Here is a 288,358-nt window from a genome sequence, read left to right as displayed (position 1 = left end):
GTTCAGTTGCTAATGCAATTAAAAGGCCCTATGTAAATATTACATTTATGACAGAAAAAAAAATGAACTTCATTCATTCACCAATGATTTAAAGACTTTTTGGAGCCTTGTTACATAGCAACATTCCTTTCAGACATCCCCATGGGCAAATTTCTACAGTTGTCAGAAATGTGTCATTCAGCAGGTGATGGTGGCAATAAAATTTGGAGTTCCGGTAAAATAATTTTGTCTAAATGAGCTAAACATCCACACACACAGAAATACCAAACTTAAGTCATTGAATTACTAGCAAATTAATATACCATTCCTTTATCTGGATGCTCAGGATTCCAATGGGCCTGGTCTTGGAGCAGCCTGCAAAGTGATGCAGTGGGAGCTGGATGTTAGACAGTAGAACTGGAGTTACAGCTCTGAGAGTCTGCTCTTAGACTTCTTCATGCTTCCAGTATTTCCTCATCAACTTTCTGTTTTCGCAGTTGCGTATACTGTGGAACTTGTGCCTTACTACATGTCTATTTAAAACGGTCTTTCTGCTTCAGCTGAGCATTGCTGTAAAACCAGTGATAAATAAGAATTACACATTTGGCTGTTTCCCCGGAGGAAGTTCACTCCTTGCAGCCGCCATCGTACTTGTATCCCACAGTGCTGTAGTTGTTGAATGGAATCCTGATGCCAACAATATTTAATTCACAGAATGCATAGGTAGGATCAAAATATAAAGCCTTTTATAGAAAGAGATACTTTAGAGTCAGCTTTTATATTCTTAAGTAGTTTTATAAAAGGTGACTGAACAAGATACATCATGCATCTGAGATTTCTGTGCTGTTATCCATCCAACTACCTGACAATGTTGCAAGAAGTCGGTGGGAAATTTGCAAGGCGATAAAGTGTTATCAAGATTTATCTAATCACCTGAGTGTTTTTTCTCTTTTAGGACAACTCAGAATTCTAGAGGCAAAGCTAAAAGATCTGCCTCCAAAATTGATTAAATCTTTACTTAATCTCTAATGGAAGAAGATTTATACTCAATAAAAATAAACACAGACATGCCAGATTTAAAAAACATTTAGTTAAGCAGCAAAAATATAATTTTTCTATTTTCAAATTTCAATATCATTTTCAATATGATTAGTGTGTTAAAGTGCATGATATATGTCATTTAAAAGTAGCCTTCATATACAACGGTACTTACTTTCAGTATAAAACCAGAACTGCCAAATTCAGAGATGATGAAGAGATTTTCAAAAATAAGGATTGTAATTCACGTCCCAGACACCTCTGAATCTGCTCTACGGTCAGAAATGTTTACACATAGGAAGGATAGCACTTGCTGTTGTGTATAAGCTAATTTTATGTAACACGGCTTCTTGCAGTGCAATTAGAGACTAATGGCCGTTAGAATGAAAATCATAGCCTCCCATATTTATTAATTATACCTCAAGGGAAACAGCTCCACTCTTCTCCATTTCTTTTTTTTTTTTTTCCACACTCAGGGTCAGAAAGAGGGCAGTTTTGACATCATTCAGTTATATTTTCCTATTCATTATTCATTATTTATTTATTTATTTAACATTGATGACCTCAGTCGATCTGCAGCAGATCCACTGAAAGCAGCAGCTGGCCGCTTACGTCTCCTCTCCCAGGGGTGTGACTTCCCCAGGTGACCTGAGCTCATCTCGCCTCTCCTCAGAGATGAGCAGGAGCATGGACAGGATGAACTCAACACTGCCTGTACCTCCTGCACAGACACGCTCCATAGATTGTTAGCCACAGGCATGGGATTATCACCCCTAAAACTCTCCGTGTACAAGCTGGATGCATGAAGCACTCTGGATGCATAGGCACTCTTTGCATTTAATGGTAAGAGGTGGGCAGCTCAAGTGGCCATCTGTCGCATTGCCAGATAACAGCGATGGTTCACCCTCTGGAAATGCTTGTCTTTTTTATTCACTAAAGGGATCATAGTGATTTCTGTAGACTTTTACCTAACTTCAAGGTGCAGTAGTTAGGTAAGAAGCTCAGCCCTATGCTGAGGGCTGAGCATCCTGTGGTGAGCTCCTCATGTGAGGTGAGTAAAACTCATGCAGCAAGTACTAGGTTACTAGCCACGGAGTTGAAGGGCCCCTTGGTCTGACATTGTAGAAAGTGATTAACCAAAGGGTTAATGCCTTTTTAGAGTTTTGTGACATAGAGCACATACAAACTTAAGCTTGGAAATTGTGATCTCCTCTACAGTTTTAAATTGCTAGCAGGTCTAAACAGATTTGTGTAGCAGTCACGGGCACTTACAATTAAAAATCACAGTCTATTTAAATCCTAATAAATATCTTCTGCTGAACTATGTCAAAACAAAGTACACGATACCTTCAGTGGATTCCTTAAACAAATAATATTAAACTTACTTTAATAATGCCCCCCAGGCATTATACTGAAACACCTGTTTTCTTGAGCAACACCTACTCCCATGGGAAATAAGTTCAAAGCCAATGTAGTAGCACACAGAATGTTTTTGCCAGATACAAATACTGCCTACGTTCAGTATTACAAATGGATTTTTTTTTCCATTTGCCGTCATCTTTCCCTAATAATCCAAGATCATTTATACAATATGACTATTTTCATTTCTATTAAAGAGATTATCATTGAAAATATTAAACTGCAGCTTTATTTTTAAAGGACTTTGTGTTCAAAGGAAAGAAAAAGTAAACCTTCACTCAGATACATTTTTAATATTAATTCAGAAAGGGAGAAAAGGATTTTGTACTTCGGCAAGTTTGCCTATGCTCTGCAACAAAGAATCTGAAATGAAACCTGTCCAAATGAATGAAAATATTCCAGTTTCCTTGAATAGGCTTTGGATTATGGCCAACCTCTGTTCTCACTGTTTTCAACAGTACAAAATCTAACTGCGTAGAAATCACCCCCTTCTTATCTCTCTGTATATCAATAAGTGGACAAAAATCAATAGTAAATATAAGGCAAGATTATAGCTAGGCCTTGCTAATGCTGAGTTATTATTCAAAGTTAAAATTTAATTTGCAATACACATCAATTTGGGGAAGAATGACAGAAATAGAGAATAAAGGGAAGGAAGTAAAAGCTACATTGCAGCTGTTATTTATGCTTTTATGTGATAACCCAGTTTTATTATAGGCAAAGGCAAAGCTGTCATTGATTTCAGATAGGACAGGATTTAATCTGTTGTACTTCTTGTACATGCTGCATTTAAGAAGCACGGCAATTAAGTGCTCTGAGCAAGCATAGCATACGTTCAGATGAGGATACGCTTGATTATATTTAGAGACTTTTCCACTGCTCAAATTTTTCCATTAATTTTAGTAGAAGTTTGATTGAGCTTTTTGCAAACACTAAAACCCACTGAGGGCTGGGTGTGATCATTTCCAGAATTAATGGCAGATGACCATTTTCGAAAATAATGTTCTTGCTAAAACAATTTCCTAGTAAACTAGCAGTCTTCTTGCAGTTCTCAGCTGTGCAAAACAACCTAATCATACCTTAAAGACAACCAGAAAAAAAAAAAAAAGTAAAAAAAAAGTTGTCTAAGTTTCAGCCTCTGCTAAAAATACAGTCACTAACATTTCCAATGATCTTTCCTAATTCTTCCTGGAAAGAGCTTTTATTCTGGTACCCGTCATCTTAATTTGCATCTCTCCGGAAATCATCTCCAATGAGATGATTACATCAGAGCAATTAAACAGAAATTTAGAGATAAATACAACCAAATAATCCAAAAGATGTGAAATCTCTCCTTAGTTGGCTTTGCCAAAGTCAAATCAAATGAATTTATCATAAAAGGACTGACTTCTTTCCAGTTAATTAACAGGATTCTCATTTTAAACAGGTCAAAAAAAAAAATCTTGGATTTAGTTTGACACTCTGTACGTGTCAGCTTGTGTCCTGAAATCATCCCCAGCTTTGAAAAACTAGCTGGAGCATATGGGCTCTAGACACTTGCACACCTAAACATGCAGTGTCTCATTTTTGGATTAGCTTCACTGCCTGGGGAAAAGTTTAGTAAAACTCAGTGTTTTTGGCCAGGGTTAGACAGAAAGGTACTGAAGCACTTGAATCAAGTGACAGCTGGAATCATAATAAGTAAATAAAGAACCAGGTTCCTTGAGGGCACATCGGAGATGTGATAGTTGGGGCCCATCTTCAGCTGCGCGCTGGACTGAGGCTGTCCTCACTCCTCCATGGGGCTCCTCTCACCTTCTGACGGATGGAAATCAAGGGCAAGACACAGGCATATTATCCTATCTGTTGGCTTGAGGGGAGAATCTGGGAGGTTGGAAAGATGTGATTTAGCTCCTTCCTGAGTCCTGGGGACAGGCATGGGAAAGCCAAATATCACTTCTCAAGGCACAGAGGTAACATGCTTCCTCCTGTAAAAAGGAGAAATGAGAAAAGTCTTGTAATTCTCAGGGGATCCAGGACTATTCCAGAGTCTACTGGTATGATATCAGAGCAAGCCACTCTACCTGATTCATGAAACAGCATAGATCTAATAAGTGGATTTATTTTCACAAGGTAAAGCTGAGTCTCAGTCATATTCTTACACGTGTTCAGACCGTATTATGATGAATTTGCTTTTCATGAGCCCAAGGAAAGGTTGAAGAGTTGATATCATCCAGATTCAAAGGAAAAGTGTTGGAAAAAGAGAATCTAATTGATAAAAAGGAGGGCTCAGCCAGCCCTACAGCAGTTTGACCTGAAGATAGCCCCTAGCAGCAGTTCCAGAGCCACCAGTGCAGCTGTCAGTGAAGTTTCCAATAGCCAGATGTTGTTACTGGAAAATACATTCCAGAGTTCATTCGAGCTACTTATAGTCCTGACCTTGTATGACCAAAGCAGCTGATTCTGTAGCTAAAAAAAGGTATTGGAGATTAAGCTGAATGTGAAGCTTCAGCTATAGAATTATATGGTATTTTACTGCCAAAAGTGCATTGACCTAACATGAGTCCTCCTCTCTGCTTTTTCATCACGAGTATTTTTGAAATTATTTTTACTTGTTCTGTGTATCTCATGAGTTGAACTTATCATTCAAGCAATGGGCAGAGTTGGTATATCTTGCTTTCTCCTAAACATTAGGCTAATTTGCAGTCTGGGCCCTTTAAAATTTGTCTTGTCCTGCTGTAGATTTATTGTCCTTCAGGGTAAACACTGTAATATCTTACCGGAAAAAAAAAAAGTTTCTGTAGAAAAATGCACTCCTTTTCTGCAGAACAAGAAGGATTTTCAAAGTCCTGGAATGTGCATTTTCTTTAGCCACCCACAGAACACGTGGCAAAATTAAATACATTTGACATGTACAGTACATCATGTCATGTTTGTTGATGTGATCCAATGGAGTGCTAAACATTACTCAATGCAAGACTTACAGAAATAAAAAGAAGATACTGATTGCTTAATATTTGTTTACAATTAGCAAAACAGGATGAATATTCACACCTTGATTTCAGGAGTGTTTTTGCTAAATCCTGTGTGAAAAGTAAAGTTCTATTAGGAAGATGTAATTTCCCTAACTATATGTAATGCTTGGTAAAATATGTGGTTGAGGCCTTAAAAATTCTGGTGAGTTGATAGGGAGATGTCCCTGTTCAGCAACGAGACAGCAGAGGGAGTGGAGGACTGGTTATTCAGAACCAGATCCTAAGAACAGGGACTTACTTATATTCTTTTACATGGCTCTGCATGAGACTGATACAGATTTAAAGGTACTGTGTTAACATCTTCTGTCAGAGTCATATTTGTGAGCAATCATTATGAATGATGGAAATTTTGCAACTTGCAGTATTAACGCAAATTTAATTTTCAACACTATACTATACCTAGAAAAAAAATCCTACTCAGCTTTAATTGGATGAGAAAAACCACTTACCATCCCCAGGTTTCAGCTATTAGCTAGGTGTTCTGTGATACTAAACTTCTGCAATAGTCCATATTAGGCATGCTCTATAATTTAGATAAAAGCAAATGTCAGGCTTTAACCTTCTCTTTCTCTTGCACGGTACCCATGGAGCAGTAAGTAGATGACAAAAGTCATTCCCAACACAGCCTCGTGTTCCAGGACTCATTTTCTGTGACAATAGTGCCACTTCAGCTGTTTCTTTTAGAACAACATGTACTTTTGACTGGCTCCACCTCTTGTCATTGCAAATGCTAAGGAACCTCTTCTTTAGATAGTACCTAATTCTTCTTACGGATCTATGAAAGGTGATCAGATCTTCATTGGTATTATTTCTTTGTATTACTGCTGGTGCTCTTGCACATGCCATAGTTTCTCCACTGCTTCTTCCCTCCTTTGTTTTTGTGCTCGAAATATTCCAGCATTTCTGGCAGATGCTTTGTAAGTTCCGTTGTTCACTGTAGTGTTTGAAATGCTTTTTCTGTACTCTGTGCTGTTTGAGAGGATGTTTCAAAAATTGTGCATAAGGACTTAATTTTTGTGCTTCCTAAATGCATGAGACATCTGTAATATATTGCTTCTGTAATACATGCAGGTTCTTGCGTACAGTCTTTGCTTATTTCTAGATTTCATATCAATGAAATGTGCAATTACTCTAAAATGAAAATTTGTTAATATTTGTATGCTTCATTGACATCAGCATCATTTTACATTAAAATACATGTTAAGAAGAAATAAAATAGAAAATAAGCTTTAAATAATAAAAATGGTTAAGAGAGAGAATTGTTTTACATAATGGAAATGTACTTTCTTTCATTACACAAGGACGTTCTGTCCGAGAATTTTTTTTGATGACTCCACCTAGTTATTATTAGCATTAAACTTTGAACCAATTCTGCAGTTAATTCCAAGAATATATTCTCTCTGAATATCTCTGATTTTTTTCTCTGTTAAATGATAAAGCATCTTCTTTCTTTGTCTAATTGAAGTGCATTCAAATCTATCTAAAACTTATGGGAAAGGAGAATTTTGTGGTGACAGGATCCAAACAGTATCAAAATCATAAAGACACAACATTATGTTTAAAGGAAGAGTACAGGCTCCTGTCTTTTTCTTTTTTTTTTTAATGGAGCATGCTTACCACATAGATTCCTGTGTGAAAATTAGAGGCTGAGTTTATAAATTTACCTGCCCTGCCCATGTCAGATCTTCTGCACATATTTCAGCTGATAAATTAGAGAGGGGATATTAAGCATTATAGAAACCCACAATTATGAAGAAACAAATATGTGAAGAACCATTAAAAGTGCATTTGAAAAGAAAAAAAAAAAGGAAAAAAAATGCTGATTAGCAAACGGGGAAAAAAAATAGATAGAGAGCTTCACAATTATGCAATTGTAAAGCAGTGAATGATTTGATTCTGTGAAGTCCCACTCACAGGGAAGAATATTTTGTGAATGTGATGTATTGGCTGTCTAGACTCAGTGTCTGTTACATGAACGGGTGAACAGGACTGAGTTTTTACGGTATGACTATACTGCTACAAAACAAGGAGGGCTGGGACTGAACTCCAGCCCTGATCTCCTGATGATTCACCCCTTAGGTTATGCTTCCTAGTTTATTCCTTGGCTTTGGGCTGGACCACCCCAGCCAACAAGGTCTTTGCCCTTGCAAGCACTAAGCAGCATGCAGAAGAGCCAGCAGTGGCACACAGATTCAGAGCCATGGGTTTTGTCTGGAGTCTTCTCTTATTTAGTAGTTCGGACACCACCACACAGAAGATGTTCCTATGTCATATTCCTGAGACTTGCTGAACCTCACTTTCAGCAGGACCCAAAGGCACACAGTAGTGAGGAACAGCACTTTGCAGGCTTACCTTCCCATTGGTTAGTGACAGCATGTATACAAAAAGCACTGTGGATATAAATGCTGTAACTGCTTTTAACAAAAAAAATCATACATGCTCATTTCCAGAAATAAGATTTATTCTTGCATCAACACTTTCTAGTCAGGTTTTCCTATAAACATTTTGCAGCATGGAGGGGTAGACCTGAACACCTCTCCAAATACTCTTCACTGTTAGAGAGATGGGAATTCGTGAACAGACTCTCATTACAATCCATTGCACCTTCTCTTTTCTTTAAGGGCCCAAGTAGAATCTTTGGACACACATCTCTTCTACAAGTGCTTTCTGAAACAAGCCTGAGGAGAAAGGAAGTTCATCCCTTTCAAGTTTACAAGGGATACTCAACCTACATTGCTTCTCTTCTCTCCTCTTTTGATAGAAATGGAAGGGACAATCAGCAGAGGATAGAGAAGAGCAGTTTGAAACTGTAGCTCACATGTTATGGCATTTCTCCCTGATATTGTAGGGGAGAATGGGAAGCGAGGAAGGTAGTAAAAACGAAATCAGTAGATGAGAAGACAGCAGATGAAGGATTGATTTTATTTGGACATTTGGGAAGTTCTTCCTAGGGTTGCTTCATTTTCCCTCCTGCCTTCTCTCATCTTTGAGCACAGCGCAAGGGTATCTAGAGGGAGAGGATTAGGTTAGATCCTACATTTTTGTTCAGATCACAGAGTAACTGCTCTTTCAGAAAACACTAGGCAACATGAGCATCATGCTGAATTCTTGAAAAAAAAGAAAGGAAAGCAATCAGCTTGGTAGGAAGAGTGTAGGTTCTGGAGATCCAGGTGGTTAGATTGGGGCTTATTAAGTAAAACACCATCTGTTAGTCTCATCTTGTCTTTCCCTCAACTTTATAGCGGAATATTTGCATCCCTCCAGCATATTTTCATGTCTTTGTGTTTAATCAAATATTAAAATATCTAGGGAAATAGTTAAGACCCCTGGGAAGAACAGAAGAACAAGTTCTTAGTGTGGTCTGGAAGAACTTGCAAAAGTGAACAGAAATTTCCTTCTTTTTCTCTCACAAAACATGATAACTTAATTTGTTTGTCTGTTCCTTTCAATTTACGATTATAACAACTCTTGAAATCATACTTAAAAGAGTTATGGTATTTGTTTCTCCTTTGAAAAGAGAAGCTATGGCTTCGTTTTTTTTTTTTTTTCCACCTGTCATACAGAAGCACTTCAGAGCGTTCCATCTGTATTAAGACATCAAATTCTCCCTGACCTTATATAGGTACCCAAAGCTTGGTTTTCCAAATGCTACAATAAACAAGATCTTTCAGCCTGAGTAAAATTCATATCCACAAGGAGACAACCTCAAAATGTGTGCAGGATTTAGATGTTATGTCAACGATCCATCAGGCTTCTGTAAAGAGATGAAATGAAGAATTCATTTTGACTATCAAGAGACATAAAAAACAAATTTGGGGTTTAAATGTTCGAAGGCATATGGAGATTTTTTTGTTTTTCAGGTTGCTAAAGTTGATACCGTAGAAGACCTTAGTGTTAAAAGCACATCCTGAAAATCAGGATCCTTGAAAATTGTATCTAATTGAGTGCCCAAAGATTGAGGAAAGTGTAAGTCACACTTGTCATGCTTTTCTGAAGTAACATTTTATTTAGCATTCTGAAGCATGTCATCAGTTTCTACTGAATATTTGCACCACTTGTTTTTTTTTTTTTTTCTCAAGACAGCTTGTGCAATGTAACAGATAAGCCAAAAAATGCAAAGATGTTTGCATATCTATTTAGTACACTCAGAATAAACTCCAGGGCATGTACAAGTCCAACTTAGGAGCACAGGTTTGCTGGTTGAAACATTTTCCCTCTGCTAAATGCCACTTTTCAGAATCATTAGTCTGCTTTCCAGCTAGACATCAGAGAAACCCTTCTTGGCCTGGTGATGTGGGAATGAGACAGAACCCAAATTAAGGACCTTCTGTGCCCTTTTTATTGGGGGGCAGGGGTAGAAATGCCCCAAACACATCACTGATCAAACACACCACTGTTAAAAACCTTATCTAAGATAAGATCCTATGGCTATTGCCTTTTGCTGTATCTGCATTCTTTGTAGGAAGAGATGAGTATTCAGGAGTTTACAGAGCAAGAAAGACTCTGTTAAGAGCTCATGGCACTTGCTTGGGCTCTAGGCATTCTGGCTTGAAGCCTCTTCTCTGCTTGGTGTGGACCAGAGCTTTACAACCCAACTCCCTCCTAAAACATTCTCACTCATGCTGTGGGCTTATTCTGCTAGTTGTGTTTATTGTTTGCTTCCTCCCACAAAGAAGAAAACACTAAAGCTCTCGTTTTGTTCTCTACCAGAACGAAACCACAGAACGTCAAAGCCTCTGCGAAGTGCAGGCATCATCTTCTGGCCACTGTTCAGGTGCAAGGCTGCCCTTGGCATTTGGCTTGTTCTTCGCAATGTATCCCTTGTTTTGCTACAACACCATCTTCTCCTCTTTCAGTTTACTACAGCTTACACTCCCTCCAAACTGTGCCTTCCTGGCAAGATGTCTAAAGAATGAGTAAGCTGGAGAAAAAATAAGTGTTCGGGGTGCTTTCTTCTTCATTTGTCTTTTTGATTTGATCCTCATTTGATACAGGAATTACCCTCTCCTTCCTTTTTTTAACCTCATTTATTATTTTTTATACTTTTTTTTCAGAAACAAAGAGAAAGACAGCAAAAGCATGCCATTTAAATTGTAAAATAGGACTATTATAGGTACTACTGTATTACAGAAGAAGAAAATAATTAAGAATAATTGAGAGGCAGTGGTGAAAGCTCTATATTAAAAATGGGGAGAAAAAAAAAACAGTTGTCATAATGAAGAGACATGGCGATTTTTAAAAGATCCCATCTGGATTAATTTCTGCATAATCTAAGAAGGGAATCCAAACAATTTAGAAATCACTGGAACTCCTTAAAGAAGGTCTTGTGAGGTTTTCATAATTCAATGTATCTTATTTGTGACAGCGAGAAAGAAATTCATAACAATACAATATTTCAGTGCTACTGCTTTTATTAAGCAATTCCAATGACGGCTGAAAGCCATGTGGAAGAAGAGAAACCTTTTCTGCACTTCAGAAACTGGCAGAATTCAGGTTGTTTATCCTAGATTTTCTTAACTAGACAGCTCCTAGATCTTTTGCTAAGTCTTTAATGCTTTGTTATGAAAGGCGCCTATCAGTTGAAAAACTCCAGGCCTATTGCTCCCTCTGTGCTGCAACCAGGATCCACCACCAGTTGGATCCAGTATTTCAGAACGATGAGTCTAATGATTACCACCAAATTTCACTTGACTTCTCACAGAACCTGTCCCTCACCATTTTATTGTGCCACTTTAAGTTACTTCTGCCACACATGCTAAAAGATACTTCTTCATTCATGCTCATATTCATTAAGAGCCTACATAGCTTCCAGAAACTCCCATCTCCAATAAAGATACGATGTGGCCCCACACTTGAGGTGAGGCACAAAGAAATTCGGGTTTATTTCTGAATGTGGGAGCAGGCAGGAGCTGCAGCTACACACAGGGACTCTCGTCTCCAGCCCCTCACCAGCCTTTCAGGGGGGCACGCATCATTCTGTGGGATCATCTCTCAATGCTGCCCAGTGCTGAGGGGACTGGCCCTCAATGGGACCCTCCATGCTGTGAGGAGCTGCCTCATCAGGAGTCTGCGCTCCTGCTCCTGAGATGCTCCTTGTCAGGAGACGCTGCTGCCATCCTGCAGCTGCACAGCAGGAGAGCATGGGGGACCTCGATCTTCAGTAGGCTTCTCCAGGGGGCATATCAATGAAGATGGATGATGCTGGCCATAATATCCTTCCCCTAAAAAGTCTGCAGCCCTACAGGCCATAGAGGAAACCTTTATGGACCAGATTCAGGCTGCAGACACAAAGACTATGTGAATAACTCCCCAGCGTGTCTAGGGCTACAAGCAGATTAGCTAGAGGTTGCATTCCTTGATTCTAAGCATGGCTGGGGCTCTATTCCTATTTCACTGAATAAAATCTCCATGCCAGGTCTTGGGTATAAACAGCTATGGATAATTGTGTTTTTATTTTATGTTTGTTTATTTGAAATGTTGGGTGTGTCAAAAGACAGCTTAAAAGTGCACATATCCACTCGTTTTTGGAAGTAAAAATCCTTGTTGCTCTAAAGAGCTCTTGGAGTAGCCACATATAGCAACTCTAGTAGAGCAGAACCATTTGCCAAAACCTGTGGTACAATGATAAACTGTTCATATCACTTGTAGTACTGCAACCTGGCTCCACATGACAACGTACAGGTTGGCGTGCCAGAAGTTTAATCTCTGATGGCAAAGGAGAGCTGCTGTTTCACCTTTCTCAGGCTGGAAAAGCACCTCTCACCTTTCTCCTCTCTCCCTCCGAGTACTCTTTGTACTCTTGAAAAAATGATGAGCAACCCCATGCACTAAAAATTCCTGCATAATGCTGAAATGCTAAACAAGAGAACTTTTTTTTTTTTTCTCAGCAAATATAAACACATTCCACTTGAAGGTACAGTTATAAAATAGCAAAGATACGATTAAAGAATTCCATGTGGATTCATTACGAGCTTTCATTTCTGGTAAACTAATAACACTTTCCAGCTCATTTAAAAAAAATAATCTCCCAACATTTCACAGGAAGAAAAAATTATTACTCTTTGAGTCTCTGATAGGATATTAGCAGAAAGGCAAAATACTATCTATGCCAGATATACAAGCCAATATCTCAAAAAAAGCTCATAAACTATATCAAGTTCAGGCAAAAACATAATAAGCAAGAAGCAGAAAATCACTTGAACTAGAGCAAACTGGTGGCAGACCCATAAATATAACTACTGTGCTTCCAGCCAAAGCAAAAGGCTAAGAAACACATTTTCAGAGATATACAATTAAGACTGAAAAAAAAGAGAGAGAAAATTAACAATAAGCCCAAAAGCCTTTTACAGAACTCTGATGAAAAAGAAAAAGAACACAAGGTACAATAATAATCCAGATGAGGTAATAATCTGCCCAGAAAGAGCTGAGAAGAAGCAAAGTGGACCAAAGTCATTCCTAGTTCAACTCAGTAGCTATTTTAAAAACTACAAAACAAATAAATATATCGAATGTGTGTGTGTGTATATGCTTAATAAACCTTCAAGAGCACTGCCAAGATTCCTTGAGCTGTTATTTCTGTGCATATAAATGTTCTTCTACAAAAGCATATGAGTTGCCACATGATACAGGACATTAAGTAGAGCAAACGAGTATTGTTTCCATTCATGGCATTTGACTTACTCTAATATTGGGTTTCAGAAAGTCATAGTATGGGAAAGAATTTGTTCTCTCCTGAAGATTTTCCATAACTACTTAGAGAAGGGAAACAATACCAGTCATACTGCATGAACATTACAAGGATGTTTCCATTTCAAGCACTGTATATTCAGGTTTTACGCATTGGCAGCCCAATGCATAAGCTAGTTTTGTACCTTTTTAAACTTCTTAGAAATCTAAAAAAAAAAAAAAAAAAAAAAAAAAGAGGCAAAAAAACCCACCACCAAGCTTTTCAAGTGCATACATCTAAAACTTCTAGGACATATTTTACAAGAGTCCAGTGAGTTGAGTTGGAAATACATCTGTGTTTTTTTTTTCTCTTGAGATCAAAATTTAAAACAGGGCTTATGGCATAGCTTTGTGTCTTGAAAGGAGAAGACTATGCTTTAAAGAGAAGAAAATCAAAAGATGGAACTACAGCAGAAGAAAGGAAGCAAATTGTTCCCATACATTTATTGCCAAATGAGAGATTCATATAGAGCTCCCTGGAGTGTTCTGACTACATGCAGAGTATCTTGACCTGCTACACTGCTTTTTGTTTTATAGTCCTCGGAGGCAAATTACCTAAAGTTCACCAAGGTGAACACATAATCATCCAGCTGCAGATTCACCCCACCTTGCTCTAGGTCTCTGCACAAAAGCCCACGTTAGGAGCAGAACTACCCTGTGCTCTCTGTACAGTCAATGGAGAATGAGGAATTTCCAGAACATAATTCAACCTAAGGTTTGAAACTTGTTCAGAAGAAGCATAGGTGTCACACCTAAAACATCCTTAAAAGAGCTCCTGGCATACTGATGATAAACTGTTTTCTTCCCTCCCTACTCTAAGTTTGTTTGATTTTTAAAGGGTTTGATTTTTGAAGTTTGTTTTGGACCTTGAATAGTACTCTGCTAAATAGTTTAAATTTTTCTTGAAAAACACATCTTTAGGCTGTTTTTTTTGTGTTATTTTCCTTGTTTCCCTCCTTTTGAGTCTTAACTGTATCCCATAGTAGGTGGGGCATAAAGGAAATATTTCCACTTAGAGAAATACTGAGTAGCAAGAAGTTAAACAGTGCATTCACTTTCAGAGGGAGCCATGGGGGATGAGGCACTTAGGGGTAACAATACTGAAAGGACTATCTCTGTAAGGAGGAAGTCTGGAGGTTTTTGTAATCCTAGCACACCACATTACCAGCTCTCTGAAGGTCCCTGCTGCCTGATTCCTTCACGGTTGGTTTTTGCTTTGTTTATTTTTTTCTGCAGAGATAGAAGGGAGGTAGGCTCTGATATGCTCCACTGCTACTACCACTAATGTTTGTGCTGTTTCGAAATCCCAGTTAATCCGCTACTGCCATCTGAGATGCAGCATATTTCATTCCATTCCCCCCAAGTGCCTCCTTCCTTCTCCAGAGCATGTGCTAAAGTAAAGCTCATTCGCTGCATTACACAACCCCAAATTACACACGGAATTAGGGCATTTCTGATCCTGCCGTTAATACTGGCATTACATAATTGAGGTTCCCTCCAGAGAAGCTCCTTCCTAAAGGAGGATAATAGGAGTTGCTCTTGACTTTTGTCATGCTGTGGACTACCTCCCACTGGCTTTGGATGCCCGCACAGCTACCGAACTCAAGCCTCAGGCTCACAGCTGTAAGAAAAGGAAAGGAAGATGATGCTACAAAGGGAACTCCTTGGCCAACGCAGAGTCTCAGGATGTTTAGGACCGTGGTACCCCGGGGAAACTGAATTTAGGTGCATGGCTGGTCTCTAGTTGAGCTGGCTCCCAGTGGGAAAGTTTCCACAGGGACCATCTAGCCCAATTGTTCCTGAAATAAAGGTCAGAGAACTCCAGAGTAGAAGGTGCATGCTGAAAGTAAGGACAGTCAGAACAAGACAAGACAGAGATCCCTTGAGTTTGACGCCAAGACCAGGGCTCTGACAACTGTTGGCTTTCCTGTCAACATCAAGCACATAGACGCAAAAGTTTGGGGTAAAGCTGATTAGCTATAGATGTGAGAGTCTGGTTGCTTTTCTGCTTATAAATAAATAATGAGTGTGCTTTCCGCACAGTATTTACAGGCACTTGTACACGTCTGTTTGAGAGGAAACAGAGAAAAGCAGGCTCTCACTGTATCTGCGATTCCTCCTTTAAGCATTAGAAAGAAAATTATACTTTACTGCTTGTGGTATCTTTAAACTGATTTCAGGGCTACGTCTTAATTTACTCTTACCTCAGGAGTTAAGAAACAAACACTGCTTAAAATACAGATTATAAAACACATACTTATGGCCATCTGGAAAAACATACTGATTGATTAAAGTTCAATCTATCTACTTTAAGACCAGCTCACACTAACTACAATGATTGCAATTCCAGCTATGAGCTTTTTCTTCTGAAAACATTCTTCACTGTTATCAGACTAATCACTCAACAGAACTTGCACTTATTTTACTTAATTCTTTGGACATATCTGATAGTCTGAAGCACAGCTCTGTGGAAAGAAAAAGAGAATTTTTTGCCTGATGACTCGATGACTCAGAACTGCTAAACAATTCCAAGATCCAGAGTCGGCCATGTAAACAAAGATGCACTTGCATATCCCATACACTTTGCAGCAGCTGACAACATGATCCAAAATATTGACCACAGTTCATTTGCAAACTGATACATTCTGTCTAAGCATATAAACATGCTTTTAATAATTTAATAATTAGATAATTAGCCCTGAGGATATTTTGCAGAAAGAGCTTGTCAACATGAAAAACAAAATGTGAATTTTTCAAATGCGCCACCTACTTATGTTAAAATACTGGTAGGTCAGCTCAGTGCAGGATGGTTGTGGAATTCATACACTTTCAAAAATAATTTTGAAATGAGGAAAATAACTACAGATATCTTTCATGGCTATGTAATCAGCCACCAGAAGTTTATTCTACCTGTATTGCCAAAGAAAACCAGCCGACGCTTTTTAACACATATACTATGTAATGAGTTACACACTCTTTGTCTAGAACACTTTCAAAGGTCTCGCCAACTTTGCCTGGAGCTAGAGTGGGTCAGTATTTCTTACTTCTCACCATTATCTTCTCAGCCATTTGTGAAATATTTTCTAACAACTCATGTATTTTTAAATTTTCAAATAGCTCAGGGACAGTTTGAAAAACAGAGCTTGAGTCAAAAGCTCATTCACTGTTATTCACTGTTTATTCCCCAATTATTTTACCAAGGCAGTTGATTCCAAACCACTACCAAATTAACCATAATAAAATCTTCAGTCAACTTATTTTATATATTGGTTTGCCTTCCACCAAAACCACTCTGAGCTCCTTCCAGCTATATTCTTCAGTTCCTGTGAGGAGGCAAATATTTCTCTACTGCCTTTTCAACATTTGCTTCACGTAATACTTACCCTTTATTCAGTTAACTATTATAAATAGTTAACTATTGGAATACCAAATCAAAGTCACTGCAAAGCACTATTCATGTAACGGAGACATTGATTAAAAAGCCACTTATTGCATGAACCTATGGCAACTAAAAATGTCACTCAAAAATTCTGATATTAAAACTCAAACAGTGCCATGTTCAAATGGAAATCAAGACCTCAGGTAGATGAATCTTCACCTCACCTTTAAATAAGATGAACCATGTCTTCCAGTCTAGTTTCTCTAAAAAGCTTTAGATGGAAGGGTTTATAAAGCATACAAAGAGAAAATGCACTTTGAAGTGCCATATAGAAAAAGTACCTAAATATCTGGTGATGGTGATGAGTTATTGGGGAAATTGCTTGGTTCTAAATAAGCACATAGGAAACAGGTGACAAAACATAAATGAAAAGAGATAGAAGAAGGTTTCAGTCCATCCTTCCCCTGTCTACTTTTTTGTTTATTTCTTCTCCTGTCATTTGCTTGTAAGATCTGTTTTAGATCATACTCTTGCATAAGGGCCAAAACGTACAATTTAGATATAAGACTACTATCAATATGTTGATATTGGTTTGAATCTATACCAAGGATTTGCTAGTGAAGTTTTTTGAGTCCTTGCTGAGTTTCAGCTTACTGAGATTTAATGACAAACAGCAGTCACTCAAAGCAGACACAAAAAAAGCCTAAGACTGTTCTCCAACATTTTAGGGTGAAGCAGTAGCGCAACCCTGCAAGTGTCCCATATGTTGGCTCGGTCACAAAGCAGTTCGGGGAGAAAATCGACTCCTTCCAAGGAAACCTCACTCAGCAGCTCTGCTGCTCCTGCACAGCAACACATTCCCAGCCCAAATGGTGACACAGAAGGTGAAACCTCTAATCAGGCCATTACACAGCTCTGCACCATGTGCCTTGTGCCCATGGTCAGTCCAGATGACCAGGCTTAATCCAGTCTGATGTGTGTGCAAATACGAGGCCTTGTCTGCAAACCTTTGATCTGCTCCTTAAAGCGACTTGTGTGCTTTTGGGGCAGGATTAAATACAATTAATTTGAGCCATGCAGAAGTTATGCAATTCATCTAAGCCTTGACTCCCCCTGCAGTCACTGGGTAAGTGTTTTCAATTCTTTCCATTCAAAGACTAGTATTTAAAATTGATGGGATGATGACCCTTGGAAGTGTTTTTCTCTCTCTCCAGGGGCTATTGAGGCAGGTAGATGACGTATTTTATGCTACCTGCCTAACTTTTAGTCACTTAAAGATCAATCACTATTTGAGATATGAGCTAGAGTTTCATACATAAAATACAATTAAAGAAATGACAATAACATCAATGCTCAGATGCAAATTTATTTTGTGGACATGTAGAACTCAGGCTCATACTTAAGGAAATACACTTTGGAAAACAAATCCACCTATTCTGCCACCCATATAGCTGTCTGTGTTTAAAACTCAAAGAATGTTGTTAATTTGTTCTGTGCCTTTGATTTCTGTATGGAAATAACCACCTTTATGTATGCTTATCTGCTAGTCAATTTCATGTTCTGACAGCGAACAACTTCTGAGTATATTTGGATAGAAATTTATAGTTACATGGGGAGAAAACACACAGGGACAATATCACTTCCCAAAATATGCAATAACACTTTCATGCAAAACACTTCAAAGAAATGTACATGAAAAAAAAAGGAAAATTACCCTGAAGAAGTCAGCTAAGGGCTTCCCAACTGTGAGACTGTGCAAATTAAGATTTTTTATCCAGTTGCTTTTAAATGACTCTAAGGACCCAGTTATCTTTCTTTCTGTCTGAATTCCAGATTTGGGGCAGGCTCAAAAACAAAGACCCTCCACAAACGGCTCCCTCCGGTGCGAAGATGCAAGTCTCAGCCTGTCCTGGGAGCAGTTGCTCTTAAGTTAGAGTTTATAATTTTAAATTATAAACTCTAATAAATTTACTGCGTGCAGCAGCAGCAGGAGCATTATTTTGAAGATTGTCTCGAATGTGACTTTGTTAAAAAGCGCATCTTCAGTTTCTTGTTAATTGGGCTAGTAAAGATAAGAGAAAAATTCTGGTAACTCAGTGCCTAAGTTATAGAATACATAGTGCTGACCATAGTCCAACCTTAGTCAGTCCAGCCAACGGACCAGCTTGGATCCATCAAGACTCATGAGCCAAAGCATTAGCTCAAGAGAACTACTGAAGAACCTCTCCAGTGTCCTTGTATCCACTTTTTCCAGCACCATGTGTTCCAGGGGAGGATCTTTAATTGCCTATGGAATAGCAGGAATGTGAAGGTAGCTCAGGTCAGGCAATAATAAACCCCGCTAGGTCTGAGCTGGTTATGCAGTGGGTGTCACTGCATCGTATTTCATACTCCTTTGAATCCCAAGGATACGAGGCAGGGGCAGCTGGGCTGGTTCTACCTCGAGTTAGTTCAGGCTCAACAGGTTTTGTTAGCATGGACTGTAGGATACAATGAAGTGCTTGTGATGCTTCTGAGCATGAGCTGTCTCTAAGAAGCTGCATATATCTGTTCGGGCAATGCTTCTGAGAGAGTAAGTTATGACAAACCCAAACTTGAGCCAGTTTATATGGCCCTGTGTCCTTGACCTATGTAATTCTCAATCTGGATACAACATGTGGAAAAAACTGAGAGTTGCCTGAAATTTATTACTCAATTGCTTGTATACTTAAGAGCCTCTCCGTCCTTATTACTGATTACACTTGCGGTGATTTTTTTCCCTTAAAACTCCAGGAAGGACGAAAGATATTACCATGACTGGCAGTACAGTGACAGCATTATCGGTTGTGAAACCGAGCCCCCCTGCATCCCATAGGGAGTGCGTATGCAGGCACTTTCCGTAAAAGTGGTGCTCCTTATGGTTAGAAGTAACACACGTGCTTCCGAGCTGAACTTCCAGTAGGAATGCTTGGATGCTTGTGCTTGTCACATAAGACACTCTTTGGACGAAGAACAAAGTCTTACTTGGAAAAGCAAAAGAATTCCTAGAGATTCAAGGATACATTTCCAACAGCTTCATCTGAGCAGCTGCATCTCCGGCTTGGAACTCAGCTCTGACTTAGCTGTTTTCATGGCTCCAAGACTCTTGGATGCCTGATTTTGCAGTGACCTGGCTTCAATATGTTAGTTAAAAAGCAGATATGGAGCTCAGCTAAGATACCTTATAGTTACCTCATTGTAAACCTCAAGTTTAGGGGATTTATTTGAAAAACCTAAATCCTCCTTAAAGCCTCAAACTGAAGTTTCCCCCTTCTTGTAAAGTTGCAAAGTGGTCTTGGAAGTGTTGAATCTCACCAAGAATGTAAAACTACTTAACTAAAAATTTAGAACAGCAAGAATGACTATCATCAGGGCAGCTGACTATAGCTTTTACCAGAAGAGAGCCTGCAGCCTTCTCCAGGAATATCAGCAGTATTCATGTGCTTCACCAAATTGTAGAAATAAGCAGTCATGCAGCAGGAACAGATGCTCCTGACCACATGTGGGTGGCTAAACCTAAATGCCTGGGGACCTTTCAGATTAATTAGGGAGGAATCTAATGAATTTAAGCACATTCAGGATTAAGCAGTCGTGGAAAGCAAGCTGAACTTTTATCTAGGATCAAACCAGGGTTTAGGCACTAACGAACTAGCCTAAGCAGAGTTTGACATGCTTTTATCTTACTCCTAGCTATTAACCATATTCTGACTATTAGACTGAAGATCAGGAGAAAACTGGGAATCACCAATGCTGAGTCTTTCCTCAGTCTTCTTGCAGACCAGAAACATAATTCAATGTAGTGGCAATTCAGCAAACCTGCAAAATGAATTTTTCAGGCAAAATTTGAATGAATGATGTTACCTGTCCTCTCCTGCTCTTTTGAGATTTTTTTATTATGGTTCTCTGACCCTACTGTTCATGTGGTCAGAGTGAAGATGAATGAGGATAGCACTGGTGAACTCTCAAGAGATCATAGCAAAAAAATCCCCGAAAAAAATCCAAGGTCACTTCTACATCTTATGCATTATAGGAAGCAAGGAAGCATTTTCTGTAGCACTGGTGCTATCTTCTTTAACACAGCCGTACCGTGGTTCAGCTGCTGATAAAGCTCCTCTGTGCTGACTCGGGATGAGCTGCCTGCCTCTGCAGTGAGACAAATGCTCAAGTAGAGAATGTTAAAGTGAGCACATTCATATGTTCATGAAGTCATTCATGTCCCTGGACATTTCTTGACACTCATTTTGGTTCTTCATCCAGTTATAGCAGAGATCTATAGACTTCCCAAGTTCTTGCTTCTGCTGGAGATGTAAGCAGAGCTGTAGTTGTTAAGGAAAATTAATCACTGGCCTTCAGAAGAATTAATTGGGCTCATTTATCTATCAGGTATTTCAAAATCATTGCAGGTCTGGGTATGTAAAGACATGTTATCATCGCAACAGTGTTTTGAAAAATAATGGAGACTGGATGTTAGCTTTAGTGAAGTATGGATATGACTATGTAACTTTTGGTAGTTTCATGCTGTAGCATCTTCTACATGTCTTTTCTATCCATGCTAAACGCCTATCTTGTGATTGCTAAGGAAGGGAAGTACCTGGTGAAACAAAACAAAGCAAAACAAAACAAAAACATCAAAAAACAGCTAATTATTGAGATTCTCATCGAGGAAAAAAAAATCAAAAAATAGGACCAAAGAACAAATAAGGGCTACAAAGTTATTTTAACTTCTGATGTTGACATTTTTATACTCTTTCTGACAAGAGGTCTTTCAAGGAACGGCATTGTTTTTCTGCTCGGGAAATGTCATTTCCTGGAATCTTCTCCTCTAGAAGTAGCAATTCTTAGAAAGGACATTTGAGAACATACCAGTGTGTATCCCAGAGACAAGAACTGGCCTATTAAAGATTATATATACTGCCAGTCAGCAGCTGAGCAAGGTAGCCAGATCCTTGCAGGTGAGTGGTGAGACCAACAGAGAACCTGAGACTCCTCTGCTAGTATTTTGGATTTGTAAAGGTCAGAAATCAACCTTACTCTGTGCATTACGGGGGACAGAGACATAGCCCTGGCATGGGGAGCTCCTTCACAGGTAAGAGGCTGGTCTAACGCAAGTAGGTGGAGCAGGAACCTCACGGAGGTCAGCTGTCTGAGGACCTCCTGGCATTTATCACGTGCACTGTGAAGTTCAGGCAGAAGGCTGCAAATCTCAAAGATCAGAACAAACACAAAATCCTACTAGTCTCAGTATTAAGCCAGAGAAGCAAAAACACCAAATGAAGATTGACTTGCTGGGACCATGCGCAGGGCAGTGGCAAAGCCCCCATTTCTTGCGATCTAGTACATCTGCCCAACTCTGGTTTCCATACGCTTTGCATATATTATCAGCAGGAAAAGAGGACTAGAAGTGCCCTCTGAGACGAAAAATAGAGGGAGCAAGAGGAAATGCACAGACATCAGCAATTGGTGCAGAAGTGAGGACAAGAAGATATTTTGCCATGCTTGTGGTGCAAGAGCAAAAGGCACTATCAAAGCAGGGTGTGTGGATGGAGTGGATGGAGGAAAAGTGCCACTCACAAACTGATGAGTAATAGGCAGGACCTGCAAAAGGAGGATTTATAAAAGCAGAAAGAAGAACTGAGAAATGAGATTTTTTTTTTTATTTTTGACAGTAGTCTTTAAGGTAAGGAGGACCGACATAAAATGAGCATTGCTGCAAAGAGGGGGCAGGGAGAGACAACTCCAGTGACAGGTCTGAAATCTTTCCAGTCACATTTTTGAGGAATTTGGATGTTATCACAGTATTTAGAAACTATGGCAAAGGAGCTGTTTTGGGAGAAGTGAGTACACACACTCTTTTGATTACGGGAGATTGGGAGGTTTTTGTCTCCAGGTAGGCATGGGCAGAATGGCCATACTCAGCCCCTGCTCAAGGCTGGCCAAAAACAGCCTCTGGATTCAGAAATTACAGGTAATATAGATTATATTAGACAACTTCCAGCACTATGCTAAGAAGCTCTTGCCTCTTAGAAACAAGTCATAGTGGCCAGGTCAGGGTGTAAGCTGAATGACCATTTTTTATGTTCCTGCAAGTGCACACACTCCAAGATGCCAATTTCCTGCTATCATCTCATTTACAGTTCTCTCTTCAGGCTAGTCAATATTTCTGGAGAAGAGCCAAAAATTTGATTACCATTATAAGCAAGAGAAAATAAATATAGTGGTTCTGCCTAACCCAAAAGGCAAAGAAATTCTGTGATTCATCCTAATGTCTTTGAAAATATTTTGAAAAGAAATATATTCAATGCTTTGGAAATAAATGTATTGTGTGTATTGTCATTTTGAAGCTGCCACAGAATGTTAATGGTGACAAAATATTTGTGTTATACAGCCAGTATGTGAATATAAATATTTTTTTAGTGATTTTTCTACAGTTTTACAGGGTTTGAGAACTAAGTGAAATTAAGTGTATATGTAGGTCTGGTCGTCTGAAACCATAATAAAAATTGTTTTTTGGAATGGAAAAAAATCCAAACACACTAATTTGAGAGATCGTTTAGGCATTAAAATATTGCTGAATGGTACATTTTTATACTGGTTACACTTAAAAACTAGAGCATGATAAATGCATCCCAAGCCATTTTAGAAACATTGAAGTGCACACCACAAGCCTGGATATAACTTCATTCATGTGATTAATCCCATTTAGCTAACAGGAACTGGCATGTAGATAAAATTGATTCCACATGTAACTATTACCAAGACCATCTCCTAAGCAGAAACTACGTATGCCTCAGAAATTGCTTTGGGACTGCAACCTTAACCTGCCGAATACACTAATCATCATGTCCAGAGCTAGTCCTTGCAGAACCTGTTTTGCCTGCTTACCTGCAAAACAGGTCAAATATCACATCCAGATGTGACCAAGGTCTGAAGCATCCCGGTCTGCATTTCCCTACAAAATCATCCCTGATTTATGCCTGTCAGTGAAACATAGCTACTGTTAACAGCTCGAAGCAACACTACCTACCCAAGTGGTGCAAGAACCAAAAAATTATACTCTGTCCAAGTAAACTTGCAGCTGATAATTTATTTTGGTAAAACAGAATTAGTGGGATTGGAATTTGGCCAGGAGCCCCAGGTAAACATTCCTTTTAAAAATAGGAATTAGATATTATTCTAATGCATTTTTTAAGCTAGTCTCAAATGTCTATACTCTCCCTCTATGCCGAAAATATTTCACACACAGTTAAGTGTGGCAGCATAGATGCCATGCACACCAGTAGTAGCAAAGGAGAGCTTGTGATGACTTCAAAGCTGATCAAGAAGGTGAAATATGTGTGTCATTAGTCACACTGATCATTATTGGAGTATGCCAGAGAAGAGATACAAAACTGGCACCCTTGTAATAAGGTGTAATAAGGTGTAATAAAGCAAAATGGCAAGACTTGGTTGTGTTTCTGCACTTGGAAGTGAAAACCAATGAAAAATCATCAGTGACTTTTATTTTAGATCATTATTGTTTCAAGTTTGTGCTCTGTGTAGCTCACAATTTTTATGGTGGCTAGTTCTCCCTAGGGTCATTTTTTAAAATCAAAGGGTTGAATTTACAGCCCAATATGGATAACAGTTGTAGAGGCTCATGTTACCTTTTGAAACAAAATATAAACACCCTTTTTGCAGGTGTTCTTGAAAGATTTGCAAGTCTCAAGCAATTTCTCATGTCACTAACCTCTCCGCATGATTATATGGAAACCACGAAAAATGCCTACTTCCTAGTCTTTTGGGGCTTGGCAATCCCATCTGTTACATTTCACAATTCATCATGAAGAATATGAGTTGTACGCCAAGTTGTGGAAAGCAGTTATCGAAATACATAGCAAGAGGCCTCAGACAGAAGCAAATGTTGCATGACTGAGGGTCAGGCAGGGGATGTGACAGCTTCAGTAAGAGTCTGTCAGAGTGGAAGAAGTCTTGCCCATCTGCCAAGCATGGGAGATAACTGACATCTTGGATGGCGCAGGACGGAACGGGGCTCACAGCCACAGAGAGCAGAAATGCACAAAAAAAGCGACAGCTGGCATTTGCTAATGGCTGGTAATGATAAATAAGAGGTGGTAAGTACCGTGGCTAAAACACAGCCATTTTGGAAGCCTGGTGCTGAAATGCAAATTAATTTTAATACATTTTTTTTTTAAAAAAAGAAAAACTCAGTATAGAACACAGTCCTTAGAGTCAGAGTACTTTTCCATTGCTCCAGAATACTTCTTCTACACCCTCACACATGTAAAGTCTAAGCTGACACATGCTACCTTTTCAGCTGCTGATATCCTCACACCCAGGATAACCAGTGAGCTTTATACAGATTTAAAATAAAAAAGAGGGGAAGTGAATTCTTAAGACTTTTGGCTTTCTAGGAGATCTGTTGATGTACATGGCTAAAGTGGTTGAATACATTACTCAGATAAATTCAAAATACAAAATAAGCCAGAGCAAGTCAATAAATCCTGCTCTTCCACTGCATAACAATATCACCCTCTGAGGATGAATTACTTCCTATCTTATCAGTAATTAAGAAAGACAGTAAATGGCATTTCTTAAATTGCAGGACTAGATCACTTGAAACAAAGAATAACAAAATGAAAAGTTGAGGAGCAATCTGAAACATCTGCTCTTTTTTTTTTCTTCTGCAACAGAAATAATAACAGTGCCCCATCCCACCCCAAACATTGTGTTAATGCCTCAATGGGTTAATGGAGTGATCCAAAAAATTATAGACCTATTATCTTGAGATCAGTACCAGGCAAAATAATCAGGCAGGTGTACCTGACTCGATAGATAAATAATTAAAGAAAAGCAATGTAATTTAAGTGAATTGACACAGTATATGAAAAATAAAGCTAACAAGCTACCTATATAAAAAGGTGGCCGGTGGCTCTCAGAAGGACCTCCTCTTCAGTCCCCTGACCGGCTGCTCTGGTGGCACAGGCGGCAGGAGCTCTGCTGGCTTCAGCAGGACCGTGCTCTTTCGCTCCAGCAAAGAATCGCTCTCCCTCTGAGTAATTCCCTGCCTGTGTTGTTCTGAAAGTCTGCCTGGACCCATCCCAAGCCTGGAGTTTGAAAACAAAATTTCCATTACTTCAGAAATTCAGTCAAGTGGAGCTGGCCTTTTCACTGCTGCCAGCTTCTTGCCCAGTGCCACTGAAATCGAAGTAAATATTGTTATGCGAGTCAGGGGAGAACTGTACTAACCCTCTTGATCTTTGTGCTGCACGGCGCACTCTGCAGCAATAGTTAAAATGTGCAAGGCTCAAACAATGCAACAGTCAGATGCCTGGGGGAGAGTATTTAAAGTAAAGTACGAGTTCAGAGATCACATCCTTTGGGGGCTTCCAAAATACTCGATCAAGCTCAATCTCATAGTAATGCAAACAGTCCCAGGTGCCTCAAAGTGGCTGAGATGAACTAATGTTCAGCTATAGATTGCGGGCAACATAACATGACAAATAAAGTGTTTTCCTTTATTATGATTGCTAATGTATAAAGATTACACAGGACATTACCTCACAAAAAAAATGGTGAGCCAAAACCACTCATAATGACAGTGTATGTTTACTAAAGTGACATTCAGAGGACTCCAACATCAGCAAAGTGAAGGCTACATAAATTAATTGACTTATTTTTTTCTTTCCCCTGACCTGTGGGTCTCTATTGAGGTTTGTACGGCTGAAACAGCATAGCATGACAGGCCTATATTGCAGTCAAGATGCAGCAGTGCACTGTCTCAGGGCTTCCAGTTCATCATCATTTCTTGACTACAAGATATTTTCAATTGGGAATAGCTGGCAGACAGTACAGCATATGTCGATGGCAGAATGATCGTACTAATTTGTTGGCAATTCTGTTCAAGCTGTTCTTATTAAAGACCTGGTTCCTCATGTCCTTTTCCAAATAAGCATATATTTAAAGAATATAAAGTGTGCTAAGGATGAATCCAATCATGTTATAAATGTTGTAAGTAAAGAATAGGGAAGTCCTTTTAGTGTCTGCCCTGAGTTGAACCTGGTGATCAGTTCACGCCTGAGCATGTGAACCACACATCTACTGCAGCTGAGAACATTGATGTACGTCCTTCCTCCAGCTGGGGCAAAACTGGAGTGGCCCGGGACAAGCAAAAAGTAAGAAAGTGTACCAATATATCTGGACAAAGAAGGTGGAAATCCTTTGCGGTAACCTACAAAAGATGTGACTGACATACGAGATACATTACAAATGTCTCTCACAATGCAGATGTTACCAGCATGTTGAGATAGATGCCAGGTTTCCTGTTTTTTTCACCATGGCTCAGAAAGGAGGGGAATAAAACACAAATTTCACAGATCTGCTGACTCCAGGGCCTTGAGAAGTCTCCTCAAACTTGCATCCAGTTTCTGGATTAAAGCACATCGTTTAGCAATATTGTTGATCTTATTTAAGAGATTCTAAATCCACTGCCACTCTTGTTAAGATAATCTGTTGCTTAACTATCCTTACTGCCAGGAAAACGCATGTAATTTCAAGGTCAGCCTTGCCTAACTTTAACTTCAAGCTATTAGCTCTTGTTTAGCCTTTGCCAGCAAGGCTGGAAAGTGTCTCACCCTTAGCTCTCACCATACACACAACTAGCTTATGTGATGAATGACCCTTCCTCTTGTCTTCACTGATTTAGAAAGTTGTGCATCTTAAGCCTTAACAAAGGTTTCTTTCCCAATCCTTGGATCAATCTGAAGGCCCCATTTATAGTTACACTGGTATTTCCACATCCTTCTGGAAATGTGGACATCAGAGCAGGCTTGGTTATCACAGTAATCTTGTCAATGCTGCGTCGATGGGCAGGGCATTTCCAAGTCTTCAGGGGGATTATCCTTTCTATATCCCAGGATCACTGTCACTGCAATTCTCTGAGCTCCAAATTTTCTATGCTAATGCCAGAATCTTTCTTTGGGCCACAGACAACCTCATCTGACTTTAGATCCTGATTAGACTGAAGGGCTGGACTTTCTATAAAAGAAGAAATAAACATTGGTATCTCCAGAAAGTGTCTTGACTCAACTGTTTTTCCAAAGGGAACTCTTAAAGATGTCTGTCTCTCCCCATTGACCGTTAAAAGTTAGAGCTGTTACAGGTCTAACAGAAGCCATGGTATATCCAGTGTAAATCCTTTCTTCCATTGGGAAAAATAAATTTTTTTTGTGCCATTGTTTCGAGAGATACTGTCCTGAGTATACTTCTACTACCTTCCAATGAAAACACTAAAAGCTCTTAATTTGTTTTTCTCTGTAGTCCAATATTTTTACCCAATACTGTCAGAATAGTCAGCTAATAGCCACCTGTATCATCCCTTTCATTATTTTCAAACACCAGACCAGTACTAACAATATTCTAAAACTTGAGAAATCCTTCAGTTTTCCAGCTTTGCTAAAAGTTAGCCATAGGCCTTCAAAGACCAGCTTGGCTAACTTCTTTATGACTCTTGGCTGCAAGTTACCCGACAGATGCTGCCTTCCTTCCACTGCAGTTACAGAGGTATTTTTTTCTGTTCCTGCCACAACATTGTATGGAATGGACATAGCTTGCAGCATCTTTCCAAATAGAGAAGAAAAACAGCTGTTGAGCACATCTAACCTCCCTAGTTCACTATTCACAACTTCGCCATCTGCATATAGCTGGTCTTACTTGACCTATTTTTTTTTCCCATGAGTATTTCTTTTCTTGAGTTTGAACCTATTATCTCAGATGGGAATATTTTACCATTAGAATGATCTCTCTTCTGTGGGTTTTCTGAGTCATGTTACACATTTCACTATAAAAGACATATAAGACATAAGTTTTATTGAAGCCAGTATTCAGCAAAAAATGAGAGAAAAAAAGTATTTTCTGTTACTCTGTTTCTTATGGTTACACATAAGGCTAATGAACAGTCAGGGCCTAAATAAGCATAGTTTCCACTTCCCTCTGTTTCACAGGATAAAACAAAAAAGGAGTTACTACATTTCCATTTCTTTTTTTAGTACACTGATTTATTTCTTTAAAGTCTTATCTAGCATGTATCTGTCAATAATCAAAAACTCTTAATATACCGACAGAGATGTACAATGCAAGTCTCACAGCTGCTAGGATTTGGATATTTGCATGGGGCATCATATATCTACTGCAATAATGACAACTTTGCCTACTGCTTTCTCGCAACTAATTGTCATCTCAGAAGGGTTATAGATTTGTTTGGCAATTTTAAGAACAGGGGATAACTCTTCTGTCTTTTAACTCATTATAACAGGACTTTAGTAACCAAAGCTATATCATCTGAATTTTTGAGAAAACTATAACAACACTTCTGCATTTGTCCGCACACGGTCGGATGAGGAAGAAAAAATGCAGGAAGTGGAAACCAAAAGTTCCCACTAGATTTTATTTTTAAAAAATTATTTAATTAATCAAATTATTTAATAAATTTAACAATGTATTAAATAAATAACAGTTTTTTCCTCTTGAAATTTATAGTGTTCAGGATGTTTCTAAAAGCAAGAATTGAAGTTAGTTTTAATCCAGAATGCAATATTTCTGGGGGGGAAACATTGAACTTCCTTAGTAACAGAAACTGCATTTTGATAAGATCTCAAGTTTTGAAATAAAAATTGACTTGCATTTTGTGTACTACTGTGTATTCAAATCCTGGTATAAATATTGGGAAATTACATAGTTTTGAGCAATTTTTCACCAAGTTTAAAACCGGAGGTGCTAGACATTTCATGGAAGAACAGCAAAATATCTTCAATATTTGGATGTGGGTTTCCAACTTTTTTTCAGAGTAGCAACAAATGTTTTAGCATAACAGCTAATGAAATGTTGGCTTTCTGGCCTTCAGCTTGAGAATTTCTCAGAGAGGCAAAGCTTGCCCAGACTTTTCTGTGTGTTTGCCCAAATAAATGTAGTTAAATAGAACTGTTTAGATTGCTGTTTTTCCTGTTGCACTTGTTCTCTAGCCAGTAGTCCTACATAATAAATAGCATTTTGCATAGTGTTGCAAAATGGGACATCTGCATACAGTACTGCTTATTTTAACAGAGCAGAAAGTAAGTCCTATTGTTTTTCTGATTTCATTTGCTTGTAGCTGTCAGAATAAATAGTTAAAATGGATCAGTTGCCTAAAAATGACCATTTCTAGGTGGATTACTATAGCTTAAATAAATAAATTTGTGAATTTACGATGGCACAAAGGGTCAATGCGTCCAAGCAGAGCTTTTGATTGCCTCAGTTGCAAGCACAGGGGTCCGGGATCTGCCCCACTGAACTTGCAGATGCTTATGTGGAGAGTGTGAAAATGAGTGCATCAAGACTGCAATGGGCATCATGGACGTGCCTGTGGCCACGTGCATTGAAACCTCTGCATCAGGCCCCGCTGCTGTGTCGGCCTCTGCACCCCAGGGTGCTGAAGAGCCCCAAAACTGCTCAGACAAGAGCTTCAGGGCTTGCTCAGGCATGCCGGGGCTCAGGGAGCTCTCGGGTCAAACAGGAAGCAATCAGACAAGTTTAGTGAGCCTAGCAAGGCTAGGTTGAGCAGGTGTGGGATTTTGTTTGTGTTTTGGATCAGAGGCACCTAAGGTTCGTCTCGGTCCTGTTGGACTCCTCTGTCCTTTTGGTAGGGGGAGGTTACAACTGGGTCAGAGTCACTAATGCGAGCAGGATATTAAGTGTGTCACCGGGTGGAGAACTTAATCTTTCCATTAAACAATCTCAATAGTTAGGAAAAGGAAGCATACGGTAGATTTTTCTGGTATATTGGATGCTGTCGCCAGATTGAAGGTGGAAATAGCTAATGGGGACTGAGGACAGGCCTACATGAAGATAACTTTCAGATGTTTCTCTTTTACCTGTTTTCACACTCCTGATGTTGGTATATAAAACATATTTTAGGAATGCAGGCCTGGACTTTCAAGCCCAGATCCCTATTGATTAGATAGACAATTCTACTAAAAATCTCATTAATCCTTGATCGTGTTTATGAATCACTTCCAGTTTGCTCGGTTTGGAGAGGCTCCCTTTACAGGTGGGAACAAGTCAAAAATTTATTTGTTCAGGTCTTATTTTCTGTTGTCCTGTCAAAAATGTATACACCATTAATCTGCTGTCTGTTTTCTGAAAGATGGGAGGTGTATATGTGTCGCTTCCAACAGGCATTCAGCATTCACCTGCCAAAACCTTAAGATCTTTTCTCCATTCCTGTACCTGCACAGTCACGCAATGTCCTACCTTGAAAATAAAAGAAAAATAATATAATTCAAATAAAACAAACAGAGAAGTTGATATTCATCTAAGCTGACTACAGAGGAAAGTAATTAAAAGGCTGATTATTGTTCCTGTAATGCAGTTTTGAGCATCAGCACAATCTATTCTCCACCTTGTTTAACCAGCTATGCTCAAATAAATAAAATTCTGATTTTTTAATTATTTTGTTCAATGTTTCGTGTAGCAGCACTCTCTATGGTTACCTTGTGTGGGGGTATAGTACCTATTTATTTTGTATAGATTCTATTATTTATGATCTCACTCAGGTAGTAGAGTGAATTCAAACCAGTGGAAAGTATACAACCTTTCTACTCTAGCTGTTTACAGAGAAAAACCATGGCATATTTGAGGAACTTTTGTGTTTGCTAAATAACACTGTAGAGTTACTTTAATCCAGTCTGTAGAGAGCTGGCCTAGAACTGATTTTACAGATGTTGGCGGTGAAACTCCAGCTGACTCTAATGAAAGCAATTTGAGCAAGGGTAAGGACTTCTGGAAATGCCACCTTTGATTGCTGGAGTGGCTGCTTTTATGGGAGGAAAGGTTTCCCCTCCTGGAGCAGTCTGCCTCTCCACAACAGCTAATAAGAAAGACTGTCACAAGGACCACAGGAATTTCCTTGTGACATTGCAGTGACATTGGAGGCTCAGGCACGCTGCTCCAGGAAATCCTTGCCTCAAGCACTGCTGCAGTTCCATGCGACCGACCCACTGCTGTGCTAAAGACTCCATGTGCTTAAAGTTAAATATGGATTATCTGGGAGAGTTCTTTAAAGTAATTTTAGATTTTAGTGTAGTAAAACAGTGAGAAGTCTTAACCAAGGCTTTTTTATACACTGAAGAGAGTATCACTGTATGATTGCTTTACCCTCATATTCTTGTGCTGCCACTCCTGGAAGGATAAAACCAGATGACCACAAGGGCTGTTTGGTCTGGCCATCATTATGTTCTTCACTGCATCATTTATAAGTCTCTGTTTGCTTTTCAGGCTCTTTGAAAGACAGCATGATTGCTCTTCCTTGTAAAGGATTTCAAAAACTGCAATTTCACTATTAGAGGAAAAAGAAGAAGGAAAAAAAAACAAGGAACCTCTAAAGCTGGTGCTCAATCGCGTCGTGCTGGCTTGCTTCCACAGAACCTCACTGGCTCTGCTGAGTGAAGCACATTGCTGCGTTGGTAATGCTTGTGACAATGCCATTTATGAGCTTCTTTGACTGCAATTTGTAAGCTAGGCATCTGAAGCACAGAAAGACTTCCCTCCCAGATTAGATGCTTGCACTTAGCTGCAATACTAAGAGAGATGCCTATGAGACATGGTTAATTTTTCCATACTATCAGTTATAAGCATTCTTGATGTCAATGTCTTCATCCTCAGTGACTTTCTCAATTGGGATGATAACTTTATGCTTACTCCAGGTAAAGTCTCCTGCAAGACTCTGAACAGCGTTTTAAATATGGGCAAGTAGATGGACCATGTGGAACTGGCAGCTGTGAAACTGGGCCTGCAGGACACTCCTTCCACTTTTGGTACGAAAGCTGGCAACCGGGTTGGATATCCTTGAATGTCTCTAATGGTACAAGATATCTGTGTTTAGGCAAATGAACTGGGACCAAAATGTCTCATCATTTTTCTTTCCCACAATCACTTGCTGACAAGTGGTATTTCAGCCCAGGGAGAGCTCTAAAGAGCTTTCTGCCCATCAAGGGTAACTAATGAGTTTTACTCTGGATTGCACAGGAAAAGAAAACAAAACCTCTCAGCTCTGTGGTCTTCTCATACTGTATAGGGCTTTCCATGCACTGATTCCCAACTCTTAGCAGACCCTTAGCCTTCAATAAAGTTAGATAAACTGGAAAGATCTTAAAAAAGCATAGAGAAACATGATTATGAAGGTCCAGGCCATTAAGATGCAACTAGGAGTTGCCCTAGTACACCAAGGCTAGGGCTAGTAAATACTAAAAATGCTCATGCTGGCTAGTATGGGACACTTCATGTCTACACTGTTAAATCCTATTGCTCTCCCAAATAGGATAGCAGCACCCAGATGCAGGTTGGGAATGTTCCCTGGGGCATGTTACCCCTTGGGACATGTCGAGTGTTGTTTTGAAGAAAGCTAGTTGGCAAGGGGCAAAACCAGGCCAGAGGCCCCTGCAAAACATTAACACTATAGGCCATTTCCCTGCAGTGTTCATGAACGCTCCCCACTGCTGTGTAATTTACTAATATATATGTTTACAGAGTAGCCCATCCTAGCACCAGAAGATGCTACAGTCCTCCCACTTTCCTCTTCAGTCTCCTGGAACTAACGTTCTTTCTCCTTCTCAGCTCACGGAGCTCCTCTCCCAGCTGCTGCTTGCCATGGTCAGGAGGCAGGATGTGATGAAAATGATGCTACCTCTCTCTAAGGAGAAACTGAAGTGTACTCCCAGGCTAGGGCTGGTGGTGTCATCTCATTGGTAGGAGTTTTCGAAGGCCTGGTCTATTATCACCTTTGGGAACAGTCATTTTGCTTCTCAGGAGACCTTTGGGCATGCTTCACGGAAGTTTGAAACTAGGGACAAGCAAGACAGGCTTTGGCTCCTACTGAGAAAGTAAAAAAAGCCACAAAACAATTTGGGAGGCGTGAGGTAGAATCTAACACACATAGGAGTAGCTGAGGTCAAACCAACTGCAGGGACAGTCAGGAGAGATAGATATCCAAAGGATCACAGCGTCTAGGTGTTACACACTTATGGAGAAGCCACTGGTCATTCTGATCATTCATCCTGACTATGGCTTTGAGACCTGTAACTGAACAGACAGTTGCACAAGCTAAACCAAAATTACCCTTATCTCCCACTAGCCTCCCTGACCGTGAAATCTCAAGGATCCTCAAGGACAAAAAGGACCCTGCTCTCAAAAGATTTCCTTACTCCTCTCCCGCTGCCCAAAGTTCAAGAAAAGTGTATGTGGGCTTGATGCCTTTTGCACTATCTATCTGCTTTGTTTGCAGGCTGCCCATGCGACCTGGCTTGCCCATGAATAATATAAGGACTTCTCATTCATCACAGTTCTAACCATGGCTTAGGGACACACGGTGTCAGGGATGCGTGAGCTGCCATTTTCAACCACCCAGATATAGTCATTTACTGCACATAATATCAGGACAGTAGTCTAGCGTGGGGATGAGAGGACCCAATGACAAACATTTGGGTGCCCGAAGAAGCCCAAACACCTGAAATAGGGCAAGTGAAACCCAGTTCGAATATAGCATCTTCTCATAAGAGGGACACAAGTGCTGTCAGCTTCTCTGATTGAGTGTAGATACGGTGCTGGCAGAAGGATAAATGGGTCAATGTTATTCTTTGGAAAATGGGTCATCACTGGCAGCATTTCACCAGGCTTTTGTTTATCACTGTCTTCTCAGTTTTCAGTGGCATTAATGTAGTTACACCTTCTCCTTTCTTGTGGTTGTCTTTCATCCTTCCTACTCTGCAGAAAGTCCATCTCTCCACATCAGTAATACCCACAACTAGAACCAAATTTGTGAAGAAGCAACATGAAAATGAGCACCTGCAGTATCTTTTTTGAGTAGTTTTCTTACAGTGAATTTCTCTTCCACACAAATTCCATTCTGTTATGACGTTATCATCTGAAACAGTATCAAAATGTTACTGAAATCCAGATATATAAAATGTAAATTCTTTTTGACTATCAGGTACTTCTGACATTGTAGGTTGGGTAAATGCTTAGAAAAAAAAATGCTTTTGAATAACTTGTTTTCCAGATTTCTTCCCAAAATGTTTCTAACATCTATTTTACTACATTCTAAAATGCATGTGCATTTTCACAGATAATCCCTGTAATCTTACATTAGAATTATTGTGTTTGATTTTTTTTTCCTTTTTAAAATAATCTAAATACTTATTTCCTTTTGCCTGTCCTTAAGTCTCCAGAGTCCCTACATTAAGTCAAGTTTAAACTGTTTGACTCTGTATTTCAGTGCCCTGATGTATCAGCAGTGAGTTCTTCCGAAGTTATTTAACTACTTCTCAGTAAGTAACTCAAAAATTACTTAGCAGTGTCTCATAGGTTATTTACTTAAGGATTTTTTTTTGCTGCCCATTGCTATAGCATTTGTTCAGAAGTTGCCTGACAGAAGCACCAAGACATATAAACCCGCATTGTACTTTTTTCTGAACATGTACGTAAGAGGGTGGGTAATGGCGACAAAACAAGGGATTCACAGAAAAGATTTCAAGTCATGCTCCAGAACTGCTTCAAGTCTCTGTCCTGCTGAAATCTGCCTCCACTCTGTGCAACTTAAATGCACATGTGGTTATGTGAGCTGAGATCTGACCTAGATCTGATGCTAAGCGCCTGATTCCCTTTTGTACTGCTGGCTGCAGAAGCCTTGTATCATCACCACTGCAACAGCCAACTACTATGTCTTTTTCTTTGAACAGGTTCATAGTCTTGGGTGTTTCTGTTGGTGTGATAACACAGGCTTTTGAGGAGCTGTTGCGAGTGGGTATGGTGTTTGCCTTCTGTCTAGCTTTCAGTTGAATGTTGGTTAAGAGATTCCCAGCGGAAGAAACTTCTGATATATTGTTTCTGCTGTATAAATGGGAGAAAAAGATGTTATTCTGGAGAAGAAAATGACAGGTTCTTCAGCCTGTCTTCTTCAACCTTCAACACTGACTTCAGATGAAAGAGCACTTGCATGGTCTACTGCATACTGCTGCGTGGTGAAGCAACAGTACCTAACAGGGGAAAGTCTGGCATGGAAGGTACATTAATAGGTAAGAATGTACCTTAGGTTCTTCGGTGTGAGAAAAGACCTTGCTAGGGTATAGAAAAATGCAGAAAGATTTACAACTAATACTTTGAAACCTTAAGTATGTAGGCCTGAATGTTCTCATAAAAGTCTCCGCATTAATTTTATCACAAACACATCTACTCTTTCATAACTTTACATTAAGTCACGTACAAAGACTCATCAAATAGAAGTGAAGAGTCTTCTGGCAAAAAAATATCCTTAAAATGTTTACCTACTCATAACTAATAGCTTTTGATTGTTCCTTAGTAAGCTTGGAAGCCATTATAGAAAGCGCAATTAAGAGTCTTGACATTTACTGTTCATTCCAGTACAAATTTACTAATGGATACAATTCCATTCCTTTTTGCACCACACAATGCCACAAATTCAGTTCAGAGTAATGCAGACTTCCAAGGGTGAGCTGGGAATAATTACATAGAAGGTCAAAAGCCTCTTGCCCTGCAAAAGTACCATTTCTGACAGGCTTGCTAGTTTGTTTAAATAGAACATTGGAAAAGATCTCAAGGATCTTTCATAAAGCACAGAATCTCCATCATAAAGAAAGACATACCTCATTTTCAATTTTTTTTTTTTTACTTCCTAAGGGAAAAGCTGATGTGGAAGGTCACTAAGAGGGATGGGCCTTTAATATAGAGGTGCAACTACAGTTCTGGTTATTGTGAGCTGCAGCTCTATATTCAAAGTGGGACTTCATTATCACACTTGAAACTAACAGTAGGCTGAACATCAAGTCATCTGCAAAGAGGCTGCATAGCTGTCTTTCTTTAAACTAGTCTCCATGCATGAATGACATGATACTTTTGTAATGGAAGGTTGGTAGTGATGATTTAGAAATGCAGACATTTCTTCAGTCATTTTTCAGTGAAAAGGAGTGGGAGATGTTGATTAGGACATGCTAACCATGTAAAGCAGACTTGTATAGAGGTGTGGGAACATGTATATGTACATTTCTCCACAGTTTATTGTTTCATAAAAAAGTTTTCCTTCCTCTTCCCTCCCTCCACATAACAATTCTTGCTGAACAAAGTATTAGTTCAGTGTAGATACGGATGTCAACATCTTGACTGATAAGAAAATGCTTCTAAGAAAAGACCACAGTTAATTTGTCTTTATTTGAAGAGTGAAGACCTGCAGCCTCCATTCCAGGTTCATATGGAGGTTCTTCTGGTTCTCTAGGACAGCCTGAGATGTACAGACTTGCTGCAGGATCAGGAATACAGATATAAAGGATATAAGAGCAGGCAATAGGCAGACAGATCTTGCTGTGGTGAAAGCAGTCTATAGGATCAAGTATATTCCTCAATACGAACAGTGGCATTACTCTTTTATTTTTTATTTATTCTGAATATTTGGAGCACTCACAGACCTTAACCCAAAAAGCAGTGCAATTCCCTGATTTTAGAAAGAAATGTTTTGAGAACTCCTGAAGTACTTAAGCTTTGAAAGAAAAACAAGTAGAAACTTTTGCCAGTATGCTGCAAACCTGCCAAGAACTCCACATTTGTTATTAGTTATAATTATCAGAGAGGCAAGTTGGCAAAAAGCCTGAACAAAGAGGTGGGTCTTCAGTCCTTTGCTGAACATGGGTAAGCTCAGGTTTAAGAGTGTTTCTAACAGGAGGAAGAGCCGCTAAGGTAGCAATTATCTGTCCTCCAGAAGAGCACACCCAGACTTCCCCGTTTCCCCATTGCCGAAGCTCTCTGGAAGAGCATTGGTGGCATGGGAAAGACAGTGCTGACTAACTGGTCTTTGTGGCTCATGTGATGATTGCCACACTAAATTTCATCTGGCAATGAAGCATCATATTCTCTCTCTGTCCCATTTTACTCCAAAGATTTGCAGTCCCCTTGACTCAGTCCCACATACCGTGTGCAGCCCATCTAGTCCATATCGGATGAGGATGACGGCAATTAGATCTACATGCAGAAAAAGCAGACCATCTGCTCAGTGATGATGAGATCATCATTGTTTTGCTGCAATAATCTCCCACTTGCAGCATGTGTCACAAGCAAGAACCGTTTGGCCTGTAAATCAACAGGTTTGATCTTGTCTCTGGATCGTTCCTGAATAGGTTGCTGAAAGGCTCTCTAAAGCACCTCCACCTTTTAAACGGACTCCACCCTCTTTACTCACACTGGGTTATGAGGAAGTTGCTGCCTTTTTATTTGTTGCTTAAACTGACCTGTTAAAGATCAGAGGTGTATTTTATGCACTACATAAACTGTGGGGCTTCTTTCAAGTCTCACAGCAAAAGAGTGCTTCAGGTATGAATGTGCTACCTGTGAGACATGGCAGAGGAAGCAGATTACGTTTGTTCCAGGATACAAAACGTGCACTTAAATAGGGGGTCTCAGCTGCGTTCGGCAGTGCTGACACATGATCTGTTACAAATTTTAGTTCCAAAGAGAGAAATCATCCACTTGTATTTCCAAGCACATCTGAATCAAATCCACAAGTTAGACCCGTGACAGTTTTGGATCCAGTGAAGTCTTACGGACGGGTTGATTGGTGTAAGCCACATTTTTGGGAAGGACTATTCGTGAGCATACACATTTCCACATGCATTTCCACACAGCAGGTCAAGTGAGTTATCTTTCAGCCACTCATGTCAGACCTTGACACTGTGTCACTTGTGCTTCCAGAGCACTGGCCTGTGATGGAGATGTTTCTTTGGTATGGTGTTTGCTTTGGCTGCTGCAGTGAATGTGTTTTGGAACTGTAGGTGCATGCCTGGAGAGCAAAACCTTGCTTAATTCCAATTCCACAAGTCATTTTTATTTAAATAAAGATGCCACAGCTTTTGCCTTTTTTCCCAGCTAGTCATGTAAGTGCGTGCTCTGAATTCTTTGGATGGGGGATGCGGCATTGGCAGACACAGCCGTGAATCCATGAGAGGCTTGTAGACCTTCCCACCTCCTGTCCACGTGAGCTCCTCACATGCAGCCTGTGAAAGTCTGTCTGTCCAGGTAAAACTGGCCTGACCTCCTCAAGGTACCCAGACAGCTTACTAACACGCTGAACATGCCTGAACACAGACAGTACTAAAGTGCTTCAAATCAAGCCTTCCATTGCATCTACTCTGCGGCCTCCTAGATGGTCAAGAATGGATTTGGCTTTGGGATGACCTCAGGTAACCCTCAAGATATGGTGCTGATATACTACTATATGTCCGTACAGCTGCATGTTCTTGCCAACCCAAATCTCCCTTGGCCTCTGCAGTGGAAATTAGAAGTAGGTGCGCCAACATGTATTGGTAGAGAAATGCACCCGTAATCCATGAATGTTTGCTTTATAAAAACTGAAGTATTGTAAAAGCCATTCCTTTATGCAATGCAGTCTACAGATTATGGACTCAAGAGACAAGGCATGGATTAAGTGCATTACCACACAATGGACACATGTCGGTTTGATTTTTATCACTGTCAAACAAGCATTGAGAAAGAGTCATAAGAAAAATATTTATAGTAATAAATCCCTCTAGTGACATCTTAACATGATAACATTCAGACTGAACATTCAAAAAACTAAACGTATATAAAGTGAGTCAGGTATTCCAGGTAACCCACGACATATTGTAGAATAGTTACACCAACATTTCTGGCTAGCTAATAAAAGCTGCTGGAGCAAAGGCACTTCATGTGGTTTGGAGAAGAAACTAGAAACCTCTGAGTTAGCTGCATGGTAATCACAGTGCAGTAAGTACAGACAACTTTTCTTACCATTAATGACATGATCTATCCCAGTAAACATCTTTCAAAATGTAATGAGCACAAATCATAGCTGCTTTCATATGTCCTGCAACAAGGTAGGTACTGTTCTCCAGCCTCACATAACCATGGAAATATCATCACTGCAGTAGTTTGCCTCCCTCTGGATTTTTCCCCTTTACATGCTTATGTTGACAGTTTGCTTTGCTTTACTTTAGTCACTAATGTGGTTAAAATTTGTAACCCTCTTGATGACTGCCACGGTTGCAGAGCACATCCCTTTCAACAGGTTCCTGTTTCCTGGCGGTAACACAATGTCTCTGATTCACAGGCTGTGGGATAGCGGCGATGCAGTGACTGCAGGTCACCGTCCCGTGGCACCGGGATCAAGCTGCGAGCTGGTGCAAGCCGGGAAATTACCATGGAGTGGAAAATACCATCCTTGACTTTGGCTTTTGAGGTTGAGTTTCTTTGTCACTCTTTTTTCTCTTTCATTGCATTTCAGGAACTAGGAGAGGAATGCAAGTGTTTCTGTATCTCACTCTATAATTTAACATAAGACTAATATTTTCTCTGGCAGCTTTTCTAGCTTGTATAGATGATTTCTTATTCCTTTCTCTCTTCTTACCCCTTTCCTCTGAAATTAACTGCAATATTTTGAAAAGCAGTGCTATTTGACTGCAGAGACCTTTCTAGCATTAAATAAATTAGACATGGGTGAATATGGCAAATATCTTTGACAAATGTGACTTCTTTTTTTTTTTTTTAGATAAAAACAGCATCTCAAGATTGTTTTACCAAAAATGTGATAATTTGAGTTGACTGAAAAGAAGGAGAGATTTTTTGAGAATTTTTTTTAAAAGAGAGTTTTGAAGAGAGAGTAGAGAAAGAGGGAAAAGTCTCCTTTTGGTGCTGTATTTTGACAAAATAACATATACTTTCTAAATTAAAAAAAAAATGTAGTTTTAGGATCCTAAGATAGCTTTGGCATCCGTTTAAAATTTTTGATTATATCCTCATTCTCCTCCATGAGTCCAGTCAATCATTCCCTGTCAAGTATCCTTATTCTTCCTATCATTCGCAATAGCCAGGAGGCCTACGAGGCAGTTCAGCAAGAAGGAAATGTAGGCGCAGCAGGAATGACGTTGTCCACTGGCTCAGCTGGTAGAAACACTCCCGTTGCAATTTCCATACGGCACTGTGACACTTCTCCCATAAAGAAAATGAGATTTTCCAGACAAAATTTTGCTGTTTGGAGAAAAAGTTGTGCTTTTGCAATAATAAAAATAGTGATAGTAGTAGTAATCATGATTTATGGGCAATAAATCCCATTTTCTGATAAGCTCTACCATTCACATCTTTGTGAATCTTTACTTATACAGAGAAGATGAGCCTGACATGAACAGTGAATAATTCAGAAATTTACACAGGAGGCCTGGTTTTAGTAACTCTTTACACCACTGAACCAGGAATATCTTGTGTGATATATAGAGAGTTTATCTTCCTTCCTTGATAAAATTAGGCTTCTGGAATAGCCACTTAATGCCTTTGTGAAGGCATATGCATCTACTGTGAATTAAAAATACTGAATGACTGCAACTTACTGCTCATACGCTTTCTTTTTTTTTTTTTTTTTTTTTTTTTTGCTTCCATCCAGTGCCATGATCTTTTTGGTTGTTAAATCATATTCAAATAATGCTGCTGTGTTTCTTCTGACTGAGTGAAGTGTAAATATCGGTCAAAGCTTCTACCAGCTTAAAATATCAGAAACTGAAAATGGTGCTGCCAAAAAGATGGATGTTTATATATTGCTCAGTACTTCCCTGTTTTTCTCTTTTGTGTTTATCAGTGCATTATTTTTTTCCTTGTTGCACCAGTGTATTTTTATTATTTAAGCAAATTTTCATGGTTGAGGTAAGTAATGTGATTATCCCTTGCTAGCTGGCACACTGCCACCCCTTTCATGTTCACAAGAGAGTCAGCTCTGAATTATAAGGATGCAATGTCCCACGTGGATTTAGTGGTCACATCATAAATCCTCACTCTCATGAAGACACTAATACGTGCTGCGGCCAGTAATTTGCTGACACCATTGAGAGCACAAAGAAAGATGTCTTTCTTGGAAGAGGAGTGTGGAAGCCAAAGCTACTATGAAAAAAAACACCAGCCAGGTGAACCTCTTTTGAAATACGCCTGTTAAGTGCCAAGCAATACACCTACAAAAAGAACAATGCTTTGCTGTGCTCATAACATGCTTTCCAATTCATGGCCAACTGAATACAAAAAGGTAAAAAAAGTGTATTTGAGGAATTTAGCAACAGTTTGTTAGTTATTTCAGCTTAGCTAAAGTGATTCTGGAGTAGCTTGGGGATCCCTGTGTCATAAGCTTATGGGTCGGGTAGAGCCTGACAGAAGAAACAAAATAAGACCCTGTTGAGCCAGCTGCTTTTATCAGCATCTTTGTTTACCTTGCTCCAAAGGGGAGTCATGCCTGTCCCACTCTGGCTCCTGATCCTCATTTAGTATCACTGCCACAAAGCTGTGAGTGAAAAGGGATTAAAAGTTTGCATGTCTCCATTGCAAACTGGATGCATCTAGGATGAATATGAGCATATAGCGAGCAGGGTCTCAGCTTGCTCAGTACTGCTGGAAGGGAGGTCCACAGACCCCCAGCCTCGACCCAAGTGTCATGCATGCTCCACATTTCACCACCTCCACCTAGGAGCTACTTAGCTTTGGAGACAGAGGCCGGGGAACGTGTCTCAAGTTTTCCAAAAATGAGCCCTCTCTCCAGACCTGCATGGTAGGAACATGACAAGGGTGAAAGACAGGAGTCCCACCCTTTCCTGGCAAGAGACAATTGTGGGAGGAGGTCTGGCCATATCTTGTCAATGTGATGCATGGCAATCCTGACCATCCCTTCTGCCTTTCTCTCTAGCCATTACCCCTCCATCCCATCTAAGTTTTTAAAATATAGATTCAAGTCACATTGCAGCATGCGTTCAGCCAACACTAGTTGGCCCTTAAACTGACTCCCTTAAACCTACCCTCAAAACAGGGTCTCCTGTGCCACTGTTGCTTGGGAGACCTTTCTTCTGGGACTTTACAAACTCTCTTACGCTCTTTTTCACAATATTTAGCAGGTCTCACATTTCTGTCATGTATCTCTGACATCAGGTCTTCCTTTCCTGTACTAAAATTTCACATAGTTGCCTTAAAGGTGGCACATGCTTAATCTCACAACAATACAGCGATGCTGAAGACTGCAGATTTTCCCTCATGAAGCGCATGTGGCTCTTGGGCAGTGATATGGGATTTTTTTATGTAATAAAATTATGATTTTAATTACTCAACTTATCCCAAGATGTCAAGTAGGATTATCAGTATCCAGATACAGATCTTCATTTTAGAATCCGTACTTTGAACGTGGCTTAATACAACAATGTTGGAACAATGTGTTCCTTCTCTGAGCTTTCTCTGTTGTTGGGCAATTTCAATTTGGTATTTTCTCTGTGGCCCAAAGAATGATAATTCCTGCCTCCATCTTAAATGTAAGCTGAGTCTCGCAATGTCACATGATTTCAGTAGCTGTGACTTTGCAAGCAAGTCAAAATACCTGCCCTCTACTGTGCAAAATGTAGATGCAAAACTCCGCATATAAAATACACTTTATATTAGCTTGACAATGAATATGTTTGTGAATTGTGTCAAACAGAGCTAGGCTTCCTTATGCCATATGGTATGGGGTTTTTTTAATAGTACTGATTCTCATCTCATTTACTTGAAAGCCTTCAAACTTCCTGTGTGTGTAACATACCTGACATGCTAGCTCACAGCTCAATCCAGATTATACCTGCTTTAAGCACTCTACATAAGTTTATATCCAATTTTTATCTATTTCAAGTTTGCTGCGATCTGTCAGCATTTCCCCTTCATTCATAGCTGGCAAAGCACTGCTATGACACTTGTAAATGTTGCCAGATGAATCAGTGGCATGAGTTTGGTGCATAATTCAGACCTTCAGGTTTTCGAGTCCTCTGAAGCGGCAGTCAGCATTGGAGCCAAGGTTTAATATCATTAGTGTATTAATTTATGTCAGTGGTTGAGTCCCTTTTTTTAACCATATTTCACAGAAAATCTCCTACTGCTAGCGAGTGATCAAACATGACAAGTTTTCTTTTGGCTATGGCCTGTGATACAGGCTACTTAACGCCAGTATTCCTTTCCAAAATGGAAACTGCGATTCTTGGTGGAATAATGGAGCTTCTGTTTCTCTGCCACTGTCAGAAATGGAAATTCAGAGCAATCTTTTCATCAGTCTGAGATGCCAGATCAGATTAAAAGCCACAATGCTGAGAGGAGGCATCTGATGCACTGTTTTGAACAGTCCTTAGCGCCTTAGGTCCACCACTTTGCAATAGCACATCAACCTTCCTCTTACTCTCCCCATTAGAGCAGCTGCCTAAATGTGAAATAATTAGCTGAGGTTGAGATCTTCTGGAAACTGCTCTGCTAGAAGAAATTCACCTCTGTTATAGGACTGTCCAGGTAACAGAATTACCTCAAAGAAGAAAGTGCATTGGCATAGGTTCAAACTCACGGGGTGCAATCAGACTGCCTCTTCAATGCAGAAATGAGTCACTGACACCTCTCTGTTGAGGAGAATAGTGACGTTCAGTCCAGTTCCTGCTACCCCCAGTTGCCAGGCTCAGGCTTTTCAACGGGGAGTAGTAGTCACAACATATCCGCTATGTAGATTAGCTGGGGTAATTAGCATTGGCATGGCTCTCCATTGGGTGGAGAAGCAGCCGGGATCTGGCAGCCTGAGAGCTGGTTCTCACTCCCTCTTGGCTCTCCTGGTCCTGGACATCAAGGTCGTGATAACACTAAGGTTGGTGCGAGTAACAGAGTCCATTGTGTCCTACAGTCTGAGGAATCAATTGCTATCCAGCTTAAATCCAGCCTTGTTACTAAACCTTCTCTACATCTCACACACACACGGAGCGCCTGGTATGAAGTGCATTGTTGTCATAATGAAATCATGGGGAATCAGATGGAAAAATGTGTGTTTGAGCACTTAAAGCTAGACTTGTACACCACAAAACAGACTTCACAAGTAGAGGTCAAGGTGGCACCAATTAAGACAAGATTATGTTTAATGGAGAGTCACCTGGATTGAATTAAGTGTATTTTCTTGGACCTAGCAGGCTGAAATCAAGATAAACAAGCTGCTCTAGAATTCCTAGTTGACTTTCTAATAGCTATGACCAAATTTGAATTTCAAGTCTTCAGAGCCCCCGAATCATCTTTTATATAAGAATGCACATTGCTACTAGGGAGGTCTGTTTGTTGTGAGGAACAGAGCATAAAATAAATCCCTCACACACAATACCACAGGTGGAGGCTGCAAAGCCGTTTCTCCAACCAATAGAGCTAATGGGCCTCCAGTGTAAAACACATTTTTTAACTCCCTTTCTTCAGACTTTCTTTCTGTTGTGAGAAATACAATGCCAAGAGAGCTTAATTGCTTTGTTTTCAACTGCATAAACTGCTGACATGTCACTGGTGTTGTGGCTAAGCAGACATGGTAAGCCCACCAGAGTTCAAGCTCATGCTACAGTCTCACACTGGGGCCATCAGTTTTTCTTTCTGTTGTAAACTTTATTGGTGTTGCTTTTTTAAAGTAGGAAACTATACATCTACACAGAAACACAGAATATAAACAGTACATACATCTCAATCAAGCAGGTTGAGTCTGCAGCATCTAGGTGTCTTACACGGGGATGATTCCCTGGAGAGGAACAGAAAAGTGTAAATTAGGCTGAATTTAATCCTGTTCATATGCCGCTTTTGGACTATATAATCTATTTTTTTTTTTCACACCAAGATGAGGATTGGTAAACAGTTCTTCAATACAGTAAGGTTCCTTCTGAAACTGTGCTGGTTTGCTGAGCTCCACTTTTCCAGTCCAGACATTTCAATACGTACTTACTGACCACATGTAGGTTTTAGATCCCTAATGGGTCTGTGTTGATTCCTTATGAATCCATGGCAGTTTCTTAATGAACAGACATTCTTGTTAACTTTCACCGTTTCTGCTAGCAGTGAAAACAAGAAAAGCTCAGTGTCTCCAGGCAGATGCATAAGGAGCTTCCTTACAGCTCACTGGAAATGTCTAAAATTTATGGTTTGATTTAAAACTGGACTAGCACAAAATTTCAAAATGAAAACATTCCTTGTGGACTCAAAGTCATTTCACACAGGCTTTTTAAGAGTTAGCCAAGCTTCCAATCACTTAAGAAACTTAAAACACCTGCCATAAAAAGAAATGAATGTCAGCCTGCCAATATTTACCTCACATGATGTTGACTTGAACACTATGTCCATGGTTCAATGGTTCACAGTCCTGCCTACCAGGATTAGAAATTCATTTATTATTATTATTATTACAAAAAGATGGGAGGACCTAGCTTTTCATATCGTATGCAGAATATTTGCTCTTTCTCTAACAAATATGGAAATAAATCTGATAAAATTATACTTTGGATAAGATTGTAAAAGTTTTGAAATGTGTCTTTCTGTATCTGTTTAGTCTAAATCTTGGAGCTAGGGACACACACACACACAAAAGGAGATGAAAAAAATGCAGCATCAATAGGTTTCATAAAGTTGCAAAAACATTCCTAAAAACTGGTTTGTGGTGCACATAAATAAAATTGTAATGACCTAAATTTCTATGTTTAGCACCATCTATGTCAGTGCTTCCCAGCCTAACTATATTCAAGATTTAGTGCTGTCACCATCTTCTCTGTCCCCAGCTGTCCCCACTGCTGCTCAGTCCCTGTGCCACACTGTGCTTGCTGGGAATCAAAGACCACGATCCCAAAGAGACCCTATATAACCGATGCCCTGTCATGCCAGGCCCACACGAAGCCAGCAAGTACATTGGGATAGCAAGCACACTGTGTGACCTGCCACTCCAGGTAAGAACTGGTGGCTTCTAATACCTGGTCATGCTTTTGGGATTGATGAGAAACACAGCCCATTGCAGAAGGGTGCTGAGAAATCCTGTGCTCCTCCTGTGTCTAAAAGCACCAGCTGAGACTCTGGCTAGGTAGGGTATTATCATCATAGCTAAATGTGCTATGTATGTGACAATTATTAAATACTTTTAAGGAATTCCAAATGCTCTGTGACCATTACTTAAGCTTATAGTGTCCTGCTACCATAGTCAGTGCAGTTTGTATATGCTGAAAATAAGATATATTTTACATGTTAATGCAGGGAGAACAAGGTACCTTTGTTGGCCATTGGCTCTGGAAAGAAGAGAGCCAAACTGCTTCAAATGTGGAACTTCAAGTAAATTGGTTTAGGCTGGGATGTATCTGATTCCAAAGGAAATATGATCCTCAGTAGGGCACAACAAGTATGGGGGCACCCCTAGATTTATCTAATAATGGGAATTAGTGACTCACATTTTAGAAGAGATCCACCTTGAGGTTACCACCACAGCTTTGCACCTCCTGCCTGTCCTATCTCCCTCTGCTCTCACCATTTCTGCTACGCAGGTTCAATGGGCAATCCTGCAGCAGTGCAATCGGTGGTAGCTTTGCTATGGTCTCCAGTGGAAGCGCGTGTGGGAGCTTCGCCGTGGCTCATCCAAGTTTCCGATACGGACACGTCCTCACTGCCAGGGCGACGTGCGGCCACCGAGCGCCGATCACCCACCCAGCGCGCTGCTCAGCTCACTCCCTGGCTTGGCCCCGGACTTCCCCAGCTCGCTCGCTCTCCAGGAAAGAGGTCAGCCCGGGTTCGGGGATGCTTCCCGCCGGGAATGCCGGCTCGGAGGAGCACGCGCTGGAGCAGGGAGGTCGGCTGGCCCCGCAGCCCTCCCACGCTCTGCCCCCGGGCTCTGCTCCGCCAAGCGCCCCGCGCGTCCTCGCCCGGCGCCTCCGGCGTGCAGAGCCTCCCTGCGCTCGCACGCTGCGCGCCGGGACCGCGATGGCCTGCAGCAGGGCCCTGCCGCTGCGCCGCGTGCTTGGGACACGGGGAAACACTCAGAAAACCCTCGGCACAGCTTTGGGGCGTGCGGCTCTACTGGTGGGAGGCATGGGGCTCTCCTGGTTTCATTTATTAATTCCTTACTATCTCCTACAGGAAGTTGTGACCTTCTGCTATCACCTACCACTTATCTGCTACTGCTATTATCTACCTTACCTACAAGGTGTCACCACCACCCCTGCAAGTTACGGCCAGTGACTTGTGAGTCGCTGCTGTCCTGCGCTGAATTCGAGCTCGAGACGGTGGGAAGCATCACCTCTGCTAATAAAGCCCCTGCCAGGACAGTCCAGGAAAGTATTGTAAGCCCTGAATCCTCCTTGAAGTTCATGGATACACAGCCATCCATGTAAACCAAACTAAAGCTGACAATCCCAAAGGGCCACATTAAGTTTCTCACCAAAAAAAAAAAAAAAAAGAGTAAAAAAAAAATGAATGTAGCACTTCTGTCCCACACTTGGCAGGTTATGCATTTATTTTAATTTGCAGCAACCGTGACTGAGTTACATTCATCTTCCCAGATGTTGCTAGTGATGAAAGCTCAAGGAATAAGCCTTTTCTGCTGTTGATGTACTATGTGCCAAACCTCGTCTTGAGCCCCTGGCTCCCGCTGTACTTTTCTTGTGTCTGTACTGCTGCTTTGTGATAAATGAGACTTGCAGAATCACACGTACTGTGGTACGGGAACAAGCATCTTGTCTGGGGAGTGGTCAGCGCCAGAGGCTAGAAACTTGTGTTGTGTGTACATCTGCAGAGGCTCGTGCAATAACCAAAGCAAAGATATTAAAACTAAAGCAAAGGTGCTGAGGCTTTGATTACAAATGTCAAACAAAACGGGAAACAAAGCAACTCGGAGGGAAGAAAAAGGCCCAGGCGCTGCATTCATCTCCCCCCAAATCTTGTTGTAACGGGCTGCTTTTCTAGCTTTGTTGATTTGCTCTAGGAGCCTTTGCAGTGTTCTCTTCTTGGCACGTTTGCACAGCCCTGGGACTCTCAGCGTTTACTCCCAGTTACTCTGAAAAGCCCCAGATGGTATAAATGATCACTTGCAAATAAATAAATAAATGGAATCAGAAAGTCTTGTAGGAGCACTATGTCAGCCTTTTATTTTATTTTATTTTATTTTGTAGTATGTCTCATGAACAGATGACATCTGGCTTAAATAGCCATTTTTGGAATTTGCATGCACAGGCATGGATTTCATTTCAGCTAAATATATGTTTTAAAGCACCTTGATATCTGAATCTTCCCCACCTACCCCCTGCACTTTTGAACACGAGGCCTCCTTGAAGAAGTACCCAACCTCTATTTGCAGCAGGGGAGAGGAGCCAGTTCCCAGTTCAGGAGTAGCCTCAGAATTTCTCCATCACGTTACTAACTCGCACAAGCTCCGTGAGCCCAAACAGGAGATGAGTCAATAGCACAGCTGGGGGTTAACCCCTCTGCTTCATGTGTCCGCGGTCCTTGGACTTTGCGTTGCCCTCGTTTACCTCCGTCCATGCCAGTCCTGTGCCACGGTGCCAGTGACACCAGACTGACCAAACTGCCTGGGCTCCCTTTCTCCTGTCCTGGGCTGTCACCAACCAGAAGGACTTTGTAGCCCCAGCCCAAGCTGAGTGCCTGGGTGGGAAGTGAGAGTCAGGAAGGTCTGGGGAGCACCCTGGGCTTCAGGACACTTGTAGTGGCACCAGCTGCGGTGTGTGGGAAGAGGCATAAAAAAGATTGGACATTCCCTTCCTATGGCTTTTAGTTTCTAATACCTAAAACCAAAGCGTTTCAAAGCCGTTACAAGCACACAGCCACCTAATTCCAACATACTTTGAATAAAGCTCCCAAAGGTGCCCAGAGGTCTGAATTCATGGAAATACCCAAACTACATTTACAAAGAGCGAGTCAGCACACATATACAGTGCACGTGCCTACAGGTAGAGACCTGTATATGTACTTACACAAGTGTGTCCACTCCAGTCACACCTCTGACTACAGGGTACAGCCCATATTTAAGCACAAATGAGGGACAAAAGCTGCCTGGTTTCCTGGGTAAGAAGAAGCGGAGGAGCAGCTCCACCAACCCCTCCAGCATCCATCTCTCCCTTTCGGTGGCTCCAAGACGTTTCCACCAGGCTGCAGGGGCAGAAAGGAAGCTGCTTCCCAGAGAATCCCCGGCAGTCCTGTCCTGGCCACGCACATACGGGCTCTGCTCCGTGACGATGATGAAGCAGCCTCGTCCTGCTCCTTTCTCGAGTCTGCTGGGTCCTCGGACACGGTTGTCTGAGCTTGCACCAGCAAGGACTGGGTTTGGTGCTCCTAAAATGAAATGACATGGGAAGATGACGGTCACACATGTGTTGGTGGAAAGGGTTAAGATTTTTCTGCCTGAAAATCACGCCCAAGAGAGCAACCTGCTAGTGTAGCTGAGGTGCTATAGTGACTATCTTATTTATGGTAGTTCATTTTCTACACAAATTACAATTTAGTGTGAATGTATTTCACTATATACTTATGCTCCAGCTGTGGACTGCTGGAAGGAGACAGAAACCCCTCTCTAGAGCTGCAAAACTCTTATTTTCATTCCAGATGAAGTATTCAGAGCAGGGAACGGCAACAGGCTTCACCCGTCAGTGCTGCCACATATATTACATTGAGTGTGTCACATTTATGATCCAGTTGATCATGGGAGAGGGAAATTTAATAACTCCTCACAGATTGCATACCAGAATCCCTTCCCGACGTAGCATTAGTAAGAAACGCAGAGGGGAGCCCATAATAAATGTTACAAGGGGAAATACCTTTGACTGATAAGAAGCTGAGCGGATGACAAATCACAAAAGCCTGCAGTGAACCCCACAGGAGCAGATAACCTTGAGACGTACCTGTATATAAAGATTAAACAGCAACCTTAGCTCAGCAGAGATTTATAGAGCTTTGCAAGTGTCTCGGTTTCACTGTTTGCTTTCTTAGTCATTTCTGGACTTTATTGTTAGTTTCTGTCTGTTAATATTCTGTACAGGCCCCAAAATACATGAAAAGAAAAGTCACCCCAGAAAATAAAGAATTTATTTGCAATATTTTACAAGGAGGTTTTATAGATCAATATCCCCAGGGAATGAGACAGATAACAAGCAAAGGGCACAGTGCACCTGTGAGAGGGGTTGTGCAAAGATATAAACAAAAACACGAAGGATAAAATATATTGACATATTTGAGCTCGCTGGCTAAATCTGGTTATTCATTCCTCTGTAAGCGACAGTGCTAGTTATTGCGGGCTATATATTTTTGCTAAGACAAATACGTGAAGCAGTAAATGCCTTCGTTAGTGAGCTTCAACAGGAAGGGTAGTGGCTACTGCTGCTATTCGGGGCCTCTCAGGAAAAATATCGAAGAGTGGCCGGTTATGAACGGGGTCAAAATCTTCATGGCCCACTGCTGCCCAAAGGCTTAAGCGAGGCAGCAGGGTCCTGCCACCCTCAGGGGCTTGTTCTTCCTAAACCAGTGACTCCCTGCAGCTCCAGCTGGTTGCCCTTGGTTCTTTGTCCATAAGGAGGAGATAGTGTTGCCTAATTTGTGAGGCTGGGGAAGGCAAATACTTGGTGATCATGGACATGTGGCTTCCCCAGCCTTGTCCTTGTTCTTCAAATTCCCAACCAGAACAGCATGGTGCTCTTTGCAGTGCAGCAGGACAGGGTAAATCTAGGAGGCTTCTCAGACAAATCTTCCCATCGGGGTGCAGATTTGCACTGGGGAATCACACCCCAAAACCTGGGCGGACGTCTGAGTCGCCAGGGCTCTGCTTGGGAAGTGTGAGAAGCCACCAGGTTCAGGGCCGTTGCTTGCAGTATTTTTTCAGCGTGGAGAAGGAGGCTCGCGCTTATCTGCTTTATCAGCTATCCGGGCAAAGTCGAAGGTGGCTACCGGTGGCCGTCCTTGACCACCCCGAGAGCCGAACGTGTTGCATGTTGCGTACGGAGCAGCGTGCGTGGACGTCTCCCTCCCAACGGCCCATGGAACTAGGGAAAAGAACGGGGCGGCAGGAGGAGGGATTAGATGACAATTGAGCCGTTGTTTGTGCAAGTGGGAGAAATAACTTTTCAGGAACAGACAATAGGTCGAGGCCGTGTACGGCGTGGGCGTTTGCTGGAGAAGTCAGACTAAACAGGAAGTGATGTATTTTATACTTATGGCACTGCTGGGAGAAGCAGATATTAAAGCCAGGCGGGACCCCAAGGAGGAACAAGCAGCTCATTGTGCGGGAGGCAGAAGCGCTCCGGGAGGACTCCGGCCTCGCCGCTCCTTGGGCTCATCAGCCGCTTCGGGAAGGCGCGCGGGGCTCCGGCCGGCACGGCTTGGGTTTAGCCACCGCGTTTGATGAAGCTTAGCGGCCTCCAAATCAAATCACGCTGTTTATTCGTTCCTCCGCCTTACCCATGCCAAGCTATGTTTTTTATTAAATAAACCATTATCTCTGTTAGGAGCAAATGAGCGGAAATGCAAAGGAAAGGGAAAATTTGCATTTAGGAGGGATTTCACCACTGAGGACAAAGAGCGGCTCCAAGCTTCTGGCCTGGTATCCACCACTGTCCTTAAGATGGCTCTTTGGTGGGACAGTCAGTCGTGAGGGAGAAGCCCATGAATCGAGACGCTCTCCTGGGAATGGTCACAAGCAGCACCCAGTTTAACCTAAGTAGGAAGCTGCTTTTTCCAATATACCGTAGCCTTCACTCAGTGATTTGCTCCTTAACTTACACATGCGCTACAAATGCATCCACTCTCAAGTGCACTGGTATCTAAAGTACGTTATGCATTCATTAATTCAGCTAGTTTCTCTACAAACTGGGGAAAAAAAAGGAAAGAGGGAATGAAGCAGACAGACACACAATTCCATTTTTAAATACTTAGTAAGCTTAGATTATATAGTAATGCAAAAATATTTTTATATCATCCCAGGACATTTTTGTTTATACTGCTGAGTGCTATTTTATTTGTTCCAGCTTTGCCACAGATGCACAAACACGGAGAAAGGAGAAGGAGTGTCTGCTCTCATAAGATGTCTTTTAAAAAATAGAAAAGCAAGTAAAATCCATTTCTTAAGAAAACATTCCATTAAAAAATCACTATATGTTTATAGAAAAGATTTTTTAACAAAGGTTTAATTAAAAAGTTAGTAACTGGGTATTCCAGAAGGTTTGAGTCATCCACAGTAATAATTAGGGGTTTTGTTCCATACAAAATGCTTTATTTAACCTTCATGCCTCCATTCAGATAATTATACAAATGCATACATTTAAAGGTTTAAACTCTATTTCAATTCACAGCTCAATTCATAGGAAAGTTGAATACAGAAAAGCAATGCACCAACAAAATATGTCTGAGACACCATTAAAAACCATAACACTTGTTCATTTAAATCTTTGAGAATAGACTGGAATAATCATCCTCTGACAGAATTTCATTAGGGGACTCCCTTTACATTATCATAGGGCAAAAATCACCATTTTACAGTAAGAGGAAAAAAAGCTCTGAGTATATTTACAATACATACACTATACATAAATACAAGAACAACACTTACATAATATTAATAAACTTATAACATAGGCGTTGCCTAAACACTACATAGTATATAAATGCAGAGGAAACTATTGGGAAATTAGATCTTCAGATGATCACTTATTTCATTTTTGAAGAAAAGTAATTTTTGCATTTAAAATCCTTTGAAAAGAAGGCAAAAAGAAAGACTTAAGAAACTAATCTGTTTGCTTGCTAGCACTGGCATTTTTCACCCTTTTAAGTATTGGACCTCTATTGACACGATTATCTCTATGGGGTTTCCGATAATGACCCTCCCTTTCACATCTTATCACAGGAAAGGGAATCGGGTGCTGTACATGCTAATTCCATTGCTGTGAAGCTTCAGTCTCAAATTAATAACTTTGAAAACTAAGGGATGTTTTTGTATTTTTACACAGGAGGATCGAATGAACACTCATTACCATATAGGAAAATAACAACCTGATTGGAAGGAACAAACTGGGGCCAAATGCACCCCCATCCTTCTGATTACATTTAACTAAGGCCATAGGGGAATTTGTTTCATCCGGAAGTGACTTGGCCACGAACGGTATTTTTCATTATTTTCTTGTTTCTTCCTAAGCGCAGCTGAAAGACCTCTCCAATTTAATGCTGTTTTTGACCTCACATATTGACAGCAGCGTCCAAGGCGCTCTTTCCCTTGAAGTGTATGAATGTTTCTGTGTGGGGGGGCTGAAGGTTTTAAGGCTGGTGGTGCATGAAACTTCATTAAATTCATTGCTATCTCTGTGCATGTTCTATTGTAAGTAAGTGCAATGGGAGCGCTAACATTTCAGGGACAGACCGCAGGTCAAATGAGCACCGTGTGTAGGTGTTCACCAGAGAGCTTGGATTAGCAAGGAAGCAATGTATAGCACAACTGGGAAAGAAACAAACTGTGGTCTTTTATTGAGAAGAAGACATTAATACAGCAACGAAAAATAGTCTGAAACCAGAAATGAGAAAATAAACGCTGAATCTTGAAAAAGATCAGTCCTGATGCAAAGATTATGGCTCAAACTGTTTTTCCGAGAAAGCTCTTTACACCTGGAAGGCAGCAACGGGGAGAAAAGCAGTATTTGAGCCCATTTCTGTACTCCGTGGTTCACACTTAGGACAACCCATTAAAGCCAACACCTATTGGAACGTGTCCCCTTCGCAGACACTGCAGTATTACCTTGCAGATGCAGCCTTCGCACCACGAAACAAGGCTTTTTAGCACAAAGCAAGTCAATGTGTGAAACAGCGTTCATGTTTCCCTTTATTTCTGACATTTTGACTCACTGAAAATTTTGAGACTGAGCTGGGGAAAATGATGCAGGTCACACACCCAGACCCCAAATACTCCTTCCTACCGTTATCTTCATAATAGCCAAGGTTCCTGACAAAGTTTTGCGTGTGCAGAGGCCTGAATGGTTGTGCACTAAAAAAGCTCATAAGCACTACAAGAGCAATTCAGTTTATTTCATAATTCAAACTTGGTAAACACAAGCTGCTAATCGAGGTATGCTGGTAAATCAACAAAACTAAGATAAAAGCATCTTTTACTTTTTCAGGACGAAGCAAAAAAAATAGCATGGTTACTCGGGGATGGTGAAGACGATGCGCCCTTTCCAGAGGCTGCTGAACCTCCCAGCACGGCAAGTTTCTAAAGGTGTCTCTTTCTAGCATTGCTGCTTCAGAACAAAGGAAAAGAAACCCCAAAACGCTCCTCTCCAACTACAGCCCATGGACTAAGTAAGGAACTGAAGTTTCCTTTGTCCTCCTGATGACACATTCCCTGGCGCTCTCCTAAAATCCCCAGCCTGAACTGAGGTCTTTTATGTGCTTAATAACTGGAGATTAAGTGCAGGATGGCGGAGTAAGAATATGCATGTTCTGATGTGATTATTTCCACCCAGGGCTAACAGATTTTAAAATAAGTAGTTGCTAAACTGGCGGCCAGGTCACATGATTAACTGAGATGCATCAACGCCCCGTTTTTGCACGTAGATCCATGGGGGCTCTTTTTGCACCCGGATTTTTTTCCCCTGTATGTCTTCATTCACACACTATCTTGCCTCAGTGAGTAAAAACCCAAACTACCCAATCTCCCACTCAAGCCGCAACCCCCAGGATCATGGCTAAAATCTATGCAAAATGTGGAATTTTGCAAGCACACAGTTCTGCACGGGTAAATGACAGGTACACATTTAGAGCATGGAAAGCCATCTTCCTGTGATTCACTTGGCAAATGCATTAGGACAACCAGCTACATTTTGATCTCCAATAGATTCATTTTTAGAAACAGAAGAAGCACGAGGAATGGCATTATATCACTATTTTAAGAATCCATTAGCATCACTTTTTGACAGAAACCTACCAATTTTTTTTTTTTAAAAAAAAAGAGTGGAAGAGCTTGCCATTTTTAGCGAGATCAATTAGTCTATTAATGCAATTGTTTAGGCTGATCCATAGAAAAAGCTCCTTTATTCTAGGAATATCAGCTTCTTGTCTGTTATCCAGATAGTCTCTAGATTGACAGTCCCCAGGTTTCCACTCACTTTTCTCCAAAGGAAAAAAAGGTAAGTGACAGGTTTGTCCACTCCTGAAGTCAACCAGTTTTAAAATGACATTAAATACTAAGAAAACACACAAAGCACAAAAAGGAGACAAAAGGTGATTTCTGTGTTTCCAGAGCTAAATGCAGAGGTTTTTTTTTTTTTTTTTTTCAAGGGAATCCTCATTCCAGTATTCACCCTATAAAAGTTCCACTGGTTATTGCTGGCTTTGTTTTTATTTAATTATTTCACTAGAGAATACCCTGGGTACCTGGGCAAATCAGACGTAAGTCAGGAAGAAATCCCCTAAAACGCTGCTCGACAATGACCTCCACTTACAGCTATTTAGAATCGATACGGGTATGAGTCATTTGTAAACTAAGATCCATTTTCTTCTTACAGGTACATGACAGACCTTATCTGAGAAAAAACTAAAACCTCTAACACAATACCTCAACATGTGAAAATACAAATGGCACTTTGTGTTTTGTTTCTGTGCTGCATTTATTGTTCTCCAAGCATAATTTTATTTCTATGTTACTGATAATAGAATCCTGTAAGTTATTGCTGTGTAAAAGTATAGGAACATCCCATCAGTTCTAAGAACAGGCACTTTCAGTTTCTGTTTCATCTTTTAAAATAGGTTTTAAAATAGGTTTTAGGTTATCTTGCTGCAAGTGTATGTGCAATTTTAAATGTTACAATTGTTCTGCCACAGTTGATTTTGCTGGCATGCAACTGCACCAAAAAAGCTAAACTAACTCCCCTGCAATCCACAAAGAGCAGCTGCCTATTTCAGCTCTGCAAACTTCATGCAAGATGTATTGTAGTTGGGGAAATTTAAGGACAAATAAAATCAAATGAAAATTTGCTGTTACTATATCTGCAGTTCACTGTAAATTGCCAGAAGGGGGAACAGGGAAAAAAACACTTTTCATATGTTTTTCATTATTTTGATTTTGTGTTTTTTTTTTTTCCTTTCATTCAGTCAAAGACATTGAGAGTTTTGCTTTTTCAACATCGAAGGACTCTGTAGGTCTTCACTTCACAGCATCTACAAAAAAGCAAAGAAGCGGCCACTCCATTTTGCAGAGAAAATATGCTCTGACAAAACAGAATAATTTAGTTCTTGCGTTTTGTTTTGCAAGGCATAATCTAACCATTATTTCGTGATGAAATCTAAAAGACTTTTCTTAAATGTATTTCATTTAATCTATTTACACTAGATGTAAAACTGGGACTTCGAAAATTATTTCCCACTGCCACATATGCTACAGAATACTTAAACTGATACAAGTATAGTAAAATACTTCTATTGTGTTTTGATCTTTAAAGATGCAGTATCCTTATACTTACATTTTTTTTTAGTCTAAAACTTATTTGATACTGAACTTGATCAGAATTTAAACATTTCAGGTAGCAACATGCAGAAGTTAATAAGTGTGTGTAACCCAATCACTGCTATTCTGTTATGAAACTGAAAATATAACAATTGTTAAAATTCTTTTTGTAGACCTTCAGTTAAAAATCACAGGCAAAAGTATAAAACAGTAATATAGGCTAGTTTCTTATAAGGTGTTATTTCTTCTACAATACGTAGTTCTGGTTCTTCATTTATTCTTTTTTTTTCCTCAAATCAAGGTAAATCGTTTGTCTATGACTGCACACAGGGTGAGGCATGGGGAAATGCTGAGTTTTTATACGTAAAGGTGGATGGCTGAGGATGTAAGGATAAGGGAGATTTGCTACATGATCCCGTCTGCTCTGGAAGATGCAGATTCTTAAACTGCCCTGTTCAAACTGAAGGTCCAGTTAAAAATAAGCAGGATATTAATGATAAAACTTACTCCGATTTTGAGGCACACAGCTTCAATAAAGGAGAAAGAGGTATTTTCCATTAAACAGCATTTATTATCAGAAGACAAATTTGTAAATGGCAGCTAGAGTACATTTTCAATATGGCTAATGGAAAATGTGAGTTATGATCATTTTTATTCCCAGTATTAAAAGGGGGATAGGCTGCCCAGTTATCTGTCCATGCTCTGCACTGTGAGTTTACCCTGAATGTCAACATCCCTGATGACATTTAACACTTTTAATTTTGTTATACATTATTCCAGCAAATACTCATATATACAGGTCAGTTCTAACTCTACTTCATATTAATTGTGTAAGCGTGATAGAGAATAAGGAATACTGCATCTTCATTCCCAGTCAGTTTTACAGTGATGAATAAAACGGGTGCTCAAAAAATAAAGAGAATTTGAATTTAAAAAAATTATTTACCAAAGCTGCCTCCTCATTACTATACGTTGATGGTACTGAGATTTCCTCACAAATCTGGGATCATCCTTCTAGGGACATTTGAAATTTGACACTGTGTGGCAGGTTTTCTCATGCAGGCTTTAATGGGCACAGTGGATTTCACCCATCATTTATTCAGACTTCAAAGCACAAACCTCTCTTTCTGAAAGAAGGGGACATTTGTGCACATTTGTATTTCTCCAGTGCTCGTACAGGAGCAAGGCTGCTGTGCCAAGATGAGATTGCAAGGGTGCTATGCCAAGATGAGACTGGGTATTTCTGCGTTCTATGTCTGCTGGCATCGACGGAAGAATGTGGTGTAACCCTGAGAATTTGGGGGACTTGAGCTCCACATGGGGACGCTTCCTTTCCACAAAATAGCTCCTCTTAAAATATTTTCTGGAGGGAAAAGATGACAAATAACCCCACAGAACAACTGCAGCCAAAGCCTGTGGGCTCTGCTATGACTGAGGAACTTTCGCCAAATCTCACTGAGGGCCTGAACCTGATGGCAGACAACTGCTGGTCATGAAAGCTGTCCAGAGGTAAAGGCAACATGAGAAGCTCTTGCATGAAGAGCTCGTTTGTGCTTGAAATGCTTAGCATACGTTTCCTGCCTGTTCAATAAGAAAATGTAGTATATACTGCTTTATCTCTAGGATATACTGCTTTATCTCTTGGCTTCATTCTGTTCCTACTCACACGCTTGGAGCAGGCCTACGTGTCCTGACGTGAGCATGGCTTTATCCCGCCGGGGTTTCTTGACTAAAATGAGACCCTCTTTCTGTTGCAGTGTTTCAAATTTATAAAGCAACAGACAGCCACCCGAGAAACACGGGATTGACTTCTACATGGGGAGAAGAACCTCCTCGGACTCTCTGTAGAGTCAGCATAGCCAGATTGCCTAGGGGCAATTCATGAAATTTAAGGACTCTCAATTGCTCTCAGAGGAGTTTTCCTCTCTCCGTTGACTACAGGTGAAGCCTGAAGAAAATATTAGGCTCTCACGGTAATATTCAGCCACTGGGAATAACGGCAGAGATCACTTTTCTCACCGGTCCTTTCAAAAGCAACAGCCTTTTCTAGTCAAATAGACTTCATTTGTCATGGGAAAAAAAGTCATAGTTTCTGAAAGGAATTCTGTATGCCCCAGGTTCTTCCATTCAATTACTGCTCTTCAGGTAAATAGCGGGTAAAATACTACTGGGCAGGAAAAAAAAGTATAAATTAACTTGTTCCTGTCTTCTTTCCTTAGATGTTCAGAACGACGAATCCATTTAAAGGGACAATATTGAAGTACATGAAAGATAGGTCTCAAATGAAATCCATCAACACTCACGCACAATACTGGCAATGAGTTTTTTTAAATGATGGGAGTAACGCCGCTGGTAAAAACTCAGATCTGTTGCTCCTTCTGGCCTGTACAGAAGCCCTGATTTGTTTGAGCCTGTTAAAACTTCGATGATCACTCTCAGACAACTCTAACCAGGAACCCGAAATGTTGCTGACTTTTGTGGATGTAGATTACCAAGCTGGTCACTGGGGAAGGACAGAGACATTCTTCCACAACAGCTGCAAGCGATTTTTTTTGTATTTCTATGTTTGACCACTCAACAGAGGGGACCCTGTGTTTTAACATTGCTTTAAGTTCTTCTAGAAAGCTGAGAAATTATCCACTACCGGGGGACATGGAGAATGAATCGCAGGACAATCTAACAATGGTCTGCAAATGCAATTATAAGGTATTATTCCAGTCATATGAATCCCCAATTAACTATAATCATTTTTAATGTAAGGGTATTGTGTGCCTTTTTTTTTTTAAGATTATCTGTATTTCAGAATCCTTCCAACATTACTCTCAGTATTTCAGGAATCAGAACTTAATTTGGACTAGTCAAACATTTAAAAATGAATGAGTGGCATCACAAGTTTAAACTGTGCAATTCCTGGAACCAGCTATTCATAATTAAATGCATTGCAAAAGACCTTTATGTATATATTTTTTATCTCTAAGCTATAAAAATCTCAACACATAAAAATTCTTGCCAAACCTCCTCTTTGTCACATTTAGCTGTACAAGGCAGAGCCTTGCGAGGAAGGAAAACAGGAAAACACTGCTTTCTGTTTTCAAGAACAACTGATGACTAGGAGTTTCTCCCTTTCCTACATAATTCAATTAATAGAAATTGATGTGTAATTACATGGCTGTATGGGAATGATCAAGAATTTCCTTTTATTTAATATGAAAAGGCTTGGATTGAAAATCCCAGCAGAGGCAGCCAGTGAGACCCATATAAAAGGCCATTTATATCATAGTAGACAGCTGGCAAAATCTCGCTATTCCCTAACTCCCAGGGACAAACCTAATGTCTTGCAGAGCACCATTTCCAAACCAGTTCTCCTTCCTACTTGCTGTTCACCCACTCCTCAGCAATCAGCTCACTCCTCTTTCCCATTGGCCTTCCAGATACAAGTGAGCATTACACCGACAGAAAGAACTAAAATGTGGTACCTAGCAGTGAAAACCATCAGAAGAATTAACTTAGGTGTTCCTACATGCCATTTCTGTCTACCTCCCTTTTTGTTGGTGTGGAATAAACTATTGTCTTGAAAGCCATTTTACTCATTATTGCTTTTTCTCTGCAAGATATGCAGCCATGACTTCTCTGTTTTGTTGGTACATTCAATTCCATTCTGTGGATAGCTACACCATTAACCTTGGTACCAGTGAGTATAAGATCTCTTTGACTATTTCCTTGTGTCCAAATACTGGTCTTAGGGAGGAGGATGTCTTTATGAAAGGAAAACACACTTTGAGAATGGGCAGAAGTTTTCAGATGGGCTCTCTCTACATAAATCAGGTAATGGTTCCAAATACGTCCATGGTAAAATACAGATACTTAATATTGTACTTTCAGCAGAAATGCTGCTGCCCCTTGTTTATTTTACAGGCTTCAACAACAAAACGAAAGAAAAGAAAGAAGAAGAAGAAAATAAAAAGATAAAAGAAGGCGGCTAAATGCTTGGTGTCCTTCATTGACAAAACTGTGGTAAAATAGTAAAATGCCACCAACATTATTGCCAAAGTCTGCTCAAGCGACCCTTCACCTCAGCCCGTGGGACCTCTCCAGCGGCAGCGCCGTCTCCTCCGCTCGCTCGCGCGCAGCCTGCTCGCAGCACAGCTCGGGGCCGACGCTGGCGCCTGCCACGTGGGACTCACAAAAAGGGGGAAGGACGGGGCAATAAAGGTCTAGCGGTCTTGCTCTCGTCATCACCATCGGCATCATCATCGGGCTGCGGTATCTAATCCTCCGATCAGCAGTAAGTTGCAGGAACAAAACGTCCGACAGCTGAGAAAACATACAAGCTATAAACATTTTTTTTTTTCCCAAAGGACACAGCATGTAAAATAATGCCCATTCCTGAAGCGTTTTGGCTGCTATTTCCCAGGTGACTGTGATGACGCTTTCGAGGGGTAGCCATGCTGAGGGGGTGGATGGGGTGAACTTCGGAGGGCAAGGAGAAGAGTGGCACTTCTTTTCCTGCTTTTTTTTTTATTATTATTTTTTCCTTTTTTTTATTATTATTATTTTTTTTGAGAGGGACACCACGGAATGCCCTGCACGTTAACACTGTAGGAGGGGATTCAGCCCTGCTGAATTCATTCACTCAGGGGAGTTAAGAGAGCCAGCTCTCAAGGGCGGCCGGAGACGGGGAGCGTTTCTCACACCAGCATGTGCCTGCGGCGGTGCAGCGCCAAGTGGTCTGAGCGGGAAAAGCTGCGGTCACAGTCTGCGCACTTGAATGGCTTCACTCCTGTGTGTTTGCGGTAGTGCCTCGTCAGTTCGTCGGAGCGGGCAAACTTCCAGGTGCAGCCTTCCCAGGTACATTTGTAGGGTTTTTCTCCTAGCGGAGACAAAAGAAAGAACGGATAGGAGGTGAAAAAAAACAAAAAACATTAAAGAGCAGGTGGCGACTTTCTGCTCGCTGCCAGTAATTCCCGTGAGCCCCTCCACACGCTTCCCAGAGACACCCACTGCCCGGGGGCTTCTTCGGGCAATTACTGTGCGCCGAATCTGCTGAATCCAGCGAAAGGGTCTTCAGCTTCATCAGCCCTTGGCATCCGCATGACTAAGAAAATCAACAGGATTAAGGCAGTCACACAGATCCTACCTTGCAGGGGTGCTCTGGGGATCAGCGCATGGACAGAGGGCTCTGGGATTATTTGCAGGATTGCAGAATGATTTTACCAGCCTCATTTCATCAGGCTACACTTTCTCCCCAAACGACCAACTCTCAACCACTTACCATAGGACTTACTGTTATTTCTACAAAGTTCATCATTTTTTATAAACAAATTGCAGGAAATTTTGTAGTGAGCTGGTAAAAACGAACTGCAATTTCTCAAGTAAGCATAAACATTCAATCTGCAGAGTGCCCTCTTTTTCTTTTTTTTTTTTTTTTACAGCAATTACTGACTTTTGGTAAAATTCATTTTGTGTGTAAGACGTCACCAGGAATGCTGCAGAATTTTGAAACGTACTTAGCCGCACAACTTGCATAGAGCTGTCATTAAACTAGCAATTCACTTCAGTGAAATCAGACTTGGACTAAACATATAAACATTTTTTTTCCTCAGAAAATCTCACCCTCCATTTTTTATTTAAAGTTAAGCATGGTGCATCCCACAGGTTCCGTGTCAAGTAATGTCACAGGAGAAGATGAATGTGGCCAACTCTTATTTTGTGCTTTTTAAGAATAAATTGTTAAAATCCTCATTTTTGCAGCTTTTTGAAGGCTTGTTGGTGATTTCTGTCCTTAATGTTTACACTCTAGCAGCTACCTAGATGCCACAGGCAAGCACGTATCAAAACCAAGGAATGGAAACTGTGTGAGGTCCTTATGTAGCCTTCTTTGATGAGTCAAAAACGAACTCATAGCTTCCTAAACCAGCTAATCACAACCAGGACAACAAGCGAGCATCTCTACAACAACTGTTTCCTTCACCAGGCACAATCATTGCCCGGTTATTTATTATCTTGTTCAGGTTTATGAATCACAACCAGCTTGCAACTGCTTCACATGAGCCCATGACGCAACACTTGGAGCACCTCTCTCACAGAGCCTCTTCGAAAGTCAATAAACGCTTTGCTGAGAGTCTTCAGTGGCCAAAAAAAAAAAAAAATCCCGAATAAGGATATTATTACAAAGTTCAAAAGGCCTAAAAAGTGCAGCTGAAACGACAAGGGGTGTTTCCATAAGGAAATCAGATGCTGTGCACACACAGGCGTCAGTGGGACTGTCAGCGACGTTCGAGCTCGTTGGCTGATGCCTTCTGGGCGCCATCTGGGCTACGCTGCCATCTTGGTGCCACATGGGGGCGGGAAGCAGTCGCTCCAAAGAGGGCCCCGCCATGTCGGCTCTGAGGTAACAGGCCGGATGCGCACAGGCCGCAGCGTGTAGTTGGAGCGACGCACCAACAGGAACTTGGTCCAGCTAATTTTACAGTCCTCAGACGAACACAGAGCGCTGGTTAACGTTCATCGTGGCCTGGACGCCCGCAGCACCGGGCTCCTGGAATCCTGCAGCTGACGGCGCTGGACAGGCAGGAGCTTCCCGGCAGATGGCTGCTTACATGCTCTTGCCAATGACAAAGTGCTGCAAAACGTGCTCAGATTTGCCGCAGAATTGTCTTCATACCCTTGCCCCGAGCAGTTGGCGCTGAGCACTGCAAAAATACAGCAGTCTCCCCGTCTGACTTGGCAGGTCTGCACTACAGATCTTGTTGCAGCACACGAACAGCAACTAAGCACAGCGTTTGCCACTTCCACCCTCAGCACGCGTTTACATTCTTTCTTCATTCAGGTCCTGGATTCTGCCCTGATTGGTTTCTTTGATTACAGAGACTTCCAGAAAAGGAAAGGAGATGTTGCCTAAGTTATAGGTCTCTCTTTAAAAGCATCTGAAATTCCAAGTCTCTCCATATCCTAGGATGCTTCCCCTGCAAACAGCCTCTTTGCTACAGAGAACCCCAAATCTTCCTTCCTTTGGTAAAAAGCAAATGGAGGCAGAAAGTGATGGAACACAAAAGAGAAGTGCCAGAAATAGGTCCATCTTCCCTTAAAATAGTATCGCTGCAGCTAAGGAATGAAGGAAAGCTGATGGGAGGATGTGCTCCTGGGTCACTCGGCTGGAGCTCTCCAGGTGTTGCTACCAGAGGGAGTCCTGTTTACCCAGCCCCTACAGAGCTATGTGACAGAGACAGGACTAACCACATTCCTCTCAAGCTATTTACACCACCGAGGGAAAAATCCTTCTTACGAGCTCAACCTAAGAAGACCTTTCATTATTTTCAAATATATGCATATAGTATAAGGAGAAAAGCAGACAAAGAAGCATTATGCTGAAGACATTAAGTAATATCCACCTTAAAAATAACACTGCGAATATAATCCTGAAAGACACTATTTTTCATTAAGATTAATCAACCACACTTTACATAAATTTTGGTGAAAGAATTTCTACTAAACATCTACATTATCTGTGGATTAAAAAAAAAAAAAAGTGAAGCAGTACTATATGATCTGTTAACTTTTTGGTGGTAATATCAAATCACACTATATTCTTCCTGTAGGGGAAGGATACAGAAAGAGTGACCACAGATTACTAAGAGCTACATTAAAAAATGGAAGATACAGAACTTAAAAGGATCAAAGAAAATTTAAAAAGGACCATCAGGAACAGAACTGATAAAGGATGGGCACCCGGTATCAGATTTTGAGCCCCAGCTTTGGCTGATTAATTTACACCCGAAATACCAGTACAACCAAGAGAGAGAAGGAAGACTTCAGCACAGAGATGCAGAAAGTGCTTGAGTTGGTTGGATAAAACCAGCTAATAGGAAAAATGTGGCCCACTACTTACTTAGGCTTAGGTGCTTCTGGCCATGCAGGAGCCAGGGAGGTGAGCAGGACTATGTGCCCTCAGAGGCTTTTGAGTGGATCAGAGCTCTCCAGAGCACAGGTGCAATATGGAAATATTGGAATTGCAGGTCAGGATGCCAGTGGAGTGGAAGTCAAGTCAAACACTCCACAATTTGGATGCAGACACTTCTGCCTTTACGGGAGCACTTGACTTCTCGTGCTTAAGAGACTCCTGGGTTCACAGCGTGGGCACCTCTTGCACTTAAGGTCCCTGGATGGCCGGGCAGCTGCTGGCACATGGGCTTTGCAATCACTGCCCCCCACCGAGATACTCAAACTCTTATTTAGCTCTAAGTAGCCAAAGAGGAGTCTTGCACACGGGACAGGAAAAAAAAGGAATGAAGAAGACAGAATGGCGGATAAAGCAACGCAATAAGTGGATAAAACAATGCAACAAAAAGACAAAGGAAGAATCTCCAGGAATTAACACGTGGAGAGGACGAATAAGGAAAAGGATAAAAAAACCAACCCTACCGTTAGCTTAATCTGAATCTGTAAGTTTTTATAGAGTTATAGAAGTCACCAGTTTTTCTTTTTTTCTTTAAAAAAACGCCTAAAGCTGTGAACATTTTCACTGGAGCCGTTGCTCTACTTTCTGGCCTGTCTTTGGAAGCGCTATTGTTTTGCCCCAAAACCTGACAAAAAAAGATCCCAAGTCACAGAAAAACTCTATTCTGATGTTATTTCACAGTTCTGTCTTGCAATACATGAACATTAAACAATATTCCATGACAGCAATTTACATGGATCAAGTGGGACCCTGGAGCATGAAAAATATTATTCTAGACAGTTCTCTGTAGAAAACAAGTATTTTCTATTGTTTGGGAAAGTTAATTATAAAATTTTATAGGTATGACTCAATGCTGCAAATGGAACTAGTCATTTTTTAATCTTCTGTTAACAAAACATCTGTTTTTAACAGCCCTCCAAAACATAGCCTTTTCCAGTCCAGATGCCACAATCCAAATTAGTTTAATTACTTTTAACATATTATTTTTCCTACCCTACCATGACTCCTCTCACTTAAGCATTTAAGAACATATTTACAATGGTTACTCATTGAATCTCCCTAAAATCAAGCAAATGACGAATAAATAGTAATACTGAATAATGACCATTATTCAGTCAATTCTTTAAAAATTTTTCACTCTCCACACAACCCCACATATGGGGGGTGCATATATTCCCTCCCTATATGGGAAATGCATTTTCCCATATCCACGTAATCTACTTTCTAGAAGACCAAACACCTAAGGAAATAAACCTCACTGGCTTTTACAACCCAGTGGCATTCTAAAATATTCTGAAATAATTCTGTATGTTGGCATCAGTGAGAGAATGTGTCACGTAAGAGACCAAGGGGCCAGGGTCAGTTTTACACATAACAGGATTTCACATGCAGTACGTTCCTCTGCTGTTTTACCCTGCTGCTGGTATCACAGGATTTGATGACAGATATCTCAAAGGTGCAACAAAAGCCCTATATAAATCGCTATGGAGTATTCTGCCAGCAGGGAAATTTATCTGGGACTTCAGGAAACAAGAGCTGGCTTATGTTGCCTAGGCGAGAAACTTTATTTACTGTAATTGTAGATACCCTGTGTACTCACTGTACACTTAGAATTCCTTTCATTTGTGTATTATTCAAGTTTCATTTATTCATCAGTCTATCAAGCTCTTGACAACCATGTTATCGAGTAGCAATGAGGTAAGGTAACTCAGACTGCTTCCAGGACAGAAAATATCCCAGTGATCAAGTTTTAAACACACTTCTTTCTTTGTCTGGCATAAACTTGTCTCTCTCTGTTATTACAAGAGTGTCACGTCCCTCCTTACCTGGGTCCGCTTCAAAGATTCCCATCTGTTCTGTTTTTATGTATGTAACTCTCACCTCAATTCACAATTATTTCATCACTTCTCTGTAGCTCCTTTCTGCAGTGGTATTTATCATTTTGAAACACTAACAGCACTTTTAATTCAAGTAAGAGTCAACTAGAAACTGCACATAAGCCAGTATTTAGGGTACAGGCTTTGCCATCTAACCAGATTCTTCCGCATTTAAGCTTTCATTTTTCTGTGAAAGAGCCAAATGATAAACTCTGTTTTTGATATGAAAAAAAGAAAAAAGTTAATGCAAACTCCAGGAGAATAACCTTGCTTTATAGACTTTCCATAGTGTTTCCGAGCTGAGACGGTGGGAGCGAAGGACAGTTGTCGTCTCTCATCCTGTTCATGAACTACAATTGTCCTGAGTACCGTCTTGAGTGAAACTTGCAGTTTAATAGGTGCTACCTGCCCAACCATGCTATCTACAGGCACATCTTATACCTCCTTACTCAGCTTCCACTACTATTACTCTTGGAGAAGTGTTACCCACATAACAGAGTGAGGTCCTAAGGACTTAACCCATAACAAGTGGGAAAAAAAGAAACCAACGAATAATCCCAAGCAAGCACGCCTCTGCCTATGTCTGATGACACTAAATATTCCAGTGGAAGTCAACAGCTCTACTTCTCTGTGGTGTTAGGAACACCTCAGAGTGATTCCTCTGATTTGGAAGTTTCTGCTACAGGAGGTTAGCAAAATATGTAAAATATGTGTAGTATTTATGTCAGCTGGCTTCAGCACCCACATAAACACCAGAAACATTCTGAAACGGCGCAGCCGCACTGCTCCCATACTGGTATGACTCGGAGTGCAAATCATAAATACACAATCCCAAAGGACAGATAATTATATTCTGCATTTCTTCTAAAAATATCCTATTTTGGACAGCAAAAGACTCTTTTTCCAGCAAAAATATCATGAAGTAATGAAGGCCCTCCCAGAGGAAGGAGGCAGCTTAGCTTTTAGAGAGAGGAAAGGAAAATGACAACTGTTATGTTTCGTGTGACTTTTTTTATTAATATAATTTTGTAATGAAAAAACATAAGAGCACTTATAAAGCACTTTGAAGATGGAAAGTGCTTTATAAAACTATCTTTAAAAAATATTAATACTTTATAATAGTCTGCCTTCATAATAGCACTGTGTAACAAACATCATCATCATTCTGCAGGTAGAGAAACCAACCCAGCTAACCTAAGTGACCTTCCCAAAACTGTAGAGAAAGTGAATAGCAACATTATGTCTCAAATATTAGGAGCATTTTATATTCTGAAATGAAAACACTCATCTCAGTTGTATCCCTTTAAAAGATTGACATATTATTGCAGCATTTTGATTAGAAGTCCAATTCAAATGTTCAAATGTCTAAGATTTTTTTCAGAAAGCTGATTTAGATCTCTGTGTCTGTTACTGATTCACTCTATTTCTTTGTTGAATATAATGAAATCGACTTTTATGTTTCAGCGTTGTTAAAATATGCAAATAAAAGATCTTTCTGGGAAGAGGTTAAAGTTTCGTATCAGTTGAGCAAGTCTGGGAAAATAATTTCTGCGAGCAGAACAGGCACCTACCGTGCTGACTGAAATATGTCTTGAAATTCAGGTTTTTCTATTCTCTGTTCTCACTTTGATTAAGGCAAGGCACAAGGAAAAAGGGTTTTTTATGGGAAAACTGGGTGAAAAAAGAATTCCTCAATTCAAAAATTTAATAACAACATTCACTCCAAGGCACCAAACAGAAAGCCATCATACTATACAAACCTACTATGTATATGCTCTCCTTCTGATAATTCAGGTTTTAAGTCATAAATTTGGGTCTCATATGTCATCCCTGCCCTCTGTTACTCTTCTACAGGACCAGTGCTTGGCTAGGACCCTTCTCTACTTCCTTCTCTTACTTCTAGCTTTAGTGCATTGTTGCACACTACCCTCTACGCATGTAATACACTCAGTATACCACTATTTTAATATGAATTCTCATTAAACAAAAATAGCCTTTGTGGCCAGACTCCTAAGAATTCATTTCTCCATAACTTAAGAAGATAAATTAATCACATTAGCCTCAGCTCTGTCCATCACACAGAAGAGAGAAGCAGAGGAAGTGAAAGAAACTTCACCACTTCCACATTTTCACTTCTTAGGCTTCTGCACAGCAACTCTGCTTCTTGTTGGGACATACCTAGTGCTACATAAGGCATGAAAAAATGCACATTCTGGGAAAAGGTTTTGTCATGTTATCGATTTATCATATTGTCAATTTCCATAATAACAACAACAACAAAAATTCTGGAAATGTAGAAAGCCTTTTCCTGTGCACCTGAATCCAGGAGCCAGACCAAGCCCCAGAGTCTGTTCCCACAAGAGAGTGCAGGCAGACGATGGCAAGCAGTGTATTTTTGGCCTTCCCGAGCTTTTTCTGCTCACGGCATGGTCCGTGTATCTATATACATACTTTATACACACACACATTTATTTATTTGTGTTTGGACATGTATTTAACATATTTATTAGCATGTGTAATAACTGTGCCTTTGATTCTGCTACTGCCACTACTCCTGGAATTGCTCTAGGAATTGCTCCATGTTCAGCGAGAACAAGGCACATTTCTCAGTTTAACCTTCCACTGTTTCTAAAGAAAACAAAAAGACCACACTGAACAACCAAGGAAAACAACAAAAAGGCTGCATGGGATGAGCTTCATCTCACTCAGTCCAACAAAACTGATTATTTGTTGTTTGCACCATGTGGGAACTCAGGCTCAGGCGGAGGCCAGGACCCTGGTGTGCAGCACACACACACAAACCTCCCTCAGAAACCTCAGTAGTTAAGTAAATGAGTTGTGAATGCTGCTAAACTTCTCAAGTGAACAGATACCAACTGTTACCCTCCTGAAGTGCAGAATAAATGTATGAGATAGTAAAGAATACTATTAACTGACAAGATATGTACGAGGAAGAAAAAGACACTCAGAAAAGATCATTAATGTGGCCAAGACACTACAATATAGCATCTATAGCTTGTGCTATAGGCACGAGCAGTTCTAGAAGCGCTTCAAGAAAGGCAAGTGGTATCATGAGTACGATATCCCATTCTCTCTGCATCTCAGCTGGCTGCAGGAATTAATGTGCTTGGAAAGCCCGTAGTGCTTGCCTGGGCCGTGAGGTCTGGGAGCAACATCTGGGAAAGCATTTTGAAGGGAGTGGGAGCGCAGAGGTCCTGCTCGCCTTCATGCCACCGCAGCGCTGCGCATGGCAGCCCGCAGTCGTGCCGGAGACCTTGGATGAACTGCAGTTCTTTGGAGGTAGAGCATTAAGTACCAAATGACTGAGTTAGAGAAGATTGTATTCTGCATAATGAAATCATCATTATTCCCTCATGCCACACACAGACAAAACACATATGCACCCCATATTTACAAAGTCAAGGGGCACCGTAGCAAATATTTTTCATAACCTAGAGACTGAAAGCAATCACAGACACAGTTTGACTTGCTTTCCCATCAAAGTGTCTTGGAATAACCACGTGGGCGCCCTTCCACATCGGCACAGCATCAGACCTACAATGCAGAGCGGCGATTCCCTAGGTATGAGGTGAATTCGGAGCTTGCAAAATGCGCCAGAAACAAAATCGTTCAACTTTCCACATAGCAACTATTGGATGAGAACGGGGTGTGCAAGCTTCTTGTGGTATGGACACCTGCCCAAGAGTAACTGGACTCAGAAAAGCATCTCGCCACAGCCAGGCAGCTAGGAGAGCTTAACATTTTTGTAGATCACCTTACTAGGATGTGGTGGCATTGGCGAGCCTGCCTTTATGGCCTGCCACATACCCTACCAGCAGACCACCTATTTTAAACACATTGCGAGTTCTGTCCCTGAGATGTTGAACCCAATAATGTCAATGGGAATGGGCCGAGGCTTTATGAGCCCTGTGTATTAAATGTAAATAATAAAACCCTCTGTATCAAATAATCTATCTTCTAAACTGAAGTAGCCTGAAGAAAGAGCAGGAAAGCTACAAGTGAAGACTTCCATGAAATATACTGATTTCCACATTGGAAAGCTCTGCTGTTTATTGCAACTGGCAGTAAATTTTAAACACTGAAAGAAAGTATTTCTTAAAAAATAAAAGCATCACCCAATACAAATAGACCTCCTATTTTACTGAAAGCAAATTAATTTTTAAAGCAGTTATGTTTATTTAAATTCCCAGGTTCTGGAACGGCATGTGAACCTGCTGCTGCAGCTTTTTTCACTCGACAGATTTACATGCAGGAGGAAGAGCCCTGGGATAAGGCTCTACGGGGCACACAGGACATGAGAAAGGAAAGCCAGGCTTTAGGAGAGGGGGTCTGGAGGGCAGGTGACAAAGAGCTCTTCAATTTAAAGGACGCAAAAAATCTACAGAGTTCAAGTTAAAGCCAAAAGGATTATTTAGAAAATGCTGTTTCCTCCCAATATTTCTCTAAAGAAGGGATTACAAGCTAATAACTATCTCTCTGGAACATATAGCTAGTAAAAGGCATTAAACGGACTGAGAAAACAACAGGTAATGAATGGAATTTTAAAACCGACAGAGCAAAAATAGCTTTTTTTTGGTGCCTCCTACTTCTTCAGTCTGTTTTGAAATCGCTGAAAGAAAAACGTGAACAAAGACTAACGACAGGGGCCCTTTCATATTAAAAGAACATATGGAGCAACAGTGAGCGAGAGGAATGCAATGTTTGAAAAAAACACAGACTAAATAATACACCCAGGAACTTCTCAGCCCACTCTCTTCTAGGGTGCTGTCCCAACCCAACTAAAAAGGAACTTCTCTGACAGGAAATACTGTCATTTTCTCAGGTACAAAACCACATTTTGGAGATGTTTATTGCCTCCATGTAGCGCTGGTGAAGATCCCCTGACACTGACAAATCACCTTCATTACGTCTGCAGCAAAGGCATTTGCTCTCCTATCTCGGGAATGATACAGGCGTTGATCGAGGACAGAGCCCCAGATGCTACGAGATGTGTTTGGCCTAGAGGCCACATGCAGCCTGTTTCTGAAAGCGCCCAACCACACTGCCACAGCCCCCAGAAGAGTGATTTGGACTTTGTGCTGCTTGGGGCTTGTCAAGGAACTCTTGTGGCTATAGGACATCCCATATGCACAGAATAAATCAATTCCCAACTACCACCCTAGCCAAACATCCCAGGCTGTTGGCTCCAAGAAGCAATTGTGCCACGTTCCTCCGTGTAGCAATCAGTAGCAATGACTGAAACAGGGTGACACGGGACAGCGATTACTCGCACCACCTCAGCTTTAAAGCAAATCTGATGGACCCAGCGGAGAGATCAGTCTCTCTGATCGGACACTCCAAAGTTATATGGCCCAGGTAATATTAGAGCAGGCGTCCTGTTTATTAACTTTATTAAGCTGTTTTAAACATCTGGGGCTTTTCTATATGGTAAAGGGTAGCTGCAACAAGCTAGAAATGCTCACTTAGCTGTGAGCAATTTTAGATGTGAAATCCACCACAAACCAGATTTCCCTCCTAATGACTACGTAGTTAGCGGGTGAGATTCCTCAGGTCATTCTACCACACTAGTCACCACTCTGACTGATACATTCACAGCACACAGAGAATTCTGCAGACTTGGAGAAAAAGGGCAGAGTTTAGGTTTCCTCCGCATGTGATATGCTTTATGCATGGTTTAAGCCTGTGTTCCTTATCAGGCCTTCTCACACGGCATAATTTGCCTCTCTAATCTAACACACCTGTAATTTATACGCTCTCCCTGTTTAAAAGGAGATAGGGGGTGCCTATGAGAACGGGGACGTGACATACAAAGGTTGGCCTTGGGACAAGTGGACCTGTGATTCGGATCAGAACAGAATATCGGGCACTAGAATTTCTAGTTGAAGCAGCCTCTGGATCAAAAGGGAAAGTTGCCTTCAGCCACCTCGAGACGGGTGGGACAGTCTGTCCAGTGCTGGGTGGAGGAGCCTTCCAAACACGTGTGCTGGGGCACGTGCCCAAGCCAGCAGCGCAGAGGGCTTCCTTGCACCCTCGCTGTAAGCAGCCAGGACTTACGAAGGTCTAAAGCTTTTGCCATTCATGTTCTTCCTTACTCAACTCTCTTGGTGAAAAAAAACCTGAAATTACCAGGAATGAAATGTGCGTTTCTCATGGGATCACTGTAATCTATGCAATGGGTATTTACATGTTCTAACTCCTCCTTTGCACTGTTATGGCAGCTGGCCCAAAGGGTCCCGGATATCTGTTCTTCTTCTCCCTTTCACCCCTCCCTAAATCAAGCTCTCCTTTCCCCTCAGTCTTTTCATACACCCCCTTCACCACGAGTTATTACAGTGATTGAGCCTATATTAATATATACGTATGAAATGTATTATTGCATCTGGGACATTACTGCCTTGCATTGGATCAAATTAGCAGCATAACTGTCTGGCCGGGCCCTGTTCATCATTCATGACTTTCCCAGATGACTGAAAAAATATCCAACAGGGAAGTGAAAATCTGCAGGTAAACTGCAAAACATTTTTGATCATTTTGCAGCTTTTCCTTGACGTTCCTGAAATGTCCACTCAACCAGGGAGGTCAAGAGGCATGCCCAAAAACACTTGGTGTACAAATAGCTATTTTTTGCCAAAATAATGAAATGTTTTACATTTACTGCCAGTTTTATAGTTTTTTAGACAAAATATTTTTAGTTTCCCCACCTTCTCAGATCAGTTATTAAAGTCTAGTTTTTATAACCCATGTAAGCCTCTCAACTGAAGGCGTGATTTGCCTCCTCAATTTACCTAAGATGTATCAGGTTTTCATCATCTGTCTGTATAAAAGAGAGAGAGCCTGTAGAGAGCCTTGCACAAACAAGGGACAGTAGGAGACAGTAATTCATTAAGATAAATTTAAATAATTTTAGAGGGAAATTTTGATGAAAAAAAAAAACACTGTGCAAAGAACCAAAATTACTTAGTTTAAAATACTCGATTGCCCTAGAAGAAGCTTCACTGCCCATTTTACTACCACCTGAAGGATGCGAAATGAAAATTATGTACCACACAGTAATGCTGGTTGTTTCCCTATCAGTCTTAAAAAGCCATCGAAAAGAAGCAAAGGGAAGAGCATCGGTCACACTGGGGCCTGGGGCGTGCGTTACAATTCTCAACCATTCTCCTACCTACGTAGACACAGACCAGGAATAAAACTCACGATTCTGTCTTCTGACTTTCAAAGACTGCTCATTTGAAAAGTCACACGTTAGTAATTTCCTTGACGTTTACCAAAGCCGAAACTAACTCGGCACAGCTCAGGCGAGCCGATTCCTCACAGTTTCTCCTCGCCGGAAAAGCCGATAAACCTGAGCGGCAGGATTGCCCGCGAGCCCCGGAGGCTCCCCGGGCGCCCCGCACCTCCCGGGAGGTTCGTGCGGCAATTTGGCAAAACAACTGCAAAAACGTGATACTCGAAAGAGAAATTCAACAGCAAGTGCCTGTGATTTATGGAAGGCTCTGTCAGAGGTTTCATTCACCCTTTTTCCCGTTTCCAAACCCATCTGCAGTTCAAGCACGCCCCCACGTGGAACTTTTACACTAGGTTTACAGCGTACTAGGTTTACACGAGGTTTAAAGACTTATTTTTAATTTGGGGGGTGGCTGATGGCATACTTACAAAAAAACAGGGGTCACACAGAGAGAGTTCAATGCTGTAGTTACTGTCTGTAAACTTTTTGTTTTCATTTTTAAACTGAGTTCAAAAGAAGTCTACTTTCCAACCAACAATGTTGTTTGTCCTGTCGAAGTTGCCATGATTTTTTTCCTTGTATCCAAATAATTGTGAATGTTTTATTTGCTATGCATACATATTAAATGAAAAAAAAACCCTAATGAACCTACTTTTCAGACACGTCTTGCTTAGCTAAACATTTGTCAGCAAGATCAGCCTGCTTAAAAGAAATCGAGATTATGCAATGCTGAGTTTCTGTGATCTTTTCTCAGAAAGTTTCCTATTCAAACTTGTTCACCCTTGCGTGCATAGCTGTCATAATTCATTTATACTTATCCAAAACTGCACACTAATTACTGCGGGTCATACGTGAATAATTAACTCGTTTTGCCTGAAGCAAAAGTAAAGGTTAAGATATAAAAAAAAAAGAGAGGAGGTTAATACAGAGAGTATATTTATGGCCAGCGCCACATGATTTACCAAGACTGAAAAGCGATCTGTAAAACACATTTCATCTCAGCAGCACAGTATAGATTTTCTCATCGGATCTCCTGGCTAAATTCAGCATTCACCTTCTCTCAAATCTGATTTTAATTTCTTATAGGGCAGCAGGCACGAAGCCACAACAACATAAAGCAGTTAACAGAGGCGCATTTTATGAAGGTTTTTAATTTGGTGCTATTTCTCCTGTTAGGTTTTCTTTTCCCCCTGAAGGAATAAACCAACATTCAACATCACTCCAGATATTTTAGGCAGCAGGCTTTTGGGCTGGGGACTCATTTCACGCCGCTAGCAGGTAGGTAACTGGGCTTCCCCTTTACTCCGTGCTGAGCGAGCAGCGTCTTCGCGTGCCAGTTCGCTCACCCCGTCTATCTGCACACGGAATAACGTGCCCCAGAGGTGCCAATCCCTCCTGCCCGCTGAGGAGAGATCCCAGACAGATAGCTTAGCCTAGACACCTCGCTGTCAGAGAACCAGAGCGAGGGGAGATGAACCACACGATTACAGATGCTCCCTTAACACCGTGGGAGAGCTGCAGCTGCACAGGCTGCAACTAGTGACACCGTGTGAAGCTCCTGGTGCCCAGTTTTGAGCACCCGAAGTGCCCAGCCTGAGCCTCAGAGGTGCAGACTATCTGTCTAACACGCACCTGGACGCAGAGTGCACAAGAGTGAGTCCCCCAGGCGACCACGCGTGAATCACAGACTCCCAGTAAGTCCCTGAGGGTAGTCAGTAACTTTGGTTCTCAGGGTCTGCTAAGATTAAACTTAAGATCTCATGGCAGACAATAGCGCTTTGTATTTCTATGCTAACACGGCTGTGACATCTCCGAGGTTTTTCCACATACAGTTCCAGGGTCCTCCATAATCACAGAATCATGGAATCATTAAGGTTGGAAGGGGCCTCTAGAGATCACCTAGTCCAACCCCCTTGCACACGCAGGGTCACCTAGAGCACATGTCACAGGCCCACATCCAAGTCGACTTTGAAGATCCCCAGAGAGGGAGACTCCACAACCTCTCCAGGTTCTTCCACTGTGTTTTCCTGTCCCCTTGGGCTGGTCACTAGTTTTACAGCCTCGAACAGCTTAACTTCCTTGTGGTATAAGTCATTTCCAACCCCACAGGTCTACTGTTCTCACATGTCTGCTTGGCTCTTTGCTTTCCAATCATCTGCCACATGCTCAAATGCTCAAAGGCTGATACAGGCAATGAATAAGAAAATGCTTTAGGAAGCAGGACAAAGAGAAGAAAAGAGGTTAGACTTGGGTAAAATTGGGAGGAAAACAAGAATGGCAGAGAACAAGGGTAAGGGAAAGGGTATATAAAATAGACAGCAGGAAAAGAAGGGACAAAATACCGGACTGAAGAGAACAAAAAAAAAAGGAAGGAAAATGGAAAAAAAAAAGAGACGAGACATAATAAATTAATTAGGAGAGAGAAAGCAGCACAAGTAGTATCAGGATGATGTCAAGAAATCCAAAAAACTGATCTTGAGGAAAACCTAACTGCATTGCTAGATCACCAGCGTATTTCTGCTGTTTAAGCAAGGGATTCTGACCTTACAGAAATTGGTTTAGTATGAGGTATTAGGATGGAACCTTGTTCAGTATTCCTCTCAACAAAAGTCCTATCATACTGGAAAGTGTGATGGAGACAGGGTCTCACTTGCAATAGAGAGGCCCTCATTTTATTTTTTAAGTAATATCTCATACTCTATAAAGTATGTCACACCATAGAAAGCACCACCAGTTCTCAAAAAATAGTAACACTGTGTTACATGCTGGACAAACACCATCTTTTCTCCAAGGAGTTGCAAAAAGGGTGAAATACAACAAGAGCAGAAAGATCAATGAATTTAATTTTAGTAGCAGAGCAAGAGACAGCACTGAAGCACAGTGCTCTTGTCTACTGCCTTTTTGGCTATCAGTTTATCCCTTTTTTGTTCTTGATGACCGCAAACAGCTGTTTTAGAGTTTATCCACAATAAAATACAACATGAACGCATCACTATTTCAGCTATCCTCACATGTATGTCATATCGATTAGCAACAGCCCATAAAATTATGGAGGACACTATGTAAAGCAGGTAAGTGTTAAGTATTAAGCAACATTAAATGGGAACCAGCTCATCTAATGTGGGCGCCTCTCTTGTACCTCTGTTATAGGGATGTAGTGTTCTTCATCCTCATAGACTGATTGAGTTCCCTTGCTCAAACAATGCTGTTCTTGATGGTTTTCTTCAGTCTAGCTCTGGCCAGTTCCATGCCCTGACTACCCATTGCTTGTCAAAGTCCATTAGATGTGTCCCCAGGGGACACTTTCCTGTTCGTTTCACCTGAACAGAGATCAGTTTGAGCTGAGACTGCTCTTGTACTGCAAAGCAAAGCATAGGGAGTGGGGATGACGGAGAAATACAGTTCTAAAGCATGCTCCTGATCTGCAGGAAAATATTGATGTGCACCCACAGGCATCTCCATCAACCGATGGAGATATATATGTAGTTATACATATGAGGAGTTACATATGAGGAGTTACATATGAGGAGTTACATATGTATACATACATACAGTTATACATATGAGGATACATATATGGAGTTATACAGAGAACTTTTGACTCTTTCTGTAAGTCAGATGACAAGTTCAGTATGTCCTAAAGCAGCCACAAAGAGCCTACCTTTCCTCCAGAACACAGTGCTGGGGAAGTCTTACCTGTGTGTGTCCTCCGGTGAGCCTTCAGGTGCGAACTTTTTGTGTACACTTTGTTGCACCCCTCGAAGTCGCACCGGTGGATGCGCCGCTTCCTGGAGTCGGGAGACTCAGACCTTCTCTGACGTCTTGTGCTCTCAATACTGAACGGTGAAATTGAACTGTAAAACAACAGAAGCAAAATGATGAAGCAAGAGCATGATACATATCTTGGGCCTGCCAAAATAGACCCCTGTGTCAGAAGGGACCTTAATGATTGCTTGAAATTTCTTTTTCTGCATGACAGATAATGGCACCTCTTTAAAATAGTTCCTGTTTGAATACAGTATGTTTTGCAGTCTAAAATAATTGATTTAGAAGTGTTTATTGACAGAAAAATCACCATGATCACTTGGAATACCGCTCTGAAAAAAAACTACATCTTAATTTCTATTATTTTACATGTGTCCAACTCCAAATTCACTCACTTGTGTTTTTTTCAGAACTTTACACACTACTTCGTAATTTCATAAGTTCAATCTTGAAACCTTTTGCTAAAAGATATTTTTAACACCCAGATCTGGACTGTGGTTGCCCCTACTTGACCAAATAGGTCATTTGCTTGCATACAGATTACTAAGGTATCCAGATCACCCTGTATCCGTGATCTTTCCACTTCCTTATTTAACGATTCTCAACTGGTTACTTGCAAACTATTTAATGTTATTTCCTTCCAGGACACTGATTAATAAGAAAGTTTAACTAAGCTGAGAAAAAATCCCTCTGGAAATGCATATGCTCACTGAAGATATTCCATATAGTAATAGTACCTACCAGCTATCCCAACTTTAGCCAATTAAAATTGTAATGCTGAAACTTATTTGTTGCGTTCCATATATAGTGTATACCATGTTAAGTAAGTTTAAGTCAAACGTTAAAAGTTAAGTGTGAAATAAGTTTACTGCAACAACACATTAGCATTGGTTAGATAAACTTGTGTCATAAAATGTTATCAAGTTGATATGCCAAGATCCTCTCTTTTTTTTTTAAGTCTCCATTGACTCCTAATAGTTATATTGCTCAGTTATAAATCATTATTAATTGATCTCCTTATCAGCTCCATTATGGTTATATTGTACAGGACTCATATTCACCTATAGGTAAAGTGCCAGCATGATGTTTTCTCTGTTCACTTGTTACAGCTATTTTAAAAACTGGGACAACATTAGCCTTCCTCAAGTTGTCTGAGACTTCTATGACATTCCCAGGTTTATTGACACTCCAGGTAAATGATCTGGAGATTGCTCAGTTGGCTCCTTTACCCTACTAAGATGCAAGTTCTCAGATCCTGTCATAATTCCTGACTGTCAAATGAAAATAAATGTTACAACAGGAATGTGAACGTGTTCATGATGAGATTTTACCTTTGGGGGAGCTAAAATACTAAGAATGGCGTTTGAAAGATACATCTTGATATATCTCCTGAGAAGTTCCCATGTTAACACTAGTATTCAGCCTTCTGTTGCAACAGCCAGTGTTGTTACAGCTATAGCTACTCTGGCATAAACTGCATTTTCAGTGTTTTCCAAAACTTGGTGATGACAGTTTTTATACTGGGTTAGACCTTGGCAAACAGGCTTCCACAGCATTAGCATGTAACTTTACTCATGCTCTGATCTGCTACACGACAAATATTTAAGCCTTAAATTTATGATAGTCCCAATAGTAGTCCATTTCTCTTTTTGTTTAAACATTTTCCTAATATAATCCAAGTTAAAAAAAGAAGTATTAAAAAAAAGAATACTCTGTTTCTGAGAGTCCTCTTTTTCTCTTAACACTTGAAATGTATTTACACTTCGTCTTCAGTCTGAGAAATTTTCAGATTAACTATTTTTGCTTAGAATACGATGCATGTAAGTGGGCAAATGGGGAATCTCTGAAACAGAGGAAAGACAGGAGAGGGGGCTGTAACATCAGCATTAACTAACTGGTGTCCAAGCAGTCTCCCAGAAAGCGAGACGATCATCCCTTTCCCTCGGTGACAGGAAAACAGCCATGTTTTGCTGTCACGGAAAGGGCTTGGGTGTTGCGTTTAAGCATCTGCATCTCAGGGCAAATAAAAGACTTGCTTTAGATGATTCACTGAGACAAGTCTCACCACTCCAGATTTTTTTTTTTAACATCCCACCAACTAAAATAAAAAGCAAACAGGGAAATCAAACTTTCAAGTGCAACACTGAAGATACCTAAGCCAGTGCACAAGACCAGAAAACTTCTGTCTTAAAAAACAAATATTTGTGCTTCGTTGTTTTGCTGCACATGATTTATGAGCTGTCTTAAAAGCCTATTTTGCAACAGGGCATTCAGGCCCTGGACTGTTGGGTTTGTTTAGATGGGAGGAGGATCAAGCTCGCAATGCTGCCTCAGCTTCCAGCATCGAGCAGAAAGAGCCTCGAAACCACCGGCACCTCATAAAATGCTATTTGTCATGTACAGGAGAGCGACCTCGCGGCTCTGCGCAGCCCTGGCGCTTGTGCAGGAGAGGGTGCATCGCTCCCTCCTCCTGGAAGGCCTCCAGGAGGCCTGCAAGCCAGGGAAAGGGCACGGTGAGCAGCGGGAAGCGCCGGGGCCTGCCGTTTCCCACAGGAAGCTACCACACAGCGAACTTCACGGCGGGGGCTCTGAGGAGAAGGGCTGCCCTGGGCTGGAAAAAGCAGGCGTGGCCTCGTACCTTCCATCCCAGCAATGTGCACTAAATAACATACTACCCAGCAAAGGAAACTCACACATATATTTTGGATAATAGCTGAGAGCGAGCCTCCAAGGTGGTCTGTCCCTGGAGCTTGAGAGTTGGAGAGGCAACCATGATGCTGGGAGGAAACAAGTTACAGGTGGGAAAAGACCCCAAACCTGTAAGGTCTGCTTCTGCCTCGCACAAGCCATGTGGCTTCCTAAATGACAGCCTCATCAACAGCACAGAGACACATAAAATAAAGAAAAGCCTCTACATGGCGTTGTGTACCTTTTAAAGGCCATAGGGATTCTACCAGTTGGTTCCGCTCAATATAAAGCTCCAGAACATATTGCCGTATGGGATCTACTTGACAAACAAGCCTGGGTATTCAAGAACGGAAATGACTGAATATTTATTCATAAGTATTCATTTTCATAGAGTTTTTATTTTTATAATGGGCTTTTAAAATCATGTAAAATGGAATTAAAACAAAAAACAAGCAAACAGACAAACAAAACCCCCACATATTGTAGCATCTTGCCTCTCTCGATTTTAAGTGCCCCTTCCAGACTGTCCAGAGGAAGCAAACGAGCAGCCAGGAGCTGTGGGGCTGCCCAGAGGAGGAGCTCCAGTTCCCCTGTCCCAGTTACTGCCCGTGAGCTCAGGCTCAAGGTGGGCTTTAGCGGCAGGACTGACACCATGCACCACATCCCAGGGAAATTACAGGATGTATCAAATCACTATGGAGCCACCAAACTTGACAGATTAAAATTAACAAATAAGAAAGTCTAGAACAGCGCAATCTCTATAGCATTGCATAAACCACTACGCCAACGCAAACCCTAGAAGACTGCCTGCCTTCTCCGCTATGCATTAGCAACATCTATGGCTGCAATTGCCTGTGGGGTGAAATGAATGAAACCGAACATTGTCTGGCCGAGTGCACTTAGGGTGATCTACAAAATGTCACCTGTGATATTTCCAGCTTAGACTGAACACATGCATCTCTGCAGTTCACACCTGGCTAAGTGCTTTCCTCTAATGCAAAAAAAAGTCTGCAAATAGGAAAAAAAAAAGTTAGACTTCACCAGTAGATGGCCTTCAAGTTCTCCAGAACATGATTTGTCTTGACGCAACAAGGATTGGATCAAGCCCAGCAATGTGAAATTATTCCTCCTTTCTCCTAATGCGGCCTACGGCTTCTTCCTGCGCGTTTTGCTTCCTCTCTTTACCATGTACTGTGAAAACCCCCCAGCCCCTGCAGCACTAAAAGCACATGCCGTGGGCCCTTGCGCGGTCACGCCGCGGCTCCGTGGTGGCTTCACCTCACTGGACCCGCACACACGGTGCCAAGGGGCTGCGCGCTGGCTGCTCCACACAACACCCTGCTCATGTGTCCTGTGGCCACACGCAGTGGTTCTCTTTTCCCACTGATGTATTTGCGTCCTGGTGTCTCCCAGATCCCGGTAAGCAAGGCTGGCTGTGAGGCAGTGTCCCCTCCTTCCTCAGGTGTCCCCGGAGCTACACAAGACCCCCTTGGCCATGGCCGGAAAGAGCCAGCAAGAAGGTTTCTGGGTTGTGAGTGGCTAAACTAGATGCTGACTCTGTCCTGGGGAGAGACCGGGGCACGCAGTGACTCTGCCCCTCCGCTCCCGCTTCCTCCAGACGGAGAAGCGGGCCAGGGCTGGCAGGGATCCTGGCCCAGGATGAAGGGATGCGAGGCAACGGCACAGGCCCGCTCACGTAGAGGCACCGTCCCGCTCCAGGTGCCTTCTCCTGTGTCGGCCCTGGCACCTGTCTCATCCTGCGGCAAGACAACTCTACAGGGGATCCACAGGGATGAAAATCCAATCCTGCAACAAACACCAACAGCTCGCTCACTTCTGCTGCATTAGCTCCCGGAATAAGAGGGACACTTGGGCAAGGATGGGAGCTACGGCCATGCTGAAGGCAGCGCCGTCAGCCCAACGAGCTGCCACGCTGCAACTGCCGTATGTTAAAGGAAAGCCAGAATTTGTACAGGGAAAATCCACCTTCTTCTCCTCAGCGAAGCCTCTGCTTGTGATTCTTGTGTACACAGAAATCAAGCGCACAAAAAAATAAACGCAGAAATAGATAAGATGATGAAAAACAAAAGGGGGAGAGATTATAACTGTTAAAATTCTTAGAAGGTGATAATGTGCTTTGCTGATAGAGGATAAAAGCATTAAGCAACATTAATATCTCACCCTCAAGAATATTTTGAAAAAAGATATTTACGGTTTTTCATTTTTTTCAAAAATGAAAATAAAAAGATTTAAATATAAAACATTTCAATAGATAAATACTGTATATATTGAGCAGTGTCAATCATTAATTTATGAGATGTGCATACCTTCTGGACCAGCCTTTCAGGCACACTCAGGAAGAATGCATCAAATGAAATAAAAGCAGAAAATTCAAATATAATATGCCTACTTTCAGTACTGTAATGAGCACCCAAAGAAAATCCTTGGATCTCTAGCATACACTGAAAGTTCAAAGGGGTCCTGGGCTGCTTAGCATTTATGGAAATCAGCTCTTAAGTGGGTATCTTCAGGCTTCAGAGTGGAATTTTCTGCATTATTTTTGAAAATCTTGGCTCCTGGCCTCAGTGGTGGAATTGCTCCCTCGGAGTACCCCAATCGAGCAGGCAAGCAGCACGCTGCCCTCCATGGGGGTCTCCTGGCTTCCTTTGGGTGAAGCGAGTCAGTGAATACAACACAGACACTCACACAATCACAGCAGTACAGCATAGCTGAGCTTGGAAGGGACCTCTAGAAATCATCTGGTCCAAGCCCCCTGCTCAATCAGGGACACCTACAGCATGTGGCACAGGGTGGCATCCAGGCAGGTTTTGAAGATCTCCAGAGAAGGAGACTCCACAACCTCTCTGGGCAGCCTGTTCCAGAGCTCTGTCACTCTCACAGGAAAGAAGTTCTTCCTAACATGGGGATGAAACTTACTGTCCTTCAACTTGCACCCATTTGTACCTTGTCCTATCACTGCTCACCACTGAAAAGAATGGCCCATCCTCCCTGCATTCTCCCCTCAGGTACTTATACATATTGATCAGCTCTCCTCTCAGTCTTCTCTTCTCCAGGCTAAACAGGCCCAGCTCGCTTAGCCTTTCCTCATACGAGAGATGCTCCAGTCCCTTAATCATCTTTGTCGCTCTACGCTGGACCCTCTCGATGCTCCACACGCCTCTTGTCCTGGGGAGCCCAGAACTGCACCCAGTACAGAGCTGCTCTTCACCAAAGACAGTCAGAAGCAGAGAAAAACTTCCAGCAGAGAAAGTGGGGTTTGTTGGATGCCTCTGGTTCATCTAGGAGCCAAGTGAATCCCACAGCTCACTCATGGAGCTAACCTCTCTAAAGATGAAGTGTCCTTTTTCCATTAAGGCCTTAAGGTTGCAAAAATAACAGGTAAGATATGGGTACCCCAGTGTCCTTTTGACGAAAGGGAAGCCGAGATGCACAGCCACCTTTCTCTCTCTCAGGCGTATCCCTTTCCAGTATAACTCCCCCTCCCAGTAGTTTTTCACATAACATAATTTCCTTTTCTGATAGCTCCTACATTGTATATTCCCACTTAGCATATTGGTGAAAATAACTTCAGAAATTACACATGTATTAAACTGTGATAAAATTTCGCAAATGCATTTTTTTTTCTTACTATTAAAAAAGCAAAAAAACAAATAAACAGCTAATGTTATAGTGGAGAGATGCCAAAATCTTACTATACAAAAGGCAGTAACTTTGCTACTTTCATTTGCTTAAAAGGTTTGGGTGTTATCTCCTGTTGAAGTAGTCTGTTTGAATGTTTACTTTTTATCTTTTCTTTATAATACAGAGCTTTGAATGTGTCATTTTCACAGAAAAACAGATGCATGTGTGTATATACATATGATTTTTTTTCTCCTCTCTAATTCTTAGATTCTAATTAATGTTTCATAAACAGCAAACATCTGCCTTAGGAATGCTAGGCATTAAAATATATCAAGCAGTACTTAAGACGATCATAAAAAGAAAATACGCACTACTCATTTTATTAGTAGCAGTAATGTCAATTAGTATATTTTAAGGTGATTTTACACTGGGTATTGCATAGTTTGTCAAGAAAGAAATGAGAAATTTGTCTGTATGTGCAAACAGCACACATTAAATGGGGAAATTACACGGGTAAACAATATACAGATATGAAACGAGTTGAATGCATTTGGTTCAGAAAGCCTCTGAGCTGAAAATGGTGGGAAACTAGGGCAGGGGCAGATGGGAATAGGAGCCCAGTTAGTTCATCCATTTTTATTTTCTCCGAGGTGTCTGCTCATGGAGACACCCTTGGTCCACTCCGGTGCTCTCGCATTCCTGCTCAGGGTGGCCAGCAAACACACACGCCACGTATCTGTGACCATGACTTTATCCACAATATTCATTCCCACTGAGAGCAACCGAAGCTGCTGGGATTGCTGAGCTGCCCTGTAATAACGACGCGTGTTACCACATCTTTCTGGCAGTAATGGGACTGAATGTGCCACTACACTGAAAAACAAGCTCCTGGCGGTGGGAAAGAGCTTTCAGTGCTAGGAAAAACTCCAGTGTCAATCAACAGGCAGAAATGGGCATGTCTTATCAAAAACATCTCTCAACAGCGCTACGAGCTTTGTTCAAGCGGGACGTGAGAGCCAGACGGCTGCTTGATGTTCCTCCTTCGCTGTGTATGTGCTGCAGGATGTGGGAGTGCTTTCCAGCTCCCAAAACTGCGTTCTCCTGTGGGTGTATCCCACATCCAAGCACACACTGTGTTCTCCTCTTTCACCCCATTTCACTGTGCTGCGTTCCCAAGGGAAGGAAGCTGCACCAGAAAATACCTACTCAGATATTTCAAATATGAACAAATATGACCAGCGTGTCCTTCATATCGGAGGACTGTGGGGCCAGGACCACAAAGCACATTGCTCCACAGGACACAGTCTACAGTTGAAGCCTACAGTGAACTCTGATATGCCAGTAAAATGAAAAACCCTTCCACCTAGCTTACACTGGCCATTAACTAAGCAAAACAGAAGAGCCCCAGAATTATATCGGTTAACTATCCTGCACTTAAGCATTGCCTATATTATATAAACGTCTATTCCTGGCACTGTGAAACAGTAAGTTCACTCCAGTAGGACAACTTGCCCTGTCTACAGATCTTACCATAAGAATCAGAATCTGGGCCAGTCATTAAGCAGAAACAAACCTATTTCCACAGAACTACCTCTGCTCATAACCAAACACGGGCAGGAGCAACTCGTGGTGCGGAGACAGCTCTACTGGGACACAGCAGAGCTTGGGCTGCCATGTAACGAAGAAAGCAGTCACATTTCTCCTACCTATGTTAGGATGTATTCAGCCTGTTTGCAGTCCCAAAGTTTAGAAAAATTATCCAGTAAAGCTATATTATTTTACATATAGACAAGATACCTTCAGTACTTTTAAACATAAAGGTAACTCTTCATTGCTCTCTGCCCTCCTGGTTTGGACAGATGGACACACAACAGGTAAGACTCTTGGCCTCATAGCTTTTGAGACATTAAGCGACTACAATTGTTTAAATCTGTTTTAAACATACCTTTTTTAACACATTCAACTTAAATGCCTGGCAGTAAGATCTGGAATTCCTGCTCTTTAGAATGACTGAACAGTTCAAAGATTGCTCTGATGCTGAAGGTTGGACCAAACCCCACCACACACCAGCTTCTGTAATGCGCCACACTGCAGTGGAATACAGAATAAGAGAAAATAGAGAATACAGAAAAACTCAGGTGTGAAGGCACTTGTTGAGCTAGATCTACCCTGAAAATCTTCAAACCCCAAAAAACTGCATCTCTCTGCACAGCATGTTCTAGCACTTAATCACAGTCAGTGTCATTTATTCCTTACAAAGAGAGTTTTTAATCAACACAGCTTTTTTTCTCAACAGTTCCTACATAAATATTTATATTTATAAATTCATATACCTACCCATTATAATGAAAGAAAGCAGACTGACCATTAACTAAAGCAAGCCTGAATTCCTTTCTTTTTAATTAAATTAATTTGCTTTAGACAAAAGGTTCATCTGAGCTGAAGTGGACACCCATTAAAATAAGGAAATCTCAAGCAGCAGGGAAACATCGTCATGATGAACTTGCATGTGCAATTAAGTTCACATGCAAAGGTCTGCTCTTCAGATCTGAAGAAAAAGTGTTGTTTGCCTTCCTGAAAGCAGGAATAGCTCCTTAGACACTGTTTAAGCTATGCTGGAGAACTGAAGCTGGTCTGGAAGAGAAAGGACATCGCTCTGGTCTCTTCCTTTGCGACCTGTCAGGAAAGCTGGTTCATTCACAGGCACTTAGCCCTTAGCAGTCCTAACACCCATTACAGAGGGAGTCCGTATCTGCACGGGGCTGGTTCTTTCCTTTTTGTTTCAGAAAACTGGAAAGTCAACCCTTCAAATTCAACCTTTTTTACCTTTCCTATTCCTTCCCCATTTGATGGTGAGGCCTGATGCCTATGCACCAGTGAGGGCCTGTTCAGCTCTTGCCTCTGTGCTCACTTCAGCACGAACCTCTTCCTCTCCTTGACCAGAATAACAAACGGGGCACCCATCACCTTACTAGTTTCTCTCTTGTGCATCCTTAGCTGTCACACGATGTCTTGCCAGCTTTGTGACATTAGATCGAGATGCTCATACAAGTGACCTTTTCTTCCTGTTCAGAAGGCTTATTACCAATGTGTTAAATATTTGATTACCCTGAGGACACCAGCGTATAATGCAATTATGGGTAGTAATCTGTGTTGTCAAGCAGATTTTGATAACTACTAAATAGTTTATCTATGTGTCTGTATGTAAAAATAACCTGCCAACACCAACATAATATGTCATCTCAAAAACAATTTCATATGCTCCACAGACCTTACAGTGCTACTGTCTCTGAGAATATGTATTGCAAAGAATAAATCTACTGCAGAGATAAAATAGTTGTATTTGTTCTGGATAAAAAAAAAAAAAGGTGCTTAATGATTTAATTCATTTTGAGAAAAAACGTTTAGCATAAAATCATGCTTCCGTGATTAGAATTTCTTTTTCTAAAATTCTCCTAATGATTAAAGTTTGAGTTTTACTTTTTTTTTTCCTGATACTGACCTTCCTCTTCTATTGAAACTAATGTTTTTATAAAAGAACACTAGAAAATATTCCATAAATCAAAATTGTCACTAATCCCAGAGACTATAGCATTATAATGCATAAATTAATAGCAGTGAGAAATCTTGATAGATCTATGCAGTGTTTATGTTCAGTATCCCAATTTGCATCTGCCTTTCAAGGACATGTGCATCTCTTCACTAAAATTACAAGTTCCTTGCTGTGCCCTTTTTCACAGTTCTGTTTTTGCACAGGAAAATAACAGTGATGTCCAAATCTGGAGCTTTATTACATTATCACAGGACAAAAACAAAACAAAACACACAAAAAAACACCCTACTACCTTTTCCTGCATCTTTGGGTTCCCTGGATCTACCTCCTCAGTCTCTTTTCCTTGGCACTGCCACTTCCTTCCTTCACCTACTCTTTATTTCTTCTCCTCTTCCCAGCTTGGGCTACCATCCCCTTTGGGAACTACCACTCTTAGAGAGCCACCAGCAGGTTTTCTTACTCAGTTTTGACACTCGGTGTCATATCACACTGATAAGACTTTATACATTCACAGTTTTGCTCTGCTGGTGAGGAATACCAAAGACTCCTGCTGGCTTTGGCTTGCACAGACTGCTTAGAGGATGCAAATAGCTTTTCTTCCTCCAGCACTGAAATCCTCCTGATTTTAGCCCGGTGAATACTCTGCCCTTACCCAGAGTGACTAGGCAGACTCCTTCCACTTCTAATTAAGCAACAACACAGCTGATGACTTCTCATACATTCTGAAAATAATTCCTTGTTTACTACCACATCAAATCAGCAGTCCCACAGATACCATATCAGGTGCTGACCTCAAGCCAGTCAGTGGCCAAACTCCCATTGCCTTCCATGAGGGTGACAGAGCCCTGGAACAGGCTGCCCAGAGAGGTTGTGGAGTCTCCTTCTCTGGAGATCTTCCAAACCCGCTTGGACGCAGTCCTGTGCCACGTGCTCTAGGTGACCCTGCATGTGCAGGGGGGTTGGACTAGGTGACCTCTAGAGGTCCCTTCCAACCTTAAGCATTCTATGATGCTATGAGTCAAACAGCCCCTCAGACAGGAAAACAGGACAGGGCCTGTGCAAATCGGTTCCCCAAAGCCTCCACGTCAAAATAGCACTGCTTTTACTACGTCAAGTGCTCAAGGGAGGGAGGAGATCTGATTAACAGCAAAATTATATCTGTAGGTGGCCATAAGGTACATTTTGTTCTCAGAAATCAAAGGAAGTACATCTTTAATAGGTCTTCTAGTCTCATCAGAAATGGTTTCGTTTACACTCAGGCAAAAAGCACAGCGTCTCTCCCCTTCATGATAAATAGGCCGTAATGCTTTTCCAGGAGTGGCAATTAGGCTGCCAGCCAAGCGGCTTCGCTGCTGAGGCCTGGACAGTGCAGCAGCCTCACGGGCTTCTTGTCGGGCTCCTCCGCCCGGACAACTACCTGACCCCTCTGCAGGGCTCTACTCCCACCAGGAACAACTGCAGAGGCCTTTAGCACGGCAATATTCTTCACAACGGCAAGGACAAAACCCCAGTGCCTTCTTGCTGTCAAGAGAAGGGTCAAGATTTACCCTTATGTGTGCTCCAGCCCCGCCAAGGCAAAATCTGACTCAGGACTTGGCTTGTTGTATTAACCGTGACCTTCCATGTAAGTTTATAAGAAAGTTTGTAAGTGAGGATTTAAATTGGGTAAGATTTATATGGTGTTGCCTCTTCAATTTTTTGAAATGCAACACAATGCGTTTTCCTGATAAGAACTGTTTTCCCACTGGCTGAAGGGCGTATGTGTCCCCTTGGGACATCAACTATTCAATTATTTGATGGAAATGATTCTGTTATTTCCAACAGACAGTGAATGCTTTGTTCAGAAAAAGACAAAAATATACAAAGTTGAACGAGCCTTGTAATTTTAGAGACATTCAACCCAGCCCTTCCCTAAGTGCTAGCAACAGGCACGACTACATGTTTATAGGCTCTGTCAAAGAAGTTTTATTTCTCTTTATCCCACAAGAACAATTTAGATAAGTAATTAGAAACAACATTGCTCAAAGTTAAAGTTATGACGGGAAGAGAGAGGGAAATTTCATAGTCTTTGATATATTATTGACGTTAAATGAACACTATTTCACAGGGGGGTTAAACAGCCCCCATTTCCAGATTAGTACACCTTTTCCTTCGCTTTGAAAGTATCCCAGGGAGGAAGAGGAAAATCAGTTTCAACACACGCAGAAATATAACCTGTTCACCAGCCGGACTCCTTGTAGATGCTCCCTTAGAGATGCACATCAGACCTCTTTCATCCACACGATGTGACTTGTCCTATTTAGTGCTAAAACATATTTCTGTGGCCATGTTATTATTTGGCATCTTTATTTCTCACACTACCATCACTATCATTCATTTTCACACACTTTAAAGCCCATTACGAAGACAAATGTACAAAGAAATGAAGCCTCTCTGTCTAGCTGCTGTCTCTGAAGTGGGCACATCTCTCTGTGCTACAACACTGGGAATCACACATTTCTATGTAGAGTAATGCAGGATGATAATGGGCCATGTTGTTAACCTTGCTAATTTATACATGCTGCCCCGAATGCTCATTTTCAGTGTTTTTTTTTTATTTTTCCAAATAGAGTTTTTAAGTTCTAAAGGTAGGCCAAAAACTCTGACTGCCTTGAACAGGCTGTTCTTGATTTCAAAGCATCTTAAACCCGCACTCTGATGGATTGGTTTGGGATTCAGCGGTTCCTTGCTATGCCACAGGTTTCCTACATATATTAGCCTCTCCCCAGTGCAGTTCATTTGTCTCTGGAATTTCTGTTGCTTCACAGAAAGAACCATCTCCTAAACTTCCACCGGCAGGATGTTTGGCTCGATCACTTAAATCCTTTCGCAATAACCAGAATTGTTTGCCCTCCATATGAGATGCAGCTATGCAGGCTTCACTGCAAAACACACCGGCAAAACACAATAAAATGAATGACAGCACAACTACTCTTAGGATTTTTTTTTTACAAAGAATTTTGCCACAGAGAAAAACCCATTAGGTTTCTTTAAGTGTATTTTTCATGAAAAGAGATCCTCTCTACATACTACTGGATAATTTTCCTTCCTAAATCTACTGCAGTCTCTGCTTGTTTACTAATTTTACACACAGTATCAGTCACTAAGTAAAGCATCAACTAATACTGCCAACATAGTAATTAAGAGCAACCAACATGCATGCACTGAAGCTTTTATTGCCGAAACCAGCCTGTTAAAAATCTAGCAAAACTCAACCCTGCGCATATGTTGTTTTGTTTTGTTTTGTTAAATGGGATGGAACACAGCAGAACTTTAAAGATCAAAGAAACCCATAATTTCTTAAAACATTTGGGGCTGTAGTATACAGTAAAAATGGAAAATTATCATGGCATATTGCTGTCACAACTGCTCATTTAGAAGAGGAATGGAAAAGAAGAAAAAAACCAACAACTCGCAGCAAAGCAGACTGATACTAAGGAAAGTATGATAAATAAAAACAGAGTGTGATGCAGGTGAGGGAATCTGAGAGGCATCCGGCTTAAGGTCAGAAAAGACCGTCTTGATCTCTGGAAGTGGCTACCTGAATTAGACAGGAGGGTGGCACATACGTATGGAGCTGATGCCACACGGAGGAGCCTCTCCTAGATCCTCGGAAAAATGGGAACAGAGCTCCCACGGACTGCTAGCCTCCTTGGCCAAAATCAGGGAAAAGAACGACTTCTGAAGTAATATGGGAAAGTGGAGAGATGAGAAAAGCAGGGGGGACTTACATTTCCATATTCACTGAGCACTACGTTGAGAACAGATCACTCAGCTTTTCTAAACTGAGAAGCACCAAGATTTTCATGTTTATAGAGGAAGCATCCCCCTCTCGCAATTTGACGGTTATATCTGGGTTTCCTAGCGATCGGGTTGAGTTCGATGCAGGATGGCTAGTTGGAGATACAAAGTCCAGCTTTATAAATCTACCTCTATGGGTGTTTTTTGGCAAGAATATTGCTTTAGCGAAGCTACGAAGCAGTTCGCTTCAATTATACCTCTAAATTTTATTTGGAATTTTTGGAAGTTTTCAATTTCGCCGCCGCCTCATCTGCCTGGATGAAAAGCCACCAGCTAAACATTTTGTATGAGCTGTAACATCAGCCACAAAACCTATTGCTCGTATAAGTAAGTCGCACACCTGGTCACCTGAATTCTGTCTACCTTGTTACGCAAACGGAGGGTAAGAAGTGCTGAATATTGATATTATAGATTCTTTTTAGTGAAAATCTCAGTTATGTGTTATGTGTAAGTATCACGTGGCAGGATAAACCCCTCTGGCCACATCAGAGGGGCTCGTGAGCAGGGCTCCACCGCCCGCTGCTCGGTGAGACGCGGCCGGCCCAGCGCAGCCACTAAAGCTGGTGCTCACAGGCTGGGCTCACTGGTCAGGCATTTCCTGCCCTTGATCCCATCTTTCCTACAAAAGTGAAATGTCGGAATTTCAATGTGTTTTGTGCTCGGTAAATTACAGTCATTTTCGGCACATCTTTAACCTGGTTGGTGGCCTGCGGCCTGGCGGGCGGATCACTCATGTCTTCTCATACCACGAACCTGACAAACCTCTTTTGGGAACGGCAAAGCGGGCCGAGTACCGGTATGTAAAATTACAGACTGCCAGGCGAGTCGCTGCGATGCACTGCGCTACTCCAAATAGCACGGGGATGTTAAATTCCGCTGTCTCATTTTTGTGACAAAAATTTGAGCAACGACAAAAAAATAACCCAGCATTATCCTATTTTGGTGACAGGCTGCTTTCCTTTCAGCCTCTGAAGTTCAAAGAGCAAAGCCGTGGTCTTCATATGTGCCTTGGATGAGCTTTTTTCCTGAAATGCCACAGCCTAACTTTTCCTTTCTAAAGTACAAGATTTAGGACCCATCTGGAAGAACAACATTATCGTAAAGACTCACATTATGTCAGGCCAACACCATTACCAAAACCACTGGAAAGTGCATTCCAATTAAATGCACAACTTCTCAGTAATGCAGCGTGTTGACATTATACACTGGATCACTAGCAAGGATCAGAAAAGACGGATAATATGGCTTGGGACTCCACAGTGCTGCCACTGCTTTCCAGCATAGACTTAGGCCTGTTCCTTATCCTGCCATGTTTTACTTCCTGACACGGATATTATCATTTCTCTCTCTCAAGCTCTATCAGGCCATGGTTGTCACCTTTTTGGCTGGTGGCCGAATCTCATCAGATGCTTGCATGGACCCAGGATTAAGGGCGCTCCAACCTCACCCATGTTTTTCAAGCAAAACATTAAAAGTTAATGTTAAGTGGAACAAACAAATTATAAAAGTATGCAATATAAAGGATCAAAACATAATCTCTCCTCATTTCTGACCACGCTAGCAATTAGTGAATGTTATTCGCTGTTTGCAATGATGTTTAGGAAGTATTTCATCCTTACATTAGGTGCGTATTTTGCGTGGGTATGAGTAGGAAGAAATCCTTACTCATACTTCCATATTGCATACAAACTGCTAGATGAAATATGAGCCAGACTGTGGTATGTGAATTATGAAAGATCTCTTGCAAAGTGTTAGATGTTCCTTTGCAAAGGTATAATACAAAGAAAAATCATTGAATAAAACAGGTTGGCAGTCGGGCTCTGTTTCTGTAACCCGCCAGAAACGACAAGCTTCCAAATCTGAAACAAGAGAATCACTATTTTACAAACACTAAGAGAATGTAAAACCACTACCTCATATTCTGGCAAATATCCCCGCAAAAGGTGATTTATGTGCCATTTGATGTTGTTTTTAAGACATCCACTGAACTGAAGAAGCACCATTACAATACATCAAACACACATCACATCCCATCTAAATCAACAGGGGCTGAAATACATCATGTGCTTGACATACAGTAATTGACATGTCATATTATAGTTGACATTTCAAGGACAGTAGTGCCTGTTTAAGTGGAGACATGATAAAACAGATGTATTTTTTTTTCTTGAGCTAACCAAGAACTAACAGGGGAGTCTTAATGAAGAGTTGTTCAGTAGCAATATGAAAATACGGAACTTTTAAAAATAATAAAATTTCTAATGGTTCGAAGAATAAAAAGTTGTAGAAGAGCCAAATAAAATAAATAATAATAAAAAAGCATAATTACTAAATGCTCTCTTGGGAGCAAATTGCAGTCACATTGACTAGAAACTTCCACTGATTTCCATAGGGTCATAACTTCACCTGTCCCTCCCTACTCTTTTTATAGGTTGTAGTGGGGTTAGGTCTCCAAATAACGGCCCCCAGACCCCCCACCTGACAGGTGACTTCTTAGCCATAGACACCCCTGGGACAGGAGCAGGAGGAGCGTGAGCCCAGCCCGGGCCGCACGCTTCTTCCACACACGGGCGGCACGAGTCGCAATGCGGCACCATTTGGAATTGCATGTTGCTTCCCCGGGCACCTCCTCCTGTCTCCCTGAGGCAAGTGCACAGGGACACGGCTGATAAAAACAAGGGTCCTCTAGGATCTGCTCACAGGAGAAAGGAGGAGGAAGTAGAAATGTCTGAAGAGGAAGGCAGCTGTGCAACCTGCTCCTCACAGTGGGACAGGGAGGTCCCCAGCACGTGTTGCCCAAGAAGCTCAGAATACAGAGCCCACTACTGCAAAGGGCTCCGTTCTGCTGCTTCCCACCCATAAAAGACTTGCATTTTTTGGTTCGTTAAAATGAACCTCTGAATGCAAAGAAAAGGTGTTTTCTTCAACTGAAGGTTAAACAGACAAAATTAATCCCCTACTGCTGCTTTTACCTAATACTTTCATGTACCATCTTAATTCTTGTACTGTCATTACTTCTCTCATTTCTAAAACGTTTCTACATTCCCCATAAGTCTTGTTTAGTCAAATGATATGTCACTTTAACTCTTTTAATCTCTCCTTAGAGTTGTGAATGTATTATTAGCAGCACAGAATGCTGAAGTGACCTTATGGTCTCAGTCAAAGGGCATGGAAACGTGTCTGTAGGATGAGACCCATACATCGCTTGGACTCAGTGATTTCCAAGGTCCTTTCAAAAGGTTTAAGTTTAAAACATTGTTAAACCAGAAGAAGGAAAAAGATTTTGGAAGCAGTGATCATCGTGTTAGACCAGCCAGCAGCAGAGGACTTTATTCCAAAAATATATTTAAAAAAAAAAGTCAGTAAAGCTGGTACGTGCAATCTGTCATTCTGCTGTCAAAACTGTGGAGAATTGAACAAAGTAGAGGAAAAAAACATGGTCCCAGGGTCTCATTTTAGACTTCTAAATTAAATACAAAGATCAGGCAGTTCAAAGGAGATGGAAGATAAAAAGAGCTCAGGTACTATGTGAATTTGGGTTCTTAATATTTGTGTCTAGGCCGCAACAACAGGACAAGAGCAGAGTAAGAGAAAATGAAAAAGGACAAAACTATTAACAAAGTCAGAATAGGATAATTCAAAGAACAGAGAACAAAAAGAAAGAACAAAACTACACAGCACTTTTTGCCGGGATTCTTTTTAAAAAAGTGGCCCAGCAGATTTATCAAAGTGTACGAAACGCTTGATCCTCAGCTGAACTTCCATGAAAACAGAATCGTACTCCTGTCTGCTCCGAGGTCAGAGAAACGCAGCCAGAGCCAAAGAAAAGCAGGAAGAACTTCCCAATGCCAAACCAGGGAGGCCTGCATGTGTAGAAGCAAATGTTGATACCCACGTACCTAAAGGGCAATTCCCAAACACCAAGAGTTCTTACACATTTAATTCACTACAGCAACATATTTTGACAGCTGAAATTAGAATTAATACCAAATGGCACTTAGTTGAAGAGAAGGATAACTGAACTTTATGTGTAGAACACAATTTGCCGTACCAAATAGGTTTATACCATACTAAAAAGGTTTTTGCCAGTTAAGGAAGGGGCATCTCAAGGCTCTGTAAGTTCATATGTGGTAGTGATGCAAAACATACGGATGCTGAGAAGTGATTATGTGTCCACTGTGAGAGCAGGCAGCACCAATAACAACGCGGTGCCACGAGGCTGCCCTTCACCGCGGTGGTTGGGAAAGCGAAGGAAAACGGGACAAGCCTCAAAAGGTAACATCTTAGGCTATGTGAATGGAGAATTTGAAAAGTACTTTTATTCCATGTGTAGAGTTTTTGGCCCTTGCGAATTTCTCCAAGGTCTGAGCCGATGAAAAGCGAGTATCTTGTTCTCTCTCCCTGGAGAGAAAGCTTAGTTTCTAGCCTGCTTAGTTAGCTTCTTACCACACACTTTTTCAGGCTGATCTTCATGCTGCACAGCTTATCCTACAAATTAATATGAATATCTCTCCTTCAACAGCCCTCTGCAATGTAACTATCAGATGAATTTTGGGATTTAGTAATGTTATGTTAAAATAATAAAAAAAATCTTTAAAGGATCAATAAATTAAAGCTTTCATGCTGTTACTTTGCACTTCAGGAAATCCTAGATATATCATACATATCAATGGAAATTGCATTGTATTAACTACACTATTGAAGGGAATGTTTTCAGTATCAGTTATCAATATCCAGTTTGGTCGCAATTATTTGCTGTCTCCTGTAAATCTGTATTTATTTATAAACTACTGTCCTTTCTGATGTATATATTCTACTATTTCTAACTTTTATACATATTTAGAAAACGTGAATCAGATTTTACATACCTAAAATATCCGTGCATACAGGACACTTAAATCCAAAAGAAATTAAAATTTTAAAATCGTTTTTACTTAAATGCAATTTTGGCTTCTACTGTTTTGTTGTTTGTTTTGTTTTTCACAGATGCATTAATTGGAGGCTCAGTGTCACTCCTGGAAACATAATCAACGCTGTGTGCGGAGTCTTGGCTCTAGATGGCAGCAGCCTCCTTTAGTTCTTAGTTTTCATCTTCCGAATTTCCTGGTCTTTGTTCCTTAACCCTCTGAATAATCCTGCACTTCCTTCTCTTCCCCAAAAATAAAGACTTGAGTGCTCTAAGCAGCCTCGGGATCACGGCAAGGCATTTCCACTGGAAGAAATCAGGCCATTCCTGCAGTTAAACTACAGGGATCTTCAAAGCACACGATACAATAGAGGTCTGAAGAGGAAATAAAAAAACAGAAAGTACGACTTTTCCTCCTCCCTTTTCCTGTACCAGTCACCTGGTGAAATGATAGAAACATAGGGCTTTTCTTCCCTTTAAAGACAGCCCCTCAAATAAAAAGGGAGGGGGCAAAGGACACAGAAAAGAAGGAGACACAGAAGAAACAGAACAAAAAGGTGCTATTCCATAATGACTTTGAACCAGGAAGAAAGCCTACCTAAAGAATACGGGTTTAAAGCACTGAACAATTTTACAATTCTCTTTCTTCAGGCACAATCTACTGACATGATACTGCTTGAGCTTACAGGATGAGCCAAAGCTGCTTCTCTGTTATTACTCCAGGAGCTGGAAGACCTAATGCTCAAGCTGAAACATCTCATCCAAACACCCTTCCTTTTTTCATCCTCCTAATACTTGCATTTGATTTTGGCATTCCCCCACCATTCTTGGTAAGTCTGTATATTTTTCTCTGCTCTGTGTCCTCCCACCTCCCGTTTTCTAGTTTTCCCTTCTAAAGGGCATTAGGGAGGGTACTACGTCTCCTGCAACTTTACTATTTCTCAAACTCTTTGACATGATCCCACCTTTTGATTTTGTGGGAATCAAATGCAAAGAAGATCTTAAACAAAGATTTTTAAATATCCATGCGTGTATAATTCCTTAAACACCTGCAAACTGTTGCAATTAGAGGTTATTCTGTGAAACCCTCAGGCACATAAAGCAACGTTGTTCACGTGAACAATCCCAATCCTGCTAGGTCAATCCTCTCTGAAGTTTCTCATAAGAGTGTTTTCAGAATGAAGGCATTACACTTCAAGTTCACATTTATTGTTTGCATTCTGTGGATTTCAACATACAACCATTGCCATCATCTTATAGTCTATTGGTAGGGATATTTTGGAACACTGGGGCTCATTCAAGAAACTACCTTTTGGTCTAGGTATTGCTGAGAGGTACCTAATGTGATATTCATGCACAAGAGCATTTTAGTGTTGTACTACTTTCACAACTCACAGACTTATTTTTGTGAAAGAGAAGAAAACACATAGTTCAGTCTTCAGAATGCCATCTGGGGGGCCCAAATATTCTGGGACTGGTGAAGCTGAAGTTAAGAATTGTGCATCTAGTTAGTCTTGCTGTGAGGTGTACACATGGTCTTCTGGAATGACATTGGCTCAAAAAATACTCTAGCACGCTCTACTAAGTATTTTAATCTTCAGTTCCTCCTAGAGACTCAAGAGATATACGTTTGCTGGTAAGTTAAGATTTAAGATTTAAGAATGGTATAAAGTACAGTAGGAAACATGTAAACACGTTAAGAAACAATATCAAGTTTCACTTCTTAATCTATCGTTGACTCACTGTACTGTAAGCTCAGATAATTTCAGAGGCGGCCAGTTATGAGAATCTGCTGGAGGCCATAACTAATTACGTGATCATTCACAAACATTTCTCACGGTGCTGTTTTATGACACAGCTGGAATGATCCGACCAAAGGCTCCCAGCCGGGGCCGTCGCTTGGCTTCCTTCCCCCTCCATCCCAAGCCATACGTGCCTGGCCCACCAGCACTCCTCCAGCCCTGCAGGGAGGCAGGTCAGGGAGCTACAGGGACCACTGCTGCTCCCTGAAGGCTCACACGTTGCCATCAGCTCAGCACCCAAGGGAAGGCCAAAACCCATGGCAAGGAGTAGCGACTGGAGACCATGACTGACCCTACACCTATGCAAAGGCACTAGGACCTTTGGAAAAATAACCAATACGAACAAGTCATCGTTAAAGAACTCAAGCACTTTTTGACAACAAATGAAAACTGCCACCTGTATATGCTCTGAAAATTGATCGTCTTTCAGAACTGAAGCATTCTGGAGAAAAACAGTTTTATAAATGCGAAACTAACACTACCCTAATGCTGTTGAAGGAAGAAGTCCTGAGATCCAGCACTTTAACATGTAGTGATGTGTTTTGTGGCATGCCTAAGGGTAGTGAACTGAAATCAGGGGATCCGAAATTTAAATCCCACAATGGGGTGGCTGAACCTGTGTCAGTGTGGGAGCCCACAGACGTTAAAGATGCGCCCCGAAGGTGCAACGCGTAGCCTACCTAAGTGCACTTGCACCATGGGGATCGAAACATTCATTTACTGGGTCTAACACAATTACAATTTGGAAATGACACATGGAACACAACCAGTTTAAAAGAAGCATTTCAAGGGCTCAAGACAATTCGCAAAAACATCCAAAGTCACCAGCAGTCTCACCCTTAGGACTATAATAATGAACAATACATTTCTGCACTAGTAGAATGAGCAAAAAGAGAGCAAACAAAGCAGTAAACCCTGCTGCACATTCTCTTCTCAATTATTATCCGGTATATCTATAATTCATAGGCTTTACTAGGTGAACCTACATAATAACTGAAGAGAGTCCAGACTAATGAATTTATTCTCACCATACTCGAGAGAGGCTGATGGACAATATCATTACCGCTTTCTAGACAGAAGGATGACAGACAGTGTAATTAACTGCCTGGCTTCTGTTCATTTATTTATTTATTTATTATTTATGCAATAGGTACAATCTGCCATGGAAAACATGGGTGATGGGGGAACCCTTAAACATCAATAATTTAACATAACAGGGAAGCATATGGAAGATCAAGAATTCTGAGTCGTGGTCCTAGCGAGCAGAGATGTGTGTTTGATTCCAGATAACTTTCAATCCCACTTCCCTGGATTTCACTTAGTGCTTGCTTTACGGCTTTTAGGATTAGAACTCACAAATGACTTTTTAAAGAAGGGCTTTTCCCTCTGATCCCTCTGATATGGTGTCTTTGCTGCTTTGCTTAGACTTCTTTGGTGGCTTGTGGAAAGACAGAAGGAGACACTAGCATCACCTCATGGATCTGAGACAGAGATCTTAAAATGAAGCTGCCCATCTCACTCCATTAAATACAAACTGAATCCGAAAAGTCTACATTCCTGACTGGGAGGGACTCTATGGTGAGAAACACTGAATATTTATCCATGAAATATCCTCAGCTGTTACGCTGAAAGTGACAGCTAACACTGAGAAATCAAGGCAACTATTTCTCCACAGCTGATGAAAAGAAGGTAGCTTGGGAATTACTTTTAAGAGAGGAGAAAAAAGGAAAAGAGAGAGAGAGGAAAAGAAGACTCATTTGTTTTACAGATTGTTTGATTGCTCAACAAATTGCTTAGTCACTTGTCTACTCGCATTTGCCATACTCGTACATGTATAAAAATGCAGTCGGCGCGAGGGAGCACGGAGGGTGTCTGGAGGCAACGCAGGCGTGTTGATACCTTGACTTTAATGTATCAGACTCGTAATGAGGGACTAATTTGGTCTGTGCACTAGCTTGGCAGAAACAAAATACTTATAGACTATTAATAGAGAAACTTCTCACGGACGCCCTGACCTTTATGACTCCAGCGTGTTTTACAGCCTGACCCCTGTTACAATTAAGCAACAACACGTTTATATTCCTTTCTCCCACTGGTAAGGAATGGACTGCTAATGTTGTGCAGCTATTACTTTATTATTTGATATTGCACATGGGCAAAAACCCTTCCAGGGGTGTACTACTGAAGCACGAGAGGGGGAAACATGGGGCTCTGGGTACACTGAGCAGCAACGCTTCCTACCTCCCCTCAAAAGTCTTTATTTTTGCTTTTAACAACTGCTTTTAGGGGAAGGCCTATGGAGATGTGGAGATAGCTATTCCCGTGCCTTGATAATCAAGTAATTAATAGGCGCGAATATGCTCAGGAACGACGCTGCAGTGGAAGTGGAAGAGCGGAGAGTACTGAAGTGGTTACCTCTCTCCCCTCAAAGTCAGACATATGTAATAGCTTTCTAATTACACTGAGTATAATCAGACATTTAAAAAACAGTCTTCCAAATGCCTGACGGAAAAAGAGTTATGAAACACATCAAAGAGGAGAGTCCATTTACTATTTCAGCTCTTATTTGCCAAGCCATGTGTCAACAAAAATACTGGATGTTAAGGTCACTGAGAACAGAAGAACCAGAGAAATAACTATGTCAGGATCATTTTAAGCACAGAGATTGAAGTCTAAAACTCAGGATCTGACATTAAAACTTGCTAAATATACATTTGCATTTTTAGACACATTAAATCACCTTTTTCTTTAATTGTAGAGAATACTTATTTGTCTGACACCATCTGCTCATTGCTGTAATTTACAGCAACACGAACATTAGCAGAAGAGCATGTAGTCTAAAAGCACAGGTGGATGGGATAAAATTTTAAAAAAGATTTAAAACAATTAAAAAAAAAGACAACAAATTAGCACCAGAAATACAGGCTAGAGAGAAATCTGGAAACAATTAGAACAATTGATAAGATATTCTTAGTTCTTTCTGGCATTACAGAAAGGAGATCTGCAGGGAAATGCCACTATCGCAAGTAGCAGAGCAGCAACATGTATCATTTTGTCATACTTAGCAAACAGTGGGCTGATCATTAGGGGCAAATGGTGAGAGCAGTTAAACGACTGGCACTTCAGCAGTTCTAAGCTTCAAAACTATTTGTGCCATGAAAAAATGATTTGTAGTGATGTTCTGAATGTAGAGAGTGATCGAACAGGTGTGTATGAAGAACAAGAAGCAGGATTCTTTAATTTATCCTATTCTTCGTAACAGATTCTATATCTGTCACAGCTCTAGAATTAATTTGGTTTCCTCAAGGAGAGCAGAGCTGAAACTCTCCCAATGAAAATTATTACAGCCCGTCTTTGACAGCTGGTCCACAATTACATTACCCTGGGAATGCCATATTTGTGAGATAACCGAGGCGAGATAGTGGAGCTCTGCACTGCCAAGAATGTTTGATAGGAAGTGACTATTCACTATTTTTTCCAAGAACTGGAGGCTTAAAATGAAGAGAGGGAAGGACCTTCTTTTCACACGACTCATACTTGGAACTCGTTGCCTCAGCATAGTGCAGAGGGCAAAAGCATAAATGGCCTCAAAGATGGATTAGATGAGTTCATAAAGGGAAGGACTATATATTGATATTAAAGCCCAGAAATAACCACAGAGGTGCACAAGATTTTTTGGAAGATGACAGGGGAAGAGGAAGTGAGTACTCCAGAGGAAGAGGCACTCTGCACTCGTCGTGTTCTTGCACTCTTTCATTAAATGTTTCTGGCATCTCTCATAGATGGGTTGCTGGATCTGCTTGGACTGACTCAGTATGAAGATTCCTTTAGTCTTTGGCTACTTGTTTTTACATATGTGCTGATGAAAGATACCACATGGAAACCAGATACCAACTCTAGTGAAGCAGACTAGGCATGCTGCCTGTTATACCAGCAGGGCTACAATGACGAATTTTACCCAGTTAGAGGCATTTACAGATTTAGGGCATGTGCAACAAAGGATAGCTTTAAACAAATCAGGCCATCCACCTGTCCAGCATGGCAGGGCACTTTGCACTACGCTGTCCACTACGTTCTTCTGGTCCAATCCATACAATAGGCTAATGAATGTAGAGCCACTTCCTACTTGTGAGTATTTTGTAGGCTCAGAAAGACACGTTTTCTTTTCAGCAACTTCTAGGCCAGGAAGCTGGTGTATGGAGCATGAAGAAACAGCTGAGGACATGGAGAGGGAGTAGGTGGAGTTCCTGGGCACGCAGATTTGTGCCTGGGGAAGTGGCAGCAACGAAGGAGAACAGGACGCAAAGGCTGCAGAGGAGACAGAAGCATCCGCGGGGCAGCAACAGGCAGTCTGAAAAGTGAGGAAGTGCTGAGAGTTCATGATTTCACTCGAGGAAACAAGCACCCCCGATCTTGGCGTTAGGACATTTTTCCCTAAAAATATCTCTACTTTATCAAGGATGTCTCAGTAATACTCGCTCGCCAGGTTTGGTGGTAACAGCATGGAACCTACTGTGCCTGTCTCCTGTGCGGCTTGGTGCTTGCGCTGAGATCCCACGTTACGGTAGTTAATGATCTCTCAGTCCACATGGTGACGAAGAGGGCGGTTAGGAGAGGGGAACCTAAAAAAATAAATCTCCACAAAATTGCCTGACTAGTCATTTTTGTGAAATGAAAAGGAATTTACACAGCAGTTTTATGGAAAAGAGAATTATGCAGTTAATCGGCACTGCTGGATAATTACACTGTACATGAGGCCTTGCTTTTAGGGAAAAATACAAGCTAATAAAGAGAGCCAGATGATCAGTAATGGCAGGGCTTTGGGGAGATACTGGAGACACAAAGCTAAATAATTTAAAGCTAAAAGGTATAATGGCTGTGAAACTGCATTATTTCAAATTTACATTAATTCTCCACCCAATTACATATCTAACATTAAGTGTGAAAGCTAGGTAATTGCTCAACGTAGCCCTGCTTGGAAACAAACTCCGCAGCCAGAAGAAAGCCAAGGGAACATGGCCTGATCCAGAGCAGACTCCGAGGGCACGTTCCGAGCTGCCGCACGCGCATCCTCAGTATTCACAGGTCTGCTGGAGAAGCGGAGCCCGTTCCCGCTTCCCGCCGTTGCCGCCGGTTGAAGCAAGGCCTGCTCGTGGCAGGGCCGCCGCCGCCATCCGTCCCCTCCGCGCCGCCTTCTGGGCCTTTCCAGCCGCAGCAGCAGCAGACGGCCCGGCCTGGCTGCCGACTGCCACGTTGCGAGCGGAGCAGCCAGCGGGAAGATCAAGAACACTGAATTAACTGGGGAAATGATGATGGGTGTGATGATCTCATTTCATTACCTTTGTGTGGTGAGCAGTTTAGCCCTGATTATTACTGACCTTTGGTGATGTTGCATACAAGCAAAATGCGCAATCCTAGAGAAGGTGTGGGTATACTGGAAGGCAGACATTATTTCTGAGTGTATTCACAAATAAACCAGACTATTTCCTGCTTTGGAGATTTACCTTACAACAGAATTATCAACATGCAGCAGTGCCCCTACTTGTGCCTGAGTTGCAAATAATGCAAGAAAAACTTGACACAGTGCACCTGGCAAATTATTGTTATTATTATTACTTCTATTGCACCCAGAAGAGCACTAGGTACTTCATAGGGTGGTTAAAAAGACAAACTACGTGCCCCAGTGAGCTGCTGTTCAACGAAACAGTAGAAGTGCAAGGAGTGGAAACACAGGAGGTGGCGGTGCAGCAAGAGGAAGGAACAGGCCACAGGAACAACACAGAGCAGTCACTGATCTGAGGGACGTGAGGTCCAATACCCGTTACCAATTCTTATTATTTCACGTGTTCAGAGGAATCCCTGTGACTGTGAATGTTTTGTTAACATGTTTACACATCCACTCCTTTTGCCAAAAGCCTACACGCACTTGCACGCTAAACTATGCCTTACTTCACTCAGTTTTTTGCAGCCCGAGAGTAGATATATTTGGAAGACTTATCAGTTCCAAAGCAAATATGACTATTAAGGATTTACAGTTCAGCAAATAACAGCCACAGCTCTTGAAGCTTTCACTGATTTCACAATGATGGAATGATAAAGCCTGGGACTTCGGGCCAAGACAGACCATGCTAAGCACGCAGAAGCCGCTTCCTTTCCTACACAGCACGTAACGCACCAACAAATCCCACTGTGCACATCCCGCACACTCAACTGTGCGTGTTACAAGAATTTGTGATAGACTTGTTTCTCTTACTCACTCTTCCTCGAACTCTTAGGACTCACTGTTTAGGGAATCGTACGGCCCTCGTGGTGCAGTGCACCTAGTGCCCCTGAGCTGCGAGGGTGTTGAGCCTGCTGCTGCCACACAGCTCCGTGGCACCGAGAGGGAAATCGGCCCGGCTGGCCATGTAACCTGTGGGAAGCAAGAGCGATGGCAGAGGCTGCTATGGAGATTATCCAGGCTCACTCCAGACCCACTGCCAGCACAGCAGAGTCTCACCACGTGTGGGGAGGAGCGCAGAAAACTTCAGATTGAACTTCAGATTGGTTGGCAGGCGCTGCCTCAGTTCCTGACTTAGTTTGGGAAGAAATAAATCAGCTAGCAGTGAGAATGAAAGGGGTACAAAGGGGAAAATAATAATAATAATAAAAAAAGCTTAGGAGATGTTTGTGCCCATGAGCACAGTTTATGAGGGGGAGACAAGCCCCAGGGAAGTGAGTGTGTCCTCAGGAAACACTGGCTGCAGTTCAAGGCCGGGATCCCTTTTGGCTCCCCCTGCTCCCGCAGCACTTCCGAGCGATGTCTCTCCCTCCCGCTCGTGGCGCCTGTCAAGCTGCAGCCCAGCGTGCCCGTGGCACAGAGATGAAACCTCGGGTTCCCGGATGAGAGGAAGGGGTTGCAGGCAGCAGGCTGCTAGAACCGCTGCTGCGTACGCGGCGTGTCATAACCGAGTGCGCCGGGATGTGTGCAGCGCAGGCGTCACGAGCGCCGGCCTCGCAAATGCAAACGCTTGTGCCAAATGCAGTGGGAAACTTTCCCCCGCGACAGTGCAATGAGAAATTTATACTTCGTCTACCTGCAGCCTTCAGATTTCACGCTGCAAATACCGGCCTCGCACATAGGAGATGCCATTTAGCTTCCCTGCGTACAGCCTGGAAAGGATGCGAGATGCCATCTATTTTGCAGAGGATTAAGGCTCCTAACTATCTATCTTAAGGCATCAACTTGGGTTGCAAATACAATCATGCAGTAGGATTTCTAGGGACACATCACCTTGCACTATGTGATACACCAAGGGGTGATAAACCTAAGCCTATGAATAAGGTTTTGAAACCAGTTTTTTTAAGCCCCTGTCGTCTTCTAGATATAACATTGTTTTCATATTAAAAAAAAATCCCTTGTAAGTGTCCTCTGGGGAAAAAAAAAATTCTTCAAGACTCTCTTGAGGATTCCTGGAAGTTTTCCATCCACTATAAAAATGGTTTCTGCAAAGCCGGCCACGGTCGTGCCCTGTCGGCGGAGGCTTCCATCGCTCACACCTCTCCTCCTCTGGGGCAGAAAGCAGATGAGCCCGTTGACAGCAAAAATACCCACTACTGCTGCACTTTAAATAGGAGAACGTTGCCGTCTAAATGACAAAAATAGCAGCTGTAATTGCACATTGCATTTGCAGATATAACGAGCTGCAGCAGCGCACTGCAAGCCTGGTGGCATCTGCATTCACACAAAGCAGCAACCCTCCTAACATCCATAATGCTGGGTGAAATTTCTCGGGACCCCTGAGTTCAGATACACTTTAACATAATAAATGCACACTCTCTCATATAGTTTAACAGCCTTTAAATAGGCTTTTAAGAGATTTTTTTTTTAACCCCATAATTCTTAGAAACTGTAACGACAAAAGCAAGAAAAGCTTAAGTCTTAAAAGGAAGTTTTCCCTCTCCAAAAGCACTGGAATGGACCCCCCGAGCTTATTCCTTCCTGAGAAAAGGCTTCATGAATAACCAATGCACATTCCAATTCCACAATAAGCACCGATTCCTCCAACAGGCAGAATATTAAGCAGTTTCTGTGACTTTGGCCTTTCCACTCCAGCACTTTTTGCTGTGCCCTCCTCAGGTTCGCAAGCTTCCCCTATCTCTGTTCTCTCTAGCAATCCGGTAGGCAACCAGAAGCAAAAATCCAGCAGCGGGAGCAAGCTGGGGCTAATTTGCACTTTATGAATTATTCAGGTGCTGCTGATTCCTGCACCTGCACCAGCACAGGAAGCTTGTGAGGAACAGTCATTACTCTCCTCTTGGGTTTACACGAGCCTGGTTACTGCTCAGGCACTTTGCTCTGTAACTAAGGGTTTCGGGCCTTGCATTAAGCAGTGGAAATGAAAAAAAATCAAAAAACAAAACAAACAAAGAAAAAAAAAAACCTGTCACACTGTCAAAATGCCCTGTGCTGCCCCAGACCTGGCACAGCCATCCAGTCCCTTCTGAGACAAACGAACTGCGGGTTGCGTGAGGACGCTGCGTTCATCTCACACACGCTGATCCACACCACGGCGTCAGCGGAGGAAACCCAACGTGTGCATGGGCACTAGCTCACCAGATAGTTACTCCGCTACATTACACTGCACGTTTATACTTCTCCCATGCTGACGGCATCAAGCATTTCACTTGCTAAGTTGATCCTTAAGGCAACCTTCTCCAAAAAGTACAACAAAAATAAATTCTCTCCTTGGTATTCTGGCTAACATCCTGGATATGAACAGTTTAATACTATGGGATAATTCTATACTAGGCCTTTACCAGGATGGATTTAATAAGCAAACGGGTCTTTTCCATGTTTATCTGCTATCATCTTGGCAATCCGTAAGCGACACCTAACTGCAAATCCAAACACGACCCACAAATCTAGACAGTCATGAAGAACATTTGCAGACAGCAGATGCAAACAAATTAGTACTAGGAACATTTTAAGATAACTAAGAGATAGTCTGAGCTCATATGCTAAAGCAAACAGACCTGAAAATATGGTGGGAATTCAAAGCACAGATTGCCTCTATCTTTAATGTATCGCCTGTCCATCCTTGCACTGAGCATCTTTGGGTCGTGCCCTCTATTAACATGCCCTCTCCAGCAAGTTCTTCAGTTTAAAGATAGCCTCATTAATCAAAGGCAGTTAAGCATCATGCTTTGATTAGGTCAGTAAAACAGATCTGCAGTACCTGATAATGAAGCCTCTTTAATCCCCTGTTCCAAAAGGAGGAGTCAAACACAAGTGATAAGTACTCAGAAAGGTACAGTCAATCCTTATCAAACCTTCCCTCTTCATCTTTCTGAGCCTAAAAAATTCAATTCAGCTTCCTTTCATTGCAGAACTCATGATTGCTTCTGTGCTGCTGCTATATCACTCCTGTCCAATAATAGGTTCTCTGGCGCTTTTTAAAGGTATTTTAATCAGGCATGTAAACACGTTTTATTCTTTGATGCTCTTTCATTCAGCGTCATTAATCCTCAGCATAAAATCAATAGACTTAAAACATTTAATCACGTCCAAACGCAATACACAAATCCACAAATGACTTTTGATCACGCAGAGTGAATAGCTTGCAAGGTGGAAACTATGCCTTCTTTTTTGCCTTGGGATCTAGCAACCCTAAGCTCTCTTTCATAGAAGTAAACAGATTCTCTGTCTCCAAGTATCTGCCATGAGGCAAAGAAAGCTGTTGATAAAGACAACAAGGTAAACAACAGGATTTTGTGTCTGCTCTCTCATCTTTTTCATGCCCTGTGGTCACACTGGTCTTACGAGAAGAACTTACACTCGTTTTACAGCAATCACTTGACAGTATGCATGATTAAAAAGTAAAACAACAAAAACTCAGTAACTGGGTTACAGGATTTACTGGAGGTGCAAAAGAAAGAAAAAAATACAGCTGTTTTTAACTTCCTTTTTTTTAAACAGCACATATGGTTTCTCCACATGAAAAGGAAGTATAAGGGACAACAATCACAGTTTTTGTTTTAACAGAGAGAATTTGCTCTACTCTGTGTGTGATTTCCATAATCACTGTGATGATACAAAAAAATGACAAGAATCTGATTAGTGGGGAAGAAATTACGACTGACATGTGAAAACTAAGGACAACCAGTTCCATCCATCCATAGACAAAAAGGCAAAAATAGGTAAACAGAGATACTCCAAAGAAGAACACACGAATTCTTGGCTTTATTATACTAAACAGCACTGAAGGCTTGTTCATTTGAATGAGGAAAATACGGTTTGAAAGGACAAATATTTGAAGAAGGTGTGGAAACCAGTTTGCTGAAACCCTGATTCGGACACAAGCATCCAAAAGCCTTCCTAGGTCCCTGACTGCAATCCCATCTACTCACCCATGTCCTGCCCTGTTAGGCACGTGCTTGAACTCAAGAGGTGCTCTGCTCTTGAGCTAGGACTTGCCTGTGCACTTACCACAAACGCTGGTTCTGGGACCTGCCTTTTTCCACCCTCAGGCAAGGTAACTATGTTGCAAGGAAGCCCCAAATGTCACTAGAGTTTTGATGATGGAAACTGACTTTTTCATTGCAGCCGTGTGCTCAGGGCACTCACTCGGGCTGCAGGTTCCTCTCAGAGTGATGATTTGGCTCCCTCACTTCCCAGAAATACCTCAGCCATAAGGACCTTCAGGTTGTTTGCAGAAGCTTCCACAAGGTTAAACGCTGGGCAGAAAAGGGAGACCCTGGCTCTGTGCTGTGTCTTCCCCACTCAGCTCTGTTTCAGTGTCTGGGGCTGCTTCTGCTCTAAGGCTGTTTGAGAAAACAGAGAGCTGAGAGCTGCTTAGGTAGGAATCATGCTCCTCTTACGAGCTTTCCCTTTCATGCTGACTGAGTCCCTGCCTGTGTGGCAGTCTATTTTCAGTTATGAAGGAGATGAGATACTCTGCTGCTCCTAAAATACCACATATGATTAGACCAGTGCCACTTTTCTGAGACACTTGTACTGAGAATCTAAAACTCAGGACACTCACTTCACTGGCCAGCTAGTTACAAGCTCTTCTGCAAAAGATGGGAGTACTGCTGTTGCCTCTGCCAGTTCATTTCTCAGGAGACTCATCCCTGCTCTATTATTACCCAGAAAAAAAAATCCATGTTAGTTCCTCTGGACTTTCTATAGTGTCAATAAAGAGTTACCCAGTGTAACTGGACTGCATTCACAGAATCACAGAATGGTTGAGGTTGGAAGGGACCTCTAGAGATCATCTAGTCCAACCCCCTGCTCCAGCAGGGATACCTAGAGCACATGGCACAGGGTGGCATCCAGGTGGGTTTGGAAGATCTCAAGAGACTCCACAACCTTTCTGGGCAGCCTGTTCCAGGGCTCTGTCACTCTCACAGGAAAGTTCTTCCTCACATGGAGATGGAACTTCCTATGTTTCAGCTTGTACCCATTACCCCCGTCCTGTCACAGGCCACCACCGGGAAGATATTGGCCCCATCCTCCCTACATTCTCCCCTTAGGTACTTACACATATTGATCAGATCTCCTCTCAGTCTTCTCTTTTCTAGGCTAAACAAGCCCAGCTCACTTAGTCTTTCCTCTTAATACAGATACCCTGAGCCTTTAATCATCTTTGTGGCTCTCCACTGGACCCTCTCTAGAAGCTCTACATGTCTCCTGTCCTGAGGAGCCCAGAACTGCACACAATGCCCCAGGTGCAGCCTCACCAGAGATAAGAAGAGGGGCAGGATCCCCTCCCTCGACCTGCTGGCAACGCTCCTCCTGATGCAGGCCAGGATCCCATTGGCCTTCTTGGCCATGAGGGCACAGTGTTGACTCATGGTTAACTCGTCAACCAGGACTCCCAAATCCCTCTCCACAGAACTGCTTTCCATCAAGTCAACTCCTGATCTGTCCTGGTGCCTGGGGTTATTCCTGCCAAGGTGCAGGACCCTGCACTTGTCCTTGTTGAACCTCATGAGGTTCCTCCATGCCCAACTCTCCAACCCGTCTAGGTCCCTCTGAATGGCAGCACAGCTCTCTGGAGTGTCAGCCACTCCTCCCAGTTTGGTATCATCTGCAAACTTGCTCAGGGTGCACTCTGTGCCCTTGTCCAAGTCATTGATGAACAAGTTGAACAGCACTGGACCCAGTCCTTCCTATGGAAGCACTTAGTTTCCTAGACAGGCCATGAGTAGGAGCATACAACCAACCTAGACTGGGAAGATGTCCTTTCGGGTAGCTCCAGGGACGTGCACCTCTCTCCAGTAATGTTACAAGAGAAGAGGTGCTTTTGCTCGAGGGTCAGGTCACTCTGCAGAACTAACGCTAAATTATAGGCGTTAAGTTTCTTTTAAAGTTAGGCGTCAATATCAAGTATGCTGCTTGCTCAAGTACACACGTTTTTTTCCCCCACCATGTTTTATGATTGTGAAATAAAGATACCACTGCTTCAGTTTAGCACATTCTCTAACTGTAAGTCAGTGAAGGAAGGAAAAATTCAGGGCAGTTATGACTAAGCTATACTTTGCTGTAAGTATCTGCAGTCTTAGCTCCTGATTTTACAGTTTTCTCTATTGAAAGTAATATTTATGCACTGAGCTGCATGGAGAAAAAGGCACAGATTAGGGAATTACTTCAAATGCTTTGGCATTGCGTCCCAGATACATTAATTTTTCATTGCCTCATTTAGGGGGAAAAGAAAAAGAAACTCAGGTACAGCAAAAGTATGTAATGAGGACATTCCATTCAGGCAATGAGAAGATCAAGCATTTTCTTCTGTCAGTACTTGTAATTATTACCATTAACATCCTATTATTATCATCAATTTTTTCTTTATAATATTTCCTTAAAAATGATCCAGATTGTCTTCTCAAACATATATAAGTTTTTTATTTCACAGAGGCTAGATTCACCCACAGTTGAAAATATAATCAAAGTTTACATGGAAGAAGATTTTTCTTTTCAAACTCTGTGTTCTGTCATAAAAATTTGGTGTTGAACTTGAACTGCAAGGCCTTGCATTCCTAATGACTAAATGGGAATCCTAACAAGTGAAACAGTGCAATTCGCAATGCTTGTTTTCTCTTACGCTCGTGACAAACGACAACTACAACTTCTAGTTTTTCCTACAAATGACAGGAATAAACCAGAGAAGTGCAAATGTTTGTCTTTGAATAATAGAGAAATCAGTGCAAAGTACGGTGCAAATGGTGCCCTGCAGGGTGATTCGGATCGGGAAGGTCATCCAGCTCCACAGCAGCCCCCGAGGCAGCCCTACGGCTGGCGGCTCCAGATCCAGCCGAGGCGTTAGCAGAGGCGCGAGCCAAAGAGCCAGCAATGAACCCACACGCCAGCGCAGAAAAGCTCTATTCCAGAATTTGGCATCTCCAGCTGCCAAACATCTCCCATCTGGCCAAATTTCTGGAATGAGGTGTTAAGAACAGGGCTAAATTATATGGGAGCAAAAGCAGCGCTGTCTGCAAGACCCCGGGGGTGAAGGAGCACGCTGAGCGCGCCAGCCTCTGGAACTCGCACATGCTATCGCTTCTCCGCCTCTGGAATACCTTTGGATCGGGAGAGGCCGCATAGGCAAAGGGTGAAACGCTCAACATTTCACAGGAAAAGAGCAGCTGACACGTAGGAACTGCAGCAACAGTCCCGGCCTCTCACAGCGGATGCAGATGATGAGGGTGGGATTAATATGCTAATCCCTATCCATCAGGTGGATCCTATCATCGGTGACTAATTTGTAATGCGAATAAAAGCACCTTTTATATTGAATGAGACTAATGTGTTTGCTTCCATTTAATTACATAATAGAAGGATTAATCTGAGGAACTTACAGACTTCAGCCGGTTTCATGAGCACAGTAGTGAGGTGGAAGGCGCCCTACAAAGGTGATCCTCTGACACTTTGTGATCCACTCTATCCTACCTCCTTCACAAAGAAAATTAATAAAGTCTTTATACTTTCATAAGTAAAATTCCATAATTTTAAGCCTAATTTAAGGGAAAAATAAAACTAAAAGTAAAATGAAGAAACCCAAACTGGAGATGCATGAAATATCATCCAAATGAAATATACACATAGATGCGTTTAACTGTAACAGAAATGAACTCATTTCTGACAAGCAGTTATTGTTTCTAAACTGGAATAGCTCTGTACTCCAAGAACCAAGACTAGCTGTGATAAATTATTCTATCAATGGGAACAGTTTTAAGTAAGTGAAGCATATAAATTTATAATTTTAAATGATACACTGACTTATATACTTATCTCATTGGCATCATTTCCACCTTACGCTCTACAGATACAAGTCCTCATGGTCTAAGGGAGGTTTGCCAGATGTGACGTTCTTGAACAATTTGGTTCATTAGTTTAAAAAGATATAGATGACCCTATACTTTCTGATTGTATTAGCAATTATTTTCGTCACGAAAAATTGTATATTACAGCCTCAGCTCACTCTGGTCAGAGTCTTGTTTTGCACAAGCAGTACCCAAAATGAATAGTGCCTACATATATATCTATATATAACCCACACATGCTGCTGCTGTCCAAGGTTCAAGTCCTATTAGTAGGACTCACATTCACTGTTAAGGACCAGGTCTGTGTATTCACTAATTCATAAGCTACAACATGGAAATGATGAGAGGAGATTCATAAACTTTTTTTTTTTAATTGACAACATAACCCTCCCTCGTAGAAGTTTTCCTAAACAACAGAATTTAATAGAATGGCTAATTACAGTAAATATTATTTTTAATCACAGTCTAAGGAGCCTCCACCATAAAAAGTATCAGAGATATGTCTTTATTCTAGAAACACAGAACTTTGGGAAATTAGTGGGATCTTTTTTCAAAGAATCACCTATAAAATTGCACTGATCTTTTCAATTAGATCAAACAAAATGCTAAGGATTTTTAAACATATATATATTCTCAATGCATCAAATTCTCTGATTCTTTTAATAATGTGACACTTTCATTACTACACAAATGTTAATAGAGAAGTTTCTGTTGCTACTTGGGAGATATCTCAGTAACGAGATTCAGCAAATTTTTAATATAAATATCTGTTATAATGCATTTAACTGTAAACTGAAGATATAAGTAGATTTGAGGAATGACTTCTGTATTTGGCTGCTCATTAGCAATTTGAAAGTGCAATTGCTTTTAAACATTACACCTTTTTAATTTTCTTATGAAGCTTAGATCTACTCATACAAATGAAGAATTGGATTTTTTTTTTAAGATTTTTTATTTGATTATACAGAACAGATGGAGTCGTTTTTACTTTTGCACTCCAGAGATCAAGGGCCCACAGATAACTAAAAATAAGTAAGAAAGACCTTCCATAAGGAATTGATGGGCTCACACATGTGAAGCAGTGAACACATCCTCACAGGAAGCCTTTTGGGGTCCATCAAACAAACGCAGGAAGAGGGAGGGACAAACAAGCCAACAAGCACACACGAAGAGTTCCCATTTCATTGAACGCTGTTTTAAAATCCAAACAACCAAGAGCAATGAATCCAACCAGAGCAGCAACCCTATCGGCGTCGTTTCTGTCATCATTTCTACCTGTGCACGTGCGGCACAGACGTGATGCCGAACGTCTAGTGATGCTGAACTTGGCTTGAATGTGAGCTGAGTGCTCTGGAGGTGGGCACCTATTGGGCTCATGGCATGGGATGTTTTTAAATCTTAGCCTCCTTGGAAAAAAAAAAAGCAAGGAGATATTTGCAAATACTGTCTCCTGCATTTGACAGCTCATTATAACATAAACTGTGTTGACCAGCACTGATTTTGTTAGCTTTGTGTAAAATGAGACATACGTTTAATGTCACTAGGCTATTTCAGACATTTTAACCGCATTATGAAACCTCAGACAGATTTTTTTTTCTCTTCTCGTATTTTATTTACGAGGACTTGGAAGATTTCCCATAGCACATGCCACCACCCAGCCAGCCCCCAAAATCAAATTCAGACTTTGCCCAGCCCCGGCCATGACACAGAGGGAAAGAAAGCCGAAAAGAACTGCTACTAGACTTTGTCAATAAAACAGAACAGTACATATAATACACAATAAAATGCTTCATACCTGGAGTTGAAAAAACGAAAAGGGTTAACAGCTGACCTGGCACAGCCCCACATGCTCTCTCTGGAAATTGAACACAGACAATTAGGAATTTTTAGTTACCCCAAACAACTGCAGGGGACTTACACAAACTCGAGGAACACTTTCTGCCAAGCAAGCATATAGCCTCAATGTGGAAAGGGCTTCCAATTTTCCCATTCACTTAAAATTCCTTCTTAAACCAAAATTATTCTGCAGAGGCCTCAAATAATATTAGGTAAATCATTAGGACTTCTGCCATTGATTTGCACGGGAGCAGAGTCCAGGCTTAAGGGTCCGGGTGTCACTTGGTGGTAATTCTGGATCACGGTGGATCATATTTTCTCATTAAAAAATAATGATGGACCAAGAAGAAAATGTTAAGTAGAATTTAGAGCAGGCAGCCGCTGCACAAAGAGGGCATGAAAGCTGGAGTGAACTTCCACTCTCAGCATTCCGCTGCTTAAGCAATATGATTCCCAACACATCACTGGGAAACCTAGCCATTAATGTTTCTTTTTTCTTTAAAACCAAGACTCCAAGGAAAATATGTCATCTTTTACAGCAGTATTTGGGATATTAAACACCACCAATGCCCTATATAATAGCTATATAAACTCGTATGCCGTCACTGGGAATACATGCAGTATTCCTTTTCACTGACGAATACTGATCTACATGTGCTCAAAAGAGGAGCATTATACATCTGGCTTCCTCAAATAGTTCCAGCACATTTGAAAAGAAATGAAAAAAGAGAGCCAAGTTCATGAATAACCCCCTTCAGTCCTTCTCTCTGTGGTTTAGGCCTCAAATGTGCCACGAAATTAGTCCAAAGCCAATGCCTAAGATACTAGTAAAATAATGACAGAAATCACAGTACATATGTATCGTGCCCATACCAATTTTCTAGCACACTAGCAGCTGAATGCATTTGCACTGGAAATCTGCAAGATCCTTTAGAGGGATGTATCAAAATGTGCAGGTTGAGAGAGTAATTTTTGAAGTAGAAAGGAAATTTTCAAAGTAATTCCTCTTGATTTATCTGATTGTACTTTGGCCCTTGGAAACCTACGCCCTGATAAATTTTAGATAGCAATGTTTAAAAATAATCTATTTTTTGCAAGGTTTTGCATCACATCTTTAAAACCTCTCAAGTTTTCTTGTGAGAAATACACAGTAAACATTCTTCTTTTCTCCTGTTTGATTTTGCCTTCCTTAAGTGATAAAATCCTGATGATGACATAAATCTATTACTAAGATGACAAAAGAACATAATGATTTTTCATAACAAAGTTTAAGTTATCAGGCCCATTGCATCCATGACACTGCCTTTTTTTTTCCCCCATCCTTTTTTCCAGTTATTGTAGAGTCTCTTTGTTCTTAAGAGCGTGCCCCAGGTAAGTGTCCCATGGCACAGGTTGTATTGCAGAGTAGCACCAGTCTAGAGCCAAGGAGCAATGGGACAAAAACCTCCCAGGCCCATTAGCTTTAACTGAAATCAATATGCACTAGAAAAATGACAACTGGAAACCATGGTACTCATTATTCACACCCACATCACTTTTAGTTTATAATCATACAACCCTAAACATTCTATGATTCTATGATTTTTTGGTTCACTCTGTGTCTTCTTCCTGCTTGCATATAACCATGGCGCTAGCACAAGTGACCAGCAGTGTCTCTTTGCCATTAAGTATATGTATGTATATATGTATTTATTATTTACAGAACTGTGTGTACTTGGTAGGGAGCACTATTAAGATTTGAATACATTCTTGAGCAAGCGGAAAACCACATTTTATTTTCACTGTGTGTTAGCAGTGGTTTAGGATCTCAGGGAAACGAAGTGGCGACGCAGTGAGGAAGGGGAAATGCTGAGTGCAAAGGGGATCATCTGCTTTAGGAGAATAAAGCACCTTCAGCAAACACTTTATTATGTAACATCATCCTGTTACTCTGCTTTTGAACACTTACGATGGAGAATTCTGTGCATTTTGTTGTCATTATTTCAGTTCTTCCTGTTAACTGATTTATAAATGGTTTGGCTCTTTGGCCTTGATAGGCAGCTGATCACAAGGGGATGCCGGGGCTATCAGTTCCTCAGAGAAAGCCAGGGTGACTTCTGCAGGAAGTAATCTGTCTACCTGACAGCAACGAGCACCTCTGATTTATCAGGCACTATCCCAGGCCTCTGTTAAATACAATATTTTCAAGGCAAATACTTGAGGGAGATATTTTGACAAGATCAAATCTCCTGCTGACTTTCAAGAAGCCCATAAATATAAGCCTTTCTGCACCTGCTTGCAGGTTCTGCTCATTTCCAGATTATTTCATTTTTCAGGCTCCGTCCACAGCCCTGGCTCTGTCTGCCTGAAGCAGCGTCCACAAGCAGAGCACAGGAGGAACAGTGTTTGCAACAGAGCTGACCTCAGCACCAGGAAACCCACTCCACACCATCTCCACACATCTTCTGTGTGGTTTCTTTAAGCCCCAGTTACTCCCTATTTAATGTATCTGAAATATAACTGCCCATGTCCACAGACTCATCCACACAGAGAGTGACACCCCTCTGTCATTAGGGCTCAGCACAAACACCTCTTCTGTATCCACCACCCAGGCAAGTCCTTCCACTCCTTTCACCTTATCTGCAGCTTGCAGAGAATTTGCTGTGAGAGATGAGGCTATGGCAGAGTCACTGTTAGTGAAACAACACAGGAGAAAACCCAAGACCATCTTTACCTATTATGCAGGAAAAAGAAGAATAGAAAAAGTTTTTTTTAATTTTTTTTTTTTTTTTACATTCTTGTATCCACATGCTCAGTTAATTATAACTCAGCAAGCAGTGTCCTCCTCTTACTAGTGCTCTCCTTTACATGCATTGTATGTACTTGTGGCCTACACATTCTTTTTTCCCGTGCTTCCTCATGCACTGCTCTGAAGAGTCAGGAAGCATTTTTCCATACATCAGTATAAGCACTGCTAGCAAGAACTAATTGTGCCACATGTTTGTCTGTCACAAAATCACAGGAATTGCCTTATGGAAAAGAATAGATAAAAACTTATCTGATCTAGATAATGACAAAAAAAAAAAGAATCAATTCTGGCTCAAGTGACAGCAGAGGACAACACTCTTTCCTTTTCTTATCAGTACGTCAAGGTAGCAGAGCTCTGAGGTGGTTTTGCTGTGGCTTTTCCTGGCGGTGTCCTGCTGTCCAGCCCACACCCGTGAGTGCTCCCCACCGCTCTGGATGTCTCAGTGCAAGCAGCTCTGCCGCTGCTTCCCGTGCGTAGTTAGAAACAAAACACAGAAAAAAAGCAATAATGAACCACAGGGAAACCCTCTGCCACGCAGGGCCCACGCTGCTGCCATCGTGTCACTCGTGATGGCCACGCCGGTGGGTGCTGGTGAAGGCCCCACGCAGCGCTCCCGCCCCGAGGACACGCATTTCACATCCCGAAACACTGAGCGCTACAGCTCCCCCCTGCAGCCACCGAGGATCAAGCACGGGAGCAGAGGGCGGACGTTCCCGGTCCCATCCCAGCCGTATCCGCAGCGCAGCCTTGAGCAAGGCACCACGCTGCCGATACGGGTGATTCTTGGACACACGGGGGATCCACACAATTTAATTAGTTAATATTGGCAAAGCACTCTGAAAAGTGTTATAGGAATTACACTCTATTGTTTTGAGGGATTTTATCCCAAGGCGCATTTGTGTGAAACACGTTTAATAATGAAATTAAAGTAACAACGGCCAAGTTTGATAACTAACCTGAAATGATTGGCACTTGTTGGACTACGATAAAATTAATTAATGAATCTAAACTATGTTTGAAAGATAATTATATAAGGCAATTGCATTTGGATAGATGCTGAACTGAAGCTGAGAAGCAGTATCTTTGAAAGCTTATGTTGATTGCAGTGGATAAAGGTAACGAATGAGACATACAGAAAGGTACCTGTGAACTCGTGGGTGTTACAAATACCTGTCTTGCTGCTCCAAACTGGTTCCTGAAGCTGCCTAAGTGTTCGGTTCCCTTTTCAACTTTTGGTTTATTGGGTTTAGTTTTTAGCATCTCGACTTCTGTTACAGATTCAGGGTTAACTGTTGGATTTGATGAAGTTAATGGCAAAACTCCTATGATTTTAACAGAGCCAGGACTCCTCAGTCTTTCCATCTTATTTCACACTTAATTTAAATATTTCTCTTAAAAGGAAATTCCTGTCTTTTTACTCTGGGTAATGATAAGGTAAAACATGTGTTGAACTGTAATGCTGAGCCCTTCCAAGTGATTCTAAAGAACAGATCTTCTAAATGGCAATGTCTCCTTGCTCCAGCCTAATCTATTCAACAGTCACTGGTAATTTACTGTTACACCCAGAGACAGGAAAAAATAATTTTGTGTAGACCACACTAAAAGCATTTTTATTTTTAAAATTAGCTTTCTTGAGGGAACAATTTGACAAAGCTCCTATTTCCCCACACGCTGTCATTTAAGCAATACTATCCTTACAAAACGGGCAGTTATGTCCGTTGCTCTGTACAAGCTGCTTCTGATTTACAATTTCAGTCCACCTGGCAGCGCTCGTAATGACCCCTGGCTGGTGGGAAATCTGTCATCCTGGCACGTGGCTCTGTGGAACACACACGCACGTTCCCACACCAAAGCTCTGCATTCCCTGCGCGGACACGGAAGGACATCCTGTGATGGTATCGCTCACCCTGCCAAATTATTAAACTAATTTTGGCTTGTAAAGTATGTTACCTGTACAAAAAACAAACAAACAAATTCCTTCTTACCAATCCATATGCACTACTGGAATTTAAGACTCACAGTTAGGGCCTGAAGAGCCATTCTGAAAAGACATATAGGGTTTTCATGCTCTTGTAATAGAAGCCTTTTGTACTGCTTCAGGCATATTCATTTTTACACACAGACAGATTCCAAGAAATCCAATCCTTGTAGAGGAAAGTTTATAAATTGCCATGTAAATGCAGTAGAGTAGTCAGTACCTGAACTGCACCCAAACTTGTGCCTGAAGGTACAAGATAGCATACACTACAGTAGTGGCATAGACCCAAAGTTTAGGTGTAAGGGGTTCAGCTTCTTTTTGAGGCACAGACATTCAATGTGGCCTTAAAAAGCTATCACATACAGTGGGATTTTTCATACGTAACTGCACCAATCTTGGTTATTCTTCCTAAGCTAATTTGCCTGGGCAAAATCAGGCACCTTCAAAAGGCAGATGATCACAGCAGAAGAGGTGATTGGACCTAGAAGCTCGAAAGACTCAACTCTAACTTCTAGATAGTTTAAAATATGAGACAGAAATGTTGTTGGAAGGGGATGTCCAAACTGCACAATCTGACACTAGCCAAAGGTTCCCTAAATAAACGTGTGGACTTGATGGTGCTCTTGGATAATTAGCCATATTTCACCCCAGAGTATTTTACAGTGCACAACCCCCTTCTCTTCTGCCACAGGATACACACCTGAAACATTTTTTAAAATGAAAATATAAGACACAACGAGAGCAAAGAGCATCCTAGAAATAACCATACAATGGGGACACCACCCATCATAAAGACGATCGCCGTCCTTACTAAGCTCTGCCTAACCAGCGTGTTGCACTCGCACGTGCACAGGCCCTCTCTCTCCCTTAAAGCTGGAAAACAGCCAATGCAGTTTGTAAAACCTGGGAGTCTGAGGGAAACCCCATGGCAGGACCAGCTGTGCCATGACAAACCCTTCTGCGAGCGTGGGCACCTCCCGGGTGAATTTTTCCCATGCGTGGGGTGCAGGTCTCCCACGGCTGCTGTAACAACCATGCTACCTTCTTTTCTAAGGTCTCTGACTTAGGTTGACCAAGAAAACACATCCTAACATGGGAAATCTTTGTGACAAAAGTCTAAATGAAACTTATACATATCCCTGATTTTGCTTTGGACAAATCAGCGTTTTCCAGGAAAAAAAAAATAAAGTTTTATTGAGAAATTCTGGACCAACACAACTCATTCTCCATCTGTAAAATCACTATTCAACCATGTTCCAGTTTTAAAATGAGCACTTGTTCACAGGGCCTGGATATACCAGAGGAATGAGAAGCAAGGTCACATACATACTGCCAAAACCCTCTCACTTTTACGTTTCTGGGAGACTCAGGACTAAGTATTTTGTCTATTAAAAAAAAAAAAGAGGTGAAAGTTCTCTATGATGAATAGCACAGCGGTAGTAATGGTTGGCACTGAAGCAGGAAAATGGTCAATAGAAGTGCAGAAAATGAATAGCTGATAGGAACACAGTTATAAGCTTCAAGAGATAAAAATCAGTTACAGAAATTGATTTAAATTGAAGATGAAGAGACAGAAGAAAAGAGAAATAAGGAGAAAAAATCAGACTTGAAAACTACACACTAGTTTAATACTAAGCTGGTACAGTAGTTACGTCATTTATCAGCTGTGGAATTTCCTTCTCATTAGTACAGTAGTAAATACTATCTTCCACTGTATCACAGTAATGAAAAATCAGATATATGTAAAAATTAAGGTGATCACGTTAGCATCATTATGTCAATCACATAACACATCCAAAGAGCAGGGGGTTGAGAGGAAGCCCCTAGACACAATGTCACACCGTTAAGTGCCCAGCAAGGAAGAGTCAACACAGCCACATCCAAATGCCAAAGCAGCTTTCTGTGACTTCACCGCGCCTGTAACTACAAGGATTTCCACAGTGAATTTTCTGTCACTCCATCATCCCAGAAAACCCACGAGCTACCTTGGGCATCACCAGTTTCAACGCGCGCTGACTCTCTTTGCTATTAGCGAGAGAAAAATGCTTCATCAAAGGGGTTCCCTGCTCTTTAATTCTTTGTAGGATTACCTACGTTGCCTAAATAATAGAAAAGAGTTTAGAGAGAAAGAGGAGTTTCTGTCTCTTTGGCTTTTACCACAGTACTGATGACAAGCTCATACTAATAATCCCAATCCTGTCCTTGGCCTCAGCAGGTAGGAAATCCTGTATGTATGTCGTCCGTTTTCAGGGGGAACAGAGATGCCCACTGTAAAACAACAACATTTTATTGTGCTGGCTAATGGGGACGAGCACCTTGCTCAGGGCTCGCGTTACTGTGCCCATGGTGGAAGCCTCTGGGGTACCCTGAGCCCCGCTGCATGGGGGCTTCCCAGGGGTGGGATGGCTGTGAGGCTGAGGACGCAGCATCCTGCCTCCAAGGGGGACCTCACAAAGTTCTACTGCTCTTGCCGGGGTGGAGAGATGCTCCTCTTCCCCTGACTGCACAAAGAAGTGCTTCTACAGCACACCTGAGGTCTGACCCTGAGCGCAGGACGCTACTCCGGCTGTGCAACAGGCAACGGTGCCGTGAGGCACACAGGAGCAGATCCGCCTTGTCAGGGGGCTATGTCACAACGAGTCTGTAGAACATGCCACAAAAAGGTGGCAGACGAGATGCTGTTTACAGTTCAAAAAAGTTGCATATTGCTGCAAAATTTATTATCAGCCAGAGCAAACTATCAGAGATTAGTATATTATTCTTAGTCCATAATATAGCAGTGAGTAGTTAACTGCCATAGAGCAACACTTTCATATAAAGAAAATTCACTGAAATATTTTTTTTTCAAATAATGACTTTATTTATAACTTTATACTATTGAGTGAGTTTTTGCTGAAACTGAAAAATGACTAGGAAGATCTATCCAAAGGAAGTACTAGAAAGATGCTCAGTCAATATAAGAAGGCATGAGGAAACAGCCATACTTGGTTATTTTACCAGTACTCAAGTAAACTCTATTCTATTCAAGTAAATATGAACTAATACTGGAGATGCAACTTTTGGTATTTGATTGCCTTAATTTTCAGGGGTAAGATTTCTTTTCATGCAAGACTATATCGAACCTGAAACAAAGCAGCAAGACAGGAAGACACATTCATTTTTAGAGGACATGCAAAACACTGTTTCATACAGGCATTCCAAACAGTGACTCAGCCATGTAAGGGTAATTTCCAAGACAACAAACCTAAAATATTCATATACTAAAAAAAAAAAAATACTGACAAGTCAGTCTCTTTACCTTACTGTTAAAACTTCGATGTCGCCAACCCCACCTAGGAGATTTAGATTGTAAGAAGACAGATGTGGGGGCAGTCAGCAAGCACCTACTGGTCTCAACCTTTAGGCATGCCGACTCCTGAAGAGGAATCCAAAACGATGACCTATCCTCTCATCCAACACTGGAGACCCACAGTGCTGACATATAGGGCTGGGACAGCCGCCTCGGTCGCCTCTACTCAGTGACGAGGAGAAGGTGCTCGTGGGCTCGGCCCTCTCTCCAAGTGAGACATCCAGCTCAGGTCAGAAGAACCGGCCCCCGCACGTGGCAGGAGGCCCGCGGGGACGCGGGTGGCTGCGCTGCAGATGTCTGCAGGGCCAGCTGGACCCCACGGCCACAGTCCCCACGCGGAGAACGCGAGGGTGTCCACAAGACAAGGCCCGGGGCCCTCGCCTGCCCCACGCTGGCCCCGGGGGCTCCGGTGCTTGTGCACTCTCAGAGCTCAGGTGGCAGAGGAGGCTGCCACGCTTTTGGAGGCGCCATGCTGTACTTCCAAGACATTATTTCTTAAGAGGACAAGATTCCTTTTCAGTAAGAAAGAGGCTGTTTTTTTTGTTGTTAACTGCGTAACTATTCACAAGGGAAAACTTAATGAGCTCACTTAAGCAAGAGCAGGTTAGATGGGACAATCTTAGAGACTGCGAGGTCCGGCCTGCCCAGCTCGGACATTTAGCTTATACTCAAGATTTACTGCAGTCCTTTTATGCACGCCCCTGCATGTCTGAATTTCAGTACCACAGTATATGCATTTCAGTGTCTTCAGAGGGAATTCCTGTCTGCCAAGTTTAGATGCTTAAGTAAAGTGCACAGGCTCTCCCTTTGGATGGCTTCAAGTGCACTTCCTTCTCTATGAGGATTGTCCTTCAAACGCATCCTTTTATTTTAGGTGGACTGCTTTGCTAAATAGCTAGTATTAAGGTACCTATCAGATACCTAAATTATACAGAATGGAGCCCATAAGGCATGATGCAACCTTCTGCCTGGTGTCCCTGCTGGAGCAGGGAGGTTGGACTGGATGATCTCCAGAGGTGCCTTCCAGTCTCAGCCATTCTGTGATTCTGTGACACTATAGACCAAGAATGAAATGGATTGAGCAGGGCTGGTATAAGGTGCTAATGTTTCTTTTCAGCTCAGCAGCTGTACGTGGAGTATCTGTGACTGAGCGCAGAGTAAAGAAAAGACAAATCACAGATCAGAGTCAAATTAGATTTTCCTAATGAGGCTTTTCAAATAAACTAACAGATTACTGTTTAAATAAAACCTCTAACAAGGATGAGTTGATGTTAGATTATTAAATTTCTTAACTTAATTCTTAAACTCCAGAGCCAGCCAAGTGATATTCAGCACATTTTCCTTCACAAATTGTGGAAGGCATTATTACAATGCTTTAACCAATTCTGTAAATATTCAATATCAATCACAGAAAATAATACATCTTATATATTATTTTATAAATAGTCATGCATTAAAAGTATCTGCTTGCTCCCTCTGCCTCCTCTTGTCATTAGTTAGATAGAACTACTTAGCTCAAAATCACTTTTTTTTTTCTGACTTACTATGTGTGGTACAAACTGAGAATAAAAATACTTAGCACTTTAGGTTCTGGTGTTATAAACAGCATTTTTAAAATATGTCCTAGGTCTGTCAATCAAACAACGCTGTCACCAGTGAAAAATCCTCTCCATCCTTTGCCATCGTCACACTGAAGCTCACGAGTTAAAGTGAGAGCTAACACCTTGGCTTGCCCACAAAGAGCCCCCTCTCTGCCCAGCTGGAATACACGTTTGGGGCTCATCATTTTGGCACTGAACCAGAGGTGCATTAATGAGTGGATGGTGAAAAGCATCCCTGAGATGCCAGAGGCTCCGAGGGGCTCTCAACTCTTGGGGTCTGCACAGCAGAACCAAAATCGCAGGCTCTCCCTCACACAAGACCACAGTATTCTTCTTTTTCCTCTTCTGGAGGGGTGGGAAATGTGTAATGTGAGGAATTGCTCAGGAGGACAATGAATTAACGGTGTCCCAGCTGCCTAACTAGCGCGAAAAGAGTAGTTTTCCCTCAAATGCAGCTTAGTTCTCTCTCAGCAAACAGGGCACCACTATGGAAACATCAGTGCTCTTGGCTATTTGTAGCCAGGAAAAGAAAAGAAAACAAACAAAAAAAAAACAGCAAACACTTTAAGGTATCAGGTTAAGACATGTAAAATGCACTTATAATAAGTTACATAATAACAATCTCTAATTGTTTTTATATCCCTTCCTTTTTATTAAAGTGTCCAGAATGTCCACATTTTGAACCGCTCATATAAATGCACGTTTTGTGAGCCTGGCACAAGCTTAATGCCTCCAGGCTCTACATCTATTTCCAGCTCTACTTCAGACTTACAGGGTGACCTTTACACATAACCTCATTTTCCTCACCTACAAAATGACGATATTAATACTTATTTACCTCACAGTTGGTTCCCTTCCAGCTGCTACAGCGATTGGGCAAACATGCATCTATAGAATTACTAATGTTCATAATGCTTTTCTTTTTTAAAAAACAAAATAATAGAAAAGCTAAGCTAATAATGTATTGGAGAATAAGTACAGAGAAAAATAACAGCAATAGAAAAACTGTACAAAGTCCTTTGCTAATTTCCTTTCAATTATGCTACTCTTCAGGAAAGATGTGGGGAGCTCCTATTTGACAGCAACTCGAAGAAACTTCTTGATGCTTCCCTCAGTCAGGAAAAAGCTTCAATTTCTTCAAGCGAAAAGCCTAACACAATCTCCCTTTGTGGAAAATATAAACCCTGCAAAATTTGCCAGTAAAGAAAGGGGAAGGACTGACTTTTCTTCGAAACTTCAGCTAACAGTCAGGGAGGAGAGAAAGACATGGGAAGGGAATGAGAGGGGAGAGAGCCCGTGGTCTCTTCCTAAGGGGAATGAAGCTAAAGAAGAGATGCTGGGTGACACCTCTGCAGAGCAGCTGACGTTTCCATCAGCCAGCGAACACCTTGGCAATACTCATCTCGCTCTGCGAATGTGATACTTACTCTTGTACTGCTCTGGCTATGGAGAGCGCTGTAGATCCAGTTTCATTAACACTATCTAAGGTCACATTTGGCAGGTCGTCATCATCACTGTCACTTTTAATTTGTCTGGGAGATAGGCCTCGGGGGTCCATTTGTGCTGGAAAGAGACATATAATGGATTAATATGAGTGTGCTGAAATTAATCTCGTCCCAGAACAACATTAGGGTGTACAACACATCTATTCGCTTATACGGGATGGCACAGTTTTCTCCTAGGCTCACAAATCAGATGATGGATTTGCAAAGTCATCTAGTGGTACTGCAGATAAACACAAACATTCCCAACTGCATGCAAAAGCGTCGATACGCACGCACCATGCAAATGCATTCTGGGGCTCGAACCACTGCAATAAAACTACTTATACAGCATTTATCAAAAACTCATTATACTCCTGAGTTCATTATTTTGGCTGTCTTAGAAAGGCAAGAAGACAGAACGGGGAGCATCGCTTTAAACAACATAGCAATTTTAAAGTAAATTTTACAGTAAAATTTCAAAAGCAATCTTTGACTCTGGCCGTAGATCTGGAGGTAGCAGGTTGGCACTCACTAGCCTCAGTCAGTCAGGAGCCGGGCGTCTGAGACAGGTCAGTTGTCTGGACTCCTGACTCAGTTCAACAGCAGCGTTAATCCTAGAAGATGCCTTTTCTCCATACTGCACATAGCAAAATCTCTACAAGTAACTTCAAACAGACAACTAATTTTGGGGTGACTCATGCTGGGTGAACTTAGTTCCATCCTTTTATGTCAGAAGGTTTGTAAACGCCATGTGGTCTCAGCTCTTACTGACAGCTGAAGATCAAGGAACGCCTGATGAATGAAAATTGAAAATACTGTCCATTTAATAAGCAAATGCACCAACCCCAGCAGGAAGCATAGCAGCTTCACACAAGTACAGTGCTTCTTCCATCAGCTTTCCATTCATGCAGCTCAGGTACCTCAGTAATACTGGCCACCTTGATTTCTTGTTTGTATTTCATGCATGGTAAAGAAAACACCTTCTTAGCAAAGCAAGGATTCCTCACAAGCACTACTGCACTGAGACAGATGTGTAGCAACACAGAAATTATTGAAACTTTTAGCTCCTTTAGGCAGAATAAGCATCATTCCAATCATGCTTCTTAAAATCACAACTTATGTAAGACAGTATGTACTACATGTCTAATATTTGATTTTAAAGCAGCTGAACTATCTATTCAGCTTATTTATGTACAGAGAAAACTACTGCAAAGAAGGGCTACTTCTGAGGACACCTTAATCCCAAATAATGCTAATTCATTAAGAGCAACTTTACATATGAGTTAATTACTAATTATTTCACTACTTGTGCATTTTTTCTTAAATTGAATCTTGTTACAAGAAATTACATATTTATATCTAATATTTTAATGCTGCTACAAGTGATTTTTTTCCCAAAAGCTAATATTTACATAAAAAAAAAATTGTAACAGAAATGAGTAAATGATATTCAGCACTGAATGTGGCTTCATCTGATTTGCACTATGGTAAAAGTTTTAATTAGCTAGGTCAGAAACTTTCTTGGTGTTTAAACTGAAACATAATTTAAAGCAGAAAAATTTGTTAAATAATTTAGTTAATAATACAGTTATTATACACCAACCTTGATCACATAACCACGAATATGCCCACATAAAAAGAACAGTTATAAATGTGTATGTCCTTTTTTGTTCCTTTAAGACGCATCATTACTATTACAGATTACCAACTCTTCGGGTATTATTGAGAATCCTATGATATTTGTTGCTCTTTTTAATTTTTCGAGGAATATGATAAGCTGAACATTCTTGGATATGTTAAAATTGGTTGGTTTTAGTCAGGGCAATACAGGTGCTTGAAAATATCACAGAAAAAAATGTCTTAAGGACTCCAAACCCAAAAGATAAAAATGCATGTAAAAACACCATAACCTAGCCACAAAGTTGTCCACAGGGCTGTGCTTTTGCAACTAAACACAATTTGGTGCTGGGGCCACCATGTGTCTCCCTATAAGCCTACGGTGGAGGACACTGAGAGCAGTGTGGTAAGAACAGAACGTTAAAAACACAAATACCTTGTGGGAGGAATTCAATAGCAGGGAATTCAAGGGCACTCTTTGTTGTATACTTGCAATGGACCTAATTAAAGATGAGAAGTAAACTGGAGAATGAACCAGGGCTTATTCCATCATTTTTTATTGTCAGGCCACACATACATCTTTTTTTGTCCCCTTTCCGACTTGTGACCTCCTGATCAGTCTCCGCCTTCCCACAACCCTACATGTAGAGATGCAGGTCAGAGATGATAATTCTGCAAATGAGAGAGGAGAAAAGCGGAGGGCAAATGCATAAGGGAGGACAAGAGAGGTGGAGGGGCGCCCACAAGATGTACCTGTGCCTTTTAGCCTCCCCTGCACCCTGCTTTGCTCTGGTGACTTCTCAAGCTTCTCCTTGAACTTGGGACCTCAGGACAGGAAGGCATGTGGCCAGGTCACTGAATCCAGTCTCCTCCTATCGCAGGCAGATAGATCTTGTAATCCAATTAGTTAATAATGATCCGCCTTAAAGCGAGCTGGCTTTCTCGCCCTTGCTACTCCCTTTCAAAGGCAAGATTAGTCTGACTGAGGGGTATTTAGAGGTTTTGTGAAGCTAGGGTGAGGCAAGAGCTGAGGAACAAGCTAGAGACTGCCCTGGTGGGACAAAAATGCTCTCCTCCAGCAGGATTTGAGAAGCAATCTGCATGATGGCAGGGCTGGGAGCCGGGGATGATGCCAGGAGGTCTGCAGGAAGCAGGGCTCCTTCTCACCGCACGCCACCGGGGACTGCTCCTGGCACCGGTACATATCCACGACCAACTCTACCTCGCTCTACCTAAGTGTTTTGTTTTAGGTGTACAAGTGAATTCGCTTCTTGAGCTTTTTTTGAGTCAAAATGGGCAAAAAAGGGCCTTGTGTTAAAACGCAGGCAAGCCTTTAAATGCTCCACAACGCGGTCTGTCCTCAGGAATCCTGCATCTGCCAGCTGCCACTTGCCAGCAGCAAAAAACTGATCTGGATCAGACATAGGCTTGTTGCTATTTCTGTTTAAATAGCTTCAGCACAATGTAACTGTTCTTTGGCTTTACGATTTATGCTGGCTGCGGCAGCCAGGCAATACCTGATCCACCTTCTTGGGACAAAACTGCCCCTTCTCAAATGCATTTAAACCGGTGTAACGAGCTCCTAAGGGGCACTGCCTGATGCCAGGGGCCCTGTCACAGAGCTCCATGACTGCAGGCATGGTACAGGATTAACCACCATACGGTGCTCTGTGCTCTCGTCACAAAATGACACTTGATATTTTGATTTGGGAATCACGCTGGGCATGCTTATATGTCTGTTGTTTCCCATTAGTATTTAGGAGCAATGAACTGGCCTGAGCTCCAAAGAGAAATAATGAAGAGAGGCCAGTTCCTCCCTGAAACTTCCTAATCCCTTTGCTCATTTAGGGACATTGAGAGAGACCCAAGTCAAGTGCTCTGGGCTGGTTGGTTAAGGACAGGCACCACCAAAATCCCTGAAGCTGGTGTCTGCAATAGGTGGTTTGAATCTGGGCCCTCCTATAGGTGAGAAGGGCCACGTGCCATGACCACTGGTGGTTTTCAGCTCTCACACCCTGATTTTTCTTTCCAAACCAAGTTTCATGAAACTGATGAAAATTAATCCCATCAGTAGGTTTACTAAGACCAGCCAGTCATAATTTCATATCAACACACTATCTTTCATTCAAAGCAAATCCAAGTCTCTTCATTTTAACACAAATGAAATATTTAAGAGCAGGAGAAACCTAAGCAATCCTGAGTAGCTTTGCCTCTTTCTATAGCTAAGCCTTGTAGTGTCAACAATGAGTCATTATGGGGCAATGCTTGCTGATGTGAAAACAGAGAAATAAAATAAAATTTCAGCATCCTGAAATGCTGAAGCCTCTGGCACATAAAAAGAAATGTCTCAAAGTACAAAAATAAAACTATCTCTCATTGTAAATAACCGTCTTTTCGCATTATCCCTCATTAAGATCGGGAAACCCCCTACCCACTCACCCCCCAATATTTACATGTATGGAAATGTCACCGTCACTGCTGCTCATGGGGGTGTGTGTGTGGAGAGGGGCAAGGCTGCAGTGACAAAGTGGCATCTGCAGCCAAACTCCCACAACGCTGCCACTGGAGAATACGCTTACGAAGATGACACAGCACCCATGTTTCAACACAACACGCCAGAATGGGGCCAGAAATACTGGGAAAGAAGTGGCTTGAACCTAATGAAACATAAACTGCCCAGGCACCTCAATGGAAAATCCACATGCCCCACAGGGCCCACGGGAAAGGCTCACAGCCTCGTCCGGGTGCTGTGGGCTCCCTCCCTCCGAGCGCCGCGAGCCCCTTCGCCAACATGAGCCAGGGGGACAGGAGGCTGCACGGGCACCTCTGCTCCTCAGCGGGGAGAAGAAGAGGAAGAGGAGGAGGAGGAGGAAGAGGAGGAGAGCGAGTCTCCTCGGGGTGTGTGTCAGCTGCGCCTTAACTGGGGGGAAAGGAGCAAGAATTTCTGGACGCCACTAAGTGCCTGACAGAGGAAAACAACCAATATGGCTTGGCCTCGCTTGCTCTCATGCTGTCTCCCTTCAATCTGTGCATTTAATGCAAAAGGGACTTCTTGCTGAGCAACCATAAGGCTGAAGAAAACAAATTTTGGCACCAGGGTCCCAATGGGCAAATTTGGAAGAGAAGACAGGAAGCCAAAGCAAGCCTCATCAAAGCCAATAATTCATGAAGCGACACTGTGTACAACATGGCCCTCCACGTAACTTTGCTCTCTCCATTTAGCGACTGACAGAGTGAGTATGTGAAATATTGCAAGTCGGAAACTGCTGGTCAACAGTGACTTCTTTCTTGTTTTAAGTAGTCCTGTTTCAAACACCCTGATAAAAAAAAATGAACCCAGGAGAGCGGCACCAACACTCTTCCGTATTTCCAACAGTGGAAGCAACCCGTTGGATGTACACAACCTGTTTCAAAGGGAGCCCTCTGAGATTAAGGATTGCACTCAGGTTTACCTAACGTGCTTTAGCCAGCTGTTCCAGGAAACCAAATCCGTGCTTTACAGACGTGACAAATGTCCTCACTGTGGGAATTACGGCGTTTATGATTTTCTCCTCGTAAGCAGGTACTTACTATATGAAGCATATATATGGCATTTTTCTTGCCATTTAAAGTTCATTATAAGCACTTTATGCTTTGGAAAAAGCTCTGAGTTCACCTATCGGATTTTCAAGCGAAACAGCTTGGTGTCTACTAGGGGCAGCAGAATTGGTCGATTATTTCATAAAACTTTATGTACAAAGCAGCAATATCCATGAACTTAATGGTCAGAATATAGAGTCTACAAGGGTAATTTTTATGACAATTTATAGCAAGATTACCCATACTCCACAGTTTTCAGATTTTATAGAGATTTTATGGGACTATATGGCCAGAACAGCTAACTGCACCCAGCATAGCTATGGTTCACAGGGAATGGGAATGGGCACTGAATATAGTGTAACTAATCTACCAGAGAATATTAATTGCTATGATCCAATCAAAGGCGATATTTAAAATTATTTCATCAATCAAATAATTTGCCATAAACCCATAATAAGAATAGGTGTGAAGTGATTGCATGGATATAACATATGCACAAGTATCTCTGTCATCGGCTTGTGTACATAAACATGCGACATCATTTTTTCAAAACAAAGGACTTTTCTCACTCTAAGCTGCCTGAACACCATGAGACCTCATCTACACAAAACCTGAACTACCGAAATTATTGAGATTTAAATCTCTGCGGGCATTCAATATACACACGCTACATCACCAAACATAATGCAGAAGGAATAAGAACAGAATACATTAAATATTAAATAAAATATCATGTAGTCACTACAAAGTATTGAGAGATTGTAACTAACAAATTTCAACAGTCTAGAGGTGTTTTATACATCAGGAAGTTTTCAGTAGATTGGTCCAAGTCACAACAAAACCCAACACAGGGATTAAATAAATGAGAAGTTTTATGCATGTGTTCAGCTGGATCCAAATTTGTATGATAAGCAAAAAGGTCAAAGCTAAATGCTTCTGAGTATGTAACTAAAGGAGCAGGGGCCTTCTTGGTGTGGAAGGCAAGAAATCAACACCTTCCTATAGGTGTAAGGATTCAAGATGTTGAAATGGCCTCCCTAATCCGCCGTAGGTTTGGCTTCAAAATAAAGCTGCAATACCTGATTTCCTTCCCCAAGGCTGTTGCTAGTTAGCAACATGTATGATGATAAATTTGTTGTCAATAAATCTTAGAGAGTTTGTTCTTCTACAATGAATCAGTAAGCATAAGAGGAAACCAAACCTTGACATTACTAAGTCACTCGGTGTGACTTTTCTGGAGGTGAAAGCAAAGGACTATTCACGGGGACTCCTCATACTCATTCCCAGTTATTTAGTTTTAAACAACTTTTTCCTCCATTTCAAGAAGCAGAGTATCTCCAGCCTGTATTTTCACTCTCCATTCTGGTGAACGCTACTATTCACACCAGTCCATAAAGCCAGGACTATCTGCAGTGACACAGGTGGCTCCCGAAACGCAGGCCGCGCTCCCGAGAACCGCTTGTATTTCTGTCAGTCAAGCTGAGGGAGCAGAGGGAGAGGGACCAACTTACAAGCATTTTAGCGGGTAGGTAGACTGGTTGGAATATGTATTTACAGCTCCCAAAGATCTTTGTGTGGAGGAGCCAGAAATTACAGCTGAACTGGAGACTCTCCGTCCTAATGGAATTTAATCCAAAATGACTTGCTAAAATGTAGAAAGGCTAATCATTTCACATGAAATGAAAAGGCAATAGTACTGGTTTTAATTAAGCCTTTCTTCCATAACATAATTTATCCAAGCAGACCATAAAATCTGATCTTCAAACATATGGGTTGGTTCTTAAATTTCTAGCTTTGTACTACAAATTACATTTACTTCTATGGAATAAACAGGCATTACAGTAGGCAGAAATAAAATCTATGTTTTAAAAGTACAGCAGTGAGTAACTTCATCTACTAGTAAAACCTGTTTTAAATCCCCAAAATATCTGTAGCAATGAGTACTGCATTTACAGCTCATTAATATATATCCACAATTAGGAATATGGAATGCACAAACTGTAAAAAGATGCAATCCAGGCATTTCTGCTGGGTAAATATGCAAGCAGGGTACCATGAAAATAGTCCCTGACAATATTACAGATAGCATTGCAAGGTTTATGTTCCTGGGCAGCAAACTGAAGTCCAGCTGGCAAATTTAAATCTTTAATGCTCTGATTTCTTGATTTGCAACTGTTTTTATTTTCTGAACACTTAAAAAAAAGAACACTTAAAAATATGTAGTAGTGAAAAGAAAGCCAACCTCCCCAAGAAACCAGAAAGAGCGAGTTGCACAAGTCGGTGGTGTGCCGTCACCAGGGTGGAGCTTCTAAAACGCCCTTGGTCTGACAGCAGCTCCGAGCTAGGGAGAACAGCTACCGGGGACATCACCTCTTACGAAATCTGCCACTAGAGGGACATGATTTGCATGGATTCATGGATATCATCTGAAAGCAAAGCAAGGGAAAAACTCAGGGTAACAGCACCAGAGCTAACATGGGAACTTGTTCCTTCCATGCCAGGTCTTTTTGCTTTTGTCTATAGAAGTCTCCTTGCTCCATTACCCAAAAAATTCTGCCTCAACCTCTTTCCTATAATCCTCTTGTCACTCTTGTTTTTCACCATTCCTGCCTCCCCTCCTTTCCTGCCTTTCCTCCTGAACGCGTTCCCATCCACAAAGGCTGCTCCCAACTCCTGCCCTTGTTCTCCTTCCCCTTCATCCCGTGTTTATCCTTGCTGCTCTCCCCACTGCCCAGCCCATTCCCACCTCCTGTGCAAACTTCTCATCGCCTTTCCTCATGTAGGATTTTCATGTTTTACCCTCCACTTACCTCCCCTTAAGGGGATTCAGATTTTATGCAGACCTCCTACGTTGGCCAAGTTTCTGCAAATGCTTAGGAAGGTTAAAAAAAAAAAAAAAAAGAAGACAACAGCCCAAACCAAACTTGAGGTTCATGGCATCAAAGCACAGAGGTTCTAGAGTTTGGCACCAAAAAATGAATGGAATGAATTTTTCATCATGGAAAATGCTACCTTTTTCTCTATTCTCAGTCTGAGGAAGAACAGAATAGTTTTCCTTAAAACTTTCCTTGCAAATAAAAAGAAAAAAAAGATGAACCTGAGGCAGTCATGTGACATGGAAAAAGTTTGCTTAAATAGTTAGCATATAGACCAACTTCGAGCAACTGAAAATAAGGTTTTAATGGAAACTGTCAAGCAACCTTACCTACAGGTGTTGCTACCTGCAGTGCCTGTAATTATATCTTTTAGCAGTATACACCATTACTGAATGGGGACAAAAAATGAGGAGAAACAGTTTTTCATGGGATTTTAATGCTCTGGGATGCAGGGGCGTTGGGAGCAGCGGATGGAGGGGCACCTGGCAGGGCCCTACACGGTGCCAGAGGGGTGGGCTGTGCAGGTAACTGGGAGCATAACCTCTCGGGACCAGTTACAGAAAAGTGTTTAGAAATTTGTAGGTGTTTGGTAACAATCTGTGAATGGGCAGTGCTGTATCCGGAATGCTTAGTTTAATGATTACCAGGTCATTATGTGTTGTTAATAAATTCCTGTACCGCTTTGATCCTGGCTTTGGTCTAGACCAAGTGTTTGGAGAGGCTTTTGCCTTGCCACAAGCCTCACACTAACAAAATGGTGCTTTTATGGCATGACCAAGGGTTCCAGATGGCCCTCTCAGGGCACGGTGGGCAGTGTGTGGCACAGGATCCAGTGGGATATTGCCAGAGCTCATGGATACAGAGGCTAATTCTTTGCAAACCCGTCTGGTTTTCAGTTTGATTTAATGGGAAAACTTCCAAGTAAAATATATGAGAGAGAAGGACAGAGAGCAGAAACGAGCAACACATTTGGAGGTTGAAAAGCAGATGCAGAAAAGTAGAGAAAAAGGAAAGATGTGGGAAACACAGGAAGAGATAAGGATTTTTTTTTGTGCTGAAGTGTAAGACAGAATTCAAACAGATGATGAAAAAAAGATATTTGCTCAAACTCTCTAGAAAGCAGCAATTAGGAAAGCAATTTTGCTGAGGAATATGGTTTGTATAGTTCCTGTGATGGACTGGGCTCCTCTAAACAGACAGGAAGATGGAGGGAGATGGAGGCGGCCTGCGAAGAAGTTTCTGCAGTAAAATTAAAAATGAAATGTTTGTACTCAAGCCTGGAAGAAAGGAGAAAATTTAGTATGAGGAAGATAAAACTGAGAAAGGGGAGGGAATAGAGGGGGAAAATCTCTTTATATATCTCCCATTTCTTGCACTCTTCTGTAAGTATTTGCTACTAGAAGTACCAAAAAATAGTCCTGAACTTTGGTCTAACCTAGTTTGGCTAATTTTAGCAGTGAATGTATCTCTGTTTGGGAAAAGACCTACATTTCATTCAATTTAGATAGAGACTTACCTTAGGTAAGCTTAAATGCTTCCCAACCACCCCTCTATGTCATTGATGTGGTGTTTGACTTAAACCCAAAGCAGAAAAAGCCCAAGGATTACGGAACAAACATTGCTGATGCTGTGGATTGACTGTATCTCAGCATACTTACATTCTGCTTTCTGAGAATGATCAACATTCACATAGGAGCTGAAAGTAAGGACTTCAGATAATTCTGGATCTGCATTTCTCCTTCAGCTGCCCAGAGGATTAGCAACCAGTGCAATCTGACAGCAGTGTCCTGTTACCATCCCAGGAAATTGATTTCTTGTTTTCAGCTTTTTAGCTGGTCACTGAATGGAAGTTAGTTTGTGCATGCATGAAATGCCTTTAACCAGTTAATTTATGCGACATGCCTGTATTTTATTATTTATATTGTTTTATATTAAAAAAAGAAAAATACACGCCAGTAAAAAGCTAACAAAAGATGAGTGAGTACCTAGAAGGAATTTTTGCCTGTTATTCTTCTATTATATTTATTCAAATTAACCTGAACATTTGTATCAAAAGAATTAGTGATAGCAAAATGGGTACAACTGATTAGAGAAAAAAATTAAAGAAAGCTTAATCCTTTCTTTTTCTGTTGCTGTACGTTAATAGGTGCAGCAGAGCTGGTTAATGATCTCTGCCAATAATAGCACAAAGGAGAGATTGTCAGGGCAGCTCGGGAAGTCTGGAGCTCACGGGCTGAAATCCCCGCAGCACATTAAATTCTGGAATTTTGTTGATGAAACCAGGGCAGTGAAATTCCAGTTTTGCAAGCTCAGGAGGTATTTCCCATAGAGGAGACTATTACCAAAGCCAGCTAGCACCTTTGAAAAGAAAACGAGCAGGAAAAAAACCTGATGAGCTCAAAGTTAGGTGCAGCTGAAAGCCCCAAAATCAAAATAGAGACCCCTATTTCTAAGGGGCAGACCTCTGACTTTCTCCCTGCTCCCTCTCCAACAACATGGTGCACCACACTGCTTTCATTGGTGGTTTTTAATGCAATGGCATAAGGTCCTGCAATTATGTCACTGTATGAAATGCAATAAAATGCCTTAAACCGTCACTCCCAGGCCGAAAGCAAAAGCCAGACCCGCTGTGGTTAGTTTCCTGCGGTCTAGCCCTGTCAGGAGGACACACTCCATACGCAGGCTGGGGTACCCAGGGAATGGGAGGGGGCAACCAAGGATTTATGGACAGCACGATACGATTAAACACCAGAATGACTCATCCCTGTAGCTAAATACAGTCACCGTACACCAAAATCAGACATGAGAGTTGAAGGAAAAACAAAAGTCTTTTAACTGTAGAGATCTATTCGTTACGCAATTAGGCACCCAAGAGATGTTTGGATACCTTTTAGTCTCGTAAGGCCCAAAAGGGAGGTTATCTGTCACTACCCTCCCTTCCCAGCAGCACTATCTCACTTTGCCAGAGGAATAGCTGTTATTTATTCATCCATACACCAAGAACCCTGCAGTGAGTCTCTGTCATTCCCATGTCCCCGCTACTTTCGCTAATGTCTCCTTTTTAAAGGAGCATTTTTCAAAGTATGACATTTTCTCTTTTCATCCTCCACCCATCACGTCACCATCCCTAACCATATTTTGCTCTGTTGGTAGCTAGCATAGTTAATACTTTTTTTCACTTTTTCTTGCTATCCACCCATTTTTTGTGTTCCTTGGACACCTCCCCAAGAGCCTATCTGCCCTTCTGGCACGTACTCTCTGTCTCCCGTCACACCTCCGCGGCCTCCCAGGTTCCTGTGACTGCAGAACTCATTTCCTCCACACACACTCTGTGTGGCTTCCTTCCCTTCTACTGCCTAACCTCGAAGAAGAAACCTAATTCAAAACATCTCACGGCCACTCCTTGAGTGTAAGGAAACCTAACTCTGCACAGCTGCTACCCATCGTGGTTCAGAAAGCCTTTTCTTCCCATGTTCCTACAGCCCGGCGAGTATTTACTCTTGTGTGGAATCCAGTTCTCTGACTCCTTCTTCCCTTACTCTGTCTCTTCTTTTGAAATCTGCACCGCCTTGTGAGATTTCCATGTTCACCTATGAACCTTAATATATACCATTATTCTGTTCTCCTATTTTTTCAGCTTCTGGAGAGGAACTCTTCATCTCAGGACAAGATTTGCCCTTAGTGCTCTGAGCATCCTGAAATCTTTGGGTTTTTTTTTCTTTTAAAGAGCATCTGGGACAAGATTTTTAAAGGTTACCCACAACAATGAAAATCAGATGTATTTGCAGCAAATGAAATAACAAGTTTGTAAATTAACAGCACTACAAGCAAATTGCACTTGCTTCATACAAGCATGGTTTTGGAGACGCTCAAGACGTATAAAACCACTTCCACCTTACCTTTGACGTGGCTCCTCCCATCCTCCAACAGTGGTACTACTATAGTGTTGTTCATATTCCCAGGTGACCTCACAGCTGTGTAGACAACAGGTACCGACTGTACGACCACCGGTATACGGTGCACGTGACTCATTTTGTTGGACTGCAAGTTCATGGGGCTTGAGGGAGGTACAGGGTGGATAATGTGCAAAAACTGCTGGCCTCCAGCACCAGATGCAGAGGCCACAAGGGGACCTGGAGTTAATACTGATGGTACAGATGCTGCTGAAGATACAGATGTTATCACTGTGGGGGATGAAGCTGGCCGACTAGAAGAAGAAGTAGAAGAAGGGGAGGAGTCTGATGCTGTTATGGAGACTGGCGAAGATGAAGCTGCTGTAGGGGATGACCTGGCTTTGTTTATTGACAAGTCCACTGGTTCAGTCTGTGTTTGGAAATGGTCTGTAGACAACGAATCCTCTGGAGGGTCTGCCTTCATGTTATTTAGCAACAAGGGTACAGCTTCCATATCTGGGTAGTTGTGGACGTTTGGAGACTGTTGGGAAGACAAAAGAACATATTTTTAGTTACAGATGTGACTAAAGAACACCTACACACTCCTTGCTGACACACACTGATCATGCAGTTTGGTTCTGAAAGCCACAGGATTTCTTTTCCTGCTGTTCGTGTCTGTTCATGGTTTAAAGGTGAAATCATGATACAAATCACAGACATGTAAGTCTATGAATCCAGACTACTAAAATACAATATAGACTACTAGAACAATGTTCAGGCAGCAGGATTAACCTGCATAATATCACCCATCTCAGAAGTTTCTCTACACTACTCTGCAGCAAAAATGTCTTCATCTCCTCCAGTATGTAACTACTATTTACAGTGACAGAAGATACTTTTTTCTAACATTTAACCTTAATCCACACTGTTACTCTCTTGTGACCCCTCCAATGGACACAAAAAGAAAACAGTTACCGCCGTCTTCCTAAAAGATTTCGGCATGCTTGAAGACAATACTCTACTTATTTATCTTTTTTTCCCATACCAATACTTAATTATCTTCTTCTAGACTAAGCAGTCTTTCCTTCGTCTCCTTGCTGTAATTCAGCCTCACAAAAGCAAGCCCGAGCGCTCCCTTGCTCTGTGCAGCAGCCTCTGCAATCCTGCCCACCCTCCCTTCCACAAGGTGCTGCCTTACCCTGATAGTGCTGGAAAGGGCAGGTGCTCAACACGAGTGGGACTTTCTGCCTTTTATCGAGCTAATGACTTTGCCCATCAGCACACAACCTCGCACCTGTATGGCTGCCTGTTGCCAGTCATAATGGCTCCAGCTAGTCCATATTCTGGATTAGTCTATTAGGCTTTATGTGACATTCTTACCATTTCTTTCTTTTTTTTTTTAATGAACATTTTTCCCACCTTTTCAAATTGATTTTATGCTTTAGACCAACTCTTTTCAAAGTTGGTCTAAAGTAATTTATTCTAGACTGTTGCCATCTGCTATTTTTACATCTGCACTCCCTACTTCAAACATCAAAGTTGTTAATAGGATTTTTGAATAATACAAGGCCAAAGACAGATCCATGGAGAAGTAGATCTGATATGTCTTTCCTTTTTGACAGGAGATCATTAATAACTACTTATTAAAAATGTTTTTTCAAGTGATTTTCAATAGGGAGAGTAAGGAAGAAATGCCTATAACTCAACAATGATACAAAGCAAACCTTTCAGCTGCTCAGGGAAATACTTCCATGGCACAGAACTGCAGGAATATTCTCTAGGAGCTTACCATTAGAAAGAAATTTTGATTCTGCCTTGTAGCATTTAAACCAGCTGGGCCAAAAAAACACTTACTAAGCTACTTGAGACTTCACTTGACCAAAATATTTCTTCTCTACATAGACGCAACAAGTAATCTTTTTATTTCTTTTACTGTATCTGAACACCTCAAAATTCATTCTCTAGCTTGTAGTATTTACTAATTGTCTCAAAAAAAAAAAAAAAACCAGAAATATTCCAAGCCCTCTATTCTAAATAGGCTAGCAAACAAACAACCTGTGAATTCACTCTGGGACTTTGATAATTAACTATGTTAAATATTTTTATTGCGACTCCTTCCGTTTTTGAGTCAGAATCAAATTTCATCACCAAGTGGAGTTCTACTGCAAAAGGAAAACAGAAAAACTAACATTAAAAATTGTAGCAGCCTAAATGACTATTATCCCAGACATGCTTCAAGACAGCATGTTCCAGTAGATCCCATCTATTCAGCTGATTCAGACTTGTTCCTTGGCCTGACATTTTTCCCCCTTGAAACAAGAACATCTTTGGGACAGTGAGTCTCTGGCTCTATTCATACACAAATCAACTTAAAACAAAGGGATCCCAATTCGTCTGGTCCCTGGAGCCTTGCTGTTCTCTTGCAATACAAATAATAAAAGCAAAAATTCCTTTAGGCAGATAACGGGAAATTCCTCTGCTTAAAAAAAAAAAAAAAAGACAAAACAATTTTCAAAGCACATAAAGCAACTAATGACTGACAAGGCTAGGAAAACCTACTCTTCAAAAACCCCTGTAATTGCCTGTGACGATTTCCTGTAACTTCCTCCGAAACAACCTATCCTGACTTTTGTCAGGAAGCAGATCCTGCCTGAGCCCCTCTGTTTGTGCGATGGTGAATGCCAAAGCATAAGCATAAACAGCACGAGCAGTTTATTTTGTAAATAACTACCCACAGAAGTCTTCTGCGTGCAAGAGGCAACCCACGGGTTCTGCTACGCTCGCTGGACTGGTGGTGGAGTGGATGTGTACGGGACGTCCTCATGGCCAAAGGCAGCATCTTGTATCTTAGGGCTGAGGGAAGGGAGGCAGATGGGATCCACTCCCAGGAAAGGGGGACAAGAGTGTCCTTGTGTCCCCTTGCACATGGGGCTAGAGGGCATCTAGAAGCCGTACACATTGCCGGCTCCACCCACAGGGCAGATGAAGGAAACCCTACACGTGGTGATGAACTCTGAGGCTTCCCCTGGGAGCCAGAGGCAGATTCCAGATGGACCCAGTGCTGCCGGGCTCAGCATCACGGCTCCTTGCCACAATCCAACCCAAGGACGGATCACCCAGCAGTGGCTGCGCTCTGTTTCTCTTCAGGGGACGTGTCCTGGCATCCTGAAGTGCTCCCGGGTGGTGGAAACTCAGTACATCCAACGTCACACTGGCCAAACGGCTCCCTGTAGCTTCATGAACTCCGGGACACTTCTGAAGCTGGGAACATGCACCCACAGCAACCTTGAAAGCAGTCCATAAACTGAGCTCAGCCTGCCCCCAAAGCCCCATCTGCCTCTGCAGCAGGGAATATCAGGCCTTCTATAGCAAGAGCTGTGACGACCTTGCAAGGAAGGACCCCAAATTATCTCATGTGGATGGTGTCGACACCAAAAGCACAGACGTGGCAGAGGAATGCCATGAAAATTACTTTTTTCCAACAATACAGTAAATAAATAAATCTGTTCTGGTTGAAGCTGTCAGCACTGGCAAGACTTCAGGTTTCCCTCAGGAAAACTACTTGAGGGATCCCGATGCAGTTCCAGAGATGCCCTGGCATGGAAGCAGCACAACGCACCCCCCCGGGCAGCTCTGTGGGTGCAGGTGAGGTATCCACATCCGATGGGATGTCAAACTCAGCTTCCCCCTTCAAACACCTCTCCTCTTGCCACCATGCAGCTGCCCAAGCTACCGAGGTTTGTGTCCATTGCAGCCATGTTCTGGGCATCCTTTTAAGGATCTTGCCAGTCAACTCCTTTCTGTATCTTTGAGACAAACTGCACATCGCTTATCACCACAGCGCTACAATTTGTGTTTCTTTTTTTTTTTTTTCTTTCCCAGATCCCACTTCCATTTTACTGTAGTAATTATACCAAGTCATTTGGGAAAAAGAAAGAAAGAAAGAAAAAGAACAGAGAAAAGTATCATATAACAAGAGTTCCTCATACAAAGCGTACACAAAGATATGTTACATTTTGTTCTGATGGGAGTGATTTACACCAAAAATTCACTGCTTAACAGTAACTGACTAGTATATGTGTCTCTCTGATTTTAAAGCAAACTGCCAAGGCTGTATTTAAATTGTATTTGCATCAAAATTCTGTATCTTAAATTAGCATTATTTTCTGGGAAAAAAAAAACCTTTTGCCTGTCAGACTACAAGTAGGAACTTGTCTGAACAAGGATATGAACAAAGCCAAAAACCCCCTGCATTCTCAGAGCATTATTTCTTAGTATCTCCCTAGTGTTATTAACTGAGAATTAACCCTGCTCATTTCCCTGGACAATGAACATTGATGTTAATTTTATTTAACGGTATCACTTCTTTGCTAATTCAGAGGATGACACCACCATCTCTGGGACATTCGGCAATGTAACTTCAGACACTTTCTCCTCATGAAGTCAACTGAATGAGAAACACTTTTTTCCCCCATGTTTTCATCCTTATCTAGTGAACTGGGGTTCTTGTGGTGCTGTGGGCCCAGCTGGCTGCTAGTTTTGGGCGTTTGCCCCATCCAGCTGTGGTTGTGGGCTGTGTTGGTTTTCCCAACTTCCCTTTGGCTGCCCCCGGCCAGCTGCGGCCGAGCCGGAGCGGCACGGCACGGCACGGCACGGCACGGCACGGCACGGCACGCCGGGCTGGCTGCCTCTCCGAACAGGCTTGTCTCCATGTAGAGGCTGCAGCCTCTACCGGTTACTGCTCTTGGCTCACGCTTCTTGTGCCTGCCCTCTGAAGCTGTGTTCCTGGTAGAGCTCCATGTCATTAGCTTGCCGGTAATAAATTCCTGCCAGGACACATTTATTTATTATTTTTTTGGCTATGTGAAAAAAGCATTCCTTCTTGCTTGCTGCCACGTCCTTTCTGGAAAAAGAACACACAACGAAGCAGAAGACCTTTGGCAAAGCATGGCACGTGTACGGCTGAGAACGGGCCGTCCCCTCCAAAACCATAAACCCCTGTGGAGTTCTACCCTGAACTCGGTCTCCCCCTAACCTCCTGCAGCCCAATACCTACTATAGCCTATATATTTACCAAAGCGGTCACTCAACCCCTTTCCACTCCACTGTCCCACTCCGGATCATATTCCCTTAATAACATTATTTTCCATTCCTAATTAAGCCACGGCAAGTTTATCACAGCACATAACAGGTTAAAACCAGTGCAAAACAAAATAAGCTTAAAGGCTTTTTTTCTTTCTTTTTTTTTTTTTTTGGTTTAGCAGCTCATCCTGATGTCCTGCAGTTCAGGAATCTCCGCAGGTTCCCAAGCTTCCCTGTGTGCCTTGGTGGAGTTTAGGGCTCTATGCAGAGGCCCCAACAATCAGCTGTCAGCTTTTAGGCCGTTCTTTCTTCCTGGCAGCATTCTCTCAAGGTCAAACAGTTTTTAAGAAAGCATACCAGAAAAGCTGTCCTTGATGACGGAAACCAAACACACTAAATTTAGCATTTATAAAATAAACTGGCTTCGGGGACAGGAAGTTAAAAAATAAATTGCAAAACATTTAACTCTTCGAACAGGCAGCGCACAGAGAATCCCCTTGTGGCTGTCATCATGCTGCCCCATCTCATTGCTCTCTGACAGGGGAAATGTCAGGCAAGGTGATTTTGCTTCACCAGAGTTAAAGGACAGGGAATGAATAACATTAATTCCAAAGAAAAAAAGAAAAGACAGAACCACCCATGATCTTAACCATGCGGCTGCCCCTGCCGCAGCGTGAGCACGCGGGGAGCCGCGCCAGAACCGCTCCGCTCCGGCCAGCACGCTTGGAGGGGAAATCTCAATAACCAAGAATATGCCGTGTTACAGATTTTCAAACACTTCACGGGAGAAAAAGAAACACAGGCTCCATTTGAAATGAGAAACAGCACTTGCTGTAGCAGAAATAATTTTGCTTCTAGATAAGAGATGCTTGAAACTCTAATGCCACACGAGCAGCATCCGGGTGGACGGCGTTTGGAGTGCCGTGCTCCCCTCCTCTGTTCCTTTATAATTAAAACTGGCTATTTCTCCCAGTCTTTCCTGCAGCTAGGGCAGAAAGCTCGCCCCCCAGAATCTGCAGGCTGCCTGCAAGCCTGCAGCCGCTTGCCATGAAGAACATCCTCTGCAGCAGCTCCCTCCTTGCCGTGCCCCTGAGGAGGCTCTTGCGGAGCAGCAGAAGCTGGTGCCCAGCACGTGGGTGAAGCAGGGCCTTAGGCACTTCCAACAGCCCTGCAGGTTTGGCCCAAAGGGGCCCAGCTCCCAGCTCTTCCACTCTTGTTCACAGGAGGGGTTTTGTTTTGGATCTCTAATCCGGAGCCAGCTTGCTTTAAAATTACGAGATGTCCTTGAAAATACCTTCCCATCAACAGCGATTCCATTTACAACTCTCATACACCCCAAAAACCTCTACATCGACCGAACCATAAAAAATATTCTGAAACTAACCCATTTAAAGGAGAAGTAATACAACCTGAAAAACATGAACCAAACAACCTCTGTTTCAACCCCGCCTGGAAACAGGGAATGTGTGAGGCTCCAACACACTCCCTTTGAGATGCAGCCGTCACTATCAGTTTGTACGAGGGGTCCCTAGTGCAGGGGTGGCAGGCGGCTGTGCAAAATCAGAACAGCAAACACACAGACCGCTGAACGCTGAAATCGAGCAAAATATTTTTTAAAAAAATGTTTCCAAATGCAGGAGCACCAAGCGAACATGCGTTTGTGTCTTTCTGCTCGAGGCAGCTCCTTCAAGCCTTGCTGGGCTGACAGAGCCGCTCACTCGGGATTCATTAGACAAATGCAGGAGGTCACGTTGAAAAAGAGAGAAAAAACAGAAGACAGATGGATCTTTTGCTTTTTTTTTTTTTTTTTCTTACTGGAAACACAAGTTAAAAGGGGCTTACTATCAGTTTTCAAGGAATGGCTGCTCGGGGTCAAGGTGAAATTAGTGCTCCAGAGTTCAGAGACCCCCACGAGACTGCGCTCCCAAATAAGATTGAGTCAGACTGTATTACACCAATTCCCATTGAGGCTTTTCTAAAAAACATCAGCTGACACTGAGAGAGATGTAGGGGAGAGTCCAGGGGTTAGTAAAATAAATAAAGGCTCACAGCAAATGCATTTATACAAACTGCATCTGCTTCAACAGGAAAGAGTGAAAGATACCCACTTTAAAGTACTCATGATTCCCTCAATGCATCGTTTTCTCAGCGTAATACTTGGAGGTTTCATTTCAAGGCAGATATTTCCAACTCTGAATGTCTAAAAATAAAATTTCCATTCTACTGTAGTTCTGAAGAGGCAAAAGAGACCCAGCTCATGGTATGAGGGGCTCATGACCCTTGCTTGAGGAATGTTTTTAAATCTATAGAACCTGCAGAAAAAGATCCAAAGTAAAAGAGAGTGACTGTGAACGGGGGAGACAGAATTCAAGTTGGCCATTCATAAGCAGATGAAATTCAAGTTTCTAAGGCTGTAAAGACATTCCTTTGACTTCTTGTGAATAGCCACACTACAGTATTTTTATACTGCTTGAGGAGGTATTCCACAGCTGCCCGAGAAAGAAAGAAAGAAAGAAAGAAAAAGAGGAAGAAAGAAAGTGCCATATGCACCAATCTTTTGCAACAGCTCCAGCTAGGAACTGGGCAGCGTGCTTACAAAGGAGGAGATCCCTATCCAAACAGCATTAATTTTTAAACACATTTACCAATGAGCACAAACATGTTTAGTGCGAAATGACTTATTTTTTAATAATGCTTTTCCAAGACGGGGGAAGCATTAAGTTCCTCATTTCTTGACTCTCTCTTCCCCAAACTGACAGAGGATTTACCAAAGGATTTCCCTGATGGCACTCAAGGAAAACAGCTGACTACTTCCTTCGAGGGCCCAAGAAACTGATCAGCCCCTGTACCTGTACTGCCTGGTACATGAAAAATGATGCATTTCTTGAACAAGAAACCAAATCCTCAGCATTCCAAACTCTACATGGACCTACTTTTTTTTTTCTTTTTTATTTTCTTTCAGACAGAAGAAATTCCTCTTCTTCCAGCCCTCAATCATTAACACACTCAGAAAACTAGGTGTTCAGCACAGCTGTATTATATTTAAGCACTGTTACCAGTATGTTATCGAAGTAAGAATCTGTTGAAAGAAATTCATTAATAAATTTATTAATATGGCTTGATAAGATGTTATTCTTCAGGAGAAATAAGAATTTTACAAAGGTATGGAATAACAGCAATGCAAGATATTGTTTGCAATATAACTTAAGCGTAAAAAGAACATTAATAACAGATTAATACTTTTGTGTTAATTCAGTTTAAATTCAAGAATAATTTCTGAATTAATGGCAGATACCTAAATAACCATTAAAGGAGGTAAAATATTATAAAAAGATATCTTATTTCCTTTGATTTTGAAATATTCCTGGGATTTAAAACATAGTGTTTTATGAATTCACAAGATAGAAAGAATTATACATTTCCACTTAGCAGCCTATTAGCTCTTCTCTCAAGTTTTCTTACTTTCAGTAATTCATTCTTGTTTATTTTCTTTAATTCAATTATAAATGAGAATCTTTCCACTTAGTTCACCTAAAACAAACATGTTGAAGAGCATTATGAGTTAAATGAGATTACTGATTAAATTTGAGTCCTTGACAATTACATTAGAAAATATATATTAAAAGAAGTACTAAATATACTGGACATTTTAAATGATCTCTGTTTTGTCAATTTGGAATAGTTATTGGGCATGAGATGGATGACACCGGAGACTTTCTCCAAGTACCTGTCAAACATGCTTGCTGGCACAGAGGTTCACCAACACAGCAAGGCTTAGACAAACTTCTTTTTTCAAAAAAAATTCAACAACATTCACATTTCTAGATGAAAATATTCAAACTATGTTCCAAGATTTATGTTTATCTGTTATGAAGAAGTCTATCTACTATGATCAACTGAACACTGAAGCATTGAGTGTTTCCAAGCAAACCAGCTTGCCCCTAACACAGTCAGTGCTTGAAGAATGAATCACAGCAAACATTTGCTAAAGAGCCACAAGTTCAAATTTGTGGCCACAGCGTATTCATAAATGTGTTGGTAAAGAAGGCCTGTGACAAATAATTCATGAAGTTTTCATGTGGACCCTGTAGCTGCAGCTGCAGTGATGGCTCCTGTCAAGCTGGGAACTCAATGCTCCAAGCTGATCTTACCCGTCCAAGTTGTTGCTCCTCGAGCAAGCAGTGCCAGATACCTCAGCAAAACCCTTCGTGCAAGCTGACATGACAGAGGGAAGCAAAACAGGGCAGTTTTCAGAGCTTTCTAGGCACTCCTCACTACGCAGTCTTTTTGCATGTTCTCTCTAGTACTGAAGTACCCAGGAAATACATGGAGCACTCATGTTATACACGGAGCTGTAACGATTTTTCAATAGCCAATAAATACATGTGGTCATGGAGGTGCCATACCTGAATCTTGCACCTGATATATTATCCAGGACAGAGCAAGTGTTTTTTTTTTCTTTTTCCTTTCTGCTGCTTTCTACATATCTTTGTTCATCTTAATTTCCACCAAATGGATTCTTTTTTTCTCAAATGAACCTAATTCCACTGTCCACTAATGAACCTAAGTAAGTCCACTGTCCATAATTCTGAAGTCTACACTGTTTTTTTCCACTCTCCCAAACGAGCCTGTTTCTCAGTTTTGACATACTGTTTTCTTTAGTAAAATAAATACATTAATTCTTGGGTTCCTCAACAGAGCCTACTACAGTTAGATCTGACGGACATGAAGATTTCAGAGGGTGGTAGGGGTCCACCTGGGAGAGAAAAAACATATGAACCAGCATCTCATCTGAAAAGTCTAGATGAAGGATGGGAGAGGAAGAGTGTCCAGGACCCAGCCTAGAAGGGAGGACAGGGTCACATTTAGGGTGTACAGACAAAAGAACTTGTGCCAAACAAAGCAAAATGCTCTGCCAGCTTCTGGAATGGGACCCAAAATTGCTGAGATGCATCTACTGTCAGCAGATATCCCCCAAAACCACTGGTGAAATATCCTATCCCTTGGCAATACTAGTGCACAAAAAAAACCCAAAACCCAACACTGAAAAAAAGTGTGCTGTGATAGCTGCCCTCGACAGGGTCTGAACAAAGTTTGCAAAAACAACCCTCATTCTAGCAATCCCCAAAGGCTCATTCAGGCTTCCTGCTGTTTTTTCAACTTTTTTTTTTTTTTTTTTTTTTTGGAGAGGAAGATTAGGACGGTTATTCTCCATGGTTATTTCCCCAAACACGAATGCATTCTGGTATAAAACATGAATATATATATGTTTGACAAATTAGTTTTTAATGCATTTGGAATGCATTTTGACTCCACTCATTGACCTTTTATGTCTCAGTACTTACTGCTACTGAAAGAAAAAAAAAAGGCAAGAAAAACAACCTACGCATGCACCTTTTTTGAGTTTTTATATATATTACTAAAGCCCTCGTTAAAGGCTAAATAAAGACAGGATACATATTATGAGATGGACACTCTCCTGATGATACAATAGAGGGGAGAGCAGAGAAACACTCAGCTCCACACCGCAGGATACAATACTGTGCAGGTGACTGCAGAGACCTTTTTGTTTCAGGTTTTATCCTGCAGCAATAATAACTACTGGTGATTACTGCAAATTGATCACTTTTCAGGAACCTCTCTCATATGGGGATAATACATACTGCTTCCATTCTACAGAAAGGAAAACCTGGAAGGAGAATATGAAGTACTTTTCCAGCACTAGAATATCACTATTCAGAACTGAAACTTAAACACTGTAATACAGAATAAAAAGCTAAATGGATTCCAACCACTAAGCCATATTTATATTACCTTACTCTTTCTGATTTTTAAAGGGTACTGAATATAAGCAGCATGGAATAAAATCCAGTATTATTCACTTTAATTATTTTCATATTATAAAGTGAAGCCTACAATAGATATCTGTAACAGAACTTTGATTATATGAAATTATCATATTTGAAATCTGAGAATACTGTACACACTCATATTCTTAAATTTCTTAATATCTTTATGCCTGGGAACAATGTATATCACAGCAACCAAACTAAAATTAACGCAGATATATTTTAAATACTTAATGATCTCACAGTGATTTTTATTACACAGCAACAGAATTGGGCATTTATTTGTTTTCCTCAGAGGAGAGTAATACAGAACTAATAAGATCACTATATTATTAGTCATGGATGACAACAGTGTAAATTCATTCCAGAGGTCTAATTGTTTTTAGTAGAGTAAACATCAATTTTCAAGGAAGGTCTTAATAACTGCAACTTAATAACTCCTAAGCTTAGCATAATGCTACTGATCAGAATATATGACACTCTCTAAAACTAAATTTTGTTAGAGAAATTTTGACAACAAGTAATACATATAAATTACCAGATTAGGCACCTGAAGCTAAACTGTAGGTAAAATGATTCTCTTGAGTCTCCTTAAGATGTATACATCTTAATTCAATGGGAAATTCTTATATGCTCCCTGCAGTGACAAGCACAACTAGGCACAAACTATTTCCCCTGCTTGTCCGGAGTGAAAAGTGGAAGAAATGAAAATGGAGAAAATAACGTTTTGGGCTGCTCCACAACCCATTTTTCAACAGTGAAAATTTGCATTTAGTTTTCTAGCTCTTTAGAAGACTCCATGAAGAATCAATGCAAATTTCGGACAGGACCCTCCTTAAAGACATACATTGACCCATTTGATACTATTGACCCAAAGAATATACTTTACCAAAGTAAAGAATATACTCCGGTTATTTTTCGATTTTTCTGTTATTCTTTTAGTCATGATAACAAGCCAGTGAATTTGACATTAATTCCTCCAGGTTTTTAGTCAGGCTACACGTCCTTTTCCTTCTTCCGACCACCCTTTCCCTAGGTATCTGGTGCTCTTTGGCACCTCCTGGGGACCTCCATGGCTTTGGTCCTGGAGGATGCCCCATGAAGAGCCACTTTGGTTGGCACAAGCCAGTGGCCAGCACCAAGTGCAGCCCTTTGCCCAACCACAGCCCCTACAAAGCCCAGGGAAACGGAGCCCGGACGCACAGGCGCAGGAGGAAAGGTTGGCGCTTTGCTTCCCTTTGGTGGAAGGAGTGTGCAATGCTTTCCCTCATTTTTTCAGTAAAGAAGCAAGCACGCTGCCCATCCTTGGGCACAGCGACATAGAGGCACATGAGGAACCCGTGTCCCCCTGCGTCATCTACCTGGTACGGGAAAGGGGGCACACGCTTTGCTACGTCCCTCTGAACCCAAATAGCTGTTAGCGTCAAAGAAAGTCTCTAGCTCGTGTGTTCCCATTCTTTCTGGGCCTTTTCTGGGCATTTTCAGCTACATACGTAGATCCGTGCACTCGCTCTAGGCAAAAGCCAGAGCTCACATTAAGGAACCATTTTAATTTAGCGTTTTCCAAAGACTTCAAGGAGCACCGAGATTTAAGGTGCGCAGCACACTCCTGCCTGTGTGCTGCTTTGCTGTTCTGACTCAAGCCTCACTGAAAACTCATGTGTTCATTTAGTTTTTTGGCAGTATGTGGTAACTTTAAAAAGAGTAGAAATTAGATAGTTGTATTTCTCCATTAACTATCATTGCCATGAACAAAAAAAAAAGAAAAAGGAAGCACATCAAACACATTTCTAAGCAGATAGACTCAAGTTCTTGCTTCTGCTCAGGCACAGGCACTATTTCTCCTTTTGACACGTGGATCCAGTGTTTAAGCTATTTTATAGCAGTAATTAGCACTGACAAGCCTTAATATATTACTGATTAAATGGGAGAATTCCCATTTAAATTTGGTCCCTTTCCCATTGAATTAGAAAGAGCATCTCCATCTTTAACATGCACATAAATGCATGCTATCACCTTGAAAGCGTAAGGCATGAAATCTTAATGCTGTCGGCCTCAGCTGCTTTATAATTGGCTTGATGCCTCCCGAGTCAGCTTCAGGAATTCACAACTTTTTACAAGAAAACGTAGAGGATACAGGCTATCTCAGAGGGTTTACACAGAAGCCAATCACTTTCTCATCATTTGAATAACATTTTAGAGGCACTGCAAGAGCACAAGTGAAAATCACTCTCCAGTGGCTCACGTAGTCATCCCAGCAGCGCTTCACAATATGCTCCTTCCTGGTTCAGCAGCTTCTTTGCTCCATATTTTGCAACTATTTTACCAGGTCAAATCTGCTCGATGGCCACGGCGGTTATCAGCAAAGCCCAGCGGGTGCCGGGCTTCCCTCGCCACTTCCCTCTCCAACCCTGGGCAGCCCAGATTACCAACACAAGACTGGGACAGCAACGAGATGAGCAATTGTGTGGTCAGAAAATTCCAACTATGAGGTTCTTACAACCTCATTAGTTACAGATTAGGGGGAGTTAAATACTTCAGATGAGATTTTTATACGTTAGAAACCAAAAGACAAATAAAAACCAGTGCGCTGAATAGAAAATGACCTAACTTAGCCCGCACAGAAGCGATTCCTAAGAACAGTGGAACATCTAGTACCTGTCCACGTTGATGCGTGGTGGTTTAGCAACTTCACAATCTTCCACTGAGAATTCCAGAACTGGAACCGTCTTTTAAACACACTCAAGTCCCTTCTAAAGAATAGCAAGAATAGCAGTTGGGAGATGTGTCCTCCACTCTCCTTTGCTTCACAGTTTTATAGGAAAATGCAGAGTATCCCTCAGTGAGGAGACACTTGAGGCTTTCTGGATGGAGGGAGTCAAATTCTGGTCTCATTTTGCTTTAAACGATCACCAGGTAAAACAGACGTAGAGAGTATTTTGTAAGCAATGTTTGACACTCGCGGTGCCTTCCTTCCTTCCTTCCTCTAACCCAGGCTCCAGCACGAATTAGACACGAGAATCCTCTCCCTCCACAAAATCGGAATGCCTCTGACTATCTGTAGGATGCATCCAGAAGATCCCATCACAGAATAACTTCATAAACCATAAAAAGCCTCATAAATAAAGCTTGCCTTGGAAGTATGAGGTACAGATTGGAATCTCTTCAGATGCTGGTACAAACTCAAGTCTCCAAAACCATTAGTGGTTAAGTGATCCATTCTTTTGGGTAAAAAGGGGGCATGGATGTTACCTGCTATTTCTGTATTTTAAGGATGTTACCTGCTATTTCTGTATTTTAAAATACAAGGTTTCAAGGCATTTAAGACACATTCTGAGTCAGTACAGTTGAGGATTTCATCTCCCACTTGCTAGGGCAGATCATCTCAACAGGAGATATAGAGAGCACACCTGTTCTACTAGTCCTAATTAGACACAGACATCACTGAACTTCTTTGCCCTTTTCAAAGCATCACAAACACATGAAAAAAAAAGGTCCTAATAAATACAATATAAAAAGGGACATAAAAAAAATTCACAGTCCTCCAAAATTTTGTGGTCAATGATTTAAGTTTTTCAGTTTTGAATTTTGGCACCTAAATCCCTCTAGACTTTCCACTTCAGATGATGTTAAATGCTCATTTACTTTTTTGTGTGTGTGTAGAGGATCCCCTTTTTCGGGGGAGAAAAGGAAAGTCAGATTCATGCCTGTGTACGACTAGGTGTCCAAACGATGAGCGGAACCGGACATCATTTAGAATGACAGCAGCGCTGCGAAAAGGCTGCTGCTAATCCTCTTACAAGGTTTTAATAGAAGGACTCACAGTTAATACAAACCCAGGTGGTCCTCACAGACAGATGATGATGTACTTCATAATATCACACGGGAACACGAGCTTCAATACATAAGAGCCTATTCCTCAACTGCGCTTCCAAGGAACCTGTTTAACGTCAGACCCAATGATTCCATGGCTTAGACAGCAATTTATGTCCAGCTGATAACTAATCTAGTCCCTGCATAGGACATAACTGATAGCTTTATTGCTTTATTATCCTGAAATGTAAGGACAGCCTTTATCACCATTTTTCTTTTTCTCTTTTCTTTTCTCTTTTCTTCTCTTCTCTTTTCTTTTTCTTTTTTTCTTTTTCTTTTTCTTTTTTTCTCTTTTCTCTTTTCTTTTCTTTTCTTTTCTTTTCTTTTCTTTTCTTTTCTTTTCTTTTCTTTCCTTTCCTTTCCTTTCCTTTCCTTTCCTTTCCTTTCCTTTCCTTTCCTTTCCTTTCCTTTCCTTTTCCTTTTTTTTAAACGGAATTGTTATGTGCAAGGCCAATAACAGTTATACTTTTCTACCTGTGACAGATACTGCAATTTTACTAAATGCAAAGTAAGCTGGCAATCATACTGAAAGGCCTTCCTTTGGACTCTGCAAAGCCAGCTGAAGTAGCCTAAGAACTAAAACCAGCAGCTGGGCTATGTGGATCCAACACAACACAGGCAGGGCTAATTAATGCTCCTATAAACTAAGGGAAGCAGATTTTGCCTCCTGAATTATAATTTTGTCACAGAAGAATGAATTATATTCTAGTATTTGCTCACTTCTTTGTTTGTCTGTTTTACAGTTCAATGTTTTCAACATAATGCTAGCTGTTGTGCAGCCCAGGTAGCAGCCCCATGGGAGGCAGTCATCGCTCACGGAGGCCAGGGCTGCTGCTGAACCAGTTAATGACTCTTCTTTGGAGGAGATGGTTTTTCAGATGGCCGAGTAAACTGTTTTGTCAATTTATCCATTCTGACTATGGCAACCAACAGCACATCTACGGCCATCTGACCACCTAACAGATTACTGAATGTGAGAATTTATCTGGGGAATTGTCAGGCAATTGATTCATACCCTGAATTTCAAAAGAATATTTGTATTTTACAGACTGTGCCCTGTTTCGGGCATCAATGTCATTTCAAAAGTCTGACCTCGATGCAGAAAAACATGGAAGATTAAGAAGCCTTAATATGCAAGAACAACTATACTTTCCATAATGTTATGTAAGCCATAAATTGGGAGAAATGAGAAATTTGACAAGTCAAAGATAATTCATGCTTTCATTTCAGCTTACCTGGCTCAATTTCACAGCATGAAGAACAATATTAATGCTTATTATACAGCTGATCCTGGAAATATTGACTACAGACAGAAAGCCATGACATTTGAAATCACAACTTCATTACATTCTCAAGTAACAGTGTATCATCACAGAGGGATGTGTTTATTATTTTGAGATTAAGCCAGTTGTCTCTGGCAAATGAGCTTACTCGATAAATCTTTAAAGATACGGGAATGAATACGTAAAGAATACAGGACTTTTTCTTACGAAAAGAATACAGGACTTGCAATAGCAACTGTATAGCATAACAACAACAAATATGTTACCTGGTTCCTGGTAAGGTATCTCTAAACTCATATTAATTTCATTGAGCCTTTCCTGCTTGAAAGGTAGTGAATGATGTGACATTTGGGTTTTTTTTTTTTTTGCAATATCCCCCTAAAAGATTAGCTTTGCCCAGAAAAAGAACTAGTTTAGCTGTTATCAAGAATAAGAGGCAGAATTAGCCTTCAGGATGGATATTTGAGGCTTGTCTTGAAATTTTTAGGCATGGCAAAAGGCCAGATCCTGGCTATATTAAATAGCAAGAAGTCGGCCAGCCACTGCCCTCACAACTACTCACCACACATTTTTGGTGACATCCTAGCACCACATGTAGACTGTAAAGAAGAAAAAGGCCACTAAATGAGTGAGAAACAAAACACACAGACACGCAGGTCGGCCCATTTAGTTAACCTTAAAGTTATTACTAAAGGGTCTGTGAAGGATGGTTCTATGGGCAGAAAGGGTCTATGAGCAGGTTTGAGTTAACCGACCCAGTCTTGTATTTCTATGGCACAGGAGGAGAGAAGGGAGAGGGGGAGAGTACATCACTGAGCTACATGAGCTCAAAACCTCGGCTAGCCTTAAACTTACTTATTCCCTCAAACAAAAAGATTTATTTAAATAAATGTAAATAAATACTTTTAAACCAGAATACAACTGTTTAAAAAGTTGAATTTATCATCAGTTTAGAATGTCATAATATGATATATGTGAGATTTGGCTGCTATCGAATACTTAACCTAGTCAGAGGTCCTCTCCCTGAATAGGTCGGTATTTTATGAAATCTCAGAGGCACTTAATAATCAAATATTATTCTGCTTATAGGTCAGCATGTCCCTGCAATCTTGCTTTGAGTCTTGAGAGCTGCCTTTCAGTTAACATGAACTTAAGTAACATATCACCAAGTAGATGATAACATACCATGCCTGCAGCTGATGAACAAAACCAGATTACACACACTGAAAAACAATACCATTCAGAACATTTACTAAGAAAGGGGAAGAGATGTCAAGATTTTTTAAAAGAAAATAAAGCCACAAAAAACTGTGTTGGACTTTTAAGCAGTCCTTGCAGACATTTTGAGAAATGTATTCTAAGTATTCTAAAAAAGCACTGAGATAGATATGCCATGACGTTGTTCTGCCACAAACAGGTTGTAAGTAGAGCTAACAGAGGAGTCTTCTCCACTCCTGTATTTAGATGCAGGTGGCTCCATGTGAGCTAGGAGTCTCATTTTCCATCATAGGCAGTAGAGCCAACAGAGCCTAGAGAGCTTCCAGCGAGGTAGAAATGAGCCTGTGAGGCTGTAAAATAGGGAGAGGTGCTGCATCTTTGTGGCAGTGCTACAGGGACACAGGAGAAGCCATGGCCTAGATGCCTCAATCTGTCTTCCTCACTTTCTCCCTCTCTGATAACACGGAATTTAAGGCAGCTGCACTCCAAGACAAGCTTATGCTGCATCGGCCAAAATTAAAACGGCAGCAGTTCCAACCAAGACTCGCAAGTGACCAGGGCCCACATTCAGCACTAATGCAGGAAGACATTCTCGTTATTAACTGGATTTAAATACTGGCCTACATACAAGCACACCGAAATGAGCTAAAGCTAAGGTGACAACACACATCACAGAGACATTTTCTGATATTCCACTTACACAATGAAAAGAGGTTATTCTTGCCATAGTTAGAACTTTCAAAGAATAAAAAAGAAATCAGGTAGGGTGTTGTATACTCGATTCTTTCTGATTTATAATTGGGAACTTCCAAGTTGCAAAATGGGTAGGTAATGAAAAAGTGAGGCAAAGTACCTCACTAGAAGTGATAGTCATATTCAGAATTTGTGGTTTATTTCCTGAGCCTGTCAGTATTCCCTAAGTTTTGTCCAGGTTAACCTTTGGCCAAAGGCATTCAGTCAGAACATGGCTGAAGTAAAAAGATAAAGAGCAGAGGAGGAAGCAGAAATAGGACAGCAGTAATCATCTAAAGGCAAATGGAACCAGAGCATGTTCCCAAAATATTTTTTTCTTCTTCTTTTTTAAACAAGGCATATTTAGATGCTTTTGCAGGGCGCTAGAGTTAAAGGACATCAAAAATATTGAACTTTCGCTTTAACTTAGCTTTCCCTGCAAGGATATTAATGCCCTTAGGGCAACCAGGAGAATGACAGGTATTAAGAATATTTATCTAGAGTCCTGTGAAGTAGTTCAATTTATTCTCAACAGGAAGCTCTGAAATGACCAACACAATGAAAATACCTACATAGCAATGAATGACTTTGATAAAATGGAGTAATAGTTATTGCTTGTATTAATGATAGAGATACATTTCACAAGAGGAGAATTAGCGATACATAGGAGATTCAGAAAGAGCAAATGAATGGCTGTCTACTGTGTTTCACAGTGCAACATAAAATTGCTTGAAATAAAAATATTTAGTCTCAGTATAAATAAGTGGAATTCCCAATGTAATCCAGTGGATTTTGTGGTTTAGATGCTATTACTACACACATAAAACAGACAATAAAAACAACATTGCAAAATGGTGTGGGTGGCTCATGCAGCTACTTGGGAAGGTGACTAAGGTCAGTATGAAACTGAGTTTGATTTACTGTAGCAGATCATTTACTGAATAGCGATTTTCTTATAAAGTAGATTATAAAAATACAAAAAAAAATCTGGTAATAATGAATAAATTCAACTGATTTCCATGGAAGATGAGCTACAATTTCTTGTTTGCTTAAACTGAAAAGATTGCTACTAATGTACATATGAGTATTAATATGGCAGAACCGTCCTCACATGTTCTTAATGTCTCGGACAGTTGGAAGACTGTCACTAAACTCGAGGAATAACCAGCTCCACCAGCGGTTAACTCTCTCCTACGCCATTGCTCAGAGAGCAGTCAGAAAGGTGGTAAACGTCTAACACGGAGGACACTGATGACTAAGCAGGTGGCAGCCGCAATCAGCGCAGCACTTATTTTTGGGTGATGAATCACCACTTTCCTCCCGCCTCGCAGTGCTGGCACATTCGCTTTGCAGAAAACCTCCTTTCCAGATGGCACCGGTGGCCGGGCAACAAACACATCTCTCACTAGAGTCGTGTCAAGAGGCTATTTTGGACTAGCTGGAAAGTCCTACAGCATAAGGCGACTGCACGCAGTGCTGCTTATGGTCATGAACCAGTCACACTGAGCTCTTACATCCCCTGAGTACAGCATGGGGCTGTGCTCGGTGGGTCTGCGGGTCTGTAGATCTCAACAAGCATGCTCATGGTCAATCACCTTTTTCATTTTGCAGGTGGTGAAATCACTCCAAGATCAGCGGGATTCAATGAATCCCTTCAGGGGGTCCGTGACCAAGCCCCAGGCAAGACCCGCTCCCGCTCAGAGCAGTCACGTTACACTGTCACAGCAGCAACATTTCAAGCGGTGTCAAAATCTTGAATGAACTTACAAAGATGAGAAGCAACCCTGGCCAAACAGAATTTTATAAAAAATTGAGCAGCATTTTGATATTCCCAGTTGCAATGCAGTCTTTGGCATGGGAGACGGGGATGAGAGCCAGGAGGCGTACCTGATCTCACGGTGGGCTAGAGCTCTCACTCTGACTAGTACCAAAATTCATCAACGCGACAGCAGGGCAATGAACTTTATGGAAAATGCAACGGAATTGCTCCTTAGTTACGTAGGTTTTCCAGGGACATTCCCCCTTTTCCTCTTTGCTTCTTGTTCAAAATTCGGGATTAGTTCAAGGTCAAACCTAGTTTCGAGTATCTCCTCATCACCCCCCGAGCACAGAGCTGCAGCAGAGCTCATGGTTTCGGTATGGGTAGGCATGAGGAAGTAACCACTTCCCCCAGCCCTTCAGCTGGGTCACATGTGACATCACAGTAGGGGAATGACAGTCCAGACCCCCTGGTGTCTTGTCTCAACCCTGGAGCTGTGGCAAAGTCAAGGAATGGATCCTATAGGATTTGGAGTAGTTAACAGGTCAGAGTTTCTGGCTTAGCATTAACTTTAGGAGAGACAGGAATCCCCTAAAACTCAGCAAAGTGTTTCCCTTTGCCACCGCTTCACAGGCATCTGGTATTTCACACCCCGTCTTGGGTATTGCCTATCAGCTGAGCAGGATGCATCAAGAATAGCAGAATAGTAAACGTATAGCTACATATATACATGCATATTTGCAGATACCGCTCTTAGCCATTCAGTTTTTATTAAGGTCCCCTCAATATCCTAACGAGCATTTTATTTTTGCATTTTCCAATTCAGTTCTACTTATTAGAGCTGATTTTATATCACTCGTCTGTGAGATCTAGACAGTAGCCTGTTTTTTAATGATAATGAATCTGAATTCAAGTTCTGTTCTTACTTCAATTTATCACACATAACAGTAGTATTTTCTTTCAAAAACCTCAAAACCATGTTCTCCAGGATGCTCCAAGGTACACTGATGTGTTCAGTATGGCCAATATAGAACATACTTATTGCAAAGACACAATACAGAATAAAAATGTCAGATGTTCCATCCGGCAAACAATTTTTTCAATAAAATATTATCACTTTCCAAAATAAGACTTGAGGCAATCGTTTCTCCATCCCTATACTACTGTTAGCTCAAGACAGTTACAAGTTTCTCTATTGTGATCTATTAAGAGCCCTTAGCAAATCTCAGCAACGTTGTATATAAATTAATTCATATCAGAGCTTTTAGAAGTATGCACAAGAATAGAAGTAAAAGTTTACAGGTGCTATTTTCTAAGTTTACACTCCAAGATAATCTTTTTAATAGGACATTTACTCAAAGATGGGAGATTTTAGAAAGAATTCTCTCTCTGCTACTGAACAAGCTCCCTCGGGATTTCCACAGAAACATTAAATCCCTTTTCAATGCTGTCGGACTATGAGCACTCGTACTGCGTGCAACACCTGCGCCCACATCTATGGAACTCCTTCAAGGCCCCACTGCCACCACACCTGCAGGCACCTGACACCCTCCATCCTGAGCTCGAAAGCTCTGAAAGAGGGAGCAGGGCCAAGGTTACCTCTGCAAAAAGACAGAGCTTGTTTTTATGCATTAACTACATTTGTGACTGGATACATGTCTTCAGGAGCCTGACAGCATCGAGACAGAGCTACGTTATCTTACTAGGTGCCTAAATCCCCTTTATTTAATTAGAAATCAGAGCCGCAAGTGCTGTGGGGGGTTTGGAATAATGTCTACTTGCTCCAAAGAGGAGATCTCCCTTCGAGTTCTGTCTTCCCGCTGCTTCCCGCTCCTTCCCCACGCCGTGGAGCAGCTGGGTTGTTACTGCAGACAGGAGGGGACGGCCGCTCCAGGGAGCGGCCCCGCGGGCGCAGCCTACGCCATGGCGCCGCGCGCCACACGTGTCCGAGGCGGCAGCGCCAACGGCCGCTCCGAGGCGGCAGCGCCGGCCCCGCGGGCGCGGCCTACGCCATGGCGCCGCGTGCCACACGTGTCCAAGGCGGCAGCGCCAATGGTCGCTCCGAGGCGGCAGCGCCGGCCCCGCGGGCGCGGCCTACGCCATGGCGCCGCGCGCCACACGTGTCCGAGGCGGCAGCGCCGGCCCCACAGGCCCGTGTGCCGGCCACGGCGTGTCCCGAGTCACCAGCACACGACGCTTGGTCAGCAAGCGGCTTGGCAATTAACATCTCCATCTTCTGGCAGAGCCTTTTTGTCACAGTAATTACAATAAAACCTCTTTAATCAGCAGAGTCAGAAAATAACCAAGACGGACGCCTTTTATTTGAAGAAGACCTTGTGATACGCATTATGCCACCAGCTGCAACGGGAGAGATCAGGGTTTACTAAGGTGGCTTTCTCACACTCAAGCACTGGGTAGCTATGCAGGGCTGTTTATCTTATTTTTTTGTGATGCGGTGCTTTTCATTGATATTAAACTGAAACAATTAAAAAACCCATACCTCCGATCTCCTTGGATATTATGATTCTAAATTATATTAGTACAGAGATCTCTGCAAAATGTCTGCAGATCACCTAAGCCGAGAAAGACGTGCCCCTGTAATATCATTTCCACAGTGTTCAAGGCAGCCTTTTCAACAGGGATTGTAATTAAGAATGCTTTTGATGGCAAAATTGGGCCTCTGCTGTTAATCAAAGGAGCAAAGACACCCCTCAGCATGCATAATTCTGCACCTCTTTGTTTCAGGGAAATCTTGACAGGAAAATAATGGTTCCTTCCATTTCTTTCTTCTCTGTCAGTTAACTAGGGAAGGTTTTTCTGCTTGCGTCTCCCAACTGCCACAGCATAAATTACTGGAGAGGAAAAAAACCTAATCAGATGCCCATACTTCCCAGGCAACACTGTGCATGTGCTCTGTACTGGGATGGGTTAACTGGCTTGGGCAAAGAGGTATTTGCTAGACCCTGTGCACATGGCCCAGCCTGAATTCAGTGACTGCACGAGGTCTCATGAAATTTTAGCTAGGGAAAACTCTTCCCCGCAAACCAAGCCCCTGTTTTCCATTCTTCCGACTTCCACAGATATGATCTCATTGCAGATCCAGCTAACCTCAAGCACATCCCTGCCAACATTTCCCAAAGGCTTAAAAGACCTAAAATCAAAAAATAATGTATTTTTGACTAGCTTGTACATCAAAACAAGGTCCATCTTAGATAAATCTTCAAAGGTTTCCACTCCCTGCATTTCAAAGGAAAAGTCTTTAGGTCTATAGGATGCAAGTCATCTCACAGCTTGTCTGTCCTCTGGGCACAGTATTTATGATAATAAATTTAAAAAATAATAAAATTATTATGTACAAAAAATGGTAATGGGTGATATGGGTATAAACAGAAGAAATCTAACAAGTTTTATGTAGTCTCAGTCTTCAAGACAGGTCAAAAAGTTACTAATCCCGTTTTTCAGTGTTTTGATCCTGTCACTGATTTATCCCCCAGAAATACACAGTGAAATCCCAGCAGCTGAAGATATAAGCAAAAAGAGTTCTCGGAATAACACATGGTGGTTTGCAGAAACTTCTGTACTTGCAAATTTCTTTAATCATTCTTACAACATGCATGTGCAAGACAATACATCCAGGTTTTCCTAAATTCATCCAACTAACATATGAGAAGGCAAACTCTACTCTGAGATGTACTATAGTATATAGCTATACTGTAGTATATACACTCTCAGTTATACTATACTGTAACTGCTGCTGTGCTGTTTCCTTGACGCGAGCCCATCGGCTCACACTTGTTCCCTGGGGCAGGGCATCATTCATAATTCAAGGAGTTTACAGATTGAGCAGGAAAGGACCCATTTTAGGAAAATGCCAACATGAATTTTACACTGTGCAGCGTGCAAGACTTTGCTCCTTGGGTATGGCAGTGTTCTGCAGGAAGAAAGGGTCAGGAACCAATGCCAGTTTGATGTACCTGTGCACGCTCACATATTCTTCCCAAAAGGTGAGTCCACGCATGTGTCTTCTAGTAGAGCCATAATCTACTTAGAAGAACTAGGAGCACAGTTCTCTAGTAAACTGTCATTCATTTTTATGTAATAATTTCGAGGTCTTTCTGCAGGGACCTGCGCTGTCTTTACTTTTTAATAATCTAATCCAAATATTGCATTTCATGGCATATTGACATTTCAATTCCTCTGTACTATCCAGCTTCATGCTAAAAACCTAATTAAAAAGTTCCAGAAGTAACTGGCATATTTAATTTGCTTCGAGGAGAGGTACACACGGTTTAAGGAGTGAACATCATTCCTACCCACCTGCCAGGGGCAGGTAAAAACCATGTGAACAACAGCTGCTTCCTTCTGGTTCGCAGCTAAGGAGAGGCTGGGCTCTCCATTCACAAGACATGCCTCAGAAAGACACCTGGGGACACAGTGATCACAGGGAGGAAAGAGATACAGAGATCTGTATCTCTGTAACCTTATACGCCTCATTGAAAACAACAGCTAAATGCTGGTCTACGGTCACGCTGCTCTTCGAGCAAAACTGAGGTCACTTCTGATGCACGACGTGCTCTAGGTGCCCCTGCTGGGGCAGGGGGTTGGACTGGATGGTCTCTAGAGGTCCCTTCCAACTTCAAGCCTTCTGTGAATCTGTGATGACAGGGCATTGCAGGGTATATTAGCGGACTACACGCTCATCTCACTTTCAGTTTTAAATTAGATAGCTTGATGACGAAGTGTCCCTAAAAGCCATTCCCACACACTGAACACTATCTCCTGCCACCCACAGGCCATGGGGCAGAGCCTTGCCAAGCTCTCCTTTGTGCTCCAGATCAAAAAGAAGTAAAATAAAAGCGTCTTTGGGCTGCTCCCCATCTCCTCCCCCTCAAATTACCTGCCCTTGCAGAATGGCTGATTTATGCTGTTATACAATGTCTCCCAAAACTTACTTTGACTTTCTGCCCAGACATGCTAGTCTGACCACTGAAACAGCAGGAGGGAAATTAAACTTGATACCAGAACTTCTCCACACAGAATAAAACTTTAAAAAATATAGGAGCTGTTTTTAATCACTGGCAATGCTTTGTGGGCCAGAAAGTTTCAATCTGATCTCAACTAATGTCACAGCTAAGAAAAATAAGTGTTAGTTTGAAATTGAAAATTTTACAAAAATTAAAGGACACATTCTTGATGGATTTTTGATACAAAATCAAATGTTCTATCATTGGTCATGGTCAGGAGATGGATATAATGAATTTCTATACTTAAATCAGTAAGTATACAAGGTAAAGACAGAAGAATGAACAACCAACATCTTTAGGTATGTTCTGGTGGATCCAACCAAGTTATGCACTAAGAAACTCAAAGCTTGTCTGAAAAGACAATCCCAACCCAAAACTTTTCATGGACTACCCATGAAATTAATGGAACAGTATGTTCAGGAGTAGAGACAAGTGTGGAAAAAAAGTACTGTCTGAGACAGGAGGAATTAAGAAACAAGCAAATGATCAACAATGACTAGAGAAGATTTCCATATGTACAAGCAAGCACAGCACCTTCTAAAACAAACAAAACATAAAATGTGATGTCACTTGCTGCTTAGTTTTATTCTTTTAGGTCTTTTTTACCTTTTTCCCTGGTACAGCACAGCAAACTTATACAGGGTAGTTGCCCTATAGGTGAAGCATACTGATTCTGTGCTTCTCTACCAATACCTTCCATTAAACAACATTTTTTTACTACTAATAAACCAAATACCCATCATAACACAGCAATAATCTTGCAAACAGATATATTTGAGTTTTGACACGGATACCTCATGCTTTTAAGCTGGCATCCTTTCAAACCTGGATTATGTACACAAGAGCATGTTACAGCAAAGCCTGCTGACATGTTATCTTTTTCCTCTTATCTCCCTGGATCTCTTTTAAAAACTGCATTTTTCCGGAGTACCAGTCACTATTCAGGCACTTCCAACTCTGTTGCTTTGTAAACCAAGGCTGTGTTTTCATTTCAGAGTACGTCCTTTTCACTGCTACTTTCCAGCAGTAACAAACACAACTCTTTCAGGCAACAGCTGCCTTACAGCTTGACACCGTGTTCAGCGTTGTAGAGTAATAACACTACAAGAAAATATCTTAAAGTCAAATGCTAGTCTGCAGCAGACTTTGAAACTATGTACGCTTTCAAACGCGACTGCATGAAGCTCATTTTCTTTGCACTACTTGAAGCCAAGTAGTTATCTTAACTGACCCAGCTAAAAAGGAAAATTTCAAGTATCAGCCCTCTGAACTGTACATGCACAGACAGGGGCAGAGATAGTGGGAAAGACTGAAGGCAGCAAAAGGCACCAGAAAGAAAAATGAATGGTTTGAGACTCAGGCAGGAACCACATTGCTCCAGGCACCTCCAACACAGCAGCAGAGCACAGGAAAAGACAAGGTGGGTGAAAGAGGAAGCCTCTCAGTGTTTTGACTACCTAAAAAGACACGTAAGTGCTCACAAATACTTACTGTGCTCTCCTAGTTTATTCCATCTCCTCTCCTAGCTTATTCCAGCACCAGCCTGTTCGTGACTTCTAGACCAGCTCTGAGCTGACATGTCCATGCTGACAGTAGCAAGTACCCTAAAGGTATCATTACTCTTTTTTTTTGGTCCGAAATTACCTACTGATAGGGCATTAAAAACAAGTGCATTTCTCCTAACACCCATGAAGTGTAAGTGAATAGGGAAGGAGTATAAGGTGATATTACATTTAAATGCTTTGTTTTGGTCACACCTGCTTTTCAGACATCATGATCTTTCAGAAAAGCTCTCCTACACCATCCTCTCCTTAAGCTGGGTAGCTATGGGGAGTTTAAATAAACATAGGAGCAGACATTTTTGAGAGTTAAGAACATTTGGAAGAGACGTACAAAGCACAATCTCAAAGACAAGCAAGTTTTTGCATTGTTTAATCTACAGGAGGAATAACAGGAGGAAAATACAGGAAGTTTGAACAATGGCTAGAGAAGAAGGATTGAATGAGTGACTTTACTCACCTCACCTAGGGATGCCAGAGGTTGTAGCAGCACCATTTATCTACCCACACATACATATAGCACAGATATTTCCTTTTCCTTCTCTGTTTGCTCTGTAAAAGAGTCTCTTTGAAAGGAAAGCAGATGACTCAGCCCTTACAGTACTAATAAAGTGTATTTACTATTAAAAAGTAGGTGTCTAAGCTTAGCATTCAAGCTGGAGACTGACCAGCCTTGAACAGGTATCTCTGGTTCTTTCTCATACCTAGAATAGGCAATAATCACTGTCTAATTTAAGTAAAACAGCGGCCAGGAATCTTCATACAGTTATGGTAAGCTGCCTGGAAGCACAAAAGCACATCTGTAATTCTTGGGCAAAGCAAGCGAAATAAAACGCATATGTTGAAAGGGCTCCAAGAACAACCTCAACCAGTTGTAAGGCCACTTTCTGCTTAATTTCTCCTCTCTCCTTCGATCTTAACCTAAATACATTGAGGGATTAACTTTAGGAACAGTGTCTGCTAGCACTGACGCCCTTCCAAGCATTGTTTACAGTCTTTCCTGCATGAATAACCGAGTCCAAAAACTCACTATCTGTTGTTTTGAATTTTGAAGGATGCAACATGAACACAAATAGGAAACGCACCACAACCAAAACTCAAAACTACTGGCCATACCCTCACCGAGCAGTGTCTTACTCTGCAACGCATTTGTGCTAGAGTTTTATATTGCTATTTATCTTGCCATGTTCCCTGAATGCTTTCCAAATAAGCAGGGTCCATCAAATCTCTTCAAATTAAGAAGTTCTGTTCAAGGCAGTGAGCTGTGAGAAAATCCAATTTGTTGCAGGACTTGGGGGATTTTACTGTCTTTAAGGGTGTTTAGGTAAGCATAAAACCAAAATTATGAAAAGACAAAGGACTGTCTCAATTGCATGAAGTTTTTACCTGCCTTCTATGTCTTTTTGACTTACATAAAATACTGTAGAAGTTAATGATGTTTTTTAATGTTCATGAAGTTTTAGATATACTAGCTAAGATTGGCAAAGCTCTGCGATATTCACAATGCCTGACTACTAACATGAACATAAGAGCACTGTAGCACATTATTCATGCAATGTATTATCAAAAAATATTTTCCAAGTCCATTTGCTACATTTCTCCTCCATTCTTAGTAGCTCTTTACTTAACTGCCTAAGTCACTACTTTTCAGTTGCAGAAAAGGACCTAATCAAGAATATCAACATACATCTTCTGACTGAAATCCAATTTAAAATGTCTGTTCCAGGCAAATAAGTGACTAAAACTCACAAGGGCTTCATTTATTAACACACCCAAAAGCACTGCTGCTGATCTTTTTGCTCTGGTAATGACACAGAGGTGAGCTCTGATCAGAGTTGCACTACGAGGTGTAACAGATCATCCAGATTCTGCTAGCTGATTCAGGCTTTCACATTTGTCTCAGTTCTTAATTGAAAACGGGACAAAATATTAAAGAAACATATTCTATAATGACGACAGTATACAAAGCATTTTCAAAGGATGTATCATCTCCCTAGATGAAGAAAATGGCCTTTGCAGAAGATCACAGAATTGCAGAAATGCAAGGTTGTGCATGGTATTAAGACAGAAGCTAATTCATCTTGTTCATTTAATTGATCTAAAAATGGAACCAGACAGATCTGGGGGATGTTTTTCCAACTTATTGTTAAAGCCTTCAATAATCACAGAATCACAGAATGGTTAAGGTTGGAAGGGACCTCTAGAGATCATCAAGTCCAACCCTCCTGCTCCAGCAGGGACACCTAGAGCACGTGGCACAGGACTGCATCCAGGCGGGTTTTGAAGATCTCCAGAGAAGGAGACTCCACAGCCTCTCTGGACAGCCTGTTCCAGGGCTCTGTCACCCTCACAGTAAGGAAGTTCTTCCTCATATGGAGGTGGAACTTCCTGTGTTTCAACTTGTACCTGTTACCCCTTGTCCTGTCCCTGGCCACCAATGAGAAGAGTTTGGCCCCATCCTCTTTACTAGAATAACAAGAGTTTTACAACCTCAGGAGGAGGCCTTTTTCTTACAATGGGTAACTATAACTAAAGCTAGATTTTTTTTCCTATCACAGGTAATCCTTTCTTTCAATTAATTATGCAGATTATTTTTCATCATAGCCTCTGTGATATGAAGAACAATTGTTTATGAATTTGAACACTATATTTTTTTCTCCTTTCTAGACCAAAAAAAAGCTAATTTCTCAATGCTTCTTCTAGTCAGTTATTTCACATCACACTTTTATTAACTTGATTTTCCATGCTAAAATTGTCACTTTTGCTTACTGATCTGCATCTTCATGATTCTGAATCTCCCTTCTACTTTACTGATTTTAATCCTGTCTTCTCCAGTGCTTGCAGTCCCTCCCAGTTTGGAGGTTGTAAGCTTTCTTCAGCCTGCAGAATAGAAGGGTCATGTGATCTTATCAATATTTATAAATATCTGATGGGGAAGGCAGGAAGGCACAAAGAAAGAAGATAAAGCCAGTCTTTTCTAAGCACTGCTCAAGGAAGGGACAAGAGGCAAGGAGCACAAATTAAAATACAGAAAATGCCGTTTAAACGTAAGAAAAAAAATCCTAAGGGTGGTCAAACACTGGAACAAATCGTGCAGAGACGTTTTGGGGTCTCCATCGCCATTTTGGACATGTTCAAACCCCAGACACGGCCCTGAGCCACCTGCCTGAGTAGGAGGTTGAACCAGACGATCTCCAGAGGTCCCGTCCAACCTCAGCCATTCTGTAATTCTGTGGTTCTGCGCAACTGTCCCCTATCACCCAAGACTTGATATCCCAACTCTATGTACACTTCTGCCAGAGGACATACCATTACCAGGCATGCTCCAGGAGTACATTGGTAGTCACCTACACAGTAATAGCTTTACACACACTACAAATCTGCAGATTGTTTCCAAGATGTCATATATGATTGCAGCCAAAGCATAACTAAAGTCAAGAAGAGTACTCACACTGTTCCCTTTCCTGAAGTTCACCTTCAAGGGTCACCGAGGTACTCTGTGCCAGGCAATGTTTTATAAGGTTCCCAATAAAAACTCAGTGAGCTCCATCTTTCAACTAGTTTTTGTCCTCAGTACTTGTAGCCAGAAGACTTAAAACCTACGATGTGCTGTTACAAAATGGTCCTAGAAAGTGCGCCTTACGTTCATCCGTCGCCATTTGCTTTTGGTTAGTGATCATCTTTCATGATGCCATATTAGGCTGCCTTGTCTGCAATTCTGAGATGCTTCTTCTCCCTCCACTGTAAGGTATGTTCCCTATATTCCCTCTTCCAAAGATGCCTTCTGTCCTCTCTGAGTTTTTCATGATGACTGCTCGTGGGTTCAAGACTGCTTCAGTTAGTTTCTTGGCTAGTCCCAAATAAACTCCATCCTAAGTCTGCTAACTTGAATGCATCTAACTTAAGAAAATGCCCTTTTAGCCTGTTCTCTGCTTTTCTATCCTGTGATCCTAGAACTTGGCTGTTAGCCACAATTGTGCTAAGTATTTGGTGCTAATCAATCTATCCTGTAAAGACTGAAGCAAGAAGGTCGCTGAGTATTGCAACTTCTTCTGCCACCCAGTATTTTCTCATCTTCTCCTTTAGCTGTCCTGTAGTTTCCTTTCCCTTTCTGCTACTTACAGAAGCTTTCTGCTTCTCACATAACCTTGTGTTACTGTGCATTGCATCCCTTACCATTTCCCATCCAGCATTTTTTAATTTATCCTGCATGCTTTGGATGTTCTTTTATCTTTAACAGTCATCGTGCTGAAAAAGTTTAAAAACATTTCTCCCCCCACCTCTATACTGTTGTTCAGATCCTTCAGGCGCATTAGCCAATGGTCTACAATTAAGTCTGAGCTTACCTACAGAGAGAAAACAGCTAAATGGTCTTAGGTTCCTAATATTGTCTTGTAACTGTATTTCAAAGCAAAACACTAACAAATCAGTCAGAGAGCACCAGCCAAGCAGTCCACCCACGTTCAAAACCTTTCTTTACCTAATGATAATTACAGATTGTACTACCGACAGCCTTTAATAAACAGCATCAAGTTTAGAAGGAAGACATCTGTAGGGACCCTTCTGTTGCCATGGAAATATCTTCAGGCCAAGCTGTCTTCAGCTGTAAACATTACCTTCATATTAACCTGTTATTATGCTTTTATTTGGATATTAGTAGAAATTATGGACTAACTCACCCCAAACGTTTTTTTATAAATATCAAGTCTGACTCTTAAGCATCAAGAACAAGGAAAAACAAATGCTACACAACAAGGTAACTTTCTTTAATTACTCACAAGACGAATGCTTGCCTGGCCTTGCAAAGACCTCCTTCCGTGAGGTTATGAACATTTCCAGCTTCCACTGACAACCAGGCAAGTCTGGGCTCCCAGCACTGACCTGAGCCCGACAACAGCCAGAGCTCAAGCTCCCCTCCATATTTTCTTGATGGCCAGTGAGTAGATTACTATTACTTTCTTTTATATTGCTGTAAAAATGTGGATCCGATTTAAATGTTGTCAGCACAGAACACTGAATAGGTGATCACAGAGCTGCCTCGTGCAGCTTACACGGGCAGCACAGGCGGGTGCAGAGGGGCACAAGAAGGCCTCTTGTTTCAGTTCTAGTAGCAGGATCTCTTAGCTGTGGTCATGGAGCATGAGATCCACAGCGCACTCAAAGACCACAGAGCTCTGGGAATCCCTGCCCCTCACAGCAGTCGAGCTGCCAGAGGGATCTGCACTATGTGAAACTTGCCCGTAAGCTGCAAGGAAGGCTGCAAACTGTTGGCTTCCTGTGGGAGGAGAAAGGGTCTTGCTCCTCCTGCAGACTTGTAACTGAGGAGCAGGTGTGGAGCCCCTCAGGCCGAGGAGGTGGCGGCTATGGCTTCCAGGGAAGCAACGGGCCGACGGACCTTGTGCCACGCAGGAACAGCCACGCGCAGCGGCTGGGACCGCTGTGGTGACCCTGCCACGGGGCACCCGGCCTCTCATCTGGAGAGGTTTGGGCCTGCTGGGCACGCGAACATGAGCCGTCATGGAGGGACTGCCGGGGCCTGCCCAGCCTGCGGGCTGTCACCCCCTGCGGCTCCTCCATGCGGGTACTACACATACCCAGGGCGAACGGGAAACCGTCCAAGAGGAGTCCAGAGCTCTGGGAATGGTGGTCAAGGGTCTGCAGGGTCATTTCCTCCCCAGTCCTGCCAGTGAGCGGGAAGAGTGTGAGGAGGGGGTTTTGGTTCCTACAACCATGGGACCCTGTTTGAAGATTGACAGCTGATGGGGACATACAGGATCCACCTTACCAAGTGGGGCACGTGTCTTTGCCAGCAGGTTGACCAGCCTGGTAAGGAGGACTTTAAACCACAAAGGATGTGGGAAGGAAAGAGATACAAAGCCAGAGTAGTCACCAAAACACAGCTTGAGTCGGGATGCCTCCAGCGGGTACATATGGCTAAGGAAGCATGCACGGGATGTGACTATGGACTATGGTCATCTTGAACCATACTGGGAAGTCTCCTGGCTGTCTGCTGGAAAGACAACACAGGCAGACACAAGCAGCCGTGGAGGTTCCTGAAGAGCGTGGATGATAACTTTCTGACACAGGTGATGGGTAAGCCAACAAGGAGAGGTGTGCTACTGGGCCTTCTACTAACAAACCAAGAAAAGCTGCTTAGATATGTGAAGGTTGGGGGGCAGCTTTGGCTGCAGTGCCCATGAGTTGGTGAAGTTCAGCACTCTTTGAGGAGGAAGCAGGGCAGGAAGTAGGATCACAACTTTGGACTTCAGGAGAGCAAACTTTGGCCTCCTGGAGAAAAAAAGTCTGAGATGAGATCTCATCAATGTATACAAACATCTTAGGGGAATGGGTAGAGAGGATGAGGTTAGAACCTTCCTAGTGTTGCCCAACAGTAGGACAAGAGGCAATGGGCAAAAACCAAAACACAAGACGCTCCATCTGAGTACGGGAACAACTGTTTTGTGAGGGTACAGACCATCAGATCAGGTTGCCCAGAGAGACTGTGGAGTGTCCTTCTCTGCAGATATTCAAAACCTACTGGACACGACCCTGTGCCACATGCTCTAGGTGACCCTGCATGAGCAGTGGGGTTGGACTTGATAATCTCCAGAGGTGCCTTCCAACCTCCATCATTCTGAGATTACATTTCAAGACTGCAGGATTAATATGGTAATAATCATGAGCACAATAAATAGCAATAATAAATGACCTAGAGCTTAACCAATACAGGCAAAATAAATACCACAAGAGTGATAGGCACAATAATTATGTACAAGAGACTGTCTGTCTTGCAATGAGAACCTTTAGTTTTTAAAAGCCTCAAAATATTTTGCAACTATATGCACATAAGACCACTGAGATGTAGTCATCTCAAAGGGTAGAAGGTATTAAGCAACTTGCAAACTTCATATAGTGTAACAGTAGGATCTTTAACACCCACACAGAATAAACAGGATCTCAGTTTTTATGATCTCGTTCAAAACACACCCACACAGTCAAGTGCACGGTACTCAATTTACTCATTTCATATTAATGAAGAAAGAAATTAACCTCTGCTGGGATATGAACCATTGGTCTCAAGAAAGTTGAGGGTTTCAAGTTTGAAAATTAGATTTCTCATAATTAACCATGACATTTTGACTGCTTCTGTAAAATTAAACAGGACGTTATTGAAAATGTTCCTTAGTAAAACCGTATTCTACATTGTCAGAATTTAATGTCTTTTAAACAGAAAATCAATCAGAAGAGTTTTCCCTAGTTTCTTGAACTGTGACACTTCAAATTTTTGCAACAAATATTTGATGAGGTACTTTTAAATACAACCATTAAAACCTATGTTCAATGAAAGGGAACATCTTAATCAGAAATTGAATGACATAATATGAAAGATATTATGAAATGAATGCCAGGAAATATTAAGTTAAGGCTGCTACTGCATACCTAATACGAATTGTATCTGATACTGAAAAGGTTGTAATGAAGCTTCTCAGTTAAAGAAAACCATAACAACATTATGAACAATTAAAAAAAAATGTATACAGGTACAGAGCATTTTCTATTAGCTTATAATTCTGCCATAAAAAAGATGTTTTTACCAGACTACCTAGAGTGTGAGCAGAGACTTAGGTTCTTTTTTTGAAATGCTGACCCAAGTAAAGTTCACAGAAATCCTTTCAAATACCCCAGAAAAATAAATGTGATTTTTGCTCAGAACTAACAAAATTCAACCAACAATTTAAAACTTCCATTTTCAGAATGACAGTAGTCCTTTCCTTCTTGCTTATGTCTTTCTTTCAGTCTGTATGTTGTTTTCCATCTTATCCTCGGAAAAAAAAAATCTCTCCTTCACTACGCAAAAGGATGTAATTTTAGGCTGACTAACCGTAAAACTAAAAATATCTGAAAACAGACCAGCAGGAAGAAAATCTTAACATAACAAGAAGAGGGCTAGCCCACAATACCAGACACGCAAGGCCACAGATAAGGAATTAAATCATCACCACAGCAATCCCTGCTGGAACAAGGGCTACAATCCCACCTGCCTCAACTGTTTACCTTATCCCAGTGGCCTCCCCTTAGATGAGCGTAGAAGATCCTCCAGAGAACTGCAGAATTAACCCTAACTCTCCTTCTTCTCCTCAAAAGGGCCATATGTGTTTTTAACATCCCTTAGTTTTTTGATAGGGTGCTAGAAACCCACACAAGGGTAATGCAAGGCTGGAGAGACAGGACAGGCAGGATGCTCTGCCCTGGCAGCGCTCCCGACACCCTAGTAGGTCGCCCCACTGCTGCTGAAGTACTTCTGTGCGCTCCACGTACATGACCATGCGCCACCCGTTGCGCACAGCTCCCTCCGCAGCGGGTGCTCGTGATAAAAGGCAACCCGTGAAGGAGATCACGGTCCGTCCTTGTCACTCCACTCTCACAGAATCACAGAACCACAGAATGGTTAAGGTTGGAAGGGACCTTTAGAGATCATCTAGTCCAACCCCCCTGCATCAGGAGCGTTGCCAGCAGGTCGAGGGAGGGGTCCTGATTCTGAGGCCGCACCTGGAGTACTGGGTGCAGTTCTGGGCTCCCCAGTACAAGAAGGACATTGAGCTTCGAGAGAGGGTCCAGTGGAGAGCCATGAAGATGATTAAGGGACTGGAGCATCTCTTGTATGAGGAAAGACTAAGCGAGTTGGGCCTGTTTAGCCTGGAGAAGAGAAGACTGAGAGGAGAGCTGATCAACATGTACAAGTACCTGAAGGGTGAATGTAAGGAGGATGGGGCCAAACTCTTCTCATTGGTGCCCAGTGACAGGACAAGGGGTAATGGGTGCAGCTTGAAACACAGTAAGTTCCACCTCCACGTGAGGAAGAACTTCTTTCCTGTGAGGGTGACAGAGCCCTGGAACAGGCTGCCCAGAGAGGTTGTGGAGTCTCTTTCTCTGGAGATCTTCCAAACCTGCCTGGATGTCGCCCTGGGCCACGTGCTCTAGGTGTCCCTGCTGGAGCAGGGGGGTTGGGCTAGGTGATCTCTAGAGGTCCCTTCCAACCTCAACCATTCTGTGATCCTGTGGTTCTGTAATGCTCCGTGGCTCTCCAGAGCCACCAGGCAAGCCCCGGTGCTGAAGGAAGCGGAGACCCCACAGCACGGGGACAGCAAGGACACCAACGACTGCAGCTGCGTGAGCTCCATGTGCCCAGTGGGGCACACGGGATCGGGACTATTTCTCCTTCCAACCTCAGTCCCCAGAAACCCTCTCTGGCAAGGAAGTGTCCCAAGAGTGAGGCTCCACAGAGGGAGGAAAAAGCAAGAGAAAGAAATACCAAAACTGAACAAAGTAGACCCAAATTCAGCATTACTGATTAAAGCAGATTCTGTGATACTGCCTAGTAAACAGTGTGGGAGAAAAGGAGGAAGAGGGAGATAAACAGTAAACATCCTCCACGTTTCATAAGCTGAAGACGTTAAAGACAAACAACTGAGCATGAGTGGAAAGTCAATCACAAAGTTTAATTTAAGCTGCATTACATAAGGGTGATGCCTGATGAACAGCAGACACAATGAGCGGATTAGAAGAAGGAACGTTATTTTTTAATTTAAAAAAAAAAGGAAAACAAAAAATCTCTTCATATCTTAACTTCAATCCAGCTCATTATGATCAACGAGATAATGACAAACAATCTAGCAGTATTTAGCTGCACACTAAATGATCTCCGATAGCATTACTGGCTTCACAACAAGTGCATTTGCCAAGAATAACACACCTTTTTAAAGAAACGATCCATAATCCCAGTGGTGCATTACATATATAAAAAATACATTCCTGTGATTGGTGAGGTTTTTTTTTTTAATTCAAAGCACACATAGGAATTTCTAAAGCATTCTACTTTCCATTTAATCAAACCCTGAAGCAGTAAGAAGGTGGAGGTAGATAACCAAAATAAAAACTGCATTAAGAGCATGCCGTTTCCTAGGCACAAGAGCTTCACATTCAACAGTTGAGCACTGAAAAAGAACTCACCACTTGACAGTGGTGTAATTGAGAAGACTGATGACAATTAAATCAAGAGATTGCCACAAAAGGTCACGTTATTTAATATGCTATATTCTTGGCCTTTAAAGAACACTTAACATACGGCACTTCCACTTTTTGAATAAAATTTCAGAGACTTTGCCTCTATTCTTTGTATCAGGTTTCTGCCCAGGAGGAGTTACAAGGGGTTTTGCAGCACTGTGACAAGGCAACAAGATGTAATGCGTGTGGTAAAACTCATCCTTACTGCACAAACACAGCGGGGACCTGTAAACCGGCCACCTACGTAAACGTGGCTCTTGTGGTACCCACACTGGGGTAACAGGTTGTACTACAGCAGTTCTCTTCAGAAAAAGGAAACCATCTTTAAAGGAAGATGCTGGGTTACAGGATAAAATGTGTAACATTCTTTTAAACACTGAATAGAAGTCAATGAGATGGAACACAGGAGAAGGGGTAAGAGCTGTCCCATTTTCCAAGAATTAATTTTAGTTACACTGAGGCCTTTGATTAAGTTGTCTTCATATTCTGGGCAGGAGGTTGGGTTTGTCTTAGATAACATTCTTGTTTTAAGACAACTGCAAGTTAAAGCATGGATACTCACTGTAAATATATAGTGGATGATAACATTAATGTCTGAAGAGACCTTGAAGCTACTGCAAACAGCTGTCTGACAGTATCAGCTCAACCATGTTGGGATGCGTTACCACATTAGGAATTAGCATGGAGGAACACGGCAGAAAACACAGCTGTGCGACTGCATAAATCCTGCACGCACCACGGAGGTCTGGCTCCCTCGGTGGGACGCAACCCCTCTGGCTTCGGCTACATACTTGACCCCTAAGACTGGGGTGGTCACCCGTGCACCCATCGTGCCTGCTGGAGAGAAACTGCAGCACCAGATGCTAGTTTGTCTTACCTGTCTTGGACGCACAGGGTCATCAGTTTCGACCTTGATAGCTCACTTTTAAATAGCTAACTTAGTGAGGAAGGACCCCACATCTGTTACTGTGAAAGTTATGGAAGAATTAAACAAAATACAAAAGGTTGAAAGGATAATCTGAAAAATAAACAGCTTCCATCCAAGGAGATATAAAGCGTTTACATAAATACTCTTCAGCTTGGGAAAAAAATACGACGGAGGTCTTATGATAAACGTCATAAAAATCCTGATTGAGATGTTAACTGTTTCTCAGAACATAAGAATGAGTTCGTATAGCAGTCAATAGCTGTAAAATAAGTGAAAATGGGTGGTTTTTTTATGTGACATCTCCAGCTACTGAATTTATTGCCATAGAAATAACCATTCTGGAAATCCAAAGTGTAAGTTAAAAACAGATTAACCAGGTGGTCACAGTGAAAAGTTCATCTATGGCTATTAAATGCAATGGTCCAAATACAACAGTGAACTTACTTAAAAATGACCTAAAAACTGCTGACTGACAGAAGTTGTAATCAGGGAAGAATCACGCAACATTTGCCAGCTGTTTTTTTTTAATCTTCCCTTTCATCATCTGTTGGAGACCTCCTATTGGCATGTGTGGCCAGAGGGGCCTTTGGCTTGACTCAACAGAGCAGCTACACACTAAATAAATGAGCTAACTCCTATCCCATTCCACAGAGACGATCTGAGAGCCACAAACTGTTCCAGTGCATAGCATGTTTCACCACATACCTACATGGAAAGTTTTTCTAAGTGTCAATTTAGATACTGTGAGGGTTGCATCACTGAATAGCACCCCTGGTATTCGGCTGAATGCCACTTGGCTGCACATCTAACCCAAGCATTCACACTGTCATCTCTTCAGATAATAAAACCATGCAAGGGATGGTTCCATGAAAGAAGTAGGAAGTGGCTCTTCCTTCAGAAGAGGCTCTTCACTTTCCTGCACCTCCACAGGCCAATGACGAGGCCTTTCCAATGCCTTAGGATTCAGTAACTGTTACACAGCAGTAGGGATTTGGAGGCTGCTCTTCCCCCGTGGCACCGTTTGCCCCACTGCCCAGGAACGAGGCCATCTGGTACCTGCTGGAGAGGTTACTGCTGCAGAATCTTTGTTGTGGAGCTGAAGCGCTGAAAGGCAAGAGCTGCACTTGGATTCAGGAACAGTGGTGAAGTTTGGAGGGTTGGCGGCTGGGCCTTGAGCGTGTTTTTGTTTTTAGACTGAGGGAACAAGACACAGAGGCAGTACTACAGAGTAAAGATAAGACTGCACAGGATTGAATTTAGAGCTAATTTTCTTATTAGGACCATAAAGTTAATTCGAACATTACCTAGCACAGCATACTTCCTGCAGAAAAAAAAATAAAAAAGGGAGCAAAACTAATACTTGTGTTTTGCAAAAAGCACTAGCTTTGTGTCCCTATCAGGGTGCAATGGAGGCTGTTGTTTTCTGCCTATGAATTCTCCATCAGCTGAAAGGCTGGTTAACCCAGATAGATAAACTTTCTTCCATATGTTCTTCCTTGACAAGTGAACTCCGATAAGGTTTCCCAGCCAAACACTGACGAGATTAAAGGGTTCGGGGCGTCCGTGACAAGAGCCCTTTCCTTGGCCGGGCAGAGCCCAACTCTTCCCTCCCGCCCTGCGCGCAAGCCGGGCTCCGGGGATGAAAAGTTCCTTCCCTTCCTCAAGGTCAGGCTTGAAGGGGTGGATAACAGCGGACTAAATAATTTACTTGGGAGGAGACAGAATCCGAAATCAGCGTGAGCCTTAACTGAAGCAGGATCATAATGAATATGTTTACCCGTAGCGCATATGAAGATGAGTTTTATAAAGCTTCAGATTTGACACTTTTTGTCCCAGAGCAAACTGATAAGTGAATTTTATTTCTATTTGAAAACACTAGCATGCAACAAATGACAAACCAAACACTGGGAACAAGAAATACATAATGGGACAGTGTTTTTATTCACACTGAAGCTCATCCCTGGACCTTGGGTTAAACAAATTCAAAAGTTCAAAACCCATCAGGATTTAAACAGTGTGAAGCAGTATCAATGGCCAATTAGTAATGACCTTATTCAAACTGATAATTTATTTTTAAAAGCAGATCTGATCAAGTTGCTCCTGCAATTGGTTGATGACCTCCAATTTTAAGCCTTGCCACTGGCACCTAACTGGGCTCTAACCAGCTTATAATGCCACTACAAATTTGTGCTTGGGGACTCATTTTCAGCTTACTAAGCTTCTTACAAAGATGGTGAGTTTCTTCATGCAAATTCCTTTCAAGATCCTAAGGTGCACATTAAAACCATATTAACACTGCAGTATAATTCCTTAATAATGAACTACATCTATGTAAAATGAACTGCGATATATATAGAACTATTGACTAAATGATATTACAGCCTGAGTCATATCTAGACCTTGAGCTACAGATTCTCCTGTTGTTCTTGCAGACAGCAGTAACACCTGATTCTTTATATTCCGAACAAACAGAGAGAACATATTGTTTGGAGTTTGAATTTTCTCCCCATTTGTAAGGAAAAAGATCAGTCATGATGTTTCTTCAGGGTAAACTCGCAAGTGATCTGATCAAGGGCACAGTCAGGTTTTGTAACAGCAAACAACAATCAGGAGGAGAAACCATCCCTGCCTACAGCCTCCCTAACTCCCCACTGAACACACGCCATGGCTAGAACATCCTGAAGAAGGAGACGTGATGTAGATAGATAGATTAAGTTCTCCTCCTCCATCCTGTCTTTGCAACAAAAGGCTCCGAAGGCTGGGGCTTCCCGCAGTGACCCAGGGTAGTCCGTAGAGCGTGGCAGTAAGTGATGATACCCTCATGCCATTGTTTCTGCCCAGGCGTGCCGGGATCACCTTCCTGTTCCATGGGAGATAATGATGCCATAAATCTTGGCGGACGCGCGCCGCGGCGCTCCTTCCTCCGCACGGCACGCTGCCGGCTCCCGCGCCGGCACACGCGTCGCCCTCGGAAAGGACGGCCTTGACCCCGCAGCTCCGGGCAGCTCGGGAGGCTGCTGCCCTTCGTCCCCGGGACGCACGGAAGCGACGCAGAGGCGCCGCGAGGATAAGCCTGAGACACAGCGCTCCTCTGTGCCTGCAAGCTGCCACCCCGCTGCGTGCCCAATCCTCACACTGCGCACGCGTGAGGATTTTTTAAAACAGCAGCAGCAGCAGCAGCAGCACCTGCTGCAAAAGCGGCGCTGTACGGAAAGCTCCGCATCACCGCAGCAAGGGCAGCCCGGGCTGCGGCTCCGTGACTTCACCTCATGCAGCTCAGCATCCTCTGCTAGAGCCAAGGAAGCCGTGCTGATCCCATCAGCACCTGCACCGCGCGCGATGCCCTGGCTGGCAGCGCACGTCTCACCTGCACGGCACGGCTGAGAGCACCACCGTGAGAGAGGGTAAGGGGGGGCCAACCCAACAGCTTTACAGAAGCACTGAACCCCAGAATGGTTGAGGTTGGAAGGGACCTCTGGAGACCATCTAGTCCAACCCCCCTGCTCCAGCAGGGACACCTAGAGCACGTGGCACAGGGTGGCAGCCAGGCGGGTTTGGAGGAGCTCCACAGAAGCGAAGTCCACGACCCCTCTGTGTTACTGTCTCTGTGCTGTGTTACTGTCCAGAGAACTTGACTGCCATTGAGAACTGAGCACCGCTCTTCCTGTCCTGCACATTCCTGCTGCCTTGAGTCTGCTCTGGCATTTGCCCAGTCCCGCAGAAAGCCAGATTTATTTGTCTTTTTTTTTTTCCCCAGATGACTTTTATGCCAGAGTGGCCAACCTGCCTGTGTCACCAATGGAGTCGCACAAACGGCAGTGAAAACTCAGGGATGACAGTCAAGGAGGCAGTGAAGGGAGAGGGAAAAAGAAAAGAAAGCCTAGCAGAGCCTTTTCCAAACCACAGCGCTCCGTGTGTGACCCAGCTTCCACTAAAATTAATGGTAAGACCATCCGGAGGAGGAGCATTAAATCCTATAAAGACCGGTGAGCGCCCATGCTGCCATTCCTCCAGCACCAGCCCGGAGCAGAGGAGAGGGAGGTCGGAGAAGGAGCACCGGAGGCACACGGGGCTCTGGCCCCAGGCAGCCACGCGCGGCCGAGGGGGCCCCAATCGGCCCCAGGAGCGGCGGCCGCGGCGGCACCAAGCGCCCCAGGGGCTGGGGCTGCTCCTCTGGGATACCCCCTGCTCCGGCCGCGCCAGGAGCAGAGCCGGGACAGCAGGTGCCTGCCCGCGGAGGCGGCGGATCCTGCCCTGGGAACGGCTGAGCCTCGGGGCGCCGCAGCAGGGCGCAGCAGCTGAGCGAGGGCGCTGCCCTGCATCGCCAACGCCTCCTGCAATCCACAGACAACAATCCGGGATCTCAGATGAAGCTTCGCTGACTCCTTTTTCTTTTTTTCTTTTAAAGTCAAGAGGTTTTACGGAGCTCCAGCCCAAATGCAAATCAGCCCATGCCTGCCTTGCAGGACACCCGGCTAATCAGGGCTTAGAAGGATGTAGTTATAACAAATGCCAGAGTTAAAATTCTTCTCAGTGTTTTCGCACTGTGTTAGCAGAGGCAAGAAAGACAGAAAGCAAATATGCTAGTCACTTATTTGAAGGGAAGATTCAAAATGCTTATTAGGGGAAAAAAAGAGACTCGTGACGTTCTCGCCTGGCTTTTCTCGGTTGCTCCCCGAAGAGGAGTGGGTGCCGTGTTCTCACCAGGGTGTTTCTGTGGGTTGGGTACCGGCACCCAACACCACTTCCCAGGTTAACAGATGGTCACAGCAGGATGTGCTGAAGGAGAGTGGAATGCACCTACAGTGATATTCCCTGCTTGGAAATTCACAGGGAGATAGTAATGGTCGATTATTAAAAATAACATAATCCTTTAATTTTTTACACAGGGCTTTTTTTTTTTCCCTTAAAATTCCCACCCAGCAGTTATTCATCTCCTATTTCCTGCCGCTAGAGAAATGACTCGGTTGGCATGGAAACACATTCCCACCCTGGATCCTGTCCGTGAGCCTCCCCTCGGGCGCCGAAGCCCGTGAACACCACGGATCCCTTCGGACCGTTTCCCGCCCTCCCCGTGCGGCGCCCGCTCCCTCGCACCGGGGTTGTACTGAACCGCCCTTGGTGCCCGTGGGCCGCGCTCTGCCCTGGCGAGAGCTCCCTGCAGTGGAGCTGGGGCTGCAGCAAGGCAGCTTCAACGCAGAGAGCCGCACCAAAGCCAAGGGAGAGGGGCTCTGCGGGCACCTACTGACCCCGGAGATGAAAATTAACCCTCTCGGAGGAAAGTATCTTTCCTCTTTAAAGACAAACATGGAAGGCAAGTCCATTATACGTATGATTTTTCAAAAGAAAGTTGCTTTAGCATAAAACATACTTAAATAAAGCTCATTTGATGATGTAACTTGCACTCATCATTTTTTAGAGGTTCTATTATATTTTAGAGATTCTATTCCTATTCTAGAAATCGTTCAGATGGAATCAAGAAACATTAAAAAATCATGGTCCAGTGCCAACAATACACCTTGACTCCTACACATTTCATAACATTCTCCACTTAACACTAAGATTAAAAATTAGCCCACGAAGGGTTTTTAAAATTATCCTCTTCTTCACAGAAATCTCTTGATGAAGATTATGTTTTAATAGTAGATTTAAAAGAAATTCAAGGATAAACATCACATCTGATATGTATTACCATATTCTGCCTTAAAAAGCCAGAAAACTCAATCTAGTTGATTTCTCCAATTATTTAAAACTTCTCTACACCTCAGTAGCTCTCAAGATTACAGCAGCACTTTCTGTAGATTTAGGGTCCAGTCCTATATGATGCTCTGGCACCAAATAGGTGCCATGATTATGTAACCACACTCCTTCTCTTCTTAAATATTAAGCAGGTGCTTCTGATCTCTGCTGAACTGGACTTTGAATACTCAGCACCTTTCAAGACCAAGTCTACAGCCTGCCTCCACTGCAGACCAGATGCATTTCATACTCTGCCTGTGTAACTTGGATTTATTTTATTCTGATCATTGTTCATTTTTAACTTGAGGTTTGAAGACAGGAACCAATATCAATGTCTGAGAAGTTAAAAGTGCTTCTCTGTAATCCATTTAAACATAGCAAACTTCTGGATAAACCTGCTGCCTTATTCTTCAGTCTTTGATGACACTGTCTCAGTTGGAAACACTAAGGTCTCAGTCTAGCCAGTGAAAGCAGGTAAAACTCATCTGCTACTCTGGTTAGGCTAGAAACACTCAGCTCTAAACCAGGAGTGAATTAATACTTAGCTAGGTGCTGAATACTAACAACATGCTTATTTATTTTATGCTCACAACAGTCTGAAATTTGTCATTTATGACATCAGTACTCTAAACGGCTATGCAGGGAAATAAATAAATAAATAAGTGCACTACATGTTCCAAGTAAGTCTTCAGGCTAAATCAATATAAGCAAATGAATATGTATAGAAATGGAGGAAAACTAAACTTGAGTTTAAATGAGCCAAATTATGTACTGTTTTCAAGAAGCAAAGATAAGTCTGCCGTTTTTAAGCTTTCCATCTCAAAAATCAATAATGCTTTCTTTGCCATGTTTACATGGCATGTTTTAACTTGCAGATCATAGGGAACAGTGAATGTTGCAGATTTAACAGTTTACACCAGTGCACTAAACTAGCCATGTGAGAAACCTAAATTTAGAAAGAAACACACTTAAAACATTTGTTTCTTCCCAAAAGGAACCCTCTCTGATACAGCAGACAGCCCCATGAATGTCTGACTCAGCACAGCTCAAGGAACAGGTAACTGCAGGCAGGCAGCCTCCCAAACCAGTTGTGGCATAAAATCACAGTGCAGAGCACTACTCCTACCTGCAATGTGGGCTTTTTTTTAACCCATAAGCGAAACTCATTAACAACCTAAGAATTTCACCTGTTTTGATTCAGCAGTGTATAGAGATATCTGCATGCGAGCTCTACGTATGCTGCTGTACATAAGGTTGTCGCATGAGGTTATTGTCACGTTTTTCCACTATACACAGTAATCACAGGAATAAAAAATACTTTGCATTGCACTATGTTCTGAATGTCACGTCTTCTGTTCTATCCAGAAACAGAGTTTTCACAGTGATCCCTAAAAATCCATACATTTGGACTATTGTGAAAAATGGGAAGGTAAATCAAGGCTCTCGCATGGAGAACGCTCTCCCTGCCACCTCTGCTAGTTCATTACATCCTATACTCTGACTCCAGTCTCAGCATGGCCATAAAAGGAGCAAATTTAAGGTTGTGCAGGTCAAAATCAACACCACAATCTCCAGATATGGAGCTCAAAGAATAGTAACAATGTGCAATAGTAAAGATAAAATATTTTCAACACTAAAATTGCAAGTGGCCCACAGCCGCCTACAGACTGATGGACACCGGAGACAGTATCAAAAGTCGTAGTGCTGGGAGTTTGCTTTATTCTTAAAAGTTTCCCTAGACACATGCTACTCTAGTTGCTAACGTATGGAAAGATGAACTTTTCATGAAATCCATCATGGCCATTCTTATATTCTCCTACAGCCTCCTACAGACTGAACTGAAGTGGCCGGTCAGCCTCCCTTCAGTGCTTGGAAAAATCATGGAGCGAGCCCTCAGGGAAGACACTTCCACGCGCAGAAGAAGATGCCTGGGAACAGTCTGCATGGATTGATCGTGAGCAGATCATGCCCGGCCCACCGGATGGCCATCGACGACAAAACGACATGAGGTGGATGGTGGCGCTCGGAGGGCTGTGGTTGGTTAGTCCTGCCCTGCCTTCAGCATGGCATGTAGGACTTGAGGGGTCCCTCCTGGGCCCTGGTAACGTGGTTATCAGGAACACAGTGCACCCCCAGCACACGGGCAGATAACATCAAACGGGGGGCCCAGTCAGTACACCCAAGGGCAGGGCTGCCACCCAGGGGCACCTTCACAGGCAGGAGGAAGGGGCCGCCGTCAACCTCACGATATTCAACAAGGACAAATACAAAGCCTGGCATCAGAGAGGGCCAGAGACTGCAGGGGAACTAGTCACCAGGCTCCCATTGCATAGGGGGAGGTCAGGAAGGAGGGGTATAGGATCGTATATAGCAGCACAGCAGTACAGGATAGGGGGATGAGAGTGTGTGTAAGTCGAAATGAGAAAGGTTTTGACTGGATATAAAGAGAAACTTTTCCCTCGTGAGACCAGTCAGGCAGCAGAGCAGTCCCTGTCCTTGGAGCTTTTCCAGACCCGCGTGGACCAAGCCCTGAGCCACCTGCTCTGACCTCAGAGCAGCCCCTGCGTTGAGCAGGAGGCCGGGTGGGAGAAGCCTCCCGAGGAGCCTTCCAGCCCCAGGCAGTTACCCGGGGATCCTATGGCCTGTGCGCACATCATGTTGATATGCAGACTATTCCCACGTCCTGTCATAACACCAAAATAGGCTGCCACAACTCGTGTTATAAAATCAGTGATAAATTGCCTAGTAAGCCATAGGACATTACATAATTGCATTATGAATCATTTGATCTAGCTAATGGTACCCACTCCTGTCTTTCCCTCACACAGTAAAAAGTTGATCTGCTCACCAAGAACTCCCTGTTCTCCAATACGAAGCGACAGGACAAGAGGAAACAGCCACAAACTGAAGCACCAAAAGTTCCATAGGAACATAAGGAAAAGTTTCTTGACCGTGAGGGTGACAGAGCCCTGGAACTGGCTGCCAAAACAGTTGTGGAGTCTCCGTCTCTGGAGATCCTCAAAACCCGCTTGGATGCACTCCTGTGCTCTAGGGGTTCCCGCATGTGCAGGGGGTTGGACTAGATGATCTCCAAAGGTCCCTTCCAACCTTAAGGATTCTATGACGCTTCCCTAACGCGCTCATGCAACAGGCTCACGGGCTGGGAGGACTGAGAAGGACCTGCAAAAATGGGGAAGGCCCAAAGTCTTCTTTCCTTCTCGTTGCCTTTTTCAGTAATTCCTATGATTTTCTGACACACATAAGCGATGCAACCAAATAACAACATTTGTAAGGGTACAATTTGCCTGTGAAAGCAGCTGTCCCTAAGTAACAGTTTATTAAATACTCATCCTCCCAGCGTGAAGTAAAAGGGGGGAAAAAATCAAGCAAACAGGATGCTTAAAGGTAATTTGTGTAAGTGCTCATCTCCACAGAGAGAAATAAGGAAAAAAGCCAATAATGCTAAAAAAATATATAGTTCCTTCAGTACTTCCCAGCAGGATACAAACCAAAAGTAAAATATACACTGAAAAGACTATTTATAATGCAACCTCAAATAGAAAAAAAAAAAAAAGCCTTAAAGAATATCAACAAACAAATGAAAACAAGAAGTAATCTAGTCTCATAACAAATAATAACGACTAAAATAATTTTGGTAATACTGTAAGATAGTGGAGCTTGTATCATGCAGCTGAAATGCTCCATAATACTATAAATTATTGAATTAGATTGCCAATGTTTATTTTTCTTAGGCTAGTTAGTATATAAAAATAATGCACAGTTATATAGTACTTTTCACTTCAAGGATCTCAACGTCCCTAAAGAAATAAAGTAGAGCAATTATCTAAGGGAGAAGCAGGAATACAGAGGGAATTTGATTCACCCTGAATCAACACATAAGACAAGGACTACAGCCCATCACTTCTTCTTTCCATTCTGAATATGCCAACAGGTTCTGCTGACTGAAATACAGACCATCATAATGGAGTGACTACTCTAATGAGTGTTATACCAAAAAATTACAAGTAAAACGAGACAAAATGCACTGATTCACCTTTTTCAGTGCAAGGTGATTAGAAGCTTTTGTGATTCAGGGTTCCTTCCCTGAAAAGTTCCAGTGGAAATCCTTCCCAATAAAGAGCTGTGCGTGAGTAAGAAGCTGCCAGGCCCAGCAGATGTGCATCATGCACCTCCACGCAGAGTCACGCACAGGGGTGGCACGAGGCAGTTTGAGGTGGCTCTCTTGTTAATAAAACAGGGATTTTAAAACAGGGTTAGTTATCTCACTTTTATTGATTTCTTCGTATGAACACAGAGACTGCACTTTTGGAGCCTATTAGATTTCTTTTCAGCTGCAGCCTGAATTAAGCTTGAGATGGTAAGTCTCAAGCTGGAATTAAGCTTGACCAGGTAAGTCAAAAGATTGGGAAAGTACCTGCTTTTTAGATGCCAATAATTGCTTTGTATGAAGTAAAAAGATATCACATTACTGTATTTCATAACCATACTGCACTGCTACACAAAAGAAGAGAGACCTGTGTTTAGTTCTCATCTAGAAGTGTAACAGAATTTGAGAGTACAGCACTATGTATCAATTCCAGTTTTTTGAGTAGAGCAATACTCTTATGGCAGGCTGCAAAGATAAAGAAACTGTATATCACTGTTTCCCAAACTTGATCAAAATGGAAGTCAAGCTGTGCATGTTGGATTCCCAAATGCAGCATAACACAGAGCACACACAAGAGTCACTACAACCAGGGTTATCAGGGGAAGAGGTATAAAGGTGGATGTCCGGATTGAAAATTTTACATACCATTTTTAAAAAAATTTTCAATCATTTTTAAAGCACTATCAGAAATGCCCAGCCTTCATTTCTCAAAAAAAAAAAAAAAAAGTGCTTAGAAAATGGACTCTTCAACAAAAAAATATGGATTTAGAAATTCAGAGTAATAGGCGGGTATACAGCTTGGATTTTTCCTACTTCTTGTTCTTTCTGGCTACAGTTTCTCGGCTGAATAAATCTTCCATGAAATTCCCACCATAAGCTCTAGTAACAGAGCAACGGAGAGGTCACACATTAATAAACATATGGACCATCCTCAAGGTGAGCCCACAAAATAACTGGAGGGGGATAGAAGTCAACCAAACTGTAATGTAATGATGCACTCTACACCATTCTCAAATCAAAGGGTCAACCTTTCTTCTCCCAAAGTCACTCCCAAGCACACAAAATTATCAGGTCAGACACTTAAAGCATATGCAGCATTGCATAAACATGATTTGAGCACAGAACTGTACCAGGATCTGGTTGTGTTGACTTCTGGGCAAAATCGCACATGGGCTTTGAAACTCTCCCCACCCCTTTACCAGATGGATCCTCATAAAATCTTTCTGTACGTGAAATCATTTTATGAGGTGTCCTTCTATCATGACACACTGGATACTTCTTTCTATCTTAGTTTCTTAAACGAGAGCCGTTTGGAGCAGAGACCTTGCTTTGCTTCACTCACTTCAGGCTTGCCAGGACATTCTTAGCGTGCGTGATCGCTGCTTTCTGATGATGCCCATCAGAATGGTGTCTAAACACACTCAGTTCATTAAATCAGGAATATTCCAGGACTGCCCTTTTACTCTTTATTTGCACTGTGCCCAGCACAATGGAGTCCACATCCACAACTGAATATCCTACGTGTTCCTACAACACAAACAAAGAACAATACCGGGGGAATAAGGGTTATATTCCCTGCAGTGCTCCTCTGTGGCAGGTGCCTTTACTGCCTAGGACAGGAAAGCAACAGCAGACAGCGGTCAGTAAATTAAGTCTCAGAGGACCTGGGATCTTTCTCTTACTGGGAATTGTAGACAGCCTCATATATCTTACAACTCCACCTGCGGTTTTATGTCTGTAAACATGGTTAACTTGGCAAAAAAAAAAGCTGCCTGGCAAATGTGATAGAGAGTGAGTACACTGAGCTGTTTAAGCCATCATTTCCTATTAGTCCCAAATGTATTACCCTTCTACAGCATTTTTTGAGTCAAATCCTGTGGAAAAAAATCTCAAACATATCAACTACATTTACAAACACAAATCTAAAAATCCGTAGCTCTTTTCTCAATAAGGGGAAGGACCAGCTTCAAAAGAAATAAGAAATACGTGCAACATTGAGGTAGGGAGTATTCAGTCTTTAGGGACACGTCTGCAAAATAAAATGACAGCACTGCCCCGATCCGCCTAATCTGGGTCCCAGAAGCACTAAAGCTGAAGCACCCTGATCCTCCTCCCACCCTGCCTCTCTCCACACACACGATTTGGCAGTAGCACAGCTGCCAGATGTACACAGGTGCCAGATGTGTACAACTTCCTATCTCCCACTAAGTGAGAGATTTTCCACCGGCTCAGCGAGCTGACCCAACTCACCCTGACGTCCCTGTCACTAGCAAGAGATACAGCAAGGATGCCAGGCCTAGGGCAAAGGTGCAGGAGATGGCTACCTTTTATGTGGCCATAACACCAAACAGCCCCTGCAGTATTTTTCACCTCGTTGTGCTTCCCTTGGCTAATTCATCCAGCTGATGTAGTTACGATGCCTCTGGACTGTAGCAGAATGAAGAGCTGAGCTTTCGAGGAGCCAGTTCAGCACTGCCTCACCCCCACAGAATTGTCCTGACTGGGCTTTGAGAACACGTCTTGAGCAATTTCTGAAGAGCATCATCTATTTATGGCACTGTGGAGCAAGTAGCAGCTGTACCTAACCCCGCAGTAACAGTGCGGGGGTCCAGCCCATTGCGAAATGAAGGGAAACATCAGGAAGTAGCAAGGGCTGGAGGCTGTGCTGTCCCTACGTGCAGTGCCCATACGTTTGCTCTTTCCCCAGATCAGCAGGGCTAAACGTGCAGCATTACTTCAGAAACAAGCAAACAAACAAAAAAGAACTACTTTGGTGAGGTTGAGATTCACAAACTACAAACAGAAATACCAGAAGTGTGCTTTCTGCTACGAGTACAACGAGCGCAAGCCAAAAGACTCAATAAAAGTTTCCAACGGAGTCCAAGGGGCAAGTTTTGCCATTGAGACTTTTTTTTTTGGAAATATTTTTTTTTGTAATCTTTGAAAGTAAAACAGACTTAATTACCCAGGCAGAAGTGGGACTAGCACATTTATGCATGTAACAACACAGGCCTGCATGGCATTCAGCAGGCAGGAGACTGACAAGATAACCCGGCTAGAGACTAAATACACGAGAGAACAATATTGGCTTCTAACAGCGTTTTGTCATTTTAACCATTCTTTTCATAATTCAGCCGTGGTCAGACATTGGAATGGAGATGGACCAAGCAGAGTTAGGGTGTCGATTCAGAAAAAAATATATAATCTTCAAGTAATAACTTACAGGAAAGCAATGAAGTCACAGGAATAGACAAGATTACAGATCTGCATTAAAAAAGGGCTGCTGAAAATACTACATACTTTGTTCTCTATACTTGAGAATTAATGGAGGGACAAAAGTTTCAAAAAGAAGGTGAAAATAAAAAGCAAACTTTTTAAATTTTTTTTTAAGTTTAAATTGTAAAATACTCCCACAAAAACCACTGAGCAAATATAATGGAGTAGTTGGCATGCTTATTGCTAATCATGTAGCTACATACACAGTGTGTTGCATCTGGAAATGCAAAAAAAAAACCCAACCAACTGCCTTTTAACAAAGACTGATGGCCTGACTCTGGAAATACATATAAATATGGTAAAATCTAGTAAAATCTCATGTGTTTGAGAAGGGAGAGACATTTACAGTTCTTCAGGAATTGTACCCCATGAGTTTCAACGCAAAGTGTTCATACTTCATATTGAAGCCAGCCAACACTTTACAATCTAACTTACTGTTAGTAGCTAGTGAATTCATTGGCCAGTCTATATCAATATTTGAATGAGTCTTTCCTACATTTCAGTAAAAAGGAGTATTTATCTTCAAAAGATTTTTGTAACACTCAAAGAGTAAGTATTTTTCCTGGCAGAGTCCTTTATCTTTGTTTGTATCAGGAGGGAGTTGATAAGAATTCTTCATATTCTTGTCTGAAGCTGGTTATTGACATACACAAATTTATTGCAGACCAAGAGATCTAAAGCAGTAGGTCACTAGAGAATATTAAATGATAAACAAATTCACATTTCCAAAGTAATTCTACCAATTTATTAGCCATGTTAACTCCTGTTGCACAGTAGGGGAGGTAATAATGAAGCCTTGTTAAAGGGCAATGTGATATCTTTTATGTAATGGCTTTTTTTCATTTGTGATAAAGTCATTAAAGCAGCACTGTATCTTCTTGAGGCCTCAAAGAATAGTCTGCATTAAATCTCCTGTGCAAAATTAAGGACGGTAGTTCACCAGAAAAATAAGGATCTGTTCTTGCTAATGGTGATGGCCTCCTAAAAATCATTAAACTGTTCTAAATTAGTGATGATACAACAAAGCAGAACTGTTTAACTTTTTCCAAAGCAAAGAAAATCGATTTCCCTTGAAAATACTTTTTTGTTCCAAATTTTTCTAATAACTCATATCTTACATGGCATCTTTCTCTTTATGAAGCTGCCTAATTTCTATTCTCCCATCATCATCAGGCTTGAATTTAGTGTCTTTTAAATTCAGGTTGGTAAAAGTTTGCATTCACTGCACTGACGCAGGCTGCAGCTCTTGGGTCCTGCCTACCTCTCTGCAGTCACCCTGAGCCTGGTGCTCCAGGCACAGCTGAAACACAGGCTTGAACTCTGATTTTTGGCCGTCTAAACAATAAACTTTTCTATTTTGCAGTGGGGGTGACTCATACAGCTTTGTTCTTCAAGGCCAGTTCCAAAATTTCAGCTGAATTACACTTGTTTCTTTTGCTTATTCCATCTCCTGTGTTTTAAATCTACACTTGCTTGCTGTATGTGTACAGCAGTGCTTCTGCATTAGGAGAGAGATGCTGCTTAAAAATGCTTTTTAAAGCTGCTTTGAAGAGATACCAGCCCAGTTCTGATCACGTAGGGCACCAGAACACAATGCTAGAACAGATGAATCATGATACAAAACAAAAGCAAACAGTCACCTAGCAAGGAAATCCAATGTCCTGGAGCTCCAAGACGCAGGTGGTAGGAAGTTGATTCAGAACAGCTTTGCCTATGCTTTCCTTAGCAATCCCAACAGGAAACACAAAAGCAATGTGAAAATCATGGATCGATCGCCTAGCCGCTATGAAAAATACATCAGGAAATGCCAGTTGGTTCAAAATGCCAGCAAGGAGCAGGCTACCTGATGCTGTAGGCAGCAAAGGACGTCTGAGCTCATGGAGCGCACGTGGCCCTAAGGAGCCTGTCCCAGCATAGTCACACAGCCCAAGGGCAACCGAATAATCAGCTAAGGTAAAAATCTGGCTGTTTATATAAGGATTTTCCTCTGCTTCTGCCTTGAGGGAGAAGAGGTATAAGGAAGGGGAGTGTTATTTCTTTCTGTGCTTTTTATTCCTATGCTGTCACTTGACTAATGATCACTGTTTGTTTTACTTTGGTTCCTAACTACTGTTATTTTTTACCGCTTAAGTCAATAGTCTGGTGAGTTACTGGTTCGCAAAGAGATGCATGAATTTCAAGAAAAGCTTTTAGTGAAGTCCCAGGCTAAACATGTGCTAGGTTAACTAGTAAACTCAATAAATTATGAAACAAATTGAATCCCTGAGGGACTCCAGTGCCTTGAGTATTGTGGTGAGAAGGACTCACCACAGTAACTTGCATTTGAAGCGGGGCATTTACCTCACTGCCCTCGTGCTCTTGGAGTCCAACCCAGAACCACAGTGATACCTTCTGGCTGAGGCTCCTTGCCAGGAATCCAGCAGCGGTGCCAGCCACCCCCAAGCAAATCTCTGCAGCGTCCACACAAGAAGTGAGGAGGCGCATACCCTTGGAACAACTAATTTAATCCTAATTTGCAACTAATTTAATCCTAATTTGCAACAGTAACTGCCTTGTAAATGTCCATCGCCGTAACCCAGAGAGCTGCCAAGATACGACTGTTTAGCTGTCAACATGTAGCAGTGATGCACAATTCCCAAGGAGAGAAAACCTTCAGGATCCCCTAAGCACGAACAAAATTTTCTCACTTCAAAAGCCTTCAGCCACATCTAATTTATGCCCTTACAACATATAAACAATAACAGATTCAAGTGGAAACAGTGAAACGCAGCTGTCTTCCTACAGGTTTTCAACAAGGTTGCCTCATCTTCTCTGGTGTTAAGCACCTCAAATGACGGCACTTTTGACCACTACCTTCAGAAGACACAAAACAGTTTTGCAAAATGCTCATAGTAAAAACCCATAGTAAAAATATCTCCTTGTATACTCTGTGAAATGCAAAGGAGGTGCAACTGTAAAGCCTTCAGCGCACTATAGTAACATAAACAACTATTTAAAATCAGTAATATTTGGCTCATATTTGAATTCCTATTCCATTCCTCCCAGTTATGATATTCATCCTCCCAAATAGCTTTGCTTCTTCATAATCACAGCCTTCAAACACTTGTCCCTGGTACATCTGTAACATCTACATATTAAAAACAGACTCTAAAGTGCATGCTAAGCATCTATTTCAAGCACCACCTTCCCTACAGCTTGTTTTCCAGAAAACTGCCATTGTAATGGACAGTTCCTCTGTTAGTGAACTAGAGAATTCATTCTGTATTTATTGATTGCTCCTAATGAAGAGTCATAAAAGTGCCAAAGACTCCTGTCCAGACACTACTTTATTAGTAACAAAGCACATAAAATCACAATTTAACTAATCTATTTGGAAAAAAAAAGTCTCAGTCAATGGAAAAGAAAGAGATGACATAGTTTTCAACTTACATTTTTTACATACATAAAATTTTATTAGAAAAAAAAGTAAATTAAAAAAATGTATAAATTGCACATTTCTTTCCAGTTTCTAAGACACCAAATAGTTCTTCCAGCATCAAACCACACTTTACCAAAGCACAGATTCTTCAAGGATCCTGCAATATACATTACATATAGAATGTATTCTAAACTAGACAAAATAACCCAGAAGTTATTTAAAAATCTCTCTAAAGGATCTGTCTTTTCATCATTGTTTTTCTTTCAATAGTCTTTTTTGCTTTTTTGTTCACTCAAACTGTACTGTTTTGGTGCATCTGTTGTGGGCACTCACTTTCTAGAAGGCAGGGGGATGAGTAAGAGCTCCATTAAATGCCAGGTTCTCCGTGCTACAGCCTCAAGAACATCCTGAGAACATTCTTTCCTTGCAAACCTCTCAGATTAAGTCATTCTGGAAGGTTAATCCCCTCTCTTCAATATCATTTAAATTCTAAATCAAATAGTTGAGAAAATAGCAGGAAGAGCTCACTAACAAACAGAAGTAGGCGAAAGCCCATTGCTCAACAGCAAGAGCCCTGCTTCCCTATTATGCCCTTGGCTCTCTGGAAGCACCTGCTTTAGACCATGGAAGTGGCTGGAATTCCTCTGCACAATCCAAAATGTGTCCAAGGAAAAACAAAAAGAGAATCTATTTGAGGTAATACAGAATCTGTTCTTATTACCATTTACACTTGAGGTAGCATCTCCATTCAAAACAAGTCCTGCCATGGCCATCTGCAATCCCTGACTTGATTACTACCACATCGAAACCAAAATACCCCTCAGTATGTATGTCCCTCAGTGTTCCCTTTTCCTAAAATCTATTACTCCAGTACTGAACACTTGTGCTGCCAAAAAAAAAATCCATTTCACAGTCTCTGTCCTGTATCCAGCAATCTCTGAGATATTAGCGCAAGTTTCTACCCCACTTAACCATAATCATAAGCATCTCTATTCCACCAGGAAAAGGAGTTTAGAAAACACAGAAAATGGACTAGGAAAAAAAAAAAAAGGAGGAAAAAAACAAAAGGCAAGTATCCAAGAAAACAAAATCACATAAACACATGCAGGTCTTAGTGGACACGAGCTCAAATTCTTTGCTATAATCCATTATTCTTTCTGCTTTTTTTAAACTGAACCCTTTTTGTGATTGTAAAATTACATCGTAGAAAGCACCTGCATTATCCCAGACAGTTTCGGTATGTCTTTCATAGTTTTGTTTTGTGCTCCCCAGAGATGAGACTGATGTTCATTGATGTCCTTCCCAAGAAAGTGAGACCCAAAATGGTAACAGAGAAAATGACCATGACGGGGACCGTCATGGACAACCCTGGGGAAGTCTGCAAGTGGTCAGCAGGCTGCTGACGTGACCCAGAAACCTCTGCTTACCCCTTGCTCAGATTCCAGCAGCTCTGTTTTGACTCTGACTGCCGGCATCCCATCCAGCATTAACATTCTGTTTTCAAGGGTGCTGATCTCCTAAGGCAAAACAAACAAACAAACAAAAGGATAAAGTTAATACATATATATTAAAAAAGTGATGAAAAACATTTGGTTGTCATTATTTGGTCAAAATATTTGATCAAAATATTTGGTTGACATATCAAATGGACATTTGGTTTAATTTATTAATTAATCTCTACAGCAATGAAGCAGTAAGGATAGTTTCTTTTAAACAACATGAAGTGAAGCTAACGAAGATGCTATGATATTAATTTCAACAAAACATTTCCCTCTAGGAATATTCTTATTATGGATGTCTTGTTCTACTACGGATGTCTTGTTCTATTTACTTGTACTACTATGTTCTACTGTTGAGCATACTATGGAAGTATTCAAAACTAGCTATGGTGCCTTCAAATTCAAATACTACCTTAATCTGAATTAATTTTCTAATAAAGACAAGGCTCAAGGATGATGTTTTAAATTAGCCTTCTTCGCATTAGCCATTTATCTTGAACATCTTGGTGAGAATTAAGACATTTCCTCACACTAGCCAGAATTTAACCTTATGCATCAAAACATCCCCATCAGCAGCACAGAAGTATGAAGACATCACAACCACTTTCTAAGCAGGAAAACTACAGCAAATGTATGTTTTAAATGACTCATCGAAAGCCACTTAACTCATGGTCCTCCATGAAACGCAGCACTTGACACTAAAAACTCACCTCCACTCTTACAATTACTCTTTAGTCCTCATTAACTGCAGTGCAATGGGAAAAAAAAAAACACTTTTTTGATTCACTGGCAGCAGATCTCTTTCATACAGTATGGTGCCTTTATTCATAAGTTCATAGCCCTGTTGCCAGAAAAAAAGAATTGTTTGATTTTTCAGGGAATGCGATGACTGTGAGAAAGGTAGGACCAACTCGACTACAGCATCTTGCAAAATTCTCAGAAAGAAGAAATCTTTTCATGGTTACTTTAGTGTAATTTTAAGAAAAGAAAAAATAAAAGGTCTATCCTAGTGGAACTTTTGAAATACATTTTGGAATACTTAAATTATTTTAAACATTTTAAACATTTCCATTTTTCACAACACACCTTGTCCCTCGTTTGCAATGTAGCAGTAACTGCCTTTTCTAGTATATTGTGTTCCTTTATTTTTTCCCCTTGCTCTTTCCCTTTTCTTTAGTTTAAACAACCTATGCTAAGAAAGAGGAAAAGCGACTTGCCCATTCTCCAACACAGTGCCAGGGCAGAGCAACTACCCTTTTTAAATCTCCCTCAGCTGGAGCCCATGTGTTAAAATACACTAAGCTGGGGCTTGATAATGCAGGACAGAGGGGAACACGACAAGAAAGCAGCCACCAAATGCAGCGAAAGAGGAAAAGACTACATTGCTTCTCATCTTTATAATAAGATATCCGATAAAAAGTTATAAAAGCGCAAGTTTTTATGAAATTCCAGACCAAGCAACTCCTTTTCAAATAAACGATTCTATGTCCAAATACATAAAAATGAAGACAAGACAACCCATTAGGATGTCTCATTCCCTGGTAATGTTTCCCTTGCCTACCTGGTATATTTTAGCTTGCCACAACAGAGAGCAAGAGAGAGAAAAAAAAAAGGCATTTTAATATCTTTTTTTTTTTTTTCAATTCATTTTGCACACCTTGGAGCACAGACCTTACAAGGAGCGGCTGAGGGAGCCGGGGTTATTTAGGCTGGAGAAGAGGAGGCTCAGGGGAGACCTTATTGCTCTCTACAACTACCTGAAAGGAGGCTGTAGTGACGCTGTGGTCGATCTCTTCTCCGGAATAACTACAGATAGGACAAGAGAATATGGCCTCAAGTTGCACCAAGGGAAATTCAGGTTAAACGTTAGGATGAATTTCTACACAGAAGGACTGGTGAAGCATTGGAACAGGCTGCCTAGGGAGTGGTGCAGTCCCTGTGCTTGGCGGTGTTCAAGAAACATGTAGATGAGGCACTTGGAGACAAAAATCTTCAAAATCCACTTGGACACAGTCTTGTGCCATGTGCTCTAGGCGACCCTACATGTGCAGGGGGGTTGGACTAGATGATCTCTAAAGGTCTCTTCCAACCTTAAGCATTCTATGATTCTATGGTTTAGCAGGCTTACAATTGGACTTGATGATCTTGAAGGTCTTTTCCAACTTTAATGACTCTACGATTCTATGATCTTTATTAGGCATCTGAGGTGACGAGATGGCAGAAGAGGGGCTGGGATGCCACCAAACAGTAAAACCGTTCCCGGCTTTAAACCCCTCTTCCCAGCATGGCTGGTAGTTCATTTCTCCCTCTGTAAGGGCACTGCTGCCCCAGGACATCGGTGCACTCGCTGCGCAGGGGCCGTTCGGATTCCCATGGTCTCCCATGGGGCTGCATTTCCCAGCTCTGCGCCCTCATCCTGCCGAGCTGGGCAGTCTCCTCCCATCCCTGGCAGACGACAGCACAGTTGATCTGCACAGTGAGAGCGGGAAGGTGCCGCCACGAAGCCTCCCCCAGGATGCCTGGGCAGAGCAGGAGGAGCTGCAGGTGCTCCGCATCCCTGAGGAGGCCTCGGCCGAGGGAGAGCAGCCACGAGGCCGCCCTGCACGGGCGGCACGAGCGGGAGGAGGGGACGGGGGCTCAGAGAGCCAGTCGGGAAAGGCAGCTTTAATGAACTGTTCGAATCTGATTACAGGCTAATGTCCCTTTTAGTGCTTTGTACCAATTTACAGATGATACACTCGAACCGTTTTTTTCCCCACTGGCTGTGATAAACTCATTAGTTTTAAAAATGCAAGCTAACGCCAGTCTTTGAAGTCTAAAACTGATAAATCATGAAAGCCCAACAAGTTCATGTACCATTAACACATTTACATTTAACTAAATTTTCATAGCGCTCGCTTCCCCTTTTGTTGTCTAAAACCATATTTCTCGAAAGCAACACTCTGCCTTTGAGTGCTGGTCTGAAGAAAGAAGGCGGTGAATAGTTCTGGCTTTGGGGTCATTTTTAATTCAGAGCAGTAATAACCGCGGAGGTAGCTTCTTTCCAAACTATTTGATCCCTTTGCATTTCTAACCCAGAGGACAGCCGCGACACGTCCCAGGGAGCCCATCGCTGGTAATAGCTGAGCACATCTAACCCGTGCGTTACGGATGCACGTTATATCCGCCCATGTGGATGAAATGCTTAGACCGGTGTCCACTCACAGGGCTGTCTTTCTTGGTGACTCTCTCCTGCTTCAACAAGCGCTTGCTCCAAGCCACCCGGCAGATGGACGATGAGTGTCGGGGGCTTGCGTGCAATCGGCTCAGGAAAAAGGGGTTGGCTCAGCGCCACGGGGTAGGGATAGAAACCAGGTTCCCTTTTGGGCCTCTGCAGTCAACCTGGCCAGGGGGAGCTCCACGCCTTGGGCCAGGCTGCTCTGCTGCCATGAACCACCTCATCGCATGGCGCTCAGGTGACCCACCACCACACATCACCACTAAGACGCACTGAGCCACCACATTCAGGCCACAGGCCTCTCCGAGCTCCTCAAGCCACCTCAAAGGCTGAGGCAGCCCCAGGAGGCCTGGCCGTGCATGACAAACCCTCGTTCCCTCTGCCCTGGCCTCCTGCGGGCCTCAGGACACCTACCCGGGCAAAAATGTGCATGGCAGGTGCGTGTCCCCAACAGGGAACTTACCCAGCCTGACTCGGCTTGGCATTATCGAAACTTCTGTTCCCTGGGATCGGTAAACTGAACCTGGAAGAGATCAGCACCTGGTGGTCCCGCCATCAGCGGGAGCCTTGCCCTGATCATGGTTGGGTATTTATTCCCTTCGGAGTTTAACTAAAAGCACAAACCATTCCCAGGTCGGTACGGGCAGCTGCTGTGAGAGTAGTTTTTAGAGAAAGCAGTTAGGATTTGGGGCTTACAAGCTTTTCTTCTAGAATTCAGAGCAATCAGTCTAATAAAGAGGCTCCCTTCCCTCCTAAATGGCCTGTGTTTTTAATACAGCACCACTGCCACTACAGCTGACATACTTTCTCCTAAAAGAATATGACTTTTTGCTACAAAATACACTTATTTAACCCTGGGAGAAAAGAAACCCCAGGTCTTACATTTCCTGCATGGATTTACAGTCACTTCAGTTTCCCTCTTCCAAACCAGTTTCCCTCTCCTGACTCAACCCATAAATACAATTCATACACAGCAGCAAGCTCTACTTATCGCTGTCGCCAGTGAAAACAGGTTTATTTAGCCATGCAAAAAAAGATGCACAGACACCACGCAGAGTACAGAGTCATAGGGAGCAAACCACCGATGGGTCTAAACTGTTCCAAGAATCACTAAAATGTCCAGAGGACAGTTCAGGGCTTCACGACAGCCATGAAGAATACTGCATCTACTCTGCCAGACTATGTGGCCCCTTGTACCATTCTCAGCAGGACTCCTAGGTGGATCATGCAGCACTCTCGTTATTCTCCTTCAGGATCATGTATTCTGTGAACCACTTAATAAGCAATTCCTTTGACAGATTTTCTAAGCAAAGACAAGCATTTAGAACTCTCCATAACTCCAATTCCATCTGGGTTTTCCTCCCTGTCTTGACCTCAGTAGGATGTTCAAGACCTTTCTTAATTATATGAATGATTTCAGATAATTTCAATTGGCAAGTACAATTTCACATATGACTACATAAGAATTCCTTATTTTTTTCAAACATTAACATCCAATATGGTATGATCTCTGACATTTCCAAGTATCAGCTGGGGGAAGAACATTCTCAAATTCAACTTTACATTTACAATAAAAAGTTTAAGGTTAAGGGGAATACTTCTAAATACTTAAAAGCTGAGAGTAGTCCTTAAATGGTCTTCCTCTCTCAAAACTATAACTTCAAATTTGCCTTCCTTACTTTCCAGTCCTTTTTACAGAAATTTTCTACAGATACAGTAATTGAAGTCATCATTATGTTTCCAAATTCTCATTTTATGCTTCCAAAATTTAGAGCCATTTTTGCCAGAATATTGCTCTTGACAGCTCAGAAATACTTTTTTTTTTAAAAAAGTTTGCTTTTACAGGTTTTAAATAAGTATCTCAGATAAGTCACTGAGTAAACCACAAAGTGGCTCATGTCCCTAATATGCCTTGGCATAACATTACTTCATTGATTTCTCTAAATATAAATATTTAAATTCAGACGATTCTTATAATCCTATACCTGACTTCTTCTTCTCAAGTGTAATAATTTCCAGAGGGAGAGGAAGCCAAGGGGAATTTCTTCCATTCCAAATTTCCACCAGAAAGGATCATGCAGTAACCTGCTACCTCCTGACCCGCTATGCTTGCTGAAGGCCCTCAGTTCCAAAGTCCTTTACACACCATACACTGAGATACGTTAGTCACTTAAAAGCAGTTATCTCGAGGGTGAAGCACAGCATTTAACACTGCCACAAAACACATAACGACAGCCTATTTCAAAGAGGGAAGGCAACAAAGTATCTGATATAAAAGCAAATTTATGTGGCTAGATGGTAATCATCCAACTGGGAATTCTGCCAGGGAATCAGGGTTAACAGTCCATGTCTTGCCATAAGATCTTCATCATATGTAATTATGTCTATAGCTGTGTGAAATGTTCATAATGAAAGCAGAGCCTGGGTAGTTCTGCATTTTACTATGAACTTGAATTTCAAGTCAAATTCACCAGAAAATAAAAGGTTCATTTACATTTATTGATGCTTCATGTGAAACCAAACAATTTATTATAACAAAACAGGCTGAAGCCTTAAATTTCACGCTGTTTTCATGTGAAACAGGGTGAGGTGGATTTTAGCTTCAGCTTGAGAGATCAGCTCAGCTCGAAATGCATTTTATGTCTCATTTACACGACAAAACCTTCAACACCACAGTGATGGACTCCTGGAAGTATGCTAGGGTATTAGCTCACCACATGACGGTGAAGAACAACTAACTAAAGTAACAGTTTATTTATATACAGGTTATTTATAGCAGGTTACTTTTCAGCAGTGGCATACCTCTTTCAGGTTTGTATATTAGTCCAAAACAGAGGTCAGGACAGACCCAAATGTGAAGCATAAAATTCCATACATTGCATGATGTGAAGGGGGCATCCTATAGATCCCTGCTGCCAAGGCCTGAGTTGCAGGCACAGTGGCTGGCCTTGGCCCACGTCCTGCTGTTGTCACTATAAAGATGTGCACAGGCAACACAAACTTCCCGAATTTTGATTCTGCGGACTAGATCCTTAAAGAATCCTAATAATTTTACAGACAGTGGGTTTGGTTTCCACAAGTAGTTAAGTAGGCAAATTTCAAAGGATGCATCTATATTTAATTTCCTAAGTATTCTCACAAATTTGCCTCTAGGTAAGAAGCTTAAGAATGGACAAAATTCAGTGATAGAGCCAAGGCAGAACCAAGATCTTAATGCTTTTCAATGTCTTTGGGGTTCGTTTTGGTTTAAATTGGCTTTAGCAGATATAAATAGAACTAAAGCACTGCGGGCGGCTTCCAGGTGACGCAGCAGTGCAAGGAGAGGCCAATCTGCTGTTTCTCACACTCAGCACGCAAACCTGCCAGTTCACACGGCTTACAATCTCCTAACAGCAGCTCAGCTTTCCTGCCACTTCTATCAGTCTCTGCAAAGAATTACTGACCATTCCTGTAGTGTTTAATTTTGACATACGTTGCAAGTCATATCACCTTTCTATTTAGCTTTTACCAGCATTAATGACTTCATTGTTTTCCTTCTGATACAATATTCATGCTGTATTAGCTAAGATATTCTGAATACCAAATGGATTTAAATATTTGAAGATTTCCCTTATCTTAAAAGCTTAGCTTAACAGAAACAACCAACCTCAGCCCCTCTCCCCAGCCCCCCACAAAGAAAAGAAACAGAAAAGGAGAGAGACAAAAAAGAGCCATCTCTTCAGGGAAAAAAAAGTCATATACTTAAGAAGAAGTAAGTGTCAGGGAAGCAGGCATGGCATTTATCTTTCTACAAGGGTCAAAAAAAATCTCTTCATAGCACTTAAAGCTATGTGACCAAAAAAAAAACCCTCTAACGATCAAAAGCTTATACAGTACAGAGAGGTACTGAAAACTGCTACCAAGTGGATAATCATGAGTGTTTCAAAGAAAATCCAATAACTGATCTAGATTCCCACTTTTCCTTGGCCACAGTAACCAGTCAAGTGGTTTTCAAAAACTGCTTCTCAATTTCCAAAAGGGTTTTCTAATATTTTATGTCTTAAGTTGGAAGAAGAGTTTTGAGGAGTATGAGATTTAAAATTCATGGAGCAAAGCATGGGACAGAGGAATGCAAAACATTTTTAATTAACCTGCAAGTACTGTATTTACCCAATTCACTATAAATATACTGCTTAAAGGTTAGCTTTACTGTTAGGTGGGCTGTTGCATCAATCACTAAACTGGAGAAAAAAGATTGTAAGATCAACTGTTAAGAACAATTTCTGTTGGGTCAGATTTTTCATTTAACGGGTCTTCCTCCCCCTCCCTTTCGCTAAAGATTAGAATCAAAGTTTGGATAATCAAGAAGCCTCAGGTCACAACGTATTTTGAATTAACATCCTCTTGATGCTAGATGGAGTATGCGACATCCACGGGATGTCAGGGGAACAATTTTGCCACCTGACTTTTTTTTTTTTTTTTTTTACTTATCTGTTAGTTGTTTAAATTGTATTTTGTCGGGCTTTGTTTTCTGTAATTGCTGAGCTAAGAGTGTAGAATGGCTCTGCCCAGAAGCTTATCAGGAACCACCAAGAATTTTCCCCTCCTTCTGCCCTTCCCTGCTCCGGCAGGACCAGGAGCTGTGCAAAGCGTGGGGGGCTCCGCTCCTCGGCGTTCATCTCCCCCCACCTGCTCTTGTGCAAATCCCGCTTCCACGAGGACTCGCACAGCAGGGGCCCTGCATGCTGCAGGATAAGGGCAGCGCTTCGCATGCGAGAAGCAGCCAGTTCAGTGCCATTTTTTTTTGAGCGAGCACCCGTACGGCCAGCCAAGTGGCCGAATACAGCTCCCCTTTGCCCAGGGGACGAGCTGCTGCCGGGCTAGGCCGCTGTCTGTCACCTCCACACGATCGATCGCGCCCGCTGGCAAGGCCCAGGGGGAGCCACGAGCTCCATGAGGCTCCGCCACTGGAAAGGCCCAGAGGGAGCTGGCGAACAGCCCTGGCCTGGATGTGATCACTTCCTCCTTAAACAGTGGTCCTGCAGTTAACAGTCCCATTTCACCTGGCTCCAAGGACTGCAAAGTAGCTCACATGGCACCGCGTGCCCAGCTGCTGTGGCGGGGGGTATGTCCTGCCAAACCCTTCAGCTCCGTGAGGAGACTCGTGTTCCTGCAGAGCCTGTTCTCCTCCTGAGCATGAAACATAGCTATGGACTGATGATCAACACCAAAAGCTGATGTCTTAGGAACCACAGACACTACGAACCATTTCCTCCTAACAAGAAGAACCTGAGATAGTGTAGCCATCAAATGCACTGCTTTCCCTTTGAGTTAGGCCACAAAAATTTTAAAAAAATGGTATTACAATTAGCTAACAGAAGTGATTTCTAACTAACTCATCTGACAGCTCCAAAGTATAAGTATAAGGAGAAGGCAGCTTTCTCTTACTGGGTCACAAAAAAGTGTGTTCATTTGAGCTTTATTCTCATTTCAGCTTTTATTTTTGTCTCCAGTTAATTTTTGGAAAAAAAAACCTACTTATCAAAGGCAGAGCAGTATTCGATACGTTCACAAAACTTAGTTGCTTCTTTCCAGGTTAGCCAGCTGAATTGCCAGGTGCAGAAGATCAAAACGAGAGCAATTTATTGCAGATGTGAGGAGAACCTGCTTGCCTGCAACCCCATCGCAGATGCCACATATTCCCGGACAAGTCTGTGAAAAGCAGAGCTTCTTCTCACAGCACCTCAAAAGTCTGCTCTGGCTCAAGTGCAAAGGCAGAGATGTGACAAGTCCTAAACGAAGAAAGTGCAAATACTCCTTCAACGGTCTTGCTCCATCTGCCAGGGAGGGCTGCAACCACAACCTTCGGCCCAGCTGGAAGGCTCTGCTCCCACTGGAACAGAACAAGGGCAATAACGTGGATTTGTTCTGCTGCCAGTACTTGCAAAAAATGAAAGTAAATAGTGTTTGATTCCTGCATATGCCAAAATAACAAAGGAATAAATAAAAAAAGCTGAACGACTACACACTCACGGGAGAACGTCAGATTATTTGTCATTAGTTCATTATTTTCTGCTGAACCTTTTGCACAGTACCTTACATCTACATGGAAGTAACATAATTGCTTCTATACTCCTCTTATTGTAGAGGAAATAAACTGCTTATTTTGACATTTCAGAAGAGCAGGTGTGTGTTCTGGTGAAACTCCCAAACCACGAATGTTCACCTTCCTGTCCTGACCTCAGCTCCTTCTTGTTTAGTATCAGCAAGATCAGTTACAAGTTTTCTCACTGACTTCAGTGAAGGTTCAGGAAATATTAATACAGAAACTAGACAACTAGCATTCATTACTATAGAAAAAAATATATACAGTGTCATTGGTTCTGTCAGTGAATGAATTACAAAGCACTCCAATTTGGGAAAGTGAGTAAGAATATGCAGGTATCTGCCAAATGCTTGAAAAAAAAGTCTAAAATAATGTATTGCTTGCAGACTGCTAACAGTGGCTTCTGGTAAGTCAGGATTATTGGTCATGATTGCTTACATGATGTGTATTCTTACCCAAGACACAGTATCCTAAATGCTTATATGGGAGAATAGAAAATTGTCAAATTAAATTCCACATGGCATAAATTATTGTAGAGTTAGGGTCCAGTTTGAAGGTAATTCTAATTTACAGTTAACAGTTTATAATTAATAAGTTTCCCCTGATGACAACATGCATTTCCCATGGATTCTAAGAGAAGCTGCCTTTCCTCAATGTATTTGAAAAAATGTATTGCCTATGTATCACTACATAATTTTAAGAGTAGCTTAAGTAAATACGGGTGTAGTCATCAAAATGACTGAAAAATACCAGAACAAAAAGAAAGATGTATGACTAACATATACAGTATAATAGTACCAGATATTTGAACCTTCATTTTATCCTCCTTGAAATCCACAGTTATCAAATTTTCTGCATACAGATAACAAGAACACAGAATTTGGAACATATATTTAGGATTATTAGGATTATATTTATAGGATTATATACAAGATTCTAAATACACAAGAGTGTGTCTGGAGGAAGGAGGAGATAAATATGTTCTATAATCTATCAATTTAGAGCATGAAACACTCTGTAACCTGGACAAATTTTGGGCAACGTTGATGACCAGGACAGAAACTGTTTTCTTAGGATCACTGGATAATTTGGGCAGGAAGGGATCTCGGGAGGTCTCCAGTCCAACCTGCTGCTCCAAGCAAGGCCAAATCTGAGGTCAGACCACACAGCTCTGAGCTTTGTCTAGTTGGGTCTTGGAAATTTCCACAGCTGGAGTGGCTCTGGACAAACCTGCTCCCACTGCACTGTCCTCATGACAGAAAAGGTTTTTCCTCAACCTCAGTTTGAACCTCCCTTCCTTCAAGTTACGGGCACTGCCTCTTAACCACCGTGATGAGCCTGGCCTTGTTTCCTTGCCCACCTCCCTGCAGGTATCGGGGCTGCTGTGAGGGCCCCCAACAACCCCTCTTCTCCTGTGTCCATCTCCCAGCATCTCCTCACGGGGCCAGCGCTCAGCCCCAACCATCCTGGCAGCCCTCTGCGCAACGTACCGCAGTTGATGACCGTGTCGAAGAGGACAGGTCCCAGGAGAGGCTCCTGCCTGCAAGTTACTATCCACAACCCTGTGAGCCCGATCACCCAACCACTTTTTTGCTCTTCTGTTTGTGCCCCCTTCCAGATGAAAATGCCCTAACTTGGACAAAAGTCTGTGCTGGGAGACAGTGGGGAAAGCGTTGCTGAAGTTGAGGTAAATAACCACTTCTCTCTCCTCATCCCCAGTTCTAGTTATTTTGTTGTAGATGGCCACCAGGTGGTCCAGGCATGATTTGCCCACAATGAATCCATGCAGACTGTTCTCAGGCACCTCCTTCATGGGCACAGAAGAGTTCCCTAAGGACTCACTCCATGATTTTTCCAAGGATTGAAGGGAGGCTGACTATTCCCCAGATCTCACTTTTGGATTCTGTTGAGTGTGACATCTGCTGTCCTCTAATCATCAGGATCTCCCACAGTCCCCATGACTTTCCCAACATTTTAGAGAATGGTGCTGAAAGAACATCAACAAGCTCCCTCAGCATCCATGGATACAGCCTCCTGGGCCCCGTGGACTTGTGTGTGTTGAATCCTGACTGGATTTTTCTCTGTAGGTGCTAAGTCTTTTCCTTTTTAAATCCACTCTTTAAGCACAGAAGCCTGTGAGAGGTCTTGCTGCCTCCTCCATGTCTGCGTTTGCTGTCACCAAGCCTCAGACCCCTTTTAACAAGCCTGAACTCCAGCTAAGCCTCGGCTTTTCTCAAACCATCCCTGTCTGCCTGGGCAGGGTTACAATGCTCATTTTTTTAGCCTATCCTGGTTGCATGTCCTGCTGTATCCTCATCGGGCCCGTGCAGGTGCCCCCTTCCACAAACCAGCCTCCTGCCTAGCTGACAAGCGTGCTTGTCTTATGAGCTAGAAATGACAACTGGACTTGTCTTCTACAAATTTGTCTATCAAGAGCTCCTAAGCACAGAAATACTTTCCCAACCTAAGGTTGCATATATACGCGTGCCCTAAATTTCCTGAACACTTGGAAGACGCCCTAGGGCAGTACCGTGGCGCACACCTTACTGCACCCTCTCCCCTGGTGCCCATCTGTTAATGGCTGTTGTTAGAGAATGCAGACAAACTGGATGGTCCTGGGATCTGACAAAATATGGACAGGCAGCTCTGTGGAGAGGGATTTGGGAGTCCTGGTTAACAACTGGTTAACCATGAGGCAGCAATGTGCCCTCATGGCCAAGAAGGCCAAGAGGATCCTGGCCTGCATCAGGAGGAGCGTTGCCAGCAGGTCGAGGGAGGGGATCCTGCCCCTCTCCTCAGCTCTGGTGAGGCCACACCTGGAGTACTGGGTGCTCTTCTGTGCTCCCCAGTACAAAAGGGACATGGAGCCTCTAGAGAGGGTCCAGCAGAGAGCCACGAAGGTGACTGAGGTGCTGGAGCATTTGTCATATGAGGAAAGACTAAGCGAGCTGGGCCTGTTTAGTCTGGAGAAAAGAAGGCTTAGAGGAGATTTGATTAACTTGTTCAAGTACCTGAGGGGTGATTGTAGGGAGGATGGGGCCAAAGTCTTCTTGGTGGTGGCCAGTAGCAGGACAAGGGGTAACAGGTACAAGTTGAAACACAGGAAGTTCCATCTCCATGTGAGGAAGAACTTCTTTCCTGTGAGAGTGACAGAGCCCTGGAACAGGCTGCCCAGAGAGGTTGTGGAGTCTCCTTCTCTGAAGATCTTCCAAACCCGCCTGGATGTCGCCCTGTGCCATGTGCTCTAGGTGTCCCTGCTGGAGCAGGGAGTTGGACTAGATGATCTCTAGAGGTCCCTTCCAACCTCAACCATTCTGTGATTCTGCGATATTTACGCTCTTACACTTTTCTTTACATGTAATACATGCCAACAGCATGAAATCGGCTGTGAGCCACTGGATGCCTGAATCAAGATTCACATGCAAAAGTGAAAAAAAAATGTAGAGAAACTGCTCTTAGGGATCTCTTGCATTCTTCTGTGAAGCACCCGGTACAGGTGAGAGCCACTGTCTAAAATAAGGCAACTCTGTCTTTCTTTAGCAAGAATGTCTGTGCCAGCCATTACCCAGTCACTGCCAACACCGTGACACGGCCTCTCCATGTCCACGTACCAGCACTCCTGGCTGACCCTGTGCAAGCCTGTAAAACTCACAGCAAAACGATAGTGTCTGGCAAAGCACCAGAACGCCCTGAATCATTATTCTCGCTGAAATCTAGGAGCAATGTTACCCCATGCCATATGGTAAATGATCCATCTGTACCTGCCACGGAACTCCAGCCTGCTTCAGAGGTGTGCTGCGTAAATGCACTTGCTAGAACTGAGCATGACTGCTCAGCGTGCCCCTGCTGTGTCTTTACATCCTCATTAGTGGTCTTTAAGTCAGGGCACCTGATTATACACTGCACAGCAGGAAGATCTAACAAAGTATTGTTATTTGTGTTATCGTTTTATAACCTAGCATCACATTCCCATTAAAAATGCATAGTGACCTTACCCATGTCAAGGCTTTCAAGAAATAATGCACTGGGATAATTGGTTGTTTGGCATCATGCATAGTCCTTATTGTGTGTGTCAAGCCCTGAGTCATACTAATATATTTAACGTTTCTCATTAGGGCATAATAGGAAATTGTGCCTGTATAAATCACATATTTATTCGCAACATGTGGCTTAGTTACACTGTGTAAAATGATGGAAACGATTTCCTGTCCACACTTGCTATGCCTCAAATAGAGTAAAATGCTTTTATTAGATTTACTTTGCACCACAAGCACTGGATGGTTAAGATGCTAATATTTTTAAGCAGTGATTTCTGCGCAGAGTGTTATGTGTACTGAAATGCGTACTGTGTCCTTCTCAAGCGATTTGGACTGCTAGCATTAATAATGTGACAAACTGTCTCCATCATCATTCCAGATGCTGGAATTCAATAAGCATTATTAAAATATTCTAACCACTAAAATCGCAGCCACATGGTTTCAACAGCAGTGCTGATCAGACACTGAGTGATGCTGGACACAAATCCGAACAGTAATTCCCTCAGTCAACATAGATGATTCACTGCAGTCTTCCCATGTTGGAAGCTCACACCACAAGCAGGGTTCACAAGCATTGAAGGTACCTCTTTCTGGAAAATAAAGCTCTTCTGAAAAATCACTCCTCATAAGACTTTGCCTTAAAGCACTTGCATCAGCTACCCAAAGCACGTGCATACACGAGAGACAACTCTTAATTTTTGTGATGGAAGAAAAACAAAGCTGTGTCACTGTTGGTGCTGTTTCTCGAGACATCCATCCCCTTGCTTGGAGCAATCAGTACAGAGCTTCTGTCAAACTTCAGAGCTTTGCTTGTATGGGGATACATTATGTATGTGGATGCATATTTTATACTGTCTGAAGACATGACAGATTTTGTCTTTCCAGAATTACTGAAAAAGTAGTGTAATTCTACTTGTTGGCTCTGTGACAGGATTAATAAATTACCCACGATGAAGAGAAAATTGTGGAAGTTTGACTATCATCATTTATTGCTAAGTTTAAAACAGTTTCTGAAATAGAATTCAAGCTTTTTTTTTTTCTGTTTTTAAGTAGGTAAAATCATCACATCGTCTGAGTGATGATTTGTTTGAGAAGAAGAAGTAGGGATCTGAATTTCATTTCAAGCTGGAAAAATGCTTGCTGGTTCAATGGCTTAGGTTTACTATTTTAATCAGTAACTTAACGAGTAACCTGAATATGCTAACACTGAAGAAAATTATACAGTTGATCAATTCTGAGGAGCTACTAAATTAATTCAAGAGATCATTGCTAATACTGTTATGACTATATCTAATTATCAAGACTTGCAAAATCTTGTGCAGTCAATGCAGATCTTTTAAAACAGGTTAGCAAGCAATCATCTTCTGTATGTTTGTCACCACCAGCTACCAGGTAACTGTTCTAAGGTGAGATAGGGGTGTTGTCTGGTTGATGCTGATTGTAATCGTGCAGTTGTGCACGCTCATCACACCAAACAGCTTACAAGGAGTTGGGAACTGGCAGCTCTTTGGCAGATCGGCTACCTGGAGCTTCCCCAAGCCCCTGATTAGTTCAAGGTGATTCATAATTAAAATGCCCAGATTCACTCCTAGCTAGAGAAAAATAGTTCATCATTTTAAGTGTAATAAGAACTTGTGAGATGAGATCTCGGGAGCATGTAAAGGAGCCAGTAAAACCCAGTGAGAAGTAGATGTTCAGTCTCTTCTCCTTTAAAATGTTTGCGACTGTGGCAACATTTTCAAAATTAAAGTTTTAGGAATTTTATACAAATAAACAGCAATTCAAAAACAATTAGCCAACACTTTGTTTCCTTAGTAAACGTAATGTATCTCAACCACAAATGAAAAAACACTTGTTTTTTTCCCCAGATGAGCACATAGCATGTAGGTGCACACTTTCAAACCATCTGTATCTGGGTTAGAAACGCAAGAATTCTCTCTTAGACAAACATACTGCTTTGAACACTTGCACTTCGTAAAGAAGGGCAAGGTAGTGAAAACCAGGGTTACTGCCTTCTAGGTTACTGCCTTCCACCTGCCTTCTGCAGGTTAGTGCACCTCGTGATGCCTTTAAGCTGTTGCACTAAATAATTATGTAGGGTACTGGACGGTCTGGAAGCTCCTTAAGTTTTCTCAAAAGAAACTTTTCCTCTCTTGCCTTGCTCATATCTTATGATGACTTTTAGAGTTGTTTTGGGAACAGCTGAAGACATTTTAAGTCACAGATGTGTGGTGCGATCTTTTATTTATTTACTCTGGATATCCCCACTTGGGAGAATTTTGAACCATAGCAATGGAACAATTTCAGTGTTTTAAAACACTTCTCTTTTTCTGACAAAAACAATCCAGTTTGTCATTATAAAACATTCCATGGTCTCCGATCCCACAAGACTACTAAGTACCACGGGATGGACCCCAGCAAATACAAACAGATGAGTTATTGTTTTGGTGCCTCCCCTCCCATACTGAAGTAATCACTACTGATAAAAACTTATGATAAAACACACACACAGGAATAACTGGTTTACTAGAAACCCTGCCAAAAACAGGAAGTCCATAAAAAAAAAGAGAAGAATTTAAAAAAATCCAACTTCTTACTTCAACTAATAAACAATTTCTACTGGCGGGAAGTAAATTTGGCAGAACTAATCCCAGTCTGCATCCTGGAATTAATAGGCATAGGCTATTTAGTACATCAATTGACAAATCACCACTGAAAATATGCTAAAGTTTTTCACCAACAAAAGCAGAAACTAACCCTACATTCGGGAAATTGCCTCTTTTTTTCAGCGATTCCTACTGAGAGGAACTGGTTTCCTGCTGGGCAAGTAGATGTACCTGTTTCCGTGTAGCACTGGGCAATCAATTGCACATCCAACAGGTTCATCTAAAAGAAGTAGCTGTTGTCATCAGACTGAGACAAAGATATTCTTAAGCTCTTGGAAAGCAGAAACTATGGACATCATTCTCTGTTTGGGAAACCTGCTATATCCAACAGTAAATCTTTTCCTTCAGACAAATGTGGTAAGTAGCCTTGATCATAACAAACTGTTGCTACAGATCAAAGAATAATGGCACATTTATATTCCGAGTAAAGTAATAGCCAAACTCTTGCTGGAGGCCCCATACTCTGTTGATAAGCACACAACAGGAACTGGGTATTATTATTACCATCGACATTTATCTGTTCTATTTTTCCTGTGCCTCTTTGTCCATTTTCCATGCTGAAAAGGGATCATCAACAGATGATGGAAAACAAAACAAAACACACCAACCAAAGTGCATGAACTGGCCTGAATAAATTAAAAACAAGCCCAAATCTTATTAAATGTTAATGTAAAAGCTTCCTTGTAGTATTCACCCACTTTGAAATTATCCAGGTGAAATCATACTTTTGAGATTTCTATTATTACTACTATAGAAAAAAATATCAGGTGAGCATACTTTATAAATGCTTTCCATATAGGTAAACATGTAGCACCTAACACAATTACCCAGCCTCTTGTAAGGCTTATTTTATCAAGCCTTGAATTATCAGGAGATAGTGTATTTTTATTGTGTAAAAGTCATATTTGCACACAGATGCATGTTGCTTTTTGTCCTCAAAGAGCTCTAAAAGCACTGAATAATCCAGTAAGATAGTTAAAAGGATTCACCTTATTCAAAAGAAGTTTGACTTCTTGTACATGAATAGCCAGGATTATACGTACTCTCTGACTCTCTTTTGCATATAAAAAAAAGATTATCTTTGCTTTCTGCAGAGATCATGTTATTAAGGCAATTCACTTGTTCTACATCCTGCGATAAAATAAACTCCGCTGTCGTGCAGCCTGGAGCTCCTGTATCTCATCCATTATGTAAATCTCCAAAGAGTCGTTCAGCAAACATCATCTCAGTTCCACTGCACTTAACAGGAATACCCACATATCTGAGTTAATTTTCATTTTCCGAAGACCAACAGAAACTCCTTATTTCCCAATCTGGATGACAGATTCGCACTATCATCATCCCCCTTTAAAGAATAACCATTAAAACCCAAGCCCATACAGTTTTAAATTTAATTCAGATTCAACTCCAAATGTTTGGTTTTGAGGGGTGCATGATCTCTCATAAATCATGGGAAAATAAGAAAGTACAGGAAAAACCTTGGGAATTGTTTTGAATCTCACTATTTTTAGGCCAGTATCCTTTCTGATGTTGTTTGATAATGTTAATATTAAGAATTTAGGCAGAAATCCACTGCATGCAACCTCACCCTAAGGCTTTTGCTTCCAGGTGGGCTCCGTCCAGATGAACATGGCAGCTGAGAGCAGCAATCACAGCTGCAGGGGGCTACCAACAAGTTAAAGTGAAACAGCAACAACTAAATAAATAGCAAAGTCCAATAGAAGGGGAAAGCCTCAAAGCAGAAAACTCGCCCTTTCATGACTCCACACTGAACCTGTGAACAAGAAAGGCTTAACGTATCACCAGGAGTGTATACGAAGTGCAGGGTGGGAAGTGTATGAACAGGTCAAGATTTAGATTAATGCTAGGAGCCTATTTTCTCATTAAAACACATGTTATTGGTGTATGAAATACAGTACCTAGCACAACCATTATTCAGGCCTGTTAGTAGTGGATAACAGTATTGAAATAGCTGCCTTCTTACATGTTAGCTCTTGACTTCCAGTACATTATTCTGTGCCTTCAAAAGAGCAGAAGTGACAAACTGCCATTGTATGGTATTAAGTCTCTCTGTGTCATGTCAAAAATGCTAAAATCCAAAAGCATTTATTTCTAGCACTAGGTGTTTATTGCCGGATATGTAGGAAAACAGTAAAGTGCATGTAGTATTCCGATTTCTGGTTCAATGTATCTTAATCAGCGTTGCTGAGCAGATCAAGAGCCGTATTTCTTTCCTTCTTGAGAAGTGAAGATTAACTCTAAAGTGCTGCTTCATGATACTGACAGTGAAAATTCCCACAGTAAAAGTACCCTTATTTTCATGCAGACACTTAAATCCTGATAACGAATGACGAGAAATGGGAAGATGTTTCATTAGGAAACAAGCAGAAGAAATAGGCCCTCAAAATCCCTGCTCTAAGCTTATTTTCCATGATGGACACCACCCAACAGAACCGAACTGCATTCAAGTTCTTTGAAAAACCTGAGAATATGAATTTAAACATTTTTCCCCATTAAGTGCTCTGAAAACTTGTGTCACGCTTCCGAAAATACGCGTATCAAAACGGTCGTGTTAAGCAGCGTGGAAACTGAACGCCCTGCGCGTCTCCCTCCGGAGCTACAGGTACAAATGCGGCCGGTACCGGAATCGGCGCCGTTGCTCCTGGTGCGCTCTGGGAGCGACGGGTTCCGGGGCACCGCGGATGGGCCTGCGCAGCTCGGGGCACTCGCAGTGCTGGCAGCAGCACGGTTTGCAGAGAGGGATGGTACCTTTCCTCACAGCAAGGTTCTCGGGATCCCACGGGAGGAGATGCCGACGGACGTGGGGAAGGCCGGAGCCCTCAGCAGCCCTAGGGACTGCAGCTAAAAGCAACAAGCCCAATCTTTGAGATGGCGTTCCCTGGACTCAGTGCAGTTGCTTGGGACTGCTCCTCACCGGGAGCATCAGGGACTGAACAGGAATCACAGTAGTTGGTTTGACAACAGCACTAGCAGCAATTCCAGGTGGGGGTCCCTGGCCATGCATGCTGCAGCTTTAGGAGGCTACATCTACTCAACAAAGCCATGGTGGGGATCTGCTCTGTAAGACAGTTTAGGTGAAAATCCAATGTCCACAGTACATGTCTTTCAGGAGGTTACTTTGGCCCAAGCCGGAGAAACTGGAGGAGGTCAGGAACTCCCATTGAGTTTTATCCAGCAGGAACCTCCACAGGTAACCAACCCCCTCGGCTGGCTTTCCAGCTCTGGTTTGGACTGCCCCAGCCGGCCTCCTCCAAAGCAAAACCCACATATGGTTTGGGGGCTGGACTATTCCAGTCCTTCCTGATGCGTGGACAAACCTGTCCCAGCTTTGCTAGTCCTGCTCAGTTGATGTTCTCTAACAGCTGCACGCGCTCACACGCCACAGGCCACCATGTGCCATGCACAGCCTCTATTTCTAACCAGGAAAAAAAAACATATCAATAGGCCTCAGGTTATTTCTCATATCTCCACTTTGATCTGAAAAGAACTGTGGTACTTACAATAATAGTGGGCAACAGGAGCACCGCAAGGGGACACCTGAACTGAAGTCACTGCGCGGCCGCTGCGCTCCGGAGGGACGCGGCCACCGTGGCCAGGGCGCCGCAGGACGCGGTAGCCAGAGCCCAAGCAGACACGGCAGCGAGGCAGACACGGTGCCCTCTGCGCCCAGGCCGGACCCATGCCCAGCACGGGAACATGAACACAGCCTTTCAAAGCGTTTCCAAGTCCTGGAAATTGGAACTAAGGCTGCCTGTGTCTGCATTATAAAGCAATTGGTGGTTTTAGATTCACAGGCTGGTTTTTGTTAATCTTGTTCTCAGTTGTGGCAAGGTGAAAGCAGTTTGCAAGGTGAAGGCTTTGGGGTTTTGCCTCCCAAATGAATTAAAACAAAAAACAAAACACACATTTAGCAGAGTACGTTAATCACAGAAAGAATTTAAACTCAGAGGTTTATCAAGATGTTAAGTAATCACTAACCAAGCCTAAGAATCATTAGCAATAAGCAATATAAGTAACAAGTAACACAAATGATGTCACCATATTCACTACCTAAGATAGGAGATCCCTATTAACTTTTGGAAGTCCTTTAAAAGACACTGTACAGCACAGAGATATTTCAGCAGGTGCCAAAGCAGTCCCTTAAACATAGCTCTCACATGATTCATCCATGATTTTGCTAATCAGACTCATAATCAGTAGCAGTAAATCCGAGAAGCAGTGATCCAGACCCCAACAGCAGCCCCAAAATCTGCCTTCAGTTTACAATGGCATTTAGTAATTCTAGCACATGCACTGGCATTAAAAACTCAGATTTTCTAAGTTTTTCACACTTTGGTCATGTTTTGTCAGTTCTAGAGTAATTAAATTTCTGAGAGCTCCACTATGAAGCTGGTCTCCTTCCTGTCCTACGCACCATTGCCCGTGAATTTTGCCGCCCTGCTTTTTACACAAATCTCAATTTCTGCTGTTTCAAAACACCTTTCAATAAATAGGAATTGAATCCAAGAACCGCTGTGCAGCCAGTGCAGTTAAACCACCCCCAAGTTGGGATAGGGACACAAATGGTTCATGGCACACGGAGGCAGAGGCACTTCTCCCAACGCCTGGGAAATTCTCCGGTGGGGTTCTCTGCTGCCGACTTGAAAATACAATGTTTAAAATTTATTTGAAACCAAAGCAGGAAGCTTTCACAGCAAACAAAGCCTTGACAGGGAAAGGTTAACCCATCTTTGTACCTACTTTAATTGGCTTTCTAAAGTTTGAGGGTGCAGAAGGACTGCAGCTGTCTTCAACCACTACTTTTCATTCTTCTGAAGTAATACTTTTACATACATATTTTCTTTCTGAGTCAAGAACCTTAAAAGCAACCATTATGATTTTCTGTGGACATGTGCCCCCTGTTCCACACTGGGACGGGGTGGGGGGGGATGCGAAATAAAAGGGCAAAAGCCTCAAAATTATAATCCAGCCTGCTCTAAACAAGGTCAGGTCAGAAGGCAAACACCAAATACGCCGAGGCCTTAGCTCTGATGAGCTGTTTTTATGTGTATATATGTTTGTGTGCTTTGGATGCCCGCCCCAAGCCAGCTGCTGAGGAGCGCTGTCTGAACACGCCAAAATAGCTGGGAAAGGAATGGAAGGGAGCCAAGAGCTGGGACCCACACACGAAACCACTCAGGCTCTCAAAGCCACGGCACAGCATAAATCCAGAAAGTTGTACAACAAATTCTGTACTGCTGTTAGCAAGACAGCCTAATAGGAACGCAGAGGCCTTCCCAGAAATCATTTATTAATTTTACGTCGCCAAAGGAAAAGGAATCGTTTCAAACGGGTTCAAACGCGTGCAAGGGACAGCACAGGATGCAGCAGGTGACCCTCACATGGGCCAGGAAAAGGAAGAAAATCCCTGCTACTCTCATCTTCGCTGGAGATAAGGCTTGGGAAACAAAAAACAAACAAACAAACCTCTCCTACGCTACAGCTTCAGGATGAATGGGGTATTTTTAAGTGATTGCAAGGGAAAGATCTGTCCTATGAATATGAGTGGCCTCCAGATAACAAACTGGCTGCTATTTATTCATACTGTAAATACTCATTAAATACCTATCACCAATGGACTGTTAATGGACTGATCTTGATAAATGCTAGACAGCGGATGAAATCAAAGGGCTTCGTCGTCTCTGCGCCCTGCTGAATTGGGCCATCCGTCATTTTTAAGTGGTCATTTGTTATGCTGCTTTATCCAACATATTTATAATCATAATGAAAGAAGACAAAGCACCAAACTGCAGTCTCTTTGCCTTAGAGTAATCTAAACTGAAAAAGACGTGACAAACGGATGGACTGATGGCCAGTGCTAGATAACTCTCTGGAGGTTAATATATTTTATCGTGTTGATGTTTTTATTCATAAGTGCACTCCAAGAAGCCACTGGATAACGTTAGATGTGAAAGATCATTTAGAGTAGTCACTTCCTTTCTAGGAAAACTGTACTTGTGAATTCAGCAGGGAAGAGCATATGACAGTAATCACATATATCACCCCAGTCCTAGCAGATACACCCTGAGGAACGGTAGTTAAAAAGTAAGTTAACCATTTGTGTCTTGTCACTTCTGCTTTCTTTGAAATGTGAAATCACAGAAAAATGTAGATGAGAAGGGACCTCAAAAGGCCAACTTATTTTTTCTTTTTCTTGTCCAGAATGGGACTTGCCCAGGGGCTTGCCGAGGCCAACGAGGCTGGAGTATATCCATGGGGAAGGATTCCACAAGGCTCTCGGGAACAGAGATGCCATGGCACTTATGGGCAACCTGTTCCGGTGTGTGGCCATCCCCAGCATGAAAAATGTTTTCTTAACGCCCACTCGGAACTTTTCATGGTCCAACCTGTCTCCATGGTCTCTCACCCTTTCCCTGGCCTAGTCATCCCCACAACCACACAATCATTTGTATTTACCCCAGTTTGACAACATCCTTCTTGTACAGGTGTCCTAGACTTTGTGTTCCCCAGGACCTTTTGAGCTGTGGTTCCTCCCTGCCAGCAACCAGTTTCCTTATCAGCTTCAGCATTGGTATCTCTTCTTCATAAATTTGCATTCAGTCATTATACACTGCAAAATGTAAACTTTAGATGTCAGACTGAACAAAGAGCTTAATCTCTGGATGCAATCTCTGTTATGCAGGAAAACATGTAACTGTTGTAAGCTACATGCATTCAATATCCATGTAGGCTATCAGGTTTATCTCAGATTTGTTATTTTTCTGGGACAGGTTCATCTGACCTCATTTTATGAAACACAACATATTTCCTTTAATAGCTGCACATGTGTTTAGGTGCCATTTATACATAAAACTGCATTTAGATGTATTATGATACAGTGTGGGCAAGACCAACAAAAGGCTGAAGTCTGTCACCCATACAGCACACACATGATGCGTCACAAGTTGATTACACTGCTAATGATATATCAACATATTCGTGTTTCAAATAATGGAAATGTTATGACTTTTAAAATCTGATCAGCAGAGCAGCATCTTCTTAGTTCTAACATAAAGTGAAAAGCTGAAGTCAGATAATGGGTAAAATCTACTCCCTTTCTTACTGGAACCAGAACTTTATCCTCTGATTTTAAAAGTGACCACAGAAGAGCCCTCTTCACCTCTATTGCTTAAGTTTTCTGAAATCAGTTTTCCCAGAAAAGCAATTTTAAGATTCAGATTTTGAATCCCTGCCATAACTACATTGTTGTTGTTTGATTAGAAGATTTAAGTGTGGTACCTTTCTGATCTAAAAGTAGAAGAGTAACAGCTGGACTCAGAAACCTACATTTGCAGTATCCCTTTTCCTTAGCTACCCGTACTTTGCTTCCCTGTGATTACTGTGAGATGGCATCAGAAAAAACAGCCAAGAGCAGAACTGTAGTTTGGAATGAAACAGTAGCTCCCCTGTTCTTCCTTCCTTCTGCCATGACCCTGCACTGAATCAAAAGAGCAGACCTCAGAACACAGATACAGAAGTAGTAGTGCTGCATCTCTGGTACAACAAAGGGCTTTCCTCAGAAACTTGGGAAAAGGCCAGGATCGTCAAGAAGTCTCTTGAGTGCACGTGCTCTGAAAGCCCTTGCTCCCTGGGCCATAACTGTGGTCACACTAGTGCCTTGCGAAGATGTGACAAGCCCTGGGTGTCTTCTGCCCCAGTGCCACTTCCCAAGCCAAATACCTGCTGCAGTCTTCTAGTCTGACCCAGTTGCTCCTCAGACATTTCAGCTCAAGCTATTACCATGCTGTGGTAGCATCACTCTGTGTTGTGCTGTCTTGGAGAGAGGATGAAGGGACACTGTACCGCACTCATACCCAGGGATAAGTTATGGATAAGTCACTGGTCTTTGCCCTCTCTCTTAAGCTTTCTGCTGGTCAAGAGGCCCCCTCAGTCCATCTGTGCAGAATTTTACCACTGCAATTCTGCAGCATGCAAGCAGAGCATAGATGGGATTCCTTCCTCTGCTGTTCCGCTATTTCTAGCCAAGGTGTCTGAGGAGGGAAGTGTGAAGCAGGACGTGAGCCCATCCCAAGCTATGGGACATCAGTACGGACAGCAGCCATGAACAAGTCAGCAAACAAGTGAAAGGAAAATTCCTTAGGACCTGGTGCTGGTTTCAGCAGGCAGCAACTGCTGGGTCACATCTGGTGGGCCCTGATCCTGGAAAGGAATTGTATACATCACTGTCTCTCTCTGGACTTAAATTTGGCTTCTGGATGTTTGAGGTGTTTTCTGGGACTTGCGGAGTATATAAAGCAGAGGTTCTATAGCAAATTCTGTTTTGCTGGCTGTTATTTCAGGAGATGGGATTCTATGACGTATGATCATTGATAAGATCCTTCAAATCTTAAACTCCTTGTGAATCACACAGTATCTAAGATCAGCTTATCTATTATCTGTTATAAACTCCCAAAGAAGTCTAACCAAAGAAGCAATCAGCATCTGCTAAACTAGCTTCCAGTAAAATTTAAGTTTTTGATCCACTCGATATAACCAAATTATCACTGAGATAAGTAAGAACCTTTGCCTTTCTAAATAAGCTTGCTATAACGAGCAGAACTACTGAATTAAAATTCTGATGTTAAGTAACACCACCCTTTCGAAAAATTTTGGTGGCTGCTTCTTTGATTGTTCCCATCTTTGCCAGGGATTCAGGGAATGAAGAAGGCTTTACGTTTTCCACTATAACACGACCCCACCTGACAGTCACCAGCAGAGTTTCCAGAACGCCCTGTTTCGCTGGATTGCCTCACTGCACCATGTTGGTACTGTGCACAGTATTTGTCATTACAATCCATTTGCACCAGTGCAAACTCCCTGGCATAGTCCAGGCACTGGTTAACACAGCATCCCAGGCAAAGTCTAGAGTTCACAGTGACTAACTTGTCAACAAATGTCAAGGTCTACTCATTTTTATCATTTTAAAAGGCTTAACAGTAAAGTCAATAAACCACTGTGGTGCACTAAAAGCTTCCTTTTTTAAAAAAAAAAAAAGCTAGTGCAGAAAATGCATACTGCTGGACCAGTCATTACTTCATGATAAGAAAACAAAGCACCAATATATTTATTAATATATTATATTTATTGGATTTCCTAAGGAGTATCTGACGGGGAGGTATCTGAGTGACATTCAAATGTATTAAGCTGCATAACCAGGAGCTGCAATGAGAGACATCTCCTGTCTAACTCTCCCTTCATCCTTGCACAGAACAACAACAAATTCCATGGTGTGTCTGCTCATTTAAACACCTGACTTCAATGGAATTACCTCTTTTCTTAATCTACTGTGCTCTCCTTTGAACATTCAGATCTGTTTGTCTTTTTCCTTTAAGTCAGAAACTGTTCTGCTAAACTACATATAGAGCAATCTCTTGCCTGAAAGACAGTAGAGCATGTGAAATTCAGACTGGTTATTTCATCTACTATGTTTTGTAGCGCAATATAAATTTTTGATAATAGCAGTAATATTTATAATGCATATGGTTGTAAAAATGTCAACCAACTTTTATGGCTTTCCTCTTCATATGAATATTCAGTCATCCATTCGTCCCTCGATCCACTGCAATCCTGAAAAGAAAAGATGAAATAATTCAGTAATTTTGAGAGAGCTGAAAACCTGGCAATTAACTGATACGTTTTCTTAGTTTTATTAATTTCTCAAGTGCTATCCTTCATATAAACAGAAACCCAAACACACAAGTCTGTTCTACAGTGAAAGAGGTTAGAAGTACAGTAAGTTTACAAGCATTTTAAATAAAACTGGATGAACATGCCAAATAAAATTATACTGGAAAAATGCTTTATATTTTCTGATATTATTTTAGTCAATTCTCTCGGTCACTTAAATTTCTAACCTGTTACTAAATTTACTAAATCCCAACTGCTTTATTTAGACCTCAGGACCCACTGATTCTACAGGTAAACTTTATAGCAGTTAGAGAGTGTGAAAAGCCTTTAATAGTATTTCAAAATGTGTTTCCCAGAAATATTGTGCAAGATCTGCCCAATTAAAAAGCAAAAACCTTTATCAGAACTCAGTTACTATTCCAGCCACAGATAATAACGGAAGGCTGTTACAAAATTTGAGTATTTCATGAGAGGCTTTCCATGAATGTGTTATTATTTTTGAGTCCATATAAAAACATAAAATAAAATAAAATAAGAATGGGTATAAAACATAGAGATTTAAATACAGTATTACACATGGGGGAGGGGTGGAGTTTCTTCATATTTAAGAAAATACAAATCTAACACTTTAACTTTCTTTAAAGCCTCAGAAAAAGAAAAGGCTTGAATTTTCAATTTTTAATGATGCAAACATGATTTCGAGAATCTCAACCTTTTGTCAGGGAGCTTTTATAAGCAATCTGCCATTATTTTTATATCATTCAAAATAAGGCAGTCCTTCAAACAGCAATAGAACATCACCTGCCCATTTTTAAACCACAACCCAGTATTTCATTGGGGATGTATATGTGATAACATGGCTAACGGGTTTCAGCAAACTTGGCAAACTCTCACACTGAAAACAAGGCAGGAGAGTCCAGCTGGAATGTAAAATTAATAAACATTCATATACTGTGCTAATATTAACTTGATGAAACACCACACACTTACATTTTTATTATTAACCTTTAATATTTTCTTAGAAATAAAATAAACTTAGGTTTCAAATTAATATTCATATGAATCATAAAAGGCTGTAAAATCCTGAGAAAAACGGACCTCACTAAATGAAATTAAAAACCGTATGCTTACTGTGCTCTAACTACTGTTGACTATTTGCCCTGCCTTTGATGCATCCTGGAACATCCAACTTCTTTTTTTTTCCTCCTTAATCTCCCTTGGTGAAATTTGAATTGCTTCAAAATTTCCATTTTATGAAGCAACTTCTCTTTGGCACACCACTAAGCCAGCAAGCCTTGGACATTATCAGCTTGTTTTTTTTCCCCTCGTGGATTGCACACTGGAGGAAGGACCTTTAGCACCTTCTTTGATGCAATGTCCAAAAACGGGAGAGCTGGAAGAGGGTTGGCGTGTGCTGAATTTAGGCCGTGTTCATCAAACCCGGATAGTACTCGGCTATCAAGCTCTCTTCAGTTGAATGCAACAGGAGGCCAAGGAGTCTCTGTCAGAGGGAAAGCTCCTGTGACCTTGCAAATTGTTCCCAATTCGCCACATTTTCTCCTCGTTACTTCGCTGCAAACATCCACCAACCCCGCTTCCCACGGAGCTGCTCAGCTTCATGTTACCCAGGGGTGCTGGAGGTCCCATTAGGTTTCTGTGACTGTGGCAATAAGGAAAGCAAGGCTATGTGTTTCCAAATCGCTAACTTACAGCTATCTAGATAACCAGAGCTGCGCTTGCTTTACATTATTAAATCACGTACCACGGCCTTCCCTTGGTGAAAAAGCTACTGCTTTAGTAATGGTAAATAGCTGAATTTGCTCGCCAATTCCACTCGTGTTTGCACAACTTATCACGCACAGGGTTGCCCCCTTCCTGCCTTCTTGTCACAAATTGCACGCGCACGGGTCAAAGACCTCTTTAGTCATGGCTATTTTGGGCCACTTTTGAGGTGAGGATGAAGAGCTAAATGCTTCTTGGCAAGTATCTGCTCCATGGGTGACGTGATTCTGTGCCCTCGTCCTGGGGAGTGCTGGAAAACCCCAGTGAGCTGCTCCGTCACCTTTCCAGGGATGGAGCGAGGCCTGTAGCTCTCCAGCTCCTCCCTCTTGCCCTTTTTGAAGACTGGAGTGACGCTGGTTTCTTCCAGTCCTCAGGCACCTCCCCTGCTCTCCATGACTTCTCAAAGATGATGGAGAGCAGCTGAGCAATGACCCCCACCAGTTCCCTCAGCACTCTTGGGTGCATCCCATCCGGGCCCATAGATTTATGGGTGTCCAGTTTGCCTAAATAATCCCTAACCCAATCCTCCTGGACCAGCAGAAAGTCCTGCTCTCTCCTGGTTCTCTCTCCAGTCTCCGGACTCTGCAGTTCATGTAGTTACAGCCTCAGCAGTAACGACTGAGGCAAAGGCGGCATTTAGTAACTCTGCCTTCTCTGCATCCTCAACCACCAAGGCACCTTCCCCATTCAGCAGCAGGCCCAGATAGCTTGATAAAATGTACTCAGTTTAGGTTGTGTAAATACATATACATACTAAACACATATTTTACATACAGGACTCAAAAGAGCACTTACTGTGCATTTTGTCACCATCTAACCAACAGTGATCATAAAGTTTTTTTTTGTTCTCAGAGTTTCTGGTAGCCTTTTATGGTCATTTGTCTTAAAGGTTACTCAAGAGTGACTCCACCCTCCCATACCTTTGTTACTCTGATGTGGTGTCATAACAAAAATGCCTCAGTTATTTAAAAATATTTCTGAAAAATAACTTAATGCTTCAATAATGCTTCAAATTCTTTCCCCCCCCCCCGCCCCGCAGGTGTGTTAATAGAAGGGAAATAGAAGCAGAAGCCAGAGAGTGGGATGCCTGTTGCTAGGTGACACCTCGCTCTCCTGAACTCCTACAGATTGAAATATTCATGCAGACACCCAGAATGAACGATGTCTGGTACAGAGAAAGAGGAGACGTGCACACTTACAGAAATATATCACGATTCAAGGTAAGAAACAAGAGCTATGCCACCAACTCGGTCCCTAGGGAATGCAAAAATTAGAAGACTGGAGCCTGGCAAGGAGGAGTGGGATCTGGCTCCTCCTGAGCAGCAGCCCTGACTGGAGCCTGGTGGGGCCCACACGGAGATGTCGCTGAAATCAGGATTCACCTCTGTACGAAACCCTCCCTGAAAGGTCTGAATGACACGAGGCTCTTCCTTCACGGGGCCAGAAACTGCATCCCTTGCTCAACCAACTGCGCGGCTGCTTTTTCAGTGTTATGTTCTGATAACGTGCTTGCCCAGAAAAAGAGAACGCAGTGGCAAGATGCAGACGACGGGTTCGTTACTAGAACATCTTCCTTCACATGAAGCCTATGTGTAGCAGGGCTCCTCCTTCCTTCACAGGCTTTCTTCAACTCTTTCAAGGAGTGCTTACACAGTCTTTCAGCAGAGGCTTAGAAGAACGAACATCATTCTTTACAGGTCTTCTACTGGATTTTTTTTTATCAAGTTCTATAACTTCAAGGACAAAAGGATGAATTTTAATAGCAGTTCATTCACTCTAAAACTTAATGACCCAGTTTGAAAAAAAACATATATACATTCTTATAATGTAAATTCAGGGAGTCATTAATTTGCAAAAGATGATGTCTTTCAATAACAACTTAAAAAAATAAAAAACTGCAGAGTTGAATGAATGCACACTAAGTGTTTTAATATGACAAACGAAAGACAAAGTTACACACCTTGTAAAGGTAGAAAAAGTTTTAGTATTTAAAATTTAACAGAATTATTGGATACCCAGATTTAACTAATAATCAGATCTCAAACTGGCAGAGTGTAGTAAACTGCAGGAAATGGAAAGAAAAAATAGGGCAAAATTTTTATACTAAAAACAGTGCAGGTCATCTTTAACACTTTCAGTTGTGTGGATAGCCCTGGGACCTTGATATCCCCTGCACACCTCTATTTTAAGTAGAATGACATTGGGTTTTTTAAGATCTAAATAGAATAAAATTTTAATAAACACAGTCACCCCTCACTTGGAGCTGCCCCTCTGGCATACGCAGCGCTCACGACGCACAGCGCACACCGCCGCTCATTTCACCATCCACCCCACGCCGCTCAAACGCCTCCTCAGAGTTAACACTCTACTCATTTAACCTACCAGCCTCTGCACAAAGTCACGGGAATTTAACAGGCCTTCTCTTGGTGTAAGAACTCCTTACAGCTTTTATACGGGTGTGCATGTGTACATATGTCTGTACATATACACACATCTATACACACACGCATGTGTGTACACACGGTAGGTATAAAAAACACACACATATCCTACCACAATATGTTGGTGAATTAGTAAAATTTTTTTTGTAAATAATTGACCTAAAGAATCTGCAGAAAGCACACTTTCTAGGGCACCACCAAAAGAACACAAGATTTTCAGCCAGGCTCTTTTAGAGTGACTGTTTCGGAACGTGCGAAGAATGTGCTGCCCTCAAAATAATAATGGTTACCCACGGTTTCCACTCAAGAGGGCTTACAAGCATGAGAGAAAAAAATAAAGTAATAGTAAAAAAAAAGATTACCGTAATTTGACACGGGAATCATTAACTGATGTGCTTCCACAATTTAATTACAATTCGGAAAAGGGGAATGCAATTAAAGTGCATTGAAAATAAAGACAAAATGTAAGCACCGAAATGAAGACCATTCATGCCTCAAGTTCATGGAACTAGAAGCTTATTTCTTAGTAGTTTGTGGGGGGTAAATTGCAACTACTGTGAATTAGTAATCCTATTTTTTTGTCCAAATTAAAATCTCCACTGTAAATATGCTATTTTTCAAACAGTTGATCATATTCCTGCTTACCTAATCCCTAACAGTCACCTTTCACCTACCCTATTTACAGCACATAGTACACAGAGGCATCAGTGTAAAATTCACTTTTTTCATACATATTCTCACTGGGAGCTGCAGGATAATACTTTCTAATAATTCTTTCTCATCTTCATGTTGCCAAATGGGGTAAAAAACACATTATCCCAAAAGGATCTTAAATAATGTAACTGATCAGAATACAGATGTCATACAGAAAAGTAGAGGTTGCACAGGCATCATATTCTTCTTTTTTATTTTTAATTTTTTGTGCTAAAACAGAATAGCATTTTCAAATGCCCCTACTCACCCCACATCTGCTGGTTCAGCATCTTACTCGGAGTAGCTTTGGGCGCAGTCCCTAATTGATCTGGCTCTACTTGCTGCACAGGCAGTAATACTTTTGCTTTCTTCTCTAGATCCCCAAAACAATCTTTATTTATATTCTAACCCTTTTAAAAATAAAACAGGGATTTTCTTTATTTCCTCTTAAGAGGCTGCTGATCCCAAAGACCATTAGAAGAACAAACAACACTTGCACTTGTACACAGCTATGAATGAAATAAAGCTTAGAGCTGAGGTCTCCAGTTTCCTTAGGCATCAGTTTCTGCACAGACTGTAAGCTAAAATTTCTCATGGTGACAGCAATCATCTGATTGTCCAAAGTAAAAGAAGAGAGCCTGAACACATAAGGCCTCTTGCTACTCATCCAAAGGAATGAACACCACCTTGCTCCAGATTTGCACCACTGTCTCTTCTAGCTCAACATAACTGCAGTAAGTTTAGTGGATCGGTGGTCAAGGTACACCAACTGTGTCCCCATTACCTCTGCAAGAGTTTGGAGGCCCTCAAAGTGTCCTTGGGGTGCTCTGACCACCACTCTGTTTCTGAGCTGCACTCAAAGAGAATCTGCTTGCTCTGATCCAGATACACCCATTGCATGGGCAAACAAGGACAACTCAGCTTACAGCAAGCCAAACAGGCAACCATCCGAACTACGAGCTTATACTGCCCTCAAAACGCCCCAAACCGCACCAGTTGGACCACCTTGAGTTAACTCCTGGCTACAGAAACTTATGTGGGGTCATTGGTAGCCCCAAGGACAACCTTGGCTCACAGTGGTGACACCCCTACGAGTGCAAATGTTACAATCCTGCAGATTTGGGGGTAAAATAGCAAATACATTCCTCCTCTAACACTCAGCTAAAGTGACCAAACCAACAGATTACAAAGGTGATATATGGGACCTAAGAGCACAATATTGTTATTTCAGTGTCCTTGACTTGTTTCCGTCTTCTTTAAAGGCAGCAAATTCCCCAACTCTTTGCAAGGGTACATTAGCTTTGCAAGAGGAGATGACGCAATAAAGGAAGATTTGCTAGTTTTTTTTTTTTTTATCCTACTTCTTTTGTAATTGACTTGAACCGTGAGAGAACATGGGAGATGTTAAAGTATTTCCATCCTTTTGAGCAGGACATCAAAAGCTTTGGAGAGGTGAACTTAAAACAAAACAACAAAACATGTAACATATAAATCATGGTGAATATATGACCTGCCTCATTTTAACTACAGGAAAAAAAATACAGTCTCTTTCTGTGAAATCGGATCATTTTTGTTGAATTGCCAGCAAAAGAAAACACACGGTGCAGTTTCTTCAGCAACAGAAAAATGCCCGTTACAGAAGAACTCACTAGAGACAAACTTCCATTTCACAAATGTAAAAATGATTTAACATGTAAAATGTCTTTAAAAATATTAACAAATAAGTAGATTCAATGAATGAATGAACGAGTTTTTCCAGGTTTAACTCTTGCACCTACCATTCTAGGCAGACTGTCAAACAAACATGGGCTGCAGGAAGGGGCCCCTTTCCAAAAGAGGGGTTTGGAGCACACGTGTGTGAGACACCAATATGAATCCAGACGCATGTGACAAGGGTTGCATTCACATGTCCCCAAACCTGTTAGAGACTCTCTTCATAGTGGCCTTTGGAGGGAACACCGGCCAATGGAAAAAACAGCACAGGAAGAAAAAATTTCACAGCGTTGTTTATACACAATAGCTTATAAAAACCCTGGCACTTCTCCTTTTATGCTGCACAAGATGTTGTGAGGAAGTTAAAGAACAGCACTAACCAGCAGCCCAGTCAGCATAAAACACCGCGCGGCGTTCCCCTTACCTCTCTCCCAAGAGCACTTTGCCGATTTTCAGAGAAAAACAAGCACCCCAACTATTTAAAGAACAAACAAAAAAGCTGCGTCAATTACACTTGTTTTAAGAGAGTGAGCAAAAGCATCAGCGCCGGCAGAGATGACTACAGAAGCTCTAAGTTGCTATATAACCAAAAGGTTATAACTCAAAATCTATTTTGAGTCCGTTGCAGCTGCGATACGTGCAGCAAAAAGCAAACGCTCCACTTTACGAAGCCCCAAGCTAGAGGCTGTCACCTCCTCAAAAGTGCAGCTGAGCTACTTCTCCGAGACCCTCCTAACCAGGTTAATCCATGTAAAATACGAAACCTGTTCAGTGATTCAGGGAAGAGCAGCTCATTTTGTGCCTCCAAAAGAGAGGCAATGAAAAGCATCGGGAGGCATCAACTTCTCCAGCTAGCCTAGCTGCAGCCAGAAAGAGGAAGGACACTCCTACTCCTTCCCAATTTACCAAAAAGTTGAGGAAAAATGAACAGGTGAAAACAAGCAAACACACATATCAAAAAAAAAAAAAAAAAAAAGATCTCTAGCCTACAACAATATGCCACAAAGAAATCCAAACTTCCAGATTCTGATTTGTCCTTTCAATAAAAAAATAAAGCCAATAGTTGGAGGTATCACTGGTCTACGGTGGGTAATGATTAGTTCCTGTTTCTACTTCTGCTCAATACCCAGTGAATTCCATCACTGAACTCAATGCCATTTGAGTCCCTTTGCTTCCAGTCAGAAATGAACCAACAACCTGCTTTTTCAAGAAAAAAAAAAGCATAGTAGTTACGTACACTAAGGGGCTGGAATATTTTCAGGTTCTAAACTCGGGTCACAAAGTGACAGCAGCGACGCTATTAATCAGTTTAACAAGTCTTTTTGGCTGGCATGTGACAAATGTGGCTGATGAGTGTCTCTTTTAACAGAAAGGCACACTCCCTAAAATCGATCCATTCACCACTACTGTTTCCATTAATCATTTTTAATGTCTCTCCTACTAACATGGCCTCTCTTGAAAGTGCAGACTAGGATTACTAATAATAATTATCCCTCAGAATACTGTAGGCAAAAAAAAAAAAATCAAAAAAGGGAGAAAACTGCTCGACTATTCAATGTTCCCAACAGGCAATGACCATCTTGGAACAGCTCTTCCATATTCAGTAATTACTTAACAAAATATTCCAATAATTATGTAAAAGTCAAAGAAAGTCACTGAAGCAGATCCTTATTCTTGCATCTCTGCAATGAGTGTGAAGGACAAGACTGACCCCAATATCATTCCTTGAAAATTGCACTGGAAACTCCATCCCTATCCCAACAGCTCAAACTTTAGAGTACACTGTGAAGGTCTTTGCACACTCCAACTTATCTCAGCAAAAAGTGGTTTCTTTTAGGATGCATGCTCTATCTTTGCTAAATAGCTGCTACGTACCAGGTCATATTACATTGGCCTCCCCGGCTAAAATCATTTCTCTCCTTGTTTTAATAGTCTCTGTAATTTGGAGGGATGATCTAGAGTTGCTCTGGTTATTTTTCTGTCCTTTGACAAACAGAAATATACTTGCTCTTCTCCTGTCTTATAGTGCCAATCAAACAGACTTTTGACTTTTAAAAAAGTAATTCACTGCACTGCTTCATTCACTATTGCAGGAAGGGATTCTGCCTGCACATCTGACTGCATATTTAAGTATGCAATATGGTAATAGTCTCACTTCCAGAGATGATTGGGACCTTCCAGTCTTCTACCACGATGGGCAAGTACATCTCAGCATCTGCATTCAACAAGCAAGGGCCCTTCCATCCTGCAGCCCGCTGCGCCGAAGCAGCCGCCTTGGCTGGGGCTCCACAATTACTCACATCTGCAGCTGGGAAACAATAACCTGAAGATCAACCTCTGCAAACAAAGTCCTCGCGGCTTGACAGGATTCAGCTCAGCTACATATGGACATCTCTATTGGAGAGAGTTACCCTTCATGCCTCTGGAGGGAAATGCACCCTTCACGGGCCCTCTGCATTAGGCTGTGACAGTGCAGTGATTCTAGGAATCACTTCTTGCTGAAAACTCCTTCAAATTAAATGGCCCCCAGTAGTCCGAAGAGTGCTAGATACTCTACTAGAGTACTACTTTTCGAAGCTACTAAAACTTTTAAGGCCTTTGGAGTTTAAACAATCTTGGGTTGCTTTATTATCCTCAAAACCTCAGATTATTAAGACTTTTTTAAGTCACGGTTTTCAATACAGCCAAGTAGGCTTGATTGCACAAACCCTTTTTCAAAAGAACTTGAAAAAGGAAACAAAAAGTAAGCTCAACATGGTAAAATATTGCTATCAAACAGGAATTCTTACTAAATTGCTAAACAACTAAAAAGCCCTAAGCTGTTGAATGACTTCAAGGATCATGTTCACCACTTCTCCTAAGCAAACACCGAGAGGACCAACCCAGCTGCTGTGACCAGAGACCTGCAGGAAGTGCCAAGAAGGACCCCACAGGACCCAGCTCCACACAAAGGTACCTACCGGTCACAGGCACCAATGATGCACCCAACAGACACTTTTGGCTATGTATTTGCTACATGTGATAATTCAGGTTGATTTTAAGCATGCAAAGTTTGTTCTGTTTTGATTCTTTTAAATTGATTCTCTTTATTACTTTTGGATGAGCAGGTAACACCTCTGACGTATTAGCTGAAGATACACCTGGAGCTAAACCTACACTTGGTGTAATCCCAGGAATACACCTACCTGGCGCTTTTGAAGTATGAGGAAGTTCCTAAAATGCATGAACTGTTGAAAAATATTCCTGTAGTTTAATTAAATAAGAGATAGTGTGTACAGCTCTTGCTGTTACACCAATTTCACCTGATTACTTCTACAATCAGTGCCAGAGATTCACCTGACACTTTTCATTGATTACTGCCTTGCATTGTACCAACTCTTTGCCCTGTGTTCCCCACCACAGAAATGCTGCTGTCCAGGTCTCAAACCTCACGCTTCCTCTTATCTCCCTCTTACATCCTAGGTCTCTACCACTGCTTTTTAAACACTGCCACAGCCAGATTCTGCTCCCATTGACACATTCATCCAGATGTGAAAAACCTTCCAACTCGACTTCTGAAATGCCCTTGCTGCCTCCCTTACTCTGCTCATGGATTTCTGGTACTCCCTCAGCCTTGGAGCTTCCATAGAGTTTTTCCATCCCTTTACTTCCATACAGTTTGTCAATCCTGCTCTAGGTCCATGTGTCAGTGCAGACAGAATCAGCCCCTCTAGCCTCTACTTTCAAGGGATCCAGAGTTGGTAACAAGATTACCCTGTTCTTACTCCAGCAAGAGAGCAATCCTGTCCCAAGCAGTATTACTTTCCTCTCTATTTCACAAAATAATTTAAAATTATAATCTGGAACAATTTAATGAAAAGTTTATGAACCAACACTCCTCTAATTTGTCCTACTCTACAGTTCTCTTACTACGGATTTCTTTTTATCTTCTTGTCTTTTCTTTTTTCTTTTCCTGAGGACTCCTCATACACTGGTACTTTTACATCAACAAACCTCTCAGTTTAATGTAGATTGGTGTTATTCTCTTGCATTAAGAGCATGAATTATAACTCAATGTTGTTGCTTAATCTACCACTACCAACAAAAGTTATCAAAAGCTTAAAAAATACAACAGATATATTTTCCCCCACATAGTGAGTTGTATTCTTGATTATTCACTATGTATATATTCGCTACTTTGAATGAATATTGAGTTTTCATCATTCTGAATTCATTGTATTGGCATAGGAGGCCATTGCTAGCAAATCTTGAATTATCAAACTGCCACCAAAACAGAACCTTATTGCAACACTCTGGCTGAAAAGCTCCTATTACTAAAGTCTAAGCAACTCTAAAGGCATTGCTACAAGAGCAAGCTTTGATTAGTAACCACAACACACTGGCAAAAGATTGACATTGGTCCAGAAGCATTAATAGCAAACATAGTTTTATGTCGCAATGTAAAGACGGTGTAAAACATACAGTTTCATTAACAGCAAAAATAAATGCAATATTCTTGATAATAAACATAATGAACAGTGCAAATAACTGAACACTTTCACAAGTGGCACATGCTATCATCCCAATGACTACCCCAACAGAGTTGCATCCTCTTGCGTTACCACACGTAAGACTCTCTTAAAATGGCCATTAGAAATACCCCTTTCTAATTAACTGTAATGCATACTTGAAATATGAAGCAGGTTAAAACTGCTTGTTTTTGCAGGACAAAGAGGAAGTGATTAAAACCTCAAGCAAATATCAGTCTCTTGGGGGACAGACTTAGCTTAATATATTCAGGAGAAAGTAATGGGAGTTTCTCAGTTTAAAAATAGGCTTTATAGGTAGGACTGCCCAGAGGGGCAGCAAGGAGCGACAGAGGAGCTTCTGCAACTTCACCGCCTAGAAAGCAACACCCAAGAAGCTAAGTCCTTGGCGCGGAAAAGTTTTTCAATCTCTCCTCAAGACACTGAACTCAGACCACCAGGTAACGGGCCATTCCAATATCTCACTGTTTTCCTGCTCGCATGGGCACAAGGCATGAAACTGCTCTTTGGGACATTGCCCTGAGTCTTCTTATTAAAATTTACCAATAGAACCAGAGAAATAATGAGACCTTTCAGACCATTAAAATAGCCTCGGCAGATTTCTGTAGAAAATTAACAGCATTGGGAAGGAGCGCTTATCCTGTGCCACGTGCTTTAGGTGACCCTGCGTGTGAAGGGGGTTGGACCAGATGACCTCTAGAGGTCCCTTCCAACCTTAAGCGTTCTATGATTCTATGACTGTAATAAAAATAAACTACTGAAAAAACCTTAGTAATGCATTTTTGCAGTTAAAAGCAAAGTCAATGTTACAACCTGAACTTAAACTGGCAAGAACATGGAAGTTTAAAAAATGCCTACATTTAGGGACAGGTTCTTTGAGGTGCTTCAAGAGTTAGTTCTAAAAAATACATTTGCAAGTGGACATATAAATCCAAGGCACAAAGCCACAAGGGAAAGGCATATTGAAGGGTTAAAATCTTAGCTGCCCTCCACAAGGCTATATTAAGCCTAGGCCTATTATCACCTTCCTATGGCCTATTCTGACTTGGTGCTGACCTGAACCCTGACTGCTAAGGAGGGCAAACGGGGAGAGGTTTCTTGCATTGAAGGGTAATTTTCATCATCTGAATCATTTCTATTTTTAGTCCCCCTGGGGTGCTGTGGTCAGATTATTTTGCTTTTTCAGCTGCATTTTCCAATCTAACGTACAGAGGAAGGCCGCTTCTCTCATCTCTCTTCCCTTATCAACTGGCCAAGAGACAATAAGGCAAGAGGGGGCCAGCGATTCACCTCCCCATCCACTTTTGTGTCCCAGTGGTCACAGCAGGCTTGTTAAAATACTGTGTCAGGCAGTCAGGAAATCTTATCAGATCCTCATTTTCAGGATATCAAATATGTAAGTCATTCTCTTGTATGGAAAACTACATGGACCAGAGCCAACGGTTTAAATGGCTTGGACACAGGGCGATTAGAGCAACCAGCACTGCTTCAAAAGAAAAAAGCAGCTGGGCCTGGCAACATACTTACCTGTACTGTATCAGCAAACACAAAATGCACTCTTTGAAACACATACTCCGAGAAAAAATGTCATATTTTTCCGCATTATGTTTTTTTATCACAGTTTGAAAAAAGTCCACAAGGAAGCATTACATTGAATGAATTCAGAGAGGCTGTTATACGAAAGCAAAATTACACTTTTGTGAATGTACATGGATGACATTCACAATCATCCTGCCTCTATCCCTTTGCAATTTTATTTAAAAAGCCTATAAGTAAGACCATCATCTCTAAGATACAGCAGGGACATAAAGCTTTTCTGAATATCATCACAGTTATCATGACAACAGAAGTACCAGCTTTATCCTCTCTGTTTTTTTCATGTTTTCGACCCAAGGATTTTAAATGGGATCTTTCTCTTTCTGGATTTAGAAACAGTTGACAGCAGTGCTAGTGCAAATATAAAGTTCAAAGGTCCAACACAGTTAGAATGTTATTTAAATTTTTTTTAAAATGAAATACTGAATAGGTAATAAGAGCACACTCTTCCTTTTTCTTGAGAAGAAGATTCAAGACAGAAAGTGGCAGTGTTGTAGGCTGTTATGGGAAGATAAGACAAAGAAAGAAAGGATGGAGATCCGTGAACCTCTTTATGAGTGATCCACCACAGAAAACTAGACAAAGAGAAAATACCTCCTCCCCAGGGGCAGCAGGCAGTAACATCAAATTAAAACAACACTACGTTAGGCTTCAAGCAGCAAAGCAGCATTGGCTGGAGTCTGTGCTACGGCCAGCCCAGAGGCAAGACCCGGGAGACGGGGGAGCTCCTCTCTTCAGAGCTGCTCCCCACCCACCAGAGCGTTACCTCACGGGGGCCGTCAACAGAGCGTTACCTCAGCGGCCATGTCGGGCTGTCAACAGAGCGTTACCTCAGCGGCCATGTCGGCCATCAACAGAGCGTTACCTCAGCGGCCGCCTCGGGGCCGTCTCACAAACTGTAAAACTAGGATGGAGAATAGCTCAGCCTACCCCTGGCAATTCACACCACCGGGAGTACCTTCGAGTCATCATATTCTTATTATATCCCTTATATACAAGTTCCAAGAACGGAATCCCTGGACCTTGACAGGACCTGTGGTAGCACCAGGATGCACCCTGATTCAACCTCAGGACAAAGCATCTGTTGCAATTTCCAGCGAGGACCACAAGCAAATAATAACCAGTACATGCGGAGTGGGAGTTTGCCAAGAGCTCTGACACTTGCTTCGTTTTTTTCTACAAACATCTATAAATTCAAAAGATTTTTGACATGGAACAGGAATTAACTCCCCCCCGCCCCACATACACCCACCCCCACACATAAAATCAATATTTCCAATAAAATCTATACTCTTTAAGGATGTTTTGCAGATTAACTACCACAGATGATGTCTGCAAAATGTTTTAAAGATGTAAAGAAAAGCAATTTATTATAAAGTCTTAGCAGTCAGGAACAAGAGGGAGCATAAACAACATATGTTTTTATTCCCTAGCAGCATATTGAATAATACTACAGTATTTTAAAAGGGGAAGGGGAAAAAAACAAGCAGTCCTCAAAATTCATAGAAGAAAAGTGATTTATGACACTACTTTCCTGATACATGTCCCCCCTTCAGCACCACACAACAGGAGCAGCTAAAGGAAGTTCCTTTATGCAAAAGTCATTCTCCCCTGGCTAAATCTATTTTCTGAAAGAGGCAAATCTGCTGCTAATCCCAGTCAGATGAAGTTTCCGGATACTGTTGAACTCTGCAATATTGGCACATCTAGGTCATTACAAAGGTCCTTGGAGCTGATGATCTAATTGGTTGTGATCCTCAGTGAAGTGCCAAAGTCAGTGTTTGGTCTACTTTTTCTTTTATTAATATTATTACTATTTCAATACATCTCACAAAGATAGGTAAAGAGGAAATCTGCATTCATACCGTCAAACACTGCAATAGTAGTAAAGAATGGCAGTTAGTATACTCAAAATGCTCACCGCTAAAATAAAAATCTTCTTACTAAGGTAAAAGTCAGAAGGAAACACAGACACCCTTAGCATAACCCTTAGCATATGTAGTTAGCAGAACTACAGTACAGAAGGCACTATTCCTATGTACAGATGGCTCTGACTATCTCAGATCTCTTGGGCTTTGGTTACAACAGTCGCAGCCTAAGAGTCCTTATAAATATCATGGGGTTTCTTCAATTATGTATAACCAACCTTGTAAACTTTTGCTTTTAATATTATAAATTGATCATCAAATATTAAACCAGTTTTAGATACAAGGATCCTAGATTTAGATGTACTCTAATTGGCGACAGTCAGACCGAACGCTACATTCCTAGACCGTGCCATGCAATCTAATGTCTAAAAAAAGATATTAATGAATACATTTTCAAAAGTATCCACCTACAAAGAACAATTATGGAATTTTTATTTAGCTTCCATTATATGCTGCAGTCATGTACAAAAACAGTGCTTTTAAAAGCAGCAACAAACTTTAATACTCATTTGCAAAAGACAAGGGTAGAATAACAGGAATGGAAAGGAAATAGCAAGGAGGGAAAAGAAAGAAAGAGAGAAAGAAGACTCAAATGCTACTGAAAAAAACAACAGAGAAGGGAAATGAATACACATTTACTGCATTATACTCAGTATTTCTTTAAAAATATTAAGTGATTCTGCAAATTACAGCAAATGGTAAACTGCGCTTTAATTTTATTTTGCTTTCTTCACATTTCTGTGTAAAAGTCTAGTATTTTAAATCCTTCTATTTTAAACAGAAGCAGTGTCTGTATGCTGAAACGGACCACTACTTTGCAACTGCCAACTCCTATTTATTTTAAAATAGGTAATTGGTGAACTTTTGCTTGCAAAAGTTTCAGACTGCAGTGCCTCAGCCTTACAGTTTTTACTGATCCCTTCCTTGTGAACAAGCCTGGAAGTCAGGTTTGCTTCGACATGCAGGCGGGAAGCCCTTCACTGAATTTTCAGACCATGTGCAGGGGAGACGTGCAAGGAAGCAGCATGAGGAGGATGGAGACTACCAATATAAAATCTGTGTATGAATTTGTATTTTGGAATTTATATTTTGCCTGACAGAAGCAGTGTGAGAGAAATAAAACTTTTGAAACTGAGGAAACTGGAAGATGCATGAGGGCAATCATTCCTTTACAGGACTACACCTGAAATATTTTGGAAGACTTATATAAGGGAAATATCACTATTGTGGACCCCATAGGGTGCATTGTGTATACGGGATAAATTGTCCATCACCTCCTACTACTGGACTTCAACACAGGTGGACAACTGGCTGGACCACTGGATCCCAAATGTCACCAGCACCTATTCAAAGCCCAACTAACAGCAGGTCACCAGGCACCAGGATGCAGAAGGGCCCCCCTAATAACCTACAGGAGAGGACGGAGCACCCTCGGCACGCTCGTGGATCACCCAGGATTGCAGGGGACACCGAGGACACGGCCGCCCTGGAGAATCACCTCAGCGAGTTGCACAAAGCACGTGGCAGGAACCTCGTGGAGTTTAGGAGGGCAGACGGGCAGCCCTGCACCCGAGCAGGAACAGGCCCGTGCGCCGGAACGGGCTGAGCAGCTGGGGGGCAGCTCTGCGCGCGACGACACGGGGTCTCCACGCGGCTGGACGCCAAACTGGACACGGACCAGCACCGCGGCCCTGCAGCAACGAGCGGCAGCATCCCGGGCTGCATCAGCACGAGGGCAGCCAGCAAATCCAGGGAAATGGATATACAGCACGAAAATGTGATTTATATTTACGTTTCTATTGTTACTAAATTATTAAAAGTATTAAATTATTGTAGTGGAAATTCATAGAAGTACTACGAGAAGTATGGCAACCACCTTTTTACATATTAGCTTTCTCTGAAAATAAGAGCAAAACAAAGATTTATGGCACTTTTAATTGGTACTGCTTTATATAAATACAGCCTGAGGGAAGGAAAAGAAACCCACTCTATCACACAGAAGCTCAAGCTTTTAATATCATAAATTTTTAACTAATCCCTCAAGATCATGTTTAGTAATGCTACAGAGAGAATACTTCCATATACAAGTATCTGACTTGATTATGAAGGGTGTCAAAAACACTGGATGCCTATTTGAGCCAAGAGCATTATGAGTTGTTTTAAAACACTGCAAGGATTTACTCCCTGCCTGAACATCAGGTCTCTTACCAAAATCAGCAGTATTACATGACCAAAAGTAGGTTTTGACTGCTGAAGTAACATTTTTCAGCTCTTCTAGATCTTGACCTTGAGCAAGTGGATAATATCTGGAAAACAGATGTAGTTTAGGAGAAGTAACTTTGATTTAGGTTATTCTTAGATTTTATGTTACTTAGGCATTAGTGACCAAATTGGAGACCAGAATTTGTTGCTCAGGAATCAGATCAGCACCGGGGTCGGCTTGTGGAGGGGATGACAAGGTCAGGACTCCCCTTCCTCCGAGGAAGGAGAGGGGGAGACGGAGACCACGGCTCATAGCACTGATAGACTGCCCAAGTCTGTCTCGTCAAAACCCAGTCTGCTCGACGTACCGCACAATTAAGGTACAGGGATGTCACAAATTTACCTGCAAAACCTGGCAGGATCAATTTCTATGGCCCTCTAAGCATTTTATTTTTCTACTATTTGGGAATCATCTCAGGCCTCAGCTGCGGCTGACAGCCCTATACATTTTCTCATTAAGCTTCAGCAGGATCAATCCTTAATGTAATTGCGCTCCTGAACCAGAGAGTGAACTATGAAGAGAGCTCGCCATAAAAAGGAGATGAAGGGGCCACAGGAGCATTTCTATTTCTCAACACTCCTTCTCTTTACATTACAGACATGCTTCAAAGGAAAATTAAATTAAGCTATGAGTGCCATTTAACTGTCAGATATGATACCAATGGGCACTTTTAAAAGATCAGACAGTCGGAGATACGAGGTAGGCTCTGCTGGGACAACATCCAGCGCTTTGCTTGTGTGAGATGGAATATGCTTAGCTGCAGTTTCAGCAGATTTGAAGTGTAACAGGTTTGCTTATTCAGAAAAAAATATATTAATAATAAAAAAATAAACTACAGTGAAACTCCCCACACTACCCAGCGAAAGGACCAACGCAGAGATGCATCTTGGAAGTGCGTGCGGAATATACCTTTCCACAGTCATCTGGGAATCCTTCGGGGTAATCGCTAAAGACAAAATATTACTTAAGAAGACGAGTCCCCTCCTAAGTAATTGAAAGCAATCACTATTACTGGGCAGCAACTTTAGACATCTGCAAGTCATCATCTTTCTGGAAAATGTCATTTCTGTTATATCCCAGGCTACTGTGAAGTTCCGTACAATGTAGCTTTTGCAAGCCTGTTAACTTGTTTTTAGAGGTAGTAGATAATTTATACTTGACGTGACTTGGATTTTATTTTTGTTGAGAAATCACATCCTATGCTAAGTTTCTGCTCAGAGCAGATTTTTACAGCTGAGCATTATAAAACCTCTGAAGATAGGGATTTCTGTTGGAAGCATGAGCAGATTTAACTGGAGACATAAGAAGAAATATGAGTTTTCAGCTATTTTAATATTATAAAAAAAACTAGTATAAAAATATAAAAAGAAATGAACAGTTCAAGGTAAAACATTATCTGCAATCATTTCCATACAAGTCCTATCTTTACGACTCCTGGCTGCAACCTTTTTAAGGTCCTTTCACTGATAGTGCTTATCTCAGTTTTTGCTTTAAAAGCTTCTTTCTTTTTAAACCTTTTGCCACGAAGTACCCTTCAAACTACAGATGAAACTGCTAGATTTTGACTTTGTCACAATGATTTTTCACCACCAGCTATTCATAATCCCAACTACCCTCCAGAATCAGAACCGCGGAGGACAAGGTACAATCAACTCCAATGTTGGAAAGGCCCAGCTATGCTGAGCTGGTGGAAGGTGAGAGCTATTTGGCACCTACAAACACACCTAAAGCTCAGAGCCAGTATAAGACACGAGCATCCGCACGTCACGCAGCGCAGACCTGAGCTCACGGGCACCTGATCCCCATGCTCAGGGATGGATCGAGAAGCCTGTGCTAGGGATATGGAGCATCAGGAAAGACAAGCACCGCAAAGTGGGATTGAAGTCTTTAAAGAGTTGACCCAAAATAGCAAATTTAGCAATTCTAAAGTTAACTCCTCTGCATGAGGTATCCAATCCATGGCTCCAGAATCTAGTAAGGAAAGGATGTTATTCCCTTCAGGAGAACTGAAAAGGTCTTTTTGGTTTTCTATGAAACTGAGCAGCAGCAACAGGAGTCTACGCTGCTCTCCACCACCAGATACAAAGTTCACCATGAGTTCTTCGTCCTGGGACACCAGGAGTGCAAATCCACAACCCTGCACTCTTGAGAAAACAACCTTGCAGCTTGTTTAAAATGCTGCATGCCTCCTACCACTCGGACTTCTGCTTCCCTTGAAGGACAGTGTCCTGAAAGCGCTCCCAGTCGCTGGCAACAGCAGCCTCTGGACACTGCAGGCCACCTCAGGGAACACAGCGGAGCCCTGTACAGCAGCAGCAGCGGCAGCTCCACTCTGCAGTAGAACGGAGGCAATCCTGTACATCTAGGAAGAGCATGAAGCAAGAGACGCGACACATTCAAGTTGTTCTGCAAGGTTTTTCTGATTCTCAAGCATTATCGAGGTGTACAATAGGAAAACTGAACAGAGACAGAGAAGCAAAAAGCGTGTATGTGTGTATATATATACATATATATACATGCACACACACACACACCCCTCACCTGGAACACGAGTGGCACGCAGCACAAGGCTCTCGGGCACACTCTTATTTTTGTGATCTTCAGCTGGTGCATTTCCCAGTTCCTTTCAAACTCTTTAGCCCTCTTCCCACCCAGATACGTGCTTGCATGTAACAAAGGATTTCCCTAAAATGTAAGTCTTTAACGTCCCATGAAGAATTTTATTTTTTCCCTATTTATCTTCCATGCTTTCCTGCAATTTCTGGAAAAAAAAAAAGTTTCAAAATAACACCGCAACCTTTCCTCAAACCACATGGAAAGGAGTCTTTCTGCTGGACACCTCACTTCAAGTGTCAGCTTAATTTCACACCGCATCCGAAGCCACAACTCCATGCAAGCTGCGAGCCTTGGGTACTATAGGGAAGAAGAAACTAAGAGCAAGTGCAGGGCCATTTTTCGGTTTCTCTGCACGCAGCACCGCTGGCCAGCGAGGGTCTGAGCACAGACCTTCCTCCTGGCACCGCGGACAGCCCAGGGGGCTGCGGCCCACAGCAGCGCAGGCTGCCGCAGCCAGCGCTCACCGCACCCTGGGACTTGGCATCTTCTTTTCACCAAAGCCATTAGGCCAAAATCGCATAGATGTGCGGCTAATACCACATCGATGTGATACATTGGAGCTGGTGGCAGCCCCCTTGGGCAAGGCTGGGCCAGCAGCTCTTTGGGGGAGCAGCAGGAAGGGGAGGTGAGGGGAAACCGCAGAGGCCCAAGGCCCCGTCCGGCCTAGCTGCGCAGTGCTGGCAGGGTGCTCCACGAATGCAGAAACACGTGGCTTCACGTTGGAGCTGCTTCGAGTTTATACACCTGTTCCTGCTTTAGTTCCGTAGTCATTACGCATTCGCTTGAGAGACGGTTTCCAAAGCATCTCAGCCACTTGAGATATAACACGCTGAGAACCACTGCCAAAGCTAGTCCAATGTAATCGTCTCTGCCATTTCAAGGAGTTCACATTATTTTTTTTGCCACCATGGCCCCCACTCATCCCTCCTCGCATGAGACCTATCAATCACAGCTCCTCAATTGGGAACCCAGATGCCCATGGGGACAGGCGCCTCTTGAGGCCGCTCCAGGCCACCGAAGGGCTGCAAAGGCTTTTCCTCTGCCTTGAGCACAGCAGGAGCGCCAGGTGATCCACCTTTACCTCAGCCCAGAGGCTCAATTAGGTTCTTCTGGAGAAAATACACCATCCAAGTGAGGACAGGTTCTCATTTATCTCACTGACCTTAGCAGCACTTCTAAGGTTTTAATGGGTGTAGCTGTGTTTCCCAAACCTTTTGTGCTGGCAGAGGAGGAACCTTGAACAGCAGAGAAATGAAATCAACTAAGATAAAAGGAGGGGGGAAAAAAAAAGAAGAAGAAAGGAAATGGTACATGAAAAAAAAAAAAAACAATTATTAAGAGTTTAAACAGAGGGATAAAGATTTTTAGTTCAGCAGGTTCCTTGTGAACTTGCCAATACCCTGCTAATGATCTCTTTTGCTTGCTCTCTGGGTAAGGCAGGAGAGCCCAGACAAGGCAAGTGCCTGTGGGTAAAGGAGCCCTTTCCTTAGGAAAGACCCCGAGCATTAGTACATGCCTTTGCCTATTACAGACCAGGTTGAGGCTCCCAAGAACTGCATTTGCAAAGTAGCCTAGTTCCTGCAGACTTAACACATTGCATCAAGTATTCACCAGTATGAAAACTAATACTAAGATTTTGCCAAAATACTATTTTGTTTTTTGACTGCTTTTAACAGAAAAAGCTGTCCCTCCACCCTGCCACTCCAGCAAGCTGCACTAACAGCAGCGAGGAAGGTCAAGTGTCTTCTGCTCCCTCGGGTGGGCTCGTGTCTCCCGACACCTTCCTCACCAGCGCTCAGGGGACAACGCGCTGTGGAGCCAAAATCTGCGCTCCCGCTTCCAATACTGCTAACGTCCTGGTGGGGCTCCCTTACCATCAGGTGGCCAGATGGAATCGCAGGCGGTTGAGAAGAAACCACCACAGATCAATAACTGCAGTTGGATTTGTGTGCCTTAAATATTGTCACAACACGCTCTAGGAAGAGGCTGGTGGGCTCCACAGAGAAAGCTGAGCACCAATACGCCTGTACAGAGAATGTAACATCCACAGGAGTCAACTAGGGATGGCTAAACATGTGCATGCAGGCAGGACAAGTAAATGAATAAATAAGGACGGAAAGATGGAAAGCAATTCACTTTCTTTGGGCCATTTATATTTAATGATCTCTATACTGCACGGTCTATAGTTCTCCGGTAACAGGAGAAGTCTGGAGCACGTGAATGAGAACAAGCAAGCACAAAGCCAGGGAGATCAAACCCAGCTCCTCCAGCTTCAAACTGAAAGTAACAGTTCTTTTCCTATTGATTTTCCTCTCCGTTTTCATTTGTGAAAAAATTGATTTTGCTTGTCTGTGTTTGCTGAAGTGTCCACACTGCAACTCAGTGCTTACTTAAATCTTTTTATTTTATTCATCCATTCCTCCAAGCCAGCCGTGTAAAATAAACCCCTGGGAGCCACTGTCCCACACTCCTCAGAAAGTCTCAGAAACTATATTCTTCCGACAGTAGGACCAAAGCATGATGAAGACACTCTGCAGTCCCTCATGACTCTCAGAGAGAGAGCTCTCCTGTAGCCAAGACTCTCAGATCATAAAGCCTATTTAATACATTTTTGCCTAAGAACATCTCAGAACGGCACAGGCATCCGAGAAAGAGGCCATATTAACTTATGCTCCATGAGCCCTGAAATACACTGAAAGAAGAGAGAATTTTGGAAGGGCATGATGAAAAGGCAGAAAATACTCAAATAATAAAGCCTTCATCATGTCTATCACCAATTCCTTTCACTTGCTCAGTATGTGAATAATGGATTTAACAAAAGAACCCATGCCACACTTTTCCTACCTATGTATTTCTACTGAAGGCAGTTGAACTATCTGGAAAAAAGTCCTTAAAATGCAATGGCTCTAAACTTAAATATATATATATATATATCATACAGGGATATTAAAAATAAAAAATAAAAAAAAGGAGAGTGAGAGAAGAAAAGAAAAAATAGTTTCACTAAAAATGTTCCTCTGGGAGCGATCTGGGGATTAATCTGGACAACAGCAAAAAAAAATGTAATTAAGGATAAATCTGTAGTGCTTATGAAATACTAATATTTTAGCACTGAATCCCTCCTGCTAAAAAGGAATTCTTAATTCTCCAACCAGGCCAGATTGTGCAGTAGTATTTGTGACGGGCACACATGTCCACTCTGAACATGTATGGCTTATTTCACTTTCGATCTGAACTAAGAATTGCAGATGTGAAAGGCATTAATCCACTTTGGGAATCAGACTATTTCCACTCAAATATTTGCAGAAAAATATTTTAAGGAAAAATACAATGAAATATACTTCTAGTACTACAAATAGCTACTGAGTATATTAGTAAGCATTTCAAAACTGCAGGTAGCAGTTAATTTGTGCAGATTAGGAAACTGAATTTTAAGATAACTAGCCATGTTGCAGATTTAGACTTTTAAAAATCTAGAGTATAGTCCTATTCCAGTATCTTTAGAGCATTAACTATTCTGGGTTTGATTTAAATCAAATTATTCTAAGCCCTGCATGACCGTGTGCTACTGTCTTCCTTGTTCCTTGAATCCAAGGGCATAAATAAATCAAATTATGCCATAAGCCCAGTCTCATTATGCAGTTCTACTGTGTGTTTATCAGACTAGCAAAGAGATGAGTGATTATGACAGAAACAAGAGATACAAAATTAAATTATCAAATACACCTAAACTGCATGTCACACTCAGCATGTCCCACTGCAGCTTTTACAGTGAGATCCCACAGCACACAGTATGAGGGGAAATCGCTCTGGTTTATGATTACATCGGATCTAGTACATTTTATGTACAGTAGCAATTTCCAAAGGGGAAAAAAAATACATTCAGCAACAGTGTTTATTCATGAAAAAAAAGAAAATAAAATCAGGCTGCGCACAGACGATGATTCATCATTGCGCGCAGGGAACAGTCAGGCCAAAATGCCAGATAAAGGGACAACCACTCCACAGATCACAGCGCTAACTAACTAAAGAGAGACACATTTCTCTTTCAAGAAGGCGAGAAAAACATTTTTCTGTGAACTTGGGACCATTCTAAACTTCGCAAGATTTAGTGCACTGCAGTCATTTCACTGCAGCAATACCTGAGAATTGAGAGCGATAACACAGGACCACAAAGTCTGCAGTAAATGGAGCAAGCTCCCACTATTCCTCAAGCAGTGAAGTTCAGCTTTACTCCAATAAGCTTTAAACACTCAAGTACTTTAGTTGGGAGCTTGGTGACCCTCAAGTTTCAAATGCTCAATAAAGGTGACCAGGCCAAACTGGAGTCAAAGCAAAATCCTCAAGCTACAGCTGGTGTTGACACAAGGCTCCAGCAGCACTTCCATCTGCTCCTGTTGCTCCACATCACGCTGACGTGCTCACAGCCTGCAGCACGGAGCTGGGTGCCTCAGTGAGGTGGCACGAATCTAAACCTGATATTCTTGACATTCTGTGACTTTCAGATCCTCTTCTAAATAGAAATTCACACTGCATCAGGAGATATTTTGCCACCATTAGCAAATCAATATTTGTTCCATGTTTTATGATTACTCTTACTACCCTTAACTCCTACTACTTTTTTTTGAGCCATTTCCCCCTTTTTTTTCCCATGTGAGCAGAATGTTTAAAAACATATAAAATAGCTATAAAGAAAGGATCCCAAAAGCTGGATTACTGAAGCTGAAGAGTTAGGGAGCTTTGCCCTGGGAAACGAAAGATGATGTCCTGGGACTGTGCAAGAAGGATGCTGATAGATGGAGGTCCCTAATCAAGCACAGGCATCTGAACAACCTCACAGCAGCAGCACGTCTGAACCAAGCACCCAAGGTGGGCTTGGGCCCAAGGTTCCCCTTACTCTCAGGGGAGGAAAAGAGGAGCTTCTAGGGCTGATTCCTCTCATCCCAACAGAGCAGGCTGCTAAGAAGTTAGAAGTGCCTGTTTCTCTGACAACACGGTGCACCTATAGTGACTTTTTCAGCTGCAGAGGCCAGACTTCTGGACATCAGGAATCAGCCAGGGAGGCTCCAGGGAAGCAGCTGTGTTGCAGTTTGACTGATCAATAGTAAAGATTTAAGCCACAACAATATAACCATTATCCCGTTTCAGAGTTAAAATCCAAGTGGAACACGTACATCAAAACCACATTTCTGAGGCTCGCTTTTAAATTGCTGAAAATCAAAAGCTTGTGGCAGCTTCACACATGGAAGCTGCACTTGGAAAGAACAGAGAACAAGTATCTTCCCATATAAATTGAAGTTAACGGAGCCAAGGAAGAGTAGGGAAAACATGGGCCCGCTGCTGAACGGGATGGGTGACTTGGTGACAGAGGATGCAGACAAGGCAGAGTTACTAAATGTCAGTCTTTACTGCTAAAGCTGGGCCCCATGAACTACAGAGCCCTGACACAAGAGAGACAACCAGGAAAACAGGTTGCAGGGCTGGAACAGGCTGCCCAGAGAGGTTATGGAATCTCTTTCTCTGGAGATCTTCCAAACATGCCTGGATGCCACCCTGTGCCACGTGCTCTAGGTGTCCCTGCTGGAGCAGGGGGGTTGGACTAGATGATCTCTAGAGGCCCCTTCCAACCTCAACCATTCTGTGACTCTGTGAACCTTGATTTCACCATAAAGAAGGTAAAATGAGTGCAGATCTCATCGTTTTAGGTATTCTTGGTAAAAGGACTATCCTCAGCAGACAAGGCTGGGGCTGCGTACCTGCATGTAGACCACCAAGGCACTGCTGTGGGCTCTATCCCTTTCCCAGCTCTTCTGGGCTCTGCAGCAGCGTCCCCCACACACCCACCTTCACAAAAACACATCCACTGGGTACTGCAAGCGCCTCTCCATCCCACAAATCCCAGACCGCTGCCAGAGCAAACAGTGGCACCGTGACCATGCGGAGAGCGCGAGTGGCACCGCCGGCTGCCCAAGCCGCACACCCGGCCAGGGCCACGGCAGGGAAGACCTTGAGCTGGGGAGTTAAGGGTTTTCCAAGGCTCCGGTCTGACCTGCAGCGGCCTCGCAGCTTAAACATGGAAATTTCCCCCCACACACACATTAACGAGGTCTCTGCTTCTCGCTGCAACCGTAATGAAAAAGTGATGTGTGATTCTGACCTGTCCGTCTAGAGGGGCTGAACGGGAAAGCCAGCGGCCAACGTGAACGGAATCGCACCAGCAACGGGTAACAACGTGAGGAGCACTGGATCCCAGCACACAGGATAAGCCTGCCCAGTGGGAAAACTAATCTTAAACAGCAGCATTTGCTTCATGGCTATAACACCCAGGTAGGCCGGTTTGCTACAAATTTGCTTGTTTGTGTCTTACTAAATCATCACTAAAGCACCTTACTAAAGCTTCTTACACATTTCTAAAGCATCTTACTGAAAAGGACAAAACTCCATACTCATTTTGATAAGAGTTTCCTCCTTTGCATGCATTTTTCCTTTATTTTAAATTCTGGATAGTACCTTTTACTGCTAAAACAGTTAAAAAAAAAAAAAGTGTGGCATTTTCATCATTGAATATATATATATATACACACACATATACACAAACACCGATATTTAAGGCCTGCATAACCATCTTCATGCACCTCCAAATTGAATTAATTTCTAAAGCAATAATTTCCAGAGCACTAACATGTCAAATGTCTGAAGTGGAGAGTGAGGCGCAGAAGAGTTAAGTGATTCACCTGCCATGGAAAGAAGAGGACATCAGCAGAGCTTCATTTGCCTGTCCTGAATTAAAAATATAACTTCAGACTTCTTCTTCCAGATGAAAATTCAGCTGTTCAAAAATCAAAACATACTTCACTCTCTTCACAAACACAGTGGTCAGAACGCCCCATTTTAAAAAATGATTTGGCATTAAGAAGCCAAATCTTGGCCATCGAAATTCAGGTGAGTATTTCGTGAGGGTAGCTCCCACAGCTGCATTGGCCAAGCCTACCAAGAGAGAAACTGTTTTTCTGGCATTCTGGTGAATGAATGTGTGTGTGTGCACGTGTGTGTGTGTGTGTGCTCCCAGAGAGGGAAAAAATGTCTCTCAAAAAAGGCTGCATGAATTATTACTTTATTTAAATCATTTTGCCCCAGGCAGGCAAAGAGATCACACAGTCATAAAACAATCTTGAGTCTGCCAACCATAAAGAAAGGAAAATGTGAAAGGCACAGGGATACTTAAACAAATGGAATTAATTCTGCTTTAACAGGTCCTTTGCTCCACAGTATCTGCACATCATCCAAAAGCATGTAAGGAAACACATCTCACGTCTGTCATCTAGAGCTTAGTGTCTCTCCATTTCTTCCTAGGAAAAAACACATGCGAACTGTAGTATTTGGGGAGTTGGAGGTTATTTTATTTTGCTTTTCATCTCACACAAGCACCTGCACATTTGTTTCTCTTCAGTCCCGAGAACATGAGTGATTTGAGAATGACCTCAGGGAAGAGCGAAGGAGTGACGAGGGCTAGAGAAGTTTGAGACCCATTAAGAAAAGGTATTGTCTGTAGCAATAAGCCAAAGAAGTCAAGAAAACAAGGAGGAGAAAATGGATATTAAACTCATCTTATTTGAAACCTTTTGCTGGATGTAAAACAATAAACACTGTGTGCAGTTTCAGTTTTTAAAAGACAACTGACCCAAAAGGCACGCAGGCAGCAGGCCCAGCTTCTCAGCACCCCGGCCATGCTGCTTTCACTCCAGCTTTCACTCATACCAAAAGCAGTTCCCTCTAGGTCTTCAATGGTATTCTAAGACCACAATAAAATGAATATCTGGAAACATAATTCAGAGCTTCTAAATTATTTTCCATATACTACACATGGAATTCTCTGCCCAGTTCCCATTACGTTTTCTTTTCCTAAAACATTAAGAAATTCTCACTCAGCAGGATCTGTGAGCCAAGGAAGATGCTGCCGAACTCTCCGGCTGCAACAACCACCTGCAGGCAAGAGCCCCAAACAAGAAAACAGTTGCAACATGTTCCACCACCATCTAATGGGTTTATTTGGATTGCATTTCTTTTTTCATGCAACTTGTGCCATTTAAAAAGCATCCGTGTTAACAGGCTATGCCTACTACACACTAAAGACTTAGACTTCCGATAGCTGCACTCACCATGTAATACGAAATTCAATCTTCCTGTCTTTATAACAGAAGAAACTGAAAAAAAAGAAAGTGTGAAATGTGATTCATGACAGTGAGTTAAATGAGGCAACCTTAGCTACAAGAGTCACAAGTATTGCCATCCTAAACCTCTGGCAGATGAATCACTTTCTGAAGCTCAGAAACATAGTACTATGCTGGTGAGCCTTCTAGTAGCACCATGCTCACATCCCAAAGCTTTCCTTATTGGCCCTTCTTCCTCTACTCAGCTCTGCTGAGGCCATATCTGGAGCACCATGTCCAGTTCTGGGCTCCCAAGAGTTGCTCCTGGAGCCACAACTGTTAACCATGGTGAAGAAAAGGCTGAGGGGGATCTTATCAAAAGGTTATAAATATCTGAAGGGAGGGTGTGGAGAGGATGGGACCAGACTCTTTTTAGTTGTGTCCAGCAACAGGACAAGCGGCAACAAGTACAAACTGAAACACAGAAAGGTCTATCTGAACGTGAGAAAGAACTCCTTCACTGTTCTTCTTCTGTACTTCTTCTCCACAGACATTACAACACTAATTCATTGTAACAGAGTTTGTAACAATCTCACAGCCCCCTCCTTATTTTCATTAGTCTGCAATACCGATGTTTTTCCAATCCAACAGCTTCAGACCTATATGCGAGGTAAAGGGAGGAAAACACCCTTGCCAGGCTCCTAGGCACTTACTCTACTTGTTCAATTCACAAATACACGAGTGCAACTAGAAAGGCTCCGCTAAAAACAAAAGCTCCAAAACTCCCTTTTTAGCATACAACATTCAGCTGTTAGTGATCTCTTCTGTTCATAAAACCGTGAGGCCAGAGGGGCTTCACACTGTGCCCTAAAGCAAACAGAGATTTGGACTGCCTGAGAACAAGGATTACAAAGTCCAAAGCCCCTGTGGAAAAGGTGTTGCTAATAGCTGCCTTTTTATCTTCTTCCTACCACAGTGACTCCAGTTCAACAATCTCTCTGATCACAACAGCAAAGGTAATACAGAGGGGAAAGATGGAGTTCTTAAGCATCCCCAAAATTTTCTTATGCACTTATGCCAACGAAAGCCACAGAAAAGCTGTATATAGCAGAAACCCACATGCTCCAAAGACCTGAAGAGATCGGGGAGTGGAGATTGGGGAAGTTAACACCTCCTTATGAAGAAACGTTATGAGCACAGGTAAGCATGGATCTCACTGTGCTGTGTGTAAATGCTGCACAAGGTACATTATAAGCGGGAGCTAACACAGGGTGCAGCTCCAAGCGGAGGGAGGTGCCAACCCGCTGGGTTCGAGCTCTTGGTTCTTGACTCCCCACATGCAGAGTTTATCATCTGGCCAATCTATCCGCCCTGCTCGAAATTCAATAGGAGCAATGACCAACCCATGCCTGGGTCTGCACTTTGCTGACCTCTGAGGAAGCAGATCAATCAGTCAGGCTCAGACTGACTGCTGAGCTCCCTCCAATTCCCTGGCGATGCCTGATGCCAAGCAAGGACCACATTATACCACACAGCATCTCCCAAGGCCCCCTGCCCAGCCCACGCTTGCCTCGCTGCTCTGATCTCATGCACGATGCTTACGGAAGTCATCAGCTGAGCTTGCAGCAAGCCAGCAACGGGCAGGCTGCTCCTGCTGACCTGCCAGCAAGGGCTGGAGCTGGGGGAAGCCCTGCACGACTGGGGCCACGGCAAGGAGACAAGAGAGCCACGGAGCAGTGGCCCCCAGGCTGCAACGTGAAAGCTTCAACAGCCCGGAACCTCATGTGGAGTAGGTCAAGCCCAGGCTAGAGCTATGAAACAACCTGGACCAACCAACAAGTAGAACCAGGCCTGGAACTCTCCCCAGCTCTGGTGAGGCCGCATCTGTAGTATTGGGTGCAGTTCTGGGCTTCCCAGTGCAAGAGGGACGTTGAGCTTCTAGAGAGGATCCAGAGGAGCCACAAAGATGATTACGGGACTGGAGCACCTATCTTATGAGGAAAGACTAAGCGAGTTGGGCCTGTTTAGCCTGGAGAAAAGAAGGCTGAGAGGAGAGCTGATCAACATGTTCAAGCACCTGAAGGGTGAATGTAGGGAGGATGGGGCCAAACTCTTCTCATTGGTGGCCAGTAGCAGGACAAGGGGTAATGGGTACAAGTTGAAACACAGGAAGTTCCAGCTCCATGTGAGGAGGAACTTCTTTCCTGTGAGGGTGACAGAGCCCTGGAACAGGCTGCCCAGTCTCCTTCTCTGGTGATCTTCCAAATCCGCCTGGATGCCACCCTGTGCCACGTGCTCTAGGTGTCCCTGCTGGAGCAGGAGGTTGGACTAGATGGTCTCTAGAGGTCCCTTCCAACCTCAACCATTCTGTGATTCTGGTACCAAAGAGGTTCAGCCTCCCTATTGCAATGGAGAAGTTTGCCCGAAAAGTCTTAATTTATCTTTGGCAATTTTTACTGTTTTCACAGAAATTATGTCGAAAAGGCAAAACTGACTGATGCTGTTTCTTAAAATACGTCAGTCCCAAATCCTTGCTCATATGCCTTATTTGTTATCCTAGCCAAAGACAAGTAACTGTTCAGATGTGATGCTTTATGCTCAAATATAACCAATCTTCAGTGGAAAATAAGACATACATGGAAATATATTCAGTCTTGACCCAGGTTCGTAACTTCCATGGATTTCCATTCAGATCAAGAGAAAAATATCTCTCTCATACAAAATAAAAATTACTGTAAACCTCAGTTTCTTTACCACTAGGTCTCAGCCTAAACTCCAAGCCAGACTGCAATTGAAACATATTTATTTTGCATTCAAATGATAAAAAAGACATAATTTCATCAGAATCAGGTTAATACAGCCTATCATTTTCAGAAAGCCTTTTCAAAAGAACTTGCTTTCTGTAATACAGCAGAAATACGGATAGGATTTGCCTTTTTACACAGTGAAGCAAAACGTAGATTGCGAGTTCCATTTCTAGTGAAACCAACCAAAATGACAGTGGCCTTCCTCTTTCCCACTTCTCTCCTGTAACAATTTCATATTAAAACATGGTGTTTTGGAATGGTTTGATCTTTGGTCATTTACAACCACCACAGCATGAGGGAACATACACATTTTATTGTTACTGGGAGACTTTCTGACAGAGTTTATGTCTCCTTTACATACTGTCTCCCATAGGTATTTAATTCTTTTGTTGTTGTTGTGAAATTTCAGTGCCCCTGCCTGCGATTCATACTGAAAGCCTCAGTGGAGTCTTTCAGGTTCGTTTGCAGCTGTGGTTACCCTATTTCTCGCAAAAACGGCAGCTTCCTGTCAAGGTTCCCACTGCTAAATCATGTTGAACCCTGGCATCCTTCACAGCCGTGACCCCGAGTGCATCGTGCTACAGCTCTGCCTAGTCCTATTAACTGCACATTGCAGCAGGTTGGCATTTCTGAAGTTACATCCAAAACGGGAGATCTCTTCTCAAAAACAGTTTGGGACCAGCCAGCAAGCTCCTTCGGGAGCGTATGGTTAACCGTATTTTCATGTCTCTGAAATAACACTGTTTTCGTTATGTGCCTGCAACATGAAGTTGGTGGAACACCCTTAAATGCAGTGGCAGCAAACATCGAAACCTCAAGGCAGGATCCCAGGAGCAAATCGTGTATCATGCGTGTTTTTCTAAAGATGCAGATGCAAACACATAAAACAAAGCCGTTTATTAGGTAACAAAAACTACTCTTTACTAGGTGAGAAGAGGTGAATTAAACAAACAAACAAACCAAAAAAAATAGCACAGAGCATCTTATCACTCTTTGGTGATCCTGTAGTGGACACATTTATTGCACAGCAGGACATTAAACGTGATTTCCTATATTCTGATAAATTATAAATGATGTGTGCCCTACTTCTTGTAGTACTACCTTTCTTATAATCTCTTGCAGGACTGAGTCACTTAGTGGCAGCCTTGGCATTTCTGACCTTTACTTTGTCAAAAAAATCCCATTTTGTTGCTTAAAGAAAGGGTTCTCTCTGCAGCCCCTGCCAGTCACCATTTTACTTACCCCGGCAGCCTCTTCTGCACAATGACGGCATCAGAGCGGCTTGACACCGAGCCAGGTGCATGCGAGGCTCAGGCTGACTTCTGCAGACAGCCCGTGGGAAGGGGTCCCTTCGGCGCGGCGCGCCGCGCCGAGCCACGCACAGGCCCCTTCCAAGCACTCTGTGCACCACAACCTCAGCAGGGCTGCAGCTGCGGTGCTGTCAGTCACCAGGAGAAAATTCTGCTGCTGGGGAAAAAGGAGAAATCCTCTCTCGCCTGCCTTCTGTGTGCCTGCACCTCCAGCTGCCTCCGTGCACTGTGTCAGGGTATTAAAATAGAACTGGCTCGATGACTTCACTGCTTCTCTCAAATAGGCCACTTGGCAGAACTAACAGTCTGCTCTGCAGTAGAAAAGGCTAGGGTTTTTTGTTGTTGTTGTTCTTCCTCACCACCTCCCTCCAGTCTGAATGTTCACTTTCATTCTGACTACAGGGAGAAAAGAAAGAAAAAAAAAAAGAGTCTCCCTTTTGAACACAATCTGAAAAATCCACACATCCACCCACGCCTGGTGAGCAGGAAGCCTCCACGAGTGTCATCTAATTCTAAAGAACCTAATCTTCCCTTCGAGAAAAGAGAAAGTCTAAATGCTACTACTGCAAAGATAACCTTCCAAACACAACAAACACAAGGAGGTGTACAGGGAGGCGCTCAACAACAAGAACAGTCCCAATGCAGCAGCTTTGTACCTTGCTTGTACCTTGCTTCAGAGCAAAGATGTTCCTGACCAGAAAATCTGGGGACAATCCTGATGGGGACCAGCAAACGTAACAACTTCACACTGCTGGTGTTCTGGCCGTGTGCCACACTGCAGGAACACTCTGGAGAAACACAGCAGCAAAAGAGATGCAAGAGCCACAGGGCACAGAAATGACTGAAAGACCCAGAGTCTCTAAGGTATCTCTGATGCAGCTAAAAGACTGAAAGGATGAAGATTCAACCAGATAAACAATAAGAAAAATTCCATAAATCCATCTTACTACCTAAATAAACTTATCTAAAGCATATTGACAAGTTCATTAAAAGTCTCTGTCAGCCAGCTTTGGTCTGACAAGACCATAACTCGGGGATATTTTATTGATGCTTTAAACCTTCATGCAGGAATCAGCACAGAGCACAGCGCCTGTGAGACACCATAACTTAGAGCCCAACTCTTGGACACAGCTAGAAGTGAAACACGGCCAAGGCAGAATCCTTATCACAACTGCCCATGCTTGCAGAGCTGTCCTTTTGGAAGACAACAATATGCAATTTCTGCACATGGAGCCATAGAGGAGCACCCTGGAATTGCATTTACGGGTCAGGTGGCAGAGTCAGATATTTTCGTGCTACGCGGTTCCTGGCCATGACCACTCCACACCTTCTCATGATCAGATTACTAACAACGCGAGCCATCTGCATGAGAATGCAAACAGGGCCCGGGGTGATCGTGATGCAGACACGCTGCTCTTGCAGCAATCCTCTGTGTCAATATAAGAGCATCTCATAATGAAAAAAAAATTAACCTGGATCTATACAAAAAACAAACTCCCATTTCCTGTCTGGTCCTCAGGTGTTTACTCTCTCCAGTTTATCTGGAATGGAGTATAACTCATGTGGATGGGAGCTTTCTGTCTGCATCCTTCACTTGGGAACACAATGGTCTAAGTTTTGCATCCAGGATTGCTTTAGCCTTCAAAACCACTTTTCAGAGCATTACACCCTTTTCTTACTGCTTTGGAGATCTGTGCATGAGAAAAACAAAGGGAAAAAAAAGGATCAGAAAACACACAATCTACCTAGCATATTTGGATCTTTGCTTATCATTAGCCCTAATGGATACATCTTTCTCTCTGAAGCTACACACAAAAGCAAGAGGATGAGTCCTTGAAAACATCTCTGACCATTCTCCAGTTAGCGCTTGATCAACACAGAGGGGAAAGAAGGAGACAGAGTCATTGCCATGTTCCAAGATCTCTCTCATGAGACCTCAAAGGAGGGCGGGAGAAAGGGCTTCAAATTAGACAGAGGAGGCAGCAGCAGGCAGGAGCACAGCTGAAGGGAATCAAAGAGCTTGGCAGAGGGCTGCAGGGGAGGCAGGAGCTGCCTAGGGTGAGGGACACAGGAAGGCACCACTGAAAAAAAGTCTGAGAAGCTGAATCATTCCTACATCCAGAGGAAGAGGCTCTTAAATAAAGGCAGACATAGAACTGAGCTTGTTCAAAGAGCAGCTGGAAAATGAGCGTCACACAGTCGTGATCACAGAACACGACATCATTATCTCAGGGCTGCGCAGGACTTAGTACCCTTTCCTATCAAAAAGCAACCTTAAACCCTGCTCATTCTATAAAGTCAGCAGAATTAAGCCCACCGGACAGCCAGTGTCTTCCCCTTATTTGGCTAAATGTGTGCTGATCCAGTAACAACTTGGAAATCAGCTCGAATGCGCCAGCCCCTAAACTAGCAAAAATGTTTCTGCCATCCTTTCTCAAGCTGAAGGACTAGCCATAACAACTGAGCTAGCAGTTATTGAACAGGTTCTCTGAGAGCTCTGTGAGCGGCCAGCTCAGGCAGCACGGAGCTGAAACCGCAGAGGAAGCCTGTCTGGCTGCAGCAAAGTGCTACGGTGCCACTCACGTGGAAGCCAGCCCTTGAAAGAGCAGAGCGAGAAACACTTCAAAAGAGATTAAAATCTCATCCTCTCAGCTCTCCAATACTCAGCCTGACTCCAAGCAGGAAAGCTCAACTATGGTAACAGAGTAGCTGACCTAGATCCACACAGGAAAAATGTGATTTGTCTTCAATATCAGAGGCTGACACACCTGGAAAGTTCATCCAAAATGTCAAAACATTCTGCTAGGGTAAAAAAAAAAAAATCATCTCAAATAAAGAGATACCAATACATACATCATAATAAATATCAAATAACGAACCCTAGTTCCGGCCTTGGACGCTGCTAGGACACATCCCCAAGATTAGAAAATCAGGAGCACATATTTTCCATCAAAAAGAAATAACAGCATGTTAAACACCATTATGGCAAAGTATAAAAGTTACAACATCAGTAGCTTAAGAGTTGCCAAGCTGGGGTGCATTTGGGACCTTGCGGCATCACTGGTTGGGATCTCGGGCATTTCTCTAGTCTGCTGCTGTAGGCTCCAGTAAAAGCCACAACAGAGAGGATGAACAGTTGGTCTTGTATGACAGATAAGTTATGTGTAGATCTCAAACAAAAATAAATTTAGAAATTTGGCAGGCTGATGTGGGTGACAGTGTTGTGGGTGTTTACTATAAGCCACCTCATCAGGAAGAAGTCGTTCATGAGGCCTTCTACAGACAGCTCAAAGCAGCCGCACGATCACAGACTCTGGTTCTCATGAGGGACTTCAACCACCCTGATATCTGCTGGAAGGACAACACAGCTAGGCACAGAGAGTCCTGGAGGTTCTTGAAAGGCACTGATGATAACTTTTCACACAGTTGGTGGAGGAGCCACCGAGGAGAGATGCGCTGCTAGACCTTGCAGAAGAACTGGTTACAGATGGGAAGGTTGGGGGCAGCCTTGGCTGTAGTGCCCATGAGATGGTGAAGTTCATGATCCTGCAAGGACAAAACAGAGCAGGAAGTAGGATAGCAACCTTGGACTTCAGAAAAACAACTTTTGGCCTCATCAGGGATGTACTTGGAGGAATCCCACATGCTAGGGTTCTAGAAAGAAGGTGGGGGCCCAAGAGTCAAACATCACTTTCTCCAAGCTCAAGATTGGTGCATCCCTATGATTAAGTAGGCATACAAAGAGGGCACAAGACCTGCATGGATAAACAAAGAGCACCTGGCAAAGCTCAGACAAAAGAAGGAGGTATACAGAATGTGGAAGAAGGGACAGGTCGCCTGGGAGGAACAGAAGAAAGTGGTCAGAGTATGTAGAGATGCGACATGGAAGGCTAAGGAGCATTTCAAATTAAATCTGGCAAGGGATGTGAAGGACAACCAGGGCTTCTTCTGTGACGGATTGACTGGCTGGGCAGATGGGATCTACCCAGATGGTAGATGGGGTCTACCTTGCCTTCAGCAAGACTTGTGAGACTCCCATAAGATCCTCCCAGGCAAGCTCAGGAGGTGTGTATTCGATGACTGAGTGAGGTAGATTGAGAACTGGCTGAATGGCAGAGCTCAGAGAGCTGTGATCAGTGCCAGTCTAGTTGGAAGCCTGTGGCTAGTGTGTGCCCCGGTGTCAGTACTGGGTCCAGTCTTACTCTTCAGGAGCCTGAATGAAGGGACAGAGCGCATGCTCAGCAAGTTTGCTGAGGGCACAACACTGGGCGGGGTGGCTGATGCACCAGAGGGCTGTGCTGCCATTCACAGGGACCTGGACGGCCTGGAGAGATGGACAGAGAGGAACCTCACAACATCCAACCACGGCAGGTGCACCTAAGGAGGAATAACCACCAGCACAGGCTTCGGATTGACCTGCAGAAAAGCAGCAACGCAGAGAAGAACCTGGAAGTCCTGCTGCACAAGTTAACCATGAGGTAGCAAGGTGCCCTCGTGGCCAAGGAGGCCAATGGGATCCTGGTCTGTATCAGGAGGAGCGTTGCCAGCAGGTCGAGGGAGGTGATCCTGCCCCTCTCCTCAGCTCTGGGAAGGCTGCACCTGGAGTATTGTGTGCAGTTCTGGGCTCCTCAGGACAAGAGGGATGTGAAGCCAGTGGAGTGAGTCCAGCAGAGGGCTACAAAGATTAAGAGAGCTAAGCAACTCTCCTATGAAGAAGTGCCTGCTTAGCCTAAAAAAGAAAACCCTGGGGATCTTATCAATGTATACAAATCTCTTAAGGGAAGATGTAGATGGAGACACACTGTTTCCGTGGTGCCCAATGACAGGGCAAGAGGCAATGGACACAATCTGAAACACAGGAAGGTCCATCTGAGCATGAGGAAAATCTTCTGGACCTTGATGGCGGCAGAGCACTGGAACAGGCTGCCCACGGAGGCTGCGGAGTCTCCATCCCTGGAGATACTCAAAACCCTTCTGGACATAGTCCTGCTCGACGTGCTCTGCATGACCCTGCTTGAGCAGGGGGGTTGGACTAGACTAGAGGTGCCTTCCAACCCCAACCATTCTGTGATTCGGTGAAAGCAGATGGACTGCCACGCAAGAAGGAAAACTGCAGACAGACAAGAAAAAAAACACTCCAGGAAGAACCTCAAACATAGAGAGAACTGCAAACTGGAAATAACCCACTATATGAATAAAAGCAGATGGAGCCCTTAGATTCAGTACAACTCCAGCATACCAAGAACTTGTTGGAACAAATTATCTTCTAGTATTTTAAAGGACCTGGGGCACACGCAGAAATAGACCCAGTTGAACAGAACAACTACCTCTGTTCTTCTGAGTAATCCTATGCAAGAAGGGCTTCTTAGAGCTTCTTATTTTCAACCAAATATCTATCACTTACTGCAATGCTTTAGGATTCCTTTGCGAAAGGCTTTTTGTTTTTTTTTTTCCCCACATCACTGTTACCTGATTTCTGTGAATCCTTTCGGATCACATTGTTTCTGTGAGAATATTCAGAAGCAGCTCAGGACATGTAAGAGTCCTGCCCCAAAACCAAACTAATACCAAACTGATACCTCAGCAGTATTAGTAAACACAGGTTACTTCCTAAAGAGTGCTACTGACAGTGAAGCCCTGAAGTACAACAGAATTACTCAGGTTTCTTTAGCCACCTTAAAAATCCTGGTTTGCACAAGAATTGAACACAAGTTTTGCGAAGCCACACTTGCTTTGGGGACTGGAGTTTAACAACTGCATTTTAGTTATAAACAGATGCTTCTGCAGGGGCTCTCAGAGCAGCACGGTATCACTACAGAACTACGGTGAACCAGCTTTGTGCATCACACAGGAACCAACACCAAAGAAATACACACGTGGCAGCTGGATAATACGAAGGCGTTAGGAGCAGTCCACTCAGGAGCCATTTTTGACCACTCTCAGCCCTCCTCACCTCCCAACCACTGACATGGCTCAGAGGTACAAGTGACGCCAACGAAACAGTCGCAGTCTGACATTTCAGGTGGTGCTGCAAAATACAGAGCTGGTACATGGGGAGAAAACGAGCAGTGCTTCTGAGGGGCCAGATAGCTGTTGGAGAGGCATCAACCTCCTGGCAAGGAAGAGCGCTCAGTGGTGAGGCTTTACAAGACTTCCACAGCAGGGAATACAGAGAGGCAGCAGCTGGGAAGCAACACAGCTGCAAAGAATAAAAGCAGTGAGGAGAGGGAAGGGGGTAAGACAGGCTGGCCAGCCTTCCCTAGCCTACAGTCCACATACCAAAACCTCTGTGTGCTCTGCGAGCTGCAGGATACGTATCGCATCCCTTGGAGGAGCTGGGGGATGGATCTCCAGGGGCCTCGTGTCTCCAGCGCTGGACACAGAGCTGTGCGCGAGGGGATTCCAGCAATGTCAGCCTCAGCAGAGGCTTCTGGCTCACCTCCTTCTCCATCTGTGCACTCAGATTAACCCAAAACCTCTGGGCCACAAATCTGCCTCTGGACATGTGCTGGAGTCATCTCGTGGGAGTCGCATGTGAACCATAACATACTGGTCAAGTAACTCCAAAACAGCCGTCTGCCTCAGCCACCTGCAAGATGACTAGTAGCAATGAACCAAGCAGCTGCAGGAGACCCAGCCCAGCAAAAGGAGAAAAATTAGGAAGGCTGTGCATACAAAATGGAGGGTGACCGAAGAAGAGCCCCAACTGCCCTCATAGCTGTCACAGTCACAACCCTCCCTGTACCAGAGGGGACACCACAGGAGAAGGCAGGATGGGGAATCTCAGACAGTTGGTAGCCTCCCTCTGGATGAATCCCAGCGTTTGCACAAACACCCTCCTTTGGCACGGTAACCCTTCCCTGTCTGCCCCTATATTCTCCAGTTACTTACACACATGCACAAGTGAAATCTGAGGGAATGTCCTGCTCGCTTTCACACACAACCTCTGAGCGTTCTGAAGCATGGGAGTAAACCTCACGGCGTGATGGCCAAGGCCAGCAGGTCAAGCAGGTCTGCACTGGTTGGTACCAGCCAGTTTGGGCCTTTCAGATGGGCATTATCACCAGCATAGTCACTTCCCTCACATTTTTCTGTTGGACTCATCTATTTCTTAGAAACAGAGGTTCAGAGATGATCTCACAGCCCTTAAGCAGGGGGCCATTGGGTTGTAAGAGCCCAGCTGAAAAGCTGCGGTGTTGTATGGAAGGGCCAGGCTAGGGCTTTTTTACACTGTCTGGGAAAAATTCAGTTACCTTTTTCCTCTGAGCTTTACCATACGGGTTTGCTAGCGCTCTGCCCAGCACACAGGACTGCAGACCATTCCCACAATTGCTGTCTTCATCCTGAGTAATTCAGGGATGCCTGAACACAAACTTTTTTTAATCACTGCTCTAAAAATATTTGGTTGCCTTTCTTTTTTTCCACCCACAGAAGAAAAATAAGTTTTTAAAAGAACAATGCTCTGGCAAGCAGCTCACACTGGCTGTGCATGGGAGAAGAATTCTATCCTTTATGAACTGCTCGTGAGGCTAAAAGAAATTCATGGACGTGCCAGATAAAATTCTCAGAAGGAGGAGGAGAGGGAGATGACTATTTCATATCCCTTTCCCAGTCAAGTCTGAATAAATTGATGAGTGGGTGGAGGGGAAAAGTGAGGGAATAGACTAGATTTTGAAAGAGATGAACTGAAAGGAGTGAAGAGGCAATTCCAGAATAGGGAAGAAAAAATATAATTATTTACTTGAATAATTCTACTAAAGGATGCAGTGGAAGGAAGGGAAATGAAGGCAAAAGGAAAGAAAAAGGCAATAGGGAAGGTTTATTCAGACATGTTCATATGCTACCATCTCAGTGCCTGAATTGATTTGATAAGCGTCCACTGTATTTTATCAAAATAAAATCTTCAAAGAACCTTCATCTTTGACTCAGTCCTTGCTTTGCAGATACCTCAAACACCACAAGCATCTGACATTTCTGGGTTTTTGTCTGTTTGTTTTGCTTTTTAATTTAGCATACACCAAGAAGAGGATAATGCACAAAAAGGTGATCCCAACCATCCAGCTTGTGCCTAAGGGCAGGCTGCACCTCAGAGAGGATTTCAGCTCCCCTGACACGAGCTATCCAGGCACTTGTTGTCAACGGGAAGTTTTGCAAGCAGGACCACGAAGAGCTGAGACTGACGATCACTGGGGACCGCACAGAGCACAGGAGAAGAAGGCCCCATCTGATAACAGACTCCCTTGCTGTGGGGCAGAAACACGTTTTCTTCTGAGTAGAAGACGAGAGAAAGAGGCTCCCAGGCAACCTCAAACACCACTCACTACACAGCATTTAACAAACCGTGTTTGATTAATCTCCTCTGGCTTTTTGCCAATCCCATTTTATCAACTTGCTCAAAGTGAGCATTAAAAGCTCTTTAGTACCTTGCTACTTTTGTTACTGCCAAACAGAGACAACGGCCAAATAAGACACAGAGCCCGCTGGTGTCGGAGATGCTGCAGGTCACGTTTTTGAACAGTTCCGAGTTGAACTTTTCTAAGTGCCTCAGTAAATTGTAGCCCTCCCACTGGAGTAACACACATGTCTGAGACAACAGAGTCGTACAGGAGAGTTGAGGTAAAAGTCAGAGAGAAACAGGGGATTTATGATATACCCAGAGCAAACTTTGCTCTTAAAACCATCCAAGCAATTTTAGGGATTGTTTTGGCCTCGTTTGCAAATCGTGTATCTAAAAATAAATCTTTCAGTCACCATAAGCGATCTCTGAAATTTATGCTGGTCTTTGCACTTCCCGTAGCGCCTCCCCTCTCTCCTACCCATTCCGGAGATCTGCACAAGTAGCAAACCCCATGCAGGGCTCCTTGAGGAAACTCCCCATGCGTGATGCTTTCCCTACAAGCGCTTCAGGACCCATTTCCTTTCCCACCTCTCAGGTACTGGGACCTGCAGGCTGGGCCGGGCAGCGCGCTCGCGCGGCACCGCCGCGCAGGAGCGCCCAGGGCCGCGTCCCACAGCAAACCACCGCACAGGCTCCACGCGCGGAACGGCTCCGTCTCGCCTCAAGACACGGTTACGCAAGTGGCAAGGCAGACAAAAGCCAAACGTTCAACCTCTTTCATGGCATTTTCAGCCAAAAATGTGACTTAAGAGAGAAGCTTGCTTTTTTTACATTTCTTACACAGCAATATATATTATGACATTAAGAGTTAAGCACCGTGTCACTAGCTAATGTTACTTGATAGCCCACTAAAGCTTTGTTAAGCATGAGGATTTGCACGTTATTACCAACAATGTCATAAACTTTGGAGACTTCTGTAAAACCCTCCGGGCTGCCGCTGAACCGTCAGCGCTGCCTTTTCCCCGCAGTCTGATTCACCAGTCAGGGGGCTGACTTCCCTCGTGCGCCCGGCTGCGAGCGGCCACCCAAAACCGCCACCACTCCCGAGTGAGGAGGAGAGCCCGGTGGGTCCTCACTGCCCCACAGGCGAGGGGCAGAGCGCGGCGGGTCCTCACTGCCCCCGAGCGAGGGGCAGAGCGCGGCGGGTCCTCACCGCCCCCGAGCGAGGGGCAGAGCGCGGCGGGTCCTCACTGCCCCCCAGGCGAGGGGCAGAGCGCGGCGGGTCCTCACTGCCCCCTAGGCGAGGGACAGAGCCCGGTGGGTCCTCACCGCCCCCGAGCGAGGGGCAGAGCGCGGCGGGTCCTCACTGCCCCCGAGCGAGGGGCAGAGCGCGGTGGGTCCTCACCGCCCCCCAGGCGAGGGGCAGAGCGCGGTGGGTCCTCACCGCCCCCCAGGCGAGGGGCAGAGCGCAGCGGGTCCTCACCGCCCCCGAGCGAGGGGCAGAGCACGGCGGGTCCTCACTGCCCCCGAGCGAGGGGCAGAGCGCGGTGGGTCCTCACCGCCCCCCAGGCGAGGGGCAGAGCGCGGTGGGTCCTCACCGCCCCCCAGGCGAGGGGCAGAGCGCAGCGGGTCCTCACTGCCCCCCAGGCGAGGGGCAGAGCGCGGCGGGTCCTCACCGCCCCCCAGGTGAGGGGCAGAGCGCGGCGGGTCCTCACTGCCCCCCAGGTGAGGGGCACAGCCCGGTGGGTCCTCACCGCCCCCCAGGCGAGGGGCAGAGCGCGGCGGGTCCTCACTGCCCCCCAGGCGAGGGGCAGAGCGCCGCGGGTCCTCACTGCCCCCCAGGCGAGGGGCAGAGCGCGGCGGGTCCTCACCGCCCCCCAGGCGAGGGGCAGAGCGCGGCGGGTCCTCACTGTCCCCCAGGCGAGGGGCAGAGCGCGGTGGGTCCTCACTGCCCCCCAGGCGAGGGGCAGAGCGCGGCGGGTCTCACTGCCCCCTAGGCGAGGGGCAGAGCCCGGCGGGTCCTCACTGCCCCCCAGGCGAGGGGCAGAGCGCGGCGGGTCCTCACCGCCCCCGAGCGAGGGGCAGAGCGCGGTGGGTCCTCACCGCCCCCCAGGCGAGGGGCGGAGCGCAGCGGGTCCTCACTGCCCCCCAGGTGAGGGGCAGAGCGCGGCGGGTCCTCACTGCCCCCCAGGCGAGGGGCAGAGCGCGGCGGGTCCTCACCGCCCCCCAGGTGAGGGGCAGAGCGCGGCGGGTCCTCACTGCCCCCCAGGTGAGGGGCACAGCCCGGTGGGTCCTCACCGCCCCCCAGGCGAGGGGCAGAGCGCCGCGGGTCCTCACTGCCCCCCAGGCGAGGGGCAGAGCGCGGCGGGTCCTCACCGCCCCCCAGGCGAGGGGCAGAGCGCGGCGGGTCCTCACTGCCCCCGAGCGAGGGGCAGAGCGCGGCGGGTCCTCACTGCCCCCCAGGCGAGGGGCAGAGCGCCGCGGGTCCTCACTGCCCCCCAGGCGAGGGGCAGAGCGCGGCGGGTCCTCACTGCCCCCGAGCGAGGGGCAGAGCGCGGCGGGTCCTCACTGCCCCCCAGGCGAGGGGCAGAGCGCGGCGGGTCCTCACTGCCCCCGAGCGAGGGGCAGAGCGCGGCGGGTCCTCACTGCCCCCCAGGCGAGGGGCAGAGCGCGGCGGGTCCTCACTGCCCCCGAGCGAGGGGCAGAGCATGGCGGGTCCTCACTGCCCCCGAGCGAGGGGCAGAGCGCCGCGGGTCCTCACTGCCCCCGAGCGAGGGGCAGAGTGCCGTGGGTCCTCACTGCCCCCCAGGCGAGGGGCAGAGCGCGGCGGGTCCTCACCGCCCCCGAGCGAGGGGCAGAGCGCGGCGGGTCCTCACTGCCCCCGAGCGAGGGGCAGAGCGCGGCGGGTCCTCACTGCCCCCTAGGTGAGGGGCAGAGCACGGCGGGTCCTCACCGTCCCCCAGGCGAGGGGCAGAGCACGGCGGGTCCTCACCGTCCCCCAGGCGAGGGGCAGAGCGCGGCGGGTCCTCACCGCCCCCGAGCGAGGGGCAGAGCGCGGCGGGTCCTCACTGCCCCCGAGCGAGGGGCAGAGCATGGCGGGTCCTCACTGCCCCCGAGCGAGGGGCAGAGCGCCGCGGGTCCTCACTGCCCCCGAGCGAGGGGCAGAGTGCCGTGGGTCCTCACTGCCCCCCAGGCGAGGGGCAGAGCGCCGCGGGTCCTCACTGCCCCCCAGGCGAGGGGCAGAGCGCCGCGGGTCCCCACCTCCTGCCTCACCGTTCTTCCCGCCACCCCTGCGGGCTGCAGCCTCCAGAGGCGTGCGGCACCCGCTGCCTCCTCCTTACCCTCCGTTAGTTCTCCTGACCTCTGGAGTATTTTTATCGCATTTTTCCAGCTCCCCTTACCCCTCTCTCCCCCCCTCCTTTTTTTTTTTTTTAAGAATGACTAAGTTTCCTCACTCCTCCCATCATCCCCTCCTTGCTCAGGCTGTGGGAGCCTTCAAACAGGGGTTCCTGGCCCAGGAAGGCTCAGAGAGACAGGCAGTTTGGACAGCAAAGGCCCTGAGACCAGAAGAAACTCACCACTCCGTGAGGGAAAAAGCTACTCCTCATTAAACAGACAATTTGAGGAGTGGTGACACTGACTGGTATTTACGCGTTCTTCAAGCTGCACATGCTGGCACTGAAGGAATCAACAAGTGAGGTGAAATGGGAGAAAAGAGGGTGTAAAGAAAAGGGGGAAAAAATGAAAGACTTGTAAAGATTTGGAAACCCCTGTAAGTAGTTTTAAAAGGTAAGAGAAGGTTTAATTTGATGCCACTTCAGATAGCTGGGAAGGAATAAGCTGACTAGCAGGTACAGAGATTAGATGCGGAGAGCTGCCTCCTGAGCGGGGTCAGGAGACCAAGAAAAGCAAAGGTGGCCAGTGAGAGCCAGGAACCATCACTGTCACTTACTGCTTTCTACTGTGGTAGCACCAATTGTACTGAAATGGTATAAACATGAAGGAAATCATGAGGTCAATCCTATACAGGACAGTGACAATCACATAAAGGGCAGCTGAAACACCCAGAAAGACTGTATTTTTATTTTTGTAAATATATGTACATGTATGTATGCACATATTTACACACATGCACACACACGTACACACACCAATACACACACACAGTACAGAATCAGAAAAGAGCACAGTAGGGGAAGGACAGTTGCAAAAGATTAACATGAAACTAAATATGAAACATTTTTGACATATTTATGGACAATAATCTCTAACAAAACAAGGAGAGCAGATCTCCACCCTGATGATGCAAAACTGCTGATTAACATAACTGAAGAGCTTTTAGGCTCTAGACTGTAAATTAAACCATTTGCAGTCACTGAGTATTTGGACAGAACCAAGTGTTTTCTCTTTCTGAGGAGACCAACTTCTCCCACAAGGGACCACCCTTGTTCTCTTATTCCCCATGACTCTCCGGTCAGACATTACTGCTGGCAAAACTGAAGCGCAATTTGGGGACTGATTTAATTATAAAAAACTTGTGCAAAAGGTTTCGGCAAACTGGCTTATCATTGCATTCATATACTCTGCGCAAAAACTTACTGAACTGAGTATTATTGAGTAATAATCAAACCAGAACACTAAGCACACATAAATACTGTATGTGATAAATGTTTACACGTTTTAGTACAGAAACAAAGATCAAAACTGCTCCTCCTTACCTCCTTCCAGCAGAACCATTTAACAAAACTGCATCCCGCCCAAAGTCGGCTCTTGGAGGCCTGAACTTGCCACCACTGCTGGGCTACAACTTGCAGGAGTTAAGCTCCACATCACCCCAGGCCACCTTTGTGATGTGCTGTGGAATCGAAGCCCAGGGAACGACTGCGGGTGCCTTCCTCTGCCTGAAACCATCCACTAGGCAAAACCCGTAACTCTGGAAGCCGTCATGACGTTAGGTACGTCGCTTATCACTTATAGTTTGTGCAGATGGTAACGAAGGGAGCCTTTTCTGGGAAAGAATAACCACTCTCTCCTTTGGCATTAAAGCAAGCTTTGTGTGTCTGAGCAAGAGACAAAACTAACCACTCCTTCGGTTGCCTCTTGGTTCGCGCACAGATGTGAGGGGTAAGTATGCAGCTGGGACAATCATTATGCAGGAATTTTTATGGATCGTAATCTACAAAGAATACTTCCTGCAAATACCTCACTTTTATTTACAAATATATCCACACTATATGAAAATTAACACAAATAGCTGAGCTGTTTCAAAAGCAGACATGCATTTTGGGTACCTAACTTCAGACCCTGAAGGTGAATTTTTAGAACTAACTTAACTGTTTCAATAAATAAGCTGAAACAATGCCACGTTTCTAGACCACATCTGAATTGTACAACCAATTTTAATACCCAAACGACAGCAGTGTTCTCCTGCAAGTTTTGTCATCAACATTTGAACCAGAAGTCATGAATGTCAGGAGAATTTCCCAAAGTCATACCAACACTCCATACCAGAGATAGAAATAGAAACTCCTGTCCACACTCCCCTGTCTTAATGTTCTTCCGCATGTGACTGCATCATTAATTTATAATGGAGAAGGGAACAACGGGTCAAAACGAGAGTTAGGTGAGTTTGGAGAAGGTTGTTGCCCAATTACTTGCTAAGACTCCAAACCCAAACAAGAAAGAACAGTGCATCAACACCACAGAGAAGGAGAAAGAAATTATACACAGAGAGACTAATTAAGGGGAAGAAGCTGGCAACAAAACCAAAAGAAATTATAAATGTTGCAAAGAAGGCAACTGCAAGCTTGAATCAATAGTTTCTTCCAAATATTATATTCAGATAAGATAACAACAGTGGAGTTTCGATATTGTTCCAGCTTGGAAATGTTTTTTTTTTTTTCTTCCAATTAAAGCTACTTATTGTCTGAAAAAAATGAAAAGAAGCAACAAAACAGAAGACACATCACAGGCCCCTATTCCGTCCCTTTTTATCATCTAAAGTTTTTAACACAATGCAGTTGCACATACATGAGCGTAGCGGGGAGGCCTCAATTCACCTGCTGCACTTGTATCACTGCTGATGAACAGAAAGAAAACCCCAGTTCAAGTTTTATGGTTTGTCAGAGTAAGACAACATCTTTTAACATGAAACTCAGTCATAATGATAAACCATGACAATCTTCAACTTGTACATGTACAGTTGCCTAGATCATAGATAGCTTTTTAAGCACCAGTTCTGTGAAAACCCTGAAAAAAGTCAGCTTGGGAATCTAAGAAAAGAAGTCAGGCAAGTAAGCAAGGCACCCTAGCTCACTGCAAGGGCTTTTCACTGTTCTAAATCACTAAAGGCTTTTCACTGTTCTAAATCCAAACAATCTGATGAAATGATGAAGTAATAATTTTATTTAGCTACAGCGACATTCTGGACACACGGATTAGAAAGAACAAGCTCCTCATGCAAAAGCTGTTGGTTACAATAATGAATATCCACTTGTAGTGAACATGATGCTTCACTGCAATATCCCTGCTGATTTTTAATTCAAGAACCACATTTCTTTGTCAATTTTTATTTCCCCCCCCCAAAAAAAGGCACCCCAACTGACAGTTTATCTATTTGGAACTTGTGTGGCAAGTGATTTTCTTGACCACACCAATACTCAGTCAAACCTTTCATGATGCCAGCCAGCCAGCTGTCATTTCGCCCAGGCCTGCTGCTGGAGTTTGCTAACTAAAGAGGGTGCTTGCCAGTATCTCAGGTTTTTTTTTTTTCTTTTTTGAGCACACTAAAACCAAACATTTTCCACAAGAACCCATTTGTCAAACTAGTCTCTCCTTGTTAGAGGCAGTATTTCCTATTCTCTCAGCAACTTCACTGTTCACACAGGCCCAGTCTATTATATTGCTGTTCTGTGAATTTAGTTACAAGTTGCACTGGGGGCATGTTTTAACCAAGTAATGGTCTGACACGGGAGTCCAGAATAGTTAGTTCCTTGTATTTGGTGAGGAAAACTCTCCTGGGTCTTGTCCACTCCATCATCAGCTTTTTGCCCTCACCTTTGTCTCTTCTTTGAAGAGAGACCCGACATTTGCCCCTTGGATCTAACATCAAGGGCAGCCTGTGGCAGTGGCTGTTTACTGAAAACACGTACTTACCAGAAGATAGAAGGAACTGATTCTGAATCAAAGGCGACAACACGTCCACCATTTCCATGCACTGCCTCTCTTATTTCAGTATCAGCACAAAGCATATCTTGTCATAGTGCTGTAAACAAAGTTTTGGTATTTCCTCCAACAGAAATAACTATTTGAGATTACTGATACTCACTGATACAGAATTCAAGCACTCCATCTAGAAATCTTTACCACCTTGCAGCTCTGGTGCCTGGTAGAGAACTGTCTCATAGTCAAAGATTCACGGGCATTAAGGGCTAAAGGTAAATAAGGAGAAACTGCTTTTCTATTTGAACTGGTATTTCTCTTTATCTATGACTAAGGTCATCTCCGACCTCTTTCATCATCCTGCTTTGAAAAGTGATTGATTTAGTGCTCACACCCTAGAAAAACAAAGAAAATTGAGAAAGCTACAGGAACAAGTATATATATATAATTTTTTTTCTGATCACATTACAGGCTTTATACCTTCTGTGGCTACTATTCTAACAACCTAAATTAAGCAGTATTCAGAAGATAGATATCAAATTATGAAATAAAAGAACTCTGAATAATCCCGTGTTTTCAGGTATCAGTGATATCATACTGCCTTCTCTAACATTTCCTTATTTTCATATTCTGAAAATTCTCCACACACATTCACTGCAGTTACCCCTTCCTCCTTCTAAGATCGTCCAGAGCAGTGATTTGTGTTCTCTTTTCATCTGGGGGGCATCTAGTTTATAATCAATCCTTCAGTATGAAGTTCCCTTGCTATTAGTTCTACTGTTTTATATTAAAAAGATCATATAATTTTATCAGAACTCTATTACACAGTAAATCCTTGTTTCCATCTCAGCTTACTTTGCAGTAATCCACGTAGTCGATTTGGTTGCACAAAGCAGCACATTACATTTCACGTGGCAATCTTCCCTTTTTTTCAGTATTTACATTTGACATCATGAACCACCATAACCATCTCCTGCGGACGTTAACCATGCAAAACTCTAGTGCTTGATCTGAGGACTTTCAAATAAGACTCATCAAGCAAACAAGCACTTCCCTTTCTCTCCCTCCGCCTGTGCAGAGGAAAACATCAACCAAGAAAACTTTCTTTCAGATTTACTGACCTTCCCTTCTGCTTAACCCTTCTGTACACTAGGAGTCTCCATGGAGTTCTCCATCACTGTCTTTTTTCCATTCTTTTCTGTGTATGCACTTTCTCCCTTTCGATAGGTCCCCGATTCCCTCTTCCCACCATGGGTATTTTGCCATTTCACAGCCTCTGCCATCATCTCTCACAGCCTCTGCACGTGGCCAGCCAAGAGCAGACTGGCTTAACCTGCTAGGACCATTTTTATTTTAAACAGTACAGCCGAATCCCTCCTTAGCAACCACATCAGAAACATCAAACATCCCTATAACCTTCAGGATGTTAAGCATTATTTACAGAAGCACTAAACAAGGCTGTTAGTTAAAGGGCCTTAATGAAAGAGTTGGCGCAGGCAAAGAGGGCTCTTGTGGTCTCCTATATGCTGTCAATATTCAGTCTCACAGCACGTAATACCAGATGCTTAGAGCTCTCCCACCTGTGACACTCTGAGGTAGGTGTTGAGGTGGTCTCCGGCTGCCTGTACTGCGGTGCCACTGAATGTTTAACCCCTGCCCCCTTCCAGCATCTACAGAGCCTCCTGCCTCCAGTGCAAAATAGCCCTGCAGCCCCCGAGGGAGGTAAACCTGAATCCATCTCGCCCATGGAAGAAGAGTACTCACCATAAGCTACTCTGTAATCACCAAGACACAACCTGGAAGGAGTAATAATATTTTGGATTAAACAAGCAATACATTTGGGTAAAAAAAAGCTAAAAATAACGATGTATTTTTTGTCCCAGCACACAAGCTCCTCTTCAGGTCTGATCAGGCTTGCATGCTTGCATTCCTTCCAATTGCACCATCTGGTCTCAATAACCCTGCCTTGCCTTACTTCTGTCATGCCTTGCTTCTATCTTTGCACGGTCATAACTATGAAATAACTCCCACCACAGTCACCAAATACAGACAGGATTGACTTTGAGCTGGAGAAACCTAAACTCTAAGCTCTGCTCTGGAAATACTCCTCTCAACTAAAAATGTAGGGAATGTACGTGTTTTCCAGCTGCTAGCCTCCCATTCCACCCTTGCACAGACAGAATTGTTTAGGGTGGTGAAAAATGAATCAGACTAGAGAACGGACCAAAGTTAGGAAGAAGCTAGCAAAGAACAAGGAGTTAGGCCTAAGTTCCTTGATCCCCTTTGGTGTGTGGCATTACTAGGAGCATGATCAGGATGAGTACAGCATGCGGAGGGACAAGCACCCTGGGAGCTGGATGGCAACAGTCTGAGCCAGCCCTGACACTAACAGCAACATATGTAAAACCCCAGTTGGCAATATCTTGGTTTGATGGAATGAATCAAGACTTGTTCCTCATTAATGAGCGTACGGAAGCAAACCCTAGTTCTCTCTGCCAGGCTGTATACAAGTCAGAACTCAAAATGTGCATTGGTTTCTGCTGTATGCTTTTTCTCCCATACTCCCCTTTGCCCAAAAATGAATTTAATGCCAACATCAGATGATCTGTATAGTTGACACCATGGCCCAGGGATAAAGAGTCCTCCATTTTGAAATTTTTAACAAGCCCAGTAGGACCAAATTCTGATCAGCAGACTTTAAAAATAAGTATATATGAATATTTCTATACTTTAAAAATAACATTTAAGAAATTCAGTTTGCTTAGGCTTATTACAAAATCTGTTGCATGAGTGCAGTAAAGAACATAGAGAACACCCTCCAGAGAGCTTAGGCACATTTGCAAGGCCTGAATGCTGTATGTCTAACTGAGAAGCAAGAACTCTAGGTTGCAGACCATCAGCTGCGCAAGGCCCTAATGATCTGGTTCTTATGAGTCTTCATTCATTAACCTCAGTGGGAGTTGGGCTGTTCAGCACAGAAACCAGCACCAAGGATCCTAGGTCACCAGTCCTTATTCCACAAAACATTCACAGATTCTCTCCAGCCCTCCTGCATCCAGAATTAGCCATCACACCAAGAACCATATAAACTCAAAATTATTATACACAACAATCTGTGGACACGCAGTAACTTTCAATATGGCCTAAACTCTTCAGAGATACTAATTTAGAAGCCTGAACCAATAGTTCAGGGTTTCCTCTAAGCTGCAGCTTTCTCAAGTCAATATTTGTAAATCATGTTTCCAGGGAAACCAAGTGGGTAATACCTCTTGCAAACAGCCTCCTTCAGTACACTTTCCATGGCTACACGGTTCATAGAAGTTTATTCGTGGCCTCACAAAGGAAAGAAGTTATACTTTTCCTTACATCTTCTGAAAAAGAGAAAAAAAAAAAAAGCCACTGAAGCTCCTTACCCAGCCACTACCTACAGAAATCCCGGTGGACTTGGCGAGCAGCGGTCTGGGGCACACACAGTAATAACCCTAATATTATCTGGGTTTTCTACAGTCCTTTTCCCAGTTGTAGATGTGAAAGAGTTCAGGGTAAATAGCATTATGTTCACTGTAACATTATGAAGTGACTTCTAAATTATCAGCCGGCTCATCACCCCCTGAGGTTAGAATGTATCTACTCACCCTCTCCAAATACTGAGTTTCTGATAATAAAGCTCAAATGCTCATGAAAATAGACACCAAATCTAGGGATAGGGTAACACGCTATAACAGAATATCACTTCCTTGACTTCTTGTATTATTTTCCTTATTTGGCAGACATTTAAATCAGTTTAAGGCATGACTAGCTTACTGTATCCTTGAGGCATAAGAAAATAAATACTGAGGAGCAAAGGATATATTTGAAGCAATTTTGTTGATGCCTTGGAAAAGGCAAGGTCATCCATGAAACAGCAATGCAAAAAAAAATCCTTTTTGAAGAAAAGAGGAGGAAAAAAGTAAAGCATCCTGACATTAATCAGGAAAAACAAATGTATGAATTCCACTTAAATTAATTTGAGGATTTAAAACTTTAAAACAAAATGATTGTACCCACATTTTTGTGCTCTTGCACAGTAAAGACAGTTCAAAGCTAAAAGAGAAATCCCTTGGAAGTTTTGTAAGACAAGTTCCCCAAAAAAAAAAAAAAAAAAAAGGAAAATCAAAGAAAATCAAGGCAGTGTGTACCTGAATTGTTTAAAGAGCATTACATGCCCACTTCCTAGCTGAAAAACAGAGTTGAAAGTTTTATCAAAAAATCCAGACAAGAAAATACACATCATACTCCCACGTTAGCACTTTATTTCACACCCACCTACTTTGGCAATCTCCTACAAGAATCTCTCCAGAGCTGAATTCTACAGAATTCTATTTGATGAATTTTGTTCACCCAGAGAAACTCAACATTAGTTAAGAAATTAGCATTCTTTGACAACTCAGTGCTACAACAGAAACATCAGCCCTGAGCGAGAGCCCCTCAACGCCCTCCCAACACGACAGCCCCCGAGCAGAATCCCAGCAGAAGGTAATGGAGTTTACTGCATCCAGCATGAATCTGAAGCTTAGAAGGATCCGTTTTTGTGAACACCACGTGAAATCAACCTGCAACTTTTCAACAGCGCTAGCAACTTTGGCAGAACGACTCTTGACTTGAAAAGAGAAGTGCCTCCACGCACCAAATAAGTGAAACCATTACACAGAATCACTGCCACGAGGTATCAGGGATCACACCGGCTATGTGAACTTTTTTGCCAAGCAGCGAAAAGTAATTCTTGACTTAAAAAAAAACCCTCAAAATTGTCTGCAACATGAGACCTTACCCAGATGCAAGGCTGATAAAGGGCCCAAGGGAAACCCATTCTAGGCTGCAAGTGAAGTCGTCATCACCTTGAACCCAAGGTGCCGTTAACTGTGACAAGGCAGGACGTGGGACGCGCACGGCAGCTTGACCTGGATGGAAGGCAGGGAGGTTCCTTCCTTGTGGCAAATTGTGGGTTATCACAACATTTCCCAGAGGTAACAGCACACAGTAGCACAGAGATGCCCTGTGCATTAATACCTACTGCATGAACTCAGAAATATAACTGGTCACTGCTTTACTGCTATGTTTTCATGAACTGCTGCAATAAATCTTCAGTTAACTTTGAGGTCTCTAGGGAACTACAGCATGCTATGACATCTATAACATGAAAATATAAATTAAGAAATGACTCTTTCCACACTTGGAAACATGTGTGCTGGAACTAATTCTGCATAAGAAAACTTCAAAATTATACAGGAAAAAAATGCCAATAGATAGAGAGTGAAGGAAACAAAAGCAGTATTGCTGATAAAGAAAAAAAAATCTAAAAATGTCAACTTTAGTAAAAAGTAAAATTACTATTAGCTTTAGCAGAGAGAGGATTTTACAGCAACGACTGAAAATGCTTCAGGCTCATGTTTCCTTTTTTGCCACGTGAAGAGCTATACTCGGAAGACCAAGTTCAAAAGCTCCACTGAGAGCTATTTGGAAGCCTCTAACACCACAGCTTGATTGTAAGAGGCTTTCTTAGTAAACCGGTGGCCCATAAAGAGCATAAAAATCATGAATAGTTGCAGGCCCACAGCAAAGCATAAGCCGACTTCAAGGACCTCGGTGAAAGTCTAAATCAAGGCATTGCAGAGTCAAAGGAGCGAGTGTTTGATAGGAGGAGGAACTGGAGGAAAGCTTGGGAATGTACCATCTGATAGGATTTAATTTTAGGAAGATGCTGTTTCCCTACAGACTAATCAGTTTTGTGGCAGTGGTGCCCGAGTTGTGTAGAAAATCTCTTTTACAATGTCTTTCTCCTCCTTTTTGAAAGAGCAGATAAATAAATACTGATGGAAACTTCTCCCAAGGGTATAAGAGCATGTCCTCCTGGCAAAGAGTCTCTGCTTCCAGAGCTCTTTGCACGGGGAGCTCTTCACTTTCTTCCCAGGCAGCTTGAAGAACCAAAAGAAGAACCTTTCCAGTGAATGGCAACTTCCGAGTTTTCTGACTTGCTGCACAAAACGCTACTGCACAGCTGTCCCTGTTCTTAAGCCCGGTCTCACATGATCTACAGTAGCATACTAGCTTGGAAAAAGAAGATGACAGAGCCCCAAAATTTCCTTTTCCCTCCTTAGGGAAGAGGAAGGAAATTTTGTTTCCCATTGTTCAGTTTGAGAGTCCTATCTTCTACTTACTTTTGTTTCTTTCCAAGAGAAATACAAGCAGAAGTTCCGTTACGAACAAAATCACGCCACAGAAAGGTTGACAAAAAATGAAAAGCTCAGGAAAATCAACTAAATTTCTTACTTTTCAAAAGCAGATATAATTAAGAAGTAGTAGTTATGCTAGAAAATTGAGTGTCTGCACAGTAACAGCATTACTAGAGCTGAAACAATCCTGGAAAAATATATGAAGATAAAAAAGGGTTGAGAGAGAGAAAGGTCTTAAAAGACCAACACAGTGGATAAAAAACAGAGCATGGGTGACGGCGCTCTGATCATTTCCGTAGCCAATCTAAGCAATGTTTTTCATATTTAAATAAATGACACTGAATAAATGCGTCAGAAGTCACTTGAGAAAAGGAGTGTCAGTACAGCCAACTGAGCCAACTAAACTATGTGAAACAGAAACACACATACACTATCTTTTGACAAAGCAAAATAACACTACAAGCAGCAGATTAGCAGAGTATTCCAAAAATCGTGTGGTAAAACGATTTTCTTTAATATTATCAGCTCTAATGAAAAATTTTGATTTTTATTTGAACCATTCTTTTATAAAAACTTAAGTTTGAAATTATGGCAATGATTTCAATTCCTCTTTGGGGAATGTGCAAGAAGTACTCATTTGCTGTTTAGTTTGAAGGAAAATGTCACGGTAACTTGATAAAGCCCACTGACTAAACCAAAGGGAGTTGTACTTAACTGACAAATAAGCAGGTGCACACACAAGAATACCTTTTTTTTTTTTTTTCTCCCAGCTTATTCAACTACAACAGACAAATAACTTGCTTGTTCAAAAAATTTAAAATCTGCTAGGAGAAAAAAAAAAAAAGTGAATTTACTTTTCTCTTCCACTTTAATATAGCCAATATGCTGAAGGATGAGATCTGCTAGTTTAAAAATATTCAAGGCTATTCTAAACTGTGACTTAGTTTTATTAGCTAAATAGCATTTCTCCTTTAACACGCCAGTTGGTTTTAAACAGAGATACTTTTTAAATATTACTTTAAAAACTTGGTACAACGTAAAATACTCAAATAATAAAAATATCCTCAATGATGATTTATACACATTTTACGTATTCCAATTTCTAACAAAGTATAGCTTGACAAAGCTTGTAGTGAAGTTAAGCGATTTAGCAAATAAAAATGTATCATTAGCTTTATTGAAAAATTAGACGTGGAAAAATTAAAAACATGAGTAAATGAACATTAGAGGTTTTAAGTAAAATGTATACACATAATGCATTATCACAACTCAGAACTTGAGCAGCACTGTATAAAAACGACTTATTCTACTACACATCAATGTACTTAGTGTCACTTAGGCAACGGGAGTCGTTGGAAATTAAATAGAAATAGGAATAAAAAGTGCAGAAATAAGAAAAGATTTAAACTAATTGTTTAGAACAAGGTCTCTTGCTTGCTGCTTTAAATCAAAATGATTTAAATCAATTCACCCTCTCCAACAGCAGCAAATTAAAGCACTGTTCAATTATGCAAACTCCGAGAAGGCAGGCAGAGAAGGAACTGACAGGAGACTGGCTGACCACCTGCTTAAGAGACAGAGGTATAACAAGGTTGGATGGCTGGAAGCCAAACACATGGACAAATTCGGGTAAAAATAATGCCTACGGATTACAGTAATCACTGGAACAACTGACCAAATAAACCAGTTGATTCCTCCTCATGTGAAGTCTTCCATGCCACAATCTATCAAATGAGCTAGCTCCAAAAGAGACGTTTGCTCCACGCAGGCGTTAAGTGAAATTCTGCAGGCTGCATCATTTAAATGCAATCAGATAATCACAATGGTCTCTTCTGATCTGCAAATCTATGAATCTGCAATTTGATCCCATGTTTAAAAATTAAAAGAAATGTTTCTTCTCACTTCACTAAGCCCTTTCCCTAACGAATAGAACTTAATTTGACTTTACAGTAAATGCCTTTGATAGTTACTTAAATGCTAACCGAGCACCACCAACTAAAAGCCTCATAAACAATAAGGCACCATCTGAAAGCAGCCTTCAAGTCAACACTGAACCTGACATGCAGCTTCACACTTACACATACGCTTTCCAAATCTTTCTGTTAAGTCATTGTGGACTTACTTAAAAATATATTTTAGATGCTGCTCTATTGAGGCACACAAACCTCCATAGCTTCCGACAGAAGCAAATCTTTCTCTCAGTATTAGCTCTAAGAGTCTATGTTCAGGCCAAAGTGTAGAGTGGAACAGAGAGACCAAAGCAAGGATGGCAGTTTTACAGTGACAAAGTTGCTCCTTCTTGAAATAAGAGCTCAGTTTCATGCTGTAAGTATCCTCCTGAAGACACACAGCACTAGATGATTTTCCAAAGCCAGCGATGATAGGAAGTAGAAGAATAAATCAAATTCAGCAGCTATGACTAAACTGTTCACTCAGTGCCTTCTTTACTCAGGCAGAAATCCTTACAAGGATTTGGAACATACACTAGTGGAATTTGGCTTCTACTTTCAAACCGCATTTTCAATACCAAGTCAAGATGCTTTTACGACACGATTGCTGCGCTTTGCACAATCGTGAATCATCAAACTTTTTCACAGCAGTCACTGTCTAATCATGCAACTTTTACCTAAAAACACCATTGTATCTGAAGACCACTGACTGCTATTACTGGTTTAGATTACACCAAATGAACACCTCAGCATACTGAGCCTCACTTCCTATTCCCTTCTGTAAAAATCACTTTTCCGAATTGTTTTATACAGACTTTGTTGGTTTTGCTGATTTAATTTTAACACTGCATTACTCAAGAAAAGGAGAACACTTGTCCAAAAGGACAAGAAGTTTGATAATTTTTTTTTTGTTAATTAGTCTCTGAGCAATTGGAAGATATCACTCACACTGAGCAGTTAACAGGGGGCAAGCAACAATTTTAAGTAAATAAATAGGATTAATGACCACTGGTTTATTCAGTGGAAGGACTGGAAAAAGAACAAGAGCCTGAGCAATAAAAAAGCTGAAAGAAAAAAAAAGAGAGGCTGGGAAAAAAAAAAAGTAATTGGAATTGCTACACTTTTCACAGAATGACATAAAATAATCGAGAAAATCTGAGTGGCGATAAAAATTAAAGAAGCCTTTTAATTACAAGCCAATGCTCCACTCTGAGCTTTAGTGGAAGGGCTACAGAGAGGAAGAGGTGTCAGAGTAGAAGAGCACCCCCCACCTAAAGGGCAGCCCAGCAGCCCTGCTAAAAAGCAATAGCTAACTGCAACAAGAACCCATGGATGCAAGTGCATCAAACTGAGTGCATCAGGAGTAACCACAACGAGAAACTTTCTTCTTCTTCTTTTAATTCCCCTTTTCTAGGGAAGGAAAAAGAGGTGCCCATGAAACAAGCACGTGCATGGGAAAGATCTGAAAGCACAAATATTTTTCTCTTATGCTGCTGGGCTTCGGGCTATGCCCACAAAACGTACCAGACAAATACATTTCTGGTGTTCATCCAGCCTGACAAATTAAAAAACAAATAACGGGAGTCACAGAGTGAGCCCATGGAACAAGAAAAGTGTTATTCCTTCCCAGTAGTGAATCCTGCAGAGACGGGGGTGGTTTTCTAAGGATTTAAACACACACAGTAGGACCCCTGCCACCTATCTTTAAACGCAGAGTGCATCTCTATGCGTGAGCGGGTCCCCTTGGGCTTCTCACAAACAGATTCCCTATAGAAATAATTTGTATTTGAGACACACACTCTAAAAGTGCCACCTTCTTATCACCAACAGGTGATGACAGCTCCACTCTTACCTTTCCACCCAAGGCCACTAGAGAAGCCTCTCCCTAGCACACGGGAGACCCAGTTCAACTCCCCTGCTTTGCTGGGGACTTAGGGATGACCCTGTGTATGGCCTGCAACTCCTCCACTGCTAGAGCTTAGCAGAGCTGCAGAGATGGGAGTCCAGCACCTTTCCCACAGGAGCTGTTCACCTCGCATGGAACAACTACACAGGCTTTTGACCATAAGGAGTCACTGCGGCGCGGTGATGTGAGACCTACCGCTGAGGTGAGCTTGAGCCGCTCCTCTAGAGACAGCACTGCATTTTATTGAAGCTCTTCCTCAGAACTCGGAAGCCTCCCCCATCTCATGTGTGTGTTCACGATTATTACGTGTAGACTCCAGATCGCCATCGCTTCCTAGCTCGTGTGCTTCTCTGGAATATGAATACATACACATAGATGTATATAAAATTCTTAAATCCAGCAACACATGAAAACTAAAGGACAGCACATCTCCAGCCAGCACAAAATAAACCTGTGTTTCACACCAGTTTGGATGCAAAGAGGAAAATTTGTACTAAATCCTAGAAAGTTCTTCTTCACCTTGTGCTACATTTAAACTTTTTTGCATGTGCCTACTGTAAATCTTATTCCAGTAGGTTTACCTATTGATCATAACCCAAATATTACATACTTAGCAGTTTCTCAATCTTCTCAAAACAGAAAATCCAGAATTAGTGAGATATACTCTTTACTCAAAGACATGTTAGAAAAAAAAAAGTGATTTAGATGAATTCAGATCTGGAAAGTAAAAGTGAAAATGGAAAACTTACTGCTGAAAAATTAACAGCCTCCAAATCTTTCTGCTAAACAGACTGAGTATACATGCTTTCCCTTTAAGAAGGAAATGAAAAACTATTCATTTTACTATTTTTTTCCTTTTAAATAATGCAGGATACTGCTGATACAGAAGCCTCTTGATTAGATGGAATCACTGAAAAAATAAATCATCTTAGAACTCTTACTGATTTACAGGAATCAGAAAGGAAGTTTTTCTTTGCCCTGTCTCTAGGTTTTAAGAAAATTGCTTCATTTCCCACTTATCCAAAATTTCCTTGCAACCAAAATTCTATGGAAAAGGAATTGGAAGAGCTCCAACTACTGTTCAACATTTAGAAATATTTTAAAGTGCCATGAATCACAGCTCTCTACATGGTCTCTTAGAGCACGCCAGCCTAACTAGCTGCAAATTGCTTTATGCCAGCATTGCATGCTCAAAATAAAAACAAATGGATACAAAAGATACGCTTCAGCATCATTCTGATTTTTCATCATTCGTTATCCTGATTTTAAGTCAAATTCTGCTCAGATTTACGGCAGTGCTACTGGATAATACAGCCACAGATCTAGTTTTGCTTAGTTAAGAAGAACTGACAATGAAGAATACAAAATCTAAGTATCTTTACGGCTTAGATAACCAACTGTTATTACCTCTATGAAAACACTGTTCTTAAATTCCCCCTGAAGGAGCTGGTCCCATGGAAAAATAAAGGTAGAACCTTCAGGGCAAATGACAACCAACACAAACATCATAGGTATTTTTTTGATATTCGCATTATAGATTTCTAATACTACCATATTCTACTTATGAAACCTTAACTGTTATCAGCTGAAATTCTCCAGTGTTTGCTGCTATGAAGTTTGGTTTGAACGTTCTTAGTACCAACCCATAAACTACTTCCTACAATTCAGGGAGAAGGTTAAAAAACAAAACAAAAAATATATATACATAATTTTCAAAGGAGAAATTGCACATTTGCCTTTACCGCTTCAGTGACAGACTGTTGCTCTCAGGACAACCCACCTGGCAAGTTCAACCTGTGCGTGCTCAGGCTTCCCAGGCCTGGCACACGCAGCCTTGGACTCTCCTAACGAGCTCAGTCTACTCTGAGCAGCCCCTGAGCACCTCAGCTGCACTGAGCTGCTGGCAGGTCCCCCAGTGCTTCCCACCTTGCAGTCACTGATGAGAAGGCATCAAGAGAAGCGCTGCTGGCCTAGGCAGAGGTGGCTAAGGAAAGGAGACCATCCCTAAGTACCTGTGTGAGAATCGGCTTTAGCATCCACAACATCGTGCTCTTGGCAGCACTGACCACTGAGCAGCGCCACGTGGTAACCAGGGATCGGGCTCGTTGCCTCCCACCTTCCGGAGAGAGTAACCAAGCGGTTGTGTGAGGTGACTCCTGTCAGATCCAAGACCAGCACTCCGGTCTCCAACATGATACTCGTGATACTCCAGCTGATAACCCTGTTTACTGCCACATTATGCGTTTAAGTGTTCTGTGTTTAAACAGCTGGAACACACTCGCCCCAGAGCCAGGAACAAAGCTGGGGACTTCGGCGCCCCATCATTACTCTGCCATGCAGCGAATGCACGCAGTGCCAGCCCTCAGCAAAGAGCCCCTTCCTGCTCCACAGGCTGGGTCACACAAAGGACAAAGCTGCTGCTGCTAACCCCGCATTCCTTCAACTCGAGTGCTGCTGCTCCGCGCTGCAACTCCCAGCCCGCCAACCCCGGCACCTCCAGCGACCCGGGTGAGGATAAACACCACTGCGCATGCCAAAATTCCTGCTTCTCCAGCACTCACCCCAAAAACAGGCAGACAAACAAACAAACTAGGGGACAAAAAATACAGCAGTCTCAGAAAAGTTTATTCTGTTTCACAATGTGTGTATTTTAATGGCCTTTAATTATGTGATCTCGCTTGACCATATGCAAGCAATTTTAGTTCTGATATATCTTACCCGTTACATCCTAAACTTAATGATTTCATGGACATAAAGCAACAAAAGAGGAATAATCAGCAAGACAGCGGCTGGACAAATGCTAGCTCCCCTTGTGTGTGCAGCTGAAGAGGGTCCTGCAACAAAGGAGCTGATATACACAGATGTGGAAAGAAATCAGTGTGAGGCTTAAAGCTGGAGGTAAGGGAGCTCCCTCAAACTGTGGAGGAGGCAGCACCAGAGGATCCAAGACTGGGCTAATTCAGTACAGACAGCACAACACGAGGGTGGATAGAGCTGGGGGCCTGAGGTTGGCTCCACCAAGTCACCCCTGCCTGTAATGCTGCAGGGAAGAGGCAGCAGAGAAACAGGATCCCTTTCCTTCAGGAAAAGCACCCAGAATTACGCACTGGCCTGTGCTAATTTCAGCCCCTGAGTGCACTTCCCATGAAGTCACAGGTTCACTCCCGAGACAAGTTTTACCATATACTTCAGTTACCATATACTACAGTTGAGTAGCACGGGATGGCTTGTACCACCATCCCTTCCCAAAAATGCAGGATATGAATAAAAAAAAGAACCAGTTGTAAGACCAAAACACAGCCATGATTAAAGGCCTTTTTCTTCAGTTCAAATCATATTATCTGGCAATAGACATGAATGTAAAAGAATATTTTTATATTATGCTTTGATTTTGACTGGACTAGAGTCCAGATCATGCTTTCTGATAACTATCAAGAGACTACACATTCTTCTATGCACTCAGTGCCTTATGGAGGCATCCTGACTTCTTGCCAAAGCTCCCCTGATTTTTCCTCTCCTTCTTTCTCCCGTAAGGTACACATTTCCAACTTTTCTGCTACCAAACACTAAATAAACAAACATAACTTAAGAGCAGAGCATAGATGTATTGCTTATGAACAAATATGAAGGCATAAATGAAGAATAAATCTCAAACTACCAAACATACCAAACTTCAATAAAGTATGAGAAAGTTCACAAACTTTAGGACACCAGATCTTGGCAGACCTTTTACACAGAAACAAGCTTCCCAATGCAAATGCAGCAGGACTAACACTATTTCATAATAAACTTAAGAAAAAAAACAAGACTGCAGTTATCCTTGTATTAGTCCAATTTTACTCCCTTTCGCAATGGTGATACACGTATTAGGTCCGGACAACACTCCAGCCAAGTTGCCCGTGTAGCGTTATGCCTAGATATAAACTAACAAAATATTTTGACAGTATGAGTCCTCAAGTGTAACTTCTGCTCCTTGTTTATTTGCACATCTAATATTGATTTCAAAAGAAATCACTTAGTTGTAACAAGGACTGTCTAAAGTTCATCTGTTGAACGCAGCAGTCGCACAGGGTAAGGTTACATGAAGCTTTGACTGATTGAACAACACTGTTAAAAGTGCCTTTAGTATACTAGCATAAAGTATATATTTAATTTTTGATGGAAAAAAAAAAGGAATTTCTTTTTTAGTGCATAGGAAGCACAGGCGAATCCTGCTTTCACATTTGTGCTTCCAAGGCTCCGAATCCGCCTTACAGACACAGCATAGCACAGTCTGCACAACAGTAAAGCCACTGACTACCTGACACTGCCTTTTCTACAGCTCGCTTGGAGACGTCATGCCTCTTTAGGGGTTTGCTTCTCAGCTCCGGAAAGCGAGCATGCTTGTGTTCACAGCTCCTCCTCTTGCAAAAACACACAGCTGCAGCTGTAGTAAACAACCGCTAGTCAAGAGCTGAGAAGGTCAAAGTCTTGGTGCTGCATGCATTTCAGCTTTTCTCAACATGAGATTCTCACTTTGAAAAATAATCTTCCTGTTTCATTTTGTGCTTCTGTCAGACAAAGGCAAATATCACAGTCATCCTCCAAAAAAAAATTTTTTAAAAAATCAAGAAACCATATTCCAAAAGGCCACAGGCAAAACAATAACGTACATATTTATATTCCCTTGCTTTATTAATGTACACAGAGCTTATTCACAGTCTCACATTTTACGTGATTTGATAAATATAACGATTTACTCAAGATCAATCTTGTATCGAAAAGACTTGCCACACAGCGCAAATGACATTTTTTCTTTTAAGAAGCAGGCAAGGAGGTTGCCCACACTGCAAAGCAGCCTATGAGGCTCACAGAGGTATCCACCAGCCTGAAGAGTACAACACAACAACACAATCACAACTTTGGGTACTTTGGCCCAAAAAGACATTGCTTAGCCAACGATTAGGGAAGGCAGGCACCTTCTCTTCATAACTACTCCGTGTGAACCAATGTCCAGCCAAACTCTAGCCAACAGGTTGCCCTCCTAGTGCTACACAGGCACCTTCTCTTCATAACTACTCCGTGTGAACCAATGTCCAGCCAAACTCTAGCCAACAGGTTCCCCTTCTAGTGCTACAACGCGTCTGAATCGCTCTGAGCTTCTGCAACACCGCAGAGCAACAAGGGATCCCTGGGCAGAAGCGTGGCGCGTTGTGCTCACAAACGCTGCATTCCTCCTCCATCGTGGAGCACACAAGCATCCCGCAGCACACGCGCGTGGGAACGGAAGAGGCAGCAGCAGCACCATCACCACCACGAGGGTTTGCAGCCTGAGCCCTCGGCGAACCCCACGCCACCACCTCATGGGAGAAGGACTTAACCTGCAATACGCAGACTACTTCTGAAGCAAAACTCAGCCGGCACATATTCTGACCAGAGCAATGGCAACAGAAATACTTGGCAGAGGATGTCCTGAAATCCTGAAATTTCTTGCTAAAAGTTGCTATACCCATGCTTCTGCTCTCTACTGGGCTCTTAGGGTCCTTTCCAGCAAAGGATTTTCCACAGCAGAGTGGGCAGGCCTGAAAATGCCACCACTAAGTATTGCTGGGGGAGGAGGGGGATAAGCGCAGAGCGGTAGGGCGCTCAGCTTCCATCCCCCACTCCGCATACGCTTCACAGCGCCTCAGTACCAGAAGTACAGACTGAGCGGCATCTCCCAAAAGCGAAATTCCCTTCCAGCCCCCCCGCCCCAGTGCTCCATGACCCAACTCCTATTTCTTACTCGGAGCTTACTTCCCCCACACCCCAACAGCAAAATACCGGGAAAAGAAAGAGAAAATATGAATTTTCACAGTCCTCTTTAAATTTTATTCACTGCTCCATTAACTGAGGAAAAAAAAAAAAAGTCCAACCCACCTTGTAAAGCTGCCAGTGTCCTAGGGAAAGGTCTCTGCCCAAGCTCGGTGCTGTCCCCGGCTGCCCACCCTAGGGGCTGCAGGCGCGGGGGAAGGCGCCGAGGTGCCGGCGGGAGCCGCGGAGAGCCCCGCGCTGCGCGGTGACGTCATCCTGCACCCGCGAGCAGCCCCGCGGCCAGCGCCGCCGCCACGGCCGCGGGCACCGGGCCCGCAGCTGCACCGTGTGTACACACCTATGGATTGTAAACAGGCTCTGTCTATGTGGCTTTACATCACTAACGAAGCGCTCCTACTGCCCATCTCCAGCCTATTCACTAATTCCACGCTGGAGACCACTTTGCTGTTCCTGCTACATTTCGGAGTTGCAGACCAACCAGGAACCAGAAAATGGAGCCCATATGCTAGGGCTATATAAAGCAGCCTTGCAAACTTGCCATGAACGTGTACCTGCCACGGCAAGACAAAAAGGAAAAGGAAAAGGAGAAAAAAAAAAAAGGGAAAGAAGAAATCCATTTATTTTATGATAGATAATGAAGAAAAAAAAAAGGTTTACTTACTTATTCAGGGAAAAAAAAAACTGCCAGAGGCTAGTAGAATTTTACAAGCATGCTATAAATCATGATGCAAGTGAACTTAACTGTTTTTTTCAGTACCTGATGTAAAACTGCTCATGTCTGCTCTGTTTTCAGATACATTTTTTTTTAAACAAACCTATTTTTGTGTGCCATCAAGAGCAAATACCATGCAAAGCCCTGGAAAGGCTGCTTTCTGAGGCAGAGTGAAACATTCCTGTAAATGACAGCTTAAAAAAAAAAAAAAAAAAAAAAAAAAAAAAACAGCAGGAATACACCCAGTGTTTAAAAGTGACCACTCCTTTCCGCATCCCGACGTCCTGCACCACCCTGTCTGTCCCCAACGCGGATTTCATCCCGCTAAATTTCATTTGCTTGGCTCGACAACTCTGTCCCCCGGTGGGAGGAGGGAACCGGCTGGGCTTAGGTGGATTCACAGGGTGACGTGGGCTTGACTGGCACCCGTCCCCCGGCGCGGCTCTGCGCACATGCTCTTAATGTAAATATGAGTGTTTGTTTCCCTGGCACCGCAAGCTGACAGCGCGGCATGTGCTTCGTTTTTATGAGGAGAAGAGCCGGCGACGCCGCCACTCGCGGCTCTCCTCGCCGGCAGCCGCGCAGAAGCCGCCACAGCAGGGGGGGACAGCATCACCTAGGCGCGCTCGGCCAAGACCGCCCGCTCCTCGGCGCCTGCACCACGAACGCAGCCTTCAGGAGCCGCTTCAAAGTTAGCGTCACCATCCCCGCACGCAGCGCGGCGAGGGGACACGGCGGCCGGGAGGCAGCACAAAGGATTCGCTGCTTCCAAACCCCCGCTTTAAACGTGCTGTCAACCAGTTGGGGCATTCTTCTTATTATTATTACTGTTATTATTACTATTATTATTCTTCCTTTCGCCCTCGGTCTAGAAGTTCAAACAAAGTTACGGCAGCGGTTCTGCAACAGACAAAACGCGCGCGGGCTCTGCGGGGCTTCGGCCCAACGGCCGGATCCCAACGGCCGCGCTCCCCAACGGCCGGACCCCAACGGCCGCGCTCGCCGCAAACTTCCCCCTCCCGCCGCTCCTCCCCGGTCCACCTTAAGAGCCGTCTCCGCGCTCCTCCCCGCCGCCCCCGGCCCCGCGGCGAGTGACAGCCCGCACAGCCGGGAGACGGCCCGGCGGGAGCACCGGCACTGCCGCCGCCGCCTTAACCCCTCGCTCGCCGGCGGCCACGCACCGCGAGCCCCGCCGGGACGCGCGTGTGCCCGCGCGGGCGCCGGGCGGCCCCGCTCCAGGGACGCCAGCATGCATTATTTGGCGCGGGATTGTTTTCCTTTTTTTCTTTTTGTTTATTTAACAGCCTTCTCACTGGTAATCCAATAACCTTGCATTCAGGCTCGCTTTGCCAAAGCATTCCGCACCACCCCCCCCGCCTCCTGCCCACCAGCTTTTAAAAGATCAGCCTTCCAACATTTTTTTAATGATTTAACTTTAGTATGCGATTTGTTTTTTTTTTTTCCTTAGAAGAAAGCTGACTGGGACAGCCAAAAAAAAAAAAGTATGTTTATTCTGATAAGAAACAGAATAGGCACAGACCTGAGCAGAAGCTGCAGAGCAGGAGAAATTGTTTTCTTTCCCTGACACAGGGTCCCCTCTCTCTCTCTCTCTGCCCGCGCTCACAGGGCAGTGTCACACACACCCGCGCACACCCGCGCGCAGCCGCCCCGGCAGCGCTCGCCGCGGCTCCCACGGAATGAATGGGGGCAACCCCGGCAACTGTGGCGCTCGCCCGCCCGCCCGCCGACTTACCCGCGTCACATGATGCGCTACAGGCAGGGTGGGCCGGGGGTGGAGGCTGCGCCGCCCGCCCGTCCATCCGCCCGCCCCCCGCCCCGGCACCGCGCAGCGCCCGCGGGGGCAGCGCCCGCCGCCCCGCGGCTCCTCGGCCGCGCAGACAAAGGGCCCCCCGGGCAGGCGAGCGCCGTCGCCCTCCTTCCCCTCGCTTCTCCGCTGGGCACCGCCGCCGCCTCCCCGCCCGGCCCCGGTGCACCGCCCAGACCCGCCCCGCGAGGTGGGCACGGGAACGCCCGGCCGCGCCGCCGCCTCCCCCGCGCGGCCGCGGGGGGCAGGGCCGCGGCGAGGGCAGCGCCCGCGGCGGCGGCTCGGGAGGCGCCCGGCGCGGAGGGAGGGGAGGGGAGGGCGGAGGCGGCGGCGGCCGCGGCCGCGCTGCCTCCCCCGGTACCGGGGCGGGGGCGCCGGGAGGCGCCGCGGGGCGCGGAGGGGGCAGGGAGCGCCCCTCCCCCTCCTGCTTGCCGCGCGCCGGGCAACGGCTCCAACGGTCGCAACGGTCACAACGGTCACCTGGCCGCCGCCGGGGCTGGGCTGGGCTCTGCAAGCCGCTCGCTAACCCTCCCCCCGCCATCTCTCTCTCTCCCTTTTTTTTTTTTTTTTTTTTTTTTTTTTTTTTTCTTCTGCTTCCCCTCTTCCACCTCCCCTTCAAATCGGACTCTCGCCTCCGCCAGCTGTTTTGAGAACTTACTCCGCGGGATGGTTTTTCACACGGAAAGGCTGCAGAAAACTGTGTTTTTTTTTTTTTTTTTCTTAAGGTACAAGTAATAATGTGCAGTGAAAGCGGTTGTGGAGCTTATGATGACGTTCAAGACAAAAGCTCATTAATTTCGTGGGTTTTTGAAAGGAGTTGCTTTAAAAAAAATGGGCAAGCAAAAATAGAAATTTGGAGGCTTGACTTGGAGAAGTGAGAGCTCCAAATCTCTCTTCAAAAGCTTTCTCCTGTTCACACCACGAGTGGTGCTTTGGCCCAAATATGACCAGCAACATTGTCAAAGCAGGCTTAACTGTTTCTTTGGGGTTTCCCTTGTGTTGGTGAGTCTTTTCTTAATATGAAGCTGATAGAGCCCTTTTCTGCTACCTTTCCTTAGGATCCCCAGTGTATGGAGTAAATATGGTTGGGCCAGTGTGAGCTTTGGCCGTTGCTGCTGAGGTAGTTTCTTGGCAGTGTTCAGGAGAGGTGCAGCTTATGGGGGGCTAACAGGGCGCTTGAGTATTTAGGGTTCTCTGCCTAGCCCTGGCCTTCTCCAGGATCACAGCGTGTAGCAAATGAGTTCTTTGTCCACCCTTTGTGCTCTGCAAACCCAAATTCAGCTCAAAAGCAATCCTCAAAAACAAGGATTTGGTGAATAAAGTGGTTTGCTGTGAGAAGGTTGGCTCACCATGCAAGATTTTTTTGTGTGTGTAAGGCCGTGCGGTGTGCATGTTTACACAGAAAACCAGGCATCAGGTACGTAATTCCTGCCAAAATGCTATTACTTTCAGTAAACACAAAATAGTGTTTGCCGGTCTGCACCATATTAGGAAGCCAGAAGAACTAGAAGCAATTTCTGCTCCTTAGGGCATGCCATGCCAGCAGCCTAAAATGCTTCCCAGTACCTTTTCATGGGTTCTTCCTTGGCTGTTCCAGGAATGAACCACCACCACCGTCGACATGAATGATAGAGTTAACGCAAGTCACTTGTCCCTGTGTCCAACCTCCACTTCTACAAGGTTAAAAAAGGGAGAATGGCAAGTAAGATATGATAAATGTATAACATATAAAAATATATATATATAATATGTATGTATGAGTCTGCTTAGCAGTGTATATAAATATATGTCAGTTAGCTATGGAAGATATTAGGCCTGGTTTGTTGTTATTTCATCACCAGTGTAATAATTTTCTATGGAAAAAAAGTGAGCACAGAATTTCAATATAATCCAGTGGCCCGGATGACCTGTTTCCTTATATTATTATTTTACACACAGAATGAGTTCGGAAAGCTCACCAGAAATTACATGTGTCATTCATTAGATTTCAGAACATTTTACCCAAGTCAAAAGTTAAGATTGTAACACAATGTTTTAAAAGATAAAATATGCAGTCCCATATGTAGTGGGTTACCATAGGAGTCCACGGGAAACATTCCCTGCATAGATCTTCAGCTTATATCCAGATTTATCAATAAGAACCATATGTATTCAAAGTCATTCCTCTTAACCACTTGGAAGAGAGAACAGTGATTTCCCAGCGCTGAGCGTTCTACAGAGAAAACCTGTTTTCTACCTAGTGAGGTTAAAGGATTAATGAATACTTGGCACATGAAAAATGAATAGTGATAGCAGGAAGAAGATTGCATGTAGACCGTGCGATAAGGTGCATAACAGGGCAACATCATGTTACACGCTTTGCCGTGCCCTGGGAGGCAGGCGAAGCTCATTTCCGTTGGGTTTCAGATAAAATATTTAAAAAACATCAATATTTATTTTGTCACGCTCAGGAATATTTTGTTCACTTACGTAATATATCTAAGGAAATCATCTAGAAGAGGAGTTGTCTGAGCTGACATTTGGTGATAAAACTTGTTCTCTGTGAGCTTCATTATGTGCTACGTTGGCTGTTTGCATGGTCTATTGCCTGCTTCTAAGAACTATTACCCATATGCATGAATTTGCAGGGCAGTATCTGGAGCAAAAATATGTAGCTACATTCACCGGAGAAACGTATTACATGATTATATATCAATAGATTGATATAGAAGTAAGGATATTACACATTAGTATTTGATATATATCATAGATTTATAGAGAGTTGTAGTTCTCAATCACACACTTTTATGGAAAATCTGTCCTACTAAATCACAGTCTTGGCTCACTCCATGTACCTGACCGCTCTGTTTCCATTCTTCTGTAGCTTAACAAAGCCGAGTGCACGTCATCTCCTTGTGAATGCTCAAGCCGCAGTTTTTAGCACAGAAATACTTTGAAAACATTTAATATTTCTACAAATTGCTCATTTCTCTTTTTGCTTCATTTTTCTCTTGAGAGAAAGAATCTCAAATTTGCTATCAATCAATGAGATTTTTAGCATGCCATTTTTTTTTGAAACGCCCTAAATTCTGGTGCAGCAAATGTATTTTTTTGAAACAATGTTCTTCCATATACATTTCTAAAAAATAAATCATTTTGTAAGCCAGAAGAACAAGTCATCCATAGGAACATTTTTTTTTTTTTTCCTCCGAATCTTGACAGTTTTGTTTCTCTTGTGTATTCTGGGCATTTTCTGTAATCCTTCTCCAGCTCTGCTGGATCATCTACAAACCAACATTACCAGCTCACTTCTGTGCAGTCTTCCCAGTAGAATTTTAGTTGGTTATTTTCAGTGATCTGCATGTAACCGTTCTTCTATTGAGGGAGTTTCCTGAAAGTTATCAATAAAGAGCGCTAATCAAATGTCTCCGTAGTGTCCCTCGGCCTCTCACTTTTTCCTCGTTCTGCTCTCCACTGATACAAAAGTTGGCCACTCTTCCCCAGTACCATTTTCCTACATCTGATCTTGCATCCTAATTGAGCACTCATATAAATAATACAATGAAAAGTGATTTAACAACGTCTTTCTTTCAAGTTTCACATGTGCTATGTCTTTTTTTTTCTTTTTTTTAATAACGCAACAATCAGTTTTCAAAATGGGCAATGGCATCACCAGCAGAGAGCACACTGGAACCTCAGAACAAAAGAAAACTGAAAATCAATAGCATGTTTTAACAATATAAGCCTCAAGGAAATAAAGATACATCTGAAAGACATCAGTAATCTGTGGAACATTGAGAGATTTTGCCATTTCAATTAACACCAGTCATGAAAAAAAAAAATTCTTAAATTATGTTTTGTTTTCTAACTCAAAAATCAAATTAAAAAAAAAAATTCTCAAACCAGAAATGAAATGCATTTTTTGGGGGGGATGCATGGTTAGACAAAAGCTTTAACAAATTACCTGATATATTTTAGAAGACAGAT

General features: G+C 42.6%; 1 protein-coding gene across 5 annotated transcripts; it reads right to left on the bottom strand.

Annotated features, from left to right (window-relative positions):
* Positions 1–61,601: 61,601 nt before the first annotated feature.
* On the bottom strand, positions 61,602–284,366 carry KLF12 (KLF transcription factor 12). Of its 5 annotated transcripts, none has more exons than XM_088540293.1 (7): positions 284,321–284,366; positions 218,548–218,611; positions 192,908–192,997; positions 137,514–138,048; positions 125,486–125,621; positions 77,703–77,860; positions 61,602–61,793 (listed from the first exon to the last, which is right to left on the bottom strand). In XM_088540293.1, the coding sequence occupies exons 2-7, from the start codon at positions 218,566–218,568 to the stop codon at positions 61,612–61,614; spliced, it is 1,122 nt and encodes a 373-aa protein (XP_088396419.1). In that variant the 5' UTR covers positions 218,569–218,611; positions 284,321–284,366; the 3' UTR covers positions 61,602–61,611. The 5 variants fall into 5 exon arrangements, with proteins under 5 accessions (XP_088396419.1, XP_088396420.1, XP_088396421.1 ...); XM_088540294.1 differs by lacking the exon at positions 284,321–284,366 and adding an exon at positions 281,961–281,980; XM_088540295.1 differs by lacking the exon at positions 284,321–284,366 and adding an exon at positions 250,429–250,443.
* Between the last annotated feature and the right edge of the window lie 3,992 nt (positions 284,367–288,358).

The sequence above is a fragment of the Tinamus guttatus genome, unplaced genomic scaffold (genome assembly GCF_059628265.1).
Source record: "Tinamus guttatus ecotype Peru unplaced genomic scaffold, ASM5962826v1 Tinamus_guttatus_pri_ptg000058l, whole genome shotgun sequence".
In the NCBI taxonomy this organism is placed as follows: Eukaryota; Metazoa; Chordata; class Aves; order Tinamiformes; family Tinamidae; genus Tinamus; species Tinamus guttatus.
This window is presented reverse-complemented; position numbering and strand designations above follow the sequence as displayed.

Excerpts from the sequence above, each read along its gene's own strand:
- KLF12 (XM_088540296.1), bottom strand. The coding sequence starts at position 218,568 with ATGAAGAGGAAAGCCATAAAA. Across the intron at positions 192,998-218,547 it reads TGAAGAGGAAAGCCATAAAA|GAGATCAGCACCCTTGAAAA; the intron begins GTTGGTTGACAT and ends GTTTTGCCTTAG. Across the intron at positions 61,794-77,702 it reads TCACCGGAGGACACACACAG|GAGAAAAACCCTACAAATGT; the intron begins GTAAGACTTCCC and ends TGTCTCCGCTAG.